This window comes from Apodemus sylvaticus, chromosome 4, assembly GCF_947179515.1.
Source record: "Apodemus sylvaticus chromosome 4, mApoSyl1.1, whole genome shotgun sequence".
In the NCBI taxonomy this organism is placed as follows: Eukaryota; Metazoa; Chordata; class Mammalia; order Rodentia; family Muridae; genus Apodemus; species Apodemus sylvaticus.
In genome coordinates, this window is record NC_067475.1 from 136,546,347 (window position 1) to 136,768,109 (window position 221,763).

Genomic DNA, 221,763 nt, shown 5'->3' on the forward strand with positions numbered 1-221,763 from the left:
AAATATTCAGATCCATTCTTTATGAATAACATCAACATGAATCAATGCTGTTATGATTTATAACCTAGAGTCGCTGAGTCCTGTCTCTGCCTCACCATGCCACCAAGATGCAAAATGATACACATGTTTGACATGCACAGGGAGGGGAACTGTGACCAGGTGCTCACTTAGACTTAGGATTCTTTGTCTCGGGCTCCATGTCACATACTCTATGTTTTAACCATAGTAAACTGTTTTCTAAAATATACTTCCCATACCTATTATACAAATGTGTCTACTTCCCTCCCTAACTCACAAAAGTCACTGAAATTAAATTCAAGGCCCCTATCAATCTCTCATTTTTTATGTCCCTGATGACAAAACTTAGTGACAAACTTCATTTCACAAAATTTAAAAACACAATGTAATAGCTGATATAAACTCACAAAATCAAAGAGAGAGAACTCAGGGCATTCCAAGACTACTGAATTCCAAATATTTTTTTATGTTCTCTCTGTCTCTGTCTCTCTGTCTCTCCCTTTCTCTCTCTATGTTTGTGTATGTGTGTGTGAGAGAGAGACGCACACACACAAACACACAACATCTCTCATTATCTTCAGTACCTGGAAAAATGGCAAATTTTCAGTTAACAAGTCTATTTTTTGTTGCTCAAAATAAGCTATATTCTCAGCCCATCAAACTCTTCAAACAATTTCATCAAATGCCATCAAAATACTCTTCAACAGCTTTGTAACAAGCACGAAGAATTTTGGCATGACACAAAGCTTGTAAAATACCAATTACTTAATTATTAAACTCTTAATGACCTCATTAGCATGTGTGCTTTCATGCTGTACAAATGGAGACTGCACATTAACAAATGCAAAACACAGTTTCTACCTACACTAGAGAAAATAGGTGCTATAATGCAAATATAAACCAAAGAACCAGAAAACACATCTGAATGGAACCTGAGCAGGTGGACCACTTGGGGTTCTGGTAGAAACCTCCCACAATCCTGAGTGTGTGGACACTCCAGAAGGGGTGAAAAATGACAGCAAAGATGCAAGCCATGCCTGGATGCCCGGTTGCTGCCCAGGGCAGGTATGGTAAATCTATTGGGCTCTATCCTGGCATTTGTTTGGAACTTTCACATATTTTTTTAAAAAAATATTTTTGTAATGAATTTTGATATTGAGTGAATTCCTCCATTTTGTAAGTGATGATAGTGAATATTCATGTTGAGAGGGCCAGAGATCAGATTACATATGTACACATGTACATAGAGAGAGAGGGGGAGATACAGATGTATATATAAACATATACACAATAACACATATACATATATACTTATATTATACACACTCATATATCCATACACTCATATACTGTTAGGTACCCACACACATACAGCCATACATACCTGCATTCCTGAACACATTACAAGGGAAATTTTTTGGGGTGGTAGTACTTGGGATTAACCTTGGGGCCTTGTGCATGCTAGTCAAATGCTCTACCACTAACATACATTCTCAACCAAAATCACTTTTCTCGTTCCCATATACTGACATAAGTTTCTATTTTAAAAGATGAGGTATCTCATATGCAAATTAGTAAATTACCATTTTTCTATCACCATTCACTTACGTTGTTCACAGTAGTCCATTATTAAATGTTTCACGTAAATATTATGGACATTTTGTGAATATTTTAAGTTTTGAGGGGGCTGGAGAGATAGCTCCGACATTAAAAGCATGAGCTGCTCTTTCAAAAGACCCAGGTTCAATCCCCATCACCTACATCGGGCTGTTCACCACTGCCTGTAACTCTGATGTCAGGGCATCCACACCTTCATCTGGCATCCATAGGCTCCTGCATACACATGTGGACACACGCATCAATAAAAGTAGTTTGTTTTTCTTAAGCTTTGAGAGGAGAAATGGAAGGTCACTGGATTTAAACATGTCAAAACATTTCATTTATTTTGCGGAACAATCTCTTGAACAGATAGACTGATTAAAAAAAAAACATATATATAGTCCCTGAAATGTCAGAATAAGATACATCCCAAACCTTTCTCCAAAATGAGCATTATCTTCAAATAAATAATTAATAAAATGTCTCCAATTTGGTGACAGTGACATTTACATTTAAGCACACATTTTATGCCTTTCATTACTAGTTTTGCCTGCCCCCTCCTCTCTGGAACAAGAGTCTCACGTTTCCCAGGCTGGCCTCTCTCATTGTGTAGCAGAAAATGACCCTAAATCCCCAATCTTGCTGCCTTCTTCTCCCAAATGCTGGGATTATGGGTATCCACCACCAGACTCAGTTCCTGAGGTTCTGGTGATGGAACCCAGTATTTCCAGTACACTGGGCAAGCAGTATACCAACTGATCTACACCTTCATACATTTTTTGATAGCTTATTTACTAGTTATTTCTAGTTATTGGATATTTCTAAATGTCATACATTTCCTGATTATGTATTTATTACATTCCCAGTAGGTTTTTAAAGCTTTTATTTATAAAATGTATTTGTATAATAAGTATTACCACTCATTGTCATTTATACATACACACACACACACACACACACACACACAAACACATGTATATATATTTGTTGCTTTTCCTTTGCAAAGTATGGGGCTTCCCAAGGTTGAGCTATATCCCCATCTCCTCAACTGAGCTGATTCTCTCAGGAGTATTAGATGGTATCAAGTGAGGCTGATCCATCTATAATAGAGACTATCAAACCTATACCAACCACCTCCCAGTTTATAAAAATTATAAAGCTTTCCTTCTTTTTGCTGTGTAGGTTAGCACGTCTTCAGCTCTTCCAGGCTTGCCCTGCTATGCAGGGAGTCTATGAGGCTGGCCAGCTGGTCACTTCCTCTCAGAAGCAGTCAGGCCTTGGCTCTGCAGGTCCTATGAGCTGAGCATGAGGTGGGGGAGAAGATCACATCAGTCCCCTGACTCATTCGGTCATGAAGTGCATGATGGGTGATTCCCAGCATCTCCACTGGCTCTCTTCACTGTCACTTTATGGAGCTGACATTGCAGATGCCTGGAAATAAATTTTCATTAGGCAGACTAAAAGGTTTCATTGGTTTTGAGTACTGAGTTCCTTATTTTGCAAAATGGATGAACATAACATTGTCTTGATTAATGTCATTTCCTATGTAGTTACTCTTGGAAAGTACATTTGGTGCTCTTTGGACAGCTAAAGAGGCTTATGCTTCAACCAGCATTTACTAAGGTGAAATGTGCTCAGCCCATTGTGCAACTTGCCCCGTTGTGCAGCACTGAGGAAACAGAGGTGATGAGGGAACTGTCTGTTTGCTAGGCTTTGACAGCCTTGTGGAGGAGGAAGATCGACAGATAAGCAATTAAAAATTCCTTCAAGGAGATGCTAATGCAGAAAACCACTGTGTGATCACCAGCAAACCAGGGTGACAAGAGCTTCATATGTAGCTGACACAGTGGAGGCCAGAAGCAAAGGCACAGGTTCTCTAGCTCTGGAACTTGGAGAGTTGCGAGAGGACGGCACCGGAAGCATAGCATCGGAAGCACAGAGCTCACTGGAAGCACAGAGTTCACCAGAAGCTGAGAACCAGTATGGTCGCTTCATGCACAAAGAACAGCAGAGCAATTCCAGAGCAGACTGTTTAAATCTTTTAAAATTGTAAGGAATAGTGGCTCACTCCTTTATGATATTTTGGTTTTGGTTTTTCCATGTATTGGGTGTTTTGTCTGCATGTATGTCTGTGAACCACAGAGGCCAGAAGACATCAGATTCCCTGACGTTACAGAGGGTTGTGAGCTGCCCATATGGGTGCTTGTAATAGAACCCTAGTCCTCTGGAAGAATAACCAGTGCTCCTAACTGCAGACTCGACTCATTACTTCTCCCCCATCACTAATGGTTTTCTTTTAAATAATTATAATTGGATTTTGTCTTCACATTAAGTTATATTTAAAATATCTTATCACCAACATTTTCATGCTTCTCCAACTACTCCAGAAGCAAATTGCACTCCTTAGTGGCCATCGCACAGAATTTCTACAAAGGTGTGAGTTGTGTGAGAAAACAAAATAGTTAAAACTAGTCTCTCATGTCCTTCTACTTAACAGGAAACAAAAGCATAGAAATAGCTGATCAAGGGAGAAGCATTTAGAAAAGTTTACCTTACGTTTGTATGATCATGGGAAGGGTAAGGGTGTTGTTTCTCGGGTATCACGCACCATTATTTTTGAGACAGGGTCTCTCATTGGCCTGGAAGTCAACAAGTAAGCTGACTCACCGGCCAGAAAGTTCCAGAGTTCTTCCAGTTAGTTCTCTCTCTCTCTCTCTCTCTCTCTCTCTCTCTCTCTCTCTCTCTCTCTCTCTCTCTCTCTCTCTCCTTCTCCATCCATCCCTCCCTCCTTAGTGCTAAGATCATAAATGCCTAAGAATTTATCTCATAAAGGGATTCCTACCAGATGGAAGGCGTGTGGAGATCAGAGAAGGCCCTGAGTAAATGTGTAATATTGACAGGAACCCCAATATCTGAATCCCATGGGAACCGGCAGACCCTTCCTTGGGTCAGGCTCAGGGAGTTGGCAGTTTTCCTCTGGTCCCAGCATAAATTTTGGCCATGTGTGCAAGACCCAGCTTCCTCCTTGTGGTGGAGACTGCTCCCCCACAGAGGCTGACTCGCCCTTCCTCCTGTACTGTACTTAATAAATGCACTAAGGTTCTAGGTTGTTGTGTAGTATAGGTATAGATCCCAGCTTTTCTGTCTGTGTGTCTGTGTGTCCTTTCTTCATTCCCTCTTCTCCCAGGCAGGTCTCCAGGACCAAGCTATGCAGATTGTAGCATAAATATTTTATTTGGAGGTTCAAGATGGCCTTTCTGTGTTGCAAAGATGGTCAGTAGATAAGAGCGCTTGCTGTTCAAGAGTTTGGATTCCCAGCTCCTACATAAAATGATGAGCACGGTCATGTGTGAGGCAGCCTACCAAAAACTTACATGTCCCATCCCAAGAGCCTGCTCTTTCCCCTCACATTAGCTGGGATTCTCAGGCAGAGAGCCTGGGGAAAGAGGCTCTGTGGCTCTGAGCAGCAAATGGATCTTAGGCGGTGAATAAGTAGCTAATGGCTTGGCTTCTCAGTGAAGGCTTTTGACCTGGTGGATAGGGTTGAACTGCATAGACGCTACTGCTTGAGTTAGGGGTGGGACCTGCCTCCATGGAACTAACCTGACTGCAGGGAAGGCAGGAGCAGAAGCCCAGCCTGCTCAAAGCAGCTTTGAAGCCATTGAGAGGTTAGGGACTGCAATGGCAGGAAAGAAGAAAAGAGGGTAAGGTGAGCTTTGTCCACAAACATTTTCTCTCTGGATTAAGATTCCAAAGGGTGTGTTTAATATTTAGTACAATGTAGGTAGGTGAAGGAACACTTGCATAGTAGCGAAGAAATGCTCATTATTTTCTATAATCTCGTAAATTGACCTAACAGGAGCTTTGTTTGTTTGCTCGCTGGAAAAACATTGCCACCATCTTCTTGGCCCAGCATCCCTGACGACTGACCTTTCCTTCCTCTGAGCTCCCAGGATCCTCTTGGCTGTGTGTGTGTGTGTGTGTGTGTGTGTGTGTGTGCTTCTCCAATCCTCCCAGATCAAAAGCCCAGAAGAGCAGCTCATCCCACCTTTGTCTCAGAGACAAAAGAGGGCACAGGGACAAACTTTAACAAAATGTCCCTCCTTCAACACATTAAAAAAAAACAATCTGTTCTAGTAATTTGGGTCTGCAACTATTTTGACTTTTATTCTCTCCTACACCATCTTTCCACAGCAGGGTTTTAACTGAGCAGATTATAAAGAGGGGCTGATCCACCAGAAAGCTATTATCCCTCATTTTTCCCTTCAGTCCACAAGAACAGCTTTCCCAGAGATTTAACATTCTGGATACGCAATATCCATTTAACAGTATTCAGGAGAACTCGCTCACTGATATGCAAAATGATCTTGATCAATACAGAGTAGCCTGAGCTCTTCACAACCCTTGGAGACTTCTCTTGGTTTGAGTTGCGCTGACAGCAGCCAATCTGCAGGAAAGGCAGTGAGCTCAGAGTGTATGGCGAAAACCCACAGGCCACTCAAAATGCAGCCAGAGTGGGTTACATGGAGAGGAGCATAGGCTACACTCTGCTTTTAGTACTGCTGTCCTTGCCCTGGCAAAGGGAGATGGAAAGCTAGCTTTGCACACTTTCCACAAATGAACTAAACTCTCTGGGAAGCTATGCCTTTCAAATCCTAAGAAGCAAGCTGGACGGCGGATTCCAGCTCAGTGCATTGGGAACTGAACTGGAGTGGACATTTCTAACAAGCTCGCAGTACACATAGACCTTGGAGCACACACAGACCTTAGAGTAACAAGGGTTCCTTGGGGTTTAATAACAAAGTGAGTAATGTCTTCTGGACCTTAGATCTGATGTTCAATCATGTCCAGTCTCAGTTGCAAACAATGTAAAAAGAATAAAAAAAAAAACCGTTTAGCTATTCTCCTCAAAAATAGGGCATGCCTTAATGGATCTTTGCCATACAGCCCAACCACCTCTAAGTCAGAGTGAAGCCTAAGATGGCATTACTGCCACTGAACACTATGTCTGTGTGTGGGAATACTGACCTTTCCTCTTTCGCTATGTGTGCAGACAATTTCACAGCATCCAATGAGTTGTTGGGGTTTGGTCAAGTAACATATTTATCTTCAAAGTTGTCTTAGCACAAATGTATCATCAACACAAAACTGTAAATCCTATAAAAGATAAAATAAGACAAATGTTTGGCAGACATGTGTCCTTTTTTATTCACATATTCCTAGTATCAAACAGATGCACAGCTGGGACCACTTGCCTTTGCTTCAAATGCTACCGCCTATTCCTAGCCCACAGTCTGGTTAAGTTTGAGGAGACTCAGATTAACCATAATTCCTTGGGAAAGGAGAAGAGATTATACAAAAAGGGTTTCTATTGCTGCAATCCTAGAACAAAGAAGTTATTCCTTACAAGATTCCTTTGAAACAACCTAATTTGTAAAAAAGGATTTCTACAAATATATTACAACATTTTTTTTGCAGTTTTAGCTGAAATGCTAGATTTGGGTGAACATTTATGAGATGCATAAATTGTTAGATTATCCTGTAAATGAGTGTTCTCTCCAGATACAGACTCCTTAACAGCTATTCAGCCAACTAGCTTTGCCCAGAGACCCTCTGTTTGTATATAGGCAATTTTGAATCAAAAAAGATATTTAAAGTTAAGACTGAAGGAAAGGCCTTTAGATGCAAAACCATAAATAGGAGGAGAGGTGAAATTTCAGTGGTGCTTTTTCTTAGGTCTTTCAAAGAGCCTAGGCTGATCTATCCTTCTGCCACTGTAGAATGTTCTCCTGTCAGGAAGTTGAACTTAGTGCAGTCACATACCCTGCTTGCAACAAATATGAACCAGGGAGCACATGAATGTTTAATCACTTAGACTAGGAGACTGAAACAGCCCAAATATCTGGGAGCCCCACTCACGCAAATCCTATTCATCAGTTCTAGGCACCTGAAACTGACTCTTAGACAGTCAAATTTAGCCAAGGAGCCTCCAGTTCCAGACTTCCTTTAGAAAAAAAAAATGGCTTCCCTGCTCGGTGTCCTAACCTCCCTGTGCAAGCTTTCCTTTGGCATCTTCGAGCAGAGCCTCATTGTCCAGCCCACAAATAGCTGCTTCACTCAGAATCGCTCTTCAGGTATTTTCACGTAACTCTGTGTCTTCTACTGCCTAAGAGAGGAATACCTTCACAGATGGTTGTTCCACTCCCGAGGTTTTATGAACGAATTGCCTAGGTTTAAACAGAAAATGAGAATTCTTTCTTGAACTCTCGTTTCTAGCCACACTGACTGATTTTACAGCTATTGGTTCCTTGTGTCTGCTAGGAGATAATATAATCATATTGCAGACTCAATCCTTGGTGCCAGCGGTCCTGCACGGATTTCCAAAACTTTCCATTCAAAATATAAGAGTTCCCCCCCCCCGTGTTTTTCAGATCTATAAATAATAAATAACTCCCTTTTAAATGCTGTAGTGGTTGAGATCCCAGAAAATCAGCACTCCTTTGTATCTGAACTAGAAAACGTCTGTTTGCATATTCATGTGCACAGTCATTTACAATTGTCAACTCTTTCCTTGCAGTTGGTCACCAACAGACACACAGGATACTCTAGTGACTTATGTTCACATGATAAATATGTTATTCAAAAAATAACCTGTTTGCAGTGTCCCACATGTAGGCTAAAGGAAGCCTGCCCCCCAGTTGGCTCTGACTGGGAAAAAAGTTGCCAGCAGCCAATGGCTGGGCGGGGGGTGGGGCGGGGCGGGCCAGAGGCGGGACTTTGAGGATTCCTGGGCAAGGGAAAGGGGAGGAAGGAATTCTCCATGAGAAGGTCATAGGATGGACCACTCCGTGAAGGAGCAGGAGGGTGAGATGGCCGAAAAGTAGGTGCAAAGGGAAAACAGCCCCATGGGAGGCCTGCCCTGAAGGGAAGAGGGCAGCAAAGATAAAATATCGATTTAGAAAGTGTTACCTCAGCAGGGCAGTGGTGGCAGTCATACACCTTTAATCCCAGCACTTGGGAGGCAGAGGCAGGTGGATTTCTGACTTCGAGGCCAGCCTGGTCTACAGAGAGTTCCAGGACAGCCAGGGTTACACAGAGAAACCCTGTCTCAAACAAACAAACAAACAAAAAGCCAAAAACAAAACAGAAAGTGTTAACTCAGGAATATTGGAAGGGAGTGTGTGCTAGTGTCGGGGAGGTTTGGAAGTGGCCAGCCATTGAGTTAGTAAGGCATATTAAAAATAATGCTGCGTGTGTGTCTTTCATTCATGAATCCAGAGCTCTTGGGCGGGTGCAGAGCCCCACACACCTGCCAGGAGCATGGAGTGCCTTTTAAATATTTACCGCAACAGGGTATCTGCATCTGCCTTCGGTTCTAGTTTGCTTTTCTAATACTGTGATAAACACCAAGACCAAAGCAACTTGGGGAGGAAAGGGTTGTTTGATTTACATGTCCCAGTCCAAGTCTGCCATTGAGGAAATCAAGGCAGGAACTCCGGCAGGGCAGGAACCTGGAGGCAGGAGCAGATGCAAGGGCCTTAGAGGAGATGCCCCCACAGGACCTTGATAAAGGTGATACCACAACCGAGGTTCCCTCTTCCCACACTTCTGTGTAGGTTGGCAAAACCAACCATCTTGCCAATAGAGAAAAAGAAAGGGTGGTGCCGTTGCTCTAAAGCCAGCGAAGTAGGAAGCTATTCCTGGCCCCTCAGCCACACTCCTGCTTCTAGGCTTTGGACCCCTCCAATAAAGAAAAAGAAAGGTGGGGTTACAAATTGGTACAACCACTCTGGAAATCAGTCTGGCGGTTCCTCCGAAAACTGGGCACCTCACTTCCAGAAGATCCTGCTATACCACTCCTGGGCATATACTCAGAGGATTCCCCACCATGTAATAAGGATACATGCTCTACTATGTTCATAGCAGCCCTATTTATAATTGCCAGATGCTGGAAAGAACCCAGGTATCCCTCAACAGAAGAGTGGATGCAAAAAATGTGGTACATCTACACAATGGAGTACTATTCAGTCATTAGAAACAATGAATTCATGAAATTCTTAGGCAAATGGATGGAGCTAGAGAACATCATACTAAGTGAGGTAACCCAGACTCAAAAGGTGAATCATGGTATGCACTCACTAATAAGTGGATATTAACCTAGAAAACTGGAATACCCAAAACATAATCCACACATCAAATGAGGTACAAGAAGAACGGAGGAGTGGCCCCTTGTTCTGGAAAGACTCAGTGAAGCAGTATTGAACAAAATCAGAACAGGGAAGTGGGAAGGGTTGGGTGGGAAAACAGGGGGAGGGAAGGGGACTGATGGGACTTTCGGGGAGTGGCAGTCCAGAAAAGGGGAAATCATTTGAAATGTAAATAAATATATCAATAAATTAAAAAAAAAAAGAAAAGAAAAAGAAAACCAGACACGCATGGTATATCACAGAATCTAACAGACAAGACGTTGGTGGCATTTTACTTAAGCACATCCTTGATTTTCTGCATAGGACAATGAGTTTCATCGCACAGAGTTGAGACAGAAGCCTAAAGAGAATCGCTTTTGGTTAACTACGGCTGGGGTCTTGGGCTGTTTCCCTTTATCTTCTTTCTCTCCTGCCTGCTTGTTTTAGCTTCATTATTCAATGTATTAAATTGAATTGATCATTTCTCAAGTTCATGTCCCCTCACGGGTCTGTGCATGGTTCTGTTGTATTTATTTACATATTTATTTTTAAAATATCATTGGGTATCCGGTGGTTCACCAGCCAATATGAAAGCTAAGGACCTTCCTATGAACAGACCCCTTGCCCTGGCCCCTCCCTAGTGCCCACACTCCAAATACTGTGAAGTTTCCCTGATCACAGAGCCACAGGAACACAAAACCTAGGGAGATGGCATTCTCGTGCTTCTAGCTTTGTGGAAGGTATATTACAGCACGCTAATACACTGGGGTCCATCACTTACTGAGAGGTTGGGGCTTTCTAAGTACCTATCCTGCTGCTGGTGTGTGCATGCAGAGGGACACACACACTACACAGTCTTTTCAATTCAGGACCTATTTGAACACTCCGCCTATGTCTTTCAGTATATGGAACAGGTCACTCCTTCAACAAATATTTGTTGAGTACATACCACCTGCCGAGATGGACTGTGCTGTGCTGGGATATGCCAGTGCACAGAGATTCCTGACGTCGTGGAAGTAACATTAAGGGAGATAGACAACAACTACACAGGATTCAGAGTGCTTTTAATGCTGGAGAGAAAGTGTGGTTTCTACATAGTATGTTCAGAGATAGCTAGAAGTGGGATGCTTAGGTAACTCCTTGGAGCTCAATTAGCTTACAAAACTCTTCTGAAGCCCCCAGACCTGGCCTACTGTCTGCAGGACACACGCCCTGTCAGGATTCACCTCTCTCGAGAAAAACTACCTTTTCTCTCCCACTTTTCTTTCAGCTGGTGGTCAGTCCCCGGCTTCTGAGTCGCCAACATTGCATCTGAAAGTCTTCGGTTCCAAGCCTGGATCGCTCTCAGGATCTTCTCCTCCTTGTCTGAGCCACCAGGGAGAGCCAGCGGAGCACCGTCCGGGAGCGCGCTCGCTGGAGCCGCCCTCCCGCCCCCGGCTCCGCGAGAGCGCGCGCGCCAGGCCAGCGGCTCTCGGCGGCAACGCGGCCCGGAGGGCGGCGCGCGCCCTGCGCTCGGCAGCTGCGGCGGCGGCGGCGGCGGCGGCTGGCGCGGGCTGGCGTCCGGACGGAGGCGGGAGGGGACGCTGCAGCCTCGTGAGCGGCGAGGAGAGTGGGGCACAGGACCGGCGAGTTGGAGAGGCGCGGCGAGCGGCGGCACTGCGCCCGCGGAGAGCCCGGCCCCACGTCCCCGTGCCCGCGTGCGCTCAGCACCCGCGTGGAGGACAGCTCCGCAGCGCGCCGCTCGCCCAGCCGCCCTCTCGCCCGCCTGCGTCCTGAAGCCGGTAGCCCGGACGCCCCACCGAGAGCCCGCGCCGAGCTGCCGGACCTGCAACTCTCTACGAGCCAGCTCGGGAGAGCAGCCATCGGCCTCGGGAGCCCTGACGACGCCGGAGCAGAATGTACCAGGGACACATGCAGGTAAGAGACCTCCCTCGGCAGGTCTCCTGAACAGCTTCTGCTCCCCAAGTTCCTGGGTCCAGAGGTGCCCTCGCCCAACTCAACAAGTGAGTGGGGCACCATGACCCTGGCATTTAGGTCCCCCAGTAACACTGGACGGTGTGCCAGGGTGGGATGGGGAGAAAAGACCGGGAACTTGTACGGGGAAGTTTGCTCTCTGGGCAGTCGTGAGCCTGTGCCTTTAAGCCGGCTCTGGGATCCTAGCAGAGGAGCCCCGAGGAGGTGACCACGTTTCCTAGCAATCCTACCGCTGCACCTCACACGTATGTCAGCTGAAGGGCAAACATCAGCCAGACTTGCCGCCTCTCCCGCCTGCACATGGCGCTCCACAGTCCCAGCACTTAGGCGCTGTCGTGGTGTTCCGTTAAAGCACTATTTTTTAAATGTTCTGTGATGTATTTCCCCCTTCAGGTGGCGGGACATTGTCACCCGTCCCAGTTGTCACTGCGGGGCGGGTTCTCAGGAGGGGCTTTTTCAGATATCAAGGCAGTACTCTGCTGGAGGATTACTTTAACCTTGACTTTAGTTTTCCTGTGCGAGGTTGAATCTTCCTCATGGTAAGATTAAGCAGCGGAGTGGTGGAAAGAGAGATAGCCCAAACACTAACTCAGCGTTCTGAAGTGTGAGTGGAGCTCCTACCCAATCCCTTGCCGCGGTTTCTCCTTGGGGCTTCCTTTCAAGACTCTCAGCTAGCAGTCCTCATAGGCGGGCCCCCTACACCTGGCATCCATCCGTAGTGTTTGTGTGAGTGCCAAAGATGCCGCTCCAATATCTTTAGACTCCTTGAGACATAGCAAATACGCTACTGCGTGCATGACTTAATATTTAATTTCCAGGTCTTGGGGAAATTCCTTTGAACTATCATGTACAGCGCTAATTGTATCCTACCTAAAGCATACTGCTGATTGTATCTTAAGTTTGTTAAGAATTCAGAACCAGCCGAGTAGAATTCCAACAGCATTACCCTGTCACTGACATCATCCTGTTTTGAAAGTCATTAATGGGATTATGTCACATTTGACGGATAATGATTAGTATAATTTTAAAATATGTAGCAAATACAATCCGCCTGTCTTGAAAGTTTAAAATCAAAGGAACTCTCCCACTACTGAAAAAAAAAATCAGCAAAGGACTGATTTAATCATATGTTTTTTTTTCACCCAAGAATGATATTTAAACTTTCATTCTTTATATGTCATTATTGAATAGTCTCTTCCCAAAGAGAAAAAAGAAACATTTGAATAAATAGACTCAGCTCTTGGAAACTTTCTCATATACACAGAATTCATAGTTGATTACCTAGTACAATTTATTTAAAAACTTTCCATGACGTTTTGTTTTGGGGATTTTTGTGTGGGTTTTTTTATTTTCCAAAATATGTTCTTGGGAATGCGAAACTGAAAAGCCAATCTAGTGAATTGATATACCCTCCAAAACAGCTTTAACTGAATTTTCAGAATATTTTAAGAAAGAGTACTATTGAAACTTAAATGGTCTAGAACAATTTCTGAGGGCTTGATTTACTTTGGAAGATGAGACAAACTGGCTATAAGACTGTCCATTTGTTCCCACCATGACGTGTGCTCCTGTGACAGTGCACCGGGGCTTGCAGAGAAGTTCCCATGTCTCTTTTGCCAAACCCAACTCGAAAATGTTACAAACCAAAAGCTACAATCAGCATTTTTGCCAAGGTTCCAAGCACAAGCACAGTACCTTTCCTCCTTACTCTTGACCATTCTGCTGAACATAAAACTTCAGACGCCATCTGAATGAGAATTCTGTTTATCCTCAGAGGTGCGCCTCTGACAACCTGATTCATGATGTATCTCTTTGGTTACATTCTGAAACGCCCACTCTCATCCCCCAACACTGCCATTTAGCCTGTACACAGCCCCTCCATGGTGTTGATATATTTAAAGAATGGCTTCTTCACAGGCTTAGCTCCATCCTGCGTGTACCTGACTCTAGTCACACACATGAGCAAGCACAGTCCAAACAATACAGATATTTTCCGTTAAAATCCCAACACATCCTCTGTAGCACAGACCAGGAGCATGCATATTGATTAAGGCTGCTTCCAGCTTTGGGCTTATTGGAAAGGCTGATGTTAATTGGCTGTATTAAGGCAGTTATGAAACAGAAAACCTTTGTGATCGTGCCCCATGCCTTCCAAATCTTCTCTTTTCGGTGATCAAGATATTTTTAAAAAACAGAGTGCTTTGTAAATAACAATCTGGAGTGGATGGGGAGGGTGCTGTCCACAGAAAGCTGTAAAGATAGTCCAATTAAGACTCCTGTAGAACCTTTGCGTTTGCAACTGAATGCTCCTGCAAGTGGATTGCTCTACTCTGGTAGGAGTTTCACTGTGGGCTTTTAACAACACTCATTTGGTTCATTCTGGTCCTTCACTACAAGATGAAAAGTGACATCTCCTTCAGACGGACAGACTGCAGGCAGGGTTTCACAGTCATTGTCCTGTGTGTGTGTGTGTGTGTGTGTGTGTGTGTGTGTGTGTGTGTGTGTCTCAGGTGAAGGAGTTGCATTGCTCCCTGGAGTCCAGTTGTTTTCCACTGGCTAACCAGAGGGAATTGATTACCCCAGTAACTTAAGTGAAGATGGCTCTTGTTAGCGCTAGGTTCAGGCTCGCTTCCTTCCTGATTTTCACAAAGGGATCAATGGAGATTAAATATACTTCAGCATCAGTCGTGACAAGGCAGTCTACGGCTGATAAGCATCCCATAGGTTTAATCCCACCAGTGTCTCTGTGCCCAGGGCTGAGGTGCCTGTGTGCTCATGTGGGTGTGAGTTAAAACTGCCAGCAGGGGCAAAGCACCCGTGGTCCCTGAATATTATCCTACAAAGCCAACTCATTTCCTGCTGGAATATAAATATAGAGCCATGTAACTTATATTTTCAACTAAGATTCTTTTTCTTGGGAATGAAGAGTGAGTGGTAATTACTTCTTTTGTTATAAAATAAAATAAAAAAACTTTTCTCAGAAGAATATCAGACTGAAAGCAACCTATTTGTGATGATACTTAATCTTTATCACAGACATCCACAGATTTTCGTGCTTACTTAAGCTTCACGGCACATAAACTAGAGAGCATGTCTACCATAACAATTGTAACAATTGTAAGCCACTCTCGGACCCAGCATTTTGTTGTCCCAACAAAATCATGGATTTAAATTTTATTTTTAATTTACGATTTTGCCTGAGCTTCTCCTGAAATTTTTCACAAAGGGGACCTGTTTAGGTAAATAAATCATGTTAATGTATTAGACCCAAACACTGGAGGTCCATTTAGATTTTGTCCATACTATGGGCTAAGGAGTTGCCAACATAGACTGTGGAAGCTTCTAGCATCCATGTCTCAGCTTGCCACAGTGGAGACCCCAGCAAGCTGCTGATGTAAGCTGGGTGCCTCCAGTTCTCCAGCAGATGCCTTTTCTATCCGCCCAGCCCTATGGTACCTTTTGGCCCCCGCATCATCATATTTTTAACAACCCTTTGCTAAGTTGTCAGCTGCTGACCCTCCACACACCTTTCCTAGTAGTATTTGAACCTTTGGTATTTGCGCAAAACCAGGGTATGATATTTCAGGCAGGATGAACCAGACTAGGCAGGGTTGCCTTTGTTGTCTTAGTAGCTACATCATTTGCCCCTGCTTCTTGTACCTAGGTTAAGTGGCTTGTGCGTCTCTTCACAGTAGCGCCTTCCTGTGAGCATTAACCAGCACGTTTACGATGAGTTTATTGTCCTCACTATTAACTACAACTCCACTGAAGAAAATTCATATCCAATTGTGAGCATATGCTCAAAATTGCGGAGTTAGGAAGTGCCATTTTGTATATCCACGGCAGTTACACTTGGTATGAGCTAACATTGAGCATTTAGCACTGCTTCTAATAGTTGCAGTTTAGTATTGTGGGATATCTGATTAAGCTGAAAATTTCCATTCCTCAGGCAACAGTTAACAGTAGACACTCTCAAAACCATATTATCGGCTCTGTAGATTTTGTTCATAGTTTATAAAATTCTTCCTGAAAGCATGTGTTTAGAACAACAAATTCAGCACGTGTATGGTTTGAATGTAAGAAATTTTTAATGTGCTGATGAGGACAATATTTAAGCAGATTCCTACATCACCTCTGCCCCCCTTGAAGCATTAAGATGCAGTATACCACGCAGAGAGAACATCTGTCAGGCTGGCTGGTTTGTTTGTCTGGCTTGGTTTGGGTTTTCTCTCTTTTGGTTGAGATCACAGTTTTAGAGCAGTGTCGTGGCTAGAGCTACTATCTCAGGGGCTCATCGCTTGGAACTGACTTGCTGACACAACGGTTAATGGAATACCTCCTGCACCGAGTGGGCGGGTGGACCTATGTCCCATGTCCTCGCACTGAGCCACCCAAGCCCAGTGGAATTTTGGCAACAGTAACGATGTGATTTCAAGTATATGTATCAAGCAGACACATGCCTGTAATTCCAGCAATAGGTCAGGGCTGGGAAGAGGACTACAAGTTCAAGATCGGCCTGAGCTACACAACAAAAACTGGGTTTTTTTGTTTGTTTGTTTGTTTTTTAAGTCAAATAGATTAATAGAGAAAAAGGTTACTGGTTTTCGAAAACATCAACATGTTGAGTTTGGGATTAGTTTGGTTTATTTTTCTTTCTTTTTTTTTTCTTTTTTCTTTTTCTTTTTCGTTTTTTATTCAGGATTTATAAATGACAAAGTTATTTTGATAAAACCAGAACAAGAGGAAACACTCTTTCAATGGCGCCTACCTTCACTCCGCCTCCCTCATTTCTGCCTCTCCTCACCCATGCCGTATCCTTCCATAAGTATACCAAATGGAAATGATTATGCCTTACCTATTACATTTCTGTGTTGTGCCAAATATAAGCAGGAAAACAGTTAATACCTTGTTGATTCATTACCAAAACAATCACTGAATTTTCAGAACTTGAGCTATGATGTAATGCACTGCCAATGCTGTCCTGTAGAGTCTAAGTATGACACATTGGCGTATTATTATTAGGAGCCAACATACTCTTATTTAAATTCCATTAGATGGGTGACCAGTGTCACACTTCATGTGACAGTTCAGTAAGCAGGTCATCTTTATGATTTTTTTCTTTCAGACGATCACTATTATATAACCACATAGATGACAGTGGAGGCGCATTGAGCTAGGAAAGGACTGTTTACCTACTGTTTTGTCAAGAGAGACGTGCAAACATCGGTCAGCAGTGCTACACTTGAACGGGTGAGAGTCAGGTTGGAGAGCTCTCATTGGGGTAGACACATACCCCCGTCCATGTGGCTGAAGCTCTGTAAACCAAGGCGAGCCCAGTCATTGAGGCTTGGTGTAGCAGCGTTTTCTCTCCCTCAAAGAATACCATCTGGTGATCTGTGAATCATAGATACCCAGAGAGGGTTGCTGCTGTTTTGATGTTAGGATGATGGATGCGGAATTCCCACCCCTGTCAGCCTCTTCAAAGCCATGTGGCTCTTAATGCAACTGGTATCGTACACAAGTTCGAAAGTCTGCCGTTCAAGTAACGATTAAAGGACATGCAATGTTTTGCTTGCAAGGTAAAATCTCAGGAGGCCACAATGACTATGTAATTACATACAGGCTGCTGTTTAGGAAAGGAACAGAACCATCCTCTATTGCATTGGTTAAATGCATTAAAGGTAACATCAGAGGCGTAAAACCGCACAGACATCACATTCAGCAGTGAAATCACAGACTTCCTCTAGGACTAGTTTGATGACGAGTGAGCCCAAGTGCCAATTCTCCACTTCTCTCCCCGTGCCTTTTGTCTGTAGTTAGTTATTGGTCTGTGTCTCACCCTGAACTTCACGGGGTTCTGAGTGCAAAACTGGCAACATTGCAAGAGGAGGTAAAGTTTCCTTAAGAGATAAACAGTAGAAAGGCACCACACAGGACATCCTGGTTGGCAAGATGATTGCTTGGGATTTATGAAACCAAATGCAGAGAAAATACGTGGCCAAGCAGACGCAGTATCTACACACACACAAGCCCTCACTACTAAACCAGGATGCCTTATAGAAGAAATGCAGTGAGAACCATCCTGAGAAAGTCTACACCACCCTGGGCATGTGCTCCTCTCCCTCTCCCTCTCCCTCCCCCTCCTCCTCACCCCCTCTCTGTGTCTATGTGTGTGTCTGTGTGTCCGTGTGTGTCTGTGTGTCTGTGTACCCGTGTCCATGTCTGTGTCTGTGTCTGTGTGTGTCTGTGTGTGTCTGTGTGTGTGTGTGTGTGTGTGTCTGTGTGTCTGTGTGTCTGGGTATCCATGTCTGTGTCTGTGTATATCTGTGTGTCTGGGTATCCATGTCTGTGTGTGTGTCTGTGTGTGTGTCTGTGTCTGTGTGTGTCTGTGTATTCGTGTCCATGTCTGTATGTGTGTCTGTGTGCCTGTGTATCCGTGTCCATGTCTGTGTGTGTGTGTCTGTGTGTGTGTCTGTGTATGTGTGCATATCTCTGTGTCTCAAAAAACAAAACAAAACAACAACAAAAACAAACCAGCACAGTAAAATGATGAAACAATCTATGATAAGCAAATCCAATACTTGCCAGGGAAATATTTCCCTATCACTGGGTAGGTAGCCATCAGACCAAGACCAACAAGATCAACACAGAGTGTGAGCAAAGAGTTGGCAATTGGAAATTATTAATCTCCACAAGGTAATGGGAGGAAAAATGAAGACTTTATGAGAAAATGAGGCTGTCAGAGCTGTGTGGTATATCCTCTCTCCTTGTACACGGGTGTTAATGGTGCTTGGGGGTCAGATTCTAAAAGTCATGCTCAAATCATGTAGCCATGTGACACTTGAACCACCAAATGCTGGCGGGCTTGTTGGAACTGCAGAATCTCAGATGTCTCTGCAGAGCAGGCGTTGAGGCTAATATGCACATCAACGATTAGGAAGCGCTGATGTGCAGAACTCGGCATGGAGAACCGAGCCCTTCCCTATCATCGGACCTCTACAAACACTTAATTCTCGGGTAGCTTTCTGATGTCACAGAAACATGACGAGGTCCCTGAAAGAGCATCGGGCAAGAGCAGTGGTCACGACTGCCTGTGCACAGACAGGATGCTCCCTTATGTGGGCGCCTTCACTGCCTTGACGGTGGAACAGACACCAGGTGAGCTGTAGTTTCCCTCTGGGAGAGAAGAGTCAGCGTGATGTTCCACCTAAACAAAATGACCTTCCTGTCTGTGAAAGACTGTTATGTCTTCATCCGTTGAAACCTTTCCTTGCTCAAGATAAACAGCCCATTGCACTCGGCTGTTTCATAAGCATGTCTCTGGTGTTTTAACGGCTCCCTGGTAGTCCGCCTGTCCAAATGAGGCACATTGCTCTGGGTCTGGCCATCCTAAGCCGTGCAAGATTGCTTCTCTCTCGGGAGAGATGGTCGTTCCGACAGCCCAAAACTGCTTGAGCTGCTTTACACTAAATCGAACTGATGTTTCTATTCTCTGAAGGCTTGGGGCCATTTTACTGGTGTTTGCTCTATTCCAAAATAAGCTTGGATCCAAATGTGCTGAATAGAACATTCTAGGTGAACAGTTTTTGTGTTTCGGAAAGAAAAAAAAAAGTGCTGATTAGTTTTCAAGTCATAGGATCCTTAGTTTTAAAACCTGTCTAAAAGTTCACCTCAACCATCTCATTTCACAAATGGGAAACTTGGGACTAGAAAAAAATTTTTTATTTAATTTTCCCCCAAAGTGTTTAGTTGCCAGAGCCAACAGTGGGATGAAATCTGCCTTTCTCTGATATTTTATTTCCATTGCACCTTTATTCTTATTTTGACATTTATGACATCAAACAAGCTAAATGAAAAGTAAACATTGCAATAAAGCAGGAGATGTTTCCAAAGAGCCAGGTGTTTGGCACTCAGTCACCAAAGCTGACATTTTCCCCGATGTTTCAGCTCTGCTATAACTATTTGATATTTACATGGCCCATTTTAGCAGTCATTTGGCTTGCGGCAGCAGAAGGTCTGGCCTGGAATGTGCTGATAGAGCGGAGGGAGTTAGCGTGAGAAGTTACATTACTTCTTGTCCTGACCATGTTTGGCCCTGTGTTCTGCAAACTGACTTGAATACTGAAGTATTCAAGAGCAATAGTTTGACGGGTTCTCAGCATTCCTCTTAGTTCCCTAAATGTACTCCACCAGGTTCTTAAATGTAAGCAACTGATGCACACTCTATCCCATACAGCAAATCAGAACACACTCGAAGAGTATGTTGAAACAGTTAACCATCAGGGACAATGTGATATACTTGAAAAGAAAGCATGCTTTACCGTCATCTCAGTCACGAGAATAGTCCATGGAAGGCAGGGGGAGTGGTGACATGTCTCAGCACTGGAGCAGTGGAGGCAGGGGAATCAAGAGTTTAAGATCATCTTTGTCTACATCTCAAGTTAAAAGTTAGCCTGAGCCTTATGAGACAGCCTTCTCCCCACCCCCGAAAAAAACACCCTAATGATATTTGATTAGAGAGAAGACAGGTTTGCAATGCGTGCCATTTAAGAAAGGAAAAAAAAGTTCGCTTTTGAATGACTAAATGAGGAAACCCCATGACTAAGCAATAAAACTCAGTGTCAGGAGCAATCGTGTGGGCATCTGGATCCCTGGGCCTGCTTCCCCGATAAGATGTGTACTGAAATCGCTGTAGAGTTTAATCACAAGAAACTCAGGCAAACTGAAACAAATGAAGTTCTATAAAATTATGAGACGTTGAGTTTCTAAAATACAAATGTCATAAAGGGAGGAAAAGGAGAGAAGTCAATACCAATTACAAGGAGACTAACGAGATAAGACAGATACGCCCAATGCATGGTCCTAAAATAGATCTTTGATGGATAAAGACAATTGCTAGGAACACTGCTAAGGCATGTGACTAGCAAAATTTAAATACAGACCTGGAGTCAAGTTAGTATTGTGCCGGTGTTATATTTCTCATTAGAGAAGCGATGTAGGAGTATAAAAGGATATCCTTGTTCATAAGTGACCCTAAATGAACTCATTGGGTCACAAAAAGAAGCAAATAAATAAATGAAGAAATGAATAATGAGACATGAAATTAGGTTGGGAAGAAGGGGATCTATTGGAATGGGAGGAGAAAAAGAGAAGGTAACGGGGTGAATATGATAAAAATGAATATGTGATGTCTGAAAATGTCATAGGAAACTCATGTATGACATGTGATTAAAAGAAATACTCCAAAAAGAGTTTCATCCTTCATAAAGTATGTACACCGCCAAATGAATGGGTAAGCAAGGGTGTGGCATAGGTAACCTCCTCTGGTTTGAATTGGAAATGATAATAAAATGCACGTGTGGAGAGAGGGCTTATGGTAGAAAAGGAAAAGTGGTCACAATTAAGCAAATTAAAAAAAAATTATCTTAACCAACAGTGAATGTAAGAAAAAGACATTGGGGGAATCCATTGCACCTACCCTCTCGATGCTTCGGTTGGCTTAAGAGATACTTTGAAATAAAGAAGTTTGTGGGTTTGTTTTTTTTTAATACAAAAAGAAGTACATTGGGAGTACTAACGGGCTACTGGAACTAAGCTAAGAATAAAGGGGCTGATAAGAGGGAGACGCACCAGACATAATTAGGCTGACCTGAGCACCTTGCAGTCTTCACCCAGAGCGTGCTTCTGCTCGCGATGATGCGAGTGCTGCATCTGGCCTTCGCACTGCTGCTGTACACAGAAGCTTCAGCCCACCACCAGAATGGACCCCATACTGTGTGGCAGCTTCTGTGTAGCCAGATCTTGGGGAGATAATGGGAGGTAGGTGGGGCTCAGAGGCGGGCCCCATACCTGACTTCCAGGCAGACCATGAAAATCACCTTAACCGTTTTCTGCCGAAACTCAGTGAGACGACGGTCTCTGAAGGTAAAAGGCAGAAAGTATTTTTGAAAGAAACGTCTCCCATCACATGTTATAAATACTACTGGAAAAACAACCAGAGGCGCACAGAACTGTCGTGGAAAGAAGGTGGATATCATGCTCTCTGCTGACCTAACTGCGGTCCAGCTGGCCTTGTGTCGGAAGAGTTAAAGACAAGCAGTTTTCTTTCAGGCTGTTCGTACTCGACCACTCTTCCCTTAGGGTGCATACCTCTTGGAAAGTATGGCGCAACTGGAGTACATCAGCTTATTAAATCATGCAGCCAAGAAGAGGAGAGTGACCCTGCTGCCGTCCATCTACATCTGTCTCCTGCCCATTACTACTCCTTTTGAGAAATTGAAAAGAGCCCTGTGAATAACTCAGTAATTAATCAGAATCAAAATGCTTGTCATGTACCTTAAAGATAAGAGCATGCTTGCCCTCTGCGTGCAGGAATTTAATGTGGAAACGTGGGCAGATTACAGTGGCATGTTCACCCTGAAGACGATGGCTGTCAGTATGCCCTGTGCGCTAGAATCCTTAATACTGATCCAGTGTGTCTTATGGGAGTTGTTAGGAAGATTTATTTAAGACCCAAAAAAAGTGTTCTTATGCCTGGGGAAAGATTTAATTAAAACGGAATCTCAACGTCAGTGTCCTCAGAGTCCAGGTTCACAACTTCATCAGTTCATGAATGGGGACACAGAAGAGCAAAATGTCTCAGACAAATTCCCCATACAACCAAGGATGATCTTCAACTTCTGACCCTCCTCCCTCTACTTCCCAAGTGCCTAGATTAGAGACATGCGCCACCAATTGGTTTAGTCTATGCTGGGGGCCTGGATGGAACACAGGACCGCATTCTTCCCAGGTATGCTTTCTACCAGCTGAGCCACACTTCCAGAAACCCCAGTGGAATTAGTGACAGGTTTCACACACATCTCCTTTATATTTAAAAAATTTTCTTAGGGTTTCTAATGCTATTATGAAATACCATAGCCAAAAGCTTGCTAGCTTACATTTCCACATCACAGTCCACCATTGAAGAAAGTCAGGACAGGAACACAAAGGGGCAGGCACCTGGAAGTAGGAGGTGATGTGGAGGCCATGGTGGGGTACTGCTTACTGGCTTGCTCCTCATGGCTTGCTCAGCCTGATTTCTTATAAAATCATAACTGCTAGCCCCAAGGTGGCCCGTCCCACAGTGGGCTGTGTCCCCCTCAACAGTCACTAATTAATTAAGAACTAATTTAAAAATACCCTGCAGGCTTGCCTACATCCCAATCTTATGGAAGAACTTTCTCAATTGCAGCTCCCTCTGATGACTGTAGCTTGGGTCAAGTTGGCTTAAAAATACTCACTACAGAGATAACAAAAACAAAAGAGCCTCCATCCCAGAACAAACATCCCCCAACACAGGGGTATGACTTCAGCACATAGTGTCTGCAACCTTATTGTCAACACTCGCCTCCTCTAACGTCCATGTCCCCATCTGTGATGTGGAAGCACAAATACACACACAGACACACACACACACACACACACACACACACTCACACACACACACCTACCTTGACAACTTGAGCAGATGGGATCTTGTTGTACCAAAGGCTTACTACATGGCAATGGCTCGGCGATGTCATCTCCGGAGTCTTTATAGAGTTTGCCAAGCTTCCTGCCCATCATGTGCGGAAGCAGGCGGCAGTGGTACCTGCTACTCTAGGTCGTTCACTGTGGCAACCGCTGTTACTCTTCCCACATAGTTCTGGAGTTTTTGCTCCCTCCATCCCCACACGGTTCATTTGCCCTTCTTTTACTATTTTTCTTGTGCTATCTCCCAGCCAGTGTCACTCTCTCAGGTGTCAGCACCCCTGCCTACTAACAAACTCAAGGTCGGTCGTCCTCTTCTATGTTTCCTCCCCATTGCATACACCTCACTAACACAATAATTAGCATAAAATTTTAAGCATTTTTTACTCTGTCCAACTACTAGTATGTGCCTACCTGTAGCAGTGACTGTATTCAATATACCTTTCTGTCCTGAGAGGCTAGTGGTGCACGTGCGTATTACTACCGTAGAGCATGGAACGGATGGGTGAACTGAGCAATAAATGGAAGGAAGAAAGGAACGAAGGAATGAATGAACGAACGAAGGAAAGATGGAAGGCAAGAAGGCTGACTCAGAAGAATCCTCTAATATGGACTTCAGAATATAGTCAGAATGGCTATACTCCTGAATTCCAAGATGCACACCACCCCAAGGATCTGATCTATTCCCAAGAGTTCCTGTAGCAAATGCATATCAAGTGAAGTTTCCACACACTTGAAAGGGAATCAATTACGGAGGAACCTTGTAATTAGATTGCCCCTGTAATTAACCAACACTCACTGTCAAAGCAGTCTGCAGTTTAATGGTTGAACCTTTTTCAAGCCTTAGGACAGTCTGCTGTTCCAGATTTAGAAGTGTAATAGATCCTTCTAATGGGTCCCAGCGATATCTCTAAGCAGCCATAGTTTTGTGGAATTAGACTCTATCCCTCTGCATTTCCAGACACCTCCTTCCTGACTCAGCCAGTGGTTAGTAATTATTTGGATGGAAAATTTCTGTCCTGCAGACAGTATATCTATCTGTGCATGGCCATGAAAGATGGTTCCCATTTACTACTAACTGTGTTCTGAAAGATAAATTCTAAACATATCCTAACATCAAGATGCTTGATAATTCCTATAAAAATCAAGTATTATACTCTCCTTAACCCTCAGAGAATGAGCTGTGGATAAAATCCTGGCAGACTTCTCTTTATCGGCCTGAGAATACCACAGGCACTTTCCCACAAACCTGTCAATCCCCAGTGTAGATTCTCAGCTGTGACAAATTCTGATATCTCTACAAAAATGGTCACTTTTTGAAAGAGTCCCACAAAATGACCTCTTTAGAGAGTGGCATAGGGGAGAGTATTTAATTGCTGCTGTGCTGAAGAGAACCCAGTGGGCAGGATCTGACCGCTTCACTGAAAACTGAGGACCAAAATCCGAGGCTTCCGGGCTTATGTTCTGTGTCCAGAGATCTCATGACAAAGTGGGGCCCCTTCTCTACTTTGGTACTTCAGCTGTGACAAAGTGACTGAATTCACAGCCACAGAGGATTTTGCAAGTTTTCTGGAACACTATAATAGCAGTGGATGGTGGAAATCCAACCATTTATTCAAAGGTAAATGCTAATCCATAAAGCTTTCCAGTTCTCTGACTTCTAGAGTATCTAGTTCTTTCCCTTTGACAACGGCTTCATTTTGCTTCTCTTTTATTGCTATTTTATCATAAGGGGTTGCGCGGATACTTACATTTATTGCTACAGGTAAGTCCCTTTGTGTGCATAAACCACTTTGTTTGCCTATTTCTCTGTTGATGGGGAGACACTGATGTACACACAGCTCTGTGCTGCCTTTCCCGGGAGTCTCAGGTGGGAAACCACTGTGGAGGGTCCTAGGAGAACCAACCTGCTATGTGACCTAGCCTTGCTTCTCCTGGGTGTATCTGGCACTTGGACAACACCCCTGCACACAACAGAGTCTACCTGCTTAGGAGCAGACAGACACTTGTAAAACTTCCCTCATTTTCTGCACAAAGTCTCCCGTCTTAGTTTTTTCTTTTTCTTTTTGTTTTTCTCTCTATTGCTGATTTTTAAAAAACACCCTCTGACCAAAAGCAATTTAAAGAAGGGTGGATTTATCTCAGCCCACAGTTCAAGGCTACAGCAAGGGAGTCGTGAAAACAGAGGCTTGAAACTAATGGTCAGATGGCATCCACAGTGAGAAAGTAGAAGCAGTGGATGCTTGCGATCCTATAATCCATGCCACTTCTCCATTTTATATAGGCTAGGCTCTCCACCGAGGAGATGGGCACACCCACAGTAAAGATGTGACTTCCCGAACAAATTAAACAAATCAAGATAATCTCTTCCTGACATTCTCAGATGCAAACCTTAACCTAAATGATCCCTCACAGGTTTGCAGGCAGGCTTGACTCCTAGGTAATTCTAGATTCTGCCAATTGACAATTAGCATTCACTATGGAATCAGCCCCATAGAAGGCCTGGGTGACCAGTATAAGACTAATGCTGTGGTTTAGCCAAAGATCTGAGACTGTGGTTATGTTGTTCTGTGTTACATATGTGGAAGAGTCTGGGGTGTATGCATCAGCTAAGCCAAAATATCCCTCATCTCTAAATTCTAATACATACATAAATTCTAATGCATACACTGTTGCTTATGGTTTTTATATGAAATATTTTATAATAAGTGTTAACTCTCTGGTGCTGTAGTAAAATGCCTGAGATAATCAACCTATAAAGACGGAAGGTTTATTTAGGCTCTTAATCATGGAAGTTTCAATTCATGGTTTGACAGCCATTGCTTTGGGTTCTGTGAGAGGCATCGCCCCTGAGGGAGGTGAGCAGAACAGAGCCACTCTGCTCACATCCAGTTCACAAGATGAGAAGGAAGCCAAGGCCCCACAGTCCCCTGTCATCAGGCCCCAACCCTTTTTTTTAATTTTATTTTATTTTTATCTATGTGTAGGGATGTATTGTCTGCTTATCTGTCTGTCACCTGTACACCTAGCTTCAGTATCTCTGGGTCCAGAGAAAGCAGTCAGATCCCTGGAAATCGAGTTATGGGTGGTTGGGTGGGAGCCCCTGAGAGGGGTCGTGGGAATGCACCTCACAGCATCTACAGTGCTCTCAACTGTCCCATTGTCTTTCAGCCCCATTTCTTGCAGTTCCCACAAGTCACCAGGACCACCAAGACTTCACCAAATGCCTCATACCTTAGCATTTCATCCTCTGTCAAACTTGTCCTAAATACCTGACGTCACTATTGAAAATAACCACTGCTATCCAAAGGCGTTCTCTTCATTTCTTCTGCTCTTAATCACCCTTTGATGAAGGAACACACAAAGTGACTGGACTGCTGACAGTGATCACTTCTAATGGGCAGGCATGAGATTTCTGTGAAGAAAACCTAAGAGGTCAGATCTCAGCTATCTCAGTTCAAATTCAAGTCTACTTAAAAAGAAACCACTGTTGCCTAAGTTATCAAAATTCATCTAAAATTTCCAATTAATTTAGAAATGGAATGACCTATAGCTCACATTATACAAGTAGATGTAATAGTGTTAACACTAGCCCGATATAGAATCAAAATCACCAAAATGAAGAGTATGGTTTTCTCATACCCAATTTTGTTAAAATTAATACTTATAAATAAATAGCTAGCACCCTGGTCTAATTATGCCCTGGTTTCAAAATTAATATGGGATTAAATGTACATGTTTTATTTTATGCTAAAGAATGCTTGCTCTGGTTTTCTGTATTAAAAAGGCAAATACAAGTACTTTGCACTGTGCAGAATCTGACAAAATTTACTATTTTTGTGTTGCACGTAGTTGGTGTTTTAATACATGTTTAAATGGCTAAGCTCTTTGTAGAGAAAATTAAATAGTTAGCCTGGCATTTGTGGCCAACCTAATTATTTATCTGAAGCCAGCAATTCCTTAGCTACCTACCAGAATCTGTCTCAGCCACTGCCACATGCTTCAAGTTCAATCCATTACCAACGCCACGGAGCTCGCAGCACCTGCCGTCCCGGACTGTGTGGTAGCACCAGCGTCTGCTCTGGAGCCCAGAAGCTGTTCTTTCTAGTTTTCTGTGCTCCACAGTCTATTCTAAGTCCAGTCACACTTTCATCCCATCCACTTCTGTCCCAGCTTCTCTCCCAACCCCCACCACCATTTAGAATATTCAAGACTTACAGCTTTATCTAAGAAGTTTGAAGATGGGCTCTAAATCCATCCTTTTGCAACCTGGGGTGAACATATGTACATGTTTTATCCTCTTTGCTGCAGCGCTAATTGGCTCCAACTGCCCTTCTGTTAGCGTCCTTCCAAAGCCCGCCTCCACTAGAGCAGTCTTCACAGGTGGGCTCTTCAGGATTGTCTTAGGATCCTGGTTAAAAGTGCAGATTCCAGACCCTATCACAATCTTATTGAATCAGGCCATAAGGACTGAACCAGAAAACCTGCAGTAGCACTCTGCAAGTAAACGTAGTGTAGCGTGGAGATGATGGGACTCTAAGGCCTGCTGTTCCAGCAACCGGGATCTTCCCTAGCGCATCATACGCACTACTAAATTTTATAGACTCCTCTAAACCGGACCTGGGCTTCCATGCCTCTGGCCTTTGCTAATGGTGTTCTCTCTGACTGGAACATCCATCCTCTCACTCCCTCCTAGTCCTCAGCCAGCCATTAACACCTAGACACGGTTTTCCTAGCATGAGTCATCAGAGCCTCTAAGTGTGGATACACACCATTCTCTGTGTTCGCAATGTTCCAACCCTGGGTGGAACTCTGCCACAGGTCCCTCACCCTGCTGTCTCTCAGAGTGGTTTCCCTTGGCTATGGGCTTTGACTCCACTGCCTCACACAGAGTCTGCCCATGATCTATGAGCAATGCCCTCTCCTATCTTCTGGGGACTCATTTCACAGACCTTCCAAGTATTCTTGAAACTAGAAATAGTAACAAGATATCGCCATGCTCCAAATGTGTGTGTGTAATATTCTTCCCTGTATACCTTTAATAGAGTTTAATTTAAAAATCAGCCACATCAAGAGATGTGTTAATAACTAAAAATAAAATAAAACAGTAATAAAACTATAATAAAAAATGAAAACAAAAACTGTAATAAAAACTATAATAACTAAACAACTATAATATAATAAACTATAATAAATAAAAAACTACAATACAATTTAGAAACTGTAATAAAAGTGAACAAAGTCACTGTATTCTTCTGTTCTGCTCACCAATCTTCCTGAGATGAACTCAGATGGTGTAGTGCCTCCATGGGAGCCTGTACTGGCATTGGTGGCATGCCAACCCTGTGACACTGGACTTAGTGACTAAATGGAATATAACGCAACCACCATGGGTGTGCTGGATGGGTGAATGGGTGACTCAGATGTTGGATGGACAGAGGCAGATGGTATCAGATTTCATCATGCTACTCAGAATGGACAGTCATTCCAAATGAGTACATTGTCTGTTTCTGGAATTTTCCATTTAGACCATCGTTGACAGTGGATAAGTGAAACCGAGGAAAGCAAAATTGCAGATAAGGAAAGCTATTGTACATGCTGGATTAAATAATTAAGCGTGGAACTCATTCATCTCATAATCAGCCTGTATTAATCTTCTTGCTTTGATTCAAACTTCTAAAGATTTCCATAGACAAATATAAATTAAGCATTTTATCTGGGATCTTTGAAGACATAATTAAACTATTATAAAAACATGCTACACCCTTAAAAATTGATATGCCCTAAAAGTCTATTCAGATTCCTTTTTGATTTAAAGAAATTGCAGGTGCAAAAAAACCAAACTTTCCTTTTTGGCAACAGGCAGAAGAGCTGGTTCCCTGGGACTGGTGAAGTAACACTCTCATTCACTGACTGGTGCTCCCTTTCAATGGTACTCCCTCTCAATGGTGCTCCCTCTCAATGGTCTTCACTCTAAAAAGCTGGTGGGAAACCACTCTTTGCTGTGAGTCTTGTGTTTTCCCATTCACAAATGAGTAAGCACAATATTCTCAGTATTGTAATGTATGTGTTCCAAACTGAAATGTGTTAAATTAGCATCTAAGATACTACTTAATATAAAAGGAGGCCTATTTCATTAAGTGATGACTAGAGTTTATCATGCACTTGTTACAAAGAGGGTTGAATTTCTCTAGTTTCCCCAATCTTTTACCATAGCATTGAACCAACAGTGCATCTGTTCTACTGTTCTCTGTTCTGTTTTGCTGTTTGGATTTTTCTATCAGTTAATTGCAAATTTTTTATTATCAAAAACACTCTGAGAGTCTTGGTGTTCTTTGACGCAAAGACAATCTTCCATCCTTTTCTCCCTGTCTTTGGGACATGTGGAGAAGGTCAGGGTGAGGTATTAGTACAGGTTGTAGCCCTGGTGTGACTTTGGTTGGGCTTCTTTCCTGTCCTAGCACTTCCTGCTGGAGAACAGAAGTGTGTGAGCATGCACGCCAAACATGGTCATGATCTCTCACTGCTGACAACGAGAACATGGATTTGCTGAGGTGTTGGGTGGAAACACCTGTCCACCCCTGACAGTGAGGACGAGTCAGCAAATGCCCTCAAACTAGCCAAATAAGTTAGTTGTCTTGAGGCTTTTTTAAATTTCCCTCACCTCGGATGTCCCCTGAAGCTAGGAAAGCAAAGTTCTCACAAGCAACTGTGTCAGAAGAGGTCCGGGGAACGCCCTTCACTTAGAAAATATGATGGAGGAGGAAACCGAGAATGGGAAACTAGAACTTAAAGTCGTACTTTCAGCCTAAGCCATTGATGTTGCCTGATTTAAAATGTAAAGCAAGAAACACCCTCAGACATAGAGACCAGACGGTATATGTGATTCTAGCAAGGGCCCTGTGTGAAAGTCAGAAGGTTTCATATCTCCAGGCTATGGAGTTATCCAGTTTTTGGATAACTTTGACTTAGGAGAAAACAGGAAAGTCTGATTATAAGGGGAAGAATGTGTGCGTCTATTCTGTCAGTGTTTACATGACTATGAGCTATACAAACACTGAACACCGCAGAGACTTCAGATCCAAATTACTGACTTTATTGCCGACTGTAACCTTCTTCCAGAGCCCAAGTGGCCTGTGTGGTCTATGCCCAGCCCCGCACTCTCTTCCCAGTGTTGTGCGTGTATGGTTAGAATAGACTCAGTAGACAGAGCTGAATGGCATGGCCAGAGGTCTTGGAAAGCAAGACCGGTGGCTTATACCGGCCTCTGTGTCTGCAAAGATGCCTTTAACATGGCGGTTCTAAACTCCAGCCCTATTGTTCTGGATTCACAAGAGACAGGAAAACAAGATCTAACTCAATCTGCAACAGCTCCAGCCCAAACTTGATAGGCAGGCCTGTGTGGCAGCTTCCGGGGAGCTGTCCGAATGTTGTACCTCATACTTTCTATGCATCTGTGCATCATTTTGTGTAGCAACCACTGCTCTTGTGTGAGAGAGAGCAAGGTGTCCATCCTGGAGAGCACACCTCTGAAACAGACCACACAAAAGGAAGCTTTAGAGGTGAGCACACGGCCTCGAGTGTGGGTATTGTCTTTAACTGAGCTTGGGTCTCTATCAGTTTTATTGGTCATATGTTGTCAAATAAGGACGAGCCATATACATCCAGTTCATCCTTAATCAGATAGAGTTGATGGATGATGGAACCGGCCTAGTGTCCCTATGTCACCTTCAAGAATAATCTTACGTGAGCTACACGTAGTGAGAATGGTTCCAATCCATCCAGTGTAAAAGTAACTTACCAAGTCCGAGAAACTTGCAACAGTAAGAGCAGCTAGTGTAACACGCACCTGTAGTCACCGCAGTGCCTGCTCTGTTTACCTTGTATGAAGTTACAGCTCAGACTCAAGGGTTTGTGAACCCACCTTCACAGGGGAGTGGAATCCTGGGGTAATATATATGTCCCATACAGATCCTCACACAAGATATAGCTATAATAAATATGAATCACCGAAATCCAATTTACTTCCTGGCCACACTCCCAGGAAGGCTTGTCTGATTTCCAAACTGTGGGTGCTGAAATGAAAACCTGAGCAACGGAGGACGAGAGCGATAGATCTCCCTAGATGTATGCGGCCTGCTCGCCCGGTTCCCATGCTCCTTTCCGCACTGCTTAAAATAGTGAACCCCAACCCTCTCTATGACCCCAAACTGGTTTTTGGTAACACTATGTCCTGCTTCTGGTATAAAAGTAAACATTCATTCATTTATTCACTGATAAAGGATGAATTCACACATGTTTTCTTTATTAGGGAAATCCAGGGTCATAATGATCCCCTTATCAGGGAGTTAAAATCTTAGCCGATGATACTGAAGCAAGCTTATTCAAGAAGACCAGATTTAAGTGAAATGGGGCTTCAGCTACAGAATATTTTAGAGAACAACGCGTTATAGAAGCTATCTCTCCATTGCCGTGACTTAGAAAGAAGCAGCTTCCAGTCTGAGGGTAAATTAATAGGCCATGTCCACTGTTTGAAATTAAGCATTGGGAAAGGATGCCAGTTGAGCAAAGCACTTTGAAAGTTTTCCTCTGTCGAAAACAGCAGCTTCACCTGTCACTCAAACCGACCACAGCTCCGGGGCATGTTTGACGGTCGCAGCCGGTGATCAGGAGCGTGTGCGTCTCATCTGAGCTTGACCAAGTCGCCCATGTTCTCTTCCTTTCTCAGCCCTCTTTCATGATCCAGATGCCAGGTGAGGAAAACATCCGTATCCCAAAGCAGCAGGAAAACAGCACAAAAACAGCACAAAAGCATTCCCTTCTGGGGATTGGCACGTAGCCATTTCAACCTGCTTATCAGTCAGAAACTACAGTGGGGAAAGCATCCTCAAGCAATTTCCTTCAAAAAAAAAAACCAAAAAAGACTCATACATAAGCAGGTCTTTCTCTGTTTACCATGACACAGCAATTTACCCCAGAGAGGAATTCTGAATAGATGTTAATTGGCATGAAATTTAATTGTGGACTGTAACACACATGCAAAGGAGACCCAGGAAGAAGCTTCTCTCTTTGATAAGGTTAGAACTCAAGTCTCCTGTTGAGTATTGGGTGACATGACTCAGCAGTCTCCTGCTGAGTATTTATTTGGTGACGTGACTCAGCAACTTTCAGTTCTCCGGAGCTTCTCTGGAATTAAGTGATTTTTAATAATAAAGCATTTGACCCAGATCATAAGTGGAAAAATACTTCTACCCATGAAAATAACTCAAATGTTGACACAAATTAACTAAATTAATAAACAGCAATATTTATGGACACTACTTTATGCCCAGAAAAGAGATAAAACATCACGCAGCAATTCTCCAAGTCCCTGGAAGCTCACTTCAGTCCCTGGGAAGGAGACGGTCAGGATTGGGGTTTGTACGGAGAGTATCTCTGTCTCTGAAGTTGACCCTGGCTGTGTCTGCTCTGTGGTGCAGCTGTGTGCTGATGTAGCCAGGCACAGTCAAAGTAGGCATAGGTGTTCCAGGTTAGGACTGCGTGAACCCTGTGTGCTGCCCAGAGACAGGAAGAGGATCTAAAATAGTCACAGTAGAAGCAGAGGATGGGCAGGGCATGGGGAGAGGAGGGGAGGGGGAGCCGAGGGGAGGGAGAATATATAAATGTGTTTATAGTGCTGAGCTGGTGTCAGGTTTGTAGGAAATTAAGTCATAAAAACGGCTGCCAGCATTTATATAAAACTTTAAATGCTGTGCTAGAAACATAGATCAAAGTCAGTCTTCTCTGTGATGAGACTTAGCCATTGCTGGAAACAGTACTGAAACAATAGAATGCAATTAAGAGGTTCAGATCCAAAGCAAAGAGATGGGGTACAGCACGGGGCTGGCAGGTGCTGCTCCCACCCACATCCTGATTCTATGGCATTTTCCCCAGATCGGTGTCACTATGTGTTTTAGTCCAAATCCTTTTTAATAACAATTTTTCTGTGTCTGTAAACTTGGGTCCAAACACCCTATACCTTTTCAGTAATTTTCATATTCATCTTTTATTTGGTTCTGCCCTTTTGTTTTTAATACTCTTGAGTACAAAAATCCAGGAGCACAGTTTCAAAAATCGTCTGTCCTTAGCTACCATCCTTTTGATACGGGTCCTCCCTACAGCCTGGTTTCCTCACAAGTCGTGAGGAGACTGAACCACAGAGTGATCTAAAGGCTTCTACAAAGATGAAATTCTAGTTCAGGAATAACCATGGCCACCTCTTGTTTATTTTGTGAATTTGCAGAAGTTCACAGGAACACTCAGAGGTAGGTCCTTGGCTCTCTACATGAAAGGGGTCTTTGTTCTGTTTATTTATAGTTTTGTAGTGTGTGTCTGTGTGTGTGTGTGTGTGTTTCTGTGTGTGTGTAAATCTGTGTCTCTGTGTATAAATCTGTGTGTTTGTATGCATCTGTATGTTTCTCTGTGTGTCTGTATGTGTATATCTGTCTGTTCTGTCTGTCTGTCTGTCTGTGTGTGTGTGTGTGTGTGTGTCTATGTGTCTGTGTGTAAGTCAAGGCCAGAAGTATGGAATCCCCAGATCTAGTGTTTTCGGCCTTTGCAAGCCATCTAACATGGTGCTGGGAATTGAAGACCTCTTGACTATTGAGCCCTTTCTTTAACTCCAATGGTTTAGGTTTTTAGTAATATGGGATGTGGTCTCTTAAAGAACATACCTTATGTGAGACAAGACAACAGTGGGGGGGGGGGGACCGCTGCTGTGAGCGGTCCTCAGCCAGAGCTGGTTTTCCTTCTTTTAAACTGAAACCATGACACTAAAATCCATTGACACGCATACACCGTTTGGGAGAAATCGGGTGTTCTATCTGTTACTTTAAGATGCAGAAGCTTTCCTCCTGACTTGCAGATGTAGGATTTGAACATGGGGAAAGCCAGCCTGGGTCCACTGGTTGTTTCCATTATTAAATGAGCATTTACTTACCGTCGGAGGAAAGATGAGTGAGTGCGGAGGGCGCGGTCTCCAGCGCCTGGTGGAGGCAGCTCCGCTCTTAGTGAGCATTGCTCTGGGTGGAGCTCTGCTGAGGAAGGACACAGGATCCTTCCGGCCCTTCAGCTTGCCTCTTCTCCCTGTACTTTCTGCAAGTGTGGTGTTAGTGCCACGTTGCCTCTCTGATGCCTTGCTTGAAAGGGACGTAGCACATTTGTATTTATATTTTGTATTGGTACTCACTAAAACAATTTAAAAACAATGGAGGATGTTTACATATAACAGCTGATGGGGAATGCAAGGACCAGATAAACTGAAAGACTAGCTAAGTGCCTGCAATTGCAAGACTGAAATCACTCGACATTGCAGTGTGTGCATGCGTGTGTGTCTCTGTGTGTCTGTGTGTCTGTGTGTTTTACTCACTAACAGAAGAAAAAAGAATTTGGTGGAAATTGACCTGGCCACTGTTTCCGTAACAATTTAATGAAACATGAGTACCTGTTTATTCTATAGTTTAAATTTTCACCTGACAAGATTTCAGCTCTTGGTAAAGACTGCTTCTTGCTTTGTTGTTTTGTTTTGTTTTGTTTAAAAACAGATTTTTCTGACTTAAGTTTTAAGTTCCTATAAACTGTAATCCTAAGGCTTCTTTGTAAACTTTGAACTGGGACCACGGCTCTCTGGCCTGCAGTCTGGGGAGCTGGGGAGCTGGTCTACAGACTCTTTACCTTTTCTTGGTGCCACAGATCTGCGTCCTGGGCAGGGCTCCTTAACTGAAGCATGGAACAGGGGGTGCTGGTTTCTTGTTCAGACTACTGAGTTTTCCTCAGACACAGCAGATGTGTCACAAGGAGCATAGGAATCATAAAGCCACCTCTGTTTGTTTCCCCCTGCCCCGCCCCCGCCCCGGGCTTCTCCAAGGCCTAGGCTCACACATTATCACACCTCCCAGTCAGGTACTGAGACTCCCTCAGCATCCCACAGGAACAGCCCTGCCCCGCCCTGCATGTGCACACTTGCCGAAAAGGCTCTACACACCTTACAAAATGTCTGCAAATTAAATGCATTTGCTTCTAATCACGGGAGCCTTGCATGGTTTTTGATGGATTTTTGGACCAATTTTGAAATTAAGCATAGTACGGTTGTTGATTGTTTCTTCCAGGTGTGTTGCCCCTGACAACTCTTTCGGTAGGGAGGTGAACACCCCCAGGAAACCATGAAATACAAATAGCGTGTTATTTCTTCTTACAAATAATACCTACAATTCTATTGGCTGCTGCCTCTTGCTCAGTGCATCGCACACTTTACTGACCACAGGTTCTCTCTGCAGATGGCATCCACTCCAGAGGTTGTTCAGTGCCTAAAGCAGTCTCTGCTTGAAGACACCACATTGAGTCAAGATTAATGGAGCCTTTAGCCTAAATGTTCCAAACATTATGGAAAAGAAGTACTCTAATGAAAAATTAAATGTTGAAGTGTTGATTTAAGAAATTTTATTTTTAGGAAAATTTATGCAAGTTAAGCATGGTTTATTTATATGTTGTTGCATATATGTGATCATATGAAGAATTTAAACACACACTCAAGGATGTAGTGTGATATGTAATACCCCTCACACATACATACACACACACACACACACACACACATACACACACAGAATGTAGGTGTGTCACTTAAGGACTTAGCATCACTAAATGTAACATGGGAAAGTATCAAGGCATATTCTTTATTTAAGGCAAGTCTTTCATTGTTTTACACATAAATAATGTATTTTGTTCTTTTCTGTTTTGTTTTGTTTCTTGCTTTGTTCTTGCTTTGTTGAGGTGTTGATTTAAGAAATTTTATTTTTAGGAAAATTTATGCAAGTTAAGCATGGTTTATTTATATGTTGGTGCATATATGTGATCCTATGAAGAATTTGAACACACACTCAAGGACGTAGTGCAAATTACCTTGTATACAAATAAGGTAATTTGTATGTATTTGATTTATAAAAACAAACACCAATTTGCTTAGGAGAACAAAGCTCTTAATTTTTTTCTACAATGAAAATAATCCACATGAAAATGTGCTGGGGAAACTTCAGAAACTGGATTAAGAGCTGTTAGCAGTTTGTTTGGTTTGATTTGGGTTTTGTTTGTACTGGAGATTGCCAAATACTTAAAAGGGAACATCCCTTTGTAACATAGCTGTGCATAGCACTCTCTTAACTCTATGGGGAAGATGCTTGGATTGTCAGTAGAATCCAGCGAGTCTCTTTTACAACTAACTCTGCATCTTGAAAGAATTATTTGATCAGATGCACTTAGGAAAGGTGTTTTAAAATAGAAGCTCCTCTGTGTTACAACAGGTGATTGAATTTAGAACTTTCATGTGTATTATACACCCCATATATTGAGATTCATTGTGCTTTTGAGTGATATACATTCTACAAAGTAAGCAGTGTGAATGTTTTTATTTCCTCTTTGTTCCGTTCATTTCCCAAGTGTCTTATATTATTGCACTATTAAATGAGGTATGTCCGCATATAAAATGAACAGTTGGCCATGTTTGCAGTGCTAAACACTGGAGCCAGTGTGTCCCACCTTGTTGCTCCTTGATGAGAGAGCTTCAGTTGCACAAGTCTAAAGATGGAATCGACACTGAAATTGCATTGACTCCGAGACAAAGCTCTACAGCGTGCAGCTCATTCTTTATATTTCTACCAAAAGTCTTCGGTATTAGTTTATTGTGATAAGAAACAAAGGAAATAGTACAACCATACTGTAGGTAATTGAATTTCGTTTTATGTTAGTGTCTTGTAACTTTAAGTAGATCATTAACACATAGATAAGGCAAAATTCTCCAATCGTAAGATTTACGGATGGGCTAAATGGACTTTTCTTTCTTGCTTATCTCAGAGTAGTTTTTAAAGTCTAATTAGAGATTGTATCGCTCCTCTATGAGGGCTCCTCACCAACGCTGGGTCTGATGGGATTAAAATGATAAGGCCTTTTAAGGATTAAGCTCTGGCTCCATGATTCCCTGTGCCCACACAAATTGCCAGGAGATGATAAGAGGAGGAAATAAAATTAAGAGCAGGATTGTTTTCTTTCTGGAAGGGTATAGCTGCCAAGTTAGAAATTGAATTTTATGGCTTCTGAGACTGATGAAGCCAGCTCCTCGCCAGTCTTGCCATCCTAAGTGTAGTCCAGTCACTTTCTGCATCAGAAAGCCTCTCTCCTTTCCAGTCTTCTAGAAATAGTCCTTTAAATGTTACCATGTCTTTAAAAAGGAGAGCAAGAAAAGGAAAGGAAAGAGGAATGAAGAGAGGAAGAGATAGGGCGTGAAGTGGGTGAATCTTAGTCACAGGGCAGAAGATTCCATTTGTCAGTAGCATCTTGCTTGTTTCCAAGATCAAATACTCTGCTTCCTTTGAATTAAGTAAAGCAAGCCATCGCCATCACCATCACGATGACCTACTCTACAACAATCTTCATCATTTTCCATGGAGAAAATGACAGAGATGAGAAGGGTCACATGATCAAAGCGCCTAGCAACTTCTGTGTGATGGAGTCTCTTGGCAACCAGAGGGAAATCTTTTCAGGAGAAAGGTATCCCGTTCTCATGCAATGTAGCTTACACTGCCCTTTCTGGTAATTAGTGTAATTTGACACATTTTAAGATAATGATACCACCTGCTCTGAATAGCGAAATCATCATTAACGCTTAGAAGCTTTTCTCCCCAGCAACAAAACCTCGCTAACTTCTAATCCAATTTCATTCTACAAGTTGCATTTCCCAGATAAATTTTAGAATCATCATAATCTTGATTTCAGGAATGCACTGCAATTGGCAGCTAGTCTCGCATTAGGAAAGATCATGGAGAAAATTTCCCAAGCTATACTAGTTTTGAAAGTCCACTGGGCAGTGACAGAAGGGGCCAGGGTCAAGGCTGCAGCTTAGCCAGTGCCTTGCCAAGCTCTCTGTGAGATGCTGCCATACTCACATCTCCTTTTTGACCACGGATGTTCTTCTTCTTCTTTTTTTTGGGGGGGGGATTTTTTTCTACATTCTTTGTTTACATTCCAAATGATTTCCCCTTTCCTGGTTCCCCCACCCCATAAATCCCATAAGCCCTCTTCCCTCTATTTTACCAATGGAATACTACTCAGCAATTAAAAACAATGAATTCATGAAATTCTTAGGCAAATGGTTGGAACTGGAAAATATCATCCTAAGTGAGGTAACCCAATCACAAAAGAACGCACATGGAATGCAATCACTGATAAGTGGATATTAGCCCAGAAGCTCTGAATACCCAAGACCACAGATCTTCTGTTGACCAACATCTTTCCTACCAGGCCTTGTCAGCAATGGGCTATTTCATCCTGTGAATGAGATTAGGGAGAAATGCCAAAGGGCGAGGACTTCCAATACTTGCACGAATCGCAGTAAGTTTATAGCAATGCTGTGAAATGAATAGAGGAAAAGTCCATTGAGACCGAGGATATAGCAAGAACATGGGGTTGCAGTTTACATGGCCAGCAAGTGTCGTGAGCAGCAGCCTTTGGGGAGGGAGACATGCAGCTCACCAGGCTGTTAGTGTTCCAGGCAGAGTGGCAGGTGTGGAAGGGAAAAGCAAGAACCAAGCAGCAGCTGAGAGAAGCAGGCCAGGAGGGGGAAGGGTGAGGCCTGAGAGCAGGGCCATGAACCAGCTCTTGGCTCAGCATTCTGCTGCTGTGAAAATGCCCCTCCACTGTCTCGCTGTCCTGACCGAGTGAGGCACCGGGCACCTGAAAGACATCGAAAGTGATGAAGGAATAGAAACCCTATAAATATGTCCTACTTAAACTACTGCAGGCTAACTGTGTATATCTGTGGGGTGCAGTGTGACACTTCAGCACATGGGGACAGTATGTAGCCATCATGTCAGGGTGACTGGAGCATCATGCACCATTTCATGTCAAGTAAGAAACATGAAGTTTTAGCATCATGTGAGTTGGCTGGAATGTAGATGGGCATATGGTGACTACAGTGTTGACCACTACATTGGTCTTAAGACTTAGTCATAAGAACTTGGTTATATCAAAATATGATAGCAAACCAACAGAAAGTTCCAACCAGGGAAAGACATCATTTTCTAGGGTCACAAATGATAAAATCTAGTATGTTTCTTTTCATTTTAGAATACATGATCTAAACCCAGCAAAGCACCCTCTGCTGAGACCCTCCAGTCAGTCCCCATCCCTTCTAACTGACTTCCTGTCTTTATTTTAATTTTTATTCTGATTTGTAAGCCCGTACCACATTCTTTCTGAAAGAATGCTGAATATAATCTTATAAATGAGAAGAGAAGACATAGACACAGTCTCCATTAGTTAATGAGTTGGAGAAAATAAGGAAGCCGTGTGTCTCATGTGGACACATAGTAAGACAAAACCAAACACCGAAAGGTTCAGACTCATAAATGTGACCAGAGAACCTACTCTGTCCAGCAGTCTACTAAGCTAACCTGTAAAGAAATGTATACTGACCCCATTCCTATGGTCAACAATAAACTTAGGAAGTAGTAACAATATAAAAAGGTCAAACAACAATGACCAGGAATAATTACTTTAAAACTGTCCCTTGACTGACTGGAGATCACAATGATTAAGGGAACTATTTGCCTATTAGTGATGTGTTAGCACATGATACAATAAGATGAAACTGTGGCCACTGTCTGATGAGGCTGAGGCAAGCAAACAAGTCAACCAAAACATCTCACTGTGAACACTAATTGTTTCAGTTCATTGAAAAAAAAAGCAAGAGAACGGCAGGAAAAGAGATGAGTCACTTCTGCGTGGGATGTGAGGACTTATTTCTTCCTTTTTAGTAAAGGCTACATTTCCACATGCAGTTTGCACAGTGCTGAGTTTCCAGCCAACCAGCCAACCCAGCACTCACCCAACCCACCACTCATGCAATCTAGCATTCCTCCAAACTAGTGCTCCTCCAACCCAGCACACATCCAAGCCAGCACTCACCCAACACAGCACTCACCCAACCCAGCACTCACCCAATCCAACACTCACCCAACCCAGCACACATCCAACCCAGCACTCACCCAACACAGCACTCACCCAACCCAGCACACATCCAACCCAGCATTCACCCAACCCAGTGCTCACCCAACACAGCACTCACCCAACCCAGCACACATCCAACCCAGCATTCACCCAACCCAGTGCTCACCCAACACAGCACTCACCCAACACAGCACTCACCCAACACAGCACTCACCCAACACAGCACACATCCAACCCAGCACACATCCAACCCAGCACTCACCCAACCCAGCACTCATCCAACACCTCCAGCACCTATTTCTACCTTCTCAAGTTTTTTTAAATTTTGAGAGAGAGAGAAGAGAGAGAGAGAGAGAGAGAGAGAGAGAGAGAGAGAGAGAGAGAGAGAGAGAGAGAAGCATGCTGTGTGCCCACAGAAGTCAAAGGCAGGTGTTAGGTCCCCTGAGAATAGAGTGACAGGTGAATGTCAGTCACCTGACAGGTGTACCTGGAACTGGACCCTGGACCTCTGCAAGAGCAGCAGATGTTCTTAACCACTGAGCAATCTCACAACTCCATCTTTTCTTTTCATATTCTCCTTCCTGGCAGCCCAATGCACACTGGCACTTTTTAAAGAAAGAGATTATTTACTTTGTGCAGGTTTAAGGCATGCCTTTGAGTTCATTTAGTGTTTCTTCACTACTCAAAGGGATTAGGTTTATGTACACCTGTAGCAGAATAGTTAATAAATCAAAAAGGAAATAGTGAAGGAAATGTAAGACCTCTGTGTGGATGGAAATGAGACTGCTGAAGCAATTAATTAAAAATGTCATAGACTGCCATCTAGGGAAGGATCAGCAATTAAAGCAGAGAGGTTTTGTTAATTACTCAAGGTTGGAGCACAGAACAACCTGAGAGTAATGAATCCATCTAGAAGTGTTACTTCAGTAGACAATGGGTGACTTTTGTCATTTGATTGAAGCTGCATTGAGAAGATTTGAAGCAGTAACAATAGCAGGAGCTTCTGAAAGATGTGGTGAGACATCTGTGTACAGAGATGCTTCACATCTGATGATATACCAAGTTTATAAAGTCTCAAAACAAATAAGAAGAGATAAGAAAAGAATTCATACCAATTTTCAAATTAAATTAAGACTCATGGGATCAGCAAGACGTCCCAGTGCTGTGTGACACTAGTCTTGTGAAGACTTGAACAAATTACTTCTCGCCCCAGAGTGGGAACTGACAACAGAGCAGAGTAAGGACAGTCCAACTTGATGAAAATAATGAGTTTTGTTGCAGTTACTTATAAGAATATGGGGTTACTTACAGAAGCAGAAATGATATAAGGCAGGTACATCACCAAAATCCACCCCAGCATGGCTGACAGCTCGTGAAAGCTAGAAACCTAGAGCTCACTACAGTCAGTTCAACAGATTTTAAAATGTCTCTCCCAAGTAGTTTGGTAGGTCTCTCAGGTGGTTCAGTCTGTCTAAGAGTGTCTCTTAGCTGTCCTTAACTGTTTATATATGCTTGGAGGGGAGGAGCCTACTGAATCTGGTAAGTTTCAGGAACTTCTTGAGACTGCAGAGTTGTTTACTTCTTGAGATTAAGGTGCTTCCCCACAGGGTAGAACATTTTACCGTAGTTTAGAATATTTAGTCTCTTCATGAGCTTCCTAGCAGGATGGAATGTTTTCCTTCCCTTAGCAGAGCAGTTCTCAACCTATGTGGCTTTGAATGACCCTTTCATATGGGTTACCTAAGGGGATCAGAAGGCACAGATATTTGCATTATGATTCATGACAGTAGCAAAGTACAGTTATGAAATAGCAATGATAATAATTTTATAATTGTGTGTCACCACAACATGAGGAACTGTACTAAAGGATCACAGTAGGAAAGTTAAGAACCACTGCTTCAGAACATCCTGTGTTTAAAGAATATCAGTCCAAATGGAATGTTTTATGTTTAAGAAAATTGTTGTACAAACCCTCAGTGTACAGTAGAAGCACGTGGTACCAAGCCTGACCACATGAGCTCTATCTCCAAACCCTCAGAATGGAAAGAGAACGCTGACTCCTACAAGTTGATGGCTGACCTCCACACAAATGCGCTGTGGCACGTTTATACGCTCTCACACAAAATAAATAAGTGAAAAAAATTCAAAGACTCATCGGTTCATTTATACATTTAATTTTATGTTTCTGTTCTAAGAAGTTATGATTTAAGTCATTCATTATATAAAATATTACTTTATACCGTTTAACACATCATTTCCTTTCTAATTAGAAACATTACATACTCCTATGTATTATGTTAAAAATGTTATGTTGTGTTTGAGCATTAATAAAATCATGTAAAAGGTTTTCACTAAGTGTATATTTTCAAGCATTTTCAAAATATAATGTGATTGTTTTAATGTAACCCAGCTACTGTACTTAAAAAAATGTAAGCAAAATCTAAATCAGGTTCATTCAAAATGGCTAGTGTTTTACTACTAACAGCCAGTATTTCACATTTCTTTTATTCAAATTCTTATAGCATATTCAGGTCGAATAGTGACTAGGTGTGCTTAGTCTCACTGGTGATAAGCTCTAACCATGTACAAAGCCCACACTTACTACTTTTGAAAATGCAGCCACATTTCAGAGGTCTGACATCATTTCTAGGATCCAGCCCAGGGAGTGTCCTTTTGTGACCAAAGCTCAGGTAGTTCTACAGGGAGACTTTGAACCTTCCAGAAAAACTACAGATTACAGAACTCACTTTCTGTCTATGGTACATATGCTTTATGTGCCATAGATCTGGATGTCGGTGTGGATTCTATACAATTTCACTCAGGTTAAGATTCCCATTTGTCTGACATCATTTCAACATTTTGTGAAACATAGACGGTTCCCCTGGCTTGACCAGAAAGCTCTGTCTGAAGCTTAAGACTGCAGTCTGTATATTTCCTGAGTTTACCCACCAATAACAGAGTTTGACTTACTCATTGCAGAACGCAACCCAGGGAAAGAATTTATACCTGGCCATCACTAAGCCAGCAGTAACGGTCCCTCCACTCCCACTCAGTATGGGGGATATAGAACCCGCTGGCAGGTGGCCTCCATGGGGCTCAAATGTCCAGGTAAGGTGCTTTCAAATGGTTAAGAGTAAAATTAATTAGCTAATTGATTAATAAGATAATTTTTCTAAACTTGTCTCTACCAATAGTATTTTTCAAAAATTGGAAGACTATAACACTGGCAGCCGCTGGCAGTAACAGTGGCCACTAAGCACTTCCTTACACACCAGTCTAAGTCCAAACCAAAGTCTATGACAGAATTCTACTCAATCTGAAGACATTTGAGTACTCTTTGAATATCATTTACTCGACGAGGATGTGCAAGGAGTCTTTTATAGAATATTAGATGAGAACTTACTACCAATTAGTTTCCTTTAGTTTCTCTTGGGACAACTTTTAGGCCAAATTTGAGTTCCCATTTTCCAAATTGAAAAAGGTTGTATCATAATTAACTCTGAATCAATCCAATGAGGACTCAGAAGCTCTTTTCTTCTCTCAGTTACATCCTGACCTTAGTTTTCCCTCCCTCCTCACCTCCCAGGCCCCTCCCCCATATACACTCTTCCTCCATTTCCCTTTAGAAAACAATGGGCCCCCCAAGGATATCAACCAAATGAGGCATAACAAATTACAGTAATACTAAGTGCCATACCTTCTTATCAGGGCTGGACAAGGCAACCCAGTAGGAGGAAAATGGTCCCAAAAGCAAGCAAAAAAGTCAGAGACAGCCCCTGCTCCCACTGTTAGAAGTCCTACAAAAAAACACCAAATCACATAACCATTACCTAAATGCAGAGGACCTAGCTCAGACCCACACAGGTTCCCTGATTGTCTGTTCAGTCTCTGAGAGCCCCTATGAGCCCTTGTTTGTTGACACTGTGGGCAGTTCTCTTGTGGTGTCCTTGACCCCCTCTGGCTCCTACAATCCTTCTTCCCCTTCCACAGGATTCCCTGAGCTCTGCCTAATGTTTGGCTGTGAGTCTCTGCATCTGCTCCAATCAGTTGCAGGATGAAGCCTCTCTGATGACAGTATGCTAGGTTCCTGTTTATGAGTACAGCAAAGTATCACTAGGAATCATTCTATTGCATTCTTTTCTTTCATTTCATTTCCTTTTCTTCTCTCTCTCTCTTCCTTTCTTTCTTTCCTCCCTTCTTTCTTTTCTTTTTTCCCCAGTTACCTTTCGTTCTGTCCTAGGTCTTCAGACCATCCAGCCTCTGGTCCCTGACCCTCCAGGTAGCATTAGGAGTAGCTTTCCACTTGCGGCATGGGTCTCAAGTTGGATCAGTCATTGGTTGGCTACTGGGAGCTCAGAAACTTTTACAAGCGTGAATAAAATCCGTTTTTATTTTTAGCCATTGTAAAATAACCTAAATGTATGGATTTCTGCTTACATGGTTTTCTGGAACTTTTTATAAAAAATTATAATATCAATAATAAAAATTTGGTAGAATAATTGTATTTTGTCCTTCTGAAGTTTGGTACTAAAACTATGAAGATATTTTTTACTTTTTTTATTTTCCTGTTGTGCTTTAGTCCTTAGTCTGGGGCCACATAAAGTTTTAAAAACCCTAATATATTCCCGTTCAAATGTATATAAAGACAGCAGGGGACACAACACAGATTGTTCTAATAATGGATTAAACCATTATTAGATGTTTTCTGTGTTTAGGATGATAGAACTGAGTGAGCTAAGCTGTTAGTTCTGTGGACTATCTTGTTTGCAGAATTGCTATGACTCTGCTGTTGTTTAGAGAGAGTCTCAGAACAGGACTGGGAGCCAGCCCAGAACCCTCTCCGGAAATGGACAAATATATAACTCCATTCAACCCAAAATGGAGTTGAGTTGTATCATTCTCTTCTACTTCAAATGAGAAATTCCTTGATCTGGTCTGAGACCCCTTGTGAAACAAGGACTGATGAGATTTAAGGTTTCCTCCATGCTTAGCATGCTAGGAAAACAGTACTGTTCAGATGGAACACTTTGCATGACTGTCAGAAGTGTTTCTGATTTAGCAACTGCAGTGTTCACTTTTTCTAAACAGACAAGGTTTGTTGCCACTTCTCAGTTTGATTATACAAAACACAGTTTGTTACGTTGTCTCTCCATAATTCTCAGGCTTCTTGCTTTCTTGCAGGATTTGAAACTGACAAAAATACATTCCTCAGTGTGTGCACGCATGCATTCCTGTGGGAGTGTATGTAGGCCAGAGGGCAACCTCGGGTGCCATTCCTCAGGCGCTACCAACCTTCGTCAGAATCTCTCGCTGGCTGTAAACTCACTAAGTAGGTTAGGCTGCCTGGCCCAAGAGTCCTAAAGATCCCCTTGTCTCAGCCTGGACACCCCTGAGCAAGTGTGCATCATTATATCCAGTTTTTAAGTGTAGACTCTGGAATAGGCTCAACTCTTCACACCAAAGATCAAGAACTTTCTCTCTCAGCAAGACTCAAAGTAACTCACAGCCATTTTCCTAGCCCAGGAAATATATTTCTTAATGGAAAATTTAAGAATATTTGTACTAAGGACTATGTTAATAGACAAACCATAGGTTTACAATATTGCAGACAGAGGGTTTAGACTTACTATGTAGAGAGTTCTCATGAATTACTAAGGAACAGACCAGCAACTTAAAACTGGGAAGAAGATACAAAGAGATTCTGGGGAAAGTGGAATTTCTGAGAGAAGTTGATTAACTAGAAGAGAAAAATCCAAATAGCAGGCAAGCATATAAAAAGGTGTTCAAGTTAACTGAAGTCGGGAGAATGTAGTAAAATCCGCCACTTCACACCCATCAGACCCCAGCTGGTTCTAAAGGTGGCAGCATTGCTGTCAAAGTCACAGGAAGCATGTGTCTAGGCAGTGCAGAGGGACCTGGGGACTTAAGTCTATGGCAGCATGAAAGGGAATGGCACCTATGGGCTCCCATGTTTGAACAATCAGCCAGCAGCTGGTGGAACTGGAAAGGAGCAGAGGTGTGGTCTTATGTTGTGTCCCCAGAGTTGTGTCCCTGGGGTAGGCTTCACGGGTTTTAAAAAACCCAGGCTATTCCCAGCTATAGTTCTCTGCCTTGGGTTTGTAGATCAGACATTACCTCTCAGCCACTGCTCCTGTTCCATGCCTGCCTGCCTGCCATGCTTCCCACCATGATGGTCATGGATTCTACCCCTCTGGAACCATGAGCCCCCAATTAAACGCTTGCTTTTATAAGTTGCCTGGGTCATAGTGTCACAGCAAAAGAACAGTGACTGAGATCTACTGTAAACTATAAATATGCAAATATGCACACTTCTCTACTTGGCAGTCTCTAGTTGGTTTCCCCAGCCTGAAGACACCCCCATGGTAGGAGCAATCAGAACTGACTTGGGGACCAGGATCTGATTAAAGAACTTTAGTGGCATAATAACCCATCCTTAAATTTTTGACTTAAAAATTCCAGTATCTCCTATTTCCCATGTGTCATTGGTTTGATTTGCTTCTCGTATGAATTGGCTGAATTGTAGCTAGATGGTCATTGATGGCCTTACTTGTGAAACAGTTAAATGACCGACAAAATTCTCTAATCACTAGGGGGGAAATATATACTACTACGTAGATATTGAAAATTATGCCATGGAAGGGCACATGTTTACAAGTAGGGAGAACATAATGAATTAAAAAGTTCTAAAATTATATGTACACTCTGATTTCCATTAAAATGTTGTCTTAATATAAAAGAAACCTCCAGTAGTAAATAAAGGAAAATATATGAGTATTTAACCAAGAAACTTATGCAAATTGATAGCAGACATGATTTGTGAGCTCAGACTTACTGAAAGTCATGAAAATGTCCATTGTAAACAGATACTGTGGCTGGGTGTGGTGGCACACACCAGCAATCCCAGCTCTGAGGAGGCAGAGCAGAAGGATGGTGAGTTAAGAGGCCGCCTTCCAATATAGCAAGAACCTCCCGGCTCAAAACCAAAACACAAACAAAAAATAAAGGAGAAAAAGGAGGAAAGGGAAAGAAATGAACACTGACCCAAAGACTGGAGAAACGCGTATCAAACGTGGGAGCTGGAGAGACGGCTTAGCGGTTAAGAGTGTATTGCTGTAGTATAGGACCGGAGCTGGGTTCCCAGAACCCTCATCAGACAGCAGGCAACCCTTCTAACTCCAGTTCCAGGGGATTCGGTGCCCTCTCCTGGCCTCCGTGGGCACTGCACTTGAGTATATACTCCCTTCTCTTCTGCTACCACATATACTCATAATTAAAAATAAAAAAAATACAATATTTTTAAATGTAAATAGTTGGTGCTTTTCTTTGATTTGCTTATCCTTCCTAAAGTTAATATGTATCACTGTTAAAGTATTAGGAGGTAGTCGTTTGTTTAAAGGAATTTTCCAAACCCAATAGATTATGGCCAGCCAATGCATTGAGTAAATCGTACTTTGTATCGCTTAAGAACTATGTCATAAATGAGATAGAAAAATTAATATTTTTATGCTCTAATTTCTCAAAATTTCTTCTGCATCTTTAGCTGTCTGTACATTCCCATACACACAGAACACATGCAGTCCTGCCTAGGCCGACTGCTCTCTATGCTCTGAATTTTAAAAGTTAGACCACTTACCATGAGGGAACACTCTGAGGCCAAATCACTCTTGCATGTGCATAGCTTAGGAAATGAGATCATTAACAACAAAATAAATGTCTAATACACTACTCAGAGGTAAGGAAAAATAGTTATTAAAGATCTAGGAACCAAGTCAGAGCCTAGATTTTATTTATTGTATTAAACAAATAACAAAGAAAACTTTCTCTTTTTTTTTAAAAGATTTATTTATTTATTATATGTGACTACACTGTAGCTGTCTTCCGACACACCAGAAGAGGGCATCAGATTTCATTACAGATGGTTGTAAGCCACCGTGTGGTTGCTGGGATTTGAACTCAGGACCTTCAGAACAGCAGTTGGTGCTCTTAACCACTGAGACATCTCTCCAGCCCACAAAGAAAACTTTAATTTTTACATGTTAAGTATGATTTATGTTTATGGAAGTTGAGGGTAGGGGAAATAAGTTGTTTCGGAAAGAGAGAAGAAAGAGACTCTGAGATAAAGACAGAAGCTTTGTACCATTATACGCAGAGTGGAGGAGCTGAGGTGCTTATACACTGGAAGGTGAAGGGCACAGAGCTGATGAGTCTTAAAAATGACTAAAGGCAAGGAGTCCCAGACTCCATGCAGAGCCTCGCTCTGCCAGTGCTTTGTCCTGTGTAGCAGAGGAGAGAGAGCCAGAGAGAGCAGAGACCCGTGGCTGTACTATCAAACAGCCAGGTCCTACTGCCCAAGAGGTTCAATAGTTGTGTGAGGATCTTAATTGCTGAATGGCTGTTAGGACCCAGGTATCATCAAACTGAGGAAGTCTACAACAGATACAGGCACCTTGCCTTGTGAATTCGAGCATCTGAAACTTGATGATCTGAAGATGGTGATTCTTACACTATTTAATAAGTATACCAGTGAAATGGCAGATGGGTGAGCCCAGTGTTTACCTGTCTGGAGTTACAGAAGACCAAATTAAGTGACATCAGAGCTCTGCATCTTGTTAAAGATGAGGAGTCTATTGACTAACAGAATGTAAGTGACCAGAAAGAATGGAGGAAGCTATCAGGGTAAAGGAGAACTCTGACAAGACTACAGCATTTGGAGACACACTCAGGAACAAATGTAGCATTCAGGAGAACAGGCACCTCCTGAGTCTGAAACAGACCCCTAGTTTTCAAGGGATATGAACTACTGGCAGGTGGCATGTGGAACTCAGATTGCTGGTCCTTAATCCTTTGTTGATATTTTTGGATTGTTAGTATAAGGACATCGTAATTACTAGATGGATCTGAATAGTTCTCCAAGACTGACTAGCAAAGTAAGCTGCTGGAGAAAACACAGTACATTCATGACTTTGTTTCCTCATCCATAAAATACAAGTAAGAGAGTACTTATTATGAAATTTTAATAGATAATTGTAAGAAAACATTGAGCATAGGTAACTACTCAATAAATTACTAGCACTGGCAATCAATCAGTAAAAATAGCAGAAATGACAGAACGTGATGCAAAACAAGAATTAGTTGAGTAAGAAAAGTGAGAGCCATTTGAAAACATTGTAAATAGAAAAGAAAGATGCCCAAGATGCTTTCCCTATTGAGGCGATGGATGGCAGCACCATTCTAATGCTGGGAAGCACTAGAAGGACCTCCTCTGAGCCATTCGCCTTGCACGGAAGGGAACCGGGTTCAGACACTCCGTAGGCACTCCAAAGCCCAGACAGCACAGATAAGCACGTGCTCAGCAGGGAAGCTCTGGGAACTGACTGCAGGCAACTCTTGTAAAGCTCACTTTACGCAATACTTAATACCATAGCTTAATAAGTTCTACCGTGGGAAATGTGTGGCAAGGAGATGGTCAGAAAAGACTAAAATCAAAATATGGTGTTATAGGGTCTGACCACGTGTTCCTAGCTAGAAGGTGACTTAATTAACATGCAAATCAGTCTTCCATCATTTCCGGGGAAGTGTACAGAACGGTGCTGTGGGAAGAACTGTGGTTGAGTTATCAGATTTCATTCTTTTGGAGAACTAGTCCTTTTTATAAATAATATTCACGAGATGATGGTGCCAGAGTTGAATGGAAGAGCTGTCAGTCCTGGCAACGTATTTCCGTGATCTAAAAGCATAAATCCAAATTGAGGAGAGATAAAAATCACTAGTTAGTAATGCTAGATCTAAAGATATGTGCTTTGTGATAGGGATATACACCCTTTTGTTCCATGACTCTGACAGCAATGGTGTTTGTGATTCGACCGGGCTCTGATGCAGACCCTCAGCTGGGGCATCAGGGCTCTGTTGCTTTAATGTGGCTGGAATTTCATCCGCCTGGTCCAAGGGAAAGAATTTTAAAATGTTGTTTAGCCTTCAGTGGATTAGCTAAGCTGACATCTGGTATACAGCCCTACTCACACTTGCTACCGTGACATGGAATGTAGTTTTGTGCCACTATAGGTTATAAAAAAGGAAGTGGGCCTGTAGCCTGAGGCTCTGGTTTGATTTTGAAATGACCCCTACAGGCTCCCATGTTCAACATTGCTTCCCAGCTGCCAGCATTCTTTGGAAGTCAGGAAACTTCTAGAGATGGGGCCCAGCTGAAGCAAATAGGTGCCCGGGTGCATTTCGAAGGCAACACTTAGTCCCCAGTATCTTCTCTTCACCATGTGTCCTGTCTCCTGGAACGTGAGCTGCTCCACACTTCCTCGCCACCAAGACTGACAAGCTAGGAACTAAATTAATCGGTCCATTTTTCATGCTGTTCATGTCAGACATTCTGTCGTAGCTACGAGAAAGCTATCACATCCTAATGTAAGAACGCCGAGCTTCGAGGCACATGAGGACAAGCATTTAAACGTTGGCCATGGGCTTTAAAATAAGAAATAGATCATCTTAATCCAAGAAATGCTGGCTGCACGTGAAGATGAATTCGAGTCTCCCTCACAGTCTCTCTCCCTCTTTATATTCACCCCATTGGGTTTTCTATAATTATGTCTGCCTCTGGTAGATTCCTGACAGACAGGCCAGCATCAGTATCCACTCAAGCCTAGTCCTTCCTGATCCTCACTGTGCAACTGCAAGCCCCTACGCCTTTACTTCTGTGATCCCTCCATCCAAATATCACTAACTTTATGTCTCATTTGCTTAACTGCAATCAGCCTTAAAGGTTCTGCTCAAACATTACTCTTCTAGGAAGTCTTTTCTGATCCCTCAAATTGGCAAAATTGCCAAGATGCTATGAGTTGATCCACCAGAGAACTCACCACACTCAGCTGACACTCATTTTTGTCGCAAGATTTTCTCTGTCCAATTACATTAGTACAGAGGAGGTCTGTGACTAGAGACAGAAAGAAGGAAGGCAGAGTTAAAAGTTGCAGAGATAGGGAACCTCTCAGGGTAGGAGGAGAAGAAAAATGGCTGTGGACATGAACCCATGTGGCATTTCCCTGCCACAAGTAGTTGTGGTATCCTAAGGTTAGATTAACTGGGATAAAGCTTTTATCATTATCATTTGGCTCTGAAATTATTGTATTGGTGTCTTGCAAATTGTGATATTATTGATACATAAATTTGATTGGTTAATTAAGCTTTTAGAGGCTTGATTCTACCGGATTACTGGGTATTGTGGTAAGCAACCGCTAGGTTGGTGGTTCCATTTAGATACTAGAATGTGGGATCGCCAACTATGTGGGTTTATGGCTGAGGAAGAACTAGCGGTGTCAGGGACAAGCGAACAGAAGCTGGGAACACAGCGATCAGGCACAGCAGGGAGCTAGCTGGAGAGAGTTGAGAACAGCTTCAGGGGTGCAGGAGTGTGGTCCAGTCCAGCGGAGAGCTGGTGGGTTCGTTTATTAATATTTCTCGCAACACATTTTCTTGTCTTTCTTCTTATTTAACAGGAATCGTGCCCCCAACACAAGAGGTTACAACACTTACAATACATGTGTGGACCTAACCTCCTAATCAGAATCTCATTCTTCTGAATTGTATTACCATTCCTCCATTTATCCATTGATTTGATAGCCATTTGTTGCTTCTCCTCCACTCTGACCTTCTGGGATGATGTCCCTTTAAGATCTGAGTAGACGGTGCGCTTGTCCTATCCCCATGGAACAAAGGAATGAAACCTCCAAGTGTCCATCATAGACTTAAGAATTTCATCATATCATCTGCACTTTCTGGCATGCTGGTCTATAAGTAGCGGCTGAGACAGACTCTGTGTGGTGCTTACAGGACCCAGGTACTAAGAAGTCTTCCCTTTTACCAGACACAGTAGGGCTGCCCTGTATAAATCAGCCATTTCCCTGATACAGCGGTTCCCAATTTTCATGAAGATCACACGAGATTTAACCATTTTTTTCTTCATTAGCCAGAAGTAAAATTGGCCTGTTGTAAACCCCAGCTCAGTTAGGGCAGTTTTGTTATTTTAGTCAGGGTCTCACTATGTAGCCCTGCGTGGCTAAGAACTCACAGAGATCTGCCTGCCTTTACCTCCTGAGTGCTGGGACTAAAGGCATGGGCCACCATACCTGACTGGGATGTTTTTATGCTCAAAGCCTCCCTAAACCAACAGTATGGAAGTCTCTGCAAGTATGAAGGAAGCATCCCTGCACACTCAAACTCTTCCTTAGAAAGCTACCTCACTTCCAGCCTCTCTGTTTCTTCATCTGTACTGTGACAAAGTTCTCATGTGGTTATAACAGAAACATGAATAAATGCATGTAAAATACATTAAGTATGCCTGCCCCCTGTGGACAATACTCAGAAACCTTTATGGTCATGAGCTCATGGAGTTATCAGGAAAATAAAATGAGTGTAAATGTTCAGTGAGTGTACTGGCTGGTTTTGCGTGTCAACTTGACACAGGCTGGAGTTATCACAGAGAAAGGAGCTTCAGTTGGGGAAGTGCCTCCATGAGATCCAGCTGTGGGGCATTTTCTCAATTAGTGATCAAGAGGGGAAGGCCCCTTGTGGGTGGTACCACCTTCAGGCTGGTACTTTTGGGTTCTATAAGAGAGCAGGCTGAGCAAGCCAGGGGAAGCAAGCCAGTAAGAAACATCCCTCCATGGCCTCTGCATCAGCTCCTGCTTGAGTTCCAGTCCTGACTTCCTTTAGTGATGAACTGCAACGTGGAAGTGTAAGCTCAATAAACCCTTTCCTCCCCAACTTGCTGCTTGGTCGTGATGTTTGTGCAGGAATAGAAACCCTGACTAAGACAGTGAGTATTAAGCAGATCAACAGAGAAACTTTGCAAGCACTCATGTGCCAGTCAAACACAACGTATCTATAATATTTGATATTCTATCATAGGAGTCTTAACAGTATGGAATTGGGGGTTTATATAGGCTAACATGGCTACTTAGCCAAGCACAGAAACACCGACTAATGAACAGATTCTTTTTTAATTCCCTAGATTATATTTGTATAGTCAATATTTTATATTATTTTATAATAAATACCAAGATCACCAGAAATAATTCTGAAATGACTATGGACACTCTCTTGACAGTAGAGAAATGGGAATTTTTGTAGATTGCTTTATTACACACTAGTATCAGTCCAAGTCCTGACCTGATTCCTATCTGGAGCTTCTGAGTGCTCGATTATGAAGGCAGACATCAGTAAATGACAAGGAAGAGCTAAGCAATGGGGAACAGAATAGGGATACAAACACAAAGGACAATGCTACGAGATACATTCTAACAAACATGCGTTGTCGATTTGGATAACGTTGAGCAAGTAATTCAACCTTGCCCTGTAACTTGATTGTCTCATCTCTAATATTAGTATATGAATTAGAGGCTATAGGAGTAGACTGGTTTGGACTAATTCAGTTGGTCTCACGAATTTCTTAGAGTTATTTGAGCTGACATGAGGGTGTTGGTCCTCATAAGTCAGATGATGAACTTTAAATACTTCTCTCATGAGGCTATGCTCCAGTGCTCCTGGTTGGACAAACAACACAAGTAGGGAGCTATGATCCATGACTGCAAAAGTTGATACAGTCAGGCACAGTGTTTTCCATGACTTTGATCAAGGATTTGAGCTCAGTCATAGAAGGCTTTCCTTAAGACTCCTAGGTTCAACCAATGAGAGAGAGAGAGACAGAGACAGAGACAGAGAGGGATAGATAGATAGATAGATAGATAATTATCAGACCTCAAAATTCTTCCTACCAGGGAACCATATTGGTTTCCTTAAGAGTTTATACATGGAACTTTTCCTGCATTTAGTCAATTTGGTAAGAAATGCTAAAGAAAACAAGCTTAGTACATCTTCCGTCATCTGAAAATATGCACATGTGCTCATGAATGCACACATGTTTGCTCTCACACACACAGGTATGCGCAACACACCTGCACAGTTTTAAAAGTTTGTTTTGATAATGGCATTTTACTGATTTTTAAGCAAAATATCTTCCAAACTAGCACAAGGAGTGTAACCAATTTTACTTCTGCTTAATCCCCCATTCACCAACACTGGCCATTCTGAGCTTTCTGCAGACAACTTGTGTCGGGCTCTTCACTGGTGCTTGGGCCCCTACACCTTGCTGCTCATTTATTTCCTAAAGTAGCTGCTAACACAGTCACCTGGTGACTGCTGAGCACATTCCTTCTTGTGGCACATCATGCATCAACTATCAACTGTTTTATCTTTGCTATGTATTAATAGAGTCTTGGGTTTAACAACTCTTTAAGAAATGCAACTATTAGAAAATTCTCATTTTGACATATGCAAGGGGAACAGTGTTCACATCAACCTAAAGACATTTGAATTCGTGATATTGTATATATCGCAAATTGTTTGTTTTTTTTGTTTTTTTTGTTTTTTTAAATGGCCTCAAACTCATGGTCCTCTGGCTTCCCGCTCCCAAGGACTGGGATTGCAATCATGTACCCGGCTTGTGGAATACTTTTTGTAACATTTAGCTTTTTGCTGTAATTGACCATGGCATTTCTTTTTCTTAAGCACTACAAAATTACTAGCTAAGTGACTTTCTGAGAATTAAAAAAAATAATAATAAATTACAGCATTGGCTGTGTTAAAACCCAGCTAGCCCAAACCCTTGCAAATAGGGACACTGCACTCAAAAGAGTCTAGATGAGAAGATCTGGACCAAACAGAGATTAAAAACAAGGCTAAGAGCCCAGACGGTGACGCAGACCAAAGTTCTCCTCTTGATGTGCTCCAAAGCTGCCGTCTGTAGCTTTTTCTGTGTCCTTGATATTTTGAGCCATCCCTGAAACACACTGCTTTAAAAATACAGTTTGTGTTAGAAGACTTAACAAAGAGGTGAACTTTAAGCCAGGTAGCTAGGGAGCTCCCTGCAGGGGCAGCCTCTGTGGCTCCTTGACCGCAGCATCTGAGTCTGCTTCAGGCTGTTCTTTTGTGAGGTTGAAGGTGGAAGTTTGGTGGGGCTGGAATGCTCCGTGTTATATGGTTCAGACTCACAAGCAAGCAAGGCATCAATGGAAATTCTGATGTGTTCATGGACAGCAGCTGAGCCATCCAGGGGCGTCTTAAAATCAAATTCTGCTGGGTTCCCTCAGGACAGCTCTCTGAGTTGACACAGCAAGGCTGCTTCTCACCAGGTTCTATTTTTAAATCCCAGTTTGAAAAAAAAAAAAGTCTTTTAACTTCAAGATTGAGTTTCTGAGCCATCTTTCATGCGTCTTGCCATCTTGCCAGAAAGATCGTTTGGTGGTTATACACTGTGAATGCAACCTGTTAAAATGAATATTATGGCAAATGGAAATTACAAATAAATAATATCACAGAAATTAAATATGCTACAATATACAGTCTCCACGGTAGCACATAGTAAACCATCCTTCCCAAGGGACATTTGCTAAGAAGAAAATGTTTGACTGACATTCACATTTCATCATCTTCATATAAAGTTGTATGTAACTGTATGGAGCGCACTCTAGAGAGAGTCCCTCTGAGTGGTGTCTACTGTCTCCACTATCTGTGATGTGGATTTTACAGTCAGCTTGACCCAATCTATAATATCCAGGAAGCAAGTCTCAGAGACGAGTTATCTAGGTCAGGTTGGTCTATGAGGAATAATCTTGATTACATCAATTGAGGTGAGAAGACCCGGTCATTGTGGGCGGCACCATCCCTTAGGCAGGAGGTCCTGCAGAAAGCTAGCTGAGAGCTACCTGCATTAGCTCATAACTCCCTGCTCTGATTGTGCCACTTCAAGTCCCTACTGCCTTAACTTCCACATAGCAATGGTCTGCAACACGGAACTGTGTGGCAAATAAACATATCTCCATAAGCTGCTTTTGACAGGTTATTCTCTTAAAGTGTTTGCCATCGTATGTCACCTTATGGATATAGTTTTGTGTGAATCCCCCCCATCCCCGGAAGCTAGCATTGAATCCCCTGAGCCTGGAGGTCTAGAAGATGCTAGCTGACTTGTGGGTCTAGGAATCAAACCTGGATCTTCTACAAGAGCAGCCTGTGCTCTAACCACTGAGTTATCTTTCCAGCCATTGTTGGGGTATTTTATCAAAGCAATATGACATGAAACCAGGACACTGTCTAATGAGATATCAATGTAGCCGTGTTGGGACTGATATACAAAGGGAACATTCAATACCATGATTACTCTGCTCAGCCATTGCATACCCCAGAATTAGACCTACCTTGATGGCCACAACATGCCCATCTTCTCCCTCCACCCCACCAGATATTCCCAGGAGAGTTGCTAAACACCCATTAATGACAGGCTATGGGCAGGTCCCACAAAGCCTGGGTTCCCACTTCCACAAAACAGTCTTGCTTGCTTGCTTGCTTGCTTGCTTTCTTGCTTGCTTTTTATCCTTTCTTTCTATCTTTCTTCCTTTCTTCTTGCTTAACCTAAAACTGATTCCACTTCCCTTCACAAGTAGGGGACCAAAGCCTGGACCAGCATCAGGTGAATACAGCTAAGTGGGTTTATGGTGAGGCAGAGAGTCTACGAAAGGCACCAGTGAAGTCCATCCGAATCATCTGAGTGCCATGTCTGTACAGGAGTGGGCAGAGAACAGCTCCAGGAGAGCAGTTCTCTGGACCAGGGGATCTAACTCTAGGAGAATGTGGAGGTGCCCTTGGTTAGGGTCCCCGCGCTTTCTAAAGGAGTGGCTCATGTGGGGATAGCAGCCATTAAATGTAGGAGTGTCCACAGCTACTCAAATCTCTCCCATGCCAGTATCAGCAGACAGAAGAGTGGTGTGTTTGACCTACCTGGTCACCTCCAAAAGTGACTGCAGGGTTGAGGTCAACAGTATATATAGAATTCTTTGGCTTGTAGCCTGGAAAACTTGCATTTCTGCCGTGCCCCACCCTGTGGTTCTTCTGAAGCATCTCAGGATGTCATTCATCTATTTCTGTCTTATTGACAGCATATTTGACCTAGGAGTTTGTGGAGACTAAGGCTGCCTGGGCTACATTGGCATGCTAAGAAAGAAAGACGATAACTAGAGTGTTCTACTATAGCTTACGATGCCCCATTTCCTACAGCACTTACAGAACAAAGGAAATGACTTGGGAAGACCTGGAACTATTTTCAACTCTAAAAGGACCTCAGAACCCAGCCAGTCCTGGGTCTCACTGTCTAATTTGTTAATAAACAGAAGACTCAATTTTTTCCACCCAAAAATGACAAAGCAGTTAGGAACAGAAAATCAACAGACCTGAAACTGATTCTGTGTTCTACCGCTTTCCAGATGGACAAATTACTTTCTTCTCTTAATATCCTTTTCCTCAGCTAGAAATAAAGGGGCCAGCATCGTCCGTCATGATATTGCCTTTAAGCAGCATGGGCTCCAGACCAAACATGATGAACTCTGTAGCATTATAATCCAGACATGTGTTAAATAGCACAGTTACTGGGAAATCAATTACATAATTTTTTTACAAGGTTAATCCTGAAACTTTTCAACAGAATCCGAATGAGATAAACTGACTTTGTTTAGCATTATTAGAAAGGGGGGGGGGGAAGAAATAAAGTATGTTGACTCTTAGATGCATGCTCACATATGTCGGAGTAAAGCTACCTAAGGTTCCTCACTGTCAGCACATGCTGGTCTGCCTGTCAGTCCCCAGTCCCTGTCTCAGTTCTCCTCTCAGGGAAATTGGTGAACAGGCTGTCGACTAAATAGGTAGAATTTGCCTTCTAGGCTAGCAAATAAAAATACAAAGCTTCTAGTAAAAAGAAAGAGTGGGGAAAGAAAAGGAAGGAAGGAGGAAAGGAAGGAAGGAAGGAAGATAGAAAGGAAGGGAGGGAGGGAGGAAGATTGGGAGCGAAGGAGGGAGGAAGGGAGGGAGGGGAGAGAGAAGGAGGGATGGAGGGAGGGAAGGAAGGAAAACAAAAGGGAGAAAGAAAAGCTGGCTCCTGCTGATTGCTCTATCAGACCCAGGGAAAGGCTGTCTCTTCCTGTAATGTTGGTAGCTTCAAACAACTGCCTTGGCACTACATAGACTCAGAACCAACTGTAGCCCTCCAAAACAACTGTGTATATAAATTGCACACATTGTCATTTACTATATTAGAAAGAACAGAATAGAATTTAAGCATTTATTAAAGCTTGCTAAAAAACAGTAACAGTAATAATACATTTATTGTTTTGAGGAAAAAACACTCTGCTGGCAAAAGAGTTTCAGCAAGAGTCACGGCCTTGGTTTATGCTGCTACAAATACCTTTAAAACCAGAGCTTCAGAGGGTAATGGATTCTCCTGTCTGGTTCTGCATCTCAACTCTTACTGTCTGCCTTTCTTCTTTGAAATATAGGGAAATTCATCTTTACACAGGATACTGTTTCGATGTCTTTTGGTGGCTTTCACAATAATTATGCTTGTTCTCTGCTGCCTCAGTGAAACGTGACAAATACTACTTCATATTAAGTCAGACAGCCACATCTGAAGCTGTACCGGTGAGCCATGCCTTTAGTTTAAAAATCTTTTGTTGCCTTACATCTCGAATGGCTCTTAACTTACTTGTAATTTTGAAGACATGTAGGGTATAAGTCACCAGGGATGATTAATTCATTGTTTCACATCATCTAGGTTGTTGTGCTTCACGATACAGCATCCAAAGCCATCATTAAGGTTGTCATCGGGCTCATGGGAAACCTCTTCCACTGTTGGGAAGGTGCGAGCACAAAAATAGGAAATGCACGTTTTCCAAAAATCTCGATATTATTGAAATCTCAAACCTTGACTTTGGAATAAATGGCTCTCTTCACCTGTTTTCGAGGGAAAAGGTCAGATTCCAAAGTCTGGATCGCCATAGTTCGCATGTCAGCCATCACTTCCAGTAAGAACGGAGGGCTCAGACATGCCTGCACATTCTGCTCCAAGTTCTTTGGCTTGTGTCAAGGCGCCAGCAGACCGGCCCGGCGCTGTTACCCGCCAGTACCCATGCAAATGTCAGCACATTGGAAAACAAACAAATGCTCTCCAAGGGCTGCTAGTGAAAATGCTTCCCACCCCACAGACCTCCTCTGGGGAGTTTCTCAGGGAGCACCGGGGCTTTGCAGGTAGTCCTCAGGTGCATTACCATCTCCAGTGTCCACAGGGCTCTTATTCTGATGGTTGGGTTTCTTAAACGTTCTCAGCAGGCGCCAGGAAGGCCAGGTGAATTTAGACAGGCACGGTGGGGACGGGTGAGTATTCATAACGTGTTCGTTCGCAGCTTACTGCTGAGCACTGGGTGGTTAGTATTCGTGTTTGTCAATTTTCTGTTGCTGTGCTAAAACTGTGACAGAGGCAACTTATAGAAGAAATGCTTATCCTGACATATGTTCCAGAGGCCTAAAGTCCACAGTGGTAGGAAGAGCAGGGGAGCAGGCAGTGCCCCAAAAAGGCCATCAGCTAGAGATCAAGTGTTCAAATACACTTGAGGCAACAGGAAGGACTTCCAGCACAGATGACCACAGTTTTCATAGTATAATATCATTTACCTTATAGAATAAATAGGTATGCACATATAATTGTCATCACATACATATACATATATCTACATATACATCATATGTATATGTATGTATATATGTGGGGCATATATATTCATACATACATGCATCTAACCCTGTATATAAATATCACAGTTTGAAAGCATTTCTATATAACTTTTCCATGATGGTATTAAGAAACAAGAGGCGTGCCTGGTGAGATGCTTGGAAATCAAAGTCACTTGCCATGCAAATCTGGCAACTCTGGAAACTACAGTGTAAGAGAGAACTGACTCCCAAAAACTGTCATCAGAGCCAGACACATACATGTTAGTACAAACATGCCATCGTGCATGCACATGCACGTGCGTGCGCACACACACACACACACACACACACACAAATAATAAATGAATTCTAATGTTAAAAAGAAACAAGAAACATTATTAGAGTGATGGGTAGTACTGTCCTTTTGTTGTATAGCAATATGTTTATTGAAAGCATTTATTAAGCATCCACATGCAAGCCAGTCATTGTAGTGCACACCTGCACGTTGGGGACAGAAGGACAAGGAGCACAAGTTGCTGCCCAGCCTGAGGTGTGTAGATGAGACCCTAGCTCGAAACAAAGCAAACTTAAAGCCCTAGTGTGGCAGAGGCACACACTGCAGTTTATTCCTTTTTCCCATCAGAAGGTGTTGCTTTCTCATTTTTAAATGTTCTGTTTCCATTGGGATGTGGTACGGCCATGCGATTCCTGTTAAAGCCTTCTTTCCTTTGCCCTGAAGGCCCCTCACTCACCTACCCAGGCCCACTTTACAAGCTGGCAGGAGTGGGCAGACAGGGTGAAAACTGGTATCTGCCTCCAAATTGGCATCCACACTGAGCACGGGGCAGTCATTCTGCCTCTTAGTACTAAATCAGTATGTCACTCACTTACTAATTAATTAGTAATTAATACGAGATTGAAGGAAGTGTCTTCCAGGTAGCACTCAAAGTGTTCTTGGGTGAATCTCAGCCTCAAGTTCTCTGCTCTGTACTGTTGTCCTTCTCTCCCTTGGACAACCACCAATTTAATATTGAGCCCATTTAGTGCTGACTGCATGTGCGCAGCTGTGGGACTATCCTCACAAGTAACTAAATCCCTCTTTCAGCTGCTGTCAATTGCCAGTAGCTTTGGGTGAGTAGGGGCGTGGCTTCCTGACCCCTGCCCCTCCCCGTCCATGCAGGTATCTGTATGTGCCTTGTTGATGCAGGCAGAGCCACTGAGAGTTCATGTATGCAACTGTGCTGTCAGGTCCAGCAAACACCGTTTCACTGCAGACACCCCCTTCGCACGGCTTTTACCTCTTTCCACCCACCTTCCCTAATGTGTCTCTTGAATGTTCCCTCTCTGAGGGAAACACCTAAGACTTGGGATTGGATTCCTGAAGCATAAGTGAAAAAGAAATATGTAAAGACTGAATTTGTGGCTAGAGGGATGGTAGAGACATCAGGAAGCGTTGACCCTTGTTGGGGTCTTCGTCTTCACAGAGACAGCCATTCTGGAATTCTGGGACTTGTCCTTGGAGCTGAGTGCCTCTCAGTGTTTTGGATGCAACATGGAATTGTGGTAAATCATTTGTACCAAAAGTGTCCTCCAAAAAGCAAGACCCACCACCCAATCAGTGTCGTAAAGACAAAAGACACGGTCAACGCAAGAGGTGCCCATCATTGTCACGCAAGAAGATAAGGTGAATGGCATGAGGTCAAACAGGATCACACTCAAGCATTTCCTCACTAAATGGTTTTGTCCTCTGGCAAGTTACATGCAGGCGAAACACCACGGGAACAGCTGGCTCTGACTATTTAGAGCTAAGCTCAGCAGTGAGGTCTCCGTTCCCTTGAAACGTGTTTGCAGAGACACAGAAGTAAATAGGCTGCCTTTCGGTGTTCCTCGCCATGGTTCCCAGCAGCTCATTATCCCTAAGGTATTCCTAGCCCCGCCCCCAGCAGCAGCTCAGTGCTGGGTTTCACAAAAAGGACTTGTTGCTCATGCCTTACCTCCTCCCCGCCCAGTACTTCACAATCCATTCTTTCAGATACTCTACAGCACAGTTTCACATTGTGTTTCTGAAAACAGGCTCACTCTGTTCCAACAAATAGAAAAAAAAACAGGGAAAGTTGAACTATGGCTCATGACTTTACAGAATGCAAATGTGTTTGTTATTACTCGCAAACATCCCTGTTTGTCAAAGCTCTCTCCCTCAGGTTCTTTGACTCATTAATTTATTTTCCTGAAAAAAAAAATGTACTGCTACATCGAGAGAATTTCCAGGCTTACCCACCCTCAGCCCAGTTACTGAAGCTCTGAACCTGACTTGAGGAAATAGAGACATTATACGCCTTATAAAGCCACTCTTGAAAAGGTATACTCGAAGTGATGAATTACCTATGCGCTTGTGAAAGCGGTGTGTGGTCAGCTAGCTCTGACAAGCCATGTGTTCGCAGCAGTCGCATGCATCCCCTCTTGGTGCCACCAACCCTTTCTCCAGTCCATTCCTGACTCCCAGTAAGAACAGACAGCATACAGCACCGATCTGATGATGTTGCTCTCTGGTTTGACTGCATCTAGCATCCCTAGTTATCAAAGTGTCTACAGGAAGCAAACTCTGTGCCTTTCTAATCTAAATTTGCCTCTATAAACACTTCAGAAGCTTGCTGGTCTGACAGTGTGGTGTGTTCTGTCCTGCACCCGCTCTCAAAGATCTTGGCTACTCAAGTACACAATTCCTAAACATGAATCTGTTTTTCCTAGAGCCAGGGATTCACAGAATACTTGAGGTCATTTGCAGGCAATCTTTCTGTAACTTACCTACCTTACCTTTCAATAGAAGCTGCCATGCATTGACTCATTGCCTATAGCTACTATTTCTACTTTGTAATAACATACAGAATTTGGCTTTGGCTAAGTGTCCTCTAGGCTCTGAAGCTTTAATTCCTTAACTGACTTTCACATACCCTGTTGATCAAGAAGCTACCTGTGGCTTCAGATCTTTTTGATTTTGCACACTTAGTGACTTGGACGAGCACAGCAATAGTTGCCTAGGAATGCACATTTGTAAGACGAACAGGAAGCCTAAACAAGCCCAGCCTTTAGGAATGCCTGTGACTTATGTGTGACAAGGACATTGTGAGCTTCTAAGCATTGTAGAAGAGGAATAAAGAAAAGAAGTCACTGGCAAACAGATGAAAGTAGCAGAGATTCACAGATCTAAGCAGGATGCCTGGGTATCAGTCAGGGGAGGACTTAGCAGAGGAGATGGGCTGACCCTCAGGAGAAACAGGAGCAGAGATTATTCTGAACTGTCACAGCTGAGTGCCAAATATATGAAAACTGAAGAGAAATATGATTCCTTCAAGCCCACTTTGGCCATAATAGAAGTGCTGCCTGCAAGTCCGCTGGTCACAGCTTCCACACGGAAGTGCACAGTGAACTTGAAGTTGGCCCATGTCAGAAAAAAAAACAATTCATTATCAAGCTTGCATCAATATGTCAAAAAAAAAAAGTGCTGGATTTGGGAAGGTGCAAAACTAGAGAAATCATGTAGCTAGGATATAGAATATACTTTTGTTTTTATTAAAGCACTTCAGGTCTATTTCACAGTCTTAAATGCATAATGCGCAGAGCAGTTGTTATAAAAAGACAGCAGCAGCAGGTGTGGGAGGCCAGGTGCTCCTGAGAGAAAAGAAAGGACTGGGCGGAGAGGCCCAGGGTCAACACACCTGTGTCTGAGGTGTTGTCACATGGCTTCATGCCCAAGCAGAAGTGGGTAGGGTCAGCGGGGCTGCTGTTGCGGGACATCACCACTGTGTCTTCATTGTGACTGTGGTTGTCCTTCTCACATTTCAAAGAAACAAGAAGGAGAGAGTTGTCTTTTCTTAATTGTGAGGACTTTGAGGAAGCTGAACGGGGAAGGAAGAGGATAGCATAGGATAGTAAAATTCACTTACCTTTTGGGATCCAAAATGCTAGGTCCACTCTCCAGGACTCCTTACCATTGTACACAATGACCGCTGTATTAGGTGGGAGATGTGAAAATGGAGAACTTCGTTTCTTCTTCCCTTGCAAATAGCATCAAGACCACATCACACCAGATACGCAGGTTACTATATACAACTTTTCAATCATGTCTTTAGAAGGCCAAAATGTTTTTTTATTTATACCAATTGTGTTTACAGTTTCTAAGGAGCCTGTTCTTTTTCTTGTGGAGAAGAGAACCTTTTATATGAACGAAAATTGGACTCGGAATTTTGTATAAGAGCACATCCGATTTGCTTGCCTCTTCTCTGAGTGTCTTTTTGTTTGATTTGGAGGACAAGGGGGAGTAATGAAATGGTTTCTTTATTGTCTTTAAAATCACGTAGCACATGACTAACTCTTACAGAATTGAAATTTCAAGCTTAAGTTTTGTTCACTGCCTACTTGATGTCAATGTGACACCCACATGTTGTTCCTTAAAGCGAGTGTGCACCCCCTAGGAGGCCACCAGCTATTCTAGCTCTGGTCAGGAAGTGATCTTAGTTGAGTACTTCCATGTGTCTCAGAGCATGAGATGAAGCCATTCCCTGGTTGTCGTTTGTGGAGACTCTAAGATCAAAGGCTTTAGGTTGGCAATTAGCATCCACTTGCACTGCCTATCAAAATACAGATTTGTCTCAAAGAATAGAGTTGTTTGATCACTTGCTCTTGACTGAGATCTATAAAAAATCCTAGCCCTTTGATCAGAAATCCTCCTCTCTAATCCTAGGGATGAGACCTATCTCCAGCTCTTGGCTTTAAGAATGCAGCAAGCTATCTGATTTCCAAATCAAAACAAGTCACTGGCTAGAGAGAAGAAAAGCCTTGAGTTTTTAGTGCACCCACTTTGGAAGTTTACTGAGTTGCAGGATTTTAAAAATAAACCTTAAAAGACAATATAGAGATGTGATAACTTATATTGTTCTTCAGAATAAGCGTTGTAGCCAGTGGGCTGACAGGGGAGTGAGAAAGGAGCAGGAAAGACTGGTGAAGAATCTAGATCCACTTTAAAGATAGGGAAGCCTAGGCTAGCTGTGGGGCGCGTGTCTTTGACCCCAGAACCCTGGACTCAGAGGCAGGATAATCTCCATGGCTTTGAGGCCAGCCTGTTCTACATACCGTGTTCCAGGCTAGCAAGGGCTACACAGTGAGATAGTAGAAAGGAAAAAAATACCATGAAAAGCCAGCATAAAGAACTGGCTGCAAACTAGATTAAAACCTACTTCTCGTCATGGCCACGCCCTCACCCAGCTACTAATGGTTATTTCCCTGTTAAAGTTGGCTTTAAAATAGAAAAGATGACTAAATTTTGGGGCTTATGCATGATTTTAGATGCAGTTTAAAAAGCCATACTCTATTTGATGTCTTTGTCTTCTCTTCTTGCTTGGCAATATAACTCCAGAGGGGAGTCTGTGGACCATGTGTTTTGTTTGTTCGTGACTGACCCAAAAGGAAAATAGAACAACGAATCCTGTGAGCACTCTGTTTTACCATAGCATGAGTGTGTTGGGAGAGAGAGAGAGAGAGAGAGAGAGAGAGAGAGAGAGAGAGAGAGAGAGAGAGAGTTCAGTCCATACACACACACACACACACACACACACACACACACTTTATTCCCACATTTAACCCTCTACTATGAGTCTCTGTAACAATGATGTTTTCACTTTCCAAATTGAATGAAAAAAATCACAAGTTTATCAACTATCATTCCATATCCATTTAAGAAGGACTTGGAACTGGGAGCAGGGGTGACAGATGTCAACCTTCGCACTTGACAGAGACTGTCCTCCCTCATTTCCTGTTTGCTCTTCCCATCACTTCTTTGGCTGTCTCAGCAGTGTCCTCTGTGGCTATGCTGACTCTGTGGACCTTAAAAAAGACAAAGGACGCAGGACCAGGATCTTGTCAGATGGTGGAGGGAATGCTCAACGCAATAAGCAAACACCGCATTTATGCGGCCGCCTCACACTGCTCACCACAAGACCCAGAGACAAGAGCTAGGGCGATGCTGCATGCTGAGCCTGACAAATATGGATGCAGATATATGCGGCCCACCATTGGACTGAGCATGGGTCCCCAGTGGAGGAGTTAGATGAAGGACTGAAGGAGCTGAAGGGGTTTACAGCCACATAGGAAGAACAACAATATCAACCAATCCGATCCCCCAGAGCTCCCAGCGACTAAACCACTAACCAAAGAGTACACATGGAGGGACCCATGGCTCCAGCTGCATATGTAACAGAGGATGGCCTTGTTGGACATCATTGGGAGGGTAGGCCCTTAGTGTTGTGAAGGCTTGATGCCCCAGTGTAGGGGAATGTGAGGGTAGGGAGGTGGGAGTGGGTGGATGAGTAGGTGGGTCGGTAGGTGGGGGAGCACCCTCATAGAAGCAGGGGGAAGGGGAGGGGATAGGAGGTTTGCAGAGGGGAAACTGGGAAAGGCGATAACATTTGAAATGTAAGTAAATAAAATATCCAAAAAAAAAAAAAAAAAGGAAAAGAAAAGAAAAATTTTACCCTAGCAACGACCCAGAGAAATGGCAGAGCCTGCCCAGGCACTTTCCTGTAACACCTTTACAGGACCCTTCCTACAGTAATCGCAAGGATCTCTTAAGCAACCAACTTTCATTTGCTCTTTTGAATCATGAAATTGTTTTGTTTCAGAAAACTCTATTGCTTAAAGAAAAACGTATGGGCCGTTCTTAATTCTTTTTCTTGGAAATATACCTTTCAGCTTTTAATAGAGAATCATCCAGTTGTTTTTTTTTTTTTTCTCAAAGACTTCACATACAGTTGTAAAAGAGAGTGGTTTTGTGAGAGGGGCCTTTGCTTCTTCTGTTTTCTGGCTCCTCCCAACTCTCTCTGGTATCTGCATTTTCACCTTTGCAGCACTCTGCTTATCTTTCTTGAATTGCAAACGTGCTCAGGACTTTTATATAAAGGCCGGCTGGGAGCACTGTGACTTCCTGATAATCTTTCACTGAATCCTTATCTTTCATCCAGTCCTTTGTATCTTAGCTTTGCTAAGAAATGATCCATCCTCTGTCCATCTTCACTCCCAGAACCAGTGTGCCCCATCACTGCATCTGGCTTTCATCTTAGCGTCTCTTCCCACTGGTGGATGACTTCTGACACTTCACTCAGGGAAAGGTCGCAGATCATGTCCTCTCCTCAAATTAGCGCTCTCTCTGGATTCCCTCTCACAGCCTTTAGTATGCTCCCTTCTCTTGCTTCATTTTAAAGTATAGCTGTCCTCTGGGCTTCTGAGTCATGAGTTCATCCACTCCTGCCACTCTCTGACCGCATCCATCTCTATGTAGAGCCCCGCATCTTTTCTTAGGTTCATACACATGGGTGAACGGTCAACTAGGTGTTTCTTCTTAGCAGAATTCTCCGAAGGCCCCACCACCCAGCGGAGACCTTGTGTGCACACTGTCTTCCCTACCCTTCCTGTTTGATATTCAATTCAACCTGCTCCAGGGGTGTCCAGCAATTCCATAATCACCTTGCTTGTAGTGGCTTTAGAAGAGCGAAGAACTTTAAATGAGTATAGACCATTCTTTCAAGTTTAACAGTGAAGAAATAGAACAAGAAAACCACCTTTTAAGTAAAGGGAAACCTCAGCAGTTTTGTAAGCAGAAGGAAGAATGGCGGCAGGGAAGAGATTAAGGGCGGGCAAACAGGAAGATGGGACTGCCACCAGGGAGGCTTTGAGGGTGAGAGCTAAGACTGCAATGGAAAACTCTGACCTTCCTGCCACTATATTGTTAGTCCTACATGTGACTTTCGCTTTCATAAATCCATTATGAAGCAGTAACTAAATAGTGATAAACCATTTTTGAAATTCTTATGTGTAAATTCATGTTGCCGTCCATAGCTAAGCAAAACAAACAGGGGCAATTTATCCTGTTAGATAGACCAAGTGTTTCATTTTCCCTTTAAGAACATTCTGTGTAAATCCCATTCCTCCTAAGCATGAAGAATACTTTTAATGTAGTATACAAACAAGTAGTATCTTTTCATGTAAACTATTTTTTAAACCTTTTTTTTTTTTTTGCTAGTACTGGGGGTTGAACCCAGAGCCTCATACCTGCTCCATAAGTGGTTTACCACCAAGCCACATCCCCAGCCCCAACTCTCAGCATCTTTATAACTCATATTCTAAAATAAGCAAGTTATCTCATCTGTGGACTCTCTAGAGCACTGCTTTCTGTTGCTATTGTTAGCTTTGTCCAGTCTTTTCCTGTGGAATAATTTTCTTTTCCATGGTCACGATAACATTGTCATACAATTTCCCAAGTGCCGTGATTTATTTAATTCAAGTGAGCAGATCCACTTTTCAATTCTACTCCTGTGGAAGAAAGAATGAAGGGACAGAAAGGCAGTACCTAGGGTAAAGGAGCCAGGGTGGGCATCTGTGTCGGGCAGAGTTGAGTTCCCAGACAGGTTTCTCAATCTTAAGGAAACCATAGGTGTAATTTGATTGACTAGCATTTCAGAAGGTATCAGCCTGAACAAAGAACTAAGCAATCTTGTTCCAAGCTAGATCAAGATCCAGATAAAATCCAGAATGATGCCACTTGGGACGGTGGGGGAAGATAAGAGACACTGTGCTTGGTGTTTCAGACATGACAGCCAGGCTGGGCTGAAAGCTTTTTACAGGCAAGGAGACAATGTCAGCAAACTGGCTCTCATTTCTTCTTTCATTTCTCCACCTTGAGTCCTCTCACCCTCTCGTCTCCCGAACGCTAATGCTTTCTCCTCAGATGCACTTAGTGAAGAGTGCATGAAAGTGACCACCAGCAGTCGGCCTGAGAAAGCTGGGATGCCCGGGGCCTCACCTCCTTTCCTCAGTTGAAACTCTCAGCTTCAGCATCTTGCCAGAGCTGTGGGCGGAGCTCAGGACGTGCTTACACTGTGGCTTCTCCTCCCACATAAGCCCTGCCCCCTCACACTTGGACGGTGGGAAGATTAGCTTTCTTCCTCCTCCTAGTTCACTCCTCTGGCTGATATGCAAGGTCTTGCAGAAGCCAGGGACTTGCGTTCTGGGCTTGGCAAAGTGCATAGGAAGAAGACAGGGCTTCCCGGCTGGGAGGAGGGAGGAGGACTGAAGATTCCCGCCTGGGCTGTCTCAGCTCAGCAAAGTGGGCAGCTCAGTACTTGACAGAGGACTGTGCTCGCTGGCACTAGATATCAGTAAGTGAGTGACTGTATGGATTAAGGAAGGATGAGTGTCCCTGGGTCATGGGGTAGACTTGAAAATGTTGCTTGGTTCTGAGGGAAACTCGCCAGGCTGCTGGTTCGGTGTGTTTTCTGTGTTTTGTGGAGACTAGAGGATTAAGCACAACAATCAGAACTCCAAATGCTTCCTCCCATTCCTGGAAAATGGCAACTTCTACGGAGTAGTTGTGGACCTAATCTTCTTTCCTGACCCTCTTCCCCTGGAGTGTGTTACTGAATCAGACAGTCGGGATTAAGTGGGAAAAGTGAAATGCACTATTAACAGAAATTGCAACTTCTTATTGTGTTGTGTATGTGCTGACATTGTTAGATCTATTAGCAGTGAATGTCTGGAAAGTCTGAGTTAGGGGCTTAAATGGGGAAGTTGAGCTTTTATGACCAGGAGACATAGTCTATAGGTAAGGGATTAAATACAAAATGATTATTATAAATAATAGATGGGTTTCTAAAACTCACTAAAGAGAGCAGCAGCCAGGAAGCATTAAAGTGTATGATACAAATTAGAAAAAGAAAATATCATATCCATGGCTTTTTACAGTAGCCAAAAATTTCAGGATGTTTACAAAGTCAGAGCAGTGATTCAGGAATACTTCAATTATTGTTGTGCATTATTAATACTGTTGCCGGGCAAGATCTGTGGTTCTCTGGTCAGCAAGTTCTGGCAATGAAGCCACTGCCGCCGGTGCAAAGAACTCTGGGATGTCTGACAGTGAAATGGATGGAAGGACTCACATTCCATCTCTACTTAATGCCCTTTTGTCCAGAAATCGGGTCATGCAGATGAGCTACTTGGTACGTATACAGATCAATACTGGGAAAGGCGTTTGTGAGGGTTGTGTGGCAGAGGGACTCTAGACGGTGTCTCATAACAAACACTGGGCTGAGAGGACCCAGAAGCCAAGAGGCAGGAAGTCAGCTTGGCTCAAGCCAAGCATGTTCATTTTCTTTTCCATCCATCTTGAAATGGAGCCTCAGATGAGGACAATAATAACCGAGTGGAACACTGCGACCATTTGTTCTGTCCCGAGTGTTGAAATTTATCACTCTGTAGACAAAGTTGGGAATTTTTTTTATTTATGCATTTCAGTACTTGAAGTCTCTGATCCCTACATTACAGTAAATGACACAAAATAAGAGGTATATTTATGGGGAGGAACAAGTATCAGAATTCATATTTTGAAATATTATAGAGAGGAAAAAAGACAATATTGTTCAGCCTACAGAAGTCTTGTGTCTTGGCCACTGATATGCGGGACAGCATGAGGGTTCCTATGACACGGTAGACAGAAATTTCAGAAATCTAATTCTCTTAATTCTAGTTTATGTGGATACTAAGGTATCCTTTTGTTTTGTTTTTATTTGTTTGCTTTTGGTTTTTACTTTGGACAACAGGAAACTGCATAATAGCTTTTACCTCCATTTGTTATTGGTTTGAAGGAGTTCTATTATACTTCTGGTATTCCCACGGGGAGAAAAAAATGTTACCATTAAATATGTTACCATTATTTCGTAACACAACTGTGAGATGATTGTTATGGTTGGACTCCTTTTCCAACCTTAGAGTTTGTATTCATAGATTTTGCTGTAGGGAAGATGGGTAGAGAGCAGTCATTAGGACCAGCCACAACAATGAGACAATAAAATAGCAATAAAGTGTGCCTGTAGATATGGCCTATACGCTTCCAACTTCATAAACTACCTAATTTTGAAACTACATTATGCTAAAAAACTGCTTTTTATTTTCAATGTTACTATTTATGTGATTTATTGTAAGTTTGAGAGTTCATTATCTGAGTTATATAATAGTTCTCTTATTCTTAAAAATACATAAAGCATTAAAATATAATGTGTGATAGTTGACATTTTAAGAGTAGTATAAGTCTAAATGAAGTTTCTGTTCTTGAGAAAAATGTACTAAGAGTCTTCATAGAACAGTTTGTTTATCTCACAGTGTTAGAGAATTTTTGCTGAAACTATGGAATAAAACATAACATTGAGAAAGGACCAAAGGCATACTTTGGCCACAAGGGGATAAGCAAAAGCATAGGTATAAGATGGTGGCTATGCCCATGAGAGACTGATGTCAGGAATGATGCACTGTGGCTGGTGATGAGATTTGTCTTAAAGAATTATTAAGTAGGAATTAAGATTTTTTTTAATGAAAAGAAACTAAATGATATTTAAAATTGTTCTTTCACAAGAAAAGTAAAGAACAAGGCTATGGAAAGCTAAGCAGCGATGAAGACCTCGAAATAATTGTTGATCAGAAGCAGGTAAGTGAGCACTCCGTCTGTTCCCTGTTGCCTGTAGATTTGACCTGGTAGCCCTCTGGGTTCAGAGCTTGTTCCTGACCACTGTTTTAGCCTGTCTAACTAGAACTGTTATCAATATAGATTTGGAGAGCATCAAAGTTTCCCTCATCTCTGCCCCACTGACTTGTGCATGATACCAACATACGTGTACTATATATGGGAATAAATAAGAAAGCACAAAGCAAGAGAAGAGGAGGGAACGGTGAGAACTCAATGCAAAGAGTCAAAATACCATAATTTGATTGAGGGGGGGAAAGACTTAAGTAGATTTTGGAAGCATATTATCCTAAAAGTCAGAAACACTACTATTAATGTGTATTCTGAAAGTATGATGGGGGAGCAGATAGATGGTGTGGAATTTTGAGAAATTTAAACTTAGATCTTGCCCAGTTTCCTATCTTGGCTTGTCTGCATGCAGCAAGTGTCAAGATGATGATCTGAAATGAAAATAGATGGCTTTTCATCGCCAGAAATGCTGCCCATCATTTGAGAAGCCTCGATGTTGGATTTTATGTTGGCCCATAAGGTTCAATGAAAATGGCTTAACAGAGCATGCACAATGATTTAGCGGGGAGTGGATGGTCTCTAGCCAGGACACTGACTTGGCATTGCCCCTTAACATCTTTGTTAATTATCAAGGAGACAAGAGAGCTGCCTGTCTATTTAACACGCATGTGGCATTGCCTCTGAGGGTGGCAAAAACTCACGTGTCAACAAAGTGGAAATTAAAATGTCTGAGCTGAGGAGGACATTAGAAAATAGCCAGTGACCTAGAGATAGACTGATGAATTTGGACGCGTTCATCACCACGTAGTTGTTTCTGCACCATGGTGATTACTCTAAAGGAGTGTGCATGCATGTGTGCATCGGTTTGACAAAACCATGAGAAATCAATGACTTAAGTCGTGCATATTAGAACATCTGGAAGACCTCCCTCCCTCCACCCCCTGCTGAGCAAAGCATTTCCATGGAAGTTCACGGTATATGGGTGGGCACAGGAGGGCTTGCCACACTTCTAGTGGTTCCTGCCCCGTTGACCTTGTCTCCTGCTGAGGACAGCAGGGTAGGGGCTGTGAGGGTCTGGCCTGCATTCTGTTACTCACTGCCAGACTGCCAGTTTACATAATAAGGTACATGGAGTGCCAGTTTGCAGTACTGTTTTTTTTTTTAAATTATGCCAGATTAATTACTTGAGACACGCACTCTAGACCTCCCATAGACTGTGATTCCGATTAAAGAGTGGACCTACTTGACAGACAAACTACTAAAGGGTGAGTAAGATCACCATGAGAAATACACACATGTGTACATGCATATACACACATGTACACACATATACACACATGCACACGCATATACACACAATACACATACGCATACATGCACACATACACATATACACATGTACATGTGCGTGTGCGTGTGTGCACGCGCGCGCGCGCGCGCGCGCGCGCACACACAGACACACCTCCATCAAAACAAAGTTAGTTTTTATTTTTATCACATAGAAATAAGTTCTTACTTTTTTACTTCTTTATTATCTTTCTTTTAGTTTTCTCCTGTGTAAATATTGTGTTTTAACTAACTGTTGTCACTTGGAGAACTACGGAATTGCTCATTTTTATATTTTTGATGAAGAGCCCAAAGAAGTTTTCCTTTATTTTCCCGTGCTGTTTTTCCACAAATTGATATTGTGGGGAGCACGTTCTTTTACTGCTGTCTCATGAGCTGGTGCCATCCAGAGGACCCAGCACTGCTAAGACATTCGTGTTAAACCTTGTTTCAAACTGTGACAGACTGAAATATGTCACTTTAGGAGTTGGCTGCTGGCCTTGAAGAGTTCCCCTTGTTTGGGAGATTTGGGGGTTTGAGTTTTGTGAAATCCCACACTGAGGCAATGACATATTCCCTCCCCCAACTAAAATATTAAGGAAAACACCAATTATTCTTTATAAAACTCCAAGACAGTTATTCCTAAGATTCAGAGACTAACATTAACCATGTATGTGAGTGTATGCATGTGTCAAATGCATTTTCTCCAGAAACCCAATGTTGTTCATTCCATATATATGATGAAATTATGTATATAATGAAATTCAAACTATGTCCCTTTATACTAATCTTTATGTTCAATCTGTATCTTTAAAAAACACAAAGGAAGTTTGTCAATCTTCATATAAGTCCAAGTAGCTTTTCTAGTGACTGATGCCAAAAGTAAACCGAAAGAAGATAAATAAAATAATTGAAGTTTGGTGATGGGCAGGAGCTGATGGTGTCATTACGCCTGCCACTCGGCTGCTGTCACTCCACCAGTGCTGTGGCCACTGTGTGCCAGCTCATCTGTCAGGCGATTCACGCGCCTTGTGTTTCCGCAAGGAGCCCACGGTCTTGCTTATATAAGCAGATTAATAACAGAAGCGATGTGCAGGGTGTGGGCTCGTCATCCCTGGGTGCTGCTCTTAAAAGGGTAGAAGATGACGCTCTGCCATTCTGATGTGGAGAAACAGTAAATTTTATAAATGGGAAAGGTTTTTCTTTTTGAAGGGCAATACTCTACTTGCTCCCTTTGTGAAAGTTTCTTGGTAACTTCGGTTCAGAATGCATATTGTAAGTCTCACAGAGGATTCTAAAGCTAGTACCCTAAACTAACAGGCAATATATGTTTATATTTTTACTTATACATATATATACATACACATTCACATAGTCAGTTTAAATATGACTGTATTTAATGGGAATCAGAGTCTATTTTCCACCTGACATCCCCCAAAAGTTTTAGGCTTCAAACTGAAAAATAATGAAAACAAATGTATTGCAATAAAATCTTAATGACCGTAAATTCTAAACAGTTTCCATAAACACAATATATCTCTACTTAGTGAATGCTGTATAAAAATCAATTCTAAGAAAGAAATCACGTATGTATGTGCATATGCATGTATGTATATACACACACCTGTTATAAATTATATATTATGTGTGCATGAGTATAAGTTTTATCATCAAAATATTCTTCCTTCATTGGAGAAGACAAGAGTCTTGATTGGAAATTAGTTTCAAGTAAACACAAATTATTTCCTGAAATTACTGGTATTTCAGGAGTGAGACTAGATGAAAATAGATGGGAAAGCACCTTTGCTAAGGAATTTACAGCTTTAACTGTTTGAATAGTGAATCTGCTGTTAACCCAAGCTTTGCCGTATGTTGGGCTGTATGTGTGTTTATAAAGTTTGTGTCTAGGATGATTTTGGATTCCAGGGAGACTTGAAGAACATAACAAGACAAATGTTGAGTACAGAATTTGTTCTTTTATGAAGAATTAGGAGGTACAGCTTTGAGGATTGCACCAAGGCATGGACAGAATGCTTGGATCTAGTTGGTTCTGGAACTCAAAGGCAGTTGGGACTGTGTGTTTCTTGGTGTACTATGTAAGGAAATTCAAGTTCCAGCCAGTTGCTAGGGAATGAATACATCAGGTCAGCACAGCAATCCTCCAGCCCCAGAAGCCTCAGGCAAGCCTAAAAAGCTTGCTAGGTTCCTGCTGCTGTTTTCAGACTACATTCTGTGACCCAGAATCAAGAAACATAACAATTATGATTCTGAAAAAGGAAAAAGTATATGGGACCAGTACTAAAACTGATATTCAAGTAGTCCTGAACTAGAAATCTAAAAACCAGAATCCATAAATACTCAGCGTCATGGTATCTAAAAAGTAGATCACCATAGACATTCACACCAATGGCTCCTCAAAGACCCAAGCCTGAAGTTAGGTTGGATTCCCTGCGGTGGCCCTTTTTGGTCTTGAGCCATAAGAACTCAGGGTTCTTGTTTGTAAACTGGTGTCTTGCTCCCATCTAAGGTTTATTTGAGGCAAAATCTATTAAAGGCTCAATAAGGCCTAGACTGTGTGTTTTTGGATAAGCTAGCCAGCCTCATGTACTCTCAGCCCCTCTAATTTAGCAAGCCAGAACCTTGACGCCTAGAGTAGTGAATGAACTTTCCTAGAGTCACTGCTATTAGACCAAGAATATTGAAAGCCATAACTTCTGAATGTTATGGTCCAAATTCTATATCCTCTTTATAGGTCATTACTGGTTGACCTATAAATTGGTTAAAAATTATTTTTGCCCTCCCGGTCTACTTACAGAAAATTACCACCTGGAAACAGTAATAGTTGACCATGGTCTGTCTTCTAAGCCCTCATGGGTATACATTTCCCACAAACACTTAACTACATAGCTTCCTCTCAGCCTTTAGGGCATTTCAGAAAAGAAAGGTTCTTCCCAATAAACAAAATGAATGACATGGAAAAAGTGAAAAGTGTAAGGTAGCTATTGAAACACTTGCCTTCCCACCCCCCTCCAACCTCCAAGGGCGGACTTCTAGCACACGAGAAACAAGGTAACGCACATTTTACCTAGTCTAAAACCCGTGAGAGAATCCTGAGCAGGAAGCAAAGCATATCAGAACTATTTTTCTAAAGAAAAAGAAGAAACAAAGTAGAATTGCCCCCTGTATCTCCAACAGCCACAAGCCTTTCAGTAGGACTGCAACCCCCCGTGCTGTCCTAATGGCTCTGTGAAAATGGATTGTGTCAGAGAGATCAAGGCCAGCATCAAATAAAAATGAAAGAGCAAGGCCCAGCTTCCTTGTGGTGCTAACAGATAGCCTGTCCTACCACCAGCTGACTCAAGCCTTGGACTCATAAATAGTAAAACGACGAGGGAATGTGTGTCACTGTCTTTTGTACCCAGCGCCATCTGGACAGTACTTTCTTGGCCATATCAGTATGGTGGCTCAATTTATATATAATTCATACCCCATTTGCTTCTGGGAGTTCCAAAGTACCAGACCCTGTCTCTTGGGATCAGAAGCTATAGTTTCTCTGGTGCCTTCTTGGAATTCTGTACATGATCATGAAGAAGAGAGGACCCCCATCCTCCTCCATCGTTTCAGCCTGGAGAGCCTAGAGCAGGGGACTCTGTCACACTTGGAGAATTCAGCACCCGGCAGCTGTGATGCCCTGATTAAGCTCTCAGTAAGTGTGAGCCCATTAGCAATTTCCTCACAAAAGACTGATCAATGAGAAGTGGCTTCATTAAAAGAAGGCAGATTATTTACCATGTGTACGCATCGGCATAAACAAAGAGTTGTTTCTATAGACCAATCAATTCCATCTTTTCTGCAGTTATTTATCATCAACAAATGTTATAAACGAGAAGCCACATTTTCCATTAGGTTAAACATAAAATTTCTGGGATGAAGACAGGATGACCCTGTATTTATTGTCTTCCCAAATAGTCTCACATATATCAGGGACTCAAAAGTTAACCCTAAAGATTTGATTCGACAAGGGGAGGAGCCACAGTAATGCACAGTGTCTTGCCTTACAAACTCGCATCATAAATTGTGTCTTAGTGTCCCAAATTTCAGCTTCATCTACTGATTCTGTTCAGAGCACCTGACTCTAGGACAAACTCAGGAGAAAAAACTCAAATCCTTCATTTTAGAGTCGACCTGAAGCATCAGGCTAGAGAACTGAGCCCGACTTTCTGCTATGGCTTTGCCCTCGTGAGTGGAGGAGTTTGGAGTAAGCTGTTGGGTTCTCTGCGTCTTCAGGTTGTCGTCTGTGCAGTACAGTCGCGCCATCTGCCTTGGCATCTGTTCCGAGGCTCACAGGGGGACACTTCCTTGGAAAGCCATGTGTCCTCTGGTCAGAGCCAGGCATAGAATCTGGGGCCCCTGATGGCAAGTCGGATGCATTCCGCAGAGCTCTGCCTCCTACAGGGGTTGTTGTTAGTGAGTGCTGTGTCACGATTTCATCCCTTTCTTCCCACCAGTGTGTCCCCAAGTGTTCTTCACACCTTCTCTGGACAGGTGTTCCAGGTCAGTGCCTGACGTCATGAGCCAGACGGTCTGCCATACCGTGTGCACACGGTGACTGTAGCACAGACATGTCAGCCACTCTCACAGCCTCTCTGGGTCAGAGGCTGCTCTGCTGTATCTGAGGAAGATGTCTAGCTTATGGTATTTTTAAGAGGACTGCACAAGTCCCTCAGTCCAGAGGGCTAGCCACAGGCATGCCAGGTGATGCATGCTTCCTTCAAAAGTGCCAGGCACTGGACCAAGTGGTGGGAGGAGTTAATAGCAAGGTTCACAGACCTATTAGCTAGAGGATTCCTTGGATGCGGGAGGGGTAGGCTAAACTATAATGATTCTAAGCAATATCATTTTTATTGGGGTCAGAGAAGTGGATGCCTCGCAGGCTGGGGTGCAGGCAGTGGGGAGAGCAGAGGGCAGTGGCCACTTGGCACAAGCTTGCCTCTCCACAGAAGGGCAGCCCTTCTCCACATACACACCCTCTCCAGGGATTGCCGTGATGGAAATGAGTCTATAGCCACCACACAGCAACTGGTCAAGAAACATAATTATGCTGCTGCTGTTAAAATGTCTACAATCAACTTTAAGATCTTAAATAATATTAATCAGAGAGGAAGGAAGGAAGGAAGGAAGGAAGGAAGGAAGGAAGGAAGGAAGGAAGGAAGGAAGGAAGGAAAGGCAAAGAAAACAGGTTCTGAGTATAGCCCTAGAGGACCCAGTTTGTGACTTACTGTATTCAGGAGACTCTGAGATCAAAGGCAGGCAATATGTCAACACAGGACTGGGCCTCGCTTTACCCATCACCTGATGGTTATTTCCCTGACAGCTGTCCAGATTAGCTGCTGATCTGATTAATAGAAGGATATTAAAGTATAGTTTACAGGTCATCTCAAGTCCTCCTGGGAGCTCAAGTTCCTTAGGAGAGAGCCTGGCCACAAAACTTCCCTCTTGCTGAAATGAGCAGTGATGCATTTTACTAGCAGGGCTGTTTGCTCCTGACAGGACAGAGACAAGCCCGTCAGGACTGTCTTTTACTTTCGTGTCTTCGCCTAGCTCTGACTTCGGTGAACAGCAAGGACCCAGCGCTGGTCAGCATTGGTCCCAGCTCCTCTTCCCCAATGTCCAGATGATTACATAATGCAGCCCCCAAGACAGTTCCAGTCGGCAAGACTGAGAGAACCTGAGGTTCTGCCCCTGACTCAACGTCACATATGAATGCATACAAACTTGTCACTTGCAGTTAAAAATAAAAGGACAGGAACGTGGATTTTCATGGTGGCGATGTCTAGATGTTAAATCCTTTTCTAATAACCCATGGTTTTCCTTCCTTCGTCTTTAATGTAATGGGGCAGAGTGGTGCTGACATGTACAGAGAAGACATGCATAATTCAAGCTGTGTGAGCTGACACACTGAGCGCAGAAATGATGCAATCTATGGCGGGAGCAGGCAGAGGCAGCGGCACTTAAAGACCCCCCAGGGTCTCTTAGAGAACACCTTGAGGAGTATATGGAAAATGTGTGTGGGGGGGAGGATTAGAAATTGATTGCTTCTAATTTTCGTTAGTAGCTTTACTTAATCACTGTGAGAATTCTGGATGCCTTGGTTAAACAGAATGTCAGGACATGATCTAATCTGAGGTTGACACATTATGTTCTATAGAACCCATTTTCACCCCCTTCTGATGCTGGGAGGTGGGGGTCTCTTTCCTGGGGACAGTCGTCTCAGAGAGGTCAGGTGGGACATGAAGCTTTGCATAAAGAATGACCAGGAAGTTCAGTTATGTTGATTTTTAATTCCACCAAAATAGGTGCGTCCCGAGGCAAGGACGGAAGTAGTTAGATAGGACTCACCAAGCTTTCTCTCATCACAGGAAATAGTAGAACTCTAGTCTGCAGCTCCCAGTTAGGCCATTTACCTACCCGTGTATCTAACTGCCTTACTAAAATTACAATGCTGTTCTCGTGTGTGTGTGTGTGTGTGTGTGTGTGTGTGTGTGTGTGTGTGTGTAGGTCAAAAGGCAAAGGGCAACTGGCAGTAGTTTGCCCTCTCCTTCCTTTTGGCCCTGCAGGCTGGAACCCAGCCATCAGCCCTGGCAGTAACTGCTTTTATCTGCTGACCTATCTCTCTGGGCCAACAGTGCTTCTCATCTCAGCCTTCCTTCCAGTGTCTTATGTGTAAGCTAACCACTGACCAAGCTGGGATATTCCTTTGGGAAAATGGACACAGTGACAGGCCTCTCTGAGAGTCATCAGTGACTCCCTGTCACGTGTTTGCTACTCTTCAAAGGAGAATCTCACCAACCTTGGAAAACTTCCCAGAGTGCACTGGGAACCAGATATTAAAGATTTATAAAGTAGACTTTGGAATTTTTATTATGTCAGCACAGACAGTTTTCCTGCCCCTCATCTCCTGGGGCCTCTCTCCCTGGCTCAATTTGTCCTCATCCCCAGGTGACTGTGAAGACTTGGGCCCCTCACTTCCCAGCCGTCCAACCTGAACCCGGCTGCAGATTCAGTCTAGTGAACCCACTGGTAAACTCATCCACCACTGATGTGTCTGTGTCTTTGAAAACAGTAATGCTGCAAATATCTGTGTTACTATTCCTTTAAAATTCAAAACATGATAAAATGGCAAGAGACTAGAGAGACTACACTAAGTTTTCTTTGAAATCTTTTCTTTATTTTGGAAATTTTTACACATGTGTACAATGAAATACTATCCTATCTATCTAAAATGCCCCCCCTCCAAATCCCACTGTGTCTCCCACAACATATTCACAATTTTCTTAAATAACTTGCTAAGTCCAATCAGTTCTTCATATATACATATATATATATGTACATTGGTGTGGGTTCATCTACTGGATCGTAGGAAACCCACTAGAGGCAACAGCCTCAGAAAGAGAATGAGTTTCCCGCTTCTAGGAAGTGTCCACTGCCAACAAATAATGTCTCCGTACGGGGCAGGATGTGGGGTGATCTACCCTTTCTGTACCGGGATTTGGCTGGCTTGATCTTGTATAAATCTTGTGCAGGTAGCCACAGCTGGTTGTGAACTCCCACCTGCAGTAACCACATCATGTCCACGGGGCAGAATCTCACAGCTCCTCTCCCCATGCTCCAGTGGTTACATTCTTGTGCCTGGGAGATTTGGAAGCCATTCTTTTCTCCCTTCTTCTTCATCTTTGGAGCAGGATGCCTGTGCCCTCTCCTGCCCTGACCGTGTCCTGTCTGCTTTGGTGTCTCAGCAATCTGACTTAACAGTCACATCCCTTCCTGCCTTCTTAGCACTGGCCTCCGGCTCTGGCCACTGGGAAGCGTCTCTTACTCTGACACTGTGGAGACGAGCTATGACAGAAATGCAGTTCTTGCAAACCTGCTTTTCAGAATGCTCCATCGCTTCCTTCTCTTTCCTCAAAAACAGACTCCACGGTTCTGTCATCTCCGATTTCAGTCATTCATTTGGCACATGGCCTGCCGCTAACCATGCTTGTGCTTCTGTGAGGCCTTGTGATTAGGACATGCATACCCACCACACAAATGGCCATTCAACACAATTGTTATGTACTCCTCATCAAAGTATTCTTTTGACCAAATGATCTCATTCTTGAAGAGCATGAGTAAGTGACTTATGAAAGGGATGGTGGAAGAGGGCGCCATCTCAGCTTCGTGCCGGCTGATCCTGATGGAAGAAAACACGCACTCAGTTTTGTCCAACAAAATTATCTCATTTGTATAATTAGAGGGTCATTAATGAATTCTTGTTGTACAACACTAGTCACAGAAGCCTTTATCACTGCAGTCAATGGAATGCTATGCCGCTTCCTACCCAGCACCTGAGCCAGTGAGTCACAGTGCACCACTGATGGAGTCTGTTAGTCCAGTGTGCAGTTAGAGAAATAGAGTCCTGTACAATTGGAAACGTTTAAGGTACAAATTTCACACCTTAGAAATTTTGTAAAATAACAACTTCTTTTCCTCATTCAGAAAAACAATTTTAATCTCCTGTCTCAAAGAGTTTGGATTAACAACCTTGGTGTCAGGACATTTCTGAACAACACAGACTTTTCCCTGTGGGCCCTAGCATGGCTTGAATTACAGACTGATGTTTCCACCATCCCAAGAAGGACACAAACTGCAGCCAGCGTGGTGGCTCAGTGGTAAACAGTGCCTGCCACCTAGCCTGACCACCTGAGCTTGCTTCCCAGACTCCTGTGATAGAAGGAGAGGCCTAACTCTTACGCGATGTCCTTTGACCCATACACATATGCCACGGCATGTGTGCACCTGCACATGTGCACACATGTACACACAGAGACACATACATACACAAACATGTAATACACACACACACACACATTTATAATTAAAAAGAGCTACTAACGTCTCATCAGGCCCTGCAGACCATGTCTGCCATCAAGCCCCTAATCTCCTACGATGTCCCTGTCTGGTGTCACCTTGCTGCCCTACCCCACTTGCTGAACAAGTTTAAATACCAAAGAGAAGCACTCATGCTTCTGCCTCATTTGTCCTCACTCCTGGGTAGTTATTTTGATGGAACTGAAACAGCTTACCTCATTTGTCATGGAAAAGCCATCTGAAGACCCCTGTTCCTTTCACTGAGTGTATACTAGCTCCTTCACCATAAAGATGACCTAGCCACTTGTGTCCCAAAGCCATCAGAGACATGTATCCCCTGCCTGTGGTCTGTCATGATACTTGCAGCATAGACTGCCCAAGAGGCTAGCCAAGGGACCCCAAGAGCCCTGACCTGAGCACCCAGAGCCCTGAGCTGTGGGGTGTCTCCTTTCCCTAGCCTGAGCCTTGAGTTGGCCTTCCTAGTGTGTTTAGTGTGCTCCCAGGAGAGGACCTGGGGTTTGAGGATGGTTTCTGACAGTATTTCTGATCATCTGTCTTCACAAGAGTTGTCCACAGGCCCTAAAACAGCTGCGTTGCTGGAAGCCTGCTGGGAATCAGTGCTCCCAGCCTCAGCATCAAGGGTGGGCACTGGAGACAGGTTAAGATGTCTTCGGTGGAAATCGTCAGTATGCCTGGCTCCTAAGAACTGTTGCAAACTATTCTAATTTTGGTGTGAGGAAAGAATGCATATTATTTTGGGAGGCAAGTTAAACCTTCATTGTAGGGCTATGGAGGGGATTTGAGACCAGCTAAGTATCTCCAATCCTTTAGTGGAAAGACCTAATTTACCACGTTTCCTCATTCCTTCAAGTGGAACCATATAGGTTATATTGGCTGGTTTTGTGTGTCAACTTGACACAGGCTGAAGTTATCACAGAGAAAGGGGTTTCAGTTGGAGAAGTGCCTCCATGAGATCCAACTGTGAGACATTTTCTCAATTCATGATCAACGGGGGGAGGGCCCCTTGTGTGTGGTACCATCCCTGGGCTGGTGCTCTTGGGTTCTATAAGAGAGCAGAGTAATCAAGGTAGGGGAAGCAAGCCAATAAGAAACATCCCTCCATGGCCTCTGCATCAGCTCCTGCTTCCTGACCTGCTTGAGTTCCAGCCCTGACTTCTTTTGGTGATGAACAGCTGTGTGGAAGTGGAAGTGGAATAAACCCTTTCCTCCCAATTGCTTCTTGGTCATGATGGTTGTGCAGGAATAGAAACCCTGACTAAGACAAGGGATGAGCCCTGAGACTCTGAGGCATGGTGACACCCACAGCAGAACTAACCCACTTGTAATAAAAGGCCAATACATGCATTTATATACCATTTACTGCATGTTATTTCCTGTCCTGAGGGTGTTTTAAATATTATTTAATCTCTCTACCCATTCCAGGATACTCCTACCTTTCCTACTTTACAGTGCACCAAAAGGTAGGGGGTGGCGAGGATTTCACGCCCAGCCCTCGGACCACGGCAGTATGTGACAGCCCTGCCCTGAGATTCAGAGTTAGGAAATGTCCTTCCATTATGCTTCCCTGTCGTATCTAGGAGGCCAGTTACAAACCTGATTGCATTAAATAATTTATGGTGGTATAATCTAAGAAAGACTTCCTGTTTGTAAAGAAGTTTAAATAAAGTGAGTCAGGAAATTTGAACTATTGTACTCTTGTTATTGAAGAAAAGGAATGAATTCGTAGTCAAAAGCTAGCGTGCTTAAAGGAGCACCTGTCCAGTCCGTGCGTCAGCAGCCGTTCCTGCAGAGCTCTGGGAGAACAGGCAGTATTGAGAGGGCTGGTATGGCCACTGCCCACCACTCAGTAAATTGAATCCCCACCCTGCTCTAGAATTACCTCTGTGCCCACCACATCTGAAAATTTCCACAGCTGGCACTGCCGATCACCTCAGCATTTGCTGAGCCACTTTCTTTTATGGATGACAATGGCTGTGCTCTGAAAATGTCGCTCCATTCCTTCAGCGTCCTCCCAGGGCTGACCCTTCTTCTCAGGCTGAGGCCCCTGCTGACCTGTTCAGTCAAGCTTTGCCCAAGCTCTTAGTCCGTCTCCAGAATCAGAACACCCACTGGTAAACGAGTTCTGAGGACTGACAGTCTACTCCTCTAGACATTGCTCCTTCCAGCCCCTTGGGCTTGCTCCTGTGATCTTCCCCAGAGCAGAACATCTCTAGCCTGAGCTGTATCCATTAGCTCAAGAGGGTTAATGGTGGTGGCTTCTGGGTTCCCTCCTTGCTGGTCCCATTGTGCTTCTCATTTCAAACAGGAGAGATGGCATCATCAGGATGAGAAGATTGCCTCCCGCAAACACATGGGCCTGAATCCAAAACCCAGAACTAATGGAGAAAGGAACAGGAGGACGCCTGGGGCTCACTGATAAGCCTGCATAGCCTGCTTCCTACTTGGTGAATTCTAGGCCAGTGAGACACACACAGAAGCATGCACGTGCACACGCACAAGATAAAGCATTGCCTTGGTCACGAGGCTGCATTGATCTCTCATTCTTGCACACTCACGAACATTTCGTATTGCTGCACTCAGCACACATCCCATTCTTTATCTTCTCACTTTCTACTTCATGTGTATGGGTGCATGTTAATGGCCGCCTTGGAACCAAGGACCTTAAGCATTCCAACCATGCTTTCTCTTAGCTTGTGCAGTGATCATGCAAACAATCTCCCCTTTCCTTTAGAGGGTGCAACTCATTAAACTGGAGAGAGTAGCAAAAAGAATTGGGCAGAGTTATTCATGGCTCGTGGGTAGAAACATGCTGGTCTTCCATGGATTCTATAGGCTGTTGGCTTGTAGGGGCTGCACTGGGTAATCTCTACCATCCTGTTGGAAACTGTCCCTCATGTCACATTGCTCCCTAAGACTTCAGGTTTAACCTAAATTATGTGTAGCAGTTACCAGCATTCTACTTCCTAAGGGTGACCAAAGCAAAATTTGCATAAAATGAGTTTGCATGAATTTCATGGAAATTTATTAATTTTACTAAGAAAGTAAATGCATTAAGTCTCATTAGAGTCACAAATCTCCCAGAATATAGTTTACTATGGTAACCATACTCACTGAGGAAACATGTATAAATTTGCTAAGGTAGTCTTGGGTTAAAAATAATATATAGGGACTTTCAAATCCTGATGTTGGAGTCTGAGTAGCTTACATAAAGTGGGTAAGATTCAAGAACTTGGAGAATTGGACCCTATGACTGAAAGGTAGAAACAATGAAATAATGAGAATGTATGTATGTATATATATATATATATATATATATATATATATATATATATATATATGTAGCTTTATCAGCATTTCACATTAAAGACCTTTTCTTGTGACCCAAACTCATAGATTAATACAGAACCCTAAAATTTATTAGAATCTACTGGTAAGACATAAGATACAAGTGAGGATTCAAGCACTCCATCTGCCAATGGCTTCTCTCTTGACCTTTGAACTCTAAGCCATGACCTTCCTATAAGCAAAAAGATCATGTTTTGCCTGCTTCTATTCCACAAGCATCCCAGAAGAATCTATTAATGAAAAGGAAAAAGACAATCATTTGAACCACTCCAGGAGATTACTTCCTGTGAGTCAACCAGACAGCAGACTCTATCACAAGTGACCCAAGTAGCACCAGCAGTGGGGGTAGGGAGGCTTATTTCTTTTCTTTCTTTTTTTTTAATTATTGGTTATTTTATTTATTTACATTTCACAGCCAACCCTGAACTGAGGCTTATTTCTTAAGTCTGTGACAGGATGACACAGAATTTCTTTTTTGAGTGACTGACCTACTCACAGATTTTCATTGTTTCAAGAAGCAATGTAGGGGAATACCAGGACAGGGAAGCGGGAAGGGGTAGATTGGGGAACAGGGGGAGGGAAGAGGGCTTATGGGACTTTCGGGGAGGGGGATCCAGGAAAGGGGAAATCATTTGGAATGTAAATAAAGAATATATTGAATAAAAAAAAAGAAAAAGAAAGAAGTTTGCATTATAAAGGCTACTTCTGAAGACACAGAGAACAATGGTCCCGTTCCTCTAACTTGCTTTGGTACAGATTTTTGTTCATGGAAAGGCTAAATTTATACTGAGTCTTCTGGGAGTTATTTGATGACAGAAAAATTTCATATCCAAGTAAAAACAAAATACAGCAAATATCCCCCTCCAAGCCTATACAAACACCTTTCTGATTAAGTTTATTAATGGAGCTACATTTAACTCAACTATATATACACACACACACACACACACACAGTAGGCCTAATTCATAATGAGTCATTAGCAAAAAACTCAGATGACCTTTCTGAAAACATGAATCCAATTAGCTTCAACCAGGTGTCACAGGAGAGGAGCTTGCTTACAAAGAAAGTGACACTTAGAATCATTTTGTGGGGTTTCCAGAGACCCTGAGCTCCATCACTAAAGCAATTACATCAGGCCCATCCTGTCAAAGATTTGTAACCATGGGTGGTTCTTATGTCCTTTCTTATTTTGAAATCTGCTTCTGCTCAGGGACTGGAGAACTGTCTCAGCATTTGTCTCAGAAATGTCTCCTGAACTCAGTTTTTGGAGCCCACACCGGGCAGCTCACAGCTCCTTGTCACTCCAGCTCCAGAGACTCCAGCACCCTCTTCTGGGATTCTGTGGGTCCTTGCACTCACATGTGCACACAGACACACAGACACACACACAAAATTAAAAATAAAATATTTTTAAAAGTCTGCCTCTGACATAGTAAAAACTAGGTTTGAACTATCTTCTAGCCAATCATAAGAAATCCAATAACTTTTTTTTCTTTCCTCTTCCTCCTCTCCTTTTTCCCCTTCCTCCTCCTCCTTTTCCTTTTTCTTCTTTTTGATAAAGGTTTAGAGATTCGTGGGTAGGCTAGGTGCTAGGGAAGGAGTCGAGGGAAAAGGAACAAGGGTCCCATGTTAGATGTGAACATTCTGCATCGGTCACTATCTTTTATTTATATTAGATATTTTCTTTATTTACTTTTCAAATATTATCACCTTCCCTTGTTTCCCCTCTGAAAACACACAATCTCATCATCCCCCTTCCCCTGCTCACTAACCTACCCACTCCCACTTCCCTGACCTGGCATTCCCCTACCCTGGGGCAATGAGCCTTCACAGGACCAAGAGCCTCTCCTCTCATTGATGTCCGACAAGGCCATCCTCTGCTACATATGCAGCTGGAACCATGGGTCCCTCCATGTTTACTCTTTGGTTGGTGATTAAGTCCCTGGGAGCTCTGGGGATACTGGTTGGTTCATATTGTTGTTCCTCCAATGGGGCTACAAACCCCTTCAGCTCCTTGGGTCCTTCCTCTAGCACCTCCATTGGGGACACTATTCTCAGTTCAATGGTTGACTGAGAGCATCCACCTCTGTTTTTGTCAGGCACTGGCCACACCTCTCAGGAAACAGCTATACCAGGCTCCTGTCAGCAAGCACTTGTTGACATCCACAACAGTGTCTAGGTTTGGTAACTGTAGATGGGATGGATTCCCCAGCAGGGCAGTCTCTGGATGGACTTTCCTTTAGTCTCTGTTCCACATTTTGTCTCTGTATCTCCTACCATGGGTATTTTGGTCCCCCTTCTAAGAAGGACCGAAGTATCCACACTTTGGTCTTCCTTCTTCTTAAGCTTCATGTGGTCTGTGAGGTCACTTTCTAAGCACTGTCAGCAAGATTATAAAGTTAAACAAGGCAAACTTTAAGCCTCACCTATACCCATGTCCAATGGAGTCACTTTCTGATGGGAGTGGGAAGGAGAAGAAAACCATGGGCATTATTCTGGTAGAGCTCCTGTGTGTCTAATCAGGTTGAGCTCCTATGTGTTTGACCACAAGGGAGATGTCACTACTATTGTTATTATGATGATTTTTCAAAAGGGGGAAAACATTCTCAGAAGGGTTGAGCATCTATAGAAGAGTCACACAAGAACATGAGGACTGTGGTACAGCTCAGTTGGTGGAATGCTTGCCAAGATGTGTGACCTTCTGTTCCCTGCATCGTAAAAATGATGTGTTCTAATTTCACTTCTGTCCTTGATGAAAAGCAGCATCAGGGAGGAAAGGATTATTTGGTTCACAATTCCAACTTGTAATCTGCCATTTTTGATAAGTCAAGACAGGACTTGAAACCATCACACTGTATCCACAGGTGAAAACAGACAAAAATGAATGCTTCCATACTGGCGTGCCTGACTGCTTGCTTGCTAACTTTACTATTACATAGTTGCCTGCCTAGCCTAGGGAATGATGCCAGCCTCAGCAGGGTGGGTGTTTCTACATCAGCTAGCAATGGGGACAGTTCCACACAGACATACTCACAGAACACACTGATCTAGGATGGACTTTCCTTCAGTCTCCTTATTCTAGCTGATTCTAGAATGATTCCAAGCAATTCTAGGGTGTGTCAAGTCAGTAGCTAAAACTTACCAGTTCGCATGAGATGTGGTGGTGAACACCTATAATCCCAAAATTCTGGGGTTGAGGCAAGAGAATGGGGAGTTTATGGTCATCGTTGACTATATACCGAGTTTAAGGCAAGCTTGGGCTGCGTGAGACCCTGTCCCTTCCTCTCCCAAGAGAATATGGAGCATGCCTGCCTACAAAGCCAGTTTCTGCCACTGCCTCCCCATGAGCCACCAAGAAAACTGAGCAGTCCTGCATCCTGCTGCATCTGAATACCTTTAGTAGTTACATCACATTTACTAACATCCACAGGGATTTTTAACAAAAGATTTCTTGAAGTTAAAAACAAAAGTCAATGAATGCAAGGGAAAAGATCTGACTTGGCCAAAGTCCTGTATCACCTCCTGCCCCTTTCCTGTCCCTTCCAACCCCCATGACTCCTTGGAAGAAGCTGAGTTCTGAATTATGGAATAGAGCAGGTTCAGGGTTCCCTTGAAACACACGATGCAAATAAAAATGAAGAATGTGTTATCCTCTTTCCTAGTCTGTACACAAATATATCTATATTTTACTCATAATTGGCCTAAAGATAAATTGGACTAGAAAAATAAAGTGGCTTCTTTTCCCAGGCATATTTCTCATTGCAAATGGCCTGCAGCTCCTCTATTCGTGGCTGGGGTTCGTTTCCACTGGCAGTTAATTCCTGGGCTTGCCCTCTATGCCTTAAATAGTGAAGGTGCCCACCCCACCGTTCTGAGACTTAACAGGGTCTCCAGACAGCTGACGACATCTGTTTTCCCACCCACACTGAGATTTATACACCCCACAGTGAGGAGAGAAGTAAGAGTTAATGCCATGTATGACTTTCCCAAAGTAACCTATTAGAGATAAAGGGGTGTGGCCAAGCCTAAGACACGCCCCCTGGGAGGGAGTTCGAACACCTGGATGACTTGTATCCTCCTTAGCTTGAGCTACCAAGTCTTTCTGTGTTCCTCTTGGCTGGCCCAGGGTTCCTATGCTGCAAGCAAGCATGGTGGCTACCGGAGCTCCTGCTCCATCTGTCAGAGAGGCTGTTTGCACGTTCCCTTTTTGTGGAGAGCTTTCCTCACTCCATTCTGTCATTTTCATCCTGAACTGCAGGGCACCCTTTCCGCTAGAACATAGCAGTGCCTCCTTTGCTCAAGGTTCCTGAGAGGAAATGTTATTCCCAGCAGCAAGAAAGCTAGGGAGCCTTAGGAGCACTACAGCTGTCTTGCTTCTGAAAACAAAACAAAATGGGATCTTTTGATGTTAGATTGATCACGAATTTTTTTGAGCCGGTATAAACCTCTCTGGTTACATCTGCATATGAATAGCTGGAAGGGCTTCGGCAGTGGAATCTTAAATAAAAGAAGCTCTTCACAGGAACTGAAGCCACTTTGTTTTCTCTGGATCTGTTTGATGCATCAGTGTAGAACACATGGTGTAAACTCCATTCCTGCTCTTAGCATGTATATGCTCGCATGTGTAATTAATGCCTAACAGAGGGTCTTAGGTTGGCTCCATTTTTGTCTTTGCCTCTTTTGAATCTAGTCTTACCCCCTGCAGGCTGGTTGGGGAGCTCAACAGAAATCAGAGGTACATACAAGTCCTTAAAAGCTTTCTCCCTCTCTGTACCTCTGAAGAAGCCCTGGTACCTGTTTTCCACAATATCTGCAGATCCCGTGTTCATCAGCGTGAATTGCAGAGGGTCAGAAAGAAGGCAGGGAGGGCAGGCAGCCTATCCTCTTGTGAGCCCGTGGATCCCTCTTGTTTCTGTTCTACTGCCCAGAATCTAGTTAAATGGGAAATGTGGGCTAATCTAGGGGTTGTTCTTGAGAAATGGAGTCATCAATTCTGCTACCTTCAAAGCATGTTACTAAGGAAAAACATTCTTGTCAAAACTGAGCAAAACTCAGAAAGCTTAGCCCTGATTGTCAATCTTAAACTGCTGTAAATTTCCCTAATGAAACCCATTGTTTTATGTAGTTTATGTGCACTGATACAGATGTCTGAACTACATCGCTGGCTTCTGAGTCAATGACAAAGGAAAATAAGCATCAAACCCAGGCTTTTCAGGTTTTCCTTAATAATCTGATCATACAGAGCCCACGATACGGACAGAAAAGAAATCTCTTCAGGGAGTGTCCAATGTGTGCTCTGCTGTTTCGGCATTTAGCTGAGAGGAGGAAACTCACTCACTGTGCATTTTCTTAAGTAAGAAAAGGCCAGCAGGACTCATGCTCTGACGGATGTCCTCTGGCATTGGCAGGGCACAGATTCCTCACCCTTTCTGTGAGCCTTCTCTTGTTTGCTCAGAGTCAGAGAACTAGCTAAACCTCAAACCTCCCCACACCTCCCTCTCAGCCAGAAGTCCTCCAAGTGTGTTCCCTGCACAGCAGGTCCCCTGCCTCTGACCACGTGGTACTTACACAGCCTGCCAGGGCACCTTATCAAGCTCTTTTGTCGGTTGGGTAATTTGAGCTGGGCTGAAGGAGCCAGGACTCAGCTCATTCCCTGCTTCTGCGTCTGCCCCATGGTGCTTGCTGGGCTACTACAGGCATCAGTTCTTCAGCTGGATTTTATCAAATGTCCGGCAATGAAAAGGAAAATTTATTTCCAATTCAGTTGCACTAATTGTCCAGCACATTTGCCTGAGATCCATCACCCACAGGGCAAAGTAAATGGCCTCAAAGGCAGCCTGACCATCAAGAAGTCAGGGCTTCCATACCATGCTAATGGTACCATTTACAGAAGATGCTGCAAAGTATGCTGGGAAGGTAATGGGAAAGAGGCTGACCAGTGGTAGGTAAATTGTAAGGCTTTTCACCAAGAGGAGGACAGTTTGAAGCCAGCTGGTGAGCCCAGTTGTGCAGGCTGATCCAATATCACCCTCACGTCTGAGCAGAAATTGCTTATTCATTCTCTTGTTAGCACTTAGGACTTCTCCAGCTCCTAGCAGAGTTGATATCCTGCTTCTCCATGATCACAAGATGAACAAGAACGTCCACTGCTTGACAGAGAGGGCTTCTGATCCCTCCTGCCTTTCAGAGTCCCTGCCTTGCTCCACAGCAGCCAGCATCTTTGCTTGTGCTTAGTGACAAAGCTGATGGCACCAGCTCTGTGTGCCAACCCAACATCAGCTCAGGTGACTTGTAGATGCACAAGTCTGCTACATTGTGTTACCCGAAAGAAATGCTTTGGGCTGGAATTTAACACAGTGGCCAAGGCCTGGCATGCCACAAGCTCTCGGTTCGAACCAGAGCTCTACAAGCTTAAAAAGGAAATACTTAATGGGTTATAACTTCATTGGTTTGCCTTTTATTCAAAATTTTTACAAAGGAAATAATTTCTAGTGTACAGTTTCTATGGAATACAACATTTTTTTGGAATAAGACCATGCTGATAGTATAGAACAACATGAAAAATGTGCTCACAACATGCCAAGCAGAAGACAAAGGTATGGGAGAAATTTGGAGAGAACTAACTGTTTTTAAAACATGGAGCGAGGGGATGGGAGGGAGGGAGAGAAGAGTTGTGTGTGTGGTCCCTTGATTTTGTATAAACACTTTAAATCATGACATGAAAATTAGAGGGAAACTGTCTAGGAACACAAAGCCTAGTGGGAGGGGGACTCAGGAGCCTACCCGAGGGCGAGGAGGGAGCGAATTCAACCACAATGTATGCTTGTGTGAAAATTCTTACTTAACACAATAGCAAGTGCAATGAACGTATTCAAGAAGAGCTAAACACGTAATTGTAAAATCCCACCAGAGCAACAACAGCAGCAGAGTTGGTAAAAACATAAAATATTAACAGCATCCCTATCTGGGTGCTAGAATAGGGAGGGATTTTTAAAGTCATTCTCTGTTCTTGGCATTTCTGTTCTTTTCCATTCATTAAATCTCCCCCAAACCAGTTGTTAAGCATAAAATATTGCAACACTCTGTTGGGGGAGGAGAGGACACTTTCAGTGATGTCGTCACTGCTTGGAAAGCACCTATAAGGACCTCATCCACTCTCCCTTAGTAACCCTGGGAAACTCACTCGTTGGTCGCAAACAACACCAAAACATGAAAGTAGAATAAGGAAGCATAGTAGGGAAAAGAGGAGTTCAGAAGGAATGGGAGGGGGACAGAGAGGGTAGTCAGGTGGCTATGACCAAAATATATCATGTCCATGTGTCGGAAGGCTACAACGATACCTATTATGTACAATTGGTATACAGCAATAGAATATTACATTAAAAATGGGTTTTTTTTTCCTAAAAAAACTTGAACTCAATGAGGAAAGTGTACGGTCTGGATAAAAAGGATACAGCTCCAAACCTCAGAACATAAAGAACCATGGGATTCATCTAAACAGAAAGACTCAGTGGAATTATGGCCTGAAAAGCCAGGCACCAGGTCTCCTTGCTGTTGATGTGTCTCTAATTAATACTATTAAAGTCCCTCGCTGGCCCGGCTTGGCAATGTTCTGATTGCTTGAGTTTAAATGCAACCTCAGCGATATTGCCTCGAGAAACTTATGTAACCATGTTAGGATTGCATTTTAACAATGCACATTAATAGCTCTGCAGGCTTCAGATTAATAAGCAAGTGTAGTGTCTCTGTGGAGAGAAAATCTGAGGTCGGCATTCTTTTTGTTTACTGGTACTTGGTTGCTTTTGGGTGCCAGTGAAGATTGTGGGTGGGGTGAAGGGAGGAAATATACAGTGCTCCTACTGGTTCTAGGAGCAATAGTGTTGTTTATAATTTTACAGAAGCCAGGCAGCTTCTGTAGGGAGGGAACATTGCCAAGTTCTGCCTTCACTTCTGCCCCCGATCCTGTTGTATATCTCTGCTCTGCACTCAGATTTAGCTGCTCATTCATCTCCTCTGGTCACATGACCACCAACAGTACTTATTTCCAGGTCCCCACTCCCTGCCTTAGACTTGTTCACTTTCCTAACCACAGTTAAACAGAAGACAAGGAAGACAAGCCTGGGGGCAAATGCTTTATACAAAACCCAAGTGGAGGCTAACATCCTACAGGGAGGAAGGCACTGTGCCAGAGCTCTGTTGCCAGTTATTTCATGACAATTGACCACTTTATAAGTTTAGGGCGTTTATTGTCCCAGACCCCTATCTATGAAATGCAAAGCTAAGGGACTTTAAATATAATTATAGGTATTTACATACATGTATACACACACACACACACACACACACACACACGCCAATGTGCTTTGGTCTTCCCAGGTGTTAGTGCATTAAGCTAATAACACAGAGAATCTGATTAATAGCAGTTCCTAAGGACAGATCCCATATTGGACCTCACCACACACTTTCCCCCCTTGACAAGAAGTGTTTAATTATAACTTTTAAAATTATAACAGTTTTATATTAAAATTAAAACAGTTGCTGTTTTAATGTAAAGAATGCTGTTTACCTCGAGTCTGGAATGACTTGGTGTTAGTCTGTTGGTTCTGTAGATCTGTCTGTCCTCTGGGGACAGCTAGCTAGTTATTCTGCTGCTGGGCTTTGTTGCCAGCTCTGTGCTTGTGATTAAAGATAAGTTCCTTAACCTTCCTAAAACTCTTTGCTTCATCTGAAAAAAACACAAGCAAAGACTTATAACTACTTCTAAAGTTAAGGTGGGAACTTTATATAATAGAGTATAGGATAATAATATATAATGTAATTAATGATAATTATAAGAATATTACAAGATAAATACAGTTGCTATTCAATTAATGGAAACTATAATCATCACAATCACCACCATCACCATCAGTATAATCATCATCACCACCACCACTGTCGTAGACCGAATGCAGTCATTACCAAGCTTTTGTGTTTTGAAGGCTGACTCTTTTGCAACATTGTTTAGTGCTCATAAATTTCAACCTGACTATTCTAATAGATGAATGTTGAGCCCATGGAACCAAAAGACCATCTGCAAAGTCTCAGATTAGTACACTTTCTCAGTTCTTAAGAGGTTTGTCACATCCACCCTGTTGGGTAATGTGTGAGATCCTCTGTTGAATTGACAATCCCCTAAGTATGTGTGTGAGGGGAGGGATTTCTGTGTCTCATATCTGGAGAAGGCCTGTGCACTCAGACTGCTCACTGCCAAGCCACCATTACTGCCACCCATCCACACAATCAATGAAGCATATCAAATTGCTCATGGATTATTTTCTTGCCGTCTTGATACTGAGAGAGGTAGCTCTTGATGTCTGGGAGAGCCTGGTCCAGGGGTCCCTCCAGCACAGATAGAGTGCTTTTCTGGACGCAAGTGTGTGCTGCCCCAGTTCCAGGTATCCCTTCAGATGCACCCCCGGGTTATTCTGGATGCCCAGGAGTTCTGATTTGTCTTTCTGAAGTTAAGACCAACCATGTCTTGTTTTCCCCTGAGCTTCTGACCTTTAAGTAGTCTCAGAAGCCTGTTCTCAATAATTCAGTGACTTTATCCTCTTCTTTTTGCTCTTGTTCCCATCTTACCCTCTCCCTGTCAGATCTTTGCATGGTATAACTCATTTGTCTCTTTGGGTTTTCCTCAGTCCTCACTCTTGACCTTTAAGAAACAAAGAATTTCAGTTGGGACCAAAGAGGGGCTAGCTTATAGTCCAGTGAGTTCAGATTCCTCGAGTCCATGACCAGTTCCTTTGCCCGATTATGGGCTCTTCCTTTTATTTCCTCAATTCGGCAGTTTTGGCTGGTAGGTTGATACAACTGGTCTACCACCACGGAGGAAGCTGTGCCTCATACAGGCTTGTTCCTTACTCTTCATTGCCACCCTGGATTCTCAATGCAGTCATACTCATCTCAAACACTTAATGTTCCATTCACAACATATCTCAAGCCTTGGATGAGGCTGGGGGTAACAGAAGGGTTAAAATGGCACAGCAAGGCAGGTGAAGTGTCCCATGAGGAGACAGTGTCAACGCCACGTTTGGCTTGTGAGCCGAAAGCTTTTAACTTTGCTTGAGGTTGTTTTTATTTTGGTTTGGGTTTTTTGTTTGTTTGCTTGTTTGTGTTTATTTTGTTTTTGCCAACAATGAATAACATGTGGATGTATTTTATCCTGGAACCCATGAGGAGGCAGAAAATGCATTGTGTGACTTTGGGTGGTATGGCTGAGGCTAAAGAGTGAGAGAAAGTGGTAGCGTGTGTCGGACATTCCTCTCACAGCTGACTGACTGAGGGACCAGCTGCCATCATGTAGTGATGACAGGAAACAAGGCATGGGACTGAATAGATGCCCTGCAGCCTGCAGGAGCCAGGGTTTCTTGGGAGACTGAGGTAAGATGCATCAGACATTGGTTCAGCCTCGCTGCGTGCCGTGCCCTTTGCTGGGCACAGTTGGAGCTGCTCAGATGCAGACTCCCCTGGGAACTGGACTCCCATTAGGGAACCTGATGTACTAGGACAGTCACACCTACCATTTCCTTAACCTTTACCATAGCCTTGAGAAGCAGGCACTATTAACCACAACTGAAAAATGGAAATTTAGAGGAAGAAAATCGTTGGGTTTTTTTTCCATCATGGGATTTGAAATGGCACAAATTACAACCCATGTTGCTAATAACTATTCCTAATACTTTCACTCAGTCAGGTCACCAGTCAGGAAACGACCCAGGCCCCAGGTGCTAATGCCACAGCTTTGGGCTTTAACAGGATGCTAAAACAAGCAATGGAGCAATCTTCAGTCTACTGGCTCGTCTGCAACCCGGAGATGGGATATGCGCAGCAAAGGTGGGCCACAAGAGAACAACAGCAAACTGGTTTCCAGTTGTTGTGTGCTGTGTCCACAGCAGACTAAAGCTGGAGGTGTGCACAGTGCCAGTATTCCATATATTTTCTGACTTCAAGTAGGGTGGGAAAGTCTGCAGTACAACAGGATACAAAACAAAAGCAAAAACAAAAAACAAACCAGAAAAAGCATAAACAAAAGGCAGTCTTGTACTGTAAGGAGATGTGAGGACAAATTAAGAGTCCTCATTCTGCATCTAGAGAAAAAGCTCCACCTCTCTGCCGTGCAAGCATGAGCATCCGAGTTTGATCCCTAGCCCCCACAGAACATGCATACAGTTGTCCTGGCGACAAAGGAAGGAGAGACTGGAGGATGTCTGTACTTGCTAGCTACCATTCTAGCCCAAACAGTGAACTCCAGAGCCAGTGAAAGGCTCTATCTCAAATTAAAATGTGGGAGTAGTTGAGGAAAGCCCTAATGTAGACCTCTAGCTTCATATTCATGGGCATGCTTGGATGCAGGCACACACACAGACACATGCACATAAACATATATGCATACACACACAGACACATACACACATACACACACATACTCACATATACACACATACATTCACAGATACTCACATATATACACATATATTCACACAATACATATAGACACATACACACATACATACATACACATGTACACACATACACATACATACACACATAAACATACATACATACACACATATACACACATACATACACACACGTACACACATATATACACAAACATATGCATGCACACATAAACATACATACACACATATACACACATACATACACACACGTACAAACATATATACACAAACATATACATGCACACATAAACATACATACACACATATACACATACATATATACAAACACACATGTACACACATACACTCACACACATATACATATAGACACATACAAACACACAGACACACATATACACACATACACATGCATACATACACACATGTACACAATATACACACACATACATACACACAAACATACATACATATACACATACACACATGCACATATACAAACACACATGTACACACATGCACACACATTCACACACATACACAAGGGTTCTGGCTAGGACACACTTGGGTATATAAAGATCTCTATTGTTTATTTAAAATAAGAAACTGCTCAGTGTACCTGAGAGTGGGCATACATTAAATTCTTAGGTATTTACAAGAATTGTCTTATAAACTCAGCAGCAAGGAGCTGTGGCAGCCATTTAGGGAGCACAGTGGTCTATAAAACAACTGTAGACAGAACTGACTAGAAGTGGGGGCTGCACCCGCTAAGGCGGAGGTCCTACGCCACGCTCACCTCTCTCACACTTCCCGTTTACATCGTACAACATCCGGGTGAGGGACTCAGCTTCACCTCCGTTTTCACACACGGTTTTCTAGAAACTGCTAAGTGCTCAGGACTAGATGTGAATCCAAACTCACTGCATCGCTGGACTTCCATTGAGGTGTTGTACTTTCTCAAGTTTGATGGAATTTGATTGTCTATTTGCTTGCTTGTTTGTTACTGATGATTTTCATCTTTATTTTATTGTGATTGATAGAATACAAGAAGTTATTTAAATGTTTCTAATTTTGGAGGATTGCTCTGTGTCTTAATAGAAGGTTTCTTTAAAAGGAAGCCTGCAGGAACCGCTGAGAATCGAGTATCTGTTAGGTCCATTTGGTCTGTGATGTTATTCAGCTCAGATGTTTCTCTGATTTGCTGAGATGACCCCCTGGTGAAATTGGAGTATTGAAGTTACTCATTGATACTGTGTTGAGATGAATCTGTGATTTTACATCTAGGAATGTCTGTTTTTAGAAACCAACTGCTTCCATAGTCAGTGTGTATATGCTTAGAATTATAATGTCCTCTGATGTTCTCTTAGTCAGCACGATGTGATCCTTATCTCTTCTAGCAAGTGTCAGGTTGCTCCATGTTACCAGATATTTGAACAGTAGCAGCTCCATGTTTCTAGACCCATTCCCTTTGAACACATGTTTCCATTTGTTTGCCCTGAGTAGCATCTGTCATAGATGCAAGGTCCATTTCTTGGATGCAACAAATAGATGTATCCTGGTTTTTTAATCCATTCTTCTAGTCTGTCTTTAATTGGGGAGTTGAAACCACCTAACCTCCAGAGTATTTCTTTGATGGTGTTTATTGACTCCGAAGTACCTGGGCCTCTATAGTGAGGGCCACAGGGCCTCATGATTCTTCTTGAACAAACTCTCCTCTCCCAGACAGGGCTGAATTCAGGCTTCCCAAATGTTGCAAAGCTCTGAGGAGAGCCAGCTCCGATCATGTGAGAGGGTAACTCTTTCTCCACAAAAATGCCGCCTGTTGGTGCAGTTCTAAAATTTCTGATACACTCTCGCTGGCCCTACAGTTTGGAGTGGCTCTTGACAAAAGTACACTGTGTCCACCTTGGCAATACTTTTTTCTAGAAGCATATGGACATTTCAGTTCCCTCCCTCTACCCTGCATCATGCACAGTGGCTCAGACTGCACCTTACCCAGAACAAATCCATGGATGCCTGCTGTAATGTTTTCTGTTGGCTGTATATTTCTCCGGGCAAGTTTGTTGATATATTCCTGTTGAAAGAAAATGTCTCTCGACCTAAACAATTGAAATAGCCAGTTTTATTGGAAAGCTTTATCTGGCCCTCTTTAAAGAAAGAGCACCTAGGCTTTGCCAGGGGAACCTATGTTGTTGACACAAGCGGAGAGGGAGATGATACGTTGTTGGTAGAAGTAAGTGCCTGTTGAGAATTATGATGCACCTTTGTCTGCCCGTCTAAGAAGCCCAGCCTCGATTTCTTCCTCATCCGTAATGACAGCAGTGGGCACAGATGTCTCGGGCCTAGCATCTCCTCCTTGTTCATCTCATTGTGATTCTCCACCAAGTAGTAAGTAAACTTGCTTACAGAATCCAGCCCACATCCAGCTTCCCAGCCAGTCAGTTCCCAGTGAGCAGGAACTCAGTTTCCACATCTAAATACCATAGCAGGGCATCGAACTAATTGAAAGAAAGGCTCCTTTCTCCTCACAACAATGTATTACAGACTAATTATTACACAATTTAATACTCTGGGTAAATGGATTAAAAGCCGGTTTTCTTCTTCATGCATCCAACTCATTAGATAATTTCATTTTAGGAAACGGAAATGTCTATGTGATTCGTTGTATAACATGCAAACAGCTTGCTGATTAATGCAAGGTATGAGTGTTTCCTTAGCTATCTCCATCCTGAAAACATTATTTGTTTTCCCAAACCCAAAGCGATAGCTGGGCACTCCAGGAGAGCTCACCTGGGTCAATGCTGGCAACTGTGCCAGCCTAGCGCTTTCCCTTAAAGCCAAGAACAACCTTCATGTTCCGAAAGCAAAAACTGGAGCATGGTCCCGAAAGGCCGGTAAAAATCAGTCAGCTTTCATGTGGTATTGCAAGAGTTTGGTATATGATGCTGATTGACTGTCACACAATTACCCTAGAGGTCAGTCACTATTGCTGTAAATATTGCCCAGAGGAGAAAATTGAGATCTGGAGCATAGTCAGGAATTACTGAAGGATACAGGACTCACAGAATCTGAAACCATGTCCCCCGGTACCTCGATATTCTGCTTTTTTAAAATCAAATCATCTGTAATTAACACAAAAAGCCAGGGATGCAGAGGAAGCATCACCTGAAAGTCAACTCTGAGGGGTTCTAACCCATGTCACTGCACACACGGCATACTGTGTCCTTGTTCCCGAAGAGGGTCAGCTGACCTTCATGGGCTAGATGAGGGTGTGGGAACGAGGAAACCTAGTGAACGGGGAGACCTACTGCTCTGTCACTGTCCTCTCATATGTGTGCCCAGAGTCCTTTGTCTCACGTGCCTAAGCAGAGATAGACTCTGAAGTCAATCTGTGAAGCAGGTGAGAGAGACCCCAAAGATTAGAAAGATGAGGTTCTGTCATTCAGAGCAGGACCCTTGGCCAGGGCCTGGGGGCTTGAACAAGTGCAAAGAGGAAGTAGGCAGAGGTTTGGCCCCTTCCCAGACACCTTTGCAAATGCTGGTCGTTGCTCAGGCTACTGTGGCTCTGTCTTCAGAGGCACTGGGTTAGGAATAGCAAAACTCAGCCTAAAAGAAGTGTTAGGAAACAATTGGAAGCATATAGAAATTCAGCAACGGAAAGAAGCTGTCTCTGAAAAGGAGGCCCTGCTTGTTTGGAGATGTGGAAATGGCTACAGTGACTATTTTCAGTTGGGTGGACACTTTCTGGAACATTCTGTACACAAGTAGGAGTTGAGATAGCAGCAGCATACTTCACTGTGAGGAAAAACAGAGTGGGCCTGGAGTTCAGACCTTCCTTTTCCTGCTGATTAAGAGGAGGATAAAGAAGAGGAGGAGGAGGAGGAGGAGGAGGAGGAGGAGGAGGAGGAGGAGGAGGAGAAGCTTTTTCTCCAAGCTGCACTGTCCCTTACCACAATAATTATTGTTATTGTTGGAAGCCTATTCCTAGCAGAGTTATAGATGAGTTCACATCCAGACCATGATACTGACTCATGGGGACTTTCAGATAAACAATTCTCAAGCTTTTACTTACTTCAGCAGAATGAGGGCCATGAGTTTCATGGGTATGATTCTCTTTCATATCTACAAGGCACTGTCCACCAGTAGATGTCCTGATCCCATGATCGTATCATCGTTGGACCTCCTCCTCACTGTTCCCTGGACCTTAGGTGGCCAGGTAATGATACAGATGTGCAAAGTGATCACTAGTCTCTGCATTTTGACAAGTTGTGGGTCTCTTGAATAGCTACGGTCTGCTGAAGAAAAAAAAGGAAGGAAGGAAGGAAGGAAAGAAAGGATGGAAGGAAGGGGAGGAGAAAAGAGAAGAAATAGAAGGAGGAGAAGGAGGATGAAGAGAAAGAAGGAGGAGGAGGAAAAGGAAGAGGAAGAAGAGGAGGAAGAGGAAGAAGAAGAGGAGGAGGAGGAAGAAGAAGAAGAAGCTTCTCTGATGAGAGGTGAAGGATCCACCTACCCAAGGGTATCCAGTAGAAGACAGAATTTATGTTGATTTGAGAAACTGATAGAAGTGTGTTCTCTTCTTGTCCCATGGTCTCTCGAGCCATAAATAGTTTAGACTACAGTGTACAAACAAGACCTGTATAAGGCAAATACTGAGTAATGTGCTGACTTGATAGGAGGACTTCCACAAGGCCCTGCCCCTAGATGAAGTACTGTGGGGAACCAATGGCTGAGGGAGAATCAGTCAGTGTTGTTTTGTCTTGTTTTGACATGAGCCCCTCATATGGTTTCCAAGTAGTCAGCCATAAACAAATGTGCATATGAGCAACTCTAAATGGCCTCAGTGTGTGTGTGTGTGTGTGTGTGTGTGTGTGTGTGTGTGTGTGTTTAGCAATAATTGCAAAAGAAGGGGCTATGAATTTGTAAGGGAGTAAGGGAACATGGGAGAAAGGGAGAAATTGTGTAAATATAATATTCATGATCTAAATTCTCAAAAAAATATTTGAATGAGGAAAAATGGTACATATATGGGAGAGTTACGAGCATTTTGTGAAGTCATATGTGTTGAGGGCTTGCCACACATTTTGTTGAAATAAACCAGATGAAAGAGCATCAGTGCTGCATGGCTCCCATCACAGGAGATATTCGAACCCACCAAACTCATAGAGAATTTGGAGCTGTAATTGGTGGCAACGGGAATGTCTTGTTTAAGGGGAGTAGCGTTCCAGCGTGGGAAGGAGAAATAGTGGTAGCCATTGAGCCCCAGTGAGGCTCACACAGCGAGTGACTGTGTTTAATACCACCGAGTAGTCATATACCATGGCTACATGTACAGAAGGACATATATTCTGTATATTTACAGTAAATAAACACATAAATACATACTAAAATAGTGGCATTCAGTAAGTAGCAGATGCCATAATTCCATGTTCCACTCTTTTCATAATTTTATCACATGTTATTTTTGTTGTTGTTGTTGGTGGTTGGTTGGTTGTTTTTTGTTTTTGTTTTTGTTTTTTCGAGACAGGGTTTCTTTGTGTAGCCATGGCTGTCCTAGAACTCACTTTGTAGACCAGGCTGGCCTTGAACTCAGGAATCTGCCTACCTCTGCCTCCCAAGTGCTGGGATTAAAGACGTGCGCCGCCACTACCACCCGGCCCTCACATGCCATTTTGTGCTTTGCTTCATCTTCTCTGTGGGCCACTCTCAGGATATGCCAGTCTTTCTGAATGTGCCAGCCCTCTCCCCTGCATCCAACCTCTCATGTTGCTGAATGCAGTTTCCTTTTGCTTTCTGGAAGCAGAAACCTGTGTGTGTGTTATCAGAAACGTATTTCCTTGTGGATGCAAGAGTCCATATTAAGGGCCAGAATCATGACCGCACAAATGCACAAATGCACCGTAAGGTGCTTTAATCTTCCCTTAATGGGGATGAAACATCTCTAAAGCCAGTGTCTAAGGACTGAACCCTCACAGTTTTGTAGGAGTCCTAGCTTGCCCTACATATGAAGAACAAAAACTGAGCACAGGCTGCTGTTCTCAGTCTGGGAACCAGATGCATGGAGATCGGATGCACAGAGAGTATTCTGTGTCTGCTGTGTAATCAGAAGCCCGCATGGTCCACACCAAGTGCAGTATCATTTCATAGAAGGAGCATCCAGGTGCCATAGCTCTAAAGAATGCCATTGACGATAACGAGGCTGCTGACAGTGGTGACTGAGGGACCCTGTGTCTCGGCCCTCACACAAAAAGTTTTCCATGTGTCTCGTCTTTCCTGGGAAAGCTCCCCACTAACCTGGATGGTTCAAGTCCACCTTCCCACCCACGTTCTCCTCTCGCCTGTCTCCAGCTCGCCCATGCCTCACTGTCCAGCAAACTCTCATTTACCAAGTCCGAGTGAACTTTGTGTATAACTCTCCCATAGAGGGAACTTTGTGTTCCCTCTCCACATAGCCCCAGAGAAATAAAACTTAAGATTTACAGATAAGTGCGTCTCCCAACATTCATTGTAGAAGCTTCTTCTTGAGGATGCTCGTGATGAACACAGAGGCCCACCCTGGTCAAGGTACAGAATGAGAGACTGCAGAGCTTAGCCCTTCCTAAGAAATCGTCGCCACACCCTTCCTCCCATGGGTCATTACAGAGGAGAGGCACAGGGAGTTGATCAAAGCGCACTATACACATGAAATTCTCAAACAATATAAAAGAAAACAGTTTCTGCCAGTGCCTGACAAATACAGAGGGGGATGCTCTAAGCCAACCATTGGACTGATCCCAGGATCCCCAGTGGAGGAGCTAGAGAAAGGACCCAAGGAGCTGAAGGGGTTTGAAGAGCCATAGGAAGACTGACAATATGACCAACCAGTAACCCCAGAGCTCCCAGGGACTAAACCACCAGCCAAAGAATACACATGGAGGGACCCATGGCTCCAGCTGCATATGTAGCAGAGGATGGCCTGGTCAGACATCAGTAGGAGGTGAGGGCCTTGGTCCTGTGAAGGCTTGATGCACCAGTGTAGGGGAATGCCAGGACAGAGAAGCTAGAGTGGGTAGGGTGGGTGGGTGGGTGAGGAGAGGGAGGGGGAGGGAATAGGGGGTTTTCAGAGGGGAAACCAGGAAAGGGGATAACATTTGAAATGTAAATAAAGAAAATATCTAATAAAAAAGAAAGAATAAAAGAAAACACTTCTAACAATTGCTGCTTCAGAATGTAACCTCTAATGTGGAAACAGGTGGCTGTACTGTGAACAGCAACAGACACCAAGACTAAAGCCTAGGGGCCTAAGACAGACAAGCCCAGGTCCTATTGGAAGTAGCCATTATAGATATGACAATATTTATACACTAGAGAATGTCTCACGTCAGTTCCTAAGATGTAGGAGGACATGTCCCTCAAGAGCTCCGACACATGAGAGACCAACCCTCCAGGGAGTGCCTCCTTCCTTGGGAGCTTAACTTCCCTTGCAAACTGAAACCCTCTAAAAGACTAATTCCCTTCTTGAAGTATCAGTGGACATGTTCACCTGTCTTCATTTGTTTCTTTGTGATATTTTCCCCATTATTTTGTGAAATATATTCTTGAATTTGATCAGGCCAACTCCAATCAATGCAGATAATTTTGTTACAAATTCTCTCTCTCTCTCTCTCTCTCTCTCTCTCTCTCTCTCTCTCTCTCTCTCTCTTTCTTTCTCTCTCGCCTACCAAATGTTGAGGCATGGATTGGGAGTTTGTAGTCATTGGGCTGATCTACCTCTATGAGGGGGCACTTGTTAAGTCTCCAAACTCATGGAATCCTTGAAGATCCTTTGTACAAATAATAGCTGTGGGGGATTAGCAGGTTAAATGACATCCAGACTCTTGTGCTCCAGATTAGGAATGGCCAGGACACCTGGTTTGGGCTCTGATTTTGGGATGGTAGAGGTGCATACAGATGCACAGGTTATGGGGTAAAGGAGCAAATGCACAAGTGAGGGGAGGGGTGAAGGATTAAAATGCACAATTTCGGGGGGGGGGTAGAGGAGCAGATGCACAGGTGTGGGATACAGATGCACAGGTATGGCTACAGAGGCACAGGTGTGGATACAGATGCACGGGTATGGATACAGATGCACAGGTGGGAATACAGATGCACAGGTATGGATACAGATGCACAGGTGGGGATACAGATGCACAGGTGTGGGTACAGATGCACAGGTGTGGGTACAGATGCACAGGTGTGGGTACAGATGCACAGGTGGGCATACAGATGCACAGGTGTGGGATACAGATGCACAGGTGTGGATACAGATGCACAGGTGTGGATACAGATGCACAGGTGTGGATACAGCTGCACAGGTGTGGGATACAGATGCACAGGTGTGGATACAGAGGCACAGGTGTGAATACAGATGCACAGGTGTGGATACAGAGGCACAGGTGTGGATACAGACGCACAGGTGTGGATACAGATGCACAGGTGTGGGTACAGCTGCACAGGTGTGGATACAGAGCACAGGTGTGGATACAGATGCACAGGTGTGGGTACAGATGCATAGGTAGGAGTACAGATGCACAGGTGGACACACAGATGCACAGGTGGGGATACAGAGCACAGGTGGGGGTACAGAGCACAGGTGGGGTGGAGGAGCAGATGCACAAGCTCTTTCTGTCTCTTCCCTCTCTTCCTTTCAATGACGACTTCCCTGGCTTCAGTCAGGTCTCCTGGGGCCAGGGAACTTGCCTACCCGAAAGCAGCTTCCCAATAAACTTGTATTTAATAAAATCAAATCTGGCTTGAATTGGCTCATTTCACCAGTGGAGAAATAACTTATCAAAGATCTTTTTAAACATTAAAAGGGAATAATTAGATTATTTAAAGAGGAGGGGGGCCATTAGACCCAAAGCTTAAATTAAAAACCAAACGCTTTTAATTCATTAAAATAACAGCCCTACCTCAATGGTAGAGACTAATTTATTTTCTTTATTAACTTTTCAGAATACAAGAAGTAGGTTCCCTTTTACAAATACAAAAATGTCTTCCTCACAATTCTCTTCTTTTTGCTGAATGCATTATGTAGACAGAGCCCTTCCAAGAGGCAGTAGCATCTTTCATATTAAGAGACAGCAAAGTAGGACTGGAGACACGGCTCAGCAGTGTAGCTCTTACAGAGAGTCTGAGTTTGAATCCCGGTCCCCATACAGGGAAGCTCGCAGCTACCTTCAACTTAAGCTCTAGCAAGTCAGGGCTCTCGTCTGGCCTCCACGGGCAGCTGCACAGGTAGACACCCCCCCCACACACACACACACACACAGCACAATTGAAATACAAAATCAGGAAGCATTTTCCAAATATGGCAGCCTGATTTCAGAACTCTTGATGGTAATAACAAGAAAAAGTACCAGGAATAAAGATTATGCAGCCCAACTCCCAACAGCAATGCTCTTCTGTCTTTTCCTTCCTTCCTTCTTTCCTCCTCCCTCCTCCTCCCCCTCCTCCCCCTCCTCCTCCTCCTCCCCCTCCTTCCTTCTCTCCCTCTCTCCCTCAGGGAATCAGAGTAGAAACTGGATTACCATACCAGCTACAAAGTGAACTTTCCTTCTACAATTGTTGATAGATGGGGAAACGATCAGTGGGTTATATTTTAGTATGCATACTTCCTGTTTATTTTTTCATTGTTTTAAACTTTATTGTAGAGAAGTAGAGACCAGCCATGGCTGCATGGAGAGAGAGGGAAAGGGAATGGAGGGGACAAGGGGGCAAGAGAATAAGAGAGGGAGAAAGTAGGAGAGCACTTTAAAGCATTATCATGAAAGAAAATAAGCAACAAGTTATCCACACAGTGTCTTTAAAAAAGTGGTAATGACTTTGTAAGCCATCCCAAGTATAGCCAAATGCTACTGGGCTGTTGCACTTGTTGCAAACTTCTTCTTTCTGCATATACATGACTTTCTTTATTTGAACCTGTCTGTATCAATATGTACCTGTGTATTGATAGACAGACAAATAGATAGATAGATAGATAGATGGATAGATAGATAGATAGATATAGATATATGTATATGTGTATATGTATATGTACAGATATATGTATATGTGTACATATATGTATACATGTATGTATATATAGATATATACATATATAGATATATACATACACACACGTTGATACTTTTTTATATAGTGTTAAACACTGTCACCTTTTCACGTTACTATAAACTCCTCAAACTATCATCTCCGGGACACAGTCATACACTTTACATTTTATAAGTTACGCTGGGATGAAGCATCTCTCAGTTGCTCTCTCAGCACCCCCATTTCATAGAACATAATCTCAGGATCCTTTCAAAGCTGACTTATGTTCCTGGGGCTGATACATGGCCAGTTGCTTACGCCAAGGCCCAACCCTCTGCTACCCAGACACTTTCCAATTGACATTTGGCCACTTGTAACCGAAAGGCACACAAACACGGTGACTCCAATTTGTGAGATCTCACTGGTGGGAGAAAAATAACCATGTTAGCAAATAGTGCATTTATTTAATCAATTGCTACCGTAGCGGGCAATCAATTTCAGAGGTGGTGGCTGATGGGTAATTAGAGTATTAGTATTGAGCTTTTGGCGTGCTCAGCAAAACCCCACAAAATCAGAGCCATGTGTGGCGGACGGTAGATTGATAGTGCTTTCTGGTTAAGTACTTTGTCTGTGTGTGTGCTGTGGCAATGCTGTTTGCTTGAGAGTTTATGGCGTGTCGGTGGGGAGAATATAAACTTTGAAGACGGCAGAGCTAAATGCAAACTCCAAGGCTTCCTCCATTTGGTAATTTTATATTTACTACAGAAGCCTCATTCACTAAACAAAACTGATAAGGCCCATTTTATTGTGTCATTTGTATTAGGATTGATGGAGACAGTACGGGGAAGTCTTTACACTTCAGGGTGCAGAACACAGGCCTCCCAGGTGGCAGTTCGTTCTATTCTTTCTTTTCACAGCAGACTTTTGGCTGAACCCCTGGTTACGCCTAGGCAGCCTTTCCAGTACCTTTTCCCACTCTTTCCAATGCTTCCTTCTCCCTCCATCTGGACCCTCCCTTTTCCCCCTCCCTCTCTTACTTCCCTGTGTGTGTGTGTGTGTGTGTGTGTGTGTGTACACTTTGTAAGTACATTTGTACAGAAATGTACTATATAACAATGCAAACTGTGCCTGCAGCAAATTCGTGCAGAGCATCCTGAAGAGTCACAGTTGTGTGTGTATGTGTGTGTGTGTGTGTGTGTGTGTACCCAGCTCAATCTACAGATGATGCAATCTGCCTTTGAAACCAAACTGGTTGTGCTTTCTGCTGTGCTCCTTCAGAGCCAGGCTAGATTGAGCAGCTGCATCCGGCTGCCCTAGGAGGATGGCTCCTTTGTCTTTTAAGCCCCACTGGGTCCTTCTGTGTCCTCGGTCAATGTTCCCAGATAGAGATAAGCTTTTCTCCCACCAGCACGTCAGGGTGAGGCGCAATTCCAGTGCTCAGATGTTAGAAGGTAGAAGCGGAGTGCAAACTCACTGAAGGTGGCTTGCCAAACCAGAAGTAGATCAGCACCATCTAGAAGCAAAACAAGAGGTTCACCAAAGTCCTGTTCAGTCGGAATCAATGGGATGTGTCTCCCTGGTGACTCTGGTGCGCAATAAAAAGCAGAAGCACTTTCATCAGTAAAGGATCACCTGCTCTCTCCCACTTCCCTCTCAGCTGATGCCAGGGGACCCCTTGCTTTCTTGAAACATCTGGAACACGTGAGGGAATAATGCTGATCTCCACCATACTTAAAATTGGGGAGGGGGGATTGGCTCAATTGTTACAGTGCCTTCCTGACTTGTATTCAGTCTTGGGTTCTGTTGCCAGCACTCTACCACACAACAGAGTGTGGTGCTTACAGACCTATGTGTCTCTAATTCCAGCATTCAGAGAGGGAGGCAAGAGGGTCAGACATTTAAAGGTCAATTTCAGGGCAACCTGAGCTATATGAGACCCAGCCACGATTAGTTAATTAATTAGTGTATTGCTTCTATTACTGTTCTACTGATGTCCCTCGTTTCAAACATCAGTGTAGTTTCCTCCTTCAGTTAAAATCTCATTGGAAGCGCTTGCTTTTTTAGTAATGGATGTTTCCCTGGCATTGAAATTAGAGGTCTCACTAAAAGGGGAATTGTGCCTGGCTGCCTGACCTCTAGTCACTTAATCTAGGGCAAGCTTTCTGAAGAGCCGCATCAGTAGCAGCAGCTATGGGATGGGTGACAGTGCATGTGCACACAGGTCACACAGCAGGGGATCACAGTCGTTTCTGTGAGTGGCGTTAGATCTCCTGGAACAAGAGACTCAGGGCATGCTGACAGGAAGAATACTCACAGGCCTGCATCACTGTCGCCTTAGAAACAACACACCGTATGTAATAAATGTCTGCCACCGGGAAGCATTATATCCCGTGCACACAAGAACCAGGGTTTCATGATGTCACTTGTCTGTGGAGCCTTTAAAACTCAGCCTTACCAGGTGCGCATATCTTTAATCCAAGCACCTGTGAGGCAAAGCCAGATCTCACTAGCAAGTTCCAGGCCAGCCAGGACTACATAATGAAACCCTGTCTCCAAAAGAATTTGGTCTAATGTAAGACAACAGAATGATGCTTAGCAAGACCTCCAGAGAGTCGGAAATATTAGCCAAAAGTTACCAAATCTCACCTAGATAAAGGCATGGGCTTAAAAGAGCTACCGTGCCCCTTAGGGACATGGTTACAAGCCGTGCATTATGCTGAGGATAGTGACTGAGAATAGACTTGAAGTGCTCTTTCCCAAATAGGTATCTGACATGACACACTGCTATGATTAAGTTTTTAAAAGTCTATGCTTATGAATTGCATCAAAAAACATGGTTTTGAAACGTTATGACCTTAAAGGAAATTTAGCCTTCATTTTTTCAAATTGGAATATAAGAATCAAATCAATTGATACTGGAAACTATCTCTGTGGCCTTTGCAATGTCTTAACTACAGACGCGTGGCCCTCATCCCCCAAGATCGTAAGGTAGAATCTGGCAGCATCAATTATTCCGCATTCCTGTGTTTTTAAAATATTAAAGCAGACCTTTAAGCCAATTCCTTCCTAGTCAAAATGCTTATAGGGTTCTGCATGAGATTCGTGGACACATAAAACAAAAAGTAGCTCAATGTCACCACCATAGACAATCACTGTTAACGTGTCTCTAAGCTCACACACACACACACACACACACACACTATTCTAGGGTCATATACTATCTGAAGCCTCATGAAGCCTATTTCCCCCCATCCCTATATCTTAGAGGTTATTGTAATCACGTGTGTGTGTGTGTGTGTGTGTGTGTGTGTGTGTGTGTGTGTGTGTGGTGAGTATGGACATACAAGTGAATACAGAAGTCAAGGAACAGCCTTGCAAGCTATTCCACCATGTTCAAGACCAGGTCTCTCACTCTCTGCTGTGTGCTCCAAGCTAGCTGCTCCATGAACTTCCAGGGATTCTTTGTTCTGTGTCTCCTATCTTGCCATAGGAGCAGAGAGATTACAGGGCCACACCCCTGTATCTAGCCAGATGAACTCAAGTCTTTACACTGCCACAGCCAGCATGGTATCCAGTGAGACATCTTTGCCCATGCCTCTTCTTTTATATGAGTATATAGCCATATAAATATTCTATGTTATAGATAATCATAATGTAAACTCTAATTCTCCATATATATATATATACACATATGTATATGTGTATATATGTATATATACATGTGTATGTATATGTGTATATGTGTATATATACATGTATGTATATGTGTGTATATATGCATATATACATATGTATGTGTATGTGTGTATATGTATATATACATATGTATGTATATGTGTGTATGTATGTGTATATATACATATGTATGTGTGTATATATATGTATATATACATATGTATGTATGTGTGTATATATATGTATATATACATATGTATGTATATATGTGTGTGTGTATATACCCAGCATATGAACAAGATAAGCATCTTTATATGTAGATAGCTTTGCTCTTTCTGATTTTATCACTGGCAGACGTAGGTAGCAGTGAAATGGGTGACAGAGGGCCATATGTATATAAGAGTTGGAATCTGAGATGGAAAGATAGCTCATGAACTTGGAATGCTTCCTGCTCTTGTAGGTAGCTCACGGCTACCTGTAACTCCACTTCAGCTCCGGGGTATCCTGTGCCCTTTCCTGGACTCCAATGGCACACTCATACATACACACAAACTCATGTTAGCTCATACACATACATTCCAATAAAAAATAAATCTTTAAAAGTTGAAGCCCATTCCAAAATTCTTTTTTTAAGATAGCTTTTTTTTTTTAATTTGTGTGGCTGTGTGGGTGACTTGCAGAGGTAAGAGAATAAATTACAGGAGACTGTTCTCTCCTTCCACCACGTGGGTTCCAGGGATCCAACTCATGTTATCAACACGGCAGCAAGTACCTTTAACCACTGAGCCATCTTGCTAGCTTCATAGTCATTATTTGAGTCTTTATAAGACATTAGATGGAAAATTAGACATCTTGTTTTCATCCCTATGTCTGTAATTATGGTTGAAATCCATGCTTGTTTGAAGACCTGTGTTCAGATCTCCAGAGTGAAGGGCAGACACGGCAGTACAGGCATTCACAATCGCAGGTCTTCTAGGGTGCAATGGGAGCCAGGGACAGGAGACTCCTCAGAAGCTCGGACGCCACCTGTCCTGATGTCCTGTCTGCAGCAGTGAGCAAGTGACACCCCTCACCTGCTCAGACAAAATGGAAATAGAGCCAACACCCAGGGGCATGCATGCACCTGCACTAACGCTCACATGTGAGGTTCGCCAACTCCCCCAAGAGGTGTTCTTCATGCGTGGGCACACCTCACATACACAAAAGTTTAACTGAAAACGATTAAAGTGAAAAGTGTTAACCAAACATTCTCTGAGGTGCCTGAAACCCTGTCCAAATGACAGAGCCCTTGTCACCTTTTGTGGACAGATGGCTATTAACTTACATATTGGTCACATTTGGGGACATTTTACAATCTAGACAAGCTAGAGAAAAGTAGCCTTTGTGTCTCTCTGCACATGTTTTTACACCCATTCCTTTTTCACGTATTATTAAAGGCTGTTGCTGAAACTAAAGGCAAGACAGATCTCCATTCCTGGAGGTTAGCAAGCAGCAAGAAAGCAGGCAGATCTACAGAGATTTCAAGAAATACCGTTTCTTCTTCAAAAGTCTCATCCGTGCAAGATGACATTTCCTCTCTCCCCATCTTATAACTCTGAAAGGTTTGAACACGTATAACTTGTTTATCCAAAAATAAACTGAAGAACACATAGGACAGGAAAGGCCCTAGACATCAAGAGAGTCAGCAGGAAGCTGGCATCCAAGTCACTGGTCAGCACGCACTGCAGCGCAGTTCGACACCGGTGCAGTCCCAGGGTTCCAATAGGTGGGCAGAGGCTGGCATCCCAGAGTGTATGATAGCAGCAGTCCAGGAGGATAGCATCGGCAACCAGGAAGTTATCCTGCACACAAGAAGAGCCCGACTACAGGGCTGGGGTTGTGCTGAACTTGAAGCTGCAAGATAGGAGTTAGAAACTGCTGATGAAGGTGCTTGGACTGGCAGCTGGTATCACACAGCAAAAATTGTAGATCTCACAATCCAGAGATTCTCGGTCTTGAGTGAGCTCAAAAATCACCCAAATATTTAAAGTCTCTGGGGCCCTAGGCTCATCTGTAACATCAGACTCAGCTGTCAACCAGCAGTTCCACAAAGATCCCCAAGAAAGCCAATGTTCCCTGTCCTGGGACCTCGATTTGAGAACCAGAGACAGAACAGATGGGCTCCCTGAGCTGACCATATGGAGTACAAAACCTTGCTTTCAAATGGGGATGCCTGAAGAAGATGACAGCGTCATGCCCGTGTATTTCAGCCCCCTGTGTGTGTGGGGGGGGGGGGGGGAGTAGGGGGATGGGGAGGCAAGGAGGGGGAGGGGGAGGGGATGGTGTACTCACATGAGGAGCAGTAAAGATGGGTCGGGACTGCAAGATGTTTCCATACAGACTACCAGGACAGAATGAAGAGGAAGGAAGGACAGGGAGAGATGACAGTCAGCTTGGGAACAGATGTCACACAGGCTCAGGGTCATCCGCAGGCTCAGCTGTAAGAGGCAGAGAAAGCAGGGACAGGACTTTGAAGAGAAACTAGTCTTAATATCCATACATGAGTATCATCCTTTCTTCAAACCGATGGCTATTTCTGGCTAAGCATATGTCTGCGGTTTGTGTATGTTAAAAGGGGATGTCCTACATCTAAAATACACTCTGCACCATAAGATGTGACACCATGAGAGTCCTAACTTTAAAGTATTGATGGCAAATTTGCCAGGCACAGACTATATAGCCTGTGTACAGTCCAGCATACGACCTACGTAAATGCAGAATCTGTTGTACCTTCGACAGTCTTCTTTTCTCAGGCAGACATACAGGGGAGAATCAGAATCAACGCTCAGCTTTTTCAAATTTCACTTGAAGGAGTTTTCCTTCTGGAATGTTCCATCCTTGAAAGTGGCCCAGAACTGACTTTCATCTGCTGCCCCCTGCTGCCAGCGAGAAAAGCAACCTGATTTTAAGATTTGAAAAGCTAAGCTACTCAAAAAAAAAAATCCTGGTTTCTAATCATGTCATTTAGGATTATCCCTTGTTTCAAGTAATCCTCGACATTACCCTTCTCCATTAAAAGATTATGGAGGCTTACTGGGATAAGTGAGTTACAGCCATCTCGGCATGAAGCCCTGGTGGTGTAGCCTGCTTCCCTCTTGCATGAGAACATACCAGACTTCGACAAGAGGTCTGTCCTCACAGTCAGCGTCTTGTTTGGATGCACTAATGGCATGGACAACTACTGGCTGAGCTCAGTTGTAAGATTAAGGCAAGTCAGTGGAAGGAACGGAACCAAGAGCCTTGGATTTGGCCGGGTTGTTTTATGCGAGAGGGTTTGCGTCTAGCTACCTGAGATGCAAACCGGGTTTTATGCCCTGGTGTGACTGTTCTCTCCACATGATAAGATGGGATGAGCATAGGCTGCTTTAGCCCCCTGCCTTCGGTTTGTTCCCGTTATATCAAAAGGGATAGGTGGACTCTTTGGGGAATCACTGAGTGTTAGAACTGCCACGGGATACTTGGGAACGAAGAAATGTGCTCTAAATTCTATCTAGAGCCTGCCGGAGAGTTGAGTCTGTGACTCGAATGCGCCTGTTTAAATGCCAGGTCTTTCTCTTGTTCTATTGATCTTATCACTTTTGCAGGGCCGCTCCTCAATGTTCAAGGCTCAAGATGCACAGCATGTGTCGTGTGTGTCTGTGGGCGCTGGTCTCAGCCTTCCCCTTCCCAGACCAAGGAGTTTCAGACAGATGGTCAGAAAGGGAGCGGTGGGGCTAGAGAGGTGGCTTAGTGTGTAAGGGCACGTGTGTAAGCATGAAGAAGACAAGTTTGAATGACGAGCATGTGAAAAGCCAGTCATGTCTGCACATGGCTGTAATCCCGGCACTGGGGGTCAGAAACAAGGGCCAGGAACTGGATGTGGGTACCCATCCTGGACAAATCAGTGAGCAAGGTCAGTGAGAGACTCTGTCTCAAGGCCCAAGGCACAGGGTGATAGAGGAAGACACACAAATCCTGCCCTGGCCTCCCAATGGGCATCCATGTGCAAACACTGCAAGCAACATACAACACACGATACACACACAAAGAGAATGGTATAAGTGCTGCTAGCACAGGCCAGAACCCTTGTGACTGGCTCTTATTCTTATACCTTTAATTTAATTAAGCAAATATTATTGAGCAAAAATAATTATACTCATTGTGATAAAGTAGGCTTTGGAAACACGGGAATATATAAGTGCATGACAGCCCAGTACTTCTAGTTTGACTTTATTGAATTACCACCAAAGTACACAAAATGTTACCTAAGAGCATACTGTAGCAGCCTAGGAGAAAATGAATACCTGCACATGAACACCTGCACATGAACACCTGCAGTTGAACACCTGCAATTGAACACTTGCAGATGAACACCTGCAGATGAATAGCTGTAGTTGAACACCTGTGCATGAACACCTGCACATGAACACCTGCAGTTGAACATCTGCAGTTGAACACCTGCAATTGAACACTTGCAGATGAACAGCTGTGGTTGAACACCTGTGCATGAACACCTGCACATGAACACCTGCAGTTGAACACTTGCAGATGAACACCTGCAGATGAACACCTGCACATGAATACCTGCACATGAACACCTGCACATGAACACCTGCACATGAACACCTGCAGATAGACAGAAAAGAAAACTTGAGAAACCAAGTAGTGCTCCTGAGACACATGCTATGGCAGAGAGATGGCAGGAAAAAAGATGTGACCACAATTTATTTATTTATTCATTATTCATTCGTTCCTTTTTCTAATTAATGTCTTTAGCTGAAGTGTCTTTAGTTGAACGGACCAAAAGAGAAAGCAACCTTCAACATGATCCTGCAAAACGATCGTGCTGGTGACATTGTCTTTAATAATTTTTCCTATCTACATGTTATGCTATAATTCATTACATGAGTTATAAGAGATTTATCCACAGTATTAGAATCATTGAGTAATTTAAATGCTGGAATGTTAACACCGTAGTCAACCATTGTTTAGAGGTTGGGTTTTATAGAGTTTGTTTGTTTTACTAAAAATCAAGGTTATTTCCCTAAGTTTAAAAATAGTGAGTTGAAGCGTTGGGGATTTAGCTCAGTGGTTGCTTAGCAAGCACAAGGTCCTGGGGTTCGGTCCTCAGCTCTGAAAAAAAAAAGACAAAATAAAAATAGTGAGCTGAATCTGCCTCTTGGAAAATATTTATTCTGTGCAATAGCTTGTTTGTTATAGCAGTAATTCTAATGGACAAAAAAATAGAAAATAATCAACATCATCATCATAGACAGAAGACAACTGAAAGTATGGCCCGCAGGTGAGCATTGGAGAAAGACAGTGACATTAAGACATTTCTGTACAAATATCGAAGCATGAGGTTATATTTAAGAGTAAAAAGCAAAGTGCAAGATAATTGCTACCATACATTACCTGTTGTCGTTGGAAGGGTGGGAAAGCACAAACGCATATCACATCTAGACTTGATTGCTTCCTGGATGACATTATGTCATACTTGGGAATATTTATGGAATGGTTCCTAGAGGATCACATCTGTGTGCCTTGTTTGCTCCCTGGCCTGGTGCGGTGTCTGACAACGTTTACGGACTGGTTACTTAAGGCTCTGTAATCCAAAAGCTGCAGGCCACAAACACAACCGCTGTTCGCAAGTCTCTTTCAGTAGTTTCAGAGGGGGAGTCGCGAAGAATGAGCACTCTGGGGTATGGAGAAGGGACACTTACGTGGATGTGTGCTGCGTGCTGCAGAAGCAACTTGATCCCAGCCCCCTCTTCCAGCCTTTACCTGAAGCACTCTCTAAAATGCTTTCTTCCTTTTGAACTGATTTCTGGGCTAATATATGAAGAAAACACAGACGGCTGCGAGGCAACTAGACTTTAATGAGGCAAAAAATAAAAACATCCTGTGAATCTAATCCAGCTGTGTAGACATTTCGTGCCAAAGGTGGAGGAGTTGGAACGGAAGGGGCGGGGCTGGAATTTGAGTGTGAATGAGTGTCTAGAGAACACAGATGGTGCCAGGTTATCTCAGGAACTCCGGTGCCTGGGTTTCACTGCCATGCTCCCATGGAGCTCCCTTTGACACTGCATCCTCCATCCCTACCCCTGTAGGCCATGAGGGTACTGATGGGGTGATGATGCTTGGTGGGTTACAAAGTACTGGCAGAATAGTGATAAAGATGAAAGAGAAAGATATGTGTAAAGCCCACATGAACTGCATGCAGATAGCTGAACGGATGCACTTGTTATTTAGCTAAAATGAACCAGCTGTGTACGCTGCTTACTTCAGGAAGTCCTTCAGCCTGGGAGCTTCCAAAGCCTGCATTTGATTGGTGGGTGGTGCTTTGTGCATTATACTCTGGTATGATGCCACTGGACAGTGTAGAAAGAAATTTTCAAAAGACCTAGGGGCTACAGAGATACCTAGAGGGTAAAGTGCTTGCAGCAAAACTGTGGAGCCCTTAGTCGGAGCCTCAGCACCATATGAGAAGCAGGTCACAACACTGTCTACCTATAATCCCAATGCTGAGAAAGTGTAGATACATTAGAAGCAGCAGAGAAAGAGAAAAAATCTTACTAGGACATGGAAAAGTTCCTCACCCTGGAGTCTGTTGAAGCCTCTTACTAGCTGAGAGGCAAGAACTACAACACAGCTAATATTTACTATGGGCTGTTGCCAGCACTACACATACCAGGAGGTAGGGAAAAGAGGATTACAAGTTCAATCCCACCCTTAGCTATATAGTAAGTATAAAGCCAACCTAGGCTATGTTGGAATGAGTCTGATTTAAACTTACATCAGAAAACAAAATATGCACATACACAATATGTGTGTGTGTGTTTGTATGTGTGTATATATGTGTGTATAGCCATATATATATACATACAGACACACACTCATATATAGATATATATATGGGTTGGGTATGATTTTTTTAAATAGCTTTTTTCTCATCCAATACATGCTGATTGTAGTTTCCTCTCCCTACATTCCCCCACTAGTTTCTCCCCACCTCCCCTCTCCTCCAGATCCACTGCCTTTCTGTCTCTCATTAGAAAAGAATAGGATTCTAAGAGATAACAACCCAACACTTCATCACAGAAATTGAATAAGATGAAGCAAAAACTTTTATATTGAAATTGGACAGACCGGAGAGATGGCTTAGTGGTTAAGTGCACTGACTACTCTTCCAGAGGTCCTGAGTTCAATTCCCAGCAACCATATGGTGGCTCACACCCACCTATAATGGGATCTGATGCCCTCTTCTGGTGTGTCTGAAGACAGCTACAGTGTGCTCACATACATAAAATAATTCTTTTAACAAAAGAAAAAGAAATTGGACATGGCAGCCCAATAGGAGGAAAAGAGTACCAAGAACAGGCACAAGAGTCATAGTGCCAGTAGTTCTCATAGTCCCCCCCCCCAAAAAAATACTACACTAATAGCTATAATATATACACAGAGTCTTTGTCTTCATATGTATTTTTGCTCAGTTGGTTCTGAGGGCCATGTTATCCCGGTGTCCTCCATCTCCTCTGGCAATTACCATCTCTCTGCCTCTACTTCCATGGGATTCCCTGAGCTCTGAGGGGAGAATTTAATAAAGACCTCCAATTTACACATACACACACACACACACACACACACACACACACACCCTCTCTCTGTGTAATGTCCGGCTGTGTGTTTCTACCTCTATTCCCATCTGCTGCTTGAGAAAGCCTCTCTAAAAATGACGAGGTAACTCACTGGTCTATGAGCATAGCAGAATATCATTAGGAGTCATTTCATTAATTTGATGGTGTTTAGACCATATGTGCTTGGTCTATAGGTGATCTAGTCTCCGGTTCCCTGTGACTCCAGCAAGGTCACATATGGGTGACCTTGATATTGTTACAGGATCATTGGCACTAAATCAATTAAGAGGTTGAAAAAGGACATCAAGGAAGCTAGTGAGTTTTCCTCTAACAATGGAAAGATTAGGAAAGAAGCTATCTTACAGGAAAAGGGAGAGATTACAGACACTAGCAAAGCACACACAGTCAGGTTCTAAAAGACACACCTCATGAAGGTTTCCACACACATACACCATGGAGATTCTGTCTGGACCTCAATCTTCAGAGATCTCTTGTCCATTCTGGTTTTAACTCTGGGCAGTAAATTCTAAGGCAGGGAACAAGGGGAGGGGCCTCCTTGTTCTTTCTGGTGAACATTTTGTCAAGTGAATCTCGAGAGAGTTAAGAAAGGCAAGCATTTCTAGAATTGACCTATTTTAAGGAAGTTATTTAATTTTTAGGAATTTTTTTTTTACTTTGAAGTTAAGAAAAATGCATTCATTACAAAAACACCGTATGCATAAGTCTTCATCATGAGTCCCTTCTTAAGGCAAAGCTACTGACCACCCAGAAGCAGTCATTTGTATCTGCAGATAGATTACTCAGAAGAAACACACATTTGTGCAGATTCCGGGCTGGCAAATGGAATCTTCCATGAAGCCCGGAGCCCAAGTCCCATCAAGTGTGACTCAAGGGTGCCTGTGAGAGATCCCTGTAATGCTTGCTGAAATGGGACTCAAGGAGCTAGTCTGCCTGCAGAAGGTTCTTATAAGCCTCATAACTATCTGTCGTTAGTTCATGATAGCTTTTAAGCTTGCAGAGAGAAGCAGCATGCTGTAGCAGGGGAACGATACTCAACATCAGAGTTAAACCAAGACCCAAATCCCAGCCCCACTCCTTCACTCCAGGACTGTCAGAGTGTATTGCTGAAGGCTCATAAGGATTCTGTTCGCTCTCCTGCATGGTGGCTTGGGCGGTGTTCTGTTTCCTTGCTCACTTTGCTCACTCCTGGCTTGTACAAAAAAGCAATCTTCCTGCACAGGATGTGTGCATATGAAACCACTGGAGTACAGAAGAAAGCCAAGTCGTTGTGTGGAAGATGAACTTTCAGGACCATAGTTCAAAGCCCTTGTGTGTTTTTTCATTCCATTACATGAGCAACCATGTATGTAATAGAAATTGAACCTGGGTCCTTTGCCAGAGCACATGCAAGTACATGTGTATGCATAGGAGACACTGTAATTGTGTCATTTAAATATCTCCCGAGGGTGTTTTGGGAGATAGTTCAATGGTTCTTCCAAAGGAGCCAGGTTCAATGTCCACCACTCGGATGGTGGCTCACAACTGTCTCTAACTCCAGTTCCAGGGGATTTAAGAGAGCCTTCTGGCCTTTGAGTACACATACATAGGCATGTATGCAGGTAAAAGACCTATTCACATTTTTAAAGCATCAGTTTGGTTGGCACTGTACTTGGGGAGATGGCTTTGTTAGCAAAGCATTTTCCTTGAAAGGACTGCACAGAATCTGTGTTTCAAAAATTTCTGGTAGTAACACTGTGTGCATATAATCTCAACAATCGAGTAGAGACAGTTCCTGAAGCTCACTCGAGAACCAAGCTGGCCTATGTGATGAGTGCCGGGGCAATGAGAGAGGCAATCTCAAAAGGTGAGTTAAATAGGGCCTGAAAAATGACAGCTGAAGTTGCCCTGGGATCTCCACACACTCATGCATACATGTCCACCAACACACACACATTCACACACACACACACACACACACACACTCACACACTCACACACTCACACACACACACTCACATACACTCACACACACTCACACACACACTCACACACACTCACATACACACACACTCACACACACACTCACACACACACACAAACACACACACTCACACACATACTCACACACTCACACACTCACACACACTCACACACAAACTCACACACACTCACACACATACACACACTCACACACTCACACGCACACACTCACACGCACACTCACACACACACACACTCACACACTCACAATGGTGGGGGCTTTTGTGTTGCCAAAAAGGAGAATGTAGTGAAGACTAAAAGAGCAAACAAGGCATCATGTTAACTAGTCAGGTACTCCACTGGTCATCGCTTTTCCTTAACTAAGGCTCTCTTCAGATAAGTCTGAAGAAGCCGTTCCACATCAAATAAGGGAGTGTTTTTCTCTCGGCGGCTCCAAGTGACAGACAGCACCTAATAACAGGCACCTTCTCTGGGGCAGCTTCCTCTGCAGTGCCCTGGATTTCCTTCATAGAGAAATTGCTCAGGAAATTTGTTTAACTGAGAGGATTAGGAAGAGCTCTCTACTTTCCCCCAGGCAGAACACAAAATCACTAGAATCTCACATAAAACGTCTCTGCAACTCTCAACTTTTCCAATAACCTTCCAAACTTGGGCACTTCTTGCTCATGTCTCTCTACTGAGTTAATTTGTGTGGGGCTTCCATACCAGTGAACTTGAATACAGGAGCCTTTCCTTGAGGTATCTTTTTTATTAAAGTTATAGTCTCTTCTAGGTAGTTTTATTTGACCTCTCTGCCAGCTGGGTCAGCTCAAATCTTTGGATCAATATAAGACTGACTACAAGCTCTCAGGCACTGTGAGATTCAACTCCCCACCCAGCTCCAGTCCACAGAGATACTGCACTCTCTGAACTCTCAGGCTCTGAACTCATGGCTTCAGATCCATTACAGGTTTTGTGCATTACTGTGACTCTCATTCTCTTGCTCTCTCTCGCTCCAGATAATATCTAGATCATAGATGATAGATAAATAGATAAATAGGTAGAAAGATAGATAGACAGACAGACAGACAGACAGACAGATAGATAGATAGACAGGTAGTATATGAAGAATATATATATGTATATATATATATTTCTCCATTTTCAATATTTAAATTTTTATTAATTCTTTGAGAATTTCATCCATATGCACAATGTACTTTAATCATATTTATACCACTCATCCAGGATCTGCTCCCACCTCTCTATGCCCACTCAATTTCATATTATTTTTTATTTAATATCCCACTGATTCTAGTTTGCACTTCCCATTTTCTAATGAGTATGGGTCCATTGCCTGGAGCATGCTCCATTGGCCAGGTCCATACCCTTAAAAAAAATAAAAATAAAAAATAAAACGACCTCTGATTTTACCATCCCCAGAAGCGATCAATTGTTAAGAGCCTCTCAGCTAAGGGTGGGAACTCAGAAACTCCTCCCTGCCGATTGCTGGGATGTGCATTGGCCTGGTCTTGTGCATCTCTTTTGCAGACAGTCAGAGCTGTTGTGAGTTTATGACTGCGGTGATCTTGTCATGCCGAAAGACATTATTTCAGTTCAGTTCACCCTTTAGTTGTAGCCCTTTTCTGCAATGGTCCCTGATCCTTAAAGGGGAAGAGTTTGATATCGATGTCCTATTTTGGGCTGAACACTCCATAAATAATTATGTTCTCTGCATTTTGAGCAGTTGTGAGTTTCTTCGGTAACCGCTTCTTTGATGAGGCTGGAGGGCTATACTAATATACAAGTATACAGATAATGTTCAGGGCAGTTTGGTGCTGTGTCAGTTTAGCAAAACAGTAATAACATGTTACCCCGGGGACCTAGGAGCTCCTCATTGTCCAGATTTACAGAACCAGGCATGTATTCCTGCTTGTGTAGTGGGCCTTAAATTCAAACAGAATCAGTGGTGAATTCTGTAACACTCATTCCACTCTATTGTAGCTCAGTGGCTTCATGTCTGCAGAAGACTGATTGTAACATGGTAATGACCTCACCCCACCCCCAGAAGCCTGAGTAGCACTTTCCGGTACTGTGACAGCTAGCTAGCAGGGAGAAAGTTTTCTGGTCAGTATCAACTTCATTGCTCAAAGCCCAGTGACCAATGTGTATGGTTTGTTTTCAGAAATAGAGTCTTATCAAGTTCAATAGACATCCAAGAACAACAATAATAGCTTGTATTACATCAGGATCTCCAAAACACTTCTGAACAATGTCTGGGATGCTTTTACTGATTTTTTTATGTCACTTAGAAAATAATTGAGCAATGAAACACCTACTCTGTACCAGGTGAATTTCTGGCCTTTTCCTTAACAGCAATTAGCCAACAATTCAGTCACCTGGTTCCTTCCCTCTTCCATGCCTGTTGATCTGAGTCTGGCGCACGGCTCACTGTCTCCACAATAAACAGAAAAGTAAAACGACTGTGTCTTGCAAAAGATCATTGTGTCCGCAACAGAAGCAGGGGATCAGAGAAGACTGGATCACCACACCCAAGACAGCCATTGACCTTGCGAGGAGACTTTAGCTGATCCTCTTTCTTCTTCCATGTTGCCACTTGTTCTAGCCTCCACAGTTGTACTGTTTCATTTCAAAGTAAACAGACATCCCCTTCCTTCATATAGCTTATGGAAAATATTGAAATATTAAAAGGGCTCATGATTATGTCCTGCTGCTTAAGAGTCTTGTTCTTCAATCAGACTCCATTAGACTCTTATCCAGGAGCCATTCCTATCCTGGTCTCTGACTAGGCTTGGGAAGAAGAGCATTATCTTATCATAGCCTAGGTAAAGAAGAAACCCCACAAACTCTGAAGCAGGTGAAATAACATAGCATCTATCTATCTGTGCATTCATTTATTCATTCATTCATTCATTCAATATACCTTTATCTAACACATGTGTGACTCAAAACAACCTGTGTTTGTGCTAACACAAAACAGGAGACTGAGTGCCAACCTCCAAAAGGTCATAGTCCATGGTAGGTAGGGAAGATGCCAAGGAGCACAGGCCGGAAGGGCAAAGTGGAACTGGGAACTGATGATTCAGTGAAGGGAAGGGATCTTGGAGTGGAGAGAGAGGAGAAAGCGCTTCAGAAAGACCTTGGAGGGCAGAGGGAGCTGCAAGGAGAAAGAGGCGAAGGGTCCTGCTGGCCTCACAGGGTAAAGAAACCATTTGCTCATTACACAGGCAATCTCTCCATGCTGACTGAAAAAGAAAGCCCAGGTCTTCACAGGGTGAAACTAGAAACACCTAGCAAGAGTCGTCAGCTTCAGAGGAGACACAACTTGATGCTAGGTTATATAATACATGAGTCTGTTCAGACAGGGTCAAGTTCTTCCCCAACTGTCCCTTTCTGGATTTAGTAGGACATACCTTTTGTTTCATTGTTGTCTCCAAATTCTAAATACCCATTTCCATTCCCAATTTAGTTGTCTCTAAAAAGTGAGGGGTTTTTCCAGTGAGGAAAAAAAAAATGTAGATAAACAACTTTGTGCTGGTTACTTTTTTGTCGCTGTAGTGAAATACCACAAGCAAAAGCAGCACAAAGATCAAAAGGTTTATTTCGGCTTATGATTCCAGAGAGGGAAGTCCATGAATGGAGGAGAAGGTGAGACGGCAGGGAAAGCATGGCGGACAGAGCAGGAAGCTCGTTGGCCACATTTCACCGAGTACAGAAAGCTGAGAAAACAGGAAGTGGGTGGAGCTAAGAACCCCAAAAGCCCACCCACAGAGGCATACTTCCTCCCGCAAGCATGCACTTTCTAAATATTCCATAACTTTTCCTAATAGCATCAACAACTGGGGACCAAGTATCAGAACGCATGAGTCTGTGGGGACATTGCTCATTCAAATCACCACTAACTTCAGTTTTGCATTTTAAAGATAATGCTAAGCACTGAGCCTATTTTGTAGCTCCAGGGTACATTTGGCAGCAGCAACAAAAAAATTATTGTGAAGTTTCTCAGCCTTGAAGAATTTTATATAGAAATATCTATGAAACTGTAAATCAAGTTTTTCACTGAAATTTTAAAAAATCTTTTAAAATTATGTACAATGAAGATTTAAAAAATATTTATTATAAATGAAAATAAGACCAGAAGATGAATTTAAACTTTAAATCCTATTGAACTAATTAATGATAAAAAACATGCAAGCTCAACTTACAGCTGCTACGGTAGCCTGATAGAAATCACGGGGAGTGGACCTTAGATCAATAGTTCTCAGCCTTCCTAATGCAGTGACCCTTTAGTACCGTTCTTCATGTTATGGTGACCCCCCCCAACCACAAAATTATTTCCTTGCTACTTCATAACTGTAATTCTGCTACTGTTATGAATCATGATGTAAGTGTCTGACGGGCACGATACCTGATATGCGACCCCTGTGAAAGGGTCCACAGGCTGAGGACCACTGCCCTAGAGCGTCTGCCCTGGCAAACCTCAGGGATGGAGAAAGCACCGCAAGCTATTGAGAGGGCATCTTTGAGGTTTGTGAGCAATGCAAAATGGTAATGCTTTACAAAACAAGTACAGTGTGGGGCTGGAGAGTTCACATTCTCTCAGCTTCCCTCTGAGCCCAGAGAAAGGAAGGCTTGGCTTTCTCAGTGGCAGCTCTCCCCACATTACCTGCACAGCATCAGAAGCCTCCTCCTCTTCCCTTGGAAGAATAGAGTGACTTCAGCCCCAGGGCTGTGCCCACTCACATTTGTCCTCTCCGGTGTCCCTCCTGGCTATGTTCTCAGACTTGTTGCTAAATCCTTTTTGACTGTGGGACACAATGGAAATTGTTTTTCTTCAAGATGAGAGATTTTCTAGAAAAAAAATTAATTTCTGAGGTGTTTTTTATTTGTTTTTTTGTATTGTTTTGTTTTGCTGTTTGTTTTGTTTTGGTTTTTTTTTTTTTGTTTTTATCTTACCATTCTTGAGAGAGTTATAAATGGCTAGACAAAGTTGTCATGATGTGGTTCACGGGAAAAAGAGGAAGTTGGCACGAAGGTAAGCTTTTAGACACACAAATGTCAGTGAAATTAAATTATTCTGAGCTTTCTATAATTCAGTGCTTATAGAAAGAAATTAACTGGTGAGTCTAAGACTGCTGCTTTCACAAGACCTCTCGAACCTTTCAAACTATGATAAAAATAGCATATGCTGTGCCAGTGAGACGGCTCACAGGCTGACAGCTCGAGTTTGATCTCAAGGTCCCACATGGCAGATGGAAAGATCAGTCACCTTCAAATTATCCCTGTGCTGTGACATGAGTATGTGTGTGTGTGTGTGAACACATATATATACACATACACACACATATATACACATATATATATGGTATATATAAATAAACTGGCACAGAAAGTTTACTTGTATCTAGTTGAAAAGAACTTCATGAGCATCTTAAAGACCTCGTCAAATTTCTCTGCACTGGTGCGCTAGGACACAGCCTGTGGGCAGCTCTCTAACATGGACGACATATGTGGCCATGCTTCCTGTGAAGGAGAGTAGAAATAACTCAGTACAACCAAGACCAAAATGGTGTGCACAGCTGTGATAATCTCTCAGAGCCAGATGCAAGATGCCGGGATGGAAAATGGGCCCAGTAATAAAATGTTGCTCTTGCAAGCATAAAGACCTGAGTGTCATCTCCAGAACCTGCCTCACAAAAACCATGCATGGCACTGTAGCCCTGTGAGCCCAGCAATGGGGAGGCAGAGACAGACATAGCCTTAGGCTACTGACCACCCAGCTTAGCCTATGGGCTCATCTTCAGACTAGCAACAGACTATCACTCAAAACCAAGGTTACAGAACCTGAAGAATGACATCCAAGGTTGTACTCTAGCATCCACATAAATGTATACTCACACACACACACACACACACACACACACACACACACACATAATCGTGCCTTCATGAGTACACTCACACAAAGCAAAATAGGAAGGTGATGCCAGTATATCAAACTAGTAAACCTTTTGTAACCATTAAAAATGTTTCCTTAATCTTAGTCTTTGTGGAATATTTCCTTAGAATGTGGGAGTCGGAAGCCATCATTACTGCCATCATGAACTTCATTGGGTAGATCTGTTCATACGGTACCATGTTTGTCAATGGTAGAGCTCAGGAAATGGCCTGTGAATTCAGCACCACCGGAAGTCCACATCTGTAACTGAACGAGCCGCTTCAGATTCACTGGGGTTCTGGGTTCTTGTTGTCAGAGTCTATTCATTTTTTGCCTCATTATAGCACACTTTATCAGATTATTATTTCAGAGTAATAAGTAGTTCTTTCAGATTCTATGGGTTCCTCGATGCATATGAAGAGTAATTGACTCAGCTAATGGAGTCAAGCTGATTTAAGGCATTATTAGTGCTTAACGAAGGTCACCCTCACATGCAGTTTCCATCTAAGTCTCACAAAAACACTGCAGAGGCAATGAGGCTGTTTTCCCCCTTTATTCTTACACGACATCTTAAAGAGAACCCAAGTTCTCTGCCCAAGGTCAAACAGAAAAGGAAACTGCTGTTCCTTGAGGTCAGCCCTCAGTTTCTAACTCCAAGTCCTTTACTCTGTCAACTCAGGCCACACGTGGTCTCCTTATCTACACACACAGGAAACTATATTGTCACATACAACATAGCATCTTATAGACACTTGGGAGAGACATAAAGGTCCCTTCCATTCTTAGAACATAAGTTCTAAGATACATCAATGATAGATAGATAGATAGATAGATAGATAGATAGATAGATAGATAGATACATAGATATAGATAGATACATAGATAGGTACATAGATAGATACATAGATACATAGATAGATACATAGATAAATACACAGATACATAGATACATATATATGATTTATAGCTAGATAAACTATAGATAGGGGGTCTTGAGTTTAGCCATAATCTCACTACTGACTGTAGAATTACTCTCCTGGTTAAGACAACCTCCCTATGTAATGCTGAAGAGCTTCAGACTTTATCAAGTTTACCTTCATATTATATATATATATATATATATATATATATATATATATATATATATAATTGAACATATTCTATATACTACATTATCTGAAAAAAATAAAAAATAAAAAGGGAAATCGGTCTTATTTTCAATACTCATGTATTCCAGGAGTTCCATCATCTAAGGTCCCCTCTAGACACTATTGAAGCTGATGTCATCATATATGTCACAATAGACCAGTTTGACTCTGACAGTTGAGACAAGCTGCAGCTTAGATTGAACTATTAGCATTTACTCCATCAATTACTACAACCATAGCATGTTAGTATATGGTTTCAGATATGGTTGACAGAGTCCATGGGCTCCGCAGCAGTTCCTAGTTCAGCAGTTATTGTCTGCCCCTATGCTGGTCATTGTGGGAAATGTTTTCATGGGACTTGTCATATTCTTGAAGTATATAGTCTTTGTTTCCATAAGCTAAAATGGAGCCTTAGCAAGAATATAAAGGGCAAAGCAGCAGTTGGAACTCTATTTTGAGTCTAATTGCACTGCAGCCAACAGAATTGTCCTCTCCCTGACTGGCACCTGTGCCTGCTCATCCCTTTAACCACTCCTGGCTGGACTGGCCATGACTCCCAAATGCAACATCTCTTTGTGCTTCCTTCAGCTCCTCACAAGTTTAAGGAGGTATCTATCTGCACTCACAATATAAACACAAAGCAAAGACACAAATCGCCAATGACCCTGGATGCAGATTAATAATCGCACTACCCTGGGATTATGTTTAGGGGATGCATACTTCACACAACAATCAAAGACCTTTCAAAATATAACAGGCCTAATATTTATCATACAGAAATGTGTTCTAATTTAATTTTCAGATACATTATTTATGCCATCTCGAATATAAAAGTAAGCTGAGAAGAAAAGAAATCACTTCAGCCTAAGTAGAACAAGTTGCTTGCAGTATAATGAAGGACTTGTTCTAGAGATGCAGTGACAAGTGGTTTCCAGGCCTCTGAGTCAGAAGGAGCCTGACACTAAAACATTCTTAATCAAGAACTGGTGGCAAGAGAGGAGGCCTGAATGCCCGCTGTCACCTTGACCATCTGTGGAGGGTAGACATGTCTAGGGACATGGTGGAAGGGGAGCAAACCATGTATGACATCAGAAGAACAAGTGGCAGGCTATCGATGGACAAAACAGATCCTGGTAATTTAAAAAAAAAAAGTTTATGCTTCAGAGCAAACTTCAGGCAACTTTACCTCTCAACACTTTATTAATTTTAATGAATGTTTATCTGTATGTGTTCCTCAAACATCTAATTAAAACTTCCCCCGCTAACTCGGGATCACCTTCTGCCAGAGTTGGCCATGTTATGTAATACCAGCATCTTAAATAATTAGAAAATGGATGTCCAAGAGGTGTGTGTACTGGTTGTACTTAAATGTCTATGTGCCCAAGGAGACCTGAACTAGATGATGTGAAATGGTTCAAGAGAAATAGACACAGTCTTTATCCCCATGAGGCAGTTTCACCAATAAGAGGCAGCTGGGTACATCATACCAAATAAAGGATGATAGTGAGGACCTTGAGAGGGGTTCAAATTGCCTGTATGTCCCAGAAATTTGGGGTACTAGACTGGCAACTGCCTATAACTCCAGTTCCAGAGGATCCAGTTCCCTCTTCTGTGTGCATGCACATACATAATAAAAATATTTTTTAAGTTATAAAACATTGAATAAGGCAAATTCAGAGCTCCCTTCAAGGTGGTTAGAAAGGAGAACCTGTGTGCCTACATTCATTCCATCTCCACAACTTGAAAGAAACAAAACACTGGGCATGGGGAGGTCTCACGAGGTGAGTGGGGTAGTCAAGGTCAGCCCAAGCAGAAGCCTGGTTTGTGTTGGAGATTAACAATGGTGTATCTGTCTGGGAAAGGGCACGAAATGGCAGGCAGGGATGGCCAGTGCTCAAAGGTCACCGAGAAACCCCGCTCTAACCTTTCCTCCTGTTGAGGTCTGAAGAGATCATGGCACTTACTGTGGCATTTACCTTCCTGAGAAAAAGAATGTTCATTTTTCTCAGCACAAGCCAGCAAAGGGTAGCCGTCAGCAATTAGCTTTGCTAGAGCCAGTTTCCTGCAGGCGTGGAGGCCCCAAGTGCAGAACTCAGGAGTGAGATTAGTGTTTAGCATGGACTGAGTAGCATTTCACAGTTACGAAGATGGCAGATGTATTTATTTGTGAGTGCATATAAAATCAGTCACAATTATGAACATGAATGTGTTAAACATATAGCCTAAGAAATATTTAATTTCTAATATTGTCAAAAGAAGGTACAGTGCAAGGGGAAATTTTAAGAAGATATTAGGTACTATTTGTATTTTCCCATTTCTGATGTTTTTCCATTTTGGACCACAGTATATATTGATTTTTTAAAAAAATCAATATATACTCAAAGGTTATATCTTAAATCCAAGTTAGTTCCAGGTTAAGAGGGGTATCTAATTTTGTCATATTTTGCTTTTCCCCTATCTTGGTACATTTCCATTTATTTAGTATCTCTGATAAAGAATATTAAAGATAATTGAAACTTTTTTTAAATTACAAACTCTATGGGCCAACAAGATGGCTCAAGCAGAGAGAGTCTAATGACCAGAGTTCGAACCCCAGAACCAACATAGTGGAAGGAAAGAACAGACGACCGTAAGCTGCCCTCTAAGTTCCACATATTCTCTCTCTCTCTCTCTCTCTCTCTCTCTCTCTCTCTCTCTCTCTCTCTCTCTCTCCCACACACACACACACACACACTAAATGCAATAAATATTTTAAATTAACAACCTCCACAGAAGCCATAATAAAGTCTGTAACTAACAGACTGATTACAAATGGATTGAGTATGTGTGTGGTGTGCATGCTAAGTGTTTCCGGTACCCAAAATAGGTGTCAAGGAAATCTTCACAAAGATGTCAGACTGTCACTGAGCATTAGTAAGAACCAACGGGGTGCTAACATTTATAAAGTCGCTATGATCTAAAATAAAAAGATCGCACACATGAACTACGTGGGTTGGTTGGACAAGAAGAATGGGAAACGAAAGCGGCTCATTAAAAGCGTGCTTCCAAGTTAGACTGTGGATGGCCGATTCTCTGAGAATGGAAAAAGATTTCTATAATCCTAGCACTCTGGAGTCTGAAGTAGGAACACTGAGACAACTCAAAGGCAGCATGCATTACATGCATGTAGTGACTGGTAGGCCTTATGCCTAAAATGTGACTGATACCCTAACAACAGTCATTTCGGTGGAGGGAGAAAAGCGGCCCTCAGCCCTTAGATATGAGGGTGTGCTAGGAAGGGCGGGCAGAGGTGAGACCAGTGGCTCTGGGTCCCTCCCGTGCTTCAGATGCAGAGGAGCTATGTACAAATCATTCTTATTTTCAGTCTTACTTTCAGCTGTCCTGGTGAACTGTACTCCTGCAAGCAAGCTGTCAGGAGATCCAATACCCAAAACTTGGTCAGGGACCTAGCAGAATGCGGAGCTTGGGGAATCGTCTGGGGGTGGCTTCATCCCCTCCTCTGAGAGCCAGGGAGTAGAGCAGCACGTCCTCACCTCAAGACCTGTGTTGGCTCCCCAACCCTGGCATGGCCCCATGACACCCAGCATTGCTTTGGGTCTTCCAGTCCATGTCACCAAAAGAAAAGCAGTGAATCAGAGCGGAGCTTTTAAAACAACAACTATTAATGCCGTTTGCCAGAACCCTGTGTCTTGGTGATGCATTCCCAATGTCCTAATGTAGTTAAAAAAGATGGTTCTCAAAAATTGCTTAAAGGGCTAACACTTTATTGTTGAAGAAAGCAATGGGAAAGAAAGGAAAGGCATCATGGAGATCTCCCAGCAAAGCACCAAGGACTTTACTCTGTTTGCATAGAGTGTTTCAATGTTTTCTAGTTAAAAACATCATAAGAAATCCAAGAAGGTCATGAGCAAAAGTGACTTCCATGTGAGATCAGGAAAAAAAAAAGTATCTGAAATCATAGCCGAGGCTGTCCTCATGAGATAAATTTAATCACCTCCTCACCCACTTTCTCCCTGTCCCCGTTCAGCATCAGGTAGGAGTAGATGGCTTCATGTAGTGTGAGACTATAACCTACCTCTTGCTTGAGTGTATTTCTACTTGTATTTTCATTTTGTTGTCTCCGTGTTGTTTGAAATAATGTCAGTGTTAACCTTTTGGCACAGTTCCGTTTGTAAAATTGAACTACTGGGTGCTATGGGTTTCTTTGAATGTGTTAAGCAACTGACCTTATAAAGCACCTCACACCATGGCGGCTCCTCTTTTAGCATTGAGAGTCACTGATGGCAAAATCGAACGGAGCTGCTATAGCGCATACCAGACACATTCGAAAGTTTAGCAGCAGCATCCTACAAATGGGAAGGTTGGCAGGAGCAGCATGCATGGAGAACATCAGAGGATGGAGACAATAGGATGGGAGGGGTCTTTGATAGGCAAGAGGATGCCCTGGTCATGGTAGGCTCTCGGATACCCTTTCTCCAGTCACAATGACAGATGTTACCCACAGACCTCCTCCGCTCTGTGCTCAGACTGTACCACGGGGTGTTAGCTCTAAAGCCATCGGTTGCAAGAGAGAACTAACCCAGTATCATGACTCTTTCCAGGTAGTAGGTGTAACCTTGAAGAAAAAATGGCACTGTCTTCAAAAAAGTGACCTGACCCTGGCTTTGGTGGGTTTTTCTGCAAGAAATGCAAAGCCCCGCATGTGTTTATGATTCAACCTTCCAGCCGATCACTGCTTTGTTCTAGAGTTCAGCATGAAAGGACTAATTTTTTTTGGTTTGGATTTTCTTTCTGTTTTAGTAAAAAAAAAAATTAAAAAGCATGTCTGTTGCTAATTCTAGCTATTATAGTTGCACATGTAAAACTTCTCTCTTTGTAGTTTATAGATTGGTAGCATTTCAAATAATGACTTTCTTTTTCAAAATTCACCTGAAAATTTTTGAGATGCTTATCAATTGATATTTTCCTTCTCATCGCAAGAAGAGTCTAAGTTACTGCTTTTCAATTATACCTTATAATACTAGATTTGCTCTTTTACATATAGTAGGGATTTGACTACAAGCATGCCAATTTGTTTATTGCTGTAATATTAGAACGTCTTAGAGCATGGAAAGACTTCTTCGCAAATGATTTTGCTCTTGAAAGGAAAAGTTGCAGAAATAAATGTTATAGAACAGTTTTATATAAATGAGCATAGCTTATAAACATATAGTAAGTTAATAGCATGCACTGTCTCACTCAAACGACTTTAATATCTGAAGGACATGTTAAATGGTGTAACAGTACTCCAATACATCTTTCCCCAGAGTTCAGAATTGTGCTATTATTTAAAGAAAGTTACACTGCTTCATTAAAGAGGAGACATGGAATTTTTCTCTATCCCAACTGGCTCTGCAATGAAACATCATTTCCCTTTATTCTCCCCGAAGTCAGTGAGTCTAAGGATTGAGACCACCTAGTCTTTTAAGAACACATATGAAAATTAATACATCTGAGAAATAAGAGCTCTAGTACTTGCTATCCTGCCTTTAAAAGGAACACATGGTCATTTAATAATACAGTCCTTAAGCCAAAACAGAGCTACAGCACTATAAACAGATTCACACATCTTAAAGTCTATTAACTGTACAAAAAAAGGTTTACTTTGATTCCATAAATATAAGGTGCAAGTGGCTCCATTTTAGGAAGTTAAAACCCAAGTAAATGGACCGTTCATCCCCAAGTGAGACCTGCTTGCTCCGTGTCCTAGGAGCACCTAAAACACTAACTTAAACCCCTTTGTGTTACCATCAGGTGAGGCTACCGAGATTTAGTGAGTTCTAGAGTTAATTACCTTCCCAGGCAACACTACGACAACACACTCGTGTGCATGCACACACACACACACACACAGCACCCATCCAGGTGTCTCTCTACATGTAAGACAGCTATATCTTAAGCAGATTGACAAGACAAACGTGATGTGTGTTCCTAGTATAAAAATGTTTTCTCCAGGGAGCTTCTGTCAAGAGACCTGAGAAAAATCAAAGTTTTTGTTTTAAAATACTGAGGTTATTGGGAAAGCGATGCTTTGTTTTGTTCCACGATGACCTCCCCATATTTACTCCCGTAAGCATGAGACTCCAGTCAACTCAAAAGACAGAAGGCTGACATCCCTGGTGTTCTCCTTATCTGAGACAAACTGACACCAGAGACAGCCCCAACAGGATCTGCCCCAACAGGAATATTTTACTTGTGTATTTATACAAATTCTTCAATTAAAAGGCATTTCTAAAATTGTATTGGCATTGCTTGGTCTCAAAGACATTAAAATTAGGGGGGAAAGTACTCCTTCACTCAGGTTAACCTATCTCGCAGAGCCCTCTGCTATGTGAAGACACTGTAGAATACTTACAAGATGACATTTATATACACCTTATGGCAAATTCACTGAAAATGAGATTTCAAAGACCACCCAGAAAAAGCTCTCAACAAATCAGAGCCTGGCCTCTAATCTCTGCCCTAAACCAAAATATCTAGGGGCTGCCTAGTCAAAATTTACAAATGAACACAACAGGAAGTCATAGCATGCTAACACTGATACTATAAAAATATATTTATATCATGTTAATTGCCTTCAACTATATTATACATATAAAAATACTAAACAGGTTAAACAGGTCCGCTGTAGAGGGTGAAAAAGTAGCTAACTACAAGTTCACAAATAATCTTTCAGATTTTGTGTGTTTTCTCCTCAGCCAAAAGCCTCAAGATTCCCTGGCAGCAGCCCACCTCTTCACTCATGTCGGATTGCTCTTTAAACATTAGCCTATCTTGTCATAAATAACTTCAAGACGCCTCCTGACACATTCGTTGTTGGTTTCACTGTTGTAGGGAAAAGGCTCTAGGGCTGCAGATAAGGCTGTTGCCATGGTGATGAAGGAGATACCGAGGGAGGAGTCTGCAGAAGAAAAGCCCCTCCTTACTGTGACATCACAGGTGGGCAGACCCATAGGGTTCCTGTAGGAAGCTGACATATGTTAACGTATCAAAAAATGTGATCATTAGCTAAAAGAAAGAAAAACAGTAACTCACGCCAATCTTTTTAAGGCAGTTTCAATGAAACAACTGTACAAATATAAATGAAAGCCAAAATTGAAAAAAAAATTAGTTCTTGATCATGAATATTAATTTTCATTACTCAACATTAGTTTTAAAAATTAAGACAATATCTGTACAAGTATAACACTCTACTTCTCTAAAAGAAGTCTTGTTAACTCTGAGAAATACCAATAACAAGCAAAAAAAAAATTGAATTCCTGAATAAAATCCAGTCATATTATATACATATGTCAGTTTACCAGTAGATGCTCTAAATTTTCTTAAATGTTAAATATATTTCTGTTGTGACTTTGCATACGACACATTTGTCTATACATATTTATGTTGATAACTGAGTTACAGGGATGAGCCGGAAGTCCCCAAATCTCCAAGCAGAAAATGCCTCTCTGCTCCTCCCCACGCTTGGTGGCCTTGATGAGGAAACACCATGGCTATTTGGAGCATGAAAGGGCCATTTTCAGCCTTTGCCGTAACACACACAGAAAAACGTCTGCATTTGTCCTTGAAGGCACACTGAAGCTGGTCCTCCTGCACACGGCCAGGGACTCCCGAAACACCCTGTAAAAGTCTCCATAAATATCTATAGCACGACTCATTTGCCACCCTGTGCAATTCTCAGTTTTAAATTCTGAGACGAGAAATATTTTCCTTGCATTTATCTTATAATTTAGATTAGGTTGTTATGTTAAACATTTCATTTCTTCCATAACGCATTCGTAAATGCAGCGATTCTATTCCTATTACGCACACGCCCAGAATTAGAAAAAAAAATGGCCATTTACAGCCCTCATGAAGCGCATTTCTGTCAAATGCTAAATTATGGCGGCTTATTTTCAGAATATCAGCAGATCTGGTCCCCAGCTGCTGTGAACGTGTGTGGTTTATTTTATTCTAAACGCCACATTTGTAAGTAATGAAAATTATGTAACACCAAAATTGAATAAATGTTTAAGTTATGAAAGATTTCTAGGATTGGGGAATACATTCTATGTTGCAAAGGTGGGTTTGCTGTTGTCCATAAAGAAAAGATGCTTCTTCTTCTTCTTCTTCCGGGTAACCGAATCCTTTACTGAGTTGACATGATGAAGTATATATACCATTTTACAACGAGCACCTGCCCATCAGAGTCAGACCTTTGTGACTAATGCGCAAAATATCCAGCCCACAATACCTCTGTGAATGATTGGCAGGTGAGCCCGTGGCATTCCTGCCAGGTGATGGGCCACACAGCCATGCCAATGTTGGCTCTTGTGCTATACCGTAGCACCTTGGGATGCCACAATTAAGACAGGCTCCAGTTTTCTCCAAGGCCTTACATTTTGCTGTTATATTCCAGTAATCATTTCCACGTGTATGATATTGTCACTATAGTCCAAGCTTGAATTTAATATTCCATGTACAATGATATTTTTTTTTAATTTAGAGAAGAAATCATGAATATCATCACCCTCCCCCATTCAGAACATTCATGTGTGTGCCCGGTTCCTTTGAAATCTCTGTCTAGTGTCGTGTTGATTGTTTCTGAGACTCTGATTATGACTTTACTGCATGGAGACTGTGTAACACTTTCCTTGATGCTTTGAATTCTTATTGCACACTGGCCGGCTCATGAATCAGCAGGCAGACTTCTGATTCATAAGATGTGATGCACCTGATTTAAGGACGATTCTATGGAACTCGGTGGCAGCTGGGATAGAATAATTTCTCCATCCAATGTAGTGTCCTTAGCTGATAATGCCTCTTACATGACACCCAAGTGGCTTTTCCCCCTGGTGTGCGCCAGTGGCATGCACAAGCCATTCAGAAGCAGAGTGAGCTGAAACAGTGAGTACCTCCCATGGCAACCACAGTATCCAGTCCGTCCGCCATGTCACATTTGTTAACCTGTGTGAGTGTCCCAGTGTCTTGACATGTTTGTCCCAGTGTCTCTTGTAAAGTCCCCGATGGCATAACACTACATGTCACCGAGTACAAGGACTCATCTTCATCCCTGGTTTATCAACACCAGCTGCCATGTCATAGATGCCAGACATGTCTGAAGCCAGCTGTTCTCTACCCTCTTGGGATAATCATAAAAGATAAATAAATACAGAAAAGGCCTCTACTACATTACCTTGTTTAGTAATGTTTACTCGGCAGCACAGTATGTCCGCATTTTAACATTGTGATTATAATGGTTTGATCTAGAACTTTTAGAGGGAAATAGCTAGCCATTCTCCAACAGAAGCACCTTGAGTAGATGGGACCATGCAGGAGAGTCAGCCAGATGGCTGCATCCAAAGCCTAGACCCCAGAAAATGTGATTACTAATTCTACAGAAACAAACAAGTTTAAGCTCATGCTGTCCTATATTAATGCTAACTCAAATAGATTGTAAAAGGCAAGGAAAAAACACGCACTGCCAAATCTTTAAGGAAAGAGCTTCTAATCCTATTGCATCAATCCTGTGCTGTCCAGGACTGTGGCCACTAATCACTGAGCATTCTGGCTTCTGGCATTTGAGACATGCTGAAAATTTCTTAAGAAGGAAAAAAAATTTTTGAAGGGCTAATTTGAAAGTATAAAAACTATCACATTAATAATTTTTATTGATCGGATGTTGAAATATTTTGGATGTGCTGAAATGAATAAAATGTTATTGAAATTATTTTTACTTGTTACATTAACAAGTAAATTATTATTACAGTGTAAAGTTCTTATTGTTTATATTAAAAAGCACTGCTCTAAACTGTAATACTATAACCAAACCCAATTTTATGTACTCAAAGATTACCCCATTGAAATGAGGGTTCCTTTGTACAAGGCTAACACAGCCTTAGTGAATACATTCCTCTCAGAAGGAAACTTGACAAAGTTTCATTTTGAAAAATTTGATTTCCTGTTTTTTTTTTTAAATCAAGATATTCCCAGCTCCTTTTTCCTACAGAGCACAGAGTCTTAGAACTGAGTTTCATATCTTTTCTGCCTAAAGGGCATTTTTCTTCCTCCTCCACCTGTGTATTCTATCTGTACTCACTTTTTACACTCAGTAGGAATTTAATTTTCCTATGTATGATAAAGGGAGAAAGATCAATGCCCTTGACGGGGAGAATATGCTCAAGGTCACTAAATATGGCCTCATTGGGGTTTCTATCATCAACTCAAAATGACTGCCTTAATGATGTGTACTTACCTTCCTTAGAAATAAGACTGCCCAACTGTAGAATGGTATTATCAGTTCCTTTCTCCACAAATGGATTAATTTTATACACCTAACTGTCCTTCCTGGAGAAAGCCTGTTGGACTGATCTGTAGATTAAGTCAAGGATTTGGAGGATCCTTGACCATAGAAGAACAGACATAGCAATGGAGCTGAGACCTGGTCAGTTAGTACACAGGGACCTAATACCTCAGCTGTCACAGTAGGCATGGCCAGTCTCTAGACTATTTAAGGGATGCATAATTTATGTCAATGTTACAAACATAAGAGTATTAATCAGTTGTTTCCAATTCATAGCTGCCCTGGTTTTATTTCTGTTATTGTAACAAATACCCTCATGAAAAGCAACCTAGGAGAGGAAAGGAGATTATCTGGTTTACAATTCCAGGTTGTAATCCATTACCGTAGGGAAGACATGGCTACAGCATCACATCCTCATTTAAGAAGAAAAAGAAAATAAATGCATTTTTGATTCTCACTCTTACCTAGCTTTCTCCTATTACTATTTAGTATCCCCTTCTTAGGGAATGGCACCACCCACAGTGGGTTGTGTGTTTGTTCCTTAATTAACAATCAAGACAATCCCACACTGACATGCCCACAACCCAACCTGATCTAAATAATTTATTAAGACCCTTTTCCAAGGTGTTTCTAGGTGGTATCAAGTTGACAATTAAAATTGGACAGCTCACTAGCTTTATTGTTCTAACTTTAAAAATAATTCTTTAAGTGTTGGAATGCTTAATTGACAGAGCACAGTATTCACCTTGAGTGAGACCAGCAGTGTTTCCGTGAATTAATGTATTGTATACTGTTCAATTATCTGACATGCATTTTGCTTTGTTGTTAATGTTTACTAATACCTTAACACAAACTTCACTCTGTTTCTTTTAATAAAATATCTATCTAAGTAAAAGACTTATTTAAAGATAAAGTTAAATTTTAGTCACAAAGTAAGCAACAGAATATATTTAAAAGTAAAATATTTTCCGACATGGCCATGAATTTAAAAAGGAGTGAGGAGGGTTTGGAAGGAAAAAATTGGGAAAGGGAAATGATGAAATTATATAATAATCCCAAAAAATAAAATAAATATTTTTAAGGAAAACATTGCCTTATAATTTGGTTCAATAGATCACATAATAAAATGTAATTTTCAAACAGTAAAACTAGAGGAGGTAAACAATGCAACACAAAGTATTTTCCAATAAAGTTTTAAGACTGTAATCCATTAGAGCTGGGCGGAGTTCCTGCATCTGTGTGGCAACATCTACTGGCCATGTCAACTGACCAGTCTTAATAGGTCACAATTCAGCTGGAATTATCTAACTGAATATTTGATTACCAATAAAATATAACAGTTCAATTGTCTTTTGAATCCTGATTTACAAGGAAGTCTTTCACAAATATCTCCAGCTACCCCAGTTTCTGTGTCCACTGACATATTTTCCTTCAAATGCTCCAGATTCAGGTTTCTGATTTCGAATCAAAAGTGGAGATAATGTCTTGAGGTGGCTTTGCCCTCCCGTTCACCTATATCCATGTCCTTCTTCCCAGTGGTGACGTTGCTGGGCCAGCATAGGCCTGAGTGTCCACTGCTTCAGATGTTAATTCTTGGCATTCTTTACCTTTTAACTGGTAGAAAAACTATCAATCTTGGTAGCATTACAAAACATTTCTTAGGTGCCACCATATTCCCCATCTAGAAGACACAACTCAGGAAGGAAATGGATCTGATGTCTAGTTTAAGAGTTTCTAGGAAGTCATTAAAGCATTTAGAAAGACCTCTGATCTCCTCATGGGTCACGAAAATTTATGAAGTCCAAGATACCCTCATGATCATCCTGTTGTACAATCAGCCAGTTAGCTTCATTAAAACTGGTCCACATTTATTAAACCACTACTATACCATGAACAAAAGCTTTTAATAAAAATCTTTAACCTCATGGCAGTTGTAGTCCAATAAGAAGGAATACATGAAAGCTAAGATGGTGGTACCACATAAGCACAGATATGGAGATGATTCAAAAAAGGTGCTCACTGCTCTGCACTGAAGAAGGTAGAAGTGTACCCATTGTAGGGACTCCTGCAAAAGAAGTAAGCATCCATTGCTATCATGGGGCCTATTACCATGTGTGCTTGGAATTGAAACTAAAGCCTTGCACTTGCTAAGCACATGTTCTGTTACTGAGCTACATTCCCGGTAACCTCTGAACTGATGCAAACACTGAGAAGAGGCCATAGTTCAATGAAAATGGAAATGTAAAGATGTGAACAGAGCAAGACAAATTCCTCACTCCTAAGAGAGTCGCTCTTCTAAACTCACCTATGATAATCAGGTTAATCTAATAATCTGATTATCAAAATTACAAAGACTTGACTCAGTTATTAGCAAAAAATTAGATACCTTTGTGTCACATTGTAATAACTCCAATGTGCTTTGTACCCTAAGCCTTAAATGATGGAAAATGATAAAGTGTTTTTAAATGAAATGAAGTAAATCTAAAAGTAAATAAACCTCCTGCCGATGAATAAGGAAAGAATCTGGAGCATACAATTTGAAAGTAAAGATTAAAGGGATTGTTTTAGATTCCATTCAATTGGAGCATTTCCTCTGTGACCTAAAAGATTTACTCATTCTTAAATCACCACAAGAAAAACCATCTTCTCATTTAAGAATGAGAAGGAGGAATGAAGAAAGCTGACCCAGTCTAAACAGTTAAAAATGGCACTTCTGAGACTAACTTAAAGCTAAGTCCATAAACTGGAGATACAGTTCACTTGGACAATGTGAAATACACGTGTGTGTCTCACGTGCTTGCTGAACCATTGTCTCATTTGTCATCCATTTCTCGAACAACTTTTTTATGAAAATCCCCCACCGGAAGCTGTGAAGGATGTAAATAAGTGTAAGGTGCAGTTGCGTTGTGTCTAAGCTCAGACTCCGTGAGGGAATCTTTCTTTGTATTCACGGTGTCTCTTACCTCATCTTCCACGTCTTCATCAAAGCCCAAACTCTCTCTGACCATTTTAACGGACGCTCCATGCTCTCTGTCATCTGACCTTTCACCTTCTTCAACCGGAACCCCAGCACCACCCCACTTCAACCAGAGCACTGTCACACTGATCCAGCCTGGGAAACGCTAACTCTAAAATAGCTGTTCATTGTGCCTTCTTGTTTTGTGTCTGTGGAGCAAAACCTCAAGAATGACATAATGTTATGAGGTGACTGTCACAGTGTTTTCATCAATCCTGAAGTCAGCAGGGGTCACTGGACACTGGGCATTGAAGAGGCAGCGGTCTGCAAGCACAGGGTTTAGAAGACTGGAAAGCCATGACTCTGAGCTGGGCTTCCTGGATTCTTTCTGAGTCAGCATCTTCTGGTTCCCTTTCTTCCTGTGCTGAGCAAACCCCGATGACCACTGGTTCTTCCTCTGGTAAACCCATCTGAAATCTGAATAAGCGACTCAGCAACAACAACAAAATTCTATTGCCTTTGACAAGTACGCTTTCCTCACGGAAGTTCTTGTTCAATAGGGCCTTTCCCTTCTTTTTCCATGCACACATTGATATAAACAATGACTTTTCTTGGATTCACCAAATAAATAGGATGATTTTTTCAGCATTAATTATCTACAGAAGTTGAAGATCCCAATATTCTAAACTGTAGTAATTCAGGCCTGTCCTGCATGCCATGCGCACAGAATCAGGATTCAGGCATAAACTTATTGTTCATCGCTGTTATGGAAAGGGGAGTATCAGAAAACAGTTCTTGAAATATATCTTGTATTTATCTATATTAAAAGTGGTACAGATTGAGAATTCCCAATCTGGAAACTTCAAGTCTGAAAATTCTCTAAGTTCCACAACTAATCATGTTTCAATATGAAGCCACAAGTAGAATCCTCTGACTTCAAAGAGCAGGCCTCAGCCAAAACACAGGCAGACACACAGCACCTATCACATAAACCTCCCTCCAGGCATGTGTGCAAGGCGAGTATGACACAAAAGTGAACTTGGTGTCTAGATAAAGGTCCCGTTCCTAAGTTAGCCCCCTACGTATCCATGAACATTTCAAAACCAAACAGTATCTAAATTCTTCTGTGAACTAAAATGCTACAGTGAAGAAGTACTCAAGTCATGTTTTTTTCTAATCAACACAAAGAGAATTCAGTTACACAGAGCTATCTGTTCATGAAATTAAACTTTCCTTAGAAAAGTGATTTTCAAAGAATCAGGATATTCATACTTTTAAAATGACGGTTGTGTTGCACCTTAGAGACATCAGCTGAAAGGTCAGGGAGAACGAGGGCCAGTGGCTGGTGATCAGATCACACCACTTAGTGATGCAACCCTGTTAGAGTGACACCACAGAGTCTCATGTGGCGCCATGTTCAATGGAGGCCTTCAGCCTCCATAATCTTGACGCTGTGGCATCCGCAGGAAAGGTTCATTAAATACTGTGTGGGGAGAACAAGTGGCATCAGCACACCCAGCACGGTGCCTGGGTCCTAGCAACTGTCCCCTACATAAAGTTTGTACCCAACTTCTGTATGAGAAGCTGACCCAAACGCAGAACCACTGAGCATTAGCAATTTTGTCATTTTCTGGTTTCTTCTATGCCGCACAAATGATTTCAAGTACAGTTTAAGATCATAAAATGGACTTTTATGCCAGAAAATATTCCAGCTCATTCCTAAGCTTGAGTTGTCCATGGCATTTTTAAAAAATTCAAATGCCTTACCCAGAAACTACAGTGAGCTCACCGACCCTCAACACTTAAAACTATTACACAATAACAAGCATGGGCGATAGCCTAGGGGGATGGAAACAAAAAGCAAAGGGAGCAGAATCTTGTTCAAAGGCTAAAGGAACATCTTTTAAAATAAATAAATTAAAGCGGTTAAAACCCACAGCCACCTTAGACGATGTGATTTCCAGTGAAATGTGTCTTTGTATGTAGTAACTTTAAAATTAACAGTAACTGAAGCATAGATAACACTACCATTAACTGAAACACTAAAAGGGGGTATTCTCTGTGATACCCCTCAATAATAGCCACAGATATGCATGAGAATCAAATGTTTCATTCTCTATAAAAAGCTCTAGTGGAGGTATGAGGTTCGATGCATTGAGGTAACAGTGGTGTGCTTGGATGTCCTATCTGATGACCCTGAGCCAGAGAATAGTGATATGATAATGTAAGGCTTTCTCAAATATTTGAAACCTCGGCAGGTTAATTATTGAAATTCTAGACACTTTGAGGCACACCTTTTCTTGACAGCAAGTAGAGTCAAACCGCTATGCTGTCTCCCAGAAAACAGAAACTCCCAAGTTCTTTTCTCTCTTAGCCATAGAAAACATGGGCTCAAAATGAAGCACAAGAACTATAGTAAAAGCTGCCCATTCCCAGTGGTTGGAGACCTCTGAAGCAAGCTCTCAGAATTTTAAGTCTAATTGAAAGGTTATTAAGTCATAGAATGAACTAATGGCAAAATAGGATTATATATACAGGAATCTATTCCAACAGACTAAGTTTTCCCAAACACCTACTAGATGCCTAGACAGGTAATATAATATTATTATCTTCTCTCAAATAAAATTTGTTATGTCCTACAAAACCATTCTAAGGAAATGAGGGGGTTTGTTCTAGGCTCCTTGAGCTATTAAGAAGGGGGGAAAGTCAATCATGTTCATCCAACCAACCGCCCAGGTCCATGTGTGTGTGCATCCCACCTACAGACATCATCAAATAGCTAGTCCTCATGAGAACCCATCACCATGGAGTCTGAAGCCACTGTTCTAACACTTTCTAGAACTTTCAGTTCAAATACAACTGTAATGGAACAGGTGTCTTCTCGCTGTGTTGAAATTAGACGATTGTAAAGCCACTCCCGGAGGGGGAGAAACAGACTTAAGCTTTAACACTGAAGTTGGCTGCATCAGAGCTATGTTAACAGCGCTGAAGGCTCATTCCCTACCCCTGGTAATGTTTTGCTTTCTCTATTGCCCCACCCCATTCTTTATTTCCGTTTGTGTTTATTTCAGTAGGCGTGCTTGTCCCCTTGTGTTGCAAGGCTGCGTTTTCATTTACATGCCTCCACAGCTCAGCGGAGAAGCCCTTTGACACCCGTGTCCATTTGTTCTCAGCTGGTGAATGAGCAACAAGAAAGCAGACCCCTCCTGAGCCCCTCCATCGACGACTTCCTCTGCGAAACCAAATCCGAGGCCATTGCAAAGCCAGTGACGTCCAACACAGCCGGTAACTCATTTCTAACTATGCTCATGTGGAGTGCACGTTACCTACACGTGCAAATATTTTTCCTCCAGGAATCTTGCTTAAGCAGGGAAAGGATTGCTATATTTATTGATTTGTAGGTGTGAACATTTGCATATTGAAATATACCTGGCGGTCAGAGGACAGCTCATGAGAGATGGTTCCTTTCCACCAAATGGGCCCCAGGGATTGAACTCAGGCTCTAAGGATTGGCAGCAAACACCTTTACCTGCTGAGCCGGCTCACCAGTCCCTACTCTAGGCATTTTAAGTGGGGGATAATGTTTACAGACAAGTGACTTTGGAGTGTATACAATTCATCATAAGTTAATAAACGATTTTTGATATACTAAAAAACTATACAGTTTTGCAGGCCTTAAACATACTACTTTTCTCACTTAGGTTCTGGTTTATACACATCTGCATTTACATCTCTGTATTTCAGAATCCACCATATTATTAGGAGAGCTGCTATATCAGAGTGAGATTTTGCGAATTTCAGCTTGACGGTCCAATTATTTTTGCAAATATTTTGTGAAACAAAAGTCCAGCAGCATAAAAATGCAGTCATCTTTCTGAGTAGAGTTAAATGGTAATTAAAGCACCCTACAGACAGGGAATAGTGTAGAGCCACTTAAATGTGTTCCTAGATCTCTCGTGTAAATTATCTGAACATTCCATTTCACACATACACTTCCTAGAATTAAACATTCTCAACAGAATAGCCTCGTCTGTTCAGGGCTTGGCACATGTAGAAATGAGCATTCATCAGAGTGAGGAATGGGTGTGGCCGGCCACTGGACAGATCTCAACATGTCTCCTTTCCATATCTACCTCACTGGGCCAACATTCATGTTCAAAGATGTGCTCTTCGAATAATAAGAAAAGTGGTGTTGGCGGATAGAAAACCAGACATTATAGTGACTGGGTGGTGCCCATCAACATGATCTCTGCCTTTCTTCCTAAAGTAGTCCCCCACATTTCCATGGTGGACTGCACTGGCAGGTGTCTTACTTTTTCCGTTACCTGGAATCAAGTGAAGAAACTCAGACAGGAAAAAAATTACTACAGAAAGAGAACTCATGGCAGATGGGGGAGGCAGAGGAGGAAGAGTAGATGGTCTGAAGGTCTGGGAGGTGAAACCTCATGCATGTTCATCCCAGCTCTACATCTGGTAACAGTAGCTGAGCCTCAGTTTCCTTATCTAATAGCAGTACGATCCTTACATTGGAAACTACCTGAGAAGATGAATGAATCCATCCAGGGATGTGTTGATAGAGGCAAACTCTAGCCAGGGAGGTCATCCTGACTGACATCAGGGGACAGCTTCTTGACACCTCCCTCTTTCTTGCTTAATATCACATCCAGGTGATTGCTTTCTAAATCCAGCTGTCACTTGGAGTGCTCGGGAACATTGGACGGTGCTGGCTGCATTCGAAACAGGACATTGAGTGGATTCAGACTATCAGATCTGATTAGTCCTAACCTCTGAAGCTGGGACTCAGCCCTGTGCAACTGCAGGGCTATCTCAGAAAATACAGAGCCTGTGTCTCACAACCACAGGCAATCCCACAATGGTCGGGAGACTAAGGAAGCTCACCCTCACCTTCAGTTCCGACTGATGAAGTCACGTAGAAGCAGTCCTCTCTGAGGGCTGCGAATTAGCTCAGTCAGTAAACGCTGGCTGCATAAACATAAGAACCTGAGTTCAATCCCAGAATTCCTGTTAAAAAACCAAAAAGTGGACATGGTTGCTTGTATTCCCACTGCTGGGGAATGGAGACAGAAGGCAAGGGTGGGGAGGGGTTGCCGGACTACCACTACTGAGACAACAGATGGCAAAGTAGTGAATCTCTAAACATCAGATCAAGGTGTTGGCCAGACACATCCCTGAGGTTCTTGGGCAGACACCGTCCAGGACACACTAGTCCTTTCTATTGGTCCTTTGGTTGTAACAAGAGTATGACTCCACCTTTCATATGGTGTTTTGTCTGTGCCACAGGTCATATCGTATCTGTCTGTACACCTACCTATATCCAAATTCCTCTTTACATGAGGATATCTGTCATCCTGGAACAGCTACATGTTTAGTCACATTTCCAATAAGGTCACCTTCTTTGGGAATGTCTATCTAACAACAAGGGGGCAGAACCCCATTCAATCCATAGCATAATATTCTGAATCTTTTCTGCCCTGAAGCGATTTCCAATCATACTGTGTTGGACACATTGTTTTACAAGCTTAGAACTATATCTCAAGGCAAAAATCACTATATTTTTTAATCCCTAACGAGTGTAGTTCTTATAAAAAAATCAATGCAGAGTAAACAATGTAAGAAATATTTTTCCAATGTGATACATTTTTCCTAACAAATAAAAGAGCATATTTTTATTGCTTAATAAGAGAAAATAGTTATGTATCCATGATTGATTTTTTTTTCTGTGTTGGAAATTGAACTCCAGGTCTCATACATGCTGAGAATTCCCAGTCATTTTATTTTTCACTTCTTAAAACACATTCTCACTAAATTGTCCAGGCTGACCCTGAACTCATTCCTCAGTAAACTGTGATTCTTTTATTTCCCAAGTAGCTGAAATTATAGATTGCTGCACCAGACCAAGCAAAACCCTTGATTTAAGAAAAAAGCAGATACATCGATATTATATGCAGACTGACAATAAGAAATGTCCTGAATGTCACTGAACAACAGATATTTTAGATGATTATATAGTCATACATGCAGTGTGACAAAATTTGCAATATATTATTGTATAATTTGATAACTCTGACATATGGTAAAGCACAGGACAGACTCTTTGTCAGAAATCAAGAAGAAAAGGTGACCCTTGCTATGACTTATGAAGCCACACAATAGCGAAACATTGAGTCATTAAACCAACAGTTACTTTGGAAGGAATATTTTTCATAGTTTATAATTTTTTTAATCTCACTCTTTCACTTGGAGTTAATATATGTATGTTTGGGACTTCTAATACATAAGCTACATGATAAAATATCTTTAATATTAGCATCAGGTTTACAGGGTACATTTTTATGAAACCCACCTGGCCATGAAGCTAATGACATGTCTCAGAGAAAGCTCAGAAATCTGGGAAGCAGGGACTGGAACAATGACTCCATGGTCAAAGCACTTGCTAGGCGAGCTAGCATGGAAGCCAGAGGCCAGATTCCCTCAGGCGCTGGCCTGTAATGCAGCCACTGGAAGCTAAACAGGGTTTCCAGAACAGGCTAGAAAGATGCACTGTTTCTGGATTTCAGAGGCCCTTTCTCAATGAATAAGGAGGAAGAACAATTGGAGGTTATTCCTGGTATTAACCTAGGATGTCTACTCACACCCACACATGCAGAGCATGCATAGACAACACAGAGAGAGACACACACATGCAGTGTATTCATATACAACATATACAGGTACATATGGAAATGGAAAAAAACTGAGGAATAAAATCAATGGCATATTACAATAAAGAAGAAAAAGTTGACTTAATTCTTTAGAGTTTATCCATATGGTAGATATATTTGAAAGTTTCTACGATTGCATGTCTAAGTCATGCTTCATCTCACAGTGTTAATAATAGTATGTATCCAAACAAGAATGTTCTGTTTCTTTTGGCAGGGTCTCACTCTGTGGCCCTGGTTGTCCTGGTGCTCAGAGATGTGCCTCTTCCTGCGTCCTTAGTGCTAGGATTAAAGTCAGGTGCCACGATGCTGACCTCAAACAACACTTTCTACTAGATGCTATTCTGTTCTGTTTTGAGTAGCGCTTTTAGGAGGCTAGACCTTTTCCTATACATCTGCAGTGGCCTGGGAGAGCCTTCTGGTTTCCTATGCTATCAATTTTTGCTGTCCTTGAGATGGTTAGATAGGGCTGTTTTCACATGTAGTGCCTGCCATTGTCAGGAAATGTTAGCCAGTAGAATTTGGTTATCCAAAAAAGACGGTTTCTGAGACTACCAACATGCCTCAGACCTTGCTAACTGCCACATAACCAGGGGCTTAGGGGCAAGGAGAGCTGCCATATTGAGATTCTGCACTAACTCCAGGCTCAGTCAAAGTGTAGATAGGTTTTGAGGGGAAGGCCTGTATTTGAGGCTCAGTGGGAACACCCACTGTGTTAGTTTCTTATTGCTTCCAAAACAGGGCACTACAGATATAGCGGGTGAAACGGCGTCCCTCTGTATCATAAATCTCTGGAAGTCAGAAGCAACCAGGGACTGACTCCCCTTGGGTCACAGACATGCGTTGCCTGGCTTGCTCCCACTTTAGAGGATCCCTGCAATTGCTTCTTTCTTCTGTCATCAAAAGCAGCTTGCCTTTCAGATTTGTCTTCATATGCCCTTCTCAGACATTCCTCCTGGGTTGTACCTATGAACACACTTAGAGGATGGGACCCACAACCTGTGACCTGACCATGGTGATGGGCAGGGTCCTGGGTAGAAAACCCCACAAATGTAAAGATAATGAGCTTGGGAGGGATGTCCTTGGTCCTGCCCTCATGTGTATACACACACATGCACTGACTCACATGCATGTGTACATGTGTCCTCTGACACACAGTCTTGAAAGCAAATGATTGTTTTACTCTTACCTTGAACACAAAAGTTCCGGGACCCAAACCTTCACGTGTCCAGGACAGTGTTTTAAACTGGATCAAGGCAGTCAGTGAAGCAGCAACCATTCTGGGCTCAGACATGTGTGCTTGGAAGCACTGGAGCAGCTGTAAGCCCTCTTCGTAAGCCTTGACTACTCCACACTTCACACAGCAGTGCACTGTCTCCTCAGGCTGCCCCAACCATCTCTGCTTTCAAAGTTATCATCCCAAGGGCCTCTTGGCTTCAAAGCCGTTCATCCCCTAAGTGGGCGGTAAGTGGAGCCTTCATGCATGCCTGGCTCCAGCTTACACTACACAGAAAACAATGAAGGCACAGAGGACAAACAGAGAGGGTCCACGACGCTTCAGAACGGACCATATGACTGGCTGGCTTGAATTTTCAGTTCACGCATTCAGAAGCAGACAGAGATTAAAGTAAGCCCCTGGCTACTATTTTGTAGGAAATATACTTTGAAAGCCCCAAGTTCATGATTCCCATAAAATTTGCTTCTAAGAGGAGTATAGGAGAAAGAGTCTAATTCTTCATTGTTTGTACAACTGGTAAAAAGGCTATTCCTTCCATCATAAAGAAGTCTCACTGGGCCTAAACTCGTTGCCACTCCGATAGTGTCTTGAAATTTCATTTAACCACTCAGTGGATAGGAAGTGTGTGCCGCCCTGTCTTGGCAGCCCGCTGTGCTTCAAAGTGGCTGAGCACGCCACTGACTCAGTTCTGGAAGCCTCTTGCCGCCCACTTTGTGCCACTCATAAGCACCCCTCTCCAAGCCGCTCCCATCTTCTCAAGAAAACTCCGCTACGGCAAGCTGGCACCTGCGGACCATTTTGTGATAAGTTTACTTCATAGAATCCTCTACAGAGACAAAAACCTTTGTCACTTCTTGTTTAATCCTCAGGAACATTTCTTCTTTCTCACTGTGTGTAGATTTGATTGTGGCTCTAAACAGAACAGAAAAAGAAAACTGGCAAAGACTAAATAAAAAAGAGGGAACTGTTGCAATTTGGTCCCTCGAAAATGTGTGTATGCATACACACACACACTTACACTCACACAAGTGCACAAGTGTGAACGTGCATATGCATACACTCATGCACACACACACACACAGACATACACATTGCTGGGAAAAAACCAAGCTGGCCTTGTGAATGCTATGCAAACTGTCCCACCACTACACTACCCTCTCCACTGCCTGAAATAGCATTTACAGAGTGAATATTTATCGTAAGCCTGGTGCTTTGTGTCCTGTGGATCATTTAATCTTCATCCCACACTTATAATACTATTGATTCTCCATTTTCAGACTTGGCAACTGGAGCTCAGACTGCCCAGGAAATTTAGCTCAAGGCACATTTGAAGTATGATGATTAGAGACCATTTCACTCACACACCTGAGACTCACCTGGGGATGGGCAGTTCATGTGCATATGCAGGCAAACTGCGCATGACTAAGGATGGAGCTCTGCCAAGGGGGCACCCAAGTGGGAAAGAAGTAGAATGGGGTTGAGTTGTCAATCACACCCAATCTCCACCCAGAGGACAAGATGAAAATTCATGGGACTTGTGGTTGGGGAAAGTGCTATAGTAGTTGTTGTAGACTGCGGGGGCAGGGAGGATGGTCAGCACAGGGGCTCCACTACCCACTCTTGCCTTTCCCAAGCTGAAGGAAGACCCCTAGGAAGCCACCAGGCCAGTTGCATACTCATCTATCCAGCCCAAGGGCAGGAAAAGCTGACTCTTCTCTTGGCTTTCTGGTGCTCAGGTAGACCTAGTCAAATATGAGTTGCCTGTACTGGGAGAAGAGCAGGTCACAAAGCTAGCCTTATTAACTCTGACTTGCCTGGGTTTACATAGGAACACACTCTTATCTCTGCCTTCATTAGAGTAGTTAGTACAATGAAATCAACCCACTAGGAAGCAAAGGTGTAGCCATTTTGTAGCTGGTTGTCTGGAATGACATTAAATGTCAAGGCATCAGCATGCATTCCTGTTCATCAACTGCATTATAAAGCCCCTCTCCAGTGAGACCCAATGTATTGCTGACCCTAATCCCTCCTATCAGCATAGGGGCTACATGTGCTCAACTGACACACCTACTTTGAAAAAATAGACTGCCAGGGGCTGGAGAGGTACCTCAGTCGGTGAAGTGGTTGGCTCGTAATGACAAGGTTCTGGGTTCCATCCCCAGAACCATGTATAAAGAAAGAAAAGTAGAAGAGTAAACAAGGTGTTATGATCCCGGCCCTGGGAAGGCAGGATGGGCACATCTTTGGGGACTAATCAACTTGTCCAGTTCCAGGTTGTCCTCTGACACCCACACACAGAATGTGTCCCCACCCACAACCCTGGATCATGCATACACACACACACACACACACACACACACACACATGAATGCATAATGCTAACTACAGGAAGTAAGTGGCTTCTCTGGCCTTCTTCTGTCTCCCGCAGTGTTGACCACTGGCTTGGATCTCCTTGACCTGAGTGAACCCGTCTCTCAAACCCAAACCAAAGCCAAGAAATCTGAGCCCTCATCAAAGAGCTCGTCTCTCAAGAAGAAAGCTGATGGCTCTGACCTCATCAGCGCAGATGCTGAGCAGAGAGCGCAGGCCCTCCGAGGGCCCGAGACGTCATCCTTAGATTTAGGTAAGGCAGAGGTTTGCAGCAGCCATGGTTTAACCTTGTCTTGTTGGTGCTGGTGTAACAGGCAAGTTCAGAGACGACTTTAAAACAGTGACCATATGAGCAGGAAAGAAAGCTCTTTCAGGAAGCTGGGGAAAGTATAGCATCTTTTGTGCTTAGACCAGGAGAGCCGGCTTCATTCACTTATGTGTCCCTCCCAATGGACCGAGCTTGCTGTGGGTGCCAGGCATCTCTCTAAGCTCGGAAGATAAAATTAAAGTGTACATCTTACTTTCTAGGAAGTCTCAGTTTAGCACAAGTGAGAAACAAGGGAGACAATAAGAGCATCATGGGACTTGGGGACACTCAGACAAAAAGTTCCTAAGATAATGTCCAAGATGATGATGACAGCCATCAATAATACCCTTCTCTATCAGCTTGCAATATCCAGGAACCTGCACCACTTACCTATTATACCTCGACATTACAACTCCAAAATATGTGAAACCCAGGCTTGGACAAAATTTAACTTGTCCAAGATCTCACAGCTAGTAACAGAATGAGCTGGAAATGTGGACCTGACCCTAGTTAACTTCGGAGCTCAAACTTTTATCTACATTCTCCACATCCCCCTAAGAAAGAACAGTTTGCTTCTCAGTCCCAAGCAACTAAGCAAATCAAGCAAATGTGCCTGTGTGTGTGTGTATGTGTGTGTTCATATACATTTGTGTGCATGTGCATGTGTGTGTATATGCATCTATGGGTCAGGTAAATGCATACAGACTCATAAAACTAGGTCTTGAAATTAATTTTACTTAGTTGCTTCAACTGTAAAATAATCCAACTTATCTTAATAAGTCTTGTTTTTATTTAGATGAATGTGTTTCATTTCAGTCTCATGTGCCCTTAAGAAGGTAAATCTTAGCCTTGGGTCTCACACACATGAACTGAGTATAGTTTGCTTGGAATCTTGATCTTAATCTCTTCTTTTCTTTGCTTGGTCCCTGGGCTTTCTCCTCCACTTTCTTCTTCCTTAGTAGACATTCAAACACAACTGGAAAAATGGGATGATGTCAAGTTTCACGGTGACCGAACAAGCAAAGGGCATCTCATGGCAGAGAGGAAATCTTCCTCGCCTAGAACGGGATCCAAAGAGCTTCTCTGGTAAGACGTCCTGATCCCTGAGAACAGCACCTTACCCTGGCTGTACGGTGTTCTTGTCATCTCTGGAAATAATCTGGAAATAATCCAGATACCCAAGGAATCTGGATTAAAATAGACATCCAGATCAAAATTGAATAACAATCTTCTATATGCCATCACTTTCACAAATCACCCTGACAACTTGTGACAAAAAAGGAAATGAAAGGAAACTTAGTCATAAAGGATTTGAGGAAGAGGTCCTGGTTTGATAATTTTAATTATTATGTAACTAAATATGTAACTAAGCTATTAATAAACAGAATGTGTATGTCTCTATGTGTCTTTGTGTGTGTGTGTGTGTGTGTGTGTGTGTGCGTGTGTGTGTGTGTGTGTGAGAGAGAGAGAGAGAGAGAGAGAGAGAGAGAGAGAGAGAGAGAGAGGAGATGGGGTATCTAATGTATCATTGCAGCCGTGGTAGTCACGTTGTTGCTGGCTACACTGCCGCCCCGCTCTCAGCGATCCACATCCACCATTCACTATAGTAATTGCAGATGAATGATGGACTCGGGAAAGAATGTGGCCACTTGAGTTTTACCATTAGTTACTTTTCTGTTGCTATGTTTATAAGACACTACCATTAAAAGCAGTCTGGGAAGGAAAGGGTTCAGTTCACCTTAGAATTCCTAGGTCACAATGCAGCCCTGAGCCCTGAGCACTGCTCACCAGCTTACTCCCCTGCCTTATCTCTGCTGGCTTTCCTGTACCACTAAGGACCACCTTCCTAGAGGGTGCAATGTCCACAGCGGGCTGGGCCCTCCCCATTCAAGGAGAAAATGCCCTACAGACAAGCCCACGGGCTAATCTGATGTGGACAATTCCTCTATGGAAGGTTCCCTTGCCCCAGGTGACTCTGGTTTGTCTCAAGTTAAGAAAAATTAACCAGAACACCATGTTTTTAAAGATTTCCATAGGGCAGCCACCTGTTTCTGTCTCTGTCCTTTGCCCTCATAGAAATCCCATATTGTGACAATCCAGACCCATAGAGATCTATCTACCTTTTGAACTGACTCCAACAAGTACAGAACACGTTTTTTTCAAAATATAACGTTTCCTATATAAGAAAAAAAAAGTGTCCTGTTCATTTCCTCTTTACCCATAATTCTACTGGATTCTAAATTATAAAGAAAAAAAAGTTATAGCTATTAGGATGTTTGGATTCTGGAAGTGGCAATTATGGAGGAAGAGGAAACTGACAGAAGTTTGTTTCTGGCTCCTGGCTGGGCTGCTGGCTGTTCTTGTTCTTGCTGTCCCTGAGTGTCCTCCACGTCTCCTTGCAGGTCCTCGGAACACAGATCTCAGCCAGAGCTGAGTACCGGGAAAAGTGCCCTCAACTCCGAGTCGGCTTCTGAGTTGGAACTCGTGGCTCCAGCACAGGTAATAAAAGAGAACCTCAGGAAACGCGTCTGCTCTAGTGGGAACTGCACCATAAATATTTTTCTTGAGTTTTGCACAGAAAGTTTGAAGTGTTTTTCCAAACTTTGCATCACAAAATGTGTTCTCACCCCATAGCTGTCTCGGCGCTTAGAATAACTGATTGTATACCCTTCCATGTATTTGGCTGGGAAATGTGTTAATGAATTCACTGTGTGCTTAGCACATTTTCCCTGTGCTGCCATTGACTGTCCCATGTATTTGGCAATACAAAAATCTGTTCTCGTCCAGTATTAGCTCTAGTTATATAAAAGAACACAAAGAGAAGGAAACGGCATGCTGAGGGTTCGTTCACATCTTTGCCCTGAGGAGTAAGAGAATATACCTAGGCTTTTGCCACGTTAAAATAAATTGTGTGCCAAGGATTATATTATTCCAGCACCAGCAGTAATGGCAGCCATAATGAGAGCTGTCCCTGAGAGTGACCGGGAGGGAGAGCCACAGAGACTTACTGGGTGCTTTCCCTGGGTTAGACCTAAACACTCAGTAATCCTGTGCACTGTAGAAATTTTTAATCCCAATGCAGTGTTTCTGCCCCACATTTGACCTAAGTTTAGTTCCCAGATAAAAGACACTCAACTTTTATTATTTACAATAAGCCCTAAACCGCACAAGAACTGAGCAGACATCTGCCCTCTATGCTGTTAGAGTCTACTTTCCTATTGATAACCCCAAGTTATTACTTACTATGTTTCATCTGGGCTGCTCTTAACTCCAATTGGTTAGCCCTCAGGGCCATGTTTTCTTGACTCTTCTAACCCATTTTGGCTGCAGCTTCTTCTTTATTTATTATTATTATTATTATTATTCCTCCTTCTCCTCCTTCCTCTCTGTCTTCTCTTCCTCCTCCTCCTCTTCTTCTTTGCCTTCTCTTCCTTCTCCTCTTTCTTCTCCTCCTTCTCCTTTTCCTCTTCCTTCTCCTTCTTCCTCACTTTCTTCTCTCCTCATGGTTCTCCCACGACCCCCAAACCGGGAAGCCTAAACCCTGCCTATGTCTATCTGCCCAGCTATTGGCTATCAGCATCTTTATTCACCAATCAAAACTAACTTGGGGGCAAGGTCGCACTGTGTCTCTTGCGTCTACATATGGACTCTCTCTTTTCTGGAGCATCCAGGTCGTGGGGCCTGTGCTTAGCATTGCAACACACAGCAATAGACCACACCTCAACACCTGTGCATTGCTGCAAGCTTCATTATAAAGATATTTCTCACTGGACCCTGTGAGTCTCAGTAAACTCAACCATGTCTTGCTGGGGTACCACAGCAAAAAGAAGCAGGATGTGAATTCTGTCTGTCTACACTGCTTGGCCCCTGGGCTCCTCAACAGGCTTCACTGTCAGTATTTACCCCTCCCATGGTTCTGAAACTGCGATTCTAACTTTCTATCCCTGGGACATGTTTTAAGGCCTTGCCCTTCAGCCACAAATATCTCCTAAGAACTCTGAGTGCACAGTCCTGCCTTCTACAATCCAGCTGCACTGAGACCATACACGGAAGGAAGCGAGCAGAAGAAGCATTCTGCTGCGACACGTGTTGTGAGCCACAGGGGATACAGAGATGTGACGAGAGACAGGGAAGTGATTGAGGCTGGAGCACTGACCCAGCAGGAAGAACACACAAGGCTCTTGCAGAGACCTAAGTTTGGTTCCAGCATCCACGACAGCCTGTAAGAGGGATTCGACTCCCTCTTCTGGCCCCACAGGCACCCCACAGTGGGTATTATTGTCGACGGTGAGAGTTTCTAATATAAACTTGAGCTGATCTGGTCCAGACAAAAGGTAGAACAAGGCAGGCTCTCCTGGCCGCATTGTCCGGACAGGGAATCGGTGAAATACAAAGATGTTTGTGGACCCACAACTAGAAAATGGCAGAGAGAAGGACCCAGAGAGCCAACGAAGATTGTTCTCTTGGAACTTCCTAAGCCACCAGCAGTCCCCCCTACACAATCGTCACCCTCAGGAGCAAGGACACAGCTGTTTCCAGACCACAGCTGGACATCCGGTGGCCCACTCACTTTCTGAACATATCGCCTCACTTTAATGAATTGCAAATGTAGCATGAAAAAAAATGAATTTTTGGTGCTCACTTTAAATGTATCTTCTTAAGAGGAAAATGACAGCAGCCATTAGGAAAACAGTGTCCATGAGCTCATGAGAAAGCTACACTCAGCTCAAGTAACCCGTGCTGGTTCGTGTTTCATCCGCTGCCATCTCTGGAACAGTGAGACGCGGGGACAAAGCCTTTATTTGTTTTGAAGCAGGGAGAGACTTGGCACAGGTGGGCCATTAGACAACAAGCTGGGCCAGAGGAACAGCTGGGGCCCCTGGTTGCCATAGAAACCCACAATGCATTTATCTTATTATCCCAATGACTACTAGTCTCCTGCTGGTCTGTTAATTCCATCCCACCACACTGTCCTGCTTACCCTATGCAAACATAATACACTTGGAAAATTGTCTTTTGAGCTTCCTCATGTTGTCTTCCAAAATACCCCTTCCAATTCACCGTGAGAATTCTCTCTGCCCAGGTCCTCTGGGTTCTCTAGAGAGTCCTCTGGGATGCTGAACTATCTGTAAGGGGTTATCTCTTCTATTACTTTCTGAAACTTTGTATGTTTACTTATCAAGACTTGCCTTTAAAAAAAATCATACTCTTCTAGTTTTTGTTCCAATTCATAGCTAAGTAAGAAAATGTTCATGACAGGCAGGCTTCATGTTGTACCCGGAACAGTCCTTGAAACAAACCAGGAAGAAAACAGACAGGTGTGTAGTGAAACCAAGAAGAGAGTGCTGGGAGACGACTCATAGGAACACTTGTTTTGCAAGCATGAGAACCTGAGTTCCATGTAAAATAATGGGCATGATGGCACATGCTCAGCAATCCTTGAGTAGAGGAGGAAGAACCAGGAGAATCCCTAGCGCTCCCTGGTTGGTCAGCCTTGCCTAACTGACAAGTAGCAGGTCAAATGAGAGACCTTGTCTCAAAGACCAAGGTGAGTGGGCATGGGGAGCAATGGAAGTACAACACTTGGCAATGATCTCTAGCCTGCACTTGTACGGGCACACACTTGCACATGCACACACAGAAGATGTGTGTACTGTTAGACACACTACTCATCACCACGCGGCCTCTTCGTGTAGATATAGTAGAACTATAATGACTATAGAACAAAATTTCATCTAAAGACGTGTTCACAAATCATTCAGACAAGCCATCTGCCTCACCAGAGCCTGCCCCACACTCATTCGGATGGCTCACAGCAAACCAGGAAAATGGTTTCCTCTCCCTCAAGCCAATGTAAATGATCCCAGGCAGGGATCAACAGGTAGGGATCTATTTACAAACCTCATTTTAAAATCATATTTCAGAATCACAAAGAAAAATGGGAATGGATAACATGAAAACTTACATTTTCTCATTTTCTTTTCAAGATGGGGAGAAGAGAAAGTATGGTGTAATACCAAATGTTCAATGCCTTGAACACAGAACTCAGAGAAGCGAGGGATGCCAGTGAGTTTTATAATTCACTGTGTACTTAGGAACAAGGGCTCTTGACACTTTACCCAAACTATATGATCTCAGTCACAAACTGAACTGTTTAAAGGCATCATACAATCTGGAAAATAAATAATTTAAAAAAAGTAAAGTTTGAAGAGCTGAAGAAAACACAAAGGGGAAAACAGCAAAATTCAGTTTTCCCATCTGGGAAGCATGTCGCTGGCAGAGGCAAAGGGAGAGAACACGGCTTCTCCTGCCGACGTCATCCAAACATCTCCTTCCCAGATTGCATCCTGGAAGCTCCAAGACCAACAGGCTCATATTCTCCAACATGAGCAGGTGCTCCCGATGCAGGCCACAGTTACACAACTCACAGACGACCCACTCCAGCAGAGCTGAGCTTTCCACGATTCACTGATACCCTTCGGTGTTTCTCACACACGGTGTGAAATGCCCACTATAACCTTAGGTTTTTATATTATCTCTACTTTAAATTAACAAATAAAAGCTGTTCCTTCTAAGATGTGTACATCTAACTCCATTAAAATCCATTAAAATCTGCGAAGCCCTTGCTAATCCCTGCGAATCCCCTGGTATCAGCCATTCTGCCTGGCTCACCTAAGAGAACTCATAAGCCACTGTTACTCTTATTACTGCAAAGCCCAATTATTACCTAATTCATTATTATTATCTAATTATTATCTAATGCAGCAGCATGAATATGAGTTGGGCAATGCTCAAGAATGTCTGTTGCTCTCTTATAGAAACTTCATAATGTAATTAGAATTTTTATACAATTTATTCTGTATACAATTCACTCTCTTCCTGAATTTATCATAAATCCTTACTTTTAGAAAAACTGCTGACTTTCATGTCAGTTCAATAAATACACTTGGGAATCTACTGTTGTTACAGACATAAGTGAGGCAGTAAGCAAAACAACCAGATTAGGTTATATGATACATTTAGAGGAATCCAAGTTGACATACCACAGAGATTCTACACACCTATCTTATTGAAGGACTACTTACTATAGCCAAGTTACAGAAGCACCTGGTTATCCATCAGCACACAAGTAAGGACAATGTAGTACATGAACCACTAAGAAAAGTGAAAATCTGTCATCTGTGGGAAAAGCAAAAGAACTGGAGTCATCGTGTTAAGTGAAATAAGCCAGATTCAGAAAGACACTCCTGTTTTCTTCTCTCACATGCAGAAGCTAGACTAAAGAATCTAGAATAAAGGTTTGAAAGAAGAAGGGGAACTCTTTGGGAAGATAACATAGGGTAGTGGTGTGTAGGAGGTGAAAACAGGATTGAGAGTTGGAGCGTGAACAAAATCAAATGATCTAGGCACTGGAGAGATGACTCCACAGCGGCAAGTGTGTGCTGCTCTTGAGGAGGATGGAAGCTTGGTTCTCAGAACCCATGTCGAGAAGCTCACAACCAGCTGTAACTCCAGCTGTAAGCCTCTGAGCACCATAAGCCCCTGGGCACACACACACAAACGCACACACACACACTCCACTTTTATAACTAAAACAAATATTTTTAAAATGTGCACAATACGGATGTATCAATGAGGATGCCTTGATGAAGCCCAGTCTTTCAAACAATTAATATACACTGATAAAATAGGGTCCTCGAAGTATTAGGCCTCTATGTCTCAGGAAAACAATCCAACCCAATGCTCTGTAAAGACTCTCGCCATTTTGCCTATGAGGATTGTATCTGATCTCTTTCCTCTCCATGCCACGTGCCATGAGCTGTCAGCGGGGTGGGAGGGAAGCCAAGCCCGGAGAGAAGAGAAGGAAGCAGTGATGAAGGAGGAAGAACGAGGAGGTAATGGGGAGAAACTGAGGCATCGCTTTCAACATAAGAAATCAGCACAGTAGGGAAGTCTCACCAAGTCCTTGTCACATGAATAAACAAGAGACCCTAACAAGGGTGGAAACGCAGATTTAGCAACAGAAGGACGATCTTATGAACAATTAAAACTGAACCATGCGTACTTCCCTTCTGGATCATGATTAGGTGGTTTCAGTCGTAGTTCCTCAGTGTGTCTGAGAATACGCTGCCACCTTTTTTCAAAATCAGCCTTTTCCTGATGTTCGGCCCAGGCTTACATAGCAGAATGGATACAGAGGCCATGTGCTACCACACTCTAAAGAAAAAAATTTTCCTTTGCACAAGACGCGTAGGTTGTGTGTGTGCACCCCGCATGACAAATGTCTGTTGGCTTAGAATTAAAAAAAAAAAACCTTGGTCATTTCAGTGAGGCTTGTATTTAAACAGTCTGAGAGTCTAAGCTATGTGCATCGACTACCACAGGAATGTGGAGTAGACACAGAACATTTAATGAAAGCGTTAACCAAGTGCTAACAGAAGCCAGGTTTGGCAGAGCACTTGTTACAATAGTATATATTTGTATTTATGTGAATAATAACTGCTCAATAATTCTTACAGGGACTCTGTGAGTTAATATAGACTCTGCAAAGGAGACTCTGGAAATTCAATACTGTGCTCGTATGGGTGGCAATAAACTGGGAATTGACCTTAAGCAGCCTGACTTCAGAGACAGCCTTAACAACCAGGTCACAAAGCACCCAAGGTCGAGCAGCCATTGTATTGTTCTCTTTCTAAAGTGAGCACGCTTACGGTCCATCTTTAACAGCGTTCTAATTTTATTTCTGCTGCTCTGATAAAATGCCCCACAATAAGCAACTTCATGGGAAGAGATTCACTTGACTTAGAATTCCTAGTTTTGGTCTATCCTTGACGGCAGTCAGAACAGGAAAGCGGTGCAGCTAGTCACAGTGTATCCTCAGACCAGATCAGAAGGAATGGAATGAATGCATCCCGCCTTTCCTGCAGGCTTACAGACAGCTAGCTTTCTCTTCCTGTGCTGTTCTGGGACCCCCGACTTAGGCAATGAACGATGTTGTAATTGGCTGGGTCTTTGTATATCATTTAACATAATTGAAATAAATCCCCCAGAGACAAGGCCACAGGCCAACCTGATATAGATAATCCCTCAGTAAGACTCTCCTTCCAAAGTGTCCTGGTTGGATCATTCTTTTATTTTCAATCTGACATAAGCTAAAATTATCTGTAAAACCTCAGTTGAGGACATGCTTGATCATATTGCAGATAGACAAATCTGTAGGACAATTTCTTCATTATTGATTGGCATGGGAGCAGGCAGCCCTTTGTGGGCTGTGCCACCCTTGGGCAGGTGGTCTTAACTCTGGGCGAGCGGGGGAGAGCAAGCCAGTAAGCAGCGTTCCTCCTTGGTTTCTGCTTCAGCTCCTGCTTCCACGACCCTGCTTTGAGTTCCTGACCTGACTTCTGTCAATGACAGGAGTGTGACCCAGGAGTTTTAATGTGAAATAGACTCTTCCCTCCTCAAGTTATTTTTGGTCATGGTATTTTATAACACAGAAAGAGAAGAGTAACTAAGACAACAGCTGATTCCAAGTTGTGACAAGTTGACAGTAAATGCCATGTATACTTATCCACACTTATGAACTTGAGATTTATCCCCTTATGCATAATACACTGCAGATCTTGGATCTGCCTTTGAGAGACTGAGCCAGCATCTCAGCAGCGCCCAAGGATTTGTGGAGGTGCAGATGTGAAGTTCCTCACCAGACTTACTGACTCAGAGACCCTAGGGTAGGGGCTGTCACATGAATTTTAAAAGACCTTGTGGGTATTTCAGTGCTCACTCCTATTTGAGAATGACTGTTGGATGAGCTAGGATTTTAAGATTGCTGCCACTCAAACTGACAGGTATAATTGTTCTGTGTACTAGGCCTTGTATCAAAGTGCCAAGCAACACAAACAGCCCACAAGCCCTGCTATATTTTTCCACGTCACAGGTTTTTCCTCTGATAAAATTAGACATGTTTAATGTCTGGGTTTCAAGAATGGCTGATTTATCATCTACATGTGCTCGGTTTTGTCTGTTCCTTTTTTTTAAATTTTATGTGTGTGAGGGTTTTGCCTGTGTGTGTGCATGTGTGTCACCTGTTTGCCTAGTGCCAAGGAATGTCAAAAGAGGGAATCCCATGCCCTGGATCTGGAGTTACAGGTCATTATGAGCCATTAGGTGTGTGCTGGAAATTGAATTCAGGTCTTCTGAAAGAACAAGTGCTCTTGCCGGGCAGTGGTGGTGCATGCCTGTAATCCCAGCACTTGGGAGGCAGAGGCAGGCAGATTTCTGAGTTTGAGGCCAGCCTGGTCTACAGAGTGAGTTCCGGGACAGCCATGGCTACACAGAGAAACCCTGTCTTGGAAAAAAAAACCAACAAGAACAAGTGCTCTTAACCACTGAGCCATCTCCCAGGCCCCTGTGCTCAGTTCTTAACCAGCATGTTTCAGCACGGCAGTAAAGAGTGGAAAAAGTATCAAAATTTTCAACTGCATATCAACTGCTATTTATATTCCATAACATTTAACTTCTGCTTCCTTGAGCCAAAAACATTAAAAATGGTAAGTTAGATAACACTTATCTTAGTAATAAGCTAAAACCTTTCAAATGGTGTAAGAAATAGAGTATCCCTAAATAGTAATTGTAGCATCAGAATGAAATGTCACTTGCACAGTGAGACTCTATCTGCGCTTGCTGTGTTAAGTGGGAAAGAGGAGTTGACCTGTACGCCTGGAATCCTGATATGCAATGCCCTTTGCAGCTTGTGATTCATATCGCAGCTGGGTCCTGAAACATTAATGAAGAGAGAGAGACCGGGGACGCTAATAGAATCCTGTTAGGTCAAACTTCCCAGCAAACCGGGTTCTGTTTCACCAGTGCAAAGTGCCTGCTGATAAAACACTGTCTCAGACAACAGTCTTAGTGCTTCCTTTGTTGCTAAAGTCACTTCTGGGCCATTTGCGACACATAATGTACCCTTGTACCAAATACGAAATGTATCCCTTTATCATTACGTCTTATTGGACAAACAAAGCTTTGTGTTTATCACATACAATATAATGCTTTGAAATATGTATGCGCAGCAAGTTGGCTCAGTCTGATTCCTGTATTCATGTGCATTTACATTCTTGGGGTCTTTCAGAAAGAAACCTAAAATTACCGCAGTGCTTCTCAAGGACACAATACATTGTTAACGATAGGCACCAAGTTCTACCCCAGATTCCTGGATAAAGTCTCATAACCTTTGACCAACAGTGTACCAACCACTTCCCCCAGCCCCAGTGGTGTCTCCCACCATCCTCCATCCTTCTGAGAGGTCAGCTGGTTTAGACAGCACATCTTAGTTTGAATCTGATACCTGAAATTCTGTGCTGCCTTATTATGCTTCCTATGATGTCCTCCATTTCTTGCAAGTCACAAATGATATTTCCTTCTCCATGAAAACTTCAGTGTTCCACAATGCAGGCATGTTCAGCCTCCAGCTGATAGACTCTCCCATCCCGTGTGCCCAATGCCGCACTGACATGGAGTGAGTGCAGAGGCCTCTTGGCATAATGGTCTTCTTACCTTGGCCTTCTTACTCATCCAGTAGGTTGAGTTTTGATTTTCTGAGGGTTCTCTGTAGTGTTTTCACAATAACATGAATCTACATTCCCAGCAATGCTGCGTAAGAGTCTACTTTACCCTCCATCTTCTCCAACATTCTTTTAGTCTTCCTGGCAACAGCCTAACTAACCCAGGTGAGGCGATGCCCACTGTGGTTTTCATTTTCACTTTCTTTCTGCTTAGCTGAGGAGACTACTTTTCATATGCCTGTTGGTACTTTCTGTTTATTCTTCCAGGAAATCTCTCCCCATGGTCTTTGGCTTATTTCAATGGGGCTAGTCACCCCTTGGTATTCCTTCTGTTTCCAAAGCCGGTCAGTTTAAAAGAGGGACCCTCAACTGTGGAATTGCCTTCATTAGATTGGCTTGTAGGCATTGGAGCATTGCCTAGATTCATGATTGATGTGGAGGATCCCGCCCATTGTGGGTGGTGCCATCCTTGACCGGTTGTCCTGGGCTGTATGAGAAAGCAAACTAAGGAGTGTTCCCCAGGGCTTCTGCTTCAGTTCCCACCTCCAGGTTCTTGCTTTGAGTTCCTGCCCTGCCTTCCCTTGATGGTGAAAGCTAACCTGTAAGATGTAATTAACCCTTCCCTCCCTAAATTGCGTTTGGCCAGTGTTTTATCACAGCAACCAAATGCAAACTAGGACATGGTCTTTTCTCATACGGTACAATTTAGTGTTTTGAAAATATTTGCATGTGGATTACCATTGGACTTTAAGAAGTTGCCTTGAATCTACAGACTTCTTCGTGTGATGTAAGCATTTTAACAAAGGTTATTCTTCCAACCCCCAAAACCTACAACGTACTTGATAGTATATAAATAATTAAGTTTGAGAAATAAGCCCCAGTGTTCAATTCTTGCATGCATCAACATTTTAATGATTTTTTTTTTGTTAACTTGTCCATGGAGGGGCCAGCAGAGAGATGAGGGACTTGGCTCTAGAAGGAAGGCAGGCAATCCTGAGCAGATCTGAGCCCCAATCACTGCTTGGGAAATAAACGGCAGACAATTTGCCAAGTTACTTAGCCTTCTGTGAGCAGCCAGTGTCCTTCGGAGTTAGCTTCTTTCCTGGGCAACAGGGTCCCAGCCACCAAGAGTCTATCCCCTGAGTTTTTATATTTTAAAATTACATTTGTTCATTGATTTCTAATCATGTGTATTGTGCTGGTCTGCATGCCTGTATGTGCACACATGAGTGCAGGTGGGTGCAGATGCCAGAGGTGTGGATTTTCCCTGGAGTGACATTTCCAGGCCGTTCTGAACTGCCTGATGGGGGATGCTGGGGATGCAGCTCAAGTTTTCTGTAAGAACAGCGTGCTCTCTTGTCTTCGGAGCTATCTCTCTGGCCTCTGTATTTGTATGCTGTTACTAATTAAATATGTTGTGCCCCAAGAGTGTCATATGAAAGTAATAGTGAATGAAGTCTTCAAAAAGGATAGATTGCCGCAGCCCTAGGACCCAGGACTGTCACATGCACAGGGAAGACAGGGCTAGGCAGGTGTTCTGCAGAGAAGGGAACTTACCTGGGATGTCTAGAAAAGCCCTGATTGCAACTGCAAGCACCTTATAAAACTCAAGCAGAAAGGGAACAGACCGAGAGAGAAGAAGCAACATGGTGTGGGGTGACCACAGCTCACCTGGAGACCCTGCTTACCGGAAGGGGCGTGGAGCAGACCTCATTTCCACCCCAGCAGCTATGGAGAGAACAAACCTGCCACTGCTATGACTATGAACGTCTAGTCTGCAGGACATTGAAAGTCTATATTCCTTCTGTGTTAAATCACTCAGTTTGTGAAAATACATGTTGTGGCTGCCCAAGAATGCTTAATGCAGGGCCAAGCAGACATGGTAGACATTCCAGCTTGCCTATCTTAAGAAGTCCTGGATTTCTTCTCAGTATTTCCTAGAAAGCTGTCCTCTCCAATGGTTTCCACTAGAGGACTTACTAGAGGGCAACATTTGAAACTGGAGTTCTAAAATGCTTTGGAGCCTGCTGCACAAGAACCCATATGCAAACACATGCACATTTATCACCATCCTAGACTGGATGACATCATGCTTTAAAAATAGATTGAAAATACTTCTCAAGGCACTAGGGAGATGGCTCAACGCTGGCTGAGTTCAGTTCCTAGAACTCACGTGGAACATCAGGCGTGGTTGTGCACACTTGTAACCCCAGCCCTGGGGACAAGAAGACAGGATCATCCTTGGACATCGCTGGCCAGAGAGAGTAGGCTAATAAGAGAGCTCCAGATCCCAGTAAGAGATTCTGTCTCAAACAATAAAATGGATGCCTAAGGAACAGCACCACAGGGTGACCTATGCCCTCCACACACACATGCACACACATGCACATAAACACACACTCACCTGGGTGTGCACATCCACATTCAGTCCTTTGGAATGCTAGGAAATTAAAACTACTTCTATTTTTGTGTCATGTGATGCCAATAATACATCACTGGTTTGGTTTATTTCAGGCTCGGCTGACCAAAGAGCATCGCTGGGGGAGCGCCCTGCTCTCCAGGAACCATTCCTTGGAAGAGGAGTTTGAAAGGGCAAAGGCAGCAGTAGAGGTAACTCTTAAAACAAAATTCTCAAATTCATGAGCGCGACATCCAAAAACCACGGACTACAGAGAGATGCACATGAAACGGAATTGCAGGCAGGAGGGAAAACATGGGGATCGCTGTTCAGAGGCCAGTGTGGCCAGTGTGAACCTTTGATTCCCACCCAGAGTGGCAGGAAGCGTCTGCTCTTCTACTGATCCTGTGATTAGTTGGCCACGTGAGTCTGAGGCCTGGATCAGCAGGCACCCAGAGAGCTGCCTGGGTCCCATGCATTTGTCCGGTGAATAAGCCATCTTTACCAATAAGCCATCTTAACCACACCAGATCGGTTTTTTTTTAAACGCATTATTTGAGCACTAATGTCTAGTTAGTTAGTCTTCGAGTGGAAAGAGCAGGGAGAGAGGAGGAGTGGCAGAGGAAAGAAGAAGCAGATGAAAAGCCGTTCTTGAAGGTTCTTTTATCCTTTTTCCTCCTGGCAGGACTGTCTGGGTGGCTCTCAATATACAGTGCTCATCAAAGCTTCCTTAGACTGCTGTTTGAGACTGCTGTTCACAGACGCAAGCATGATCCTGTTAGTACCTCTGTTGCTGTTAGTAATTTCAATCTTGAAAACTACAGGTGTTCTCAGACAATGCCTCACTTACGCAGCCATTTCCCTCCTAGAATTCAGATGAAATGATTATATTAGGAGTGGTCTTCCAGGAACTCTACACTCAGGGTGTGGGAAAATCCTATTTGCAATTTAATGTTACTGGGGTCTGTTCTGGGAAATCATCTCAACCATGATTCATAGCATTCAGAAACCCAGTAAGAGCACACTTTTATCTCCCCATGCTGAAACTGTTCAAATTCCCTCTTTAATTTTCAACTTCTCTAAAGAAAAAGAAAAAAATTAATGAATATTTTAGTTTTCTGACTAGGAGCCCTCGATGTAGTTAGTTGAGACCAGCTGAGTTCAATCAGATCTCACAAAGGCATGGAGCCCGTGGCTTAAATGATCTTAAATGTAAGTTTTTCAGTTTTAAGAGCTAATTTAAATATATCTGCTGAGCCCCTACTGTGCGGTAACACAAGGCAGTAGCTCTCAGACTGCTATTCAGATGCATAGAATCTTGGGTCAGGAAAGACATTAGCATTTGGTCCCATTTATAATGGAGAAAAATAATGATTTTAAACCCAAAAGAGTTCATGGTGGAATTGACTCACAACCAAAATGTACTAAGGCATGTGTGTATATATATTCATTGAGCTGAATCTGAGTTGGGGTCATAATGTCCTAGGAAAGAGGTATCCTAGGAGGCAAACTTTTTTTAAAAAACTCTTGATAAATTACTCCTGTTTCTACCTGGACATAATTAGGGGCAACCTCCCTCTTTTCAAGAAAACCCATTTCCACCTTGAAAGCTACTAATTATCAACAGGCTCTTTCTTATGCTAAAAATAGTACATAAAGAAAATTTGCATTTCGTCTGCTGCCCACTTTCCTCACATCCATCTCTCAACAATACCAACCTCACCCCAACAAGCTGCGCCTTCCACCTTCCCTGTCTCTCCTGGGGTCTGATTGTTATTCCAAAGCTTCCCTAACCAGTCTAGGCCTAGGTATCCACACCTCCGTGGTTCTTTCCAGCCTCAAATCAGAGTCGGAAAGTTATTTTAGTAGATATTAATTGAGCATACATTAGTGGCTTCCTATAAGTACTGGCTGCTAGAAGAAGGATTAAAGACAAAGGGCCAGCCTTAAACAACTACAGAGGAGAGCAGAGAGCAGAGAACCAGCCTGGATCGACCCCTTGCTCCACTTTTGCTAGAGTTTCATGTCTTCTGCAAGTTGAGAGCTTGGGTGCCTTTCTATCCCCAAACCCAAGAAGTTCATGCCTAAAAATGCAAAGAATGGCAGAGATGGGATTCCCCACTAATCAGAAAATGGAGCAACCTTCTTCATCCTGGTGCAGAAAAACCTCAAGGATTGAGGGGAGATGGTGTGTACCAATAGTATGATTAGTCATGGAAGAAAAAATGGGCAAACACTGATGATAAATTGTGCCTATTGTAAGACCCCAAAAACCGAGGGTGCCCCAGCACCCCACATCCCGGAAGGCGACACCTAAATCACTCGCGAGAAACGGTCTCCATGCAATAGCATGAGGATTTCTTTATTTCCAGAATTCTGAGTTCCATAGCCATGCACCACGCAGGGTTAGAGGACTATGGACCCCAAGTGCTGAATTGCAACAGCTTTTATAAGTTTACAACAGAGCCCATGAATCACAAACCAATCATTTCTTAGCATGGAGAGCCCGCGAAATGGGAGCCAATTGATTTGTACCACTCCATAGTTTTTAGGCCAATCAGTTTAAATTATCGGAGCCCACGCTCAGTGAACCAATTAGTTTCCTATAATGTCTACAGCTGCGTGAACTCCTGCTTAGGGGTAATGGCGTAAGTTTACAGAAGATAAGCTTAGCCCATTTCCAGTTACCCTATGGGGCCAGGATCACCTATTCAAGGCCTTTCTGCTAGGTCTAATCAAAGGGCAGGCTCTGGAATGTGACCTTTTACCTAGTTTCTAACAAAACGAGATAGTATTTTAAACTCCTGATTTCTTGGGGTCATTAGAGTTAGGCTGTATTTTCTATCCTTTCACCTATAAAACTTTATGCATTGTGAGCCTTCCACTGCCACATTACTCTTACTTAGAGTTGTACCTACATTCAGAGTCTTATCTACATTGTCTGCATACAACCTCGTGCCTTTTTAGACTCTCCAGCTCCTAAAATTGTCACCTCGGGGGTGACTTCAGCATATGAATCTTGGGAGAATGCCCTTCCAAACTACAACAGAGCATTTGTGTGACCAAACATTCACAGTAGTTATTCTTTGATGGCTACATGCGGGGGTAAATTCTATTTTGTTCTATTGTCTTATCCGCATTTTTCTCTAGCCTGTCATCTTGCTCATTAGAGGGAGTCTCACAGAGAGATGTGACATTCTTAATTACATTTTATTTAGTATGTATGTACACACGTGCACATGTGAAGGTCAGAAGACAGCTTGCAGGAGTCGTTTGATTCTCTTTTTCCATCATGTAGGTTCCCAGGATTGAACTCAGGTCATCGGGTTTATAGCAAGTGCCTTTACTCACTGAGCTATCTCACTGGCCCCCAAATGTAAGGTTCTTTAAAGCAATTGAAGATATCAGTCGGTAGACTGCCCGACTTAGATTCAGGTGGCCCTGAGTTCTATTTCCAGTACTGTCAAACTAAATGTGATGGTACATGCTCATAACTGCTGCACTCAGGAGGTGGAGATTCAGGAACTCAAGATCACCTTCAACTCCAGAGCATACCAGAGATTACATAAGACCCAGTCTCAAGTAAAAAAGGCTACTTGTGGGAGAGTTTGGAGAGGGTAACGAGAGATGTGAATATGGTCACATACACGGGTATGAAACTGTCAAAAATAAAAGGTACAGAAAAATCAATAAAAAGAAAGACTGGCACTGCTGATTATTTCTTGAAAGACAGTTCTAAATCCCAGTAAGATCCAGATAAAGGTGGCTAGAAGATGTGGCTCAGTGGATAAGAACATGTGCTGCTCTTGCAGAGAACCCAAGTTCAGTCCCCAGCACCTACATCAAATAGCTCACTACTGCCTGTCCCTCCAGCTCCAGGGAGGGCCCCCCACACCCCCACCCCACCCCCTGCATCATAAACACCTGCCCTTTCCTAAAATCAGCTACCACATGGACACACATGCATACACAGAATGAAACAATAAAATGAGCCTGGTACCTTTTTATCTGGTGCCTCTCCTCCTGGTCCCTCTCCACCTGGTCTGTCTCCACCTGGTCCTCTCCATCTGGTCCACTCCACCTGGTCCCTCCCCACCTGACCTTCACCTCCTAGTTCCTGCCTATCTTCTGCCTTTCAGTCCCATCCCTGAGCTCTAACACACCAACTTCATTATCCATACTTCTCCTTTCTATTTCCTGTGGAAACATTCTTCTCCCAGGTCCTCATGCAGTGGGATCCTTCTTGTCACTCACACTTCCCCCTTTGATCATCATTGGGTCTGCCCTTATACATTTTTGTCTACTACACATCTTTTCCCTCAACACGTGGCTTCCATAAGAGAAGAAACTTTGTCTTCTTTCGTCTATGTGAAATATAAATATGATCTGTGCTTCTTTGTTGACTTGTATTCATACTTATGGTGGTCAGTTTTCATTGTCAACTTAACACAACCTAGAGACACCTGGGAAGAGGGAACCTCCATTGAAGAATTGTTCACATCAGATTGGCCTATGGCCATGTCTGTCATGAGAAGGCCTAGCCCACTGTGGGCAGTGCCCTCCCTAGGCAACTGACTCTGTGAAGTATAAGACTCAATGCGAGCCAGAGAGCAAACCAGCAATGAGCCCTACTCCTCAGTCTCTGTGTCAAGCTTCTATCTTGAGTTCCTCTCTTGATTTCTGTCGATGATGGACTGTTATCTTGTAACATAAAATGAGATAAACCCTCCTGAGTTGTTTTAGTCATTTAGTTTATTACAGCGACAGAAAGTAAACTAGAGAATGGTATCCCAATATCTTCTAGAAAAATTCCTGGTCCTTAGCATATGCTAGGTGGATGGCTGTTTGGATGTCCCATGGGTAATACTTCCTTCTGTCTCTTTCCTGTATATAGCATGTCATATAACCTTCTACTGTTAGAGTGGTTTCATTTTTGACAGTATTCTTACATGACACATGACAACGTAAGGACCATGATGAATTGTGATGTCTCCACCTCAATGTAGGTCACATACTTAAGTAGCCAGGAATTAACAACCAATTCCACCATGAAGTAGCACTGGCATATTTGATACATTGTGTGCAGTCACGTTTATTTTGTATTTAGACTGAAAAGCCTGTGATTTAGCTCATTTTTAAGATAAAAGGTGCTGTCGCTAGAGAACCAAAAACACACCTGAACACAGACACACACTTATTGCATGTGTAAATGACCTAGAAGCCTGTTAATATTCAAAGACCGGCATTGTTTGAAGTCACCTTGAACTACTCCTGGCAGTGCTGCTTATGGGGGGGGATGGTTTTCCTCCATCTCTTACTGAAGAAAAAAGAAAACCGCAAATTCACTTCTATCCAAAGCCTCACAGTTTTCAAACAAACAGCTGGTATTTTTTTTCTTCTGGACTTTAAAAAAAACTAAGCATCTCCCCCTTGTGAAAAAACGAGGCACGGCACGCTTCTTTCTGGATTTATTCACAGACATCCTTGTAACTGCTGTCAGCTGTAGTTGGTACCTAGGACAGAAACAAAAGGAGGCTCAGAAAAGAGGTGTAGAGAAGGTGCCCTTGGGGCCCCAGAAGGCCCGCAATGGCCTCCTAGGAGCAGAGGTCCCTGGAGAGATCCACTCTGCATCTGGGGAGGAGAGGGAAGGTGACCTAGGAAGTCAGCACTCCTCTGCCGTGAACCAAAACTATCTCCTTTGTCACCCTTGGCAGTCAGGGAAAGAGAGACAGGCAACATCTACTGTTGTGCTCAGCTGGTTAGGTGCCTCTTCCACCCTTTAGAATAAATTGGGGTAGAACCAAATCCATCAAAAATGTTTCAGTGTGGGCAAAAACACCAGGAAAATAAGCAGGACCATCGTGGCCCTTAGGGAGAAACAGAGTGAAGAATTGAAGTCCCATATGGGTCAGACATAGTCAAGGGTGGCTTATCCTATGGCCTAGTTATTCAGAGCCATTTCTACCCCAGGCTTGACCAGACCATGTCTCATCCTCTGTCCTTGGTGCTGGTGAGAATCTAGGAAGACAAGAGGTCCACAGATGATGTTTTCCTGGCAAACAGATAAACAAATTGGTTCTGGTGTCCCTAAGTACCTCTTGTCTAGGGACAGATTCCAAACTCTGAGTGACAGAAAGATGAAAGTTTTACCCCTGGAATTCGGCCATGTTCCACTGACCCTCAAATGTCCCTACTATGTGTGCTCTCCACATTTCGAACATGTTGTCGAAGATCCGGTTTTGGTTTTTTGTTTTGTTTTGTTTTTGTTTGTTTTTTTTTTGCTTTGTTTGTTTGTTTGTTTTTTGTTTGTTGTTTTATCCTCAGGAGATATTTCTGTGAATGGGTTTTGAAAAGAAAAAAATAAAATACATGAATGAGAAAAAACAATTTACAAGCAGAGGAAAGGGCGCTGCCATCAGAGGCAGGGGCACCAAGTGACATTTGAAACCCATTTGGCTAATTGAGTTCAATACATTCTACCACATTGACATTCTAGACCCTGAGCTCCTCTAGCCCCACAATCCCCTTCTCTTCTAGCATCACTTAGATGTTACTTGTGGCTGTTTAGAATGTCCACTCAATCTTAAGAGGTGACACTTAGTTCCTCTTTAGTGTGGCCTGAACTTGATGACTCACTTACAAAAAGATAGAAACTGTAGACCTGACCTTGAAGCTCACATAATAGAAGGCACCATGACCAACTTGAGAGCAAGTAGTTGCTCTCAAACAGCTCACCCTATGGGAAACCTCAGTTACCATTTCATGACATTAGTCATATAGTGAGCTGCTAAGACTCTCTACTGACAACCACAGGAACTGAGGCTCCTCCCCTTGCCTTGGAGACAGGCCCTGTGATTAGGTTCACAGACCCTTGGAGCTTTGAAAGATTGTGGCCTCAGCTAAAAGCTTAATCCCAAATTCATGAGACATCCTGAGTCAGAACCTTCCAAGAAGCTACTCCCAAATTCCTGACCCTTAGAAATGGTTTGATATGGTAAAACCTAGTTGTTTGAAATTCCCAAGTTGATTCTGGGGTTGGTACCAGAAACAACCACCCTCAGTGGCATCACTCAGCTTCCTGCAGTTCCCAGTCTAACCTGGTATATTTTCTTCTTGTCCATTAACAACACATTGCAATACTGCAAGATTTGAAGGCCACACCTAGCACAGAAGTGATGTGTTCATCCATTCCGGATTGGAGCTTTTCATGCTATCCCCTCATTTCTAACCTGTTTCCCACTTGACCTGGTTGATTCCCAAGACAGTGAGTACAGACCTTGGTGTGGCAGCCTGATGTTTGTCCCATCATCTGGATCTGGGTCGGGCACTCACTTTTTCTGCTGCTCTTTTCTGTCATGAAGGATGTGTCTGACTTCAGGATAACTCCATTTCATGTTTCAAGTTAATGCTCCAGTCAGTAGCTTACACAGAATCACAAGTAGTGCTGGAATAAATTGATAGTGAAAGAGGTAATGCTTGCTAACTGGCAGTCTCTTATGGCTGCTCTAGAATGTGATTGTGACTCCAGTACCTAAATGTGTATGTTCAAACCTAGTTCCTTCATGGGATGAGATCAGAGAGGACAGCAACACAAAGACCTGAGTTCTAATACAGATGCAGTAACAGAGATTTTAAATCCCAGTGCTGGGAATTAGAAACAGAATCTTGAATCCAGACTCAGTGGCCAGCCAGCTAACCTACCTAGAGAGCTACAAGCCAATGAGATACCCTGTCTTAAACAATACACACACACACACACACACACACACATATACATATATATATGTATATATATGTATATACATGTATATACACACACATATATCCTGAAGAATGACACCTAAAGCTGTTCTTACACACACACACACACACACACACATACACACACACAACTTGCATGTTTACACACGCATCTGCACACATGTGAACATGCAGAAAGCGAGAGTGAGACAGCAAGAGAGAAAGAGAAAGAGAGAGAGGGAAAGAGAGAGAGAGAGAGAGAGAGAGAGAGAGAGAGAGAGAGAGAGAGAGAATGAGCATTAGGAATGTGACCCTTTTCTCTCTTTAAGCTTGATTTGGAGAGGCTGTATTCAAAACAACCTAGCAGCTAAACCTAGCTTCAATGACATAAGCATAAAATGCTTCCATGAACATTTATTTTTACTGGAAACTGCTTGCTGTGTGTGTACTAAGGGGCCTCTGAAACTATAGATGGATGAACAGAAATGGAGAGCGTTCCCAAATGGCTTTTACTAGTATAGGATTGGATAAGAAGCTGCTGACTCAGGCCCCTCCTCCCAAGGAGCCTGCTTCCAGCTCCTCTCAGGTTCCTTCCTCTGTGCACAAGATCTCTTTGAAGCGGCTGGAAGGGATTAGTGGATTAAACACCCCTTAAGTCCCTCAGACTTAAGAGTCAATATCCAGGAAAGACCTTCAGAAGATATATGAAGACATCCTCTGGCAGTTAACTATTTGAGAACCTTTGTGTTAACTATTTAAGAGACAGAGTTCTTAAACACTTAGCTCATAATTTTAGTATGTCATGTAGCCCGTGTCAGGTCAGAGCTCACAAAGATGAGGAGTGAGGTCATAGGAGATGGTCAAAGTTCCTTGGCTCTCATGCTGAATAGATTTCCTTCTGTTTCACACAAATTTTGATTTCTAAAACAAACTGAAGTGTGAAAAGGGAGCTCGTGACCTGCATGGACATATAAAAGTATCACTGAATTCATCGGTAAGTGTTTGCCTAAAAGGATGAGAGAGATAGTCTGGCCTTGCTCTAACTCTAAGATTGGCACAATAGGCACATCCCACAGTCCCACATTTTCCCACTGCCCTGATAACCATCAGTGTTTCTGTTCAGATGGGAGGGTATCCTGGGACTCAGAAGCCCAGGAATCACACAGCTCTGAGGGGAAAAGGTATCTCATTGGAAGCCACCCTGAGGCTTCCACCTTCCATCTCTGAGGTAGGACAGCCAAGGAAAAGACATCCTGAGACACAGGAGCTCAGGAGCCTTACAGCTCTGAGGTGGGACAATGTCCCAATGGAAGGACAGCCTCGGACACAGGAGTTCAGGAGCCTTACAGCTCTGGGGTGGGACAATGCACCAGTGAAAGGGCATCTGGGGGAAAACACACAGCTCTGAGAAGAAACCTCCTCAGCAGAGGCATTGCAGCTCCCAGGAAAAGGTATCACTTAGGAGCCTCAGGCCTGCTCCTTCTCTTTTTCTATTCTTTTCTTCAGTCTTCTTTTCTTCTTTTCACACCAAGCAGGAAATCTCATGAAAGAGATTTATTGGAGGGTCCAGGGTGTGGAGGGACGATCCAGGGATGACAGCCCTCTGCTCCTGGGAGTGAGTAGAAGGGGATTGGATAAAGGGTCAGTATTTATGTAGGATTTCTAAAGAGGTGGGACTTCTCAGGGCAGAGATTTCCAGAGTGAGGATTAGTGAGATTTCAAGCCCTGGGCTTGGGGCGGAGGCACTCAGGGATTGGTGGGTTTTTCTGTTCAGGGATTGGTGGGTTTCCTGCTCGGGGATTAGTGAGATTTGTGAGAAGCTCTGGGATTGGTGGGGGTTTTTTTCATTCCCTTTTCCCTGCATCTGGCTCATGGGTTAGGATAGGAAGTCTTTCCTGACTACAGAGGCTTTTGCTGAGATGCCATCTCTGTGGGGTTGCTGGGGGCAGTGGGGAAGGCTAGAGAGGAGGAACTGCCACTGTGGACAGCTCCTGCAGTGGTGTTTCAGGGAAGCTGTAGGCTGAGACAGGAAAGAAGGTGTCTCCACCGTGGACAGCTCCCGAGGGTGAGCTCCCACTGAGGTGCCACCATGGACAACTCCAGCAGTTCCTGTGATGGCTGCAGCCTGAGGAGATGTCATGGTGCCGCCATTTTGACAGGAGCCGCCATTTTGGACAGCTCCTGTGCAACATTTTATTGCAAAGGTAAGAATTCCAAAAGTCTGCATTCCAGACATAAGTTCATCTGCAAATATTTACTAAACAAGTGAGCATACAACAAGATGAATATGGAAAGACAGACTTGCCTGAGGCCCTAGAATGGAGATGACTCTGTCCTTAAAGGCATTGACTAGATACAGCACGCGTGCGCGTGTGCACACACACACACACACACACACACACATTTTGTTGCCAGCTCTGCACCTAGAAATCACAGGTTAAAATAAGGAAAAGCAAAAAGCACAATAATAATATACATGGGAAATTTTTCAGTAAGACATGGTGTTGGTTGTAATTTCATCTGTACCACATGGGGCCTCATAAATTGAATTAGGTTTTGAGTTAACTTGGTTTATCCGATTAAGGGGAAAGTAAATTAACACTTTATTTTAATAACTGTGCATCTATTTAAATGTTACCTAGAAAAATACACCCAAAACTTTTGACTGGAAACTGTACAGATAGGCATCATTAGGCAAGGCTAGAGTAAATTCTGCCTATCAAAGAACTACACTGGATAGAAAGTAAGTTAAGTATATATAGTCAAGTATAAACATTACGATTGTGGTTGAGACTAGGAAATGGCTTGAGTCTAGGAAAATGAAACTAATGATATTTTAGGTCCAGTTATTTCAGTAACACACACAGTTAAAGATTCATCAGAAGTGCAATTGCTCAGACAGGTCAGGTTGTGTCTTTTGAGCAGCAGTAAAGTCCAGCACAGTCTCGTAGATAAGACATGACAGCAGAGAGGGTCCCGGGTTCCTTGCATCTATTAAGTTAGAGTCCCTGTGCCAGAACTCAGAGCACCTTAGAAGAGGCTGCTCCTCCAGCCAGCCTCCTCTAGCCAAAGAGACACTCCCTCATGGATATGTTTTTGCTCTTTGTCATACTCCCCGGGCTGTCCTTTCACACCAGGATCTGCCTCATTGCTCCGTGAGAGGAAATGTAGCCCATCCTTAACCCCAGGGTTCCCAGAATAAATGTGACTGTCAGAGGAGATGAGGCCTCATGCTGTGTGCCCATCCAACAAGGACAGAACAGACGCAGAGTTGTGGTGTTGGACCCAAACACAGTCTAAACATCCAGTCCTCCTACTTCCAGAAATCCTGCTGGACCATACTAGGACCAATCCTACCTTTGTCAAAAACTATAAATTAATTCATAACTTGATTCTTAAACATTGAAGATGAGTATTATTTTTCATTGGCTATTTTAGTAATTTTTAATCATCTATAAAGAATACATTAATAATTACAGTCATGGTGTAACACCAGCACTTGGGAAATAGAGACAAAAGGATCAGGAATTCAAGGCCACCCTCAGCTTCGTAATGGGTTTGAGATCATCCTGTGCTACATAAGGCTCTTCCAAAAGAGAAAGAAAGACACTATGTTAACGCTGACTAAGTATGTTGCTTGATTCTCCTTTACATTAAATTCATTTTTAACTAGGGCTGGAGAGATGACGGTGTTTAAGAGCAGTTGCTGACCTTCCAGACCAGAGTTCAGTTCCCAATACCAACATAGTGGCTTAAAACCATTATTAACTTCATTTCCGGGGAGTCTGGTGCCCACTTCCAGCTTCTGTGGACATCAGGCATGACTGTGACACACATGTATACACGTAGGCAAAATAACTGTACACATGAAATAAAAATGAATACATATATATAAATAAATATATATAATATATATAAATAAATATATGGAGGGCTATAGTTCAATGCATTACAATTGTGTATTATTTATGAGTTAGATGTATTTGTGTGTTTATGTGATAAGCTTCTCTTCTGGCTTTTTAAATTACTCAGTGCATCCCTGACATATAATCACCCTACTTTGCGATAGGGCAAAAATCTTTGCTCCCACCTTACTATAATGACCCACTCACGGGGCCAGCTTTTCTCTTCCTTTCCCTCTCCTCCTACTGTAGACTGCTCAGCTTCTCTGAGATCAGTTCTTAAAGATTCTGTTTGTAAATAAAATCATGTGTTATTGGTCCTCTATCTCTGAGTTCTTTGACATCTTGCTTTTACTATGTAGTGGTTCCCTCCTCTCCAGTGCTTGCCATCTGTGGTCTTTTTGATAAAAAACCATTCTTATTGGTGTGAAGCAGTATACTGTGATTTTGATTAGTCACATTAAGCATGTTTTTATGTACTTGTTGGCCAAGACTAGGGTCTCTACTTTTTAGAGTGTCCATGTTGTTTATGTGTGTGTGTGTGTGTGTGTGTGTGTGTGTGTGTGTGTGTGTGTATTATTAGGATTTTGTTAGTACATTTTCACACTTTCAGGTGTTTTCATTTGACTCTTTAATAGTAAAGTTGATTTTTGTCACTATTAAAACACCAGGGCCCTAACTTCACTCTTTCTTGTAGCATATCCAATTTTCCAACCACCATTTATTGAATGACTCCTTTTCTCTGTACATATTCTTAGCACCTTTATTAGCAGTCAACTGGCTTGGGGTGCCTGGGTTCACTCCTAGGCTCTCTGCTCTGCTCCTTTGGCCTGTGTGCCTGTATTTGCATCTATAATGTGCTGTTTTGATTCCTCCAGGTTTGGAGGATTGCTAGCCTACTAAAACATCCCTGTGTGTTAAACAAGGTTCAGGAGGTGTGTGTTGTGGTCCTTCATTGCTCCTGGATTCATGTGTGGGCTGCTAGCAGGAAGTACAGCTAGGCCTGAGGAAGAGTCTTCTCATACCTTAGTTAATTCTTCTTGGAAATAACCTCACAAACCCAGATCCAGTCAGAGCCATGCACCTGATGCCTAGACCCCTGACCAAGTTCATGATTTAATTGGTCCTATTCAGGTAGAATCTAGAATTTTGAAGCCATCTCCAGGTGACTACTTACAGAAAGAAATCTGGGAATCTCTATCCAATCACTTCTCAGGCTATCTCCCACCATGATGATCTGAGTTTGTGATTCAGGCGATCCTTGAGTATCAACTCTATTTTTGGCCTTCAAGGAAAGAATACTCCAAAACCAGCCTGGTTACCCATCTCTCCAACTTGCAATCATTTCAATCAGACCAGATTTCTTTTTGTCTGCTTTAAATTCCTGCTGAAGCAGTTTAAGCTGTGAAGGAAAAAGAGAGTGTCTGGCTCTGATTAGGTTTCTTGAATTCAGGTCATGACCTTGTGTCACCAGCTTATCATTTTTCTACCCCTGTGCCTCTCAAAACAAATCTCTACCAACAAGTCTCTTGCCAAGGCTCTTGAATGGGGGGGGGGGCATAAAGGTGTCCCAACAGCTGCCCTGCCCAGAGCGTCTCCTTCTCTCTGCAAAAATTATTCTAGATCTGTGCCCCAGGACATTTTCACATGTAGCGCCTGCCGTGCTTCAGAGTCTCCATCACCCTCCTGATGCTCTTCCCAGAACTTTCCCTGTAACTCTTCAGCCAATTACAGGGAAAACTCTTCAATTTTCTCTTTCGTTTGTATATGCATTCAAGATAACAGATTTCAGCAAATTTAATCTCAAGGAGTGTGTCACAAGGTAAATTCTGTATAGATGCTCCAGGTTCAACTAAAAAAAGGACAAAATGGTATGCCATTCACAAATTAATTCTCATTCTGAACATTTTAGCTGGGTACAGTTCTTTGCAGTTCTACAGAGATTCAGAAAGCACAAATAACATGAGACAGAATTTTTTAAATTTTTAGTAAATAGATATATCTATAGCTTTTAACATTAGCTCCCAGGATACATTTGTTATTTGTATATTTATAGCCAGTATGCATCATTCTGACGTCTCACTGTTGCTATTAGTGTCCAGAGGAGAATAGAAACACTTGGTTCTCCTGTTCAGGATGGTGGTGACCCAGGCCCAGCTTATGTGTGAGAGCAGCATTGGGGACTGGACAGCCCTGAGAGTTGCTGTCTCACTGAAGGTTGCCTCTGGTAAAACTGAGACCAGCTGTGCAGAACTGCTCTCCGGGAGCCCCTTCAGGGTTTGCACTTGGAGTTGGCTCGCAAATCCAGAGCAATTTTCATTAAACCACAGTGCCTTCCAGGGGACTTTTCTGACATGACGTGAATCATGCCGCATGCCAGTCATCTCACTGGCACTACCGACATGTAATTATATATAATACTAAGTGAGGTCACACAATCTCAGAAAGGGAAAAACCCTGCATGTACTCTTTCATAAGCAATACCTAGCAAATAATGCATGCATATATATAAACAACTGCCAGGAGGGTACGGAATAGCACAAAAGCCAACAAGAAAGGCTAAGAATAAGGCGATAATGAAGAACTGAATGTAGGCAATGGGTTCTAATGTGTGCACACACACACGTATGAACACATATGCATAAAATATATTAGATACTGAAAATATAAAATTTAATGTGAAGCTCTGCAGCTTCCATTCCAAATTGCCTATTCTATCTGTGTAGAAGTTCATAGAGTTGTATAGACTTTAGTTCTGGCTACTTTTGGTATTTGATATTTTTAAGTCATTTTTAGTAATTAGGTACATTGAAAATCAATGTTACAAGATACAGTAAAATCTGTAAGCAGATGAGCAATATATTTTCAGAGTTAGTAGCATTTTAATCATGTAAAATAACTTTGGGAACTGGTGAGATGCCTCAGCCAACTTGCTGCTAACCCTGATGACCTGAGTTCAAGTGTCAGGACCAACATAATAGGAAGAAACAAACTGTCCTCTACAAGTAGTCCTCTGATCTCCATGTGGGAGCTGTGACACATGGGGACACACACACACACACACACACACACACACACACATGCATTCCGACACTCACCAAAACAAAAGTAATAAAAAAGGAAAAGAGGTGTGACATTGGGTATGTGTATAGCAAAAGTCAGTACAGGGCTGACAAGTAACAGGTACAGAATACTTCTGGAGATGTCATGATAAACAGAAAATGGTGATATGTCACAAAAAGGCACTTGAAAAGGAAACTAACTAATCTGTCAATTATCTTCCTCAAATGAGATAACAATGCACATATTAATATTAAAATGTTTCCCGTGTACAAATATGATAACCCCTAAGAGCTCTGAGTAGAGAAAAGAGACAGGAACTAGCCGGCATGGTGCTGAGAATGGACCAGGCAGAGTCGGAAAGTTGCCCAAGGAGAGGATAGGAGGAACAGAAGCCAGATTCTATCCCCTAAGCCTGAGGACTGTGGGTCTTGTTTTGTTTGTGTGGAGACTACTGCCACACTATAAGCAGGGAAGGAGAGGGATCTGAGGTGTCTTTGAGAAGGAGATTTGGAATGCAGAGGTGATGAATCTTAGGGAGCCCAAGGAAGTTGGGAGATGAAGGAAGAAGCGGCTGGTGTTTTGGGCCTGTGAGAATGATGGCATGGAATCCAGTGTGAGCAGGGCTGTGATAGTCCATGTAGGAGTCAAACAGTCTGGGAGGTCATTCTGTGTGCGTGGTTCTCAGCCTACCTACTGCTGTGACCCTTTAATATCATTCCTCATGTTGTGGTGACCCCCGAACATCAAAGTATTTTCTTTGCTACCTCATAACTAATTTTGCTGCTGTTATGAATTGTAATAGAAATGTCTGTTTTCCAACGGTCTTAGGCAACCCCTGTGAAAGGATCATTTGACCCCAAAGGTTGTGACCCATGTGTTAAGAACTACTGTTCTATGGTGACCTTCTGTGGGAGTAGTTATGAGCTTACAGAGAGAGGATGGGCATCCCCCAGGGTTTCCTGTGAGCAGACTGAGGTGTGGTTGCTGAGTTGGAAGAAGAGCAAGATTAGAGTGGAGTATGAAGAGCTTGGCTTCAGATAACGAAGCTGTGGAAGGATCTCGAAGCCCATTGGATATTCAGTTTGGGATCTCTGAAGAAAGGTCAGTGGTTGGAGTCAGAATCAAACTTACTTTCCACCAAAACTCACACAACTTACTGGGACTAAATGAATATCTGGCTTCAAACAAAGAATTTGTTAATGTTCTTTTGAGGAAAACTGTAGGTCGCTATTTGGTCTTCAGCATGCTGGAAGTGTGAGGTGTTATATTGACGTGTCAGTAGAATCAGCTCTGGAATATCCAAGTTAAATGTACCTGAACAAAACTTCAATTTTCTGAACTCTGAATTTATTAATTCCTCTGATTAAACAGTTTGTGTAATGCCCTTATGTTAATAAAACAATAGGGAAAATACAGGTGGGGAAAAAAGACGTTGTACTAAATAAGAAATAAAAATGTCACTAAAAAAACAAAAAGGTTTAAAGATTTTTCTAAAAGCATTATAAGATAATATTGAAAGAGAAGGTGTCTTGATTTATTAAAAAATCTAGATGCAACACATTAAAAGTGCTTGTCTGATATATTGCTTTTCTTGCTGCCTCTTTAGCATCTCCAAGGACTTTTTTGATTTGGTCTCCTGGTCTTATTTCAAGGTTCTTAGAAATTGCAGTCATATTCATTTATACTTCTTTGTTGGTGTTGGTATTTCCTTAGCCTTGTCTTCCACCCCATAGTCTGTCTTCTGCTTGAGCTACTCATTTGGTGGTATTTTGCACTCTATTTTTTAGTTGACTCTTGGAATTATTCATTTGCGACATTGAATATTTGGATTTCTCTTTTCTTTCTTTCTTTCTTTCTTTCTTTCTTTCTTTCTTTCTTTCTTTCTTTCTTTCTTTCTTTCTTTCTTTCTTTCTTTCTTTCTTCCTTCCTTCCTTCCTTCCTTCTTTCCTTCCTTCCTTCCTTCTTTCTTTCTTCCTTTCTTTCTTTGTTTCTTCCTGAAGTCTGCTGACTTCCTTCTTCAGGTCTTTCTTTGACATCACTCTTATCATTAAAGTTTTGAAATCTCAATGTGGCATTTTACCCATTTCAGTATCTTTGGATTCAGCCATTGCCTTGAGGTCTTCTGAGAAGCCATGCTGACTTGCTTCCAATTTCCCTCCTTCCCTACCCCAGGAAGCCACAATAAAATAGCTTTCTCTTTCCACAGCATTGCCTTTCTGTCCCTGCACACGGTGTAGCACTTCTATCACTCGCTTTTTGATCTTCCTAGGTCCTTTCTTTTTCCTCTCATGTCCATTTCAAATAGACATTAACCCCAAATAAACAAGACTGGAGAATGACTATTTCACCCTGACTCCTCCTTACCAGTCCTCAAGGGGAGGCTTCCAGCTGATGTCTTCTGAAATATACTTAATATTCACACTTAATACTCACTGTACAGCTGAACTATATCCCAACCTACTGTAAATACATTAAGTAAATACTTAATACTCACATATCTTTTCAAAGATTAATCCTTAATTTAAATATACTTTAATCCTCCTAACATCTTGAGAGTTAAAAGACTCTGGGAAATTCCCTGTGTGGGAATGGAGTGTTTATAGTTTATTTTCACTTCGTTAAAATGTAAAGCTACAATTATCCCTGCAAACAACATGTTAATTATTCAGCTGTCATGGCAGCCTAGTATGGATGCAACTGACCTTTACATTTCTCTCGAGTCAGCAATGTTCTTTAGCCTCTAAGCATCCTTCTAGAAAACGAATCACCAGTTCTTTTGCTTCCAAGAGAGAAAAGAAAAAGCAGCTAAAACCATTTGCTCTCTGAGAACTTGAGAAGGACTGCTTTGTGCATGCCGGTTAACAGCAATTGTTTGAGTTGCCAGCTGGCTGGGTGTTCCTGTGGACATTCAAGGCACAGAAGGATAGCTCACCATAAAACATTAACCACAGCACCCAATTCTGGTCTAATTCTTCACAGGTTATAATGGGAAAAAGAAGAGACATTTGGAAATGAGAAAAAGCTTGCCTGGTTTGCTGAGATATCCCCTTAAGACAGGCCAAAAGTACCCATCTTCTGACCTCTAACCCAGAATACTTCCCAGTTCCACAGGCAGGTCCTCCCGAGTGGCTGAGACCGTTCAGGTCAGGAACTGTCTTTTTTAGCTTAATATTTCAAAAACACAGCACAAACCTAGAGTCTAGGGTTTGAGGTGTATTAAATTTGAGATATATAATCTATTCTCTACTTGATGTCTATAGATTTGAAGTAGTATTTTACGAACCCAAAACACATTTTTTTTTCTTTTTGGAGTATGTGTCGTGTGTGTGTGTGTGTGTGTGTGTGTGTGTGTGTGTGTGTGTGTGTGTGTTTTGCTAGAAATTGGGACTTTGAGCATTCTAGCCAAGCACCGTACAGTTGAGCTATATCCCAACCTACTGTAAATACATTCCTGCATCCAGATTCTTAATTAAGGTAAGGTAGAGGGTTTGAGGTGTTCCCTATAAGAACACTGAGATCCCAGACCCTAGATGTCCACCCTCCTTGTTTTCCTGGATTAGTCTAAAGATGATGGAGAGGAAAAGTAGAATCAGGCAGATTTCTGCACGGGTCTCCACTCTGGGCAGATAAAGCACTGTCTGTGTGAAGCAACTCATTTCTTCCTGGTTAGTAGAAACAGGAGTACTGCCCCTAAATCCTCTTGAGAAATTAAATGAGAGCTTAATAAGAAATGGTGTGTCTGTCAGTTCAGGAAGCCATTTCTCCACAAGGGATTATGAGTTCCTCTCAAATCTGGGTCTTCTGCAGAGTATGATCAAATGAGAACAAAAGCAAGTTGCAGATTGTCTACCATCCATTCAACTCACCATGACTCAGTATTAGACCACACTCTTATTGAGATCACAGCTTAGTCCTAGGTGAGGTTGCTGGCTCAACAGAACCAGCTAGGAGGAGAAAAGCAGCAGGAATGTTGTTGTCTCACAGTCAGACATCACTCTTTGCAGTCTCCAAAGCTTCTATATCCTTCCTGGCCTCTTCCTGCTCTCTAGCCTCAGCATCCCTTAGCTTGTCTCAGCATCATGCATGTCCGCCACCCTTTCCACAATGCCTTCGTCCTTCTGTATCTCCACCACTCGTAAGTTCCCTCTCTGTGTGTCTAAATTGCCTTTTATCTATCGGGACACTGATTAGATTGGACCCAAAGAATCTCATCTGAACTTGGTTATTCCTCCCAAGCCTTTCAATCCAGTGAGACAAAGGGAAACCTGTCTAGAAATGCTCTTGTAGGCACAACACTCTCCTAGATGTTTTTGAAGCTATTGGTACAATTTTTGTTTTGATAGCCAACATAGTCAGCTCTATTTTCCACACCTGGAATCCCCAAGCTAAGAGCCACTTTGGATCAGACCAGATCCTGTACACTTCCTCCTGTGGCTCTGAGTGCCGTGGAACCAGCCCTAGAACAATGAGGGTGGGACAAGGACTTCAGCCTTGCATCATTGACTGGGCTTCTTAAATGTTCAACACAACCGCATGCAATCATGTCCTACTTTCATGGATTTCTCATAAACTCTTACAGGGAATACCCAGATGCAGTTACAGTGAGAACACCACCAATGGTGGCCCTTCCAAGAAGATTTGGGGGACAGGGGATGGAACTCAAGATCATTACAGGTCATCCTGACACTGTGTGGCCCAAATCTGGTCTTTGAGAAGCATATTCTCTAGCACTCTCTTCACAGGAATGTTCCCTGAATTTAGCACCTGGAAAGCCATATATAAGTGGGTGGACAGACAGACAGACAAACAGACAGACAGACAGATAGATGATAGGTAGGTAGGTAGGTAGGTAGATAGATACATAGATAGATAGATAGATAGATAGATAGATATGTACCTAAATAGATATAGATATCTATATACCTAGCCATATATGTATATGCATATATATGACTAGGTGAGTAGAGAGATAGTCAGATTTTAAGCATTTATTTTACATATCTTGCATACATAGTCAGACACTCATTGTTTCTTTGTTTTTTTCTCATTCCTTTAGAACCTCAGTCAAAAATAAAAGTTCCTTTTTAGTATTCTGTCATAGTTTTCTTCTTGATAGAAAAGAGATTGAGGGCAAGATGCAATATCAATAGCCTTGTATTTCGAAACAGAATAAACTTGGTTTGTCTCAACAAATTGACAAGAAACCAACTGAAGGGCTATGTCCTGCTTTTCCTCCAGCCGAGATATTTGCCCAGCGATGACCTTGATTGATCTTACAGCCAAGGACAATTTGGAAAATCAGGGCTGGGTGAAGGGAAAGAAGTTTGCATTGGAGGAAAGAACACACGTTTGAGGACTTGAATTGGGTCCAGTGTTAGCTCCTAGTGACTTAGACGAGTGGCTTATGAAGGTCAAATAAGTCCATATACATGAAAGCTCTTTAAAAACACACATGCTCAAGACTGACAATGTTGCTGCTTTAGAAGAGGCAAAGCAGTTTGTTTCTTATTTTTTAATCTAAAAACCAAATCTCAGATTCACCCTCTCCTCTCCATTTCCATGTAAGTGCTTACTATAAAAGCCTCATAACTTACCTCCTGACTACAGCATACCATTTATCCAGAGAAATGGTTGGACTAGATTCTCTGGAGCACATGTCCCTTCATGTCACCATAGAGAGATTCAAATAATAAATAGAATTGTAGACATTCCTCCCACTCCTGCCCTTAGCCTCATCTGCAACTGAAATACAGCAATTAAAGGTTAGATAGACATTGCTATGTTCTAATAGAAGAATAATAGTATTAGGTGGTTTTACTCTAGATCCATGGCCTATGTAGTCTCAGTTCTCAGCAACTTGAGCAGTGTCAAGTTCCATCTTATGGAGTGGGCCTTGAATCCAATCAAAAAGTGGTTGTCTACGTGATTGAGTTACTTTCTATTGCTGCGATAAAATACCATGACCAAAGCAATGCATTCTTTTAAATGTTTAATTTGGGAGCTTATGGTTACAGAGGGCTAAGGTCCATGACATCACTGGAGAGAGCGAGATTTCCAGCAGTCATAGCACGAGAACAGTATCTGAGTGCTTACATCTTAGTCCACAAGCATGAGGCATAGAGGTCTGACTGGGAATTGCATGGGTTATTTGAAATCTCAAAGCCCACACCTCTTCCAATAGGGCCACACCTTCTAATCTTTCCCAAACAGTTCCACCAACTGGGACCCACCCATTCAAATATATGAGCCTATGGAGGTCGTTCTCAATCAAGCTACCACATTACTTCCGTAACATTTATGCCACCATTGAGTCAGTATATCTTGTGGACAGGCCACTGTCATAGGTCCTAGAGTATTTATTTGTATGATATTGATGATTGCCAATTGCAAATAGCTTCTTGTGTAGGGATGGGAGCCAATTCAATCAGATCCTGTCTCAACACAAACAAAAGAATAATTATATGAGTAAGTTGGTAGAGAACTGTGTAGACATGTAAATTACATATGAAAAATACGCCATTAAGTGAAGATGGCGTGTTCTAACTACCTCGTCACTCTAGCAATATCATAAACCCCACAGATGTCATATTTACTGCTACAGTGTAGGCTTAATTCTCTATTACTTTTCCTTTTCTTCTCTCCATTCCTCACAAGTCTGCTCCCTCCAACTCCTTCCATGCACCCTCTTTCAAATTGATAGTTCTTCTTCTTCCATGGTGATTATTACATATATAGTCCATTTGCCTGTAGTCCAAGCCTATTCTATATCTATTGAACTGGATGAGATGGTTGTGTATCTGTTAACACAGGCCTGTCCGTTTCATTACAAACTGGTAAAATGCTTCCCTCACTCTGAGTCTCTTCATCCTCACCTTTCTCTAGTGAGTCTCCTTGCCCTGCCTATCCCCTATTCCTGATGTTACTGGGAATTTAATACTGGGAAACACACTCTTTTCTCCTGACCCATTCTCAAGGGTTCAACACATCCTCTCCAGTGAGTCCAGTCAACAATCCACAAAGCCCATATCACTAGCTTTAGTTTTACTCTTGAAAAATAAACACAGAACTTCTTATTAGAAAATGTTTTTTATTCTCTGGGGGGTTTCATACATTCATGCAATGAAATATGACCATATACATTCCCATTTCTACCCCCAGTATCCCCCATAATTTTCTCATTTTTTTAATCATATATAAACCAAGAAGCCCCATCCATGCTACACATGTTTGCATGAATGTGGAGTTATCCACTGGAACAAGGGAAACTACCAGTAGGGAAACCCTCTAAGAAGAGTGATTCTCCATCCCCAGCGACTGCCAACACTACCAGTAGCTCCTCAGTAAGGGGTGGGACCTGGAGGTCATCTCTCCTGTCTATGATGGAATTTTGATCAGCTTGATCTTGCTGAGACCTTGTGCAGCTAACCAGAGATGTTAGTGAGTTCATAAATCTAATACTCATATTTACCCTTGAAACCATAAAACCACACAAACCACAGTGTACTCTGCACCATACCTCAGCATCCCAAAGAAACTCCATTTATGTCAGATCCAAACTCTACATCACAGCCCTGTTGGCCTTTACTAATGTCTATCCTAGACCTACTACCCTTATAAGAGTAGCTCACTCTCTCTCCTCCTTTGGCCTGTCTCCCTCTCTTATTATCTCATCCTTGAGCTTCCTGTCATCTCCCGTCTTTCCCTTGTCCTTCTTCCCACACTAATATCTAACCAAGTATTAAGTCCTATTGGTCCTGTGACCCATTTCTCAGGTCTACCATTTATCCCCATCTCTGCTGCTGACACCCTACTCTACACTGTCTCTTATGTAGACAATGGGAACAGTTCAAGCCAGGCTCACACCAGCATAGGGAATGCAGATTCCTATCTATCCCGCTTTTTGCTTCATTCATAGTAATCTTCCTAAAACACTGACTTAAATAATGATTTTATTCCCCTTAGAGCAGTCCAAATCCACTCACCTAACTATGAAGTCCTTTATAACCTTCACCTCTCTTAGTTCTTCACCTTCAACCCTGACTCCTCCCAGGGTGGTGTCTACACTGGCCCCAAATAAAACATCAGTTCTCAGACAGTCCAGGTTCCCTTCCCAGCTTCTGTACACAGTGTGCCCTCTTCTAGAAATGTTTACCTTGCCCTCTGACCCAGCTAACTTCGGCGCGACCCTGGAGTCCCAGCTGACTTTCAGGGCCTCTGACTACTGAGCCCCCAAGTCCAGCTCAGGCCCTCTCCTCTCTGCCCTTCTCTCTTCGCTTACAGCTCCGTGCCACTTCTCGGCAGCCTGCAGCTTCCCCGCATCTTCTGCTCCTCTGCTTCCAGGCAGCGCCCTTTCTGTTTCCTTCCTCAAGGTCCCCACACTGCACCCTTCCTTCACTTCCTCTGTGTCCCCAGACTGCACCCTTCCTATATCCTTGTCTCTGTCCCCAAACCCCACCCTCTGAAGACAGGCTCTGCACCTCCCTTCTTCATCACTGCCCTGGGATGTAAAACCCTGTCTGCCACAGGGGAAGACTGGCAGGAAAGTTTGCTGAATATGCAAATTAAATGTAAACAGATACATGATAAATTACTTGGAAGAAATGCTGCCTGTCATATTTTTAAGATTGCCTCAATCAAAGAAAATCTGTACCAAAAAAAATCAATTTACAAAGACATTAGAAGGCATTAGATTATAGTCTTATTTCTCTCTTTCAACATGTGCGTCTGGTTTTTCAAACTGCGTCTCTAATTATATAATGGATCCTGCTTCAGCCTGCAGATCCCACCCCTACCTAGAGTTATGCAGCTGAAATGGAGGGCTGTGGGTCCATCAGTCCCTTGTGTATCTGTATGTCAGGGTCTGTGGAATAGATGCTTACAGAATAAATTTCCTTCCAAGCCAATGGAGTCTTCCACCTGGCATTTTATTGGTCTGATCATCTGCTGTTTTGAAACTGGGTACAGCCAAGAAGCTAAATCCAATGTCTAGTATCCTTGGCAGAGAAAATGTTTCTCTAATTCTGTCCAAATTAATCCTCACAGACCAATAAATCAGTACACAGGGAGAATGTGTGATGATTTGGGCCATCTGGAAGTTTTCTGAAGCCTCGGTGGCCATAAAGGGAGAGCTAAGACACCTAGCTCCACGATCTTCAGACACAGCCCAGACACCAGTCCAAGGTAAAGGGGGCATGTCCATGTTACCACCACCAGACTCTGGCCTGAACGTTCTGCAAAGCTCGTGGTCCTGGCTTGCAGAAAGCCATCTTGAACCATCCTCATACTGAGGCTTCAGAAATCACAGGCTGAATCCAGGTTCTGTTTTTACATCTGGGCAACCAAGTTGTTGAGGGAAAAGAAAGAAAAGGGGGTTGAGAGACAACTCAATCAGAACACCTGTAGGAAAAAGCCACACAGCATGAGAACCATGGAAAACTAGACATACTAGCACACGCTTGTAATCCCAGTGCAATAGAGGTGGAGATGACAGATATCTCAGATTTGCTGGCTGGACAATCTAGCCAGGAGAGCCCCATGTCCAGTGAAAGACTTGTCCCACGAAATGGCAATTCTGAGGCTGACCTCTTGCCTTTATGTGTATGTTCACATATGAACACACACAGAAAAAGGTAACAAGGAAGAGAGCTCGTCACAATAACAGGGTACACAACCAGTAAAGGGGTGTGTGCTCGTGCACGAGTGTGTGTGTGTGTGTGTGTGTGTGTGTGTGTGTGTGTGTGTGTGTTGTGTGTTTGTTTGTTTGTTTAGACTTTTTTCTTGGCAAAATGGCATAGCCAGATTTTTTGGGGGGGGGGAGCACAGGGAATGCTATTTAATTTTGATTTTGGTTTCTTTTAATTTTTTTATTTTTCTTTTTTTAATATTTTTTATTCAATATATTTTTATTTACATTTCAGATGATTTACCCTTTTCTGGCCCCCTACTCTCCATCCTCTTCCCATAAAGTGCCATAAGCCCTCTTCCCCCTGTTCTCCCACCCACCCCTTCCCACTTCCCTGTTCTGGTTTTGCCCTATACTGCTACACTGAGTCTTTCCAGAACCAGGCCACTCCTCCATTCTTCTTGTACATCATTTGATGTGTGGATTATGTTTTGAGTATTCCAATTTTCTAGGCTAATATCCACTTATTAGTGAGTGCATACCATGATTAATCTTTTGAGACTGGGTTACCTCACTTAGTATGATGTTCTCCAGCTCCATCCATTTGTCTAAGAATTTCATGAATTCATTGTTTCTAATGGCTGAATAGTACTCCATTGTGTATATATACCACATTTTTTGCATCCACTCTTCTGTTGAGGGATACCTGGGTTCTTTCCAGGTTCTGGCAATTATAAATAGGGCTGCTATGAACATAGTAGAGCATGTATCCTTATTACATGCTGGGGAATCCTCTGGGTATATGCCCAGGAGTGGTATAGCAGGATCCTCTGGAAGTGACGTGCCCAGTTTTCTGAGGAACCGCCAGACTGATTTCCAGAGTGGTTGTACCAATTTGCAACCCCACCAGCAGTGGAGGAATGAGTTTTCATACATTTACACAATGCAAGGTGGTCATCTGTGTACACCACTAATGCTTCTCTCCAGCTCCCCCTAGTGCCCACCCCATCTCTATCCTAATTTCACGTACTTTTTTTTTTATCATCGATAACTCAAGTCCAGCTGGTGCTGCCCTTGTGTGCCTGGCGTACAGTCGCCCACCGTCGCACATAGCCCGAGGAGAATGACGACGGTCCTTAAGCATCCATCAACTGCAAGTCGCTCCCCCATGAGGGGTGGGGCCTCAGGGACTGTCTCCATCTTGTAAAGCTCTTGTGCAGGTCTCCACACCCTGAGTTGCAGCACGCAACAGCCATGCCATGCCAGAAGTTGTCATTCCATAGTCTCCTCCCTGTCCAGTAGCTCTTAAGCCAATTCTTCTCCAAAGTTGCCAGAGGCTTGGGTGGTGACGGTTGATATAGATAACCCATTCCCAGCTGAGCCCTCAACTTGGATGAGTTGTGAGTCTCTGTATTGCCTGCCTCCTACCACAAAAAGGAGCGTCTCCAATCAAAGATAAGAGTAGCATGAATCCATTGTATTGTAGCATGCATGGTCCAACTCTGGGTAAGACCCCTGGTGTCTTTCCCCCTCCATCAGCCTGAATAGCGCCCTCTGGCTGCCTGTCAGCTAGCCAGCAGGGAGAGAATTCCCTGCTTGGTTCAAGACATATATATCTCTTTCCTGACTCCAAGCAGTATCTTCACCCACAGAGTTCTACCACCTAGTTATGGTGGACAGCCAAGAGCAATGGCATTGGTCTGTATTTTATTGGGTGCTTCTGGGGCCTCCTTGACCAGAAACTCATAGGAAGGTATCTTGTGCCTTGCATTAAGATTTTCATTTAATAATGCATGTCTTTTGGGAACTTCATTGTCTACCTACACAGGGTACTTGTATTCAAACTCCATATATCAATATATAGATACAGATATGTTCACAAACGAGGATTCCTGTAAGGCTTCTTCGTGTATCCTTAACTTTGGCTAAGTTACCCCCTGCCTTTCCCACTTCCCAAACCCCCCATCTCCACTTAAACTGTTAACTCAAGTTAAACCCCCATCTCCTTCCATATCACCCATGCTCTCCTGTCCCCTCTAGTTGAATGTTTTCTTGGGCTGGAAGATCATAGGTTTTCATGTAGTTTTTTCAGGTATCTTCCTGCAACTACCTCATTCCCCATTCACCAGCCTCCTGTGCTTTCTACCCCAGCATTCTCCCTCTCTACTTTCGCTGATCTGTATTTTGCTATCCTCTGTCCCTCGGTGGCCTGTTCCCCACTTCCAGGTGTCCTCCAGTTCAAGATTACAAGACAAAAGAGTCAAAACTAGGATCCATATATGAGAAAGAACATTGAATATTTTCATTTTTCTTTCTGAACCTGGGTGACCTCTGTCAGTATAATTTTTAGAGTTCCATCCATTTGCCTGCAAATTTAATTATATAATTTTTCTATACAGCAGAGCAATATTCCACTGTGTGTATACACTACATTTTCCCTGTCCACTCATACACTGACGGGCATCCTGGATGATTCCATTCCCTAACTGTTGTAAACTGAGCTGCAATGAACACAAATGTGCAAGTGTCTCAGGACATAAAGTCTGTCTGGTCTATGCCCAGGATTAATGCGACTTGGGCACATGGTAGTTCTGTTCTTATGTTTTTTAAGGACCTTCCCCAAAAGTGATTCCTTTATAGATGTATTGATTTCTACCCCCATTAGCAGTGAAGAAGGACTTGTCTTTCTTCACAGGCTCTCTAACATCTGTTATAAGATTTCTTGATGACGGCCATTTTGACTGTAGTGATGTGAGATCTCTAAATGATCTTAACTGAGTTTCCCTGGTAGCTAAGGATGTTGATCGGTTTCTAAACCCTCTCTTCTTTTAAGAACTTTTCGTTCAGTTCCATACATCGTTTTAATTGAGTTGTTTGTCTTCATTATGTTTATTTTTCAAAGTATCTTGCATATTCTAGACACAAATCCCTGTCTGGTGGATTCATAATAAGGATTCTCTCCCCTTCTGTGGATTAGTTGACAGTTTCCTTTGCTATATAGAAGTTTTTAAGTTCACAGGATCCCATATTGTCAGCTGTCGGTCTGACTTTGTACACTATGGGAGTCCTCTGCCAAAGGTCGATACTTTGAGTGCTAGAGCGATGGCTCAGCAGCTAAGGTCAGGAGTGGGTGGGTGGGGAGCACCCTCATAGAGGCAGGGGGAGGGGGGATGGGATAGGGAGTTTCTGAAGGGGAGACCTGGAAAGCATTTGAAATGTAAATAAAGAAAATATCCAATTAAAAAAAATAAAATAAAATAAAAAACTCTGACTGTGCTTGCAGAAGACCCAGGTTCTGGTCAATAACATGATGACTCACCATCCATTGCTGCAGTTCCAGGGAGTTGATGCCCTCTTCTGGCTTCTGTGGGTACTGCATACACAGAGTGCACAGATATGCACGCAGGCGAAACACCAAGCACATTTTTAAAAATCTTTTAAAAAGAACATATAAGTTGAGCCACATTCCCTACTCTATCATCTGGCAGCTTCAGAGTATCAGGTCTTATGTTGAGTTCCTTGATTCATTTTGAGTTCACTTTGTTCAAGATGAGAGATGAGATTGAGCCTCATTTTAGCATGTAAAAGTCTGTTTTCCTGCACCATTTGTTGAAAATGTTGTATTTTCTTCAGTGTATATTTTTTGTAGCTATGGTTGTGTAGACTTACATCTGAGCCTTCTATTTCATCAACCTATCAATTTGTTTTTAGGCTACTGTCAATGCAGTTTTTAACACTATGACTTAGTTCTTAAAAATTCAAAAAGGATAGAGAAAAATATCCTACATCAATTAGTATCCTATCTAAATTAGTATTAAATATAGAAAGTCTGTGTCCTGTGATCCTTCTAACCAAGTGGTTCTTCAGTGGCTCATTCTTCCTGGACCCGGGCAGGTAGCTGTACTCTGAGCTCCTCCCTCGGAGCACAGCTTTATGTGCCAGTCCAAGGTCATCATTTCCCTCGGTGCTCACAAAAGCCTGCTCAGTGACTGCTTCTCCCACTGAAGGCCCTGGGGACGCAGAGAGAGTCATTTGTGGTCACACTGCTCATTCTGAAGGTCACACCTAGGGTCCTAGCCTGCTCTAACCTCAGAGCTGCCCCGTCTCAGCCCTTATGCCTGAAATAAAGCAATATCTCTGCTACCAGCTTTTCAGGCCCTGACCAGCTACAAAGGCTGCCATTTGTCTGCTACCAGAATAGTTCCTTTATCATAGGTCTTCTCGTGAAAGTAAAGTTATTTTAAATGTTATATTAAAAACAACAATAAAATTTTTAAAAAATAAATCCTGTGGAGGAAGAAGGGTCAGAAGCTGCTGAGAAATGCCAGTACACTAAATAGTAACGTTTTCATGTTCTTTGTCCATTCTGCATACATAATTATATATATTTGCAAAGGCTATTTTGAATAACGGGTTACTATTGAAAAGCTAAGTATTATCAAATGATTTGTCTTCTCAAAAATAGGCAAGATTTATTTTCATTTCCACCTCCACATTCTGAGTCTCAGTTGAAGCCGTTTTTAAGCTGAATTCCAAAACCCATGAACACACACACACACACTTGCCACATATATGCATACTTACACATAAGCATGAGCACACATGTTCATATACAGGTACATATATATTCATATACATATAGTGCATACACACACACAGCCACACATATCTCAAGCCATCAACACAGAATGTCTAACAGAGAGAACTCAGAGGTATAAAATTGATCCAGAGCCTTGATAAATGACTCAGTAAATTGCCTGTCAGTCAAGCAAGAGAACCTGAGAGGTGCTCAGAACAATGAGAAGCTGGGTTCCACAGCACACGCCTGTGACCCTAGTGCCGGGGAGGAAGCAGGGTCGTGGCATCCTTGGGGCTCTCTGGCCAGCCAGCCCAGCTGAGCAAGTAAGAAACACTATCCCCCAAATAGGGTTGACAGCAACTGAGGAAGACCCTGGACATTAGTCAGCCTCTGACTCCCACATTCACACATGTACACACAACACATGTATATCATACATATGTATATACAACACAGTCTACAGCATACATATATATACATAACCACACACCATACATATGTATACACAACACACATACACGATACATATGTATATACAATACAGTCTACAGTATACATATGTTTATACAACACATACCATACATATGTATATACAACACAGTCTACAGAATATATATGTATACATAACACACACACCATACATATGTATACACAACACACACACCATACATGTGTATACACAACACACACACCATACATATACACAACACAAATACATCATACATATGTATACAAACACACATACACCATACATATGTATACACAGGCCTTGCAATATACACCACATGACAGAGAGGGAGAGAGAGAGAGAGACTGATACACTCCGAGATCATTGAAGACACTGCGAAATAGAATTGAAACAATTAAGCTTTTTTAATTGGATAGTTTCTTTTATTTACATTTCAAATCTTATCCCCTTTCCCAGTTCCCCTCCCCCCAGAAACCCCCATCCCATCCTCCCTCCCCTGCTTCTAATTACTACCAAAATAAAATGCTTGTTAGCAATTTTTTTAAAAAATGGGATATTCTGAAAAGTACAAGAAAAGACTGTGGAGCAAATTCCTCCTAATCTCATCCCTTAAAAGCATTGCTGCTGCCACTGTGATCTCACCCATTTTCCCTGTCGTCTGTCCCCCCAGCACTGGGGACGTTACATAACGTCCAGTGTCTGTGATGCTATTCATAAACATGGTTTTAATTGCTACTTAACAGGCCGTTCAAGAGGCTCTGCTGTAATTTTCTTAACCTTGCTCTTAGTTCTTGAATAATTAAGTGGAAAACAAAGATTTAAATGGAAAGAAGTGTCTAGAAGAGAAAGAGGTATTTACAGGAAATTAAATCAGCAAACAACCTATAGCAGAGAGAATGGAATTCTGGGGTCGTAAAAAAATATTTTATTGCACTCTCTGTTTTTCTCAAAGATATAAAAATACAACGAATACTTTTATTATAATGTTTACATTATTTTGAGAATTTTATACATGCATACGATATATTTGGATCATATTAGCCTTCCTTCCTCTCTATAACCCATCAGCCCTTCCCAACTCCAGGTGCTCTTTTTTTAAATAACCACTGCTTCTAGTTCATGCTGTTCACACACTGATGAGTATAGGACCATCCACTGGAACATGGTCTACCTAATAGGTACCATACCCCTAATGAACACTAACTCTTGAACCCCCAGAAGCCTTCAACTCTTCACAGCTCCTCAGTTAGGAGCTGAGGCTAGTGAGCCTCTGCTTCCTGCAGGCTGGAGTGCTGGATAGTGTGATCTTAGGCAGTCAACCACAGTTGCCATGGTTTCGTGGGCGCAGTGGCTACGTCATGTCCAGAACAGAGTGTTTCACTCCAGTCCTCTCTGACTTCTTCTGTCTTTTACAGTCTTCCCGCCCCCTCCTCTTAAATAGTCCCTGAGCCTTGGGGGAGGGCCTGGGATCTACAACTCCCATCTGTGGCTGACATCCACAAACATCCACTCAAGTCATTGACATCATTCTCATTTTCTCATCAGAACAAGTCACCCAAATTTCTCTTGTATCTTCATTTCAAGAATTAAGACGACGGTACCCAGAGAGGACTTGCAGACAGTCATACTTAGAGTAAGGAGTTGACCCCATGTGTCTGAAAGGACCTCTGTTTTCCTATCCACTGTACTGTATACTCCAGGTTGGCTTTGAATATGTTCTGTAGATATCATTAGAAGACTGTCATTAAAATGGAAACAAATTCTAAACAATTACTCACTTCTAGTGGGTCTTAACAGCTTTCCAATTGTTGTGACAAGACACCATGATCCAGACAGCTAATAGAATTGTTTATTTGGGGGCTTACAGTTTTAAAGGGTGAGATTCCATGACCATCACAGAAGGGAGCGTAGTCGCAGGTAGGCAGGCATGGCACTGCAGCAATAGCTGAGAGCTTACATCTCAATTCACAAGCAAGAGGCAAAGAGAGCTACCTGGGAATGATACCGGCTTTTGAAAGCTCAAAGCCCTCCTCCAGCAAGGCCACACCTCCTCCAGCAAGGCCACACCTCCTCCAGCAAGGCCACACCTCCTCCAGCAAGGCCACACCTCCTCCAGCAAGGCCACACCTCCTCCAGCAAGGCCACACCTCCTCCAGCAAGGCCACACTTCCTAATGGTTTCAACAACTGGGAGACATTAATATGAACCAATAGGGACCATTCTTGAAGCCACTATCTGGTATCAGCAGATTCATGTGATATATATATATATATATCACATGAATATATATATCAGTTCTGAAAAATGGTCTACTAAGAGCCGAGAACAGCTAAGGAAATCATCAGTAAATAAAATCCCTCGGTCATGTCCAAAATGTTTAAAATTCAAATATGTTGGAGGTTTTTCTCAACTTCATTAAAAATGGGGCAGGGAGCTGTGTTAATTGCAGCGACGGCAGTGAAGTCTGGGTTCTGAGACTGAGTGGAAATTGATGCCGCTAAAAGTATTCTGTAATTAAATGAAAACTGTGCTCTGCAGCTTAATTAGTCTGCTGTGACTTAGTTTAAGTGGAAACAGTAAATCTTGCTGAATCTCATTAAGTGGGAGCCTGCAGCCCCACATCACCTGAAGTTCTGTTTCCTAGGGAGGTAGGATTTACACTCCTACTCCTCTAGTGTGGAACGCGGGAAAGGTGACCCAGCTGTTCACGGCATGGAAGCCCTCATCTTCCATTCAGGTTATAAAGGGCTTCAAGTCCCAAGGGCTCTGGGGAGTGACTGACTTTCAAGAGGTGTGAAGACACTGACCTCTCAAACGGCTGGGTGATAGGAGTTAGCACAACATGGTAAGGTTCCCTTGGAGGACTCTTCTTTTCCACAGACTGATAGAACCTGAGTCTTTGAGATATGTTTTCTCCATACTTGTCAGTATTTGATCATAATCAGGCTTAACGGGGCCTAAAAGAGGGAAAGAAATTTATTTAGGGGCTTTGTTGTTTCATGTTACTGATTAATTACAAAAGAAAACCATACTCATCACAAACAATTCAGGAAATACAAAGTTTGAAACAAGAAGCCCTCCCTCCAACGGCCTCTCCATCCCTTGACAGCATTGCAGTGTGCTGCCTCCTGTTTCCCAGGGCTGCTGCTGTCTGAAATTCTCCTGTTTGCACATCTTGGGGTCTACTAGATGGAGGAACCGTTTCCTCTCATCCCCACCCCTTAGCCTGCTCACCGTTCTCTTTGCGGCCTATGCAAGGCAGAGCCCACTTCCGTGGTAGGAACGAATGTTCCAGAACTGACAGAGGAGAGGGCCTAAAGACCTCCTGCTTGTTCAGTAGTCGGAGTACATCACAGGGGCTGCCTCTTATTCCCCAAATGCTTGGGCTCAGGATAACTATGTTGTGATGATCATTCAGGCCTCTTTGAAGACGAACTCTCGTGTCAGGTTGGTACTGCCCTGGCAGGCCAGCAGGATGGAAAGGAAGTTGCCTTCCACCAGGGTTATTTCAGCAAGTCACCAGACTTAAGGTTCTAAAAGCTGTTTGCGATGTACAGAGGAAGGGCCTGGATCTCAGGTCCAGACTGAGTACCTGCAACTGCTTCGTGGGGTTTAAAGAAAACAAGATGCCTTCCAAGCATCTGGAATGGGACACAGCTGGTCACAACTTTGGGCAGCTAACACAGCGCTAGAGAATAGGGATCTTCCCACTGTTAGCATCCATGGGGCCCTAAGTGATAGACCCCCAGAGGTTCAGGATCATTCTGTTTCCCTGCCCGTGAGAAGGAGGGTTCCAACCACTGTACCCTTCTTCCCTTACTCATGATTCTGAGTGGAAATAGGTATGGCAGGAAATTATCAGAAGGTGTGCACCAGCATCCTGCAAGTCAGAACCCACAAACCTCCATCCTTCTCTACCCCTGAGAAGCACCGCCCTCGCTTCCATGGCTCCTGGGCCCTTTGAGAGACTCACTCCTTTCTACCTGCTCTGGATACCTGAAGTGTTCTCTTCAGGCTTAATAAACACCGAAGCCAACCAGTGGGGCAGCTCACACAGACAGTTCTGCCTGAGTTCAGGAGCCCACACTGCCCTTCAGGAAGAGGGTGAATGCCTCAGCTTCCCTGGTAGGATATGAATAAGAAAGTTAAAAGGAAAACAGTAGATACTGACATACAGTCACCTACCTTTCTACAGAAAAGACAAGGGTGCAGAGGCAAACATGAGGTTCTTCTGCCCCGCGCCAAGAGGCAAAGCTTGATATAAGCAGATAATCCTGGCCTTGGAAGCAGCATCAACAGAGGAGCAACCGTGGTGAATCGTTAGCTGATTGGTATAGACAGTGTTCATGGTTATTTCTCTGCTGAGGAGAATCACAGCTGGGGCTGGGAATGTGGTTCAGTTGGGAGAGTGCTTGCCTAGAATGTGCAAATCCCTGGGTTTGATCCCCAGCACCACATAAACCCAATGTATTGCACGCACTCTCAACACTTGGGAGTTGGAGATAGGAGGATCAAAAATTCAAAGTCCACCTCAGTTACATAGTAAGTTTGAGGCCAGCCTGGAGTACAGGAGACCCTATCTCAAACAAACAAACAAACAAACCAAAAGTCAGAGCTGATCCACTTTAACCACTGGGGACCCTGCAGAAGATCTGCCTGCTGCCGAGTCTTTGTCCACCTAAATACTCCTCCTCCTCCTCCCACTTGATCTACGAGGGAAACCATATCTCTATGAACAAACCAAATAAGCACAGTGTGATTCTCAGTCCATTTCTCTCTATTTCTTAGTCAGATACAGAGTTCTGGGATAAGATGCAGGCGGAATGGGAAGAAATGGCCCGGAGGAACTGGATATCCGAGAACCAGGAAGCTCAGAACCAAGTCACCGTCTCGGCCAGTGAGAAGGTAATACAATGCTAGCGAGGGTCCTCAGACTCATTAGATCACATGTTATGGGCCATATAGGAACTACTTTGTTAAAAAAAAAAAAACTAAACATTAAAGGTAGTTTGATGTCAATATGACCTAGAAGAAACTGTAATTGATGGGAAATAGGTAACTCTGGTGTTTGAGGGTAGCTTACCCAAAATGAAATGTCCCTGTTTATTACTGTTCCCACAGTTTGCAACCTGCCCACAACCTGCCCTATGGTCAGGTACAGAACTGTTAGAGTGGGTTGAACAAGAATCGGGCTAACCCCACAGTAGCCAATCATCTGTCCTGGCTACATAAAGCACAGAAGGCTCTTATGGTGTTATTGTACTATCTGCAAAGATACTTGGTACAAAGAATGGTCTTCATAGAACCCGGTGGAGCCCCAAGAGTTATGCAAAGATACTTCGCTAATAAGAGCCTGGGAAATCGGAAGGTCCAGTAAACCAACAGCCAGGTTGCCCATTAAATCCCAACTTCCTTGAGATCTCTGCCTTTGAAAACACATAGTGTTTTTAATTTAGAATTTAATTAGAATAAATTTCATTTATAACAAGTACCCTGAAAGACAGAAAAAAATCACATGTACTCACATAAAAATGCACACATGTATACATACATACACTTGAGAATACACAAATATTCATGCACACATGTATACATATAGATAGTGTACATACACACACATATTTACTGATAAAATTTACCTCATCATTTAGGTATATGAAATAAGTCTCAATAGTATTCAGTCCTAGAATAATGGTTGTGACATTTTGCTCAATGTAGCATACACTTGCACAGCATGTACTTTGCCATAGGTAGAGGAAATATGTTGAACATTCTGATTTTAAGGAATTTAGAGTCGACAGTGCTATTCAGAATGTCTGTTTACAGTGGCCTCTGTCCCTCCCAAGTTTGGGTGATCTCAAAAAAATTTTTTAAAGTAACCTTGCCTTTCCCACAAAGTGTTCATCCAATCTAAGTAGGGAAAACAGTGTGGCTCACCATCCGCTAGGCTGTAATCCACACACCTGAGAGCTAACTCAGCCCGTCACCATGGGAACCGGGCACATCCTCTGGTTTTTTGACAGTGTGTCTCCTTTCTAAGCACCTGTGGAAGATGAAGGCCACCATGGTACTTCTTCAACCGGTGTGTGTATATCACTTAAATCAAAGGGACTTGATGGGAACTCATGCCAACATAAGTCAGCAACAAGTGATAATCTCAAATATTACAATAGATATTTTAACCCGACAGTAAATCAGCCGCAACCATAAGGTCTGAAAACAGCCCATGGGCTTTCTCTAAAGCTTCCCTTCTCCAGTCTAGCATAAAGTAAGAAACAAATGCAAATGAAGCCTAAAGCATGAAGTTTCACTGTAGTTTTATGTGAAAACAAAAATAATTATTTTATTTTATTTTATTTTGTAGCCCAGGCTAGGCCGGAGCTTACTATGTAACCCAGGCTGACCTCAAACACAGGGTGGCCCTCCTGCCTGTCTCCATTGTTCAGGATTTCTAGGTATGAGCCACCATGACATTATCAATTTTTTTAAGTAATCAAAATGTCCATCAATCAGAATGGTTACATAAACTTCATGTATCTATATAAACCATTTTAGTGTCATGGAATGACCTCAGTCTAAAGGGCCTAATTTCAAGACTGTGTGAGCCTTTTGCCTATTTTGCATATGCATAGAAAATATTAGATGAGTGTTTGCATATTTCGTGTTAGATCTTTTTTAAAAGATGCAATTTCAGAAGGGGTACCTGCATCCCCCGTGAGGCAGCAAGTTGTTCAGGGATTTACTGGACATAAGAAGGAAGACGTGGATCAGTCATGCTGCGCTCTCTTCTGTGTCACAGGGATATTATTTTCACACTGAAAATCCCTTCAAGGACTGGCCTGGAGCATTTGAAGAAGGCTTAAAAAGGCTGAAGGAAGGGGACCTGCCTGTCACCATCCTGTTCATGGAAGCTGCAATTCTTCAGGACCCTGGAGACGCTGAGGTGGCATTGCCCTTCACTCTGTCCACATTGGGATAGTGCCTGTGTGTGCTAAGGGGCAGAAGGACATGAGATGCTGCAGGGTGCATGTTCATCACTCGGCTTGGGCTGATCGTGTTAGAGAGCGATGCATTGCCTGCTTTCTAGTTAGCTTCTCTTCTTTAAGATCCAGAGCCCCTAAGGACAGAAAACACAGAGATAGCCAATATGGTGCACACCTTTCCTCCCAACTCAGGGTGGAGCAGAGGCAGGCAGAGCTTGAGTTCAAGGCCAGCCTGGTCTACATGGAGAGGTTTAGGCCAGCCAGGGCCTCATGAAACCATCCAGCCTTTTAAAAAATAAATGGCAAATATGAGGTTCGCCCCATGGTTTTTAGGAAGGAATGTGGCTTTTGTCTGGGTTTCCACTCGCACCATATATCACCCTTAATTTACTCTCCCAATGTTTATGGGATGTCTACTGTGTCCTCAGAACCACTCTAAGTTGCAGTGTACAATGCACTGAAGAGTTGGGGAAATGTGCAGGGGTTAAGAAGACACCTTGGTGGCTTATCTGAGGGCTGGGTGAATAAATCCAGATCACAGGGGGTAGAGCTGTGAGTGTGGGGCTGGTCCTCCCTTTTGTAGCTTCCCTGTAATGAAGTCTGCTCCCCACAGGGAAACTAACTAAACTAACTAAAATAGCAAGCAAGTCGGCCTCATTTTGCGATGGTAACAGTCTGTTTTGTGTTTGTCTGTCTGTTTTCTTGTGTTGGTTTGGTTTGGGCGTTTTGGTTGGTCGGTTGGTTTTCTGTTTTGTCTTGTTCTCACAGGCGTGGCAGTTTCTTGGCATAACCCAGGCGGAGAATGAAAATGAGCAGGCGGCTATTGTTGCCCTCCAGAGGTACGTGAAGCTAAGTTCGCAGTTGTGAGCTTGGGGACGGGTGGACCAGCTGTTGCCTTTGCATTCTTAGAACTTGTCCAAGGCGGACTGGAGAGATGGCTCAGCAGTTAAGAGCACTAGCTGCTCTTCTGAAGGTCATGAGTTCAATTCCTAGCAACCACATGGTGGCTCACAACCATCTGTAATTGGATCTAATGCCCTCTTCTGGGGTGTCTGAAGACAGTGACAGTGTGTACTCATATATACATAAAATAAATAAATAAATCTTTAAAAAAGTTGTCCAAGGCATGTGCTGGGTTGCCAAGTGCCACGTCTACATAGCCATAGCTATGATGGGATAATTTTCCCAAACCACGGAGACGAATTTCCCTTAAATGCTTCTCAATGTACTTATTAAACACATATTCGCATCTGACATTAAAAGTTGACTGGGGCATTGTGTTTTCCTTGAGAGTCTTTTCCTGTAGCTGAGAGATGCTGAAAATGAGGGAATGCCAAGGCCTTTTAGATCATGTGAAGCAGAGATAGGACTTAATCCCCCATCCCATGATGCTAATTCTAGAACATTCTGAATCAGTCATTCCTAAACCTGCATGCGATACACAAGAGAATTATTTTTTCAGATGTCTTGACACTCCCAGAAATCATGATTGACTTGGTTAGAACTGAGAAACCATCAGATCGGGGTTAGCACTAAAATCTCCACGGGGATCCTGAAACCCACTCAGAGTTTGTGGCTGAGTTTCTGAGGTACTGGGCACTTGCTTCTCCAAGTTTGAGGCAGCTCCTCCCGGCAGCTCCGACATGTGTGGCCTTGGCAGACCTTCCCGCCTGAGATCCACTGCAGCCTCCAGAGCCAGAAGGGTCGAAGTGCAAAGTCCCTATTTTACATTTCTAAGTCTGGAAAGTACTGTCAGAGGCCAGCAGAAAGGAATTCGGGGGGGGGGGGAGGGGGGACAACAATAGCCTGTGATATCTATAAGCCTGCATTAGTAATCTAGAAACAAAGATGTCACCGTCTCCTCTGCAGAACACTGTACTGATGTCCATCTCTGTGCATCAAAATTTTGTTCAAGTCCAATTAAGGGAGTTAAGATAATACAGCTACATTTAAATAATGTTATCTTTGTACCATGCAGCAACCACACTTCTTGTGGCTTTGGAAAAGCTCATTAACAAAAACAGAGCTGGAAAAATGGACTCGGTGTTTAGTAACCCTGGCTACTGTCGCAGAGGACTCTGGATCAGTTCTCAGTATTCACATGGTAGTCTACAACTATCTATAACTCCATTTCCAGTGCCCTCTTCTGCATCCCATGGGCACCAGGCTCAAACATGGTACAGTCATACACATAAAATAAAATAAGTATTTTTAAAAAATAAAATTACAAATCCAGCTGTCACGAGAATGTTTTAACCTCTTTTAAAACCACTCTCTGGGTTTTCATCTGGAGAAATAAAGTACTTTGCAGTGACTTGACTTAAATAAACTTAACTTCTGCAAGTTTTAATTAATAAAGGTTTCAAGGCTGTATACAATACCTCTCCATAACCGTTGGTGTTTTGCCTTCTCTCAAGGTGCCTGGAGTTGCAGCCCAACAACCTGAAGGCTCTGATGGCCTTGGCTGTGAGCTACACCAATACCAGCCACCAGCAGGATGCTTGTGAGGCGCTGAAGAACTGGATTAAGCAAAATCCAAAGTACAAGTACCTTGTGAAGAACAAGAAAAGCTCTCCAGGACCCACGCGGCGGATGTCTAAATCCCCAGTTGACAGGTTGTCCTCACTCTGTGGGATCTTTCTAAGAACTGTGACAGAATAACTGAAATAAACATCTTAAAAGGAAGAAAGGTTTAGCTTAGCTCACATTCTTAGAGTGAGACAACGGCCAAGCATCCTATTGCTGTAAGACCTGTGATGCGGTGATGTGCCAAAGACACGTGGTCCAGGAGGTAGCGCCTCATGGTGGCTGGGAAACAAGGAGGCTACCAATGTTCTCCACATCTCCTCATGCCTCAGGCCGCAGTTTACATGGCTCTGCCATCTCTCCGCAGAGGCGCAGGCTGGTAGCTTAGGGGAGAACACATCCCCAAACCCCAAAAAGCTGTCCTGTAAATATAATAACCAGCATGATAGCCATTCATAGACATTCACCTACCCACTGCATTTCCAAGTCAAGTGCACTGGGGTTAATACCAGTACTGGGAGAATGAGGTGTGCACAGATCTAAGTCCCTTGTCAGAGGAAATCTGTTTCCTAAATTTTAGCAATGAATCCTAATGCTAGCTCCTTGTCATTGAAATCCTTGGTCAGCACAGCTTCAAGCACTGGCAAGCACCTGGTCCACAGTGCTCGCCCCATGGGAACCTTCCTGAATGTGGTTTGTATATGTGTCTTGTTGCATATTCATGACTATTGACCATGTTGTTTTTATAACCCAGTATTAATAGTCCTCTCATTAAACTAAAATATATACGCACTATTTTTTTTAATGTCTATGGAAATGGGCATTTCCACTTCCAAACTGCTGTGGAAGAAAGGTTTCAGATCCATTGTTTGTCAAAGCAAAAACAAATAGAACATAGACCTGTGTATGCAGTGCATGCCTGGTGCCTGCAGAGGTCAGAAAATGATGTCACTCCCCTGTGACTGAAGTTGCAGATCATTGTTGGCCGCTACATGGGTGCTGGGAAACAAATCCAGGTCTTCTGCAAGAGCATTAAGTGCTCTTCGCCATTGAGTTGTCATCCAGCCTCTAAATTTTTTAAGGAAAACTTTTCAATTTGGGGCAAGAGTGATGGCTTAGCAGTTAAGAGACCACAGTTGTCTTCCAAAGGCCCCAAGTTCAGTTCCCAGCAAGCATATCAAATACTACATGTCTGCCTGTAACTCCAGCTCCAGGGATTTCATCTTCCTGGTCACTGAATCAGATTCTTCTTCCATAGCTCCGTTCTGGAAGGAGTAAAGGAATTATACCTGGAAGCTGCCCACCAAAACGGTGATGTCATCGACCCAGACCTGCAGACAGGTCTTGGAGTTCTGTTCCACCTGAGTGGAGAGTTCAACAGAGCGATCGACGCATTTAACGCTGCCTTAACCGTCCGGCCAGAGGTAAGGAAGCCCAGCTCGGCTGGGATTTTATGAGCGAAGCTTTATACATTCCTTCTACCTCTCACCTCTGCCCCCAGCGATTTCAAGCGCACCCCACTGCAGCTGTCCATACCAAAATGCCTAAAATAGAAAAGTTAATTACAAGATATCAAATGACCACCGCCCTTTGAGGAAAGAAAGTCCTTTTTACCAAGTTAACCCAGGAGGATTTCTAGTCATTCAGCTCGTTACAGACCCTGTTCACGAGCGCCAACTAAGCATTCAGCCAACCTGCTTCCCTTGCAGAGGATTATGGGAACGCTGCCCCACGGTTCCTCCATATTAAAGAGCTCTGGTCTTTGTCGTAAGGATTATTCATTGTGGAACCGGCTTGGGGCAACCTTGGCAAACCGATTATGGGAACGCTGCCCCAAGGTTCCTCCATGTTAAAGAGCTCTGGTCTTTGTCATAAGGATTACTCATTGTGGAACCGGCTTGGGGCAACCTTGGCAAACGGCGACCGCAGTGAGGAAGCTGTAGAAGCCTACACGAGAGCCCTGGAGATCCAGCCAGGTTTCATCCGGTCCAGATACAACCTGGGCATCAGCTGTATCAACCTGGGTGCCTACAGGTAAAGTATGACTGGGTTCAGACAAGTTGCATGGAGACGCAACATCTATGTAATTCTGTGTAAACTATCAATAGTCAAACGTTTAATTTTTCGATTTGAGGAAAAACGAATCTTGGAGAGGAGCAAAGCCCAGGGGACCTGGTAAAGCTGCTGTGAAGGAAGGTTTCAGATCCATTGTTTGTCAAAGCAAAAACAAATAGACAGTTTGTTCTAAACCTGATGTACAGAAAGAATGAATTGGAAAAGAAAGAGAAAAAAATAAAAATTATGGGTTTATTTTTAAAACTCAATAACATTAGGGAAGAAATTTTTTAAATGATGGGTTGTTCTTTAAGATGTCCTGACACAGTCCCGGGCCCAAAAAGCTGCGAAGCCACTGAATAGCCAAGACCTCAGCTGGACCCACCCCTCCCCTGCTCACAGGGCCCCACCCCTCCCCTGCTCACAGGGCCCCTTTACACTTCCTACAAATGATAAGATGGCCAAAGCCCCTGGATAATGTGAGTTTCATCTATCAGAAATTGAACTAGAGCATTTTAAAAGATTCGTTGGAATGGAACAAAACATTGTGTGTCCTCAGAAATAACATTCTTAACAAGAAGACCATCCCTTTCCAAAGCCAAAGTGTGCTGAGAAAGAAGAGTAGTGCTGTGCTGTGCTTTGGAAAACTCCTTTAACATCTTGCTTACTAGAAGCCTTTGTATTCTGTCTGTTGGGGTATCTAATAGGCATGCTCCCTAGGTGTGGTGAGGGGAGCAGGAGGGCGGGAAGCAGGGGAGGGGAGCAGGGGAGGGAAGCAGGGGAGAGGAGCAGGGGAGGGGAGCAGGTGGTAGGGAGCAGGGGAGGGGAGCAAGGGAGGGGAGCAGGGGAGGGGAGCAGGGGAGGGGAGCAGGTGGTAGGGAGCAGGGGAGGGGAGCAGGGGAGGGGAGCAGGTGGTAGGGAGCAGGGGAGGGGAGCAGGGGAGGGGAACAGGGGAGGGGAGGAGGGGAGGGGAGCAGGGGAGGGGAGCAGGGGAGGGAAGCAGGTGGTGGGGAGCAGGGGTGGGGAGCAGGGGAGGGGAGCAGGTGGTGGGGAGCAGGGGTGGGGAGCAGGGGAGGGAAGCAGGTGGTGGGGAGCAGGGGTGGGGAGCAGGGGAGGGGAGCAGGGGAGGAGGGGAGGGGAGCAGGGAAGCAGGGGAGGGAAGCAGGTGGTAGGAAGCAGAGGAGGGGAGGAGGGGAGGGGAACAGGGGAGGGGAAGAGAGGAGGGGAGGAGGGGAGCAGGGGAGAGAGAAGGGGCCAAGTGCCCCCTCAGGTCTGTAATGACAACCCTTTGCCTCACAAGCCCCAGGCTCCCCAGACCACACTTTGAGAACTATTGATCTTAACCATAAAAGCTTTTACAGAAATTAGCTTCCGGGCACTCCACAGCAAAATTCTAAAATGACTTCTGCCATCCCTATTATTCATGAAGGGACTGAATTTCAGCAAAGAAATTTGCCTAAGGCTCGACAGCTGGGACTAAAACCCAGGTGGTCTAATAATGAAGCTTAATCACGTGTTTCTGCCACTACCAGGCAAAGTCGGATCACTTTGCTTTGGGGTGGGCGGAGGACATTTTTGTTCTTAGAGACAGGGTACTTAGACTGCTTCTGCTCAGGGGTCACATTTCCAGGTCGGTCCTGGAGCCCTGGAAGTGCATTGACGTCACAGTGGTTGTGTTAGCCTCCCTCCTAGCTTTCTTTTTCTCTTTCTGACCCACTATATTTAACAATACATGCTCACAAGAGAATAGCTAGAGAACCTGAAAGTTGCCAGGGAGCCCAATGTCCTGGGCAGCAGGGAAAAGGCTTGATCTGTTGATTTGTTTTAGGATGCTGACTCTGGAGTTCAGAGCATTTTAAGATGTGTTTTTCTCCCTTTGTAGAGAAGCGGTCAGCAACTTCCTCACTGCCCTCAGCTTGCAGAGGAAGAGCAGGAACCAACAGCAAGTCCCGCACCCCGCCATCTCCGGGAACATCTGGGCCGCCCTCAGGATCGCCCTGTCGCTGATGGACCAGCCAGAGCTCTTCCAGGCAGCCAACCTCGGTGACTTGGATGTCCTCCTAAGAGCTTTCAACTTGGATCCTTGAGGGAAAAGAAAAAAAAAATTAAATAAAGGATAATAGCGCCTCTTCCGTGTTATTATACTAAAAAAGGGACAAAACTATTTTATTATGAATTTCCAAAAAAAAAAAAAAAAGAAATTTTTTAAAGGATAAAGCTGAGAGTGAAAAGGCCATGATCATATAACCCAAGGGGGTTGAGCCCTACAGATCCAGTCTCTGTCCAGACCCCAAAGCACAAAGTGAAGGTCCGGTTCAAAAGAAGATTCTCAGGACAAACCAAGACAAGGTAACTCCGTTCTCTTTGAATTACGCTGTCCCCGCTGGTGGCTCATTGGAGGGACATTCTTGGGACATGACACGACAATTTGTCCGCAGTCAGTGAACTCAGGCTGTCTCTGTCTCCCCCTTTTGCAAGACTGAACACAGTTTGGGCCATTGGCCAGTGTACACCTGCAGCCTGACCAAAGGCCGCGGTCGCTTCCCTCTCGCCCATTCTAACTTTGACTGTAAGCCTTTGTTTTCAGAGAGAGAGAGAATGAGCTTTGCTGGCAAAAGCAGTTTTTGCACTAGAAGTTTTTGCTGTTCCCAATGAAATCCTTTCTAGGATTGTGCATAAGCACTTTAATATCTTATGTATGCCTCGCCCGGCTTCTGACTTGCTGCTCCAGTTTCTAACTTGAGGGATAGGGGAGGGTGGGATAAAAGATTTGAGAACTCAGAGTTGTTAGCTCAATGGACCAAATAAAAGAATGGTAAGAATAGTTTTTCTTAGCATAGCGTTTGGAAGGTGTGTGTGCATAGAGTGTAAATAGGTTAAGCCTAGTTTTCTTTGTGTGTTTTCTAGGAGTCTAGGGATCTCGGTGGGAACCAAAGTTTTGACTGTCCATTCCGTGATTTCTAATGAGTTGTGTTAAACTTGTTTTAATATCCTGTTTTCCTGGCTTTCTAACTGCCTTGCACAACGATAATTTCCTTTAAACTGTCACTATTTCAAATGGTATTTCTTAAGCGTGATAAATACAGTTTTCCTAAAGTCGACGTGTTTCCTGAGTTCCGTAATAACCCCTGCTGTCCATGTCCTCACATTGTAAGTGACAGAAGGGTCACATTGGGAGCCCAGCAGCACAGAGCAGCAGAGGTCTCATCTGGAAGAGACACGCAACACTCAGCGAGAGCCAGGCCTTCTCCACTGGTCGAGAAATGTGGCCTCCTACATATTTCTTCAGATTACTTGGTAGGTGTTTGGCACTTAGCGGTCATTTCAAAAGATGCGTTCATTAAAAATTAGAAAAAATGTTAGCAAAACACCAACCAAAATAACATTTTGCTCAGCTCGAATTCTAGCAAACCACCCTGATTCTCTTCCCTCTGTGGCCTTCCTGCCTCTAGAATCTAGAATCTTCCAGAAAGTAGTCTGATCCCAACTCTTTGGTGTCCATTGCTCACTAATATCTCACTTCACTAACAATTGTAGCTTCCAGACTTTGGGTCAAAGCAGATATGGACTGTGGAATCATCTCCTAATGATTGAAAATGTGCCAGAGGCTGACCAGACCCCTCTGTCACTGCTGAATTCCCTGGCTTGGGAGATGCCTGGAGTTCATAGGTCACTACAAGGCCTTGAAGCTTATCACACAAGCTTCCTGGCTCATAAGGACAAGGCGATAAATCCACTGTAGTAGCCTCAGGCTTTGCTCTTCACGGTCAATACTCCCGATGACACAGCAGGAGCCCCAGGTTGGCAGCAGGCACTGGGAGGCATCAGGGCATCCACTCCTGGACACGGAGACGTCTCACATACTTTCTAATAGTCTGAGCAGCAAAGAACAACTCAAGTGTATTTTGAAGAGAAGAATTTTCTAGACTGTTAGAAACAGATTGGGAAGACCAACCTCTTCAGGCCAGACTGCACACAGTGGCACTGCCTGCTGGGACGCTGCTGATTGTGTGGTGACTGCTCCTGTCTTCTTTCTCACACCAAGTGTCATGTACTGACCATGTGAATCCCTCCAAGCCTATGAACCAAGGGGTCAAAGCAAGCTTCACGACTCTTCTAATACTAATGCTCTCCCAGGCCCTCGGTGGCGCCTGATCTTGCCAGGATGATGACCCACCACACCCTCAGCCTTGTCACTTCACACGGACAGCCCAACTAGTACAAATGTGAGAAGTCTGATTTCATTTGATTGTAGCAAAACAGTGTCAAATGTTTATGTTGCCACTGGAATGCGAAGTAACTTCAAACTCCAGTGAGTTATTTTAGGGGACAGTTGACAATTTTCCATTAGGGAACGATGTGTAGGACATTTGGTGGGACTTTATCCACCCCATCAGTTCTGTCCATCACAGTCCAGAAGTTTATAGGCACTGCCTTTCAGGAAGTTCAAAAGCATTGCCTAAGAGGGAAAGAGTTGGCGATTTTCACTGCTATCATAATGACAGTAAGTAAAAACCAACAACTAAAAAGTAAAGCTTTGTATAAATAGAGTCGTAGCAAACACTAAGCAGTGAGCTTCAGTGTCTTCCTTCTCTGCTTTTCCCCCCTCTATGCTTTTTAAATGCAGAACTGCTAGGGCTTCTCATCCTCCAAGCCAGAAATTGCCTTTTCTCTTTCCATTTGAAAGGGTGAGGTATTCTTTTGAGGCCCTGGGGAACAGCCTAAGGATGGTATTCATTCAAGCGAGGGCCACTCAGTGGCTTCCCTGGACTGATTTTGCCAGTAAATTGGATGACACCCCAGAGGAAACCATTCATCACTGCTAAGTTCTGATAGAACATCTCTATGCACAGAAGAGACAGGACAGAGGGAGACTGGGGCTGTAGCTCAGTGAGTACCATGTGCCCACCACCCCATAAACTGACCATGGTGGTGGACACTGTAATCCCAGCACTTGGGAGGTGCAAGCAGGACGATCAGGAGCTTAAGGTCATCCCGGGCTGTAGGTGGCGCTGTAGAGATGAGGAGTGATGAACCTTCTAACTGAGTCAGTCTCAGTGATCCTGTGTTCTCTACACTGCATCCTGACACCCCTCTCAATGACCCCTCCCAATGACCCACCGGAACCTTTAATAACAATGAAGTGCACTTCCTCAGCCAGTCTGATTTCTGCCAGAATTGGGTAGGAATGTCCAGATATACCCACTCTCAGATTTACATGCCATTTTCATTGAGAGGTTATGTTGACTCGTAGATCAGTATCCATAGTCTTTTGGAGATAAATTATTCTGGAATATTCCCACCATGCAGGCTAGACTTGACTGTAATTGTGGTCCATCTCACAGTTCCCAAACCTCTTACCACAGAGTTTATCTGTGCCCTCCTGGGGAAAGCAGAGAAAAAGAGGACGCTCACTCCTCCTTTGTCTCTGAATTGCTTCAAGGTTGAATCACACCTAGCATAGTGAGGATGGTAGGATTTTTTCCCCACCCCGACATGTATCTAGAAGCATTCTAGAAATCGGGTGTTTAGAAGATTTGATTTGTGTGCCACCATTCTGAGACCTCTGATTTTGGAAACGAACACAGGGGCAACACCCATGACTTTAACCTTGTAACATAGCGTCACACTGGTTCCCTGTGCCGAGTTCCCTACCCTATTCCTCACACTGTTTCTAGGACTGGCTGAATTATGCTGTTTTGAACTAAGAAGTAGATCCATATATTTTTAAAGAGTGTTCATAGATCAACTCTGGCAAAAAGTTTGTAAAAAGGCAATTTTTTTTAAAAAGCAAAACATGTAACCTCAGGTACAAAAAAAACCTATTGCATGCATCAGTAATTAAAACATGCCTATGACTATTAACCAAAGCATGCGAGATAACGTCACTGAATGTAAACTGGTCCACTCACCCCAAGCATGACTGGTGTCATAGGCTAGTTTGTGTTTCCACTCTTCCTAGCAAGCAAGCACTTGCTAACAGTGTACGATTTTTCAGTTTGCTTTTTCCATTTCATCTTGTAGATTGTTGGCCTGCTATCACATTGGCACTGACCATTGATGTCAGGTTGGTTCATACACTGTGACTGCCAGTCCCCACACCATCCTTTCAGGGACCCAGGCACAGACACGGGTCCTTTAAAACCCATTTGAGGCTAAACAGAGCTAAAAGTGTGGTAAGGTCACCCAGCTGTCCATGCACAAGAAGCGTGAGCTTTAAATTCTTAATAAAGGATTTTGTGTTTTCTTTTCAGAAAATTTAGGGAGAAATAGAAAGCATTTAGTACTCTAAATCATGCGGGAAGGTCAAAGTGATGTCACACACATGAATTCTGCCCTAAGCAAAGTGGATACGGGCCCTTTGTTTCCCAGTGGAGTGGTACATCACAGAGTAGAGTGTAGAGTGTTGTTCTGCTTGCAAGGACAAAGTCCCTCTCCCTTCAGAAACTAGATTTGATCAACCTGTCCAGAAATATTCAAATTCAGAGGTAGAAGATGATTTTATAGCCAGTGGAAATGTCATTTCTCTGACTTTTTCTGGATCCTCCAGTTTTACCAAAAGGCCAGGAAAAGAGCAATTGAAGGTCAGTAAGGCTGGTGCCAGGGATGGAGTTCCAGGGTGCAGTGCTGGCCTCCCATGCACAAAGCTCCGGGTTGGATCCCACACAGCATTCAACTGGGCACAGCAACACCCATCCGTATCCCAGGAAGTGGGAGGCAGAGGCAGGAAGATCAGGAAGTCTAGGTCATCCTTGGCCATACCGAGTTCAAAGCCAGCCTGTGCTGTTTAAGACCCTGTCAAAAGAAAGAGGAAGGAAGGAAGGAAGGAAGGAAGGAAGGAAGGAAGGAAGGAAGGAAGGAAGGAAGGAAGGAAGGAAGGAAGACCTTTAGGTCATATGTGAAGGACAGCTTTTTTTACCCTTTCATAATGCCTCATGTCCTCCACAGACAACCACAGAGTCTAAGCTACCTTTCCTACATACACAGAAAGACCACGTGTGAAGACAGTAAACAGTTAGAGGAAAGCAACAGCGTCCTCTAATTTGAATTAGAGGAAATCAAAGCGTCAGGCTATTCATCTCATATGGCACGAGGATGCTGCGATTGCTGCAGAAATACCAAATACGATGTTCTGGAGAGCAGGGCCCCGGCCTCAGGGTTTCTTTAACAAGAGAAAATAGAGCTGAGTCTCCCTCAGCGAGACACAGGGCTAGAAAACATCGCCAAAAGGGATAAAGTGGAGAAGAGCAAGGAGGCCGTTCCTGGCAGCGCTGCACAGTGTGCACCTGCGGGCTTGGCTTGGGTTTTTCTTTGAATGGATGGAGAGGGAAATGGCACGCACACAGTACATGACCGGGATGTCCACCATCTGGGTTGTGCCGTGTGAGCAGTGTCCACACTACCGTCAGTGAAAGGACACGAGCCTCATCTGTCACATTCCTCCTTTCCCCCATGTCGCATCTGACCCAAACCCGCCTCGAGCCTCATTACCCGAGTTTGTTTACATCAGTTGAGAGAAATAACAGATTAATCCAGTCAACTTTTTACAGCCTATAAAAGCATTTACTACTTAGGAACATTTCTATCTATTTTGTATGTCTGTGAATACTGCATATCTAATCTAACCTAAGAGTTGTGTTTTAAGAAGAGTGCAATGACCCTACCTTATTGTGCTCAATGTTTAAAAATCTTGGGATTTCATTTTCAAGCTGAAATAGGTAACAGGAAAAAAAAAACTTAACTTTAAATGTTTACACTGAATTTCAGAGTTAATACCAACTCCAAATTAAGTGATCTATACTCAGTTAATGGCAAGGGGGGACTTGAATATTATTGGCATTCTATGAGGTAATATTCCTGTGGCATAGTAAATAACACACAGCCTACTTGGCCATGTAGCAAGCCTTCAGTGTAGTCTTTCTCTGCATTGCCTTTTGAAATAAAACTATTATAAAAAATAACCATGTATACTACTGACATGTTAATTCACAGATGACTTACAATTTGCAAAGTCCAGAGCTCAAGGTAGTATGTTTAGACTTCATTGAAGGCACGCCTTCCTTTTTCACATTATTAAACCTGTATTTACATTTGTGTAGTTTTAAACTATGTTTCCAAATAAACTTTGTCTGTGGCTTCATGGTCTTTTCAGAACTCTCTCAAGAAGGGATTTGGGGTCAGACCACTGAAAGTCGAACAGAAACCAATTACTACTGCTTTAAGAAGTTTTTCTGTTGAGTATCACTACACATAATTTTGCATGAATTATCTGGGAAGCAGGAATGCGTTTGTAGATAAAGAACAAACCTTGAAAACCATTTTCCTTTGTTAATTTTTTAAAGACTAAAATATTAACCTGAAATTGGAATTTGTGATCTTTTTAGAATAAAAGCATTAAAATATGTGTCACTTCAGGGTCTTTCTTGGAAGGGGCTTAGTCAGACAAATAACTCTGACACAGGCTTCGTTCCAGTGTAAAACACAGCTAGACTATAATATGCAGTCACGTATGCCAAGTGGGAGAAAGTGGCAGGGAGGAATTTTGAGAGGCTCGGGGTCCTTGTTTCCAGGTGGTCAGAAAGTAGGGGATGTGTGGGCTCAGATTCTAACCCAGAACCAGCCAAAGGAGTGAGGGGACAAAATTCCTAGAAGAATCGGCGGCGAGTGCACAGCACCGAGTTGGGAACGAGCTTAGTGTGTGCTCATGAAGGGGGCCGAGGAGACGAGGGCTGGAAGCAAGGAGGTCCAGGAGATGCCAGGTCAGGCTGAGGGTCCAGGGAGACGACCTCAGAGCAGGGCAAAGGGCAGAGCTGCCTACAGCCCGGAAGTCTCTTTCCTTCCTCCCAGCCTGGTTAGGGTGACATTGAAGGCAGCCACACCACACGGGGCCTGAAGTGGCAGGCATGGCCCCTCCTCACTGTCCGCTCTTGATCCCAGGTGCCGCTTGGCCTTGATGTCGTCCATGCCGTCCTCCAAAAGTCAGGTTGCGCATGCGCACGCTTCACTGTTAGGTGATAACTGCACACTCTACGTCATCCAGTGGGAAGCTGAAGCTTTCTCCCACCTCAGATTAACTCCCACCTCAGTGCATCAACTGCACTTAACTATTATTCCAAAAATAACTCCTTCTCTTCATGTGCATGCAAAGCCAAACACGGGTTTAAAGCATTCTTTATGATTTTATTTGTCCATGTACATGTTCCTGTGTGTATGTATGGAGGGGACGGTGCACATGCCTGTGGAGGCGTGTGGGTGGTTTCCTCTCCATGATTTTAAAATGTTTATGTGTGTGATCTGTGTATGTGTGTGTGTTTGTGTATGGGAGAGAGAGGTATGTGTAAGATGTGTGTGTGTGTGACATGTGTATGTGTGTGTGATATGTGTGAGATGTCTATGTGTATATGTTTTGTGACGTGTGTATATGTGTGTGTGACATGTGTATATATGTGTGATGTGTGAGATGTCTGTGTGTATATATGTGTGATGTGTGGGTAACGTGTGTATATGTGTGGTGTGTGTGTGAGATGTCTGTACCTGTGTGTGTGTGAGAGACAGATGTTTGTGTAAGATGTGTGTGTGTAACGTGTGTATTTGTGTGTGATATGTGTGTGTAGTGTATATGTGTGTGAAAGAGATGTTTGTGTAAGGTGTATGTGATATGTATGTGTGAGGTATGTGTGTGTATGAGTGTGAGGTGTGTATGTATGTGAGGCGTGATTGTGTGAGGTATGTATGTGTGTGAGGTATGTGTATATGTGTAAGATGTGTGTGTATGTGAGATGTGTGTGTATATGTGAGGTGTATGTGTGTGTGAGGTGTATGTGGGTGTATGTGTGAGGTATGTGTAAGATGTGTGTGTGTGAGGTGTGTATGTGTATGTGTGAGGTGTGTGTGTATATATGTGTGAAGTGTGTGTCTGTAAGATGTGTGTGTTTGAGGTATGTATGTGTGTGAGGTATGTGTGTATGAGGTGTGTGTGTATGTGTGTAAGATGTGTGTGTATATGTGAGGTGTGTGTGTATATATGTGTGAAGTGTGTGTGTGTGTAAGATGTGTGTTTATGTGTGAGGTGTGTATGTGTATGTGCGAGGTATGTGAATGAGATGTGTGCGAGTGAACACATGCATTGCTCAGCAGAGGGCAACAGCTCTCCAGGAGCAGGAATGACAAACCATCGTGGGGTTTCCTGGCCCAGGCGCTAGGACCTGAACTTCCCAGACCTCTAAAGGAGCAGCAGGCAGTCCTTCCCCTGAGCCATCTCTGCAGCCCTCACGTCTCTGAGCCTGGAGCTCACCATTTCAGGAAGGCTCTGGCCAAAGCGCTCCAGGGTTCCTCTCGTCACCGCCTCCCCTGCACAAGGATTACAGATAAGCATGGCTTTCTCTGCAGGGGCTGGGAATCGGAACGTCATCCTCATGCCTGTGTGGAAAGCACTTCCGTGACTGAGCCGTCACACCAGCTCCTCTTTATTTCTCACAGGTCTCCCTAAACTATGCAGACACCACTTACAAATCTGTAGTATTATTATTTCATTTATATTTTATATTTTTAATCATTATCATTACCGTTACTAACTTTATGTTCCACAAAAAATACCGCTTCCTCACTGCTTTGGTTTTGTTTTGAGGGTTTTGTTTTCTTTTAGAGTGCTTTGGGTTTGGGTTTTGCTGCTTTGTTTTTCTTGCTAAGGATTCAACCCAGAACTTTGTACTTGGTAGGCAAGCACTTCATGACTGAACTGCCGCGGTCCCGGGCGAGCAGATTCATCCATCTTCATTTGGGGAAATGATGGCTAATTCTAGTGTTTTTTCTTGTAGAACTAAACTAAAACTAAACCCAGAGCAGGCTGCAAATTTGATTTTTTTTTTTTTTTTACCTTAGCTTAGGTGGATGGAGATCAACTCCCTCCATATAACCTGCTGAGACCCGCCCGGGCCGGTAGGTGCTTCTCTGCCCTTTACACCACGTCCCCCGCTTTCCCCACAGCTAATTCTACCCCTCCCCCTCCATAGTTGGTTATTGTAAATGAAAGAGGAGCAAACTGCAGTCCAGTAAGAGGTCTTCTGGATTCAAAGCGGACATTCATACCTGACAAACCTGAGCCAGGAAGGAGGCCTCAGAGAGAAAGCCAAGGTCTCAGCCTAAATCTGCTGCTTGGGATTAAAAACTGAAATCAAAATCATGCAGAGAGTGTGGTGCCTGCCTGTCATCCCAACACTCAGGAGGCCAGGGCAGAAGCACAGTGGGTTCGAGACCAGCCTGGGCCTCACAGCCAGACCCAGTCTCCAAAAAGAAAAAGAAAAAGAAAAACAAGGTGAAGGCAGAATGACAGCAGTTGTTGACCCCCACTGATCACCAGCTGAAGAGAGAGAGAGAGAGAGAGAGAGAGAGAGAGAGGTCTTCCTGGCCTAACATATATTTACAAAGTCCGATCCCATAGAAATAATGTCTGCACGAGATTCCTGATGGCGAATGTCTGAACTGATGACTCTGCCCTCAGAACATATCAAAAACTGACACCGTTGAACTAATTTCTTTCCAATAGAGAACATACAACAATTTAGAGTGAGCTCAAGGGCACAAGCATTGCACGCTTTCTCTCACCCCCAACCTCCCAGACTCTGCAGCCGCTGGGTCTCGCTCCGTGCTACAGGGCATGGGCTTTACTTCTCTATCAGAGGAAGGTAAAGCTGGGGAGAAGGGGAGCCACCTGCCAGGGTCCCCGCCTTCCTCCCAGGTCCCCATTTCTATGGCTCTGTCTACACCAGCTGGCACAAGCCCCATCCCACTCACCTGCTCAAGCCCGTGGGACCTGCACCTCTTCCACGTCTTCTGCATCAGCTCGAAAGCTGGTTTGCTATTTGCCCGCCCCCTTCCTCACATTTTAGAAGCAAACACCTTCTCTTGAATTTGTGCTTATGTGCACCCCACCTGCTCCTCCTTTCCTAGGAGCAAAAAAAAAAAAAAAAAAAAAAAATCCTAGTGTCCTGGTTTAAAATTTGCAATTCCTCTCCAGACATTTCTCCTCAGTCCTTGCTCTCCTACCATCCAGCCTAAACAAAGGACATCCCTAAACTCCAGTCAGACGGGTCGCTGCTCTGCTCCACAGAAGACCCTTAGTGGCCTGCACTCTGCAGCTTCACACCCCACCTGCAGGACCCTCCGGGCCTATCATGCTCACTGCTTTCTACTCAGTACAGCTGAGCCTCCAGTGATTTTATGACAGAACAGACAGACCACCACTGGGGGCTTCCACACCGGTTCCCCCAAACACCCACCTGATGGGTCCTCTTCTTGCCAGTCCTGGCTTCGATCTTGTCTCAGCAACGCCACGCCCTCCCTGGGTACCTTACTTATCAGAGCCAGGCTCCGTGCCCTGCTCCGTGCCCCCACGGCACCATCTGTTCACACCTCACAGAACATCACTGATTTTGTACATTTAGTACCTGCTGTTGCTAGGAAACCAATTCAGCAAGGGCAAGGAGCATGTCCACTTTGTTTACGGTCACGGCGCAAGCAAAACGACACGTAGAACATGGTAGATACTTGTTTATTGTGGGGGGAGCCAGGATGCAAGGATTCACAAGTCAGCTGGCCGAATGAAAGTCTCCAGGAAAGTTTGTTTGGAAAGAAGTCACTAACTGTGGTACACCCATGTAGTTTACAAACACTCTGGACCAAAACAAGGACTCAAAATATTCCATAGGCTCCAAGAACCATTTGTGTGCTAACGTGGTGATGTAAAAATGCCCTGCGTCCACCAAGTTGTTACGTGCTATTTATAACCTCATCTAATGAATCATTGTACCCATTGTACAGAGGACAAGATGAAGCCACACAAAAGTCAAGAGAGGGATCTGATGCTGGTCCTGGGGCCCCCCCATTCCTAGCATTCTACCTCCATGCCACTCATCCAGAGAAGACAAGTTTCACCTTTCCCTATTATATCTTCCTACTGTGACTGACGTCTGTCATTGAATACTGTTGAGAAACTGAGCTTTAGACTAATGAGCTTGTAGCTGAATGGTGGGTGTGTCAGGCTCTCCTGTTAGACATGCTGTGATAAAGCAGTAGCGGCTAGCTTGCAGGCATTTTCCTCCGAACCCAAAATAATCTCACCATGCCAACCCCCCCCTCCTCATCCCTTTCACAAAAACTATGGCTGACCCTGAAGTCAGGCATTGATTGAGATTTTCAAAATACATAGGCTCACTCTTTTAAAACCTTTGAACAGCCAAGAGATGTATTTTCAAACAATAAGTGGCATGCCCTGTGTGCTAAGCAAAATAATGTGCCTATCCCAAAGACATTACTACTGCCCACACTCTGTCCCTATGCATTCTGAATGTGTTGTGCAGTACGACCAAAGGAACTTTGTAGATGTGACCAAATGAAGGATCTCTGTTTATTTGCACGGGGTCTCTTGAAATCCAGGCTGAAGCCTAACCGCTTATATTGCTGAGGTCTCTGAACTCCTCCTGACTCTGTTTCTAGCTCCCAGGTGTTGAGGCCACAGGAGTATACCGAGGTTTAAAGACTTTGAGATGGGAGAGGTCTGGATTACCAGAGTGAATCAATGCAATGTTGGGAGTCCTTATAAGAGAGAAGCAAACAATCCATTAAAAGGAGACGTGAACAGGCCTGATATCAAAGCTATCAGGATGCTCACACGTTCATTCTGTTCTTACCACTGGAGGGCCAGGACCACAGAGCTCTCAGTGTGGCTGGATACCCAACAGGGACAATCCAGGTGTCAGCTTCCTGGACCCCCACCATTCCAACCCTCCTTCAAGGTACTGACATCTGCTGGGGACAAAAAGCCAGGTCACATCAACAAGCCACGGCTAAAGACAGAATCAACATGGCCATGAGTTCCCCCGTTCTCCTGTGGCATTTTTCAAATGAAAAACAGACAAGAGTCGTAAAGCAACCTGAGTTTGTGAGAATAGCTTTTAATTTAAAACTATCAAAGCAATAAATTACCCATCTCTTTCCATTACAGGCGAGTAGTCTCCCAAACACTTGAAGTACTTTCCACACCAACCGTGACTAGTGCAAAATAAATAAATATCAAGTCTTCCAGCAACCAACAGTAACACTGCTGGGCAGGTGAGCCCAGGTCAGACTCAGCCTCCGCGCAAGCAGAGGAGCTGAGATCCACACAGCCTTTCCACAAACCCAGCTGGGAACAGAATACAGGACACGGGGAGGGGAACCCCAAGAGTACATTGCCTGAAATGAAAGCTGTATGCCCAAACCCTTGCCCCAGCTACGATCCACAGCACCCCAAGGATGCGCTAATCAACAGAGCCACTCCAGAGCAAGGCCAAGGGAAGGACACTGGGGGCTGCACTGCTTTTGTGCCTAAATTGGGGGGGGACATATTTTTTTAAAGTAGAAGAGCCCCAGAAACTAACTACAAGACTCTTCTTGCAGTTTCTGGGCCTTGTCCAATGCTCCGTATGCTCCTGACTCCAGCAAAACCGTCTCTGTTGCTTTGGTCTGGAGCCTCTGCAGGTCTTACTCACGGGATTTCACTGTTGACCTCTCCATACAGAACAACAATGGGAGGGCCTTGGCCACCCCTGTAAATTGTTCAGCAGCCGCGCTAACAACAGATGACAGCGGAAATTTTAATATTAGATGACCATCACGTGTACTCAACATACCCCACGTCATCTGCAGTAGTCATACTGCTTATTGGAGTTTTCAAGTTGTAGTGTGCATTTCATGTATGTGGAACCTGCTGAGTATGGACCCACCAAATCCCACCACGCTGGAGGGCTACAGGACCTTCCACCAACTATAAGGGTGATGATGATTAATCGGAGAGCGGGTGTGCTTAATTGGGTTTCCTTTGTTTGCTTTGTTTAATTTGACTCAAGCTAAGATCATTTGAAAGAAGAATTTTCAACTGAGAAAATGCCTCCCTAAAGATTAGCCTGTGGGTAAGCCTACAGGGCATTTCCTTGATTAATGATTGGTGAGGGAGGGCCCAGCCCAGTGTGGGTGGTCCTGGGAAGCAGGCTACGTGAGCAGTCAAGCCCGTAAGAAGCACCCTTCCATGGCCTCTGCCTCAGTTCTTGCCTTCAGGTTCTTGCCTCGAGTTCCTGCCCTGACTTCCCCTGATGTGGAGTGTTGTTATAAGATTAAATAAACCCTTTCCTCCCCCAAGTTGATGTTGGTCTTTCCGATACCAAGGAGAAGCGAATCAGGACAGTAGGAGATCCTGGTGGCATCGCATAGGTGGTCCTACCCACAGCTTCCCAGCACACACCTTGTCCTGTCCCCCAGGATAGTGACTCAGCAGGCAGAGACACATTATATCTGATGCCATCCTTTGTCCTGCCCATGTCTCCTGGCAGCTCCACAGACTATGAAGACCTGTGATGAGATCCAGCAGCCATGACATCTATGATGATGAAGACAGACTTCCTAAACACCCTTTCTAGGACAGACGGCTTTGGCAGCACGTATCTGGGGATCGGGGTTAGCAGCAGTGGGATCGGGATGTTAAAATATCGTGCATGTTTAAGTGAGCTGAGAGGCAGTCTGCGACTTTTGTTTGGAGGTGGGGACAGTCGCAAAGGGCCTCAGACTGAAACGTTTTGAGATCAGGAGTGGGAGAAATAAGATTACAAAAGAAAATAGATTAGGAAGAGAAATGCGATGTGGATCAAGGATGTCAGGAACCTACAAGCTAGAAGAACTGCAGACTCATACACGGGAACTTCTGAGGGACTGCCACAGCTCATGTCTGATTCTGGTTGGAACCACAGAAAAATAAACACAAAATGTGGTGGCCAGACAGAAGGAGACTTCACAGATATCTGGTCTAGCCTCCTGGTCCAGAGACAAGGGCCCCACAATAGAGAGACGCAGGCATGTCACACTGAGATGTTGTCAGGACATAAGCACACT

The 221,763-nt window shown here is 43.2% G+C and overlaps 1 protein-coding gene across 4 annotated transcripts; it reads left to right on the forward strand.

Annotated features, from left to right (window-relative positions):
- The first annotated feature begins 11,315 nt into the window (after positions 1 to 11,315).
- Positions 11,316 to 208,581, forward strand: Pex5l (peroxisomal biogenesis factor 5 like). 4 transcript variants are annotated; one of them, XM_052180645.1, is made up of 16 exons: positions 68,941 to 69,145; positions 69,955 to 69,982; positions 71,392 to 71,463; positions 133,908 to 134,012; positions 143,485 to 143,596; positions 150,696 to 150,890; positions 151,904 to 152,030; positions 153,347 to 153,443; positions 165,020 to 165,115; positions 199,067 to 199,183; positions 201,078 to 201,221; positions 202,030 to 202,100; positions 203,679 to 203,876; positions 205,046 to 205,211; positions 205,664 to 205,821; positions 207,725 to 208,581. In XM_052180645.1, the coding sequence occupies exons 2-16, from the start codon at positions 69,965 to 69,967 to the stop codon at positions 207,927 to 207,929; spliced, it is 1,881 nt and encodes a 626-aa protein (XP_052036605.1). In that variant the 5' UTR covers positions 68,941 to 69,145; positions 69,955 to 69,964; the 3' UTR covers positions 207,930 to 208,581. The 4 variants fall into 4 exon arrangements, with proteins under 4 accessions (XP_052036606.1, XP_052036607.1, XP_052036605.1 ...); XM_052180644.1 differs by lacking the exon at positions 68,941 to 69,145 and having other exon boundaries at positions 69,890 to 69,982; positions 151,907 to 152,030; XM_052180646.1 differs by lacking the exons at positions 68,941 to 69,145; positions 69,955 to 69,982; positions 71,392 to 71,463 and adding an exon at positions 11,316 to 11,720.
- The last annotated feature ends 13,182 nt before the right edge of the window (positions 208,582 to 221,763 follow it).

Coding starts and splice junctions, on each gene's coding strand:
- Pex5l (XM_052180644.1), top strand. CDS start 69,890: ATGTCTGACAGTGAAATGGATGGAAGGACTCACATTCCATCTCTACTT. Junction 152,031..153,346: donor GGATCCAAAGAGCTTCTCTG/GTAAGACGTCCT, acceptor GTCTCCTTGCAG/GTCCTCGGAACACAGATCTC. Junction 153,444..165,019: donor AACTCGTGGCTCCAGCACAG/GTAATAAAAGAG, acceptor GGTTTATTTCAG/GCTCGGCTGACCAAAGAGCA.